Source organism: Micromys minutus (assembly GCF_963924665.1).
Source record: "Micromys minutus genome assembly, chromosome: 2".
Lineage (NCBI taxonomy): Eukaryota > Metazoa > Chordata > Mammalia > Rodentia > Muridae > Micromys > Micromys minutus.
Genome location: NC_137971.1, coordinates 52,542,379 through 52,778,632, shown reverse-complemented (window position 1 = coordinate 52,778,632; position 236,254 = coordinate 52,542,379). Strand labels below are relative to the sequence as shown.

General features: G+C 45.2%; 11 protein-coding genes across 16 annotated transcripts; 5 read left to right on the top strand and 6 right to left on the bottom strand.

The window, feature by feature from the left end:
- The first annotated feature begins 2,582 nt into the window (after positions 1 to 2,582).
- On the top strand, positions 2,583 to 5,031 carry CD248 (CD248 molecule). The gene has a single exon (XM_080912034.1). The coding sequence runs from the start codon at positions 2,586 to 2,588 to the stop codon at positions 4,875 to 4,877; it is 2,292 nt and encodes a 763-aa protein (XP_080768160.1). The 5' UTR covers positions 2,583 to 2,585; the 3' UTR covers positions 4,878 to 5,031.
- An 11,018-nt stretch (positions 5,032 to 16,049) lies between these two features.
- Positions 16,050 to 20,873, bottom strand: TMEM151A (transmembrane protein 151A). Its single transcript, XM_080911245.1, has 2 exons — positions 20,705 to 20,873; positions 16,050 to 18,408 (listed from the first exon to the last, which is right to left on the bottom strand). The coding sequence occupies exons 1-2, from the start codon at positions 20,777 to 20,779 to the stop codon at positions 17,077 to 17,079; spliced, it is 1,407 nt and encodes a 468-aa protein (XP_080767371.1). The 5' UTR covers positions 20,780 to 20,873; the 3' UTR covers positions 16,050 to 17,076.
- Positions 20,874 to 23,710: 2,837 nt separating this feature from the next.
- Positions 23,711 to 27,635, top strand: YIF1A (Yip1 interacting factor homolog A, membrane trafficking protein). The gene is made up of 8 exons (XM_080912478.1): positions 23,711 to 23,872; positions 24,498 to 24,709; positions 24,825 to 24,929; positions 25,058 to 25,136; positions 26,503 to 26,560; positions 26,704 to 26,859; positions 27,258 to 27,351; positions 27,433 to 27,635. Exons 1-8 carry the CDS (start codon positions 23,842 to 23,844, stop codon positions 27,577 to 27,579), a joined length of 882 nt encoding a protein of 293 aa, XP_080768604.1. The 5' UTR covers positions 23,711 to 23,841; the 3' UTR covers positions 27,580 to 27,635.
- Positions 27,636 to 28,152: 517 nt separating this feature from the next.
- CNIH2 (cornichon family AMPA receptor auxiliary protein 2) lies at positions 28,153 to 33,331 on the bottom strand (the record flags this gene model as incomplete). The annotated part of the gene is made up of 6 exons (XM_080912308.1): positions 28,153 to 28,626; positions 28,799 to 28,942; positions 29,046 to 29,158; positions 29,399 to 29,446; positions 29,845 to 29,913; positions 33,251 to 33,331. The coding sequence occupies 6 exons, from the start codon at positions 33,329 to 33,331 to the stop codon at positions 28,599 to 28,601; spliced, it is 483 nt and encodes a 160-aa protein (XP_080768434.1). The 3' UTR covers positions 28,153 to 28,598.
- Positions 33,332 to 34,224: 893 nt separating this feature from the next.
- RAB1B (RAB1B, member RAS oncogene family) lies at positions 34,225 to 42,061 on the bottom strand. The gene is made up of 6 exons (XM_080911756.1): positions 41,959 to 42,061; positions 40,203 to 40,275; positions 39,871 to 39,966; positions 39,679 to 39,774; positions 35,689 to 35,820; positions 34,225 to 35,593 (listed from the first exon to the last, which is right to left on the bottom strand). The coding sequence occupies exons 1-6, from the start codon at positions 41,970 to 41,972 to the stop codon at positions 35,399 to 35,401; spliced, it is 606 nt and encodes a 201-aa protein (XP_080767882.1). The 5' UTR covers positions 41,973 to 42,061; the 3' UTR covers positions 34,225 to 35,398.
- Positions 42,062 to 42,791: 730 nt separating this feature from the next.
- KLC2 (kinesin light chain 2) lies at positions 42,792 to 53,292 on the bottom strand. 5 transcript variants are annotated; one of them, XM_080911173.1, is made up of 16 exons: positions 53,132 to 53,292; positions 52,210 to 52,484; positions 49,422 to 49,652; positions 49,261 to 49,330; positions 48,244 to 48,466; positions 47,311 to 47,398; positions 47,105 to 47,206; positions 46,848 to 47,021; positions 46,621 to 46,720; positions 45,408 to 45,457; positions 45,241 to 45,308; positions 44,763 to 44,871; positions 44,518 to 44,673; positions 44,320 to 44,444; positions 44,148 to 44,205; positions 42,792 to 43,728 (listed from the first exon to the last, which is right to left on the bottom strand). In XM_080911173.1, the coding sequence occupies exons 2-16, from the start codon at positions 52,435 to 52,437 to the stop codon at positions 43,645 to 43,647; spliced, it is 1,866 nt and encodes a 621-aa protein (XP_080767299.1). In that variant the 5' UTR covers positions 52,438 to 52,484; positions 53,132 to 53,292; the 3' UTR covers positions 42,792 to 43,644. The 5 variants fall into 5 exon arrangements, with proteins under 5 accessions (XP_080767299.1, XP_080767297.1, XP_080767300.1 ...); XM_080911171.1 differs by having other exon boundaries at positions 52,210 to 52,448; XM_080911174.1 differs by having other exon boundaries at positions 53,149 to 53,285.
- Positions 53,293 to 64,967: 11,675 nt separating this feature from the next.
- On the bottom strand, positions 64,968 to 174,026 carry PACS1 (phosphofurin acidic cluster sorting protein 1). The gene is made up of 24 exons (XM_080912388.1): positions 173,487 to 174,026; positions 98,950 to 99,037; positions 91,626 to 91,715; positions 90,879 to 91,004; positions 86,079 to 86,223; positions 85,602 to 85,693; positions 85,440 to 85,520; positions 83,449 to 83,508; positions 82,477 to 82,637; positions 82,072 to 82,165; positions 77,543 to 77,623; positions 75,451 to 75,566; positions 75,179 to 75,314; positions 74,168 to 74,272; positions 73,742 to 73,848; positions 72,945 to 73,099; positions 72,677 to 72,787; positions 72,053 to 72,155; positions 71,605 to 71,647; positions 69,736 to 69,778; positions 69,389 to 69,524; positions 67,350 to 67,576; positions 66,337 to 66,456; positions 64,968 to 66,230 (listed from the first exon to the last, which is right to left on the bottom strand). The coding sequence occupies exons 1-24, from the start codon at positions 173,834 to 173,836 to the stop codon at positions 66,115 to 66,117; spliced, it is 2,886 nt and encodes a 961-aa protein (XP_080768514.1). The 5' UTR covers positions 173,837 to 174,026; the 3' UTR covers positions 64,968 to 66,114.
- LOC308416296 (large ribosomal subunit protein uL24) lies at positions 109,630 to 110,143 on the top strand. Its single transcript, XM_080911233.1, has one exon. The coding sequence runs from the start codon at positions 109,666 to 109,668 to the stop codon at positions 110,101 to 110,103; it is 438 nt and encodes a 145-aa protein (XP_080767359.1). The 5' UTR covers positions 109,630 to 109,665; the 3' UTR covers positions 110,104 to 110,143.
- An 853-nt stretch (positions 174,027 to 174,879) lies between the features above and the next one.
- Positions 174,880 to 197,485, bottom strand: SF3B2 (splicing factor 3b subunit 2). Of its 2 annotated transcripts, none has more exons than XM_080911494.1 (21): positions 197,334 to 197,485; positions 197,109 to 197,155; positions 196,610 to 196,684; positions 195,402 to 195,641; positions 193,184 to 193,301; positions 189,816 to 189,925; positions 189,422 to 189,518; positions 189,048 to 189,139; positions 188,602 to 188,817; positions 188,321 to 188,458; positions 188,099 to 188,179; positions 187,703 to 187,930; positions 185,858 to 186,007; positions 185,136 to 185,225; positions 184,919 to 185,026; positions 181,883 to 181,990; positions 181,491 to 181,633; positions 181,299 to 181,400; positions 176,085 to 176,184; positions 175,812 to 175,997; positions 174,880 to 175,470 (listed from the first exon to the last, which is right to left on the bottom strand). In XM_080911494.1, the coding sequence occupies exons 1-21, from the start codon at positions 197,464 to 197,466 to the stop codon at positions 175,399 to 175,401; spliced, it is 2,634 nt and encodes an 877-aa protein (XP_080767620.1). In that variant the 5' UTR covers positions 197,467 to 197,485; the 3' UTR covers positions 174,880 to 175,398. The 2 variants fall into 2 exon arrangements, with proteins under 2 accessions (XP_080767620.1, XP_080767621.1); XM_080911495.1 differs by having other exon boundaries at positions 189,816 to 189,922.
- Positions 197,486 to 203,885: 6,400 nt separating this feature from the next.
- Positions 203,886 to 208,674, top strand: GAL3ST3 (galactose-3-O-sulfotransferase 3; the record flags this gene model as incomplete). The annotated part of the gene is made up of 2 exons (XM_080911434.1): positions 203,886 to 204,010; positions 207,513 to 208,674. The coding sequence occupies 2 exons, from the start codon at positions 203,886 to 203,888 to the stop codon at positions 208,672 to 208,674; spliced, it is 1,287 nt and encodes a 428-aa protein (XP_080767560.1).
- A 17,456-nt stretch (positions 208,675 to 226,130) lies between these two features.
- Positions 226,131 to 232,798, top strand: CATSPER1 (cation channel sperm associated 1; the record flags this gene model as incomplete). Its single annotated transcript, XM_080912958.1, has 12 exons — positions 226,131 to 226,974; positions 227,934 to 228,140; positions 229,157 to 229,270; positions 229,424 to 229,577; positions 229,896 to 229,987; positions 230,135 to 230,278; positions 230,418 to 230,481; positions 230,637 to 230,709; positions 230,798 to 230,858; positions 231,857 to 231,932; positions 232,505 to 232,619; positions 232,772 to 232,798. The coding sequence occupies 12 exons, from the start codon at positions 226,131 to 226,133 to the stop codon at positions 232,796 to 232,798; spliced, it is 1,971 nt and encodes a 656-aa protein (XP_080769084.1).
- Positions 232,799 to 236,254: the final 3,456 nt, after the last annotated feature.

The window sequence follows — 236,254 nt, the reverse complement described above, 5'->3', positions numbered from 1 at the left end:
GCTCTAACTAGGAAATGGACAAGAATGTGACCAGGGTGGATAGGAAGGCAGAAAGGTGGTGCTGTGAAGTGGTCACACTCTTGATCTAGTTTTGAAAATGATGCCAACAGGAATTGCTGAGATACTGGACAAGGGGTGTGGGAGAAAGATAGAAGAGAAGGGTGAGCTCAAGCTTTGGCTCCTGAACCGATGGAAGGATGGACTTTGCTCTCCTGAGAAGGGGAGTAACCCTGCATGCTTTGAGCATAAGACTCATGAGCACAAGGCGAGCGCACACACAGCGGTTCTCACCGACTGGCTGCCTCTGCAGTGCCAAAGTGGGCCTTGTGAGGTAAGTAGTGAAAGCAGCCTGGTCCCCACTGGCATCTAGATTTGCTCAGAAGATTACCAAACATTTGTCCTGTGCTCTGCAGTTGACAAAATGCGTATGCACATAGGGACATGCACACGTGTGGTGGAGGGGACAATGGAAGCCAGGCACAGTGGCCCACACCCATAATCCCAGAGCTGCTGCAGTGAGACCTACACAAAAGGGAAGACTGACAGAAAGAGAGAAGAGAAAGGAAGGGCAGTGAAATGAAGAACAGGAGAAAGGAGTGTGTATGTGTGTGTGTGTGTGTATCTGTGTGCATGCACACATGTATGCATGTGTGTGTGTGTCAGAGCCGTCACCCACTTATTCCCAGCACATGAGAAGCAGAGGCAGTTCCAGACCAGCCAGAGCTACATAGTAAAAACCAATCTTTAAAAAGGGGTGGGGTATATGGGGGTGGTGGGACATGAATGAAGGCTCAGAGATAGCCTCGAACTCACACAGGCCAGTAGCAGAATATCCAGGCCAGAACAGTGTCCCAAAGAACAAAGCTTCTCTTTCACTTTCTCATCCTTGGGTCAAGAGGCTTTAAGTGCTAGGAATCCGACCCAGGACCATCACTTTGCCAGTAAGCCACATCCCCAGCTGGCTCAAAACCTGCTGAGAACACCAAGTATCCAGTGTTAAAGCCAGACCAGAGGTGATGGGAAGAGCAGGAGTTCAAGGTCGTCCTTGACTACACAGTGAGCTCAGCCTGGACTACACATGAGACCTTGCCTCCAAAACTCAAAAAGAAGGGGCTGGAGAGATGCCTCAGCAGCTAAGAGGACTTCTTGCTCTTGCAGAGGACCAAACCCGAGTTTGGTTCCCAGCACCCAAATGGTAGCTTACAAATACCTGTAACTCCAGTTCCAGGAAATCTGATGCCCTCTTCTGCCTTCTGAAGGTTCCAGGCACACACATGGTGCAGATGAAACACATATAAACAGAAAGCAATTTTTTAAAAAGTCAAAATAAAAAAAGTAAGAAAAAAAAGAAAAAGAGTACAGGGGTTAATACTTCACACAGATTCCCAGGATCACCCTGGGTGCCAGCCCCAGTGTGCAAGCTTCCAGAGAATTCCAGGCAGGGTTGGAAGAGGACCCTGACCAGGCTATGCAGCAGCAGGAGTAAGGAGTCACACATGCCTGTCCCGTTGTGTCCCCATGCCCATACATGGTCTTGCATAGGTCCCCTCATAGCAGCCCTCACCCTGAGGGGAGCTCAGCCTCCACAGAGTCCAGAGTCATGCACCCTGCCCTCCTGTAGCAGGAGCCTGGAGAGGCATTTCCTGTTTGGGGGCAGCCTCCTCCGCCCTCTAAGCCCAGGTTCCCAGGGCCCCTGACTGAGCCAGGGTAGGGGAGAGCAGCCCTTGGCTCCTCCTCACTCCCTAACCCCTAATGCTGGCCCTGCTGGAGCCAAAAAAAAAAAAAAAAAAAAAAAACCAAAAAAAAAAACAAAAACAAAAAACAAAAAACGTGGGAGTGAGGTAGGCTGAGCGAAAGGGCTCATCAAATACATGTCTGGTTGAGGTTGTTCACATGGAGGTTATCAAGTTGATTCTCATGTAGGGCCTAGGCAGGAATGGGCGGGGCTTCATAGTTTAGATCGTTTAGCATGCCACATCATCCTTGCTTGTCCACCTAAGGGCATACATAGCATGTCAGGAGAACTGCATGTGTGAGACTGGGGTTTGGCGGCCTTAGATAGGGTGTCCGAGAAGATGCTCTTGCCAGGAGTTGGAAGGAGCCGCTCACACGTGTGTGATGAGAAAGGGCTGGCCGGATCATGTCGTTGAGCTGAGAGTGCAGTCCTTTATATTGGTGAATCCAGATTCCGGTCTTGGAGAGTCTCTCTGGAAGACAGCTTCATCCCGACTGCCTTCGCTGCAGACACTGCTGAAGTTTCAGAGTTGATTGGGGATGTTTTTCAGGCAGGCAGGTCCCCTTTCCCCTGACTCTCAGCTCTGTAAATGCCTGAGGTAGCCCGTTAGTTAACTGTACCTCCTCCCCTCCTCTGCCCTTCGCCTCTCACCCCGGAGCCCCCCACCCCACTGCTTCCTGCTCCAGCAGCCCCCGGGGAGCTAGCAGGGGAGCTGGCAGCGGCCCCAGCCCACTCCTTACAAGGCGTGAGTCCGCCGGGCCCGCCCCCGGCCCTCCCGCCAGAGGCCTTGATCCCTCCCCCTGTCAAGAGCAGCGGCAGGCCGGAGTCGGGCCAGTCGGGGGGCGTCGCGATGCTGCTGCGCCTGCTGCTGGCCTGGGCGGCCTCGGTGCCCGCACTGGGCCAGGCCCCCTGGACGCCGGAGCCTCGAGCCGCCTGCGGCCCCAGCAGCTGCTACGCTCTCTTCCCCCGGCGCCGCACATTCCTAGAAGCTTGGCGGGCGTGCCGCGAATTGGGGGGCAACCTGGCCACGCCGCGGACCCCGGAGGAGGCCCGGCGTGTGGACAACCTTGTGGGCATCGGGCCCGCCGGCGGGCTGGTATGGATTGGGTTGCAGCGGCAGGCTCGGCAATGCCAGCCGCAGCGCCCACTGCGGGGCTTCATATGGACCACGGGAGACCAGGACACCGCCTTCACCAACTGGGCCCAGCCGGCTACGGAAGGACCCTGCCCGGCCCAGCGCTGTGCTGCCCTTGAGGCCAGCGGAGAACATCGCTGGCTCGAAGGCTCATGCACACTGGCTGTGGATGGCTACCTCTGCCAGTTTGGTTTTGAGGGTGCCTGTCCTGCCTTGCCGCTTGAGGTGGGCCAAGCCGGTCCAGCAGTCTACACCACACCCTTCAACCTGGTTTCCAGCGAGTTCGAATGGCTGCCCTTTGGTTCCGTGGCAGCTGTGCAGTGCCAAGCTGGCAGGGGAGCTTCTTTGCTGTGCGTGAAACAACCTTCAGGTGGCGTGGGCTGGTCCCAGACTGGCCCACTGTGTCCAGGGACTGGCTGTGGTCCTGACAATGGGGGTTGCGAACATGAGTGTGTGGAAGAGATGGATGGTGCTGTGTCCTGCCGCTGCAGTGAAGGCTTCCGTCTAGCAGCAGATGGGCACAGTTGTGAAGACCCCTGTGCCCAGGCCCCCTGTGAGCAGCAGTGTGAGCCTGGTGGGCCACAAGGCTACAGCTGCCACTGTCGTCTAGGCTTCCGGCCAGCTGAGGATGAGCCACACCGCTGCGTGGACACGGATGAGTGCCAGATTGCTGGTGTGTGCCAGCAGATGTGTGTCAACTATGTTGGTGGCTTTGAGTGTTACTGCAGGGAGGGTCATGAGCTTGAGGCAGATGGTATCAGTTGTAGCCCTGCAGGAGCCATGGGTGCCCAGGCTTCCCAGGATCTTAGAGATGAGTTGCTGGATGACGGAGAAGAAGAGGAGGATGAAGAGGAGCCCTGGGAGGACTTTGATGGTACCTGGACAGAGGAGCAGCGGGTCCTATGGATGGCACCTACACATCCGCCTGACTTTGGCCTGCCTTATAGGCCTAACTTCCCACAGGATAGAGAGCCTCAGAGATTGCACCTGGAGCCCACCTGGCCACCCCCACTTAGTGCCCCCAGGGGCCCCTACCACTCGTCAGTGGTGTCTGCCACACGGCCCATGGTAATCTCTGCCACCCGACCCACAGTACCTTCTGCCCACAGGACCTCTGTTATTTCAGCCACACACCCACCCCTGAACCCTGTCCGCCCACCTGCCATGGCCCCTGCCACACCTCCAGCTGTGTTCCCTGAGCACCAGATCCCCAAAATCAGGGCCAGCTATCCAGACTTCCCTTTTGACCATAAGCCTGGGATAACTGCGGCCACTCACCCAGCACAGCCTCCTCCTTACCAGCCCCCCATCATCTCAACCAGCTATCCCCAAGTCTTCCCTCCCCAGCAGGCTCCTGTGTCCCCAGACACCCACACTCTCACTTATGTGCCTCCAATCCCATCTCACCTTGACCCTGGGGATACCACTTCCAGAGCCCATCGGCACCCTTTGCTCCCAGATGTTCCAGGTGTCAGAACCCAGGCGCCCCAGCTTTCTGTCTCAGCTGTCCAGCCCTCTCTTCCTACCAATTCCAGGTCTTCTGTCCATAAAACCTCTGTGCCTGCTGCCAACCAGCCCCCAGCCTTCCCTTCTCCCCTGCCCCCTCAGAGCCCCATCAACCAGACCTCACCTATCAACCCTACACATTCCCTTTCCAGAGCCCCTCTAGTCCCAAGAGGAGTTCCCAGTCCCAAATCAGTGCCACGGCTGCCCTCAGTGGTCCCCACAGCAGCTCCAACAGCCCTGGCAGAGTCGGGTCTTGCAGGCCAAAGCCAGAGGGATGACCGATGGCTGCTGGTGGCACTCCTGGTACCAACGTGTGTCTTCTTGGTGGTCCTGCTTGCACTGGGCATTGTGTACTGCACTCGATGTGGCTCCCATGCACCCAACAAGCGTATCACTGACTGTTACCGCTGGGTCACACATGCTGGGAACAAGAGCTCAACAGAACCCATCCCCCCCAGAGGCAGCCTTACAGGGGTACAGACCTGTAGAACCAGTGTGTGATGGGGTGCAGATGCTCCTTGCGGGGTAGAAGGAAGTGACTTACTTTGGACACATGGTTGAGACCACAACAGGGACTTATGGGGGCTGCTCGGCTGGACAGAGGAGGTTCTGTTCCTTGGGCCCAGCATTCACGGCAAAGGACACACCAAAGACTCCAGGACCTCAAGGGGTGGGTGCTGGGATCTTCTCCAATAAATGGGGTGCCAACCTCACCCAAAGTTCGTGATCCCCACTGATGCCTGAGGGGAGGGTCTGGGAGGCCTCAGGGGGAAATGGAGCTCCCTTCCATTTATCTAGGTAAGGTAAGACCCTTCTAAGAGGAGGTATACTTCATAACTTTCAGTGAAATGAGACAGGAGAGGGCAGGTCCTTGCCCACTGTCACACAGCAGGCCAGGTGGTCTGGAGGTTGGCAAGGGAGAAAGTCCATACTTGTTCCCCATTTTATTAAAATGCCATAAAAATCTGGGGGGAAGTTTTGAGATGAGGGTCTCTGATGATGAGTCCAGTTAAAGTTTGGGAATCTCAGGTAGGTTTAGAAAAAGATGATTAGAGATTAGAGAAGTCTCCAGTGGTCTGCTTTTCTGAACTTCTGAACATTCTTTCTCATCGTCATAGTCTGCCCAGAAGTCTGGATAGGGAATCACCCAAGGATGCAGCTACCCTAGGGTTGTAGGTATGCCTAGAATAGGTACCCAGGAGGCTGGGTTGGGGAAAGCCCAGTTCTAACTCCCTGGGTCCACGTAGAAATAAGGCCTTCCTACTAGGAAACACATTTTACTCTTCACCCTGTGGGATGATAGTGGCACCGCTAGGAAAGATGCCCGGCAGGCTTTAGCAGCTTGAGGGAAGACCCAAGCTATTCAGGGTTGGTTTGTCCTGCTCAGAGATCACGAGTGTGAGATAACCTCCCCCTCGTCCTCAGCTGACTGTCTTGGAGGGAACAGACGGGACCTGGAAGAGTGAGGCGCCGGTTCCACCAACTCTATAATTTTTCAGCTTAGCCCTCTCCCGGCCTCTAATTAGGACTGGGCAAAGTTGCACCCCCATCCCAGGCAGGTGAGGAGGGGTGGCCCAGCGCCCTTTCTCTACTCCGAGCTCCTATGCCACATTCTTGCCCAAGGATTGTATCTCCGGAGACCAAGAGAGGGAGTGCGGGGGCTGGGGACCAACTACGAGTGGGGGTTCACGGCGTGGGGGGGGGTGGCAGAGGGAACGCACCGCCCGGGTAGGGTAGCCACTCTCACGTTCCCCTAACTCAAACCAGACGCCCCTGTAAGATCCTTCCCAGCTTTAACCTCGGAGACGCAGTCGAGGGGGCGGGGGATTGATGGATGGAATGGAGAGAGGTCGTCTGGTTTTCCAGAAAGCTTGGGCCTGAGGCACCACTTATGGAATGAAACCGTCAGCTGGGACGGAGGTCTGAAGCTCCTTCCCATGACCCCTGGCAGAGGGTAGACAGCACCCTGAGGGAAAGAAAGAGTTAAATGCGCTGCAGTCCGCGGGAGGATGGGTGTGGGGAAGGGGGCCCAGAGCCGGCTCTTTGTCATCTAGTAATGAGCACCAGATGCGGAGCTGCGTGCGGGCCTAAACAGACGGCCTCCCAGGGCAGAGACCCCGCCTGCGCCCAGGCTCAGGCTCCGCCTCAACCGAGAGCGGAGTCTCAGGCTCCGCCCACTAACTCTCAGGCTGAGCCTCACCTCAGTGTAGCGGAGGTTGCATCGATAACCAGCCACGCCCTTCCAATCATGAACCACGCCCCTTAGAGGCAGGGGGAGGGGAAAACTCCCGGAGGCCCCGCCCACCAAAGCCTTAGCCTCACCCCTCGCCAGCTCAAAGATGCCTTCAGAGCTATTGCTAACCCTTCTGCCTTATCAGTTCCCCCAGGGCCCCGCCCATAAACAAGCTGCGTCTCCACATCTAGGCAGTAGCGGAGACAAGAGGAGTTTATAAATCTTGTTTTCATCGTGGTATGAACTTCGATGAAAAGGTTTTGCTCATTCTCCCTTGCTTCGTCCCTTCAGAGTCTGGGACTCTGCAGGATATCCCTCCGGGACTTAGACGCTTATCCTAAAGGACGCAAGCAAACTCCGCCGTCCAGGGAAATGGCATCGCCCTCGAGATATACTTCAGGCTCCGCCCCCTCACAGAACTCAGGCCCGCAGAAGAATATTACCCCCAGGTAATATTAACTTGCTTAAACCCTCCTCTGGTGCTCACAAGCCACGCCTCTTAATAATACCTTTAAATCGGATCCATCTAAGGAAGCCCTTTTAAGGCCGTGAGATAGGTAAACACGCCTACTACCAAGCTTGACGGGCCCGGGATCCATCCCTGTGACCTTCATGGTAGAAGGGAAGAATAGATTCCCGCAAGTTGTCATGTGACCTTCACAGGCGCACTATCACCAATACTATACATACACACAATTTTTAAAAAAGATGTATTTATATATACACTGTAGCTGTCTCTTCAGACACACCAGAAGAGGGCATCAGATCCCATTACAGATGGTTGTGAGCTACCATGTGGTTGCTGAGATTTGAACTCAAGACCCCTGGAAGAGCAGTTGGTATTCTTAACCACTGAGCCATCTCTCCAGCCCCAACATGCACACCTTTAAAAAAGTGTTGTTTGAAAAGTTCTCTCTTGCCGGGCAGTGGTGGCACATGACTTTAATCTCAGCACTCAGGAGTCAGAAGCAGGTGGATTTCTGAGTTCGAGACCAGGCTGGTTTACAGAGTTCCTGGATAGCCAGGGCTTCACAGAGAAGCTCTGTCTCAAAACAAAACAAACACACATACAAACCAAAACCACCAAGAGCCCGCAATCGAGACTCCTCAGAAGTACCGCCCTCTCACTCACGGAAAGAAACCAGAAACCCTATCTTCCCACTCATGCTCCGCCTACAGATTGTTGATAGCCCCTTCCACATCTATACTCTGCCTTCCTGGATGTAAAGCACACTCGGCCCACACGCGCACATACTCACCACGCGCACATGCTCCAACCCTCTTACCTCTAAACAGAGAGCCCCCATCCCAATCCTGGAACTCTTTTTCCTCTTTATTCATACAATTAAAGAAAAGGATAGTGTCGCTGAGTGGCCATTTTGCGCCATCTGGCGTTGGCACTACAGACTTGCAGCCACCGAAAGGGTCTCCTAAAATGCATACATATTGTTCAATAATTATTTATTTGTTTGTGCTACTAAATATCTGCCGATTCCCCTGTCCCACAGGAATGTTCTTCCTCATGTTTGGGATTCTGTACCCAAGGGTGCTTCACTTCACTTGTCAAGTCACCCTATCAAGTGCCCCCGGGGGAAAAATCTTTAAATTGGCTGGTAGAACTCAAACTATTCTTCCCCATAACCTTGTTATCAGAGGTGAGAGCACACTTTCTCATCCGGAAGCCCAGAATCATTGAAGTGGGCTCCTGTCGCTCCATCAAGTGCTCTGAAGTATGGTATTTACTCTCTCTAGGGCGTGGTTTTGGCTCTGAAGCCCTGTTCAGAAGCTGAAGGTGGTAGTTTTTAGGAAACTATTGACGTCAGTCAGAGTCTCAGGTCAGACTTCTTTCAGCCTAAACACGGACTAAAAATACTTCCCGCCCACTCCTTCTCGAAAGTACGTTTTAGAGGGCAGAAGTCCACAAGGTTCCATAAAACCTTTTCAGGTATCTCTGGGGCCAACAGAGAGGAGCGGTGGAGAAACCATCGTCTAGAAGGTTCTACAGTCACCCTTTCCCAACCTACTTCAGTTATCGGCGAAGTTCAAGCTCTCGCCATTCCCACAAGCCCCCTGGAACAGCTTCTGGCCCAGGACTGCAAGCCAACTTCAGGACCCTTGACACCACAGGTGGTGATAGCATTTGACAAAAATTGAAAATAACAGGTAATTTTCTGCCCAGTCCTAGTTCAGGGTACACCTAGCCCAACTGAGACCTAAAAGGCCATGATTTAGATGCCATTGACCTAACAGATATGGAAGCTGAAGGCATTGCTTTAGTTATGGACCAGAGTAGAAATAGGAGGCAGATCCAAAACTCGGGGATCTTTAAATGATTTGTTTATCTATCTATCTATCTATCTATCTATCTATCTATCTATCTATCTATCTATCTATTGTATATGTGAGGGTATGCTTGTTACTATTTTTTAAATGTGGGGGACTGGAGAGATGGCTCAGTGGTTAAGAGCATTTGCTGCTCTTCCAGGTGGCTTGGGTTTAATTCCTAGCACCCACCTGGTGACTCACAACCATCTATAATGTGATCTGATGCCCTCTTCTGGCATGCAGGTGTACATGCAGACAGAGCATTCCTATACATAGAATAAATAAATAAATCTTTTTTAAAATGTGGAGGTTAGAGGACAACTCGTGGGAGTGAATTCAGTCTTGGTGGTTAATACCTCTATGGAGCCATCTTGCTGGCTTTGTTCCCTACAACTGAGGCTGGCTAGACCAGACAGCACATCTCTAATTAGAAAAATACCCACCTCTAGAGAATGGCTTTTTAAAAATTTATTATTGAGAGGTGTGTGCGTGTTTGTATGTGCCCAGATATAGAATCACCTTGGAAGGAATCCTTTATGTGGGTCTGAGAGGGATTTTCTGGACTAGATTATTGAGGTGGAAAGACCTGCCCTGAATGTGGGTGGCTCTGTTCCATGGTCTGGGGTCCCTTCACCAAAGGAACCTGAAGAAAAGCAGTAGTAGCCACTTTCTTGCTCCTCTGACTCCCTGGCCACGATGGACTGACTGTGAAACTGTGAGCTGAAATGTATCCTTCATGGGCTGGAGAGATGGCTCAGAGGTTAAGACTGCTCTTCCAGAGGTCCTGAGTTCGATTTCCAGCAACTACATGGTGGCTCACAACCATCTGTAATGGGATCCAATGCTCTCTTCTGGTGTGTCTGGACAGATACAGTGTACTCACATACATAGAAAAAAAATCTTAAGAAAATAATTTTCTGTTTGTTTAAAAAATGAATTATAAAAAAATCCTCCCTCCTTACATTGCTTTTGGCAGTATGTTCTGTCACAGCGACGGAGCTGACAACTAGTACAGCCAATTGTGTGTGCAGGTGCCTGTGTAAAGGCCAGAGGTCAACCTTGAGTGTCTTTCCTCCGGGATTGTCTACCTTACCTTTGGTGACAGGGTCTCTCATTGGGACTTCAGACAGGCTGTCCAGAGAGCCTCAGGGATCCTTCGGTCTCTTCCTCCCCATCACTGATGTCATATGCAGGAGCCACCTGGCCTTTGACCTGAGTAGTGCGATTGAACTCAGGTCTTAATGCTTTCAAGGCGAGCACTTTACCAGCTGTCTCCCCAGCTCCAGAAACTTTAGGGATTTGGTGGCATATGGATGACTCTCAGACTTATGGTCCTGGGACTGACTTCTCTCAGTAAGAGTTAACCACCTGTGGTTTGGTTTGAGGGATGCCAGGAAGTAAAGCATTTCCTCTGCACATGGGATCTAGACAGTGCATCCTCACGGCAGGGGTCTCAGAGACATCAGAGGTGTTCATGGGAGAGTCAGTTAGCATTAGGATCTGTCACCCTATGTCTTACAGGTTGGGTAGGTTCCAGCTTTGCTATTTAATGGCTGGGGGACCTCCAGCAAGTTTTCTAATTGTTCTGAGCTTGCCTGATTGTCTGAAAAACTGGGGAGGACTCTCTTGAGTAGTTACCGTATCCCCATCTATGACTCAGGCACCTGTCCACTCATCTCTTCAGTATTTCTTGTTATGCTTCAGACTCCAATAAGGACACAAAAGTGGCCAGATACAGCAAGAAGAATCCATAATGAAGTGGAAATGTAAGGGTTCTTTGGAAAGTTGATTGGATAGTGTTTTGCCGGGGCAAACATGTATAGGAACATTTAGCTGAAGCAGACACATGAAAGGATGTTCTGCTAAAGCAAGCATGTGATAAAGGACTCTTTGCTAACAACATTCATGCATTGGTCTGCCTTACATCACATACTTGAGCTGCATTTGTCAAAACTCCATAGAGAAAAACACACCAGAAAACTTCTAGTGGTGTGCTGCAGTTTCTTGACACTTCCTTGGACTTGGGCTGACTGGCAGGGTGATGTCAGCTGAGACAGATGCACGTGCCGGGGCAAGACACATGGAGGACACGTAATATTTGGAGGGAGTATAAGTAGGATGTAATGGACAGTGGAGGAGGCTGATAAAGCTTATAGAGCAAGCCGTGCGATGCTGTGTGTCTCTCGTCTTTGCTGATCTTCACTTTGCTGAGAGGCACAGCTAAAACCTTCTGGCACTCTTCCTGGTCCCTCCTACTGACTTGTGCTGAGGCTGAGGCCTGACTGTCTCTGCTGGGTCGTGTCACTACTGTTGCTAACCCGACTCTACCAAACTGGACTGGTGTATCTGTGAACTGTTTGCCAGTGGATCGAGCTGACCTGTGAACCAAACTGCTGATTTTCAGATAACACAGATAGGAGTTGATCTAAAGAACCTTCCTAAACAGGTCCACTCCCCCTCTCACTCCTGACTGCCCAAGCCAGTATCCTTTCTTTTCCACTCCCTCTGGTGGGTGTGGACTAAAAGGGAGGTTGAAGCATTTAAGAACCATCATTAAAAATAAGGTTTGAGCTCTTTTTCTCTTCTCTTCTCTTGACCCTGACCCCTGCCCCGTCCCTGTTCTATTAAACCTCTCCACGTGGAAAAAAAATAATAAGGTTTGAAAAAAAATTAAAGTTATCCCGTAAAGCAAGACCACTTGCAAACACACCAAAAAACTTCATGAACATAGGGCACTGGTAGGTTGTCTTAGTCAGAGTTTCTATTGTTGTGATAAAACACCTTGTTCAAGGGCTAGAGAGATGGCTCAGTGGTTAGAGCACTGACTGCTCTTCCAGAGGTCCTGAGTCCAATTTCCAGCAACCACATGGTGGCTCACAAACATCTAAAATGGAATCTGATGCCCTCTTCTGGTGTGTCTGAAAACAGCAACAGTGTACTCATAAATAAAATAAATCTAAACAAAAGCCCAAAGCAGGTTGGGAAGGGTTTGTTTCAAATCCCAGGTCACACAACTTTATCTCTGAGGGAAGTCAGGCAGGAGCTGAAGCAGAGGCCATGGAAAAACACTGCTCACTGGTTTGCTTCTCATGGTTTGCTCAGCCTGCTTTGTTCTAGCATCCAGGACTATCAGCCAGGGGTGAAGCCTCTCAGAATGGGCTGGGCCCTCCCTCCCACAGCAATCATCAGGCAAGACATTGCACTAGGACATCTAGTGGGGACATTTCCTTAGCTATGTTTTCCTCTTCCACTAGCCAACACAGCAGACAATAGAAGATCTGGCCTGAATGTAGGTACTGGGGAACTGGGCCGAGAGGAATGGGTTTGCAGATTCTAGAGGACCCAGTGGGCTGAAGGGGAAGGAGACAGAGAGACTGGTAAGACACCTGAGGTTTCTGTTTTTTAATTTTTAAAGATTTCGTTGTTATGGTCTTTTGTTCTGTTTGTTTGTTTGTAATCACACAGCCTCTCAAGTGCTGGGACTAAAGGTATGTGCCACCTCCACTAGGCAAAAGGTTTTTTTGTTTTTAGAGATTTATTTATGTATTTTAGATATTTGAGCACACTATCCTCTCTTCAGAGACACCAAAAGAGGGCAACAGATCTCATTACAGATGGTTGTGAGCCACCATGTGGTTGCTGGGAATTGAACTCAGGACGTCTAGAAGAGCAGTCAGTGCTGTTAACTGCTGAGCCATCTCTCCAGCCCTGGGACAAACTATTTAAAAAGTTTTGTTTTGGAGACACGGCCTCTCTGTGTAACCCTGGCTGTCCTGAGACCATCTATGCAGACCTGGCTCACCTCAAAGTCACAAAGATCCATCTCCCTCTACCTCCCAAGTGCTGGGATGAAAGGCATGTGCAACCACCATTCTATGTGTATTACATGCATGTCTCTGTGTAGGTTGGTGCACAGGAAGGCAGTATGATTGGAGGCCAGGAAAGGGGTCATGTATGCTGATCATCAAACTTGGTCAATGCTTGTAGCCACTGAGCCACCCCTTCAGCCCTGACTTCCGAGTTTTGCCTCATCCCCTTGGGAGGTGTCATTTATTCGGGTGGTGATATATGGAAAGCCATTCTGAGGAGGTATCGTGGTCAGTGGTTTGTTCCTATCTCGGCTGAATTTTGATTTACAAGGTAGCAGCACCTCGGGGTAGTGAGACCTAATGAGAAGTACTTGAGTTGTGTGTGTTGACTGTGACAACTTGTTTGTCAGTGTTGAGTTTCAAGTGTTTAGCTGTTATCCTTGGATGGCCCAAGACAAGGACACTGGCATGTCTCCATGTCAGAGGTCCTGGTTGACAATTGTCTGCTCATCATATGGGTGTGCTGAGAAAATCCCAGAAAACTGACGGGGCGTCCACAGTGAGCCCCGACACTCTACCATTCTGTGGAAATAGAACTGACTGTTTTCTATTCCTATAACTGAATGCCACAGCCTGAGTGATTTATTGAATAGAAGTGTGCTTACTCTGGGAACTGTTGGCCAGGCCTTTAATCCCGAACTTTGGAGGCAGAAGCAGGTGGATCTCTGTGAGTTCAAGGCCAGCCTGGTTTACAGAACTAGTTAGTTCAAGGACAGCCAGGGGCCATGGACACACACACACACACACACACAAAATTCTGTCTTAAAAAATAATCTCCATCGTCCCTGCTACCTACATTTACGAGTATGAAAGACCCCAATAAATGGCCCCAGCAGGTCATTCTTTCCTGAGAAGACCCACATCTGACATATGTCACCACACTGCCTCCAGCCAACATCATAAAAGGCACATCAAGCTGTAGAGGTCAGTAGGCAGTGGCCTGGGCCCAGCCATTATCTCATTTGTAAGGAAGACCATTCTTTCTTATTTCTCCCATCTCCTGTTTTATTTTTTTGGGGGGGGTAGTTGTTTCGTTTTTTTTTTTTTTGAGAAAGGTCTCAAGTACCAGAGTCTAAAGTGACCTTGAGCTCCTGACTCTGCTTCCGATTCCTAGTTCTGGGGTCCCAGGGTTGTGCTACCACACCTGCGAAGAAGTGGGATCTATGTTCTCCCTGCGTAAGCCTGCTGTCTGTGCAACAACCTTCAGCCACGTCTCTGTGTGACAGCTTACTTTGCTCCTTGTCTGTGCGGTCAGCTACCAGGGCATAAGGAGACCCAGGCCACCGGAGTCCATGAGTGGCTGCTCTAATCAACATCTCTAGTTAGTCCCTTGACGTCTATGCCATACCTGTGCATGGAGGAGCCTCAGAACAACCCAGTTGGACTCCTGAAATCTCCAAAGGAAGCCTTCTGTGCGGTAGGAAGAGATAGGGGGTCTTCGCTGTGACTGAATTCTTGACCCACAGTTACAAAAAGAGATGGTAAGGATCATGGTTTCTTCTTGTTTCGGTTTTAATTTGGTTTGTTTTTTTTTTTTTTTTTTTTTTTTCAAGGAAGGGATTCTCTGTATAACCCTGGCTGTCCTGGAACTTGTCCTGTAGACCAGGCTGGCCTCAAACTTACAGAGATCTGCCTGCTTCTGTCTCCTCAGTGCTGGGATTAAAGGTGTTTGCCACCACCGCCTGATAATTAATAGAGGTTGTTGGTAATAGAAACGAAGGGCAAAGTAGTGATTTAAATAAACTACATTTAACTCCTTTTTCATTGAAGTCTGGAAGTAGGCAACCAGGAGTGATTTGAACCTCACTGAGCCAGTAGGAACTCAGAATCTTTTATCTTGATATTACTATTCTCTGCACATGGCTGCAATTTTCAAAGTTACCTCTAGTTCCAAGATAACTGCTAGAGTTCCAGCTATCACATATACATTCTGATGTGAATACAAGATGAAGCAAAAGAAAACAAAATAGCAAAAAAACAATGGCTTTCACCAACATTGTTTTATCTTAAAAGACATTAGAAATCCCTTCTCACTCCTAATTATGTCTTAGAATTATACCACACTATACAAATGAGGGAGGATAGATACTTTTCTTTTTGCTGGAGTCATTGCCATTTAGGGTACAATTGAATTTATACTATTGAGGGGAAGGGTCAGTGAGCACTTGGTAGCTATGGTATTAGAGGAGGAAGGAGGACAGAGGCTCCCCCAAGAAGCCTTCTTGATATTTTGGGTACTGTAAGGTTTTCTATTTCAGTTATTTGCTTGTTTATTTATTATATGGAGTGTCATGTGTCCCAGGCTAATCTTGAACTCCATACATACGTACTTAGCTGAGGATGACCTTGAACTTCCAACCTCCTGCCTCTACCTTCTGAACACTGGGATAATAGACTCACATCACCACACTTGCTATTTAGTGTTGGAGCTGGAACCCTGGGCCTCTTGCATGCTAGACAAGCACTCTACCCACTGAGCTAGACTTCGTTGCAGGTAGCAGGACTTTGGCTAAGTGTCTTATGTAAAGCCTTGCCTTTTCCCTTCTTAACTATTCATCATGGTTCCAGTTGGAACAGATTCTGGTGTTTGGCCTAGAGCCATGGGTCTTTGCTTCTGTTTTCCCCATGCTACTCAAAGCCTGGGAAATGGTTACATTTACGCTTTTCCCCAGCCTAGCACTCTTGTACAGCAGACATCATGAGCAAACTGCTTACAATGTTGATACTTCAGACACTTTCCTGTGCCCCCTTCCAAGTGTGAGGCCCTTTTCCTGCTCTTTATTATCTTTCTTTAGATTCTGTTCTAGCTTGCCCTGTTTCAACTTTGTGTCCCTTAACTTGTCCTCAGACTGCTCAGTGGCTACAAAGGCACTGTATTTGGGTTACAGGCCATTGCTTTCTCCCCGCAGTGGGAACTAGATATCACTCATTAGTGCTCCACATGCCCTGCAGATTTGCAGTTGCCATCAGGCTGAAAGGGGAGTCACTAGGGACAATGTATAATATGTAATCAGGTTCTAATACTTGGGTTGAGTGTTGTCAGCTATTCAGGGCATCTCAAAGCTAGGTCTCAGGGGCCCTGGGAGAGGCCGAAAGATTCCCACTCTAAATGCTAGAAGCTAGCTCTGGGTCTCCTCCCTGAACCCACCATTACACTTGACTCTGTGTACTCAATGGGTTTGCAATGGTGGCCTTGGATCCATCACCCAGGAACACACGTGTGAAATCTTTCCCATTTCATAACTTTATTTAATTTTCTCTGTCTCTTCCCTCCCCCGCCAGCCCCTGAGAGGGGGTGGAATCCCCAGTTGGAAGGGAAGGGACTATTCTGTTCTCCCTAGGGAGGGATGGTGTCCCCTGGACAGGCTCCATGAATGGGAGAAGCAGGGGCCTTCAAGACAAGGCCAGGGCATCGTCCAAGAGGCCGTGACCAGGGCAGAGCCCCTCGGATGCCCTGTAGTCCTACATCCTGTGGATCACCTAGAAGGTGAAGAGCAGAGAAGCCTGAGGGAATGTGGAGACAAGGTATTGCGTGGCTGACAGAGGCAGATATGAATTTTAGGATGCTGGGCTCAGAGTTGGAAAACCTGGGTCACAAGGAAAGCTGGATGTAGTGAGGGTGCTGCAGGAACCAGGGAGACCAAGATGGGGGCAAGAGAGCAAGTCTGCGCTCTGAGAACTGGGCGTTGCAGAGGGACTAACCACACCTTAGGGTCTAGGGATAATCAGGGCACTTGCCCTGAGCAGAGGCCAGAGGGCAGATGAAAAGAATGGAACAGAAGAGGATGGAAACTCTGGTGGGCAGGGGACCAAGATATGGGGTAGCCACAGCCAGATGTTCAGCTTCAGGACAGCCATCTCAGCTGGGCATGGTCCCAAGCCACCAGTTTGTGCTTCTATGTTGCTGGAGGGCTCCCCATGTAGCTCAGCCATGGCAGAGAGGCAGACAGCTGTGCCTAGGTCTCCTCCCCATCCCAGTTTTTCTGGAAGCTTCTCTCCCTGCCCAGCATCATCTGCTATCACAGGGGAACATGGTGATGGTTGGGGGAGCCATGCTGGGGACGGATCACAGACTCAACTTAGATGGTGTTTCCTTCCTCCTCAAAGGACCATGTGTCACCACATTTTAGTCTAAGGATCCCACTCCACTCCCACCCCTTGTGCATGGCTGGTCTGTTTTCTTTCCCGTTTTTTGACAGTTATTCAGACATCCAAGCCCGTGGTGAGATGGTGAGGAGAGAGGAATGTTCTGGTACTATAGGGGGCGGGTATCTCAGAGTGCACCCTGCCCATCTCCACGGCAGCCGCTGTCCCCGTGGACAATGAGCACCGGGAAGTAAAGGGCGTCCTCGTAGCACGGAGGGCTTTCCAGAGGCTCCGTGTCCTCCCCTCTGCGTCCCAAGGGACCTCCACTCAAGCTGCGGAAGACCCCTGGGGTGGTTCGGCCCCCAGCACCTAGGGAGAGGCGGCTGCGGCTGAAGGGTAGGCGAGGCCCGCTGGGACGGGCGGGAGGCAGGGAGTTGCTGCTGACTGAGCGGCGGCAGCGTTGGCAGCCTCGCAGGAAGGCCCCAGAGTTGGCACCCATGACCACAGCCTCTGAGTAGCTGGGCACCAGCTGCCGGTTGGAGCAGATGTGCCACTCAAGCTCTGTGAAGTCCACGGTGGCCACGCGAGAAAGTGGTGGCCCGCTGGGTACAGCCCCTGGGGGCGGTGAGCTGGCACCGAAAAGCTTCTCCACTTGGTAGTGCACGTGGGCTGTCCCATAGGCTGCCACCACTCGCAGTGGCCAGGACAGCGTGGCTGCAGACACCAGCCAGAAGACCCAGGCTCGGGCATACCACGGTGGACTGCGGGGGTCTGCAAAGACCATGAGGGACTCACGGAAGTCCACATCCTTCAGATGCATGCCCTCGCGGGCCTCTAGGTAGTCGTCCAGGCCCTCATTGGCACTGAAGAAGCGGGCCCTCTGTGTGAGGTATGAGGCTTCGGCCTCAGCACTCCCAAAGCTGAAGCACTTGGTGAAACGCAGCCGTGTGGCTGCGTGGTCTGCCAGGCCCACGAGCTCCTTGGAGACGTCACGGACACCATGTGCACTGTAGTCAAACTCACCCCGAGCTGTGCGACTGTCCGCCCTCTCATGGTAGACCTGTGTGGTGGTATAGGCGTCCCCATTGCGGTATCGGGTGATCTGGCGTGTGCGTCGAACGTAGTGGTAGCTGGTGGCCTTCCACCAGACACAGGGTGGAGCCTGTTGCAGCCGGTGGATCAGGGCAAGCACGGTGTTGGCATCAGTGCGAGGCGCCTGGCATGACCGCACATGACAGTGCCAGCATTCTGCCAGGTAGAGGAGGTAGAGGAGGGAGACGAAGGCCAGTGGGATGTACAGGTAGCCATCCGAGCAGGGACTGGCTGGGTAGGTGGGCGGCGGACCACCAGCCCCACGAGCCAAGGCTGCCTCAGGCCCCAGGACCAGGCGGGGCACAGTGGCTAAGCGACACCAGGCCACCACAGCCCCACAGGCATGAATGAGCAGTGTAAGGACCAGGCACTTCCAGTGAGACTCTCGACACAGAGAGCCTCCCAGGGACTGCTTCAGGGGCCGCTGCTGTGGGGTGGGCAGAGAAAGGAGAGGTACATGTCAGTGGGAGACCACTGGTGTGAAGGAGGTAGACCCACTTGAAAGAAGAAGAAACGGAGGCTTCTATTGATGGAGCTATTTTGCAGCAGGTCTCACAGTAGCAAATCTTATTTATCTGCTATGAGCTTGCCTCCTCCTGCACCCCACTGTTTCTCAGTCAGCAGCCCCCCTACCAGAGTAAGATCCCAATGGAGAAGAAATGACCCTTCCCCCTCCTTCAATGACTACTAAGAAATCTGATTTCTGATAGTTCCTGGTCTGTCTCTAATTTGTTGTGTGCATTTGGCTACATTTTTACTCTTGGTCTGTTTTGTTTGTGGTGATCTAGAAGGCTGATATGGCAAGGAGTGGTGTGTGTGTGTGTGTGTGTGTGTGTGTGTGTGTGTGTGCTGTTTTGTTTGTGGTGATCTAGAAGGCTGATATGGCAAGGAGTGGTGTGTGTGTGTGTGTGTGTGTGTGTGTGTGTGTGTGTGTGTGCATGCGTGCATGTGGTGCATTGGGAAGAGGCAGGGTATGGAGCCCAGCTATATATCTTAAAGTGATAGCTCTTCTACTCAGTGTGATTTGGGCGAATCCTTCATCTACTCTAACAGTTTCTTCATCTGCACAACTGGTTGTTGAGAATTCAGACATCACATGTGGGAATTTGTTAGCACAGGGTCTGGCCTGGGAATAAACACTTTTGCTGCTACTTGGTGTCTCCCACTGGTCCCTTGTTCCACAAGGGATGGCAGGAGACTTGGGAGAGCCTGTTGGGAGAGGGTAGGGAATGGGGGAGATGTCTCAGGCCTAGGAGCAGATGGAAGGCCACCCCCCACCCTCCAATCTGTGCTTCAGGAGGGAAGGGGACACAAGTTGCTGGACAGCACAAAGTACTTTTTGATCCAAAGGGCTTAGCATATCCTCCATGGTAGGACTACCATCCTGGCTACCTGAGCTCTGGTGTCAAAAGAAGAGAAGGAGGTGGAAAGGGGAAAGGGAACTAACTGGGAGAGAAGTGGTGGAGAGTATAGAGTGGGATTCTGGGTAATGTCACCTACTCAGCTGCACCATGCCTTGAGAGGTCCAACAGGAGAGAAGACTGGACCCAGACCCATCCAGGGCAGCCTGGTTCCATGGTGTATGAAATTTACAGGTGCATTCTGCCACTTAGACCTGTGCCAGCCAGGGCACACACCCACTCATCCACACCCCCAACACATGTACACCATAGGCCCACCTACCACAGAGGAACACCATCGCTCATTAGAAAACAACAGAACCTTGCTTGTTTTCAAAGGACAAGCATCATGGCCATAACAAGGCATACCCACACACTCCACACACTCAAGACTGTCAACACAGGACACACATGCACATACATGTGACACACTGGCACCTAGACCTGTAAGACCCTCACCTTACCACAGTGCACACCTACCCCACCCTATAGCAACTTACCCACAATCCATACTTGGCCACACATTAGAGAGGCATACCATGAAATCATACACACCCACACTCTTGGGTGAAGACCCAAGGCAAGGCACCCACCAGAGGCTCATCTGACTACAGGGTGTATATGTTCCTGAAGACACGGGGAACACACCACCAGAATTCTTTCTCTCTCTCACACACACACACACCACACACACAAGCACATTTGTATTCGCTCACACACACAGTCCATTCACCACCCTGTTTTCCACACCTATCCTCTCACACTTGGCGTATCTTCCTATCTAGAGCTGGGGAGGGGCTCTGGGGACCTCAACCACTGGAGTGGGCCCTCAGTTCTCACCTGGGGTGGGGGAAAGAAAGGTATCAGCTGCGGCTCCGCTTCTTTCTCTTTCCTTTTTCCCTCCCCCACCTCCAGTCCCTGCCACCGCTACTGCATTGCAGGCACCGCCCGACACCTCGTGAGCAACTGGGCTGGACTGGGGGCCTGACCCCATGGCCCTAGCAGTCACGGACAGCATCCCCGGCTGCGCTATGGAATAGGGACGCGTGGGGGCCATAAAGGCTGACGTCACATGACAGAAAAAGATGGTTGAGGGGGCGTCGAGGGTCAGGGTCTCCCCTACATTCTTGCCACCCATTCCTGCCTTGACCTACCCGGATCCAGAAACCTCGACCCCTACCAGACCGCTGTCTCCCAATGACGTCATTGCTGGAGGGGATCGGGGATTTTCCTCCTCAATCCCTCCCCGGGGATCGCCCCTCTACTTGACCCCTTCACCTCTCTTACAGCCCCGGCTCGGTTCCCACTACTCGCCCCCGGTACCTCCTCCCGCAGCGGCTCGCTGTCCGGAACGAGCGCGGGCACCTCCCCGCAGTCTCCACCTTCGCCCTCCGGCATGGTGTCCTGGCTGCTCCGACTGCCGGGCCCGGGCCCGGGGCATGATAAGCAGGGGCGCGGGGGACTGCGGCACGGCCCCGAGGGGCGTCCGCTCGGCTCGGCGGCCGCTGAAGAGTGTGCGGAGCCCAGCCCGAGCGCGGCGGCGTTGGCGGCCGCGGTGCCCGGCGCCCCGCCCTCCGCTGACCCCGCCCCCGCAGCACCGGTGGCGCCGCTGGCCGCGCCTGGCACCGCGGGCACACCCCATCTCCACCCCCTCGCCTGTGAGAAGCCCAGTCTGGGCCGCCGGACGCCTGGTTTCTCTAGCCGCGCTCGCGACCTTGGGCGAGTCCTTGCTCTGTGGCGCCCGAGTCCCCTCAACTGAATAATGAAGAGGGCCATGGTGGGTGGATGTCCGCCAGGTTCCTCTCTAGGGGATGGACCCAGCGCTAAGCTCACAGACTTTACCCCAGAAGCTTTGCTTGTGGACAGTTAATACCCAGAAGGGAAAGACGGTCTCATCTGCTGGACTCTTAAGACTGGTGCCAGGGCACCAGGAACTCTAGTCTGTACGACTTTTGACCAGCATGTTCCAGCCATAAACTTAGCCTTTTAATCTGGGAAATGGGAATGAAAAAGTGTTGGATTAAATTCACTAGCATGCTTAGGCTAGGGTGGAGGGAAATAGGTTTGCCCTGCATGGGACACCCTTTTCTCGGGTGCCTAAAGCCCCTGCTCCGTCGTCCTCAGGGGGCTAGGTTTCTCACATTCAGAGGCCTCAAATTCAGAGATTCACTTACCTCTGCCTCCCGGGTGCCGGCATTAAAAGCATGTTTCACCATCCTCCAACTTTACTTATTTTGTGTTTACTTTTAAAATTATTTTATGTGTGCGAGTGTTTTGCCTGTATGTCTGCTTGTACACCACATGCATGCAGTGCCCAGAGAGGGCAGAAGAGGGTGTTCGATCCCCTGGAACTGGAATTATAAATGATTGTGAGCTGCTGAGTGGATGATGGGAATCCAATCAGGTCCTTTGGAAAAGCAATTCAGAAGTACTCTTAACTTCTCAGCCATGTCTTCAACTGCCCCCTCATTTGTTTACTTATTAGGCCCAGATGTTTTCTGGCTATTGTCTATGTGTATTAGTGTGTTTGGGCATGAGGAGGACATAGACAGGTATTAGGAATGGCATAGTCCCTGTCCTCATGGAAGATATCCAGGAAAAATCTGATTAAATTCAGAACCCAGACTCTTGCCATCACTCTGGGCCATGGTCAGACCTCTGTTCCCTTTGTCCCTCTCTAAAAGCTCAAGTGATCCACTTTTTATTTTTAAAAGATTTATTTATTTATTGTATGTATGAGTACCCTGTAGCTGTCTTCAGACACACAGAAGAGGGCATCAGATCTCATTACAGATGTTTATGAGCCACCATGTGGTTGCTGGGAATTGAACTCAGGACCTCTGGAAGAGTAGTCAGTGCTCTTAACCGCTGAGCCATCTCTCTAGTGCTAACCTCCCCTTTAGATTTAGTTACAATTTAAATTTATTTGTTCTCTCTTTCTCTGGGTGGGATGGTGCAAAGAGAAGCACTTTAACATAGCTTAAGTGTGCAAATCACAGGATGACTTTTGGGAGTTGCTCCTCTTCTTCCGCAGTTTGAGGTCTGGGAATTGAATTTAGGTCCTCAGGGTTGGCAGTCTGCCGAGCCATCTCACAAGCAAACTATCACGATTCTTAAAGGATCTGGACAAATGGATGGGAAGGGAAAGGCATATCCTCTGCATCCCAGGCAGAGGAGCAAAGGCAGCTGTTGGACTGCATGGGTTGAGTTTGGGGAGCAGGAAAGTCTCACCTTATGTAACTAAACACAAGTATCAGAGGGTGTGTCATGCTTTCTAGAGAATAGTGCCTGACAGTCTGTGAGAGAGGGACCCTTTGAGGGTCCCAAGTCTCCAGCGAGGGTGGGAGTGGTTACTGCCTGGGTGGGAAGAGCCTGGGAGACTAAGATTGATGCTTAAGGGCCTCACTTCGAGATCCCAGGACTGGTGATGACTCAGGAGATCTTCAGGAGACAGGTCACCACACCTCTGCCTCCCAAATCTACCGGACCACTGAAGAAAGCAGTGGAACAAGGCCCAGCACAGATTCCTGCCCCATGTATACCACCAGAACTTTGTATCTTCTAAATGGTTTCAGTTTCTGTCCCCCGCCTCGTGCGTGCGTGCGTGTGAGCGTGTGTGTGTGTGCATAATGTGTTGAGCGCGATTCCAAACCCTCCCAGCAGAGGCCCTCACGGATGAGCAAGACAGTGGCGGACTCTACAGGGCATTTTCAGCACCGGCCAATGGACAGCACCTGCTCTGAAAGGAGTGGGAGGACGGAGGAGGAGTCAGCGTTCTAGGGCTTTGTGCCGCGCTGTCTCCCTCCCGGAGCAGGAACAACACATTCTAGCAGGCCGGGGATCCAATACAGGATTGAGTAGATTGGAGGAAAGAGAGCACAGAGTGGGGCCAGGGATTGGTCAGAGCTTGACCGACCGCCGTATTCCTTCCTCTTGAACTGCGTTGCGGCGGAGCCAGTTTTGCTCCCTGACTAGCTGGGTCGGTTCGCGTTGCGGCGGAGCCAGTTTTGCTCCCTGACTAGCTGGGTCGGTCCGGACTTCAATCTTCCTACTGGCGTAGTCGTGGCAAGGAGCGTCAAGCGCCTTTCGGCGCAGACGCGGAACTAAGTCACAACTCCTTCCTACCTATTGGCTGGTAGCGCCGCAAATTAGCAAGCCTATTATTCAATCCGAGAACATCTTGAGTAGCTCCGCCCCCTGTCTGTCGGAAGTTAGCTATAACTAAACCCGATTGGGAGAGAGCTCACCATTAGCCAATTGGAAGTGTGGAGGGGGAGAACCGGCTCCTCCGACGAGCCAATGGTAAACAGCAAAATGTGACGTCAGGGACATGGCGGCCCGGGACGTGTCGGGCAGTCGGGTAACTTCGGTCAGGACAAGGCAAGAGGAGCAGCTGTTTCAGTAGTGTTCGTACCCACAACTCAGCGAAGCCAGCCCTTGGTAGAGCGAACGTCACGGCCATGGCTTACCACTCGGGATATGGAGTCCACGGTACGTGAGGAGTGGGGAGGGCGGGGCACGGCCTGGCAGCGGGGTGCGAGACCCTCTCGTCCGGCGGGAAAGGGCCTGCGGTGACCCTGCCCAGGGCGGGGAGAGTCTCTTGGGTTCCTGCCCTGCCACACTGCAGCGTGTCCTGGACTTCGCCCTTACTAGCCAGTCCTTAGATCAGGCGGCGACAGCACTGCTGGGATCCTCAAGTCTAATCTTGCATTTACCTTATTTGTCTCCAGAACTTCCTTTCCTGGTTACACCTCTGGCAGCATTCCTGACCACTGTCCAGGGATTCCGAGTAGCCAGTGTTGCCTTTTCTACCCGTGTTAAGGGATGTCTTTCCGATGATCGTGCTCAAGCAAACAGTCTATATATCCACCGCTAGTACTCAGGGGTCATCTCCCTTGAGAACTTCCTAAAAACCCCAAATGGGTAGCTATGTCTAGGCACGCCTTTCATGTAGTGAAGGATCCCCCCAAAAGATAGGAGAGCATTCTTAAAATACACCCTGGCTTTTCCTCAACAGTTGTTCGGTGCCTTAGGACCTGTGCACAGCTTCTCAGCCCGGAGAAGAGGTTCTTGTGATGTAATTCTGTAATCTATTTTGGTACCCCGATACCTGCAGGTTCTAAGCATAGGACCCGGGCAGCTCCAGATCCTCCTCCACTCTTCGATGACACAAGTGGTGGTTATTCCAGCCAATTAGGCGGATACCCAGCCCCAGGAGCTGATGTAGCCTTCAGTGTCAACAATCTGCTTGGAGATCCAGTGGCCAATATGGCTATGGCCTATGGCAGCTCCATAGCATCCCAAGGGAAGGACATAGTGCACAAAGAGGTGACAGGGTTTCTGGCTAGGGTTGGGGTGTCACAGGATCCCATCTTACATCCCATACATCCTTTAGGAAGGAGCACCGTGAGACTTATCCACAGCCTCTTTTCTTTACTTCCAGCTGCACCGCTTTGTGTCTGTGAACAAACTCAAGTACTTTTTTGCTGTCGACACAGCCTATGTAGCCAAGAAGCTAGGGCTATTGGTCTTCCCATACACACATCAGGTGAGCTTCCTGCCAGGTGAGCTGGTAAGCCTCTCCCCACTCATGCATAACCTGACTGATCCTCAGATTTCAACCCCCTCTCTCTTTTTCTCTGCTTCTGTTTACATGACCACCTCTGCCACTGCCAGAACTGGAAAATGCAGTACAGTCATGATGTGCCTCTCCCTCCAAGGAAAGACCTCAATGCTCCTGACCTCTACATCCCCAGTGAGTCTCTGATGTGGGCTTGGGGACACAGGGGACTTGTGCCTTGAAGCATAGTTAGGAAGAAGATTCCATTAATGATCCAGCATTCATTCCTGGAACTTTTTATGTGTTACTGTTGCTAGACACTAGGTTGACAGGGTGACCAGTAGGAAACTTCCTGAATGTGACCTTGGTGTTTCCTTTAAGACCTTCCTGCCTTTTAAACTGGACCCTGTCTCTCTCCAGCCTGGAGCTCTTGGTTTTTACTTAGCCCTTCCAAATGTAGGACTTCAGGCTGGATCTTTCAGGCTTCACTAATGCAAGACGAACAGTGGCTTCTACCTCAGAGAATTGTTGTAAAGTGTCAGAGATGATGTATGCTGTGCACTGAACCTGGCATGAAGAAAACATAGCAGACAGTAAATGCTAGTTATCACTGTGGCCTGCTCCAGCGTCCTCTCCTCTAGGAAGCAAATGCTTCCTCCCTTCTGGATCCTCACAGCTGTCTGTCCCCATGGCACTTGTCAGGCTAGCTGCATTGCCTCTGCCCTTCACTTTTCTCTGTCCTGTTGGCTAAAAGGTTCAGGCTCAGAGGACACACACACAAGGAAAGCAGATATACTAGGGCAGAGCTGTCCAGAGGACATGACTGAAAGGGTAATAGCTAAGGTGGTTCCATCCTCTGTTCCTCTCATGACCTCTGTTACAAAGCTGGTACTGTCATCCTATGTCATATACTAGTCAAGGCTATAGGGCCTTAACTATCTCACAGCTAATAGGTGGCAGTGTTGTGCCCTCTGGTGGCTACATCAGTCTGGTGCCTGGGGATGTAGGGGGCAGGCAGGGGAAGGTGACTGTTGAGTTGAAATGGCTCCCTGCATCTTTGAACTCCTGTGAAAACAGTTAACCAGGGGTTTCTGCATGGTCAGGGACCTAGCCAGTGTCAGTGGCTAAATTCATAATTATTGGCTGAGAAGGACTCATTTCCAGAATTCTGGACCCTAAGGACAGCCTAGGTTGTCTATGGGGCCTCTTTTTTGTTTCTAGTCTTGCCAGAAATCAGGCTTGTTCCTGTCCAGAATAAGCAGTGGTCTTGGTTGTGGTGATAATTTTCGAGACTCTGCAGGTTGTTGATGAGCTTCCTAATGTAGGAGGGAAGTTGATGGCTTATGGTCCTGGGAGGCCCAGTAGTATTCAGCTGGAGGGGATAGTCAGAGGTGCACTGGGGACTGGACATTGGAGAGCTGAATATAAAGGGTGAATGAGTGAAGTTGGGATATGCAGGGAGATATATATGGGAGAGGCTGGAAAACCAGTGGACTTGAATGCCTAGTGAGGGGCTCTGGTGAGGAAGCCAGATTAACTTCTTTCTCCTTTCTCTTGGCAGCCATGGCCTTCATCACATATGTGCTGCTGGCTGGGATGGCACTAGGCATTCAGCAAAGGTTGGTACTCTCTTCTTCTCCCTGGCCTATGTCCCTTCCTCTATAGGGAATCTGTGTGGGGTCCCAGCTCACCTACCTTAGCTTCTCACCTATCACATGCCACAGGATGGCTCACCCTGACCTACCTTCTCCCATGACTACAGGTTCTCCCCAGAGGTGTTGGGCCTATGTGCGAGCACAGCACTGGTGTGGGTGTTATTGGAGGTGTTGGCTCTGCTTCTGGGCCTCTACCTGGCTACCGTACGCAGTGAACTGAGTACCTTCCACCTCTTGGCTTACAGCGGTTACAAATATGTGGGGTGAGTGCCGATAGGCTGAGAGGAGCCTGAAGGATCTGTGGCCACAGCTTTTGAGCCTATGTAGCAGCAGCCTTCATTGTGATGTTAGAGACAGTTTCTATTCCATCTCAGCCTCCAGCTCCACGCTGTGAGAAGATGGCTGTTTCTAAGCCTCCCCCTGGAGCCAGGGACTTTAGAGAGATTGAGAATTTGAGTTACCTTGGGGAGCCCAGAGAAGAAATGGGGATTTCAGGTCCTGGGGCTGAGTCCTGAACCTTGAAGATCCATTTGGAGTCTGGTTCTTTGTAGGGAACAGCCTGTGTCATGGGTCATGGTATTGAGTAGTTCTAGGCCCTGGTAGGTAGGGCAGGTCTCAGGCTTGGACCCTGGGAATCACCAGTTCATTCCTGCATCCCCAGGATGATCCTCAGTGTGCTCACGGGGCTGCTGTTCGGCAGCGATGGCTATTACGTGGCCCTGGCCTGGACATCATCTGCACTTATGTACTTCATTGTGAGTGTGGGGTGGCCCCTCCCCTCTTCTCCTCTGGGACACATTTCCCCTCTTAGCCTACTTAGCTCTCCTCTCTTCCAGGTACGTTCTTTGCGGACTGCAGCTTCAGGCCCTGACAACATGGGGGGCCCAGCCCCTCGGCAGCATCTCCAGCTCTACCTGACCCTGGGAGCAGCTGCTTTCCAGCCCCTCATCATATACTGGCTGACCTTCCATCTGGTCCGGTGATCCCTGGTCCTTAGGTGGCACTGAGTTTTCTATACATTGAAAATTTGGTTTCCTTATCTTGGCTTGACCCTGGTTCCTGGTACCCAAGGGGAAGCCACAGGAATCTCTACTTTGCCCAGGGGACTAGGCTTCAGGCTGTTTAAGAAAAGGGGAAGCAGATCCAGGAAGAACATCCTGGAGGTATCTTTTATACTGCCTTGAAAAACAGCTGGTTGCATTGGATACAGCCAGAAAGGGAGGAAGGAAGGGTGACTACCAAGGAGACTTCCAAGGCTTTAGATACATCCAAGAGGATTCCAGAAACACCCAGGGCTAGGATGGCAATGCTCATAGTGCTGGGATTTAGCTCTGGGTCTTCTCCTCTAGAATATTCCACCTAACCCTGTGTGTTTAAGCCTTCTAGAAGCAGAATTGGGGCTTGTGTTTTCAGTAGTTTATTCATATTTTGTCACAAATGTCTGGGGATAGGGTGCTGGACTCCTCCAGGCAACATAGAAAATAGGTCCAAGGGTGGGCGGGCTGGATTTGGGATAAGTAGAGACTGGGTTGGAAAGAGAGCCTGGGGAGGGGAAGAGGGCAGACTAGGGATGGGGCTACCCCCATGTTGAGCCTGCTCATTACTGGTGCAGGTGCCCCCCCACCTGCAGGGGGAGCTTCAGGGTGAGGGCCAAGGTGGGCTGCCCAGAATTCCCAGGGTCAAGGTCTGCCTGTTGGCAGGGCCCAAATTCCCCTGAAACGGACAAGACCGGAAGTCCTACCCCTTCCAGGACAACTGCCATGCCTAGCTGCAGGCTAGCAGAGGAGCCCCCACCCCTGTTTAGAGCTTTGCCTGGCCCTAGTTGGAAGAGGAGAGCTCTGAAGGCGGGGGTCCCCGCAGCAGCAGTTTGGGGGGTGGAGAGGCTGGAGGCACCAGTGCCTCCTCCCTCCCCAGGGCTGAGGCCTCTGTGGCCAGAGGGGCAGGGCTGGGGGTGCACAGGCGTCCGGTCCGTTCTGGGCTTGCTCCCTGGCCGGCTTCCCCCTTAGAAGCTCACCAACGTATAAACCATACTGTGGGGGAGACAAGACTGTGAGCTTGTGTCCTGAGAAAGTCTGCCACCCCTCCAGTCATGCCTTGAGGTGTCTATATTCCTCAAAGACCAAAAGAGGGACCTGGGAATTAAGAGCCCAAAGCCTGGGATATGCCTTGCCTGGATTCCAACTGCTTTGGCCAAAGCCTCACCTGTACAGGTAATAGAAGAAGGAGAGCAGGTAGAAGGCGAGTTTGCACCAGGACTCCTTCTGGCAGTAGTTGAGGATGTCAGCATTCATGATAGAGACCGCATCATACATGACCTCAGAGCCATCCGCAGGACGGTGGAAGTACCTGGTGCAAGGGAGGCCTGAGTGCCCCCTCTAGCCACCCAGGTCTGTCCCCATCCTGCCCTGTCCCCATCTTTATCTCCCCGAGGTTAACTGCTTGCCCTCACCTCCAGAGGTGGTAGAAGAGGAGGGGGATGTTGAGGCCCAGGGTCACCCACTCTGCTGCACACAGAAACATCAGACAGAAGAGGCCGTGGATGGAATATTCCGGGACCACCAGCTGAGGGAGTGAGGGTGAGAAGTCAGTGGCCTGGTGCCAGGATGGACCCAATGGCATGGAGGGGTAGTGATGTTTAGGAAGTGCCAACCCACCATGACCTCAGAACTAAAAGGCCCTTCTGGCTTGCCATTCCCACCCTCCTGGGTGGCAAATTGGACCAAATAGGCTCAAAGAAGAGGAAGAACTCGCCGTGAGCTACAGAGTGAGGGCAGCACTAGCTAGGAGCTTCCTGACACTGACCTTCCTCAGGAGGCAGCAGATGCGTTCAATGTTTTTCAAACGCTCGCGCTGTAGGGAAGGAAAGGGCCTAGATAAGGGAAGCCAAGGAACAGAAACCAGGGCGCCTCCCACGGCCCCGGGTGTGGTCACCAGAGGGCGCCAGAACACTGCGGTGTCTTCTCAGGAAAGCAGCCCGCCGTCCCCATGGTGACTGTCGCCATGGAAGGGCCTTCACCCGCATCTCCATGGCAACGGCCCAGAGCCTGGAAAAGGCTTCCCCACCAGGAGGAACCCGGGCCCTGAGCCTGCTCCAGGTGTTTGCGGGGGTGGGGACGGAGGAAAGGACAGGGTCATCTCATCAGCCCTCCACATTGTACTCCCATCTTCCCGATCTCTATTCCCACCCTCCACCGCGACAAAAAGACAAACGGACGGACACACCTCAGCACAGCACATGTATCACTTACTGCCCGCGCTGGGTTCCCCTGGTCGATGGGGTTCTTGAAGTCAGTCCGCAGCTCATCAAAGGCTATGATCTGGGGGTAGGGGCGTGTGCCCGTCAGGGTTGGGGCAGGCCCACCACCACCCTTAATACCCCAGGCACCAGATGGCTCAGAGAACATAGGTTTCTTGGAGGGATCTGGATGGTAACACCCTCTTACACATACACACAGTCACTCGTGCCTGTCCTTCCATGGACTAGGGATTTATAGGTGGAGACCCTGTGAAGCTTATTGCTTAGTGGAGAAGCAGGGCATGTCCAAGCTCACACAGCAGTCGACAATGCTTAGTGTCCACTGCCCTTCCTATACATTTCAAGACATGGCCTCTCCTCTCTAAGGGCACATGCTAGTACAGGAACCCTAGAGACTTGGTACATAATTCTTGTCCAGGGAGAGCCCCAGGGGTTGAGGAGAGAACTGATGAGTCGGTGAGGAGTAGAGCAGAACTCCATATGGGTTGGTGGGGTTCAAGCTGACTAATCATTTGGTGAACAAATGGGAGAAATGCAGTCCAAGCGATGGTAATAAACACAAAGGCACAGAAGGTTGAGAGAACATTCAGAAAGCCACAGGTTCCCAGGGTTGGGTGCTGTGAGAACAGGAAGAGGGGTGGTGCAAGGTGGGTGGAAGGGTCAACAGAGCTAGTCTGTGTACAGCCAAGACTAGGCTTTAACATGGGGGGAGTCCTAGTGGACTATAAAGCCATGAAGTGGGGGCAACAGTTTTGGTGGGGATACAAGCTGGCTAACAGTCACAGCGAGGATAAACACCTGGCAGGCTTTATTAGTTCACTGAACACGTAATAACCTAATGACTTAGGCCCTAGTATTGTTTTCATTTTTGACAGATGAAGATGAGAAGACAGGTTAGGTATTTTGTCCAGGGCCATAAGGGGTACTAAGTAGTAAACTTATAACCCAGTTAAAAGTACTACCCACTTTGTCATACAGGGGCAGATAGTGAAGGGCCAGCCTGCCTGTTGAGTGTCCAGTAAGGGGTTCATCATCATGGTGGTCTAAGTGAGAAGGATGGTCGCCATGGAAATGAAGGGGTGTGGATGTATTCCATTGCTCTCTGGTAGCCAGCTTCAAAGGGTCTGTGTAACAGGGGAGTGACAGTTGAAGGCCCCAAAATACCTTCTGTTATGGTGTGTCTGTGTCTGGGGGATGGCGGTATGTTCGGAAATTCCTGAGGAAGCAGATATTTGAGCTGAGCTGTGGACCTGGAAGGAACTGCAGGTAACCTGGGGGAGGCAGGCTGGCGAAGCCTGATTGAGTAGGAAGGGGAGTTCCTTCCCTTCCCCTCTAGTCCCAGGATGAGGCAGCAGGCCCACCACCCCCAAGCATCCTAGACCCCATACGGTTCAGAAGAAAGAACACGGGCTTCCTGGAGGGAGCTGGGGCCATCTGGAGCCCCTCCCCCAATTCCTCATTGACTCTGGGCTGCTGCCTGCCTGAGAGGCACAGCAACAGGGTCCAGCAGGGGCGGGAGGGTACCGTCTGTCTGCCCCCAAGCTGGCACCACCAGCAGGGAGCGGGTGTCGAGCCTCCCACCCCCCAGGCTGCCTGGCGCTGACTCAGCATCGTCTCCCCCACCCCCAACCCCGGAACAAACAATTCTCCACTGTGACAGCTGACACACGTCACTCACTGGGGTTGCCTAGTGACTAGTGGGACCTGGGGTTCTGGCTCAGAATGTTTTACTTCTAAACAGCTGTGAAGACACATTCTCTCTCCTAGACTTCATATCTAAAACCCCATTGTACTGATAAGAAAACAACTCCAGCCTGATAAGATGACCGAGCTAAAAGGGTGGAAAGCATGGTGCCTCACAGTGGAAAGGGCTCCAGAAAGGTTTGAGAATGAAGGTGCTGCTCCAAACCTTAGTAGAGTTCATCTCAGCCTGGACACTTTGCAAGGGCAAAGTCTGGGTCTTATGCAGCCTGACTCCCTGAAAGCTGCTATACAACTATACTAGGCAGGCTTCTCTGAGAATCTCTTGAGAAGAGGGGCCCTATCAGGGAAAGTGGAGTTGTGAGTAGAAAGGGGCTTCTTGAATTTCAAGAGGTAGTTAGCTAGCCTGTTTCCTGGCCTATACCTCCCCATCTTTTCTAATTCTTAGGATCCAAGCCCTACCCCCTACAGGACTGTCTAAGGCCCTGGGACAGGAAGCTCATAATGGATTCGAAGTGATGGAGGAAGAGAAAACAGCAGAGGACACGAAACCCAACTGGGAGAACTAGATCAAGACTGGAGCAAAATGAGGGATTGGGCTCAGGATCTAGTACAGTAGTGGTCTAGCATATGTCAAAGAGAAAGGAGGGGGAAGGGCAAAGGAAGAAATGAGGCGATTTCTGGGAGGCGGCAAGTCCCAGAAAGACACAAGAAATGGAGAGAGCAAGAAAGTCAGGTAAAGCAAGGGAGGAAGGAAGGCACACTGGATGCAGTCAGATAAGAGAATGGACTCTTAAAAGGGGATGAAGACAAGATAGGCCTGTATGGGATCCGTTTAGGGCAGAAACCTCAGAGGGCATCGGTGGAGGGGAAGCTGTAAGGGGGGGGTAAAGACCTCAACACTGAGGCTCACAGTTGTACAGAGAAGAGAAAGAAACCAGGTAGAGAAGGCCCTTTTCGAAGCCCAGGAGAGAACTAGGTAGAACAACCCTCTCCAATGGGAAACCGTTAGAATGAGATGAGACAGACATTCTGGAGTGAGGTGTGAGGCTAGGCCAGGGTGAGGGCAGACCAGGAGTGGGAGACATGAAAGACAAAAGGCATGTTTGTGGAAGAAAGGGAAGGAAGCTGGAAAGTGAAAGTGAGACAAGGTGGGGGTTGGTTTCTGGAGCTGCTTCGAACCTATCCTTGGGTCAGAGAGGGGTCTAAGAAGGGACAGGGTTAATGGGTTGCAAGAAATGCGGGTCTTGTAAACAGATGCAGTTTCCATAGCAACCATCTCCATCATTCTGGTTAGAAAAACCCACAAAGGAGGGGATCAGCGTGCGGGGGGGGGGAGCTGGGGGGTTCGCAAACTGCCCGATGGACAGACGGGGGGGGGGGTGTGTGGAGGGTTGAAAAGATAGAAGGATTAAGAATTCCGCCCCCTGCCCAATGACTGGATGAGGCAAGGAAAGGGTCAGGACCTACTGACATACCCACAGACAGGCGGGGGCGGTGAAGGAAGGGGGGCTGCACCCGGGGAAGGAAGCCAAAGACAAGGGAGTGTTAGTGGGGGAGATAAGCAGAAACCATGGGGGATAGTGAAAAAGACCTTTCAAGTTTCCCCGTGCGCTGATACCATCAGCCCCAAGCCCCCTTCTGCTCCATAAACCCACTTGCCCCCTACCCCGCCCCCAGTCCGAGCCCAGTCTTACGTGCCAGATGACAAAGAAGATGAGGGAGGCGCACAGCACCAGGGTGAGCATGTAGCAGAATGCTGCGAAGGTGAACGCCATGGCCCCCGCGCCGGGCGGTGGCCCGGGGGGCGCCAGCGCGGGGTCTGGGCGCAAGGGGACGCCCCCCGGCCCACACTTAGGGCCGGCCGGGCATGGCCCACCGGACTCGAGGGACACGGGCAGCGCGTCCGGGACCGGGGCCACGGGGCCGTGGGGGACGCGGGGCGCGGGCCGTGGGACTCGGGGGGCGCGTCCGCTGCCGGCAGCCCGGGCCCCGATCGCTCATCCTGCGATCCCTCGCCCGCGGCTCCCTCGCTCTCCAGCCCGCGAAGCCGGCGGGGCGGAGCCGGGGGCGGGACCGCCGTGCAGCGGCCTCGGGCGGGGCTGAGACTCGCAGAGCCCCTCCGCCAGCCTTGTCGGCCCAGCACAGCTACCCACCCCAACGAGCCGCGTTCGTGCACCTTCAGAACATGCAGACCTAGAAGCCCGTTCCTGGTACAACTCTTAAGACAACTAACCCACTATAGCCACATTCTGTACTTCGTCTCCAATTATCACACACAGTGCTGGCTCAGGGAGATACAACTGAGGTCCTAAAGCTCAGGATAGCTGGCATCTGGCTTCAAGCTAGTAGAGGGGACTAAGTGCAGTGCAGTTCATCAGGGGGACCAATGCCCGCTTCTTGCTCCCAACTTTGTCTTGTACTCCTGTCCCAGTGGATGTTGGTGGCTCACCTGATAGCCTCCTGCCAGCTTCCCTCTGACAGATCCGTGCTGGGCCCTTGGGGACATCCCACAGCTGCACAGCAGGCTTTCCCAGCCCCAGTATGTGGGTCAAGGGCTTTTACTAGCAACTTAAGATACAGTCCAAGCCAGGACCCCCTGTGTATAGAACACCAGACTCTGGACTCCAGTTCCACCCTCGGACCATAGATCACACTCAATCACCACAGCTTCCTTGCAAAAACCCTTGGCTTATCCAAGGGCCAGTGGAAATTTATTTTTTTCATCCTTTTCCATCTTCCCCCAAGTGGCTTTTCCTTGCAAAATGCCTGACATGACACCAGAGGGGAACCTGGGAGAAGAGGCTCCCTCCCAGAGGGGCAGCCCAGGGACTTAAATACACACTGAAGGGGAGGGCAGGTTGTAGGGTAAGACTGGCAAGAGACAGCACAAAGGGCATGGCTTCTTAGGTAAAGACCAAGGTTTTCTACAGGAAGCTGTGCCAGAGGGTGGGGGCCAGTTCTGAGTTGGAGGGGGAAGAGTCCACAACCCCAAGTTGCACCCACATTCCCCAGAGAAGTAGGTCTGGCCCTGTCAGGCTCTGAGGAATGGAGGAAGAACAGGCCAGATGTGCTGCTTTGGAAAAGGGAGGTGGTGCTGGCAGAGTGAGGGTTAAGGCTGGTACCCGGCCTTTGGCAAGGTGGGCCTTCCGCCTCCACTTTCCTCGGGGACAAAGGGGCTCGGTGGGCAGGCAGCACATGGGCCTGGCTCTGGCAGGGCAGGGGGAGGCAGGAGCAGGCTCCCTCCGGCTTGAGACACAGGCCCAGCACAGCCATCCGCCCACCTACCCTAGATGTGCTCAAGACCTAACTGCAGCTGGACGGCTCAAGCTGTGTGTGGGAGCGGTGGAGTGAGGCAGAGATGAGGAAAAGGTGGCTATTGGGCTCTTGCAGCCCTGTCACCTGTCCTGAGGTCCAATGAAGGACCCTGGATCTAAGGCCCTGGATCCCCTGGCTACTGCCTGCACCCAGGGGCAGCAGAGGCAGGGAGACCCTCGCTATTGGGAAGAAAGAAAAAGAGAAACCCAGTGCAGCATACATGGGGGTGAGTGACAGACAGCGGAGCCCTCATTCCAAAGAAAGGTGCGTGGTGGGCATCTTTTCAAGGTACCTAGAGGCAGCAGCAGAGCAGTCCCTATGACCACCCCAGCCACAGGCTCTGCATGTCCTCCATGGGGGGCCCTGACAGGACTGGGACTCAGAGCAGAAGGCAGATGGGCCAGAGGAAGATGGGGAGCCCAGGACACCCCAAAGCTACAGACTCAAATGCCCTAGGAGAGGGAGGCACTTCCTGCCCCCTCCAGGGGCATCATCTGGAGAAGGTGCCCCTCTCCCAAGTGCCCCTCCTAGCAGCAGCCACCACTAGCAGGCTTCACAGGAGTGCTGTCAATCTTCAGGTTGGGCCGTTCACCCCCAGAAGCTGCTCCTGGCCCCATCCTTTTTTTGATCTCTGCAGCCATTGTCATGAATGCCTGCTCAACATTGGTGGCATTCTTGGCACTTGTCTCCAGGAAGGGGACACCCAGAGAGTCTGCAAATTCCTGCCAAGGGAAGAAGAGAGAGGAGCAAGGGAGAGAAGGGGTGAAGGCACATGGGCTCCAAACCCCAGAGAGCCAGGGAGGGCCTGCTCACTCACCTTGGCTGTGGTATTGTCCACGACCTTCTTGGTGGTGAGGTCACTCTTGTTGCCTACCAGGAGTTTATTGACATTCTCACTGGCGTAGCGATCTATTTCCTGCAGCCACTGTTTCACGTTAGCGTAGGATTCCTAGGCATAGTGTCCAAAGTTATTGAGTACCCAAACCTAGGGCCTACCCAGGCCTAGAGAACAGGGCTCCTTTGAAAGGTAGGAGCCCTGAGCATGTGGATTCAGATAAAGTTTTCCCCTCCAGGTTTAGCTTTCCCCTGGTTCTCTTCCATGTGGAAACCTGAAAACCAGAACCAGAGCAAAGTAGCTGCCAGCCAGTAGCCATCACCTCAATAGTTACCTGGACCTGTAAGCCATTTCTGCTTCCTACAGTTCTCTCTTCCTAAACCACTCCTGGGAAGCCAAAGGCATCAGAAGAAAGGCAGATGACACCAGGCATGGCTGATGCAGGAAGATCACAAGTTTGAGAGCAGCCTAGGGAACTTAGTGAGACCTTCTCAAAGTAAAAGTAAAGAAAAGGGGGGCTTGGAGAGACGGCTCAGACGTTAGAGCACTGGTTCAGTTCCTACCACCCACAAAGCAACTGTCTGAAGCTCCAGTTCCAGGGGATCTGACACCCTCACAGATATACATAAAGGTAAGGCACCAATGCACATATAAAAATAGTCATTAAAAATAATGAAAAGGAGCCAGGCATGGTGGGCACACCTCTATTCCCAGCACTTAGGAGGCAGAGGCAGATGAAGCTCTAAGTTCAAGGACAGCCTGGTCAGTTCTAGGACAGCCAGAGCTACCAGAAAAATCCTTTTCACCACTCCCCTAAGCCTGCCTCTCCTCCCCCAAAAAGCAGGCATTTCATGACTGAGCTACATAATCTCCTGCCTTTACATTTTGAAGCTTTGGAACCCATGGGAAGTGAAGGTTCCTCACGGGGCAACTCTGGCTAGTCAAGGAGATAGGTCCACCCACTTCTGACACCAAAATTTGCCTCACTGAGTCTCAGATTCTCCTAGCAGCTTGAACTTGTGCAAAGGATGGAATTTCTAGAAATGGGTTCAATCCAGAGCTATATTTCCTCTTCTGTTTAAAGTGTTTGCCTGCCTGCAAACATGTGTACCATGTGTATGGTGCATGTCCTTGGATGCCAGGAGAGGGTATCATCTCCTCTGGAATTGGGAGTTATAGAGACTTGTGAGCTACCATGTTAATGCTAGGAATCTAAGTCCAGGTCCTCTGTAAGAGTAGTGAACACTCTTACTGCTGAGCCATCTCTCCAGCTCCTGCTTTCCCATCTAATGTATATGTTGGCATGTCCTAAGCTGGACCCTATGCTGAAAGGAGGGGACATCATACATATACCTGCCTTGGGGTACTGGGGACCATAGAGAAACACCAATATACACATATGGCAAGCTGGGATAAAAAGCTAGCACTGAGCAGGCCCAGGATTATTACTAATCCTATCTATTGTGCAAGTATGGACTCAACTAATGTAAAAGCTACCAGCTGAGGAGACAGCATGTGCTAGAATGAGAGGTGTGGTGTCTTTGCAGGAGAGGAATTGGTGAGGTGATGAACTTGGCATAGTTATGAGCTAGTGGGATTTCTTAGATGAAGAGTACAGGGTCACACCTGTGTTCTGGAACGAGAACCTGGGCAGGACTAGAGCAGACCAACAAGATGCAGAGCAACTAAGACATGGATGGAGTATTCTAGAGTCCCTTTAAACCAGGGAACAAAGCAGGGAAAAGCACAGACTTAATCTTGACAGTCACCTAAGCCTGGTCATTTATTACATGTCCTTAGATATCTAGTCACCTGACCTTGGTCTCAGTTTCCTCTTTTGTACAGATAACACCTCCCAGCAGAACTGTGGTTTGCATAAGAATGAATGCAGGCCCTTCTCATAACAAGTGCTCAATTAGCAAGGGCTGCTATTATCCTCATCACCGCCATTATTATGAGGGGACAAATGTAATGAGGAGGAAAGAATAGAGGTGCCTTGAGACTAACTATGGAGAAGGGAAGTTTTCTGGCCAGCCTTACATGGATTATGTTACAAAATGAGGATGCAGGAGGCGGGTTGGGGAGATGGTGAGTCCAGTGCTAGAGTCTGAATCCTGCAGCTGGTGTGGAGCCCACAGAGGCAGCTGAAGGCAGGGAAGGGGCTTTGTTATCTTTTCTAGGATACCAAAGGCAAGTTACTGACACCTTTGGAAAACAATTTCTTCATATATGAAGCATGGTTCAACTTGATGCAAACCTAAACATCTGGAAAGAGGACATCTAAACTGAGGAATTGCCTCTATCAGATTGTCCTGTAAACTTACGGGGCATTTTCTTGATGGTTGGAGGGGTGGGGGACAGCTCACTGTGGGCAGTGTCACCCTTGGGCAGGATGCCTTGGGTAGTCTAAGAAAGGATGCTGAGCAACCTATAGGGAACAAGGCAGGAATTGTTTCTCTGTGGCTCCTGTTTAAATTCATGCCTTGGCTTCCTTTGGGGAAGGACTAAGATGAGACAAGCCTTTTCCTCACACCTGGTGTTTACTGTGCCAACCAAAAGCAAAGCAGAGCACAAGGACTTCCCATTTCAGCCACTGGGTAAGAACACAGAGGTTACGCCCACTATAGACACCAAGGGCCAGCAAAAGTACAGACACAGAGATGGAAACCTCTGGGACATCTGTACCGGCATAAGAATTCCAGAATACACAAAAGAATCCCAGAACACAAGGCAAAACCCAAACCACAGAAGTGGCTAGAGTCAGTCAGGATGGCCAAAATAAGGGTTAATGGGAAGTAAAAATGTGCCAATAAAAAAAGAACTAAAGAGGTCAGGGTTTAGCTCACTGGATGAGTGTATGCTTGGTTGGGGGCACAGGGGAGCTACAAACATTTTTAAGGAAAGAGAAGAAAACAAGTGCAAGAAGATGATTGGGTTTTTAGTAGTTAACTAAAGTCTTTGGTGACCTTTGTGTGTCACTAAGCTCACCCAGCTTGGAAGAGCTGGGAAGTAAAGGCATGGGTAACAAAGTCTCTGGACTGATTGTATTTCCATATCCCTGGGGATATGGAAGCAACAAGGTTTGGTAGAAAAAGTAAAGCAGGTGGATCGGGAGACTAGGCTTTTTATTAACTAGATGGAAGGCCCTTAGCAAGTTACTGCACCAGCCTGAACCAAGTCTTCGTCTTTAAGATGAGACTATGAGGGACCTCTCACGAGCATCAACAGACATTATAGGGCAGTGGTGCCTCGGACCTTTAATCCCTGCACTTGGGAGGCAGAGGCAGGTGGACCCCTAGGAGTCTGAGGCCAGCCTAGTCTATACAGATTGAGTTCTGGGACATCCAGGGCCAGAGAGAAATCCTGTCTCAAAATTACCACCACCACCAATTAGAAGCTAGGCATAGTGGTGGTTGCCCACTGACTCAGCCACTAGGGAGGCTAAGGCAGAAGGATCACTTAAGCTGAAGAATTTGGGACACGCTGGTAACAGTGGAACTCACATTTTATAGGGTAAACAACCAAGGAAATCTAAAGGCTACAGTGCCTATAAGCTGTAAGGCACTGTCAGGACAATTTTTGGCTGCTGCCAGTGATACATGACAGGAGCAGATAAAGGGTTTCAGAATTTCTGATTATACTGGGCTCCCTCATGTGTTGTCTAAAGTCTTCCAAGTGCTTCCGGAATCTGTAGACAGGAAGCATGGAACCAACAGTAACCAACCAGGTGATTAACTGCCACCAAACATGGTAGTCTGGAAAGTCTAGAATAAGGTGGCAAGAGCCATGAGGCCTGGTTCTATCAAGACTCCATGACAGGGCCTTGTTAGGATCCATTTCTGTGGCCTGTTGCCCTTTTTATGAAGCAATTTGGTATAGTGTCTCCCTTCCAGAAAGCTTAATAAAAATAAAAACAGGAAAAAAACGCAAGAATCACAACTCAAGGCTCAGGAGGTAAGACTGTAGGAGTACCTGGTCAGTGACGTCATACACCACAATGATGCCATGAGCCCCCCGATAGTAGCTGGAAGTGATGGTCCTGAACCGCTCCTGACCAGCTGTGTCCCACTACGAGTCAGGAGGAAAAGGGTAGGTCAGCCACAGGAGAAGTCTCACCCTAAGGAAAACACTTCTACTTGAGGGCTGGGGAAAAGCCATACTCACAATCTGCAGTTTGATGGTTTTGCCATCCAGCTCAATGGTTCGAATCTTGAAGTCCACCCCAATGGTGCTGATGTAGCTCTCTGTGTATGTGTCATCCTGAAAGGTTGTGGCTAGTGAAACACTGAACAGACAGGCTCCCAGGCCCTGCTGTGTTCCTCACTGCCAAATCTCAGGTCTAAGCACTCCAACTTGCAAGGCCTGGGCCCTTGCTGTGGCAGCTCCACATTCTTGGTTCTCAGGACATGCAACTACTGTGTTCTAAGTTGCCCCTTCTTCCTCCCAGTGGCCAGCCAAGACCCCAAGTGGATAATACAGGGGTGCTTCTTACTTACAGCAAACCGCAGGAGCAGGCATGACTTGCCCACGCCTGAGTCACCAATCAAAAGCAGCTTAAACAGGTAGTCACTGGCAAAAGAAGATGGGAAGGTTATGAAGGCAAGCAGGAAGTCCCCCCAAACCCCTTCCTGTAGTAAGCATGACAGCACTATAAGGCACACTTCTGCTTGGTCTACTATGGCGCTCACTAGATCCTTCTACTGTCCTGAAAAGGGACAAAAATAAATAAAATTGACCCTTACTATCCCCAATAATCTAGCACACAAAAACCTTCAGCCTGTGCCAAAACCTCCCACACACAGTTTGCTAAGAAATATGTGGTGCTGTTTGGTAGAAACTATTTAAGAAACTCACTCTAGGCCTTATAGTATGTCAGCCTAGGACCCCAAAATGAAAGCCTGACCCATGAAGTAAAAATAAATATAAAGCTGGGATGGAAGGTGGTGTGGTGTGTGTGTGGGGGGGTAGTTGGGGGCGAGGGGTGGAGGGTAGGCAGAGACAGATTTCTGAGTCCAAGGCCAGCCTGGTATATAGAGTGAGTTTCAGTATAGCCAGGGCTGCAGATGAACCCTGTCTGAAAAATCCAAAACAAAACAAAAAACAAATGTGAAAGAGTCCAAGATGAAGTCAGAAGAGGCAGTCAACAAGTGGCCATGGAAGCAGCCATAAATACTAAATTGTAGCTGGCCCTGTATGAAGTACTTGAAACACATCCTCTATAAAATCCCCGCAACAGTGCAAAGTGTTATTTCCAACTACTGAGAAAACCAGAGGTTACAGAAGGGAAATGACTTGCCCTAAGCAGTTGATAACTGCGAGACTAGAAATCAGGCCTGTCAGACTCCAAGCTCTTTGACAGCCGGTAGCCTCCCTTCTCTGTTCCCCTCCTAAGCCCACTACTGAGTTCAACCCTTCCTCAAGGAAATCTGAGGCCTAGTGTTGAGGAAGAAAAAGGAAGTGGAGAAGGGGAAGAAGATAATATGGGTGAAAAACTATGTTGGCCATTTACTCCAAAGGGTTTGAGTTTGAGGAATAAAAATTCCACTACAAGGGAGCAAGCAAATTCCACATTCTCCTAAAGTGCTTTGGCAGTGTGACAGGTGAGGAAAGCCGTGTGACAGTGGCACTGGAGGCCTGAGCAAAGGTGAGAGGACAGAAAAGGACAGACCGCCAGGAGCAACATGCCAGCGCCACCCAGACAGGGCAAATGGTAACATCAGAGGAAAGGACCTAAGGGGATGTGAATCAAGCAGGGACTTCGGGGGTCCCCTCTTGTCTGGTCAACTTCTAGGCCAGCCCCGGGACTGAGGCTCCAGAAGAAAGGCAAAGGCAAAGAGGTTCACAGCCCAAGTGAAAGTACTCGACTCTGGAGACCAGAAACTATTGTGATGGGCTCCAAACCGCCTGCCCTTGGTCAAGATGTGGGTGGGAAAATTGAAGCTCAGAGAAACAAAATCTTCAGGGTCACCTAACCGAAAAGGCCTATGAGGGCTGGTGCTGCGGGTTCCAAGTGCTGCCCATCCAGGATACAACCTCCCGGCCCCGGGCTGCAGAACTTGGGGTGTTGAGCCGGGGTCCTGGGGATCCCGGGGGGAGGGGCAGGACCCGGATGTAAGGGGGGGGTCAGCGGAAGAGGGACCCGGATGTGGGGGCGCCGCGCAGTTCTGACCAAGGCCAGACAACTTCGGCAAGCATATAGCCCCATAGTCAGGATCGAGGCTCCGCCGCACGGCGCGGGCGGGGCTCACTCACTATTCGGGGTTCATGGCGGCAGCGGTGGCCCGCTCGGTCGCTCCCAGTCGGCTCTGCTCCGCCTCCCGTTCCAAGATGGTGGCCGCTCCGCCCTAGAGGCCCCGCCCGCGCCGCGCAGGCGTAAATACTTCCGACTCGGGTTGCGCCGCGCTGCCTTGCGGAACCTGTAGTTTCCATGGATAGTCCATTTGTCACTGCTGCGCAGGCGCAACCCAGGGAACCTGAGCGGTCTACGTCCAGTAGCCACCAGCGAATAGACTTCTGGGGTCTGTAGTCTTCTCAACCCCTGAACCGACCCAGCCAAAAAAAAAAAAAAAATCTTCGCAAGGTTACCCAATCCGCAGGTGCATGTTCTTGTTTAGCACCGGGTAGGTATGGCTCGCCTGAGATGGGCAACCACCTTTACCCTCTCAGTTCGCAGACTGAAACTAGAAGATGCGAGGTATTTAGGACCAGAAAAATTTGACTTATTCAGCGTTCTTTGTGGAATGGGCACTCTGCAGTCCTAGTACCAGGGTTACGTGATCACTAGTATTACATATATGAAAAATCCTCTCAGGAAACTCGGTTCAAGAATGTATTAAGGGGCAGAAGTCATCACAGACGGAATTGTCTACACTCCCATTAGGGCATGTGTTAGGCGCAACCCCAATCTATAGCATCCTCCCAAACAGTTCAGGATAATGGTAGAGTATTATTAGTTCCAGCCTCGAGGGCAGGAAATGATATATGTGTGTGTATCCCACATTCCCGCAGCCTCTCCTAACTCCACCAGACTCTAGGGATGCTCATGGGCTCTGGGACTCCTCAAAACAAGCCCGGTTCAGGTTCAAATCGTTTTTATTTCTACAGCAACATCCGAAAATAGAGAGCGACAGCCTTACCCAACAAATGGGGTAGCCCCTCCTACAGTGTGTATGGGGGAGGGGGACATCAGAAGCTGAGGCAAGGGAGGCTTGGCAGGATGGCTCAATGGGCTGTGCCCAGGGTGGGGTCAGGCCATGCCTGGGCGGGGCTGGGTGGGAAGAACAGTGCATTAAGTCCCGGAGGTGGCACAGGGCCCCGTGGTGTGGGGGTCCAGGCATTTGCAAGGTGGAGTGGAACTAATCCCTCCAAGATCAGGCGAAGAAGTCTAGGGATCCCTTTTGGGAGACTCTGGTTTCAGAACTTGGAGCTTGGGAGATACCACCACTGGGAACGGGGTGATTTAAGGCCTGGGCGGTACCACTGGATAAGAGAGAGGCAGGTGGTGGCCCGGGAATACCGTGGACAGAGGGGAGGAGGGTTGAGAGGAGGGCTGAGAGAATGACACGGCCAATAACTTATTTCTCTATATACAGAAGCAACGGCCGGAGTGGAGGGCAAAGGTGCTGAGGGGACAGCAAGTACTTAGTGTTCTTGGCTTTAGGACTGGGTAGGCAGGCCACCACTCCCACAGGCCCTGAACATGGAAAGGAAGAGGGGCCCCCTGCTGGAAGGAATAAATAAGGGGTAGAGCTGGAGCTGGCAGGCCCGTCCTCCAGGGCCTTGGCTGAGATGACAAGGGAGGAAGTTACCCTGAGATTGAACAGAAAAGACAGGGGTCCTTGGGAGGGGCAGGCAGGACAAGCAGCAGGCCCATGCGCAGGGCTGGGGGGAAGGAATCATGTCAGATGGAGGCTCTGGATACTGGTTGCCCCTTCAGCTTTAGCCCACGAGGGAGCTTCTTCGGGAGAGGTCCATGGAGCTGGAGCTCAAAGTGCGGCTGTCAGAAAGACCAGTGCCTCCAGGCTGTGGGCAGAGGATGTGTAGCTTAGTCCTAAACTGTTGGGAGTGAAGGAAGAGGAGGGGGAGCAGGACTCCAGAAGAGGAAGGGTTGATGAAAGGGTCAAACTAGGTCCCCTGTGCAAAATACAGCTAGTCAAAGACTGGCAAAAGTTAAAGTTTAGCTCACACCCAATGCCTGAGAGCTTCAAGTGGGTACTGTTAGACAGGATCTCTGCCCCCAAGGCAAGAGCTATGCTTCCCTTTACCTGACTTCTTCCTCCACTTGTTTCTACCAATCTCCTCCCAGCCCAAAGCAGGCCTGAAACCAGAGCACTTGCTGGATAAAGACTCAGCAGGGGAAGTTGGATGGGGCCATACACAGCAAACCCAGGACTACAAGCCTGGGTCTATGCTGCCTAGTACCAGAGGCCCTCCATTCTCACCTGGACTGGCTCTTCCACACTCTTGTTAAGGAAGTTGAGAGAGCTGGCCCTCTTCATCCTGAGAAAATCGAGGGCCAAGATTTGTTCATGGGGAGACAATAAAGGACACCAGGTTGGGTGTGGGAAGTCACTTGGGAGCCAACAGGATACAATCAGGGGGTCAGAAACTCACCTAGAGTTTGGGGGCTCCTGTGGGCCACCTCCCTGCAGCTTCCTCACCAGCATCTCACTGCTGCGTCTCAGAGCATCCCGGAGCTTCCCAAAGGAGCCACTGCGCCTCAAAGAGCCACTACCATCCTGTGGGGGAAAAACTGTCTCTAAGCCCTTCTTTTTTTACAGTCTTACAACCTATCTCAGCCTCTACACTCACCCCACTCCACTCAGCTGCAGGCCCTGATTCCTCCAGGTCAGACTCAGATCGAGGCCCAGCAGCCCCGGCCACATCTCTGTTGCCATGGCGATCTCGCCCTCGTCCACCATCTTTTAGCAGTTCTACCACCTTGGTCTGGCTGGCAGGATCCAGGCCCTGAAAGGGGGCGGGAAACATAAGGCCCTGACTGAAGCACACATGAAGCTTCATAGGTCTCTATGTACCCTCCACCACGGAAGCCCTACCTGTTTGCGGCTGCGGCTGGCACAATCTTCCAGTGTGTGTGCAGCCTCCAGCTTGCCTTGGCGCCGGTACAGGGCACCCAAGCTTCGTAGAGTGGTGTTGACTGTGGGACTGTGGACAGATATCAGGGAAGTCTCAAACTCTGTATCTAGCACAGACTACATGGGGCTCTAGGGAACAAACAGGCCATGCAGAATGACCCTGTGGTAAACCCACTGGTCTCTCCCATCCTGAAAGAACCACTTTAGGGCTAGAAACATTGTCCTCGTAGGACACTGCCACCAGGATCAGAAACTGGGAGACCCAGGAGTGAGTGAGCCAAGTTGTCGCAGTGCAGATAGTCTTTTTAGGTTAGGGCCTTGAGAGGTGAGCTAGCAGAAGAGAGGTGTCTGAGGAGTGAAAGGATAGTGTGAGGCCTGGGTTTCACTGCTCTTTCCTTGGTACTCACTCTACCCCTACCCCAGACCTATCAGCCCTCACCTGTCAACTTTACAGGCTTTGTACCAGCTGCCATACTCCCCATAGGGGGCGCTGTCTCGGCGCTTATCCTGAGGGAAAGACCAGTCAGAGATGGGAGTGAGCTAGGCTCCATACATCCCAGCACCATACCCTCCCCACACTCACAAGCTGCCCACAGTGCTGCTTACTTTGCTCTCTTCTCGCTCCTCTGCATGCATCCAGATGGGCTTGTTCTCTCCTAGAAGGAAAGGACTATTACCTGACTGCCATATTGGACTGCATATGGGAGTAATGTCTGGGTAAGGGGACAGTGCTACATAGGAAAGACCCAGATTGGGCTTTGTTGAATAGAACAAGAAGACCCTCCTCTGGACCCAGATGAACAGGCCACATTTTTATTTAAGTGGCTATAAATGAGGTAGAGCAGGAGTAATGGGGCAGGCCCTTATGTACCTTAGACCAGAGACTGGTGATAGGCCTGAATAAGGAGCAAGGGTAAGAAATGGGGATCAGGAAATGGCCAGAAGGTGTTCGAAGAAGGAAAAACAGTTGGGCCAGCCTTCAAAGTGAGCAGGAATTGTCATTTAGAGAAAGAGAAGACTGGGTGTAGTGGTGTATGCCTTTAGTCCCAGGACTCAAAGGCAGAGGCAGGTGGATCTCTGTGAGCTTGTAGCTAACCTGGTCTACATACTGAGTTCCAGGACTGCTGCAGGAATATTTAATTGTATCTGGCTTATTTCTTTATCGGCCCCACAGTCTCACTCCACGAGCACCGCTTAATATGGAGCCGGTGCACAGACTCTGTCACTCAGTCTGCATGACGCCCCTCTACACGATTCTCTTCCCAAGTGGTTCACTCCACCTGCCCTACTGCCTCCATCCCGGGTGGATTTACGGCCCTGTCATCTTCTCTCCTCCATCTCCTGTCACAAACATCTCTTCAAAGCCTGGTAACTTTACAAACGGGTTTATATAATAGATTCTCAATTCACAAACCCTCTACACAATAAAATGGACAAAGGTACAAACTGCCCTTCTACATGAGATAGAAGACATATAAAATCCCTTAAAATATTCCTATCTACCTATTGCCAGTTACGGCCACCAGGAACATTGACTGCTGCAACACAGGTCAGCCAGAGCTACATAGTCAGACCTTGAGAGAGAGACAGAGGCAGACAGACACAGAGAGATACTGACTCAGCAGGGGGGTTGCCAATTTGTCTGGTCAGGGCATTGAATTGGGTGTGTGGGTTCCTGTAGATACCATCCATAGGAAAGTCTGGGCTTCTGCTAAACTCTAGGCAAGATGGCTTGCAAGGCCAAGTACTGTGCTGGTTACTCCCGGCTAAGTAGGCTTGTGTTAAATGAACCAGAGGTTCATGGCAACTATGGACTCACCATTGACTGAGCCAAACTCCTTCTCATGGGCGCGGGTAAGGATCTCCTTGTACAAGGTCTCTGCATCCTGGTACTTGCCCTGTTTCAGGTAGCAGGAAGCCTGGATGGGAAAGACAGTGGGTAAGCAGCATGCACGGAGCTTAGTTTTCCATTTCCTTCTTCCTAGACATCAGCCCTCCCCCTCCCTGCTTCCTTCCTTTCCAGCCTCCCACCCAGTTCCAGAGCACCAGGTTGTTCTTGGTCTTCGCCACATTGGGATCATCAGGACCAAGGCGTGTGGCGTAGATCTCCAAGGCTCTCCGGTAGTAGTATTCCACTTCCTCAGCTTTGCCCTGGTTCTGGCACAGCAAGGCCAGGTTGCTGAGCTGCTTGGCCACATCTGGATGGAACTTGCCTAGGACCTGTTAAGAGTCAGTGGCTAGGTTCAGAGCTGCCGAGATTCTACTCCCGTCTGTTTAGCACTCTTGGCCCTGCCTGCCCCCACCTTTTCCCGGATCTCCAGTGCTCTCTTGCACAGTGGCTCAGCCTCTTTGTACTTGCCCCGCTTGCCATACAAAACAGCCAGATTGTTGAGGGTCGCAGCCACCTATGTGTGGAAGAATAGAGGTGCCTTCACTTAGGGCTCTAACAGGCAGGGGATCTGGAACTTAATGGTGGTTGGAAAGAACACTTAGTCTAATTCTTACTCACAGCTGGGTGGTCCTTGCCCAGTGTCTTTTCCCGGATAGCCAGGGCGTCATTGAGCAGGTGAGCAGCATCCTTGTACTTATTCTGGTCCCTGGGAGCAGGCAGAACATTCAGGAATGTCCTCCAGCCTGAAGCCTGCCCCCAGGGGCCCGTAGTCCCCATAGGCACTCCTCCTGGGGTCACTGATGAGTGGATATGATAGGAGTGCAACTCAGAGCATGGGAGGCCTAGACAGCCCTACCCTTGACAGCTCTGAGGATGTTAGACAGTTTATCACAATTCACTAAGGACACAGCTTCATACCCAGGCCCCTGAGTAACTCAACTTTAAGCGATCCCCAGTGCCTTGGCTCACTGTCTCTTTCTGCCACAGAAATCCTTTCACCCATCATGAGTTGTCTTCTCTGGTCTTTTTCCTCTCTTTCCAGGGTTCCATGTATCCCAAGTTAACCTTAAATTAGGTGTAAAACCAATTCCCGGTGGTCTGGCTCCTACTTCCTAAGTGCTTACAGTGTGTACCACCACACCTGGCTTCTAACTCACTTTTCAAAGCCCATCCTCAAGTCTTGGTGACTGAAGAAGCTATGACTCCCAGTGACTTGTGTTCTCATGTCACCCTTGCTATTATCCACAGCCAAGCTTTTACTTTTTTGTTGGTTTTTTTCAAGACAGGATTTCTCTGTGGAGTCCTGCTGTCCTGGAACTCATTCTATAGTTTAGAGTAGCCTCTAACTCAGAGATCCTCTTTTCTCTCTCTGCCTCCTTGAGTGCTGGAATATCACTGCCTGGCCCAACCTCTTCTTCAAACTCTGACAGGTTTATTTCCAACTGGAGGCCAGCTTTACAGAGGCCTGTTCACCTTTCTGTTGCTCAATTGTCCCTTGAGACACTTACAGGGAAGGATGCAGGTGTGCCCACACAGCCAGGGGTCCCTTACCGATAAACCAGTGCCAGGATGTTCAGCATGGTGGCCACATCAGGGTGGTCATGGCCTGATGTCTTCTCCAAATCCTCCAGTGCCTGCTTGCAGAGGGGCACGGCCACCTCATAGCGGCCTTGTGAAGCATACTGGATTACCAGATTGTGGAGGGTACGTAGCCGTGCTGGGATTTCATAGCCCCCATGTTGTGCAGCTACATCCCCTCCTCCAGGGCTGGGGGCTACAGGGCCAAGGGTAGGAAGTTAGATGTGCCTTCTCCTTTCTGAGCTAGGCTGGCATATACCAGCTGTACCTTTTGTTCATGTGTACCTGGGCAAGTCACCAATATGCCTCAACTTCTGAATTTACAGAGTAGGTTTAGCTATTGCACAGGAGTGAGTCCTATTCCTCATCTCATCTGCATTACATTGTAAGTGAGACATTGTGGCCCAGCTCAGCAAGGCTCTGCATGGTTTTTCTTTGTCTAAGGAGGCCCAGAGAGTAACTGACTGTCAAGCCAGGTTCAGATCTACCAGACCTGCTAAGCATGACACTTGCTTTCCACAGAGCTCAGGGATATGAGATGCAACAGGGAAGATTTGAACTTGCCCTTTTTGTTTCTTTTTTTCTTTCTTTCTTTCTTTTTTTTTTTTTTTTTTTTTTTTTGAGACAGAGTTTCTCTGTGTAACATCTCTAGCTCCTCTGGATGGCATCTAACTCACAAAGATCTGCCTGCCTCTGCCTCTCCAATGCTGAGATTAAAGGTGTGTTCCACCACTGCCTAGCCAAGACTTGCCTTTTAAACTCTAACATGGTAGTACACTGTGATGGAAAATGAGACAAAAAAAAAAAAAAAAAAAAAAAAAAAAAAAAAAAAAAAATCAAACCCAAAAACAAAAAAACAAACAAAAAACCCCCCAAAAAACAAAAAACCATGGGTCCCACTAACATCATTCTCCTATGACCTATAGGACTTACAGGACCTATAGAACAACTGTCCCTTTCTTCAGCTTAGAGCTAACCACCCTTTTGTACCTGGGCTCTGTTCGTCTTCATTGGGAAACAGGTCATCCAGGGAGTCTTTGGGAACATCACCCTTCTCCTCCTGGAGAGGAAGGCAGGAATGAGTGTCAAGACAAGACAGCACAGGTGTCAGCAGGCACGTGAGGACTGGATACTGGCCAGCCGGGGCTCACATTTGGGGAAGCATCCTCATCCAGCTTTCGGATCTGACTCATGAACAGCAGGTGCTGCTTCTCTTCCTCCAGCTGAGCCACTGCCTGCTCACTGCGCTGCAGCTTCTGCTGTGTCCCTGCCAGCTCCTCACGCAACCACTGGTTCTCTTGGACCAGGCGCCGCACCTGAGCACGCAGCTTCTGCTTCTCTGACTCCACAGCCCCCAGATGGCTTGATAATGCCAGGATCACCTGTGCAACCAGACCAGGGCCATCACTTTGCCTGTAATTGCAGCCTCAGCCACTGGGGGGCCAGTGAAAGGTCAGGCCCTGGCTGAGCAGTTACCAGGCCTGAGTGGTAACTGCTCCAGGACCACAGACCACAGTCTAGAGCTCAAACACAAGTGTAGGTTTGGTAATTTTGATGGCCAAGATCCTGTGGGATCTGAGCTCCCAGACTCTCCTTTTGTTTCCCTTCGGTTACATTCTACCCACTGAAGCCATGACCAATAATCAGTGCTTCTTGTCTAGGTCTAGCAATTGTTCAAAGAGCCCTGACAGGTGGCTGAAAGGCCACAAAAAACCCTCATCCTAATCCACAGATGATACATAGCCCTGTCTGCCTGCTGAAGGGACGGGAAGCAGCATGTGCCCTAAGTCTCTAAAGGGTCTGAGGAACCACCCCAGGGACAGGTAAGGGATCCACTGGCCTTAGTCTCGGCACCTAGCTCTTTTAACACCTGATGCCTGTCACGACTCTCCAGGTGACTGTCTGTCTTGGGCCTTGGTATAGGCTGTCTATGCTTCACCGACCAGGACTACTGTCTCTTTTCAGGCATGCTTTCCCTCTGTGCTATCTCCACTGCCTGGACCCTCTACACTCTGTTCCCTGTCTGAGAAAGACCTGCTTACTAGTGAAAGTAGAGCCCTGCACACCATCTGTGTACCTGACAGCTTAGCGGCTGAGGAGGTAACACATTGCCTTTCCAGAAGGTTGGAGTGTAGGGCCCTGCATTTTCTAACTAATTAGCAAACTTTTTTAATTTTATTTTTTCATTTTTTTAAGACAAGTTTTCTCTATGTAGCCCTGGTTGTCCTGGAACTTGCTCTGTAGACCAGGCTAGCTCTACTTGGCTGTTAGAAAACATTTCAAGGGATAGGTATTTCTATAACCACTAAGCTTTAAAAAAAAAAAAAAAAAAAGGCCAGATGGCCCATGCTTTTAACTCCAGCACTCAGGAGGCTGAGGCTGGTGGATCTCTGTGAGTTCATGGCTAGCTTGATCTACATAGTGAGTTCCAGGACAGTCAGGGGTATGTAGAGACCCTGTCTCAAAAACAAACCAACAAAACAAGTCATCAACCAACCTGTAAGCATATACAATAGATGGCATGACCACTATGTGTTTTGAGGGTTGGGGGTTGGTATGGGTTTTTAAACAGTTTTTTTTTGTCTGTCCTGAAACTCACTCAGTAGTCAAGGGTGGCCTTGAACTTAAGAGATCTGCCTGCCTCTGCTTCCCAAGAGCTGGGATTAAAGGCATGTGCCACCATGCCTTGCTTGGTATTTTAAAGACAAAGAAATCAAGACAATACAAGCTCCCCAGAACTTATGGATCCAGGCAGTGGCTTGGCCAAGAACCAAGGAAAACAAAACCCTTCTCTATCCAACAGTCCACTATATGGGGACCTAAACAGAACTCCTAAAGGCTCCATAGCCTTTTGTCCTGAAAGTTGCTAAAAGCACAAACATCTAGGAGTTGCGCTGTCCCTCCCCCTTCATCCCTGGGTCTTGTTGAACCTTCTTCCAGAGTATCTAATTCAAACTTCCATCTATTTAAAGCCTAGCAGTGGCTTCCTAGTCACTTGTTTCAAGAGTCTATGCTTGACCTACTAAGTTAACTCTCCACAGCTCATAGAGAGATTCCAGACTACGTCTTCTGCTTGTTACCCCCTCCACAGGCTTCCTGATGGCTTCTGCTTCCCCACAGGCCTCTAGTATCCCTTTCTCCCTCTCTGTAAGATCTAGTTATAACATTCTTGTCTCACTTCAAGCACATGACTTTTCCTACCTTGATCTTTACACATACAGATCTCCTCTACTTGCCTCTTTTGGAGACCAGTTCATTTCTTCCTTCAGCTCTTGAGTTAAAGTCATCTCAGAGAAGTCTTGTCTGATCAATAGAGAAGACTCCTTCTATAAACTATCACAAAATCTTATTGCCCTGGGAGCACTGATCACAATGTTTCAAGTAATTAATTGAGTGTGTGTATGCTTCTCTTCTCCTATTGTACTAGGGGAAAAATCATCTTAGTATTTTTTGGAGGGGGCAGTAAGGTGAACCAGGATCTTACCATGTGACACACAGTGGCCTGGAACTTGGAACCCTACTTCCTTCACCTCTCAAGTGCTGGGATTACAGACACCATGTCCACTGAGGACAAAGATCTTGTCTGCCTTGTTGAATTCTGTATCCTCACCATTAACATACTGCCTGACACATACTAAGTGTTAAGCTATAGAACTTAATTAATTAATTAATGCATAATTGAATTGTGAAGGGAGGTTACTAAAATATTTCTGTTCTGTCATCCAGTTTGTTAGGTACAATAAGACCTGAGTGGCACCGCTCTGTGTAAGGTAAGGGTGCCCACTGGGGCAGGGCTGACATTTCCAAAGTGTATTCATTTAACATTACTTATTGTCCTAAAGTGACGCTCCAAGAGAAAAGTGTTTCCTTGCTGAGGGTGTTTCTACATTACCAGGGCCATTCCAGTAATCTTCCACCATAGCCCCAACACTGACCTACCTGAGCCTCCCCGAGCCCCAGCTCGATGGCCTCCAGGGAGCGTCGCAGGAGGTGGCAGCGCTCCTGTGAGCCCGGCTCAGCTTCACCTGCCTCATGAGAAGCTAGGGGAGCTAGAAGGGCACGATGCTCCCCTCGAAGGGTCTCTAAACCCTGGATAACCGCCTTGGTGCCCAGCACTATCTCGTCCTGACTCAGCTTCTCCTCTCGAGGAATCACCATCGTGGCCATGGTCGTGCTGTCTGTGGAAGCAAGAGGTGGGGCAGGCGGACGCCGGGCTTAGAGCCACACCGCCGTCCACCCCAAGTTAGGTAAACACCGGGAGGTTCCCGGACGCCTAGGTCCCTAGGAGCGTCCAGATCCCTCAGCCCGCAGTCTTCGCCGTGCCAGCACTCGACCTACAGGGGGCGCGCCAGGCTCGTTTAGCCTAGGGAGACGCATTGCGGTGAGGCTGAAGTGAGGCTGGACCCTGATTCCGCCCCAGACCACCGGCTCAGGCCAGTTTACGTAAAGCCCAGCCTTGGGGGTTTTCAGAACTGTCCTAATCAGGACGCAGAGCACAAGGGCATTGTAAGGCGTTCCCAAGTCAGAGACTACAGGCCCTCTGGGTAACTGGGTCTCAGCCCGGGCGACAGCACCCTTCCCCAGGGCAACCGGAACCATGAACCCCTCCCTCAGGGCAGGCCGAGCCCAGACAACTGGTCCCTGCCTCCGCTGCTGCAAGGAGGCTGAGGTCTTTAGTTTCGGGACAGGTTTCTGCAGGCCGCGCCCACAACGACCCCTCCCACAGGCTGGCCAAAGGTCCGCAGACCCTCCCTAGAAAAGGCCGGATTCCCCACCCCAGCCCAGGACCGCGCCCCCTCCCCGCAGGCCGGTCGGGTCCTCCCACAGGCCGCGCCCACGACGACTCCTCCTCTAGGCCGACCTGCCACTGCTTCTCACCGTCCGGCCTGACCGGGTCTCCCGGCCCAACCGGCCCGCGCCGACCTGCACCTTCTGCTTTGACCCGGTTCCGGCTCTTGCTCCAGTCCCGCTTCACCCGGATCCTCGACCGTGAGCTCGTCTCTCTGCCTCCATCCCGCCGGCCTTCCCAGCAGTCCCCGCGCCGCCTTAAAGGTGAAGCCGCTACCTCGGCGGCGTCGGAGGGGGCGAAACACGTTCCAGCCGGCCAGCTCGCTGCCTTAAAGGGGCCCCGCGGGCCTGGCCGGCTTCGGGGTGGGGCCAACTCAGACGGGACGCAGAAGGGGCGTGACTGGACTCGCCCCCTCGGACCAAAGCTTCCTGGTCTGTTCCCTCTGGGGCGCTCAAGGCCCGGACCAGCGTGACCGAGGATCAAGGAAAAGGCCCGACCTCCTGAGATTCCAGAACGAGTCAGTCCACCTCGATTGACTGCTATTTGTCAAGTGTTTTTGTTGATGTCTTAGTGCATTAACTTAATGCTCACAAAGGGCTGTTGAGGTGGGTGCTGCCATTACCCACCTCTCACACATCTGACACCATTTCAATTCCCCCATTCCCCCCCTCCCTCCCCGCATTCATTTTGTCTGTAGAGACTCGCCTCTTTCAGGCTTCGGAGTTGATTGTGTCTCTGTAGGGAATACTCGGCATCTAGGTTTGTTTTGTGAGGGAACAGAAGGAGGCTCCTAGTTAAATGGGAGAAAGCGGTGGAAAGGAGCATGTGGAGATCGGTGTGGTAGGGAGAAGACACATGTCCCTGAGGGGAACATCTACAGACACTGCTGAGCAGATAATGAAGTCAGACAGTGTCTTTGGTTTGTGGTGGTGTTATTGGGGGCCTAGGATTAGGTGTCACTAACTCGGAAAGAAAGACCTCTGTGCTAGCTAGTTTTATGTCAGCTTGACACAAACTAGGGTCATTGGTAAGATGGGAATCTCAGTTGAGAAAATGCCTCCATAATATCAAACTGCAGGGAAACCTGTGACATTTTCTTAATGATTGTTGTGGGAGGGCCCAGGCTAGAGTAGGTGAGACAAGAAAGCAGTTCTGAGCAAGCCCAGAGATGCAGTCCCATAAGCAGCACTCCTTCATGGGCTCTGTCTACTTCAGCTTTCTCTGCCGGTTCTGTCCTCTTTGGGTGTCTGTCCTGACTTCCTTCACTGGATGAACAGTGCACAGTGCCCTAACTAGGACAACTTCTTTGGTCGCTAGCCTACTAGATTCTACAGTGCTCTTTCAATCTCTACCCGACACCCACTTGATGCTGACTACAGGAGCCTTTCTAACATTGTTCTTGTTTTGCCTTCTAGGTCGTTACCTGCTGGTTGGGACCTGAGGTAGCTCAAGAGAATATGGTAGCACTCAGTAGGTGCTACTTTACGAAAAGTGGGGGAAGGGGAGGGGATTGCTGGAAAGATAGTTCAGTGGTTAGGGATTTGTGTCTCTTGCTGAGGACTTGAGTTTCATTTTCAGCACTCATGTGGCTCACAACCATCTTTACCATTTCCAGGGCATAAAAACACCTGATTTTATCAGGCACTAGGAACTCATGTGGTGCACATACATACTTTCAGGTGAAACACTCATACACATAAAAATAAATGTGAAAGAAAAAAGTCAGAGAGATACACTTGCCTTTGACCAGTCCTTCCAAACCTACATTTGGTCTCATTTTCTGTAACAAGGGCCAGCACCACCTTCACCCAACTTCTTGGTTGACAAATCTGATGGCAAAGATCACCACCTCCATCCCAGGGACAAAAGCCACACAGTGAGAACTGGTATAGGCATCTCAGGGACCTGGGGGTTATCTTGAGTAGGGGTTAGGCTCAGGCCCAGATAAGAAGGTTTGCCATCTTTCACAGAAAGATTGTCCTGGACCCTTAACAGGGGGCTCACTCTCTTCTCCTGAGATACTCTAAATATTAGTAGTTCAGGTTGGCCTCAGATCTGCTATGTAGATAAGGGTAACCTTGAACTTCTGCATGCTATCTTTCCCCAGGTGCTGAAATTACTACTATGACCAGGTTTATGACTTGCTGGAGACCAAACCCAAGGCTTCCTGCATGCTAGGCAAACTCTGCAGACTAAGCTACAGCCCTAGTTGAAAAGGTTACTTTTTACTTAAATAATACCAAAGTGCCTTCCTCATGAACTCACAGCTTCCATCTGCAGCTGTACTCTCTTCCTCATCTAGGCTGGTCCCATGTCTTTTGCTGACCCTTCCCCTTCTGTCAGTCCAAATGCTGCTCCAAACATGGCATCCTGGGGCCCAATGATCCAGAATAAGTGAACTGTGTAGTCACCAAATGATGGGGGCTAGGGATCTGTACACTTGTGCCATATGCATTTGCCTAGCATATATGAAGACCTGGGTTCAAAACTCAACGTAGCAAATATGATCTTTCTACTCAAAGCCCCAGGTCAGTCTAAGTGTGGCAGCTAGTCTAATAAGTCACCAAGTTATCACATTTCCTCAAGAACCCACCAGGTTCTCCTTGATCTTTTTTGCTGCTTCTATAAGAGATTTTTATTACATTTCAAAGATTACCTTGTAAGGAGTGGTGGTGCACGCCTTTAATCCCAGCATGAGAGTCGTGGATCTGGGAGTTCAAGGCCAGCCTGGTCTTTCTTTTTTCTTTGTGGTTCTTGTTTTTTTGATAGGGCTTCTCTGTGTGTGTGTAGCCCTGGCTATCTGGTTGTCCTGCAACTCCCTTTGTAGACCAGGCTGGCCTCAAAGTCACAGAGATCTGCCTGCCTCTGCCTTCCTAAAGTACAGGGATTAAAGGCATATGCCGCCACCACCACCTGGCCAAGGGAACATTTTTATCCTATTGCTCTCAGGCAGCTAAGACTCCCAGTGAGCAGTTCTTCCCTCTGCATCTCTAGTCCAAATAGTTTGTCATTGAAAGTGGGTAAGGAAACGAACATGGAGGCTAAGTGGCATGCCGTTGCTGCTGTGTTGGCATAAATGTGCATACTGTTGATTTACCTGCAGCCAGGTGCCCCAGATGGAAAGCTGGAACTGGAAAGTACCCACCCACCACCGTTGTTCCTTCTGCTTTTCTTCACACATAACAAAGGGACTTATTCCTTTTTATCACCTTGTCTCAGGTAAAGAAGGAACAATGTACACTCTTGCGTTGTGGCTTTTGTTGGTTCAAGCAGAGGCTGCTGTGCAGGCTTTAGAGGTTTCCTTTGTGCTTTTCTTAGGCAGCTGGCCCTGGCCCTGTGTTGGACTTTTTTTTTTTCTTTCTGTTCTCTTTATCATGTTTTCTGTGCCTAACCTTGTCTGTGTTCAACCTTTCAGCTACTTGTCTTGTTATCTGGTCTCTGAGGATTACACTGTGCTCCCTGAGGGGACGGACTGTTGCTCTGTTCCGCTCTGCCCTGTGTCCCTCCACTTCCAGCTGCTGATTTCCTGCCAGGCTGCTGCTGATACTTAATAAATGGAGAAGAAAAAAGGAATTGGTTCAGAGGTGAGGTTCAGCTTCAGTTGTTTCTGTGGTGCTCAACAGGACACCCACCCATCCCCCAAGCCTGTGGAAGTTGTTATTGCTACTTAAAAAAAATTAATGTATGGGTAATTTGCGTGCATGTCTATCTGTACACAGAGCACCCAGAGGCCAGGAGTGGGTGATGGGGCTTCTGGAACTGGAGTTACAGACAGTGGTGAGCTGCCATGTGGGTGTTGGGAATTGAACCTGGGTCCTCTAAAAGAGCAGCCAGTGCTCTCCAGCCCCAACTATTTCTTAATATTATTGTGTTCTGTTTAATCACTCCACTGCTCCTCCCCCACCCCGCTGAAGTGTGCTTTGTCACATTCTTCTTTTTCCTGCTTTGCCACTTGAAATTTCTGTGGATTCACCCATAAGTGCTCAAGATTGGCAACAACTTAAGAAACTGTGTCTTCCCGTCTATGGACATTTCTGTGAGCTTTTTCTACAACTTGAGTCAGGTTAAATAAAGTCTACCCAGAGTTCTTAGGAGAGACCTCAGTTCCTCTTCCGGCAGCCACAAATCTGCTTCTACCCTTTCTGTGAATTCCCAGTGAGTCTGGAAGGGCTCCTGCCTTGTCCCAGGTCAGAACATGGGCTGGAGAGATGGTTCAGCAGTTAAGAGGACTCAAAAACTCTTGCAGAGAACCCAGGTTTGGGTCCCAGCCCCTATTAGGCAGTTTATAACTCTCTAACTCCAGTTACTGGGAATTCAGTGTCTTCTTCTGACATCTTAGCACGCTGCATGCACATGGTACACAGATATACATGCAGGCCAAACACCCATGCACATGAATAACAAAATTAGAGGGAACATGGGTCAGATGCCACCGAGGTCAGAACCGCATCTCTATCTGCCAGTTGGTAGTGTTTTCCGATGCTTTGCTGTTTCCGCCCAGTTCTTCATCTGATGACTTCCTAATGCCTGCCTTTTACAAAACACTCCCTGTTCCTCACTTTTATTGTTATCAACACAGATGAACTTATGATTTGTCAGACCTTGTGCTAGGGAGGGAGGCGGGCAGAAAAAAAAGTAAAATATAGGACAGTCTTTGTTTAGTGTTGGAGAGAAAACATGGGAATGAAGATTGGTGGCAAGTAGAAAGGTGAGCCCAAACAGAAGCAAGTTCTGCAGTGGTTAGTGCTGACAGGAGCCTGTGTGTGTGATCCTCCCCCTATCCTCAGCTCTCCCACATGCCAGGGGGGAGATGCCCAGATGGTCAGAGTCCCAGCTCTAGTCAGGCCCTTATAGTCCAGTCCTCTTCTACTCAGAATGGCACAGCGTCCATGTCTGTATCATGTCATTCCCAAGTCTCCTGTGGAGATGTCTTACCATCTGCTCATGTAGGGCAGGTGGCCAGTCCTGCCCTCAATTGTCTCTCCTTTCTCCCTCTCTCTCCTCCCTCACCTCCCTCCTGCTTTGAGAGTCTGTATCCCAGGCTGGCTTTACACTTCTGAGCTTCCTGTTTTCTGCCCTTCAACTGGGAGTTTCCAGGAATATACTACTTCCCTGGGCATCATCCTGGCTTTCCAACCACCCTCCCCTCAGTACAGATCTTCACTATATCATTCCTTTTCTTCACCCCCCCCCCCCGCCAGTTTCTCTCTGTAGCCCTGGCTGTCCTGCAACTCCTGTGTAAATCAAGGTGTGTACCACCATACTATGTAGACCAGGCTGTTCTCAAACTCAGAGATAGCCCATCTCCAGTGCACATACTAACAGCATGCACCACCATGGCGGGAGAGGGACTACTGCTGCTACTTCTTTCTCCTTTTTATACTAGAGAAGTACATTTAGTTATTTATTGTGTGGGGGCGATAGGTACATGTGTACCATGGTGATCAAGGGACAACTTTCAGTAGTCTGTTCTCTCCTTACACCCAGCAACTGAATTCAAATCATGAGGCTTGGTATCAATTGCCTAGCTCAACCAATCACGGGCCCATCAGAACATTATTTCTAAAGTGCTACAGTGCCCTTGACTGAATTGTTTATTTTTTAACATAATACTTCTATTATCTGGTAATTTCACATAATGAACCTCAATCACACTATCTTCCCAAGTCTACCCTGCTCCCTTGTTCCCTCCCTACCAGGAAAAAAAGACACCAAGCCCAATTTGTGTTGCCTATATACTCACTGAAGCACAAACTCCCAGTAGCTGGTTCCTCAGACAACAACCATTCCCCATTCCCCACCTTCCAGACCCATCAGAAGTCAACTAAAGAGCTACACTTCAGTATCCTGATCACAATTTTTAAGGGCTCTCTCTTCAGTGGCTTTCTGTCTAGACTTTCTTTTTGGGAGGGGGTTTGGGAGTAGAAGTTGTCACTGTCTTCAATGTCATTCTCAACTGTGAGTCTACACAGTTGATACCACTATGAAAGATACCTTGGTAGACTTCTACATGGTTTCTGGCAGCAGCACAGACCTTGGATATCCGTAAGGCAACACAGTCCTCAGCAGCGGCATAGTCCATGAACACCACCATGGGCCCTGTTTTGTTTTTGTTGTTGTTGTTTTTTGAGATCGTCTGAAAATAGAGCACTGACTGTTCTAGAATTTCCTATGTAGACCAGGCTGACCTTGAACTCATGGAGATCTGACTGTGCCTCCTAAAGGTGTTTATAACCATGCCTGGACTTGCACCTGTGACCTGCTCTGGAGACACCTGCATCCCCTGTGTGCGTAAACAGGCTGTCTCAGGTGTCTCAGGACCAAGGGAATCCTCACAGACTGGCTCCACTTCTCTTGTTTTTAAGATGTATTTATTTATTATACGTGAGTACACTGTTGCTGTCTTCAGACACACCAGAAGAGGGCATCAGATCTTGTTACAAATGGTTGAGAGCCACCATGTGGTTGCTGGGAATTGAACTCAGGACCTCTGGTGTTCTTAACTGCTGAGCCATCTTTCCATCCCCCATTTCCCTTCAGGCTTGATTAGATACCCTCCAGGACTTTCCAGTTCATCTCTATGGCAGTTATGCCTCTGCTAGCCTTGAGTCCCTAGGTATGAGTACCAAAGCATCATACATATTTGTATCAAGCTGAGTTGGGACAAGAGTTCCTCCATCCACAACAGGAACCTCTCAGATGGCTGGAAGGTGGAGACTGCTGGGGTAAGAGGGTGTAGGTATGACTCTGGCTCCTTGCCAGGTATGGTATGCCATCTCTGTAGTCCCAGGCACTTGGGAGGATAAAGCTAGAGGATCACTTGAGACCAGACATTCTAGATCAGCCTGGGCAAAGCAGTAACACACTATCTCAAAAGCAAGGGTGGAAGGAAGATAGAAAGGAAGGAGAGAGGAAAGAAATGTGGCTCCATAGCCAGTTTATGTACACTGAGTGTCTCACTCATAAAGCTGTCCTCTATCAGGACTGCTGGAATATTACCGGCTCTGTGCTGGTGCTGGTTAAAGACTGGGAGGATTAGAGGGTTAGAGTCTTGCTTTGGCCAGGTAAAGGCTGAGATGTGTGTAGGATCTAGGTTGTCAACACAGTGGTTAATCTAGTGAGATTCTAGTGCTGGGAGCCAAGATTTGTGACCTCATGTAGAGGAGGTCATGTAAACACAATGATGTCATAGGTAACTTCTCTGAGAACTCAACAGCCAAGTTAAATGTACGGCACTTGCCTTGGGAGGGTATGTGGGTGACGGGACAGCTGCTAATGCTCTGCTTTCAGACACAGCAATCAGAAGATTTCAAGTATTTTCAAACAGTCTGGCTGATTGTGGAGGTACAGGTCTACAATCCTGGCATTCCAGTGACTGAGACAGGGGGATTATGGATTCAAGGCTAGGCTGGGCCACACAGTCTCAAAAAGCAGAAAATACACAAAAAAAATTAAATTTGAAATGGTGTTGGTGGTAGAGAGATGGCTCAGTAGTTGTGGAATCTGATGCCTGTAGCCTTTACATGCACATATTCATATGAAGATACATACACATAAAAATCATTCAAAATGGAGTCAGGTAATGTGGCACATATCTTTAATCCCAGCACTCAGAAGACAGAGACAGGCAGATCTCTGAGTTTGAGGCCAGTCTGGTCTGCGTAGTGAGTTCCAGGCCAACCAAGGCTACACACTGAGACACACTCTCTAAAACAAACAAACAAACTAGGGCAGGTATTAAATTGGGGCATGTGAGATGGCTTAACTGGTAAAAGCACCTGCTATCAGGTAAAAGCCTCATGACCCGAATTTGATCCCTGGGACCCATAATGTGGAAGGAGAGAACAGATTTTCACAAATTGTACCCCTACTGTGTGTCATTGCATTGTGTGTCCACAAGCAGATATATATACATGCACATACAAAAATAATAACACACCCAAATAAGTAGACAAAACCATCAGTCAGGAGCTGAAAAGTTTACTCAGCAGTTAAGAGAGTTTGGTGTTTGCACATAGGATCAGGGTTCAGTCCCCAACACTCACATAGTGTGGTTAATAACCATCTGTAACTCCAGTTCCAGGGGATCCAATGCAGACAAGATACTCTTACACATAAATCATAAAAAACAAAGCCTCATCTGCCCCCAAGTTACTCTCTTTGGAGACAGCATGGAAAAGGGTTGTGCACACAGCTTTATAGGGAGGAATCCTGCAGACTGCCTTAGCCAGAAGCAGCAGCACGTGGACAGTCCATGCTTTGGAAAGTCAAAGCACTGCACACCTGACGCCCTTCTATCTAGCCATAAGAAAACACATCAGACAGATCTCATATTGTTATGGATTCTATTGCTCTGATAAGATATCATGGCTAAAAGTAACTTGTAGAGGAAAGGGTTTGCTTCACCTTCTAGTCCATCACCCAGGGAAGTCATCTCAGGAACCTAAGGCAGGAATCTGGAGCAGAAACTGATACAGAAGCCATTGGGGAGCACTGCTTCCTAGCTTGCTTCCCATAACTTGCTCAGCACAGCTTTATACTATCCAGGACCATGTGTCAGGGTGGCCCCACATAGTGGGCTGGGCACTCCTACATACATCACTAAGAAAATGCCCTACAGTCTTGCCAGCAGGCAAATCTTGTAGAGCCAGTTTCTCAATTGAGTGTCCCTCTTCTCAAATGACTCTACTTACCCCAAGACTAGGGTTGGGGATTTAGCTTAGGGCAGAGCGCTTGCCTAGCAAGTGCAAGCCCTGGGTTCAGTCCTCAGCTCTGGGTAGGGGTATGTGGGAATATTTAGGACAAATTTCAGCTGAGAGAGAATCTACAAAATACTTGACTTGTATTCCTTCAAACTGCAAAGGTTAAGACTGTGGTTAAGAATGCTTACCACTTTTGTGGGACTTGAGTGGCTCACAACCACCTGTAACTCCAGCTCTAGGAGATCTAATGCTCTCTTCTGGCCTTCATGGGTAGGTATCCACATGCAGGTGGCATACATTCACACAAACATAATTAAAAATAATAAAAATATTTAGGAAAGTTTGGTAATGCTGCTCAGTCAAAGGGTACTTGCTCAGTATATACATGTGGGAAGCCACTGCATTCGCTATTACAAGATGGCGCCCAGCCCGAAGGGAGGTTGGCCAGTTTTGAGACAAACAACCTAAGTGCGAATGCGAATATGCCTGTTTTGCTGACTCATGCTGACTCGTTCTCTAGTCCCAAGTATGCTAATTAGGGCACACAGAATGCACCAATCAGGTATCAACACATTCCTCCTAAGCATATATAAGGAGGGTTGATTTCTGGGCTCGGGGGTCTTTTGCCACTGCAATCAAACCCGCAATAAACGCCTGTAGAAGGATCCTGTTGTGGCGTCTTTCTTGCCGGTGAGATAGGCAATCACTACATATACAGGGTCTTAGATTCTGTCCCCAGTACCACAAAAGCAACAGCAACAACAGCCCAACAAAAAAATGTTGGGGTTGCTAGACAGTAGTGGCAGCAGCACTTTAGTCCCAGCACTTGGGAGGCAGGCAGATCCCTGAATTTGAGGTTAGCCTGGTCTACAGAGTGAGTTCTAGGACAGTTAGGGCTACACACAGAGCAACTCTGTCTCAAAAAATAAACAAAAGTTAGAGTCATAAAAAAAGATACAAAATTGGAGTCAATGTCACAACACAAACCCAAGAAAACAGTGACTATGTGTAATATGGCATTCTGGAAGGGCTTCTGGAATGGATGGGATGTATCAGAGGGGAATAAAAGAAATAAGCATACAACCTAGACATGGATTAGTAATAATGAATTATGCAAATGAATATTTGCAGGAGGGGTAATAGGGTAGGCCAAGCGGTCACCCTGTACTAGCTCTGCAACTTTTTTGAGATTAAAAACAAAAGTTGGGGGCTGGAAAGATGGCTCAGGAGTTAAGCACTATCTGCTCTTCTATAGATCTTGAGTTTAAGTCCTAGCAAACACATGAAGGCTCATAACCATCTATAAGTACTGATGCCCTTTTCTGGCATGTAGGTGTACATGCAGATAGAGCACTCATATACATTAAAAAGTCAGGCTGGTGATCTAGGTCAACAAGTAAAGATGCTTGCTGCCAAGCCTGATGATGCCATGGTGTAAGAAGAAAAACAACTGCAAAGTGTCTTCTGATCTCCATGCACGGTCTTTACACTCCCCTCTACATGTAATGAAAGCCAGTGTAGGGTTTGTGAGAGATGGGGCTTCTACCCTCACATCAAAAAGCACCCAATCTCAGATGTTTCTGATAACCCGAGGACTGTTGTGCTTAGCAGGGGAAGACATTTCTGTACAGCTTTGTTCCTCCTCTTGGCTCCAAAGTCATTCTCTACCCTGCTCCTCCATGGTCTATAAGAAAATGCTGAGCATCATACGTCTCTGTGACGTATCTGGATAAAGGGCTGTTGTAGAACTTTAGTTTCTTACTCTTAAGTTATCCTCCTTATATGAGCAGCTGTGACTATTTGTAAGACCATCAGGGCTGAGCTTGTTGATTCTTGAAGTTCCCTCATAAGAGGGGGCAGGAAAGGTCACTGAACTTTATGAATGCATTCTAGGTCCAGGATGGGGAAGAGGAGGTACAGACAAGAACCCAAGTTCCTGTGTCTCAGGCTAAGTGCTGAGGGAGGGCCAAGGAGGGCAATAATTTAAATCAAACACACCCTGGAAAATTCTGCTCAGTTCGTAAGGAAAACAGCCTGAAATAAGTAGCAGGAGGTGAAGAGACAGCTCCGTTGATGGATTCTGCTCATGGGCCTTTCTAGTTCAGAGCTCTGTGGTGGTCAGAGACCAACTTTGTCAAGTCAGTTCTCACCTTCCATAACTTGAGGTGGGTTCCAGGGATCAGATCCAGCTCCTCATGCTGGCTTGTGCTCTCTCCACCATCTTGCCGGTCTCTGGGGGCACTTTCCCAGCACTCACTGGCTTCTGGTTCTTGGGAGTTAAATGCTATTGCCATTAGCCTGGAAAGCTTGTTGTCACTTGGCTGGGTGGGCTCTGGATTGCTCCGAGCAGGGCTTCTATGTGCAAACTAAAGGGAGCCCAACTGAAGTTAACGGACTGTCTTCCCTACATCATCTCAGGCATGTCTAGGGTGGCTCTATGTTTAGACCCCTGGGAGTGTAGGGAAGTCTGCACCCAGGACACTGTCACACAATTTAGAATCACCTAGAAGGGACTGTGAAGATTAGATTATTGTGTGGGAAGACCAGCCCACTGTGGGCAGCATCATCTTGTGTAAAGATTTTTCTGTACTGAAAAGGAGCCAAGCACTTGCATGTATTCATGAATTCACTGCTCTGTTCTGAACTGTAGGTCTGTGTACCACAGCTGCTTCACGTTTCTGTTGCCCTGATTTTCCTCAAACAGTAGACTGTAACCTGGAACAATGAGCCAAGCAAACCTGTCTTCCTTGTGTTGTTGTAATGGTAGTTTATCACAGCAATGCAAAGCAAAACTAGGGCACCAGCATGACTGTTTCCATTTCAGGTCAAGGGCCGTCAGGAAATAAACCAGCCAAAGCAGAAATTACTGGATTCAGAAGGGAGGAACATGCCCCTGCCTTGAGAGGCAAGTTTGAGGATGGTGGGTTCTGGGGGAAAATGGCATCTGACATGGGAAAATCACCTACCCTTCTGCTTATTTCATTCTGGGCAGCCACCTTCAAGCCTGTTACACAGAAGTATACTTTCTACTGGGGCCCCTGGCTTATTCTGAGTGGAGTCACATCTGCTGAGAGTACATGGCTGCAGTGACAGAGTGAGGGGCAGGAGCCCAAGACAGTTGGTAAGAAATCACCAGTTTATTGAATGAAAAAACAAACAAACAAACAAACAAACAAAAAAAAAAAAAAAAAAACCATGGCCCCAGTCTTCCCACCCCACTTATTCTCAGGCCCAGGAGACACTCTGGACAGTAGGGTGAGGCAGTGGGAAGGGCTTAAGAGTCTTGGATGTGAAGAATGCCAAAACTATGTGCCAAGTGCAGTTCCGTGCCACACTGCTAGGAAACCGTGAGAGGGCAACAGAGAAGCTCTGAGGCGCCAGAGGGCATGGAGGCTGGGTCAGCTCTGTCCCTTGTCCTCAGCCTTTCATGAAGACAGTGATGAGGAGGTGGGTCTGGGACCCATCCATGACTGAGAGAGGAAAGGAGGCTGCTGGAGGGAGACCTGGTGGAGATGGGCCTCTTTCTGCTGCCGTGCCACGAAGGAAGTGAGAGAACAGAGCAGGGATGGGGAGGCAAGCTGACACAGGAAAAGGGAGACAGTATGACTGGATAAGTGTCACAAATAGTGTATGTTGAGGGATGGAGTGGTGGGAGGGTGGGTTTGCTGTCTCCTACCTCATGAAGCCACAGAGCAATGTTAGGTGGGAGGCTGGGAGGCAGAAGGAAGAGCCTCAAGGATCTGTGCACAGGACAAGTTACCCAAACAACTAAAAACACACAAAACACAGGACATCCAAATGACTTGAGGTGTCAGGAGAGCATGCATGAAAGACTGGGAAGGCCCTTCAATCCCAGAAACACCAGGATGCTCAGGTGCCATCCTCCTTCCCCCTACCGGGAAGCTGTGAGGCAGGTGAGGTCACAGGAATGGTAGGAGGCCCGACCCTTCTGGAGGAGGCAGGGCAAGTACTACAGGCAGCAGAGCCTTGGAAATGCAGAGCCAGGTGGCCAGGTTATGGAGGATGCTGGGTTGTCTCACTGGGTACCAGCGCTGCAGGAGTGAGTGAGGTAAGGGAAGGCCCAGATCATTCAATTACAGGGATTATGGGCACCAGAAGGCAGGACCACCCAGCTCTGGGCCTGGAACAGGAGGGGAGGGTAGTCCAGAGATGGGTTGGGCAGTGAGAGGGGAGGGCTGTATCCCCAGTGGCAGTGTCCTTCAGGACTGGGCATGTGGAGGCAAGCCCCAGTGCTAGGAAAGGAGGCTGGGCTGGGGCTTGCTGGCCTTCCCCTGCCCGCAGGTGGTGAGGCTGGGTGGCAGTGCCAGGAGGGAGTGTTTGAGAGGCAGGGTCTCAGGTGGTTTTGCTGCCACTGAAGAGTCCCACTGGAAAGTGCTTGACATGAGTGGGCCACTGGGCTGCCAGCTGGAAGAACTTGATGTCACTCCATTCAACTCCATCGATGGACACTGGGGTCATAGGGAAGAGAAAGGTTTTGGGTTAGCTAAAACCATCCTCCTACCCCTTAGGGAGGATGTGGCTCTCTCCCTCACCCTGTGACCACTACCATCATACCTCTTAGCATGGTTTGCTGCTGTTTTGCAGAACAGATGAGGCGGCTGATGCCCTCGATGACCTGGCTCTTAGAATCTACCTCCTTTTCCCGGGGCTTCTTGCTCAGGAAGATAGTGGGCACTGTAAAGTCAGCATGAAACACATGTCAAGAGAGCTGGGAAACAGCCATCCTAACCCCCACCTCCCCAGCCCCATCTGCTTCCTTCTTGCTGGGGCTGGGGAGGTAATTTGCTGGCTCTACCATGGGGAGGAGGTGAGGCAGGGTCGGGCCCTGCTGAGCTGACGGCAGGTCCCTAATTCATTGGTGGGCTTGCCTGCAGGCCTGATTCAGGCTCTGGGAGAACTCTGAAGGGAAGAGACACACAGGAAGAGGCACAGCTTCCTGGGAGCTTCTGTAGAGGCCGATTTGGGGTCACAAAGGTCGGATGCTGCAGGTACACATCTGGAGCTACAGTGCTCCAACTGTTTATCCAAGTAGTGGTCTGGTAGTAGGATTCTTGTCTCATTCTCTTGGAGAACAGTACCAACAACTACTTTGCAACTCTGCCTTTGATGCTTAATCTCCCCTTTATCAGTATTTGCCTCTCTCTCCTCTCCCCCCCCCCCCGCTTCTTTGGGTACAGGTAATTATTTTGAGGTAGGATCTAATGGCCTTAAACTTGTAATTCTCCTGCTTTAGCTTCCCAGGTACTGGGATTATAGATATATACTGCTATGCTTAGCTCCCTATTTTTCAAAAGCAGTCATATATTTTGCTCTTGAAACCTCCCTGGAATGGCTTCTGTCTCTGGAGGAGGGACATGAAGGTGACCCTCTCCATTCCATACCCATCCTGAAGGCAGTGGCCTTCTCCTCCAGCTGATGGAGAGCTGCCTGTTGGGCCCTAGGCTAACCTCAAGATCTACATACTAATACATGTATCCTATCCAGAAGCAGACTTTGGCCCAGGCCCTAGGACAGGGGCATGGAGGGGACCAGTGAGGTCTTCTGGTCTGGTGTCTTCTCTGGCCTACCTTTCTTGTTCTTCTCTTTGGTGACCACAGTCATTGCCATGGTGCCAGAAAGCTGGGCTTCCCCTGCATGTGGCAGGCGAGAAACCTGCACTGAGCGGAAGACACTCTTGAGGGTATTCTTCGAGCTAGCATCCCTCTTATCACCTTCTCTTCTTCGATCCCCAGGGTGGCCCAGCCAGTAGTCCACCTGGAGGCCAATCACATCCCCATATGGGCTATTTGGACTCCTGGAGAAGTGAAATGGAGAAACAACATGTTGGCTTTGACCTCAGTGCCTGATCACATGAGCCCAGTGAACAATGGAGAGACTGCTTTTGGGAGAGGAAATAGAGAAAAAGGCTAGCCAGCTGGCTTTGTTTCCTCAGTCACATAGAATCTGAGAACAAAGACAGGAGAAGATAAAAGCCCAAGACACAGTGAGGAAATCAAAACTCATAAAAGGAGGGAAGAGCAGAAAGCTTTGTGAAAGAATGTGCACACACGCAAGCAAACAAGTCCAGGCCTAAAGCAGGCAGACTGCTGAAGAGAAGAAGCAGGAAGCAGGGGTTAAAACAGCACCATGGCTTCATGGCTGCCTTGGGAACCAAAGAGATGTTGCCCTGCACTTTTGCTTTTGTGTGGCACTTTTAGCTCAGTGATAATTTTAGCTCTGGGGAAAATGGAGTGTTTTCTTGAAAGGAGGTGCCAGACACAATAGGTACCCAGGCTATGAAAGTCATATGACTTTTCCTTCTGCCTCATTTTGGTGGCTCCATTAAAATACAAGTTTAAATTGGATGAGAAAAGAGGTCAAGGTAGGGGTTGGTTCCAGTCCTCAAATCCAAGCTGGATAGAAGCCTTTCGTGTAGTGGATGGGGGGGGGGGGGAAGCCAAAACCCAGGAGAAAACAGGCTTCTTGCAGGCTTAAAAGTATTAGACTGCTGACGTAGAATGTGGCTGCATTCCTAAACTGTCTCTTCCATGACAGTAAAAGACCATGATAGGAAACATAAGGAGAAGGGCTGGACTCTAGCTCACGGGTGCATGGCTTCCTCACAAGTTATGATACTGTCATGGGCACTTTTGAAAAACCACTGGCCATGCAGCCCTCTTGAGGAAAGGAAATAGTAGACACAGAAGAGTTGAAGATGCTGTTCTGTGTGCCTGAAAGCCGTTGTCCTTTACTCTCATTACACCTTTCTAGCCCTCCCTCAGACATGGCAGAAAACCAACTTGTTGGCCATCTCCCTGAACTTTAGGTACCTGAGATTCTAAAGGAACATTCTCCCTCCCACACCGCCAGCAATCCCAGTGACAGCGTCTTTGTCATCTCAACACTGCAGGCACAACTCAGACCCGAGCCACTGGCTGCTACAGCTCCAGAGGCTCCATGGGGTAGGTGCACAGAAGGTGCCACTTTGAAGCGTGTCCCACACTGACACTGTTGCCACTCAGGCCTCACAATATCCTTGTGAGGTGGCCAGATCACCTGCACACACAGCAGAAACTAAAGCTCAGTAGTAACCTGCCAAAGTCACCATAGTGCACATAGGATGGTGTCATTCAACCCAGGCAACCCTAGGACTGCTACTGTTAGGAACTGTAACTTAAATATCTGTGGGGTCTTTTTTTTTTTTTTTTTTTGAAACTGGTTTGTGTAGCCCAGGCTGGCCTCAAACTCACAGATACTGCCTGCCTCTTCCTCCCCAGTACAGGGATTAAAGGCCCGTGCCACCACTGCCTGGCTAATATCTATGTATTCTAATGGTCTTAGGCAACCCCTAGGAAAGGGGTCATGACTCACAGGTTGAGAACCACTGCCCTAGGAGGTCCCACAGGGAGCTAACCGAACAATACTTTAAATAACAGCCTACTAGAGCTACTGTGTCAATATAGTTGCAGCTGACCTTATAACGATGAAGACTAGACAAAGCAAGGAGAATCACAGTCTCCTTACGACCTGTTTCTGAATCCTCTCTAAGCCAGTACTCTCACCCAGTATGGCTGTGTATGCCAGTGTGCCTTGCCTGGGAAGGGAGTCAGGTTGGAGAAGAACTTACCCCATGATGGCAAGGGCACTGCTCATGGATGGGGATGAGGGAGGAGTAGCTGTGGCATCTCGGCTCAGGCCTGAGCTTGAGGGTGGTGATGTGGAGGGCACAGTAAGGCTGACCACAGGTGAATCATCCCCATCACCTGTCAAAGGGACAAGCACAGTTGGCCAGAGGCAGTCACCCTTGACCTGCTGGTGGCAGGAGGTGTGCTTTCCTTTCAGTGGGCCCCAGCGTCTTCTCAGAGGAATGACCCATACCTTCCCATTCAACCGCTCCCTTGAGCACATTCAGCCAATAACAGAGGGCTGGAAAAGTATGATTTCTCTCAGAGAAGCAAAGGCACTCTAGTTTACCTGCAGTGGAGGGAGAATCTTCAACAAGGCCCACTTTCACAACCTGTAGAAATGGGATTTTTGTTAGGTCCTCTGTCAGGGCAGCAAGCCCCAACCCAACTATTATCAACACATGGCCAGCAGAACAACCATAACTGTATGGTGCTTTGTCAATGACAAAAATCTTTACACATCTGAAACAACCTAGGACTTTAAAAAATGCACCCCTCTCAAACAAAACAAAACAAAACAGAAAACTCTGGGTTTGGTGATATAAAGTGGTTCTGGTTTCCATTGTTGGAACCATAAAACTAAAGGAAAGAAGCCCAGTCCTGTGAGGTGGGCCCATGAGACTTGGTAGTCCTCCTCTCGGGACTATGGCAGAGCCAACTTTGAAGGTAGTGTCCTGATCTCATTTCTTCTAAAACCATAAATTGCCTTTGGAATAAGTATATCTCAAGGCTGGCTAGGCTCTGTGTCAAGACAAGTGAGATGCTGAAGGTGTAGCTACAATTTTTCTGCTTCCTACTTTCCTGGAATCTGAAGTACCATTTGGGGGGTGGGGAGGGGGAGGAATAATGTCTCAGGAATTCAAGAGAAGGTAGAAGGTGCCCTCCAGTGGCCAGAAAAAAAGTACAGCTAGAGACACTTGGTTACTGTTACTCGGTGTTCTAAATGACAGGTGGGAGCCCAGTGTCCTGGCACCTGAGTCAGCCTATCCAGCAGAATGGTTGGGCTGAGGCTAAGGGCTGGGGTGGGGCTGTTGCAGTGAAGACCAAAGGCCCTTCAGGTGGCACTTGGAGGGTGGATCCAAAATCAACACCCTAGGCCTTCCTGGATATCCTGGATAGCAGTTTGGCAGGTTGCTAAACGTATGGTTAATTTTTTCTTTTGAGATGCTGCAACCCAGGGTCTTAAGTATGTGCTCTATAATTGAACTATTGCCGCTGAAACATTCTTCAGATGTCTCACTTACTCTGAGAGCACAGTGAGTTCTCATGTCCCTAGTTCCATGAAAGTAGCAGCTATACTGCCAGCCTGTGTGGCACTTGGGCTCTCAGACTGCCATGCAGCAATGGGAGATTTCCAGAGGCCAAGTAGGCAGTGACTGACTAGGTGGCTGGAGGAAGCCTGCTTATCTCCCCAGATGAGATCACTCAGGACAAGCCTTTCAAGATTGGGACAGTCAAAACAAGTCTGCCTAGCTCTTCCCTGTAAAGAGTATGAGAGATCTTCTAGCTCACAGGAGACAAAAGTCAACTCTAAAAGGAAACCAGAACACCTTCTGAATGGAATTACCAGTTTTCAGCCGTTGGTAGAGTGCTCTGGCTTTTTGGAACTTAAAGGCTAAGTGAAGAACACCACAGTCCAATACTCTTGACCCCAGCAGCATCTACAAGGATCTTGCTTTATTCTGAGATAAGTTTACTTGAATTTCACTAATTTACTAATATATATATATATATATCTGCAACAGAGAGACTCTTCCTTAAAGTCATCCCTGTGAAGTAGCTGGTTCTCGACTTGTGAGAATGCCAAGTTTCACCACTTCTGAGGCCACTTCCTCTTCTGTGAGCCTGGAGAAGCCACACTGTAGAGTAAGTTTCAGCAGTCCAAGGCCCCAAATTAAGGGCTTGGTATAATAAACAGGAGAACCCAATAACTAATCTGGGGTAGTTCTTGATTTGGGAAAGGATGTCCCTCTGTAAGGCTAGCATTTAGGAAGCTGAGGCAGGAGGATCACAAGTTCAAAGCCAGATTTAGCTTGCTGCCTTTGCCTCCAGAGTTCTGGATTTAATTGTGTGTGCTGCCACACATAGCCTTTCCTTATACAGAGGGAAAGTAAGAAGGCTGGGAGGCTGGGGTCACAAGAGGGAAGAAAGTACATACACCAATGAAGGGGATAAACTTCTGGTAGGAGTCTTCATCAGGGCTGTTGGGAAACAGAAAAGATTTACAATTCGTGAGCTTGCAAGAGTGCTGGAGAAATAAGAAATGCCCATACTGTGTCCTGCTCAATGGGACCCAGAGCACAAGGTTACTACTTTTGTCACATTTCAGGGTGGCTGGCCACTGACTGAGGATAGAGTAGAGAACACAGAATAACGGCAAAGAGCATGCTGTGCAAACAGCTCTGTTCATACTTGCCATCTGATTTCAGTTACCAGTGAGGAAAATAACTGATGCCTATGCAGGTGAAGGCCCAGGCACAGAGGCAAGTACATCCTTTAGGGCCTCTTTGACAGGAAATGGAATGGTGAAAAAGAAGACATGGAAAGAGCTCAAGGTTCCTCTAACCTACCCACTGTTTTTAGAAAATCTCTAATGTTAGACTTACAACTTATGCCTGCAGGTCAACATGGCTTCGGCCACAGGCAGCTGGTGTGTTGTGGTAGCTCCGCTGACATACTGCATCACACGACCCACCACATCAAGTGGCTCTGCAGAAAAGCAAGAGAATGTATCTATTTCAGCGTGCAGCCATACAGCCCCTCAGAGAGGCCCTCCTGAGTCCCAGGCCAAGACCCTCAGCTGAAGTGAAGGAAGGACTCTAAGGTTCTGTTGGCCATGAATTAAAGGGATCATAAACCAAAGCACAGTCCTCTCTCACCTGAGCTAGACTCTGATCACCAGTGGATGGTACGGCAACACCTGCTGGTACAGTGTCACTCAACAAGAGTTTGATCAAGTGGCACTCTCTATTGCCTATGTCACCTCTAGAAGAAGAGCTGGCCCACATACCAGCCACTTGACCTCCTTACTTTTAGATGCAGAAACTATCCTGGGGAGAGGGCCACACAGGGTACACCTCCATTAATGAGTATAACTGGAAAGGGGGTCTGCACAGTAAGCAATAGTCTGGGAGCTACAGGAATGGGAAGAAGGCTGCTCTCCACTCTCTTCAGCTGCACTGGGGAACCAGAAGCCTCACTTCTCGGAGGTTCCTACTAGGGTCCCTTACCTGATACTGGAGGCTCTGAGCGACTGAACAGGTCTCTCCAGGCAGAATCAAGAAAGGTGCTACTATATCTACTATCTACTGAGCCCAAGTATTTGGCTACTGGATGAGAACCTGGCAGAGGGAAAACCAGAGAAAGTAAACCATTAGTGGGTAGAGTAAAGGGAGCAGCTATCCCCAGCCATGGTCCAGCCTTCAGTTTCCCTGACCCATCCTTGCTGCAGGAACCAGGTCTGCTAATAGAGGTCTCCCGAATGCTGCCAGACATTACCTAGGGGAATGATGAGGAAGCGCATGTAACCCAGCCAGTCCGGGGTCTTGCTGGCAAGGGACTTGACAAAAAACCGGAGGATGGAGCTCAGGTAACTCTGGCTGCCCACAGCTGCCACCTTGACTGGCCTTGGCATGGAGGAGTTGCAGTTGCAGCTGGGAAGAAAGGGGGTATACACACACTGTATTTAGGCCTCAGGATCCTGCTCAGGGTAGGCCTTAAGCTCTGATTTCATGCATTTCCAAAGGCCACAGAGGAAGCACGCCAAGAGACAAAATGATACAGGGAAGTAGCAAGCTATAGAGCTGACCAGAGGGCAGCAGCAGTCTATGGAGAGGCAGAGGCTAACGGAGACACGCTGGAAGTGCTGCCTGTGAGGCCTGGGATCAGACTAGCCCTGGACACCTGGAATCTCCTCACTGTCACATGAGTGGGAATACCAGGTCTCTCTAAGGTGATCCTGGAGAGGTGAACATAGGCTCTCCATTAACAAACAGCATGTTACCATAGAGGGAAGGAATATAAGATATTTTTAGAACCCTGTACTCTCTTTTTTGTCTTAGATTTAGGAGAAAGATGAAGCAAGTCTAAGGCATGAGTCCAGGGTGTGGAGGTGGTGGGAGCGGAAGTTTCTGGAGCTGACGTTCTACTCGGGGGCACAGAGCACTGCTGCAGGCTCTGTCTCCAAGTATAAATTGGAGCTGCAACTTCCTAGCTTAAGAGTATTACCATTGCTAGAAGTCAGATGGGAAGATAGCTAGAGGAACCACCAAACATGCTGAGAAGACAAGCCTTACTAGCGCTGCATTCTAGTGAGCAGGGCAGACAGCACGGCCTGGACTTCCACTGTTGAGCAGGTACATACAACAGGCTTCCTCTGGTCCTGAAGCAACTCAGCCACATACTAGAGGGGAGAAAGGTAGGGACATGGGTAAGCTACATCACTCTCCACAAATGCTGAGAAGGCAGCAAGGCCCAGATACAGCTGCAGAGCACCTGTCCTCTTCAGGTTATGTATAAGAAAAGGGCACGCAGACACCATGGAAACATGCTGACTGTGAAATTAGGAGGATTAAGGGTTCCAAATATCACCCTTGGAACCAATGTCTACGAGGCAGACATAGATGGCCGATGAAGTCACTCTCTTGTCTCCATGTGTGCTGTTTCAGGTCACACAGTGAGAGATCTGTAGACCCACTACCCCTTGACCCTCAATGCTCTACCTGGCCCTGCCAGTCTGTGGTGTTCACCAGGATGACGTTTTCAGGTAGGGCTGCATCGGACACCAGGATCTGATTCAGCTGGTCGTATACCACCTTTCTTGGAATCTGTAGGAACAAGTGTTGGTTGGGCAGGTGGGAATAAATAGGACTTCTGACATAAGGGTAACTAAGAATTTGTGGAGACAGTCTTCCATTGATCAGACTAAAATGGAGATGAGGAGGAAGATCAGTGTCCTTGGAGAATAAATTAACACACCAGGCATAAAGTCATGCCAATGGTTGTTCTGGGGAGAGCCTGTGGGGCTGGGAAGCAGAGGCTTCATATGAAGGGCATGGCTCTAGGGCAGATGGCAGAGGACTGAGAGCAGCGAGTGAGCTGCTGCTTGGAGGATGCACAAGGGCCGTGCGGAGAGGAGAGGAGCGAGTGGGAGCAGGCGTCACGTGGGGCCCACTGTCCCAGGAACAAAGGTATTTCAAGAACAATGATCAAGGAGAAGGACAATACCTCACCCTAGGTGCTGGGCTATTCTAGTCTCAGGTTCACTTGCAGCTTTGTGATAGCATCAAACTCAGAAAGCCATACTGTCCCAACCATGTCCTTCCTTAGTACTGATTAGAAAAACTTGTCTGCTTAACTCTAAGAGAACAGTAACCAGCACGGGTGGCTTCTTGCCCTGGCTCTGATATCAGTACCACAGTGAGGACACACTCCTGTCTGGTTTGTGCTCACATCTTTTCAACTACCCTCAGGGTTGAGAGTAGCCTAAGAAGAGCTTGGAATGACCATGACAGCATTGGCAGGGGAGCAATGCTGATAGTTCTTGTTCCTGTCCCTGTTCACCATCACTCAACTGGACCTCAAATTCCACACAGCAAAGGATAGCAGGTGTGGTGGCTCTAACTTAGGTATTCCAGAAAGGAGCTAACATCCCTCCTTCTTCCATCCAGCTGTCAAAGAAAGAGACTGAAATCCAACAAAGGGGTCCTGATCTTGCAGGAGCCCAAAATTACCTGTGTGCTGTGGCCCAGGTCAGGAGAGCGTTCACTGTCAGAGCTGTTGGTCCTCTCACTCAGGGGCTTGGAGAGCTGCCTCTCCTTCAGGGGAGTGCTCCTCTTTTGCCTAGGTGTGTGTGTCCCTTCCACCTTGCTGATGGTAGCAGGAATGGGGGTTAACAACCATTTCAACCCCAAAGCCATATCAGTCCCACCACTCCTCCCCACATGTATCTGGTACTGAGTATGGCTGCAGGGTGAGCTGCCTGTGTCCTCCCTCACTGGGGTACCTGGGAGAGGCAGAGCCCTGCAGATCAGCTTTGCTGGACTTCATAGGAGTTTTGACTTTTTCTGGTACAACCAGACTTGTGCTCACATCTCCAAACATGTCCTGGTCAGTGATTTCCTGTCGCAAGAAAGGTGGCAAAGAATGTTACCTCTTACTTAATAACTCTGCAGAGCCCTGGGAAGACCACGCCTTCCTGGAAGCGCAGGGTTCTAGTATCCTTACTGCACTCTTGTCCTGTGCTCCCATCCACCTTGGTCCTCCAGCACAGGAGAGTGAGTGGCTCATGGCAGCCCAGCTATAGCTTAGTGGATGGAGGGACTGCCATCTGCATCCCTTCAGCTTCTCATTAGGGCAGGACCTGTGCTTCTGAGGTTCTTGTCTACATTCCTCATCTTGGCCAGAGCCTTGAAATCGCTTCCTTCCCATCTGGAACACAACACCTGTGCACCCAATCCATCTTCCTTGGCTCTTTCAGGCCCATTTTTTCCTCTCACCCTCTGGGTTCAGAGCTTTGCCTTTTCTTCTTCAGATAGTCCTGTGGCTCACAATCACAGCAGGATATGACTCAAACTGCACCTGCTTCAGGAGACTTTTGAAGGCTCTCCCAGCCCTGGGTCGTTTTACTAAGTCAATCCCTCACCTCTTCACTGCTTTCCAAGTACATCAGAACCTGCTTACCTACTTACATCTTCCTGCCTACCCTTCACATTTTTAAAGCATCCATTCCTTGAGGAATAACTTTCCTAAGTACTCAAATCTAAAATACAAATTTGATTAAAAAAAAAAAAACTTGATTGAGATATGGTCGTATGTATTCTAGGCTCCTGATCTTCCTGACTAACTCCTGTATACTGGGATGTGTTATTATATCCAGTCTTATGTTGTGCTAAGGCCTTATGAATGTTAAGTACTCTGTCAAACTGAGTGATTTCCCTAGCCCTAATGTTGAATATGCATGGCTGGGATGGAACTCAAGACCTCAAACATACTAGAAAAAAAACTCCACTGGAAAGTCAGAATCAGGAAGTGACCTGATTGAAATTTCATTTTGGAAAGATCACTGTATTGGCTATGTGTAGTAATGGAGAAAGAGGAGTTTATTTCAGTTACTAAGGGATGAAGTAATAGTGCAAGAGATTTTAATCTTGGATAGACCTAGTGCTTTATTGTTTTCAAGATGAGCAATGTAGTGTCTATAGAAAACATAAGCCGCTAAAGGTCTTGCCATAGGGTCATTGTCCCAGATAGCATTTAAAGTCCCTCTAATGTCCAGCTCCCTGTCTCATTGGGTACATTTTCAGGTACCCCAAGAGTTGTGGCCAGCTCAGAGAACCTCTCATTCCAGGGCCTCCATTGAGCCTTGTTCAGGATTGCATAGGTATCGTCTCCTGGAGAGAGACCTGAATATCATCTTTGTGTTCAGCATTAGCAGGTGCACAGTAGCAATTAAAAGCTCATGAGGTGGTGCCTAGATGATTCAGTTCTACCTCATGGGGTTTTGGCTTGTACTCCTATCTAGTTCTAGCATCTCCTGGAGGAGAAGCTGACCAGTGACCCTCAGAGACATAATGCCACTAACTTCCTGCATACTGAGAAGGCAACAGAACGGGGAAAGGAACAGCTCTCCAGGGCAGGACACTGGACATCTTCTTTCAGAAGTAAATGAGGGTGACAGTAAAAATAATACAAAGTACCATTTGGTCAGTTCTAGTTAGGGCACAATGGGGACATTCCTGGTTTACTACTCTGGAGGAAGACCTGGTTAACAGGATGAGTTCCATCGGTAGGGTAAGGATTTCAGGGGAAAGGAAACACAGGACATTCATAAGCCCACAGATTTAAGGCATAATTTTCAAGGTCTCCTGAACATCTTTCTAAAATGAACCTCTCCTCTCCTCTTTGTCTGTCTGCTATCTATACCGACCTACCTATCTTTAAACAGTGTTTCATTAGGCTGGCCTTGACCTAACAGAGACCCACCCGCCTCTGGCACTTGACTGCAAGTGTGCACTATTACACCTGGCTTTCCCTATGTTTTTAAAGTGTTCAAGATAATCTGAAATGATCAAAGCAGAAGACAAAACCATACTTACTAAAGTGTCTGTTTCAGTCAAGCTGTCATCTTGGTTTTTAATCCAAGTAGATTTAACTTTTTCTAAAGCAGCCAATTCCATCTGCAAATCATCATCATCATCATCATCATCATCATCATCATCATCATCAACATCATCATTTATAATCCAAGTAACTAACACTCTAACTTATTACGTCTCTAAAGAAGCTTAAAATACTTATCTTCAACCTCATACAGCCTTTAGGGCTTTCATCTTTTGAGAGGGAGGTGAGGTGTTTTTGTGAAAACAGCCTCAGAAAGGCCAGTTGTTTCAAGAAACCATCAAGTATGAACTGGAGAGATGGCTTGGTGAGCACTGGCTGAGAACTTGCAGAGAAGCTGGGTTTGGTTTCCAGCACCCCCACCCCCCGGGCCCACAACTGCCTGTAACTCCAGTTCAAGGGGACTCAATACCTTTTCTAGCCTCTGAAGGTAATCACACTCAAATGAACATTCTTACACACATACGTAAAAATAAATATCTTTTAAAAATTATTAAGTAAATAGTATACAGGGGTGCAGAACTAGAAATTCCACTTACTTATTTTTTGTTTTTTTCTAGATAAGGTTTTGGTGTGTAGTCCTGGCTGTTTTGTGTCTACCTCTGGTAGACCTGGCTGGCCTTAAAACTCAATAGATTACCCACCTGTCTGCCTCCTGAGCACTAGGATAAAAGAAATGTGCCACTACACCTGGCTCGGAGCCAGACATGCTGACTCTCAGTTAAGTTACTAGGGCAAAGGGGCTTGATATTAAACGGTGGTTTTCTGTCAGATTTATAAAATCTGAACACTTTTGCAAGAGGACATATGGCACTGTCTTTGCTTCTCAGAAAAGGGAGACTCTCACAGTTTCAGACTTTCATTTTAAGACTAAAGACATCGACGGTAGTTAAATGCTTTTGCTTGGTAGATTCGTCCAGAAAACCACCCCTCTAACAACATATTAAGAAAAAGAGGTCCCATATGAAGCTGTCAGGTGTGAATTAATTCTCCACTGTCTTGTTAGCATTTCTCATAAATGTGAAGTTATTAAGCAGACTCTTAATCAGGATATCTCATTTAACCTCAACTATTCAAAGTCCTTTCTCTTTGTAAAATATATACAACTGGAAATGTCAGACTAAGTTCAGGATCCTGCTAAGTGAACTAACCAACAAGGACTACAAAAGAAGCCTCCTATGCTACTCTCAAAGCCAGGGTGTTTCCACCTGGACTAACATTTAGGGCTCTATTATCTGTGTGTGCTGCAGGGTGTATAGGAGTTTGGTCTTGACTCTCAGGATGCTAGTGGTAGCCCTTCCTGTTGGGCTAAAATTTCTCAAACCAATGACAAATGTTTTCTGAGAGGCAGACCATCCCTAGTGAAGAACCACTGTTAAGACCTGTGTAAAGACTCACAGCCACACAGGACTGCCTCCAGAGTGCATAGTTAGTTTACTTAGAATCCCAGAAAAGCCCTGCTTGGTTGGACCTAGGGTAGAAGCTCATTCTGGGAGTTCAGCAAGAATTTCCACTGGGTGGTCTCAAGGTAGCAGGACTTGTCAAACCCTGAGACGGGTACAGTGCTGTTGTCTTCAGTGCATCACGGAAACAAGTGGGAACATCTGCTTCCCCACTTCGATAGGAGCTGCATTAAGGCATGTGACAAAGAAGAACTGGAACAAACTCTTGAAGCTTCTGTTCCTGCTCCAATACTATCTGAATGACCTTAGCATGTTAGTAGTCTCTGCTTGTCAGAGAGAGGGAAGACTCTCATAGTTTCCAACTTTCATTTTGGCTAGTTGAGTCTTGGGAGGAGTCCTGAAGCACTATCAGGACTTACTTTTACAAACAGAGAGAACCAAATTATGTTACAATTGTGTGTTTGGGTCTTGACAAAACACAACAACTGCTACAATTTGTATTAGCAGAAATCCTTTCTGGTTCTAGTAATAAAGTGAATTTTCTAAGAATTTGGAGCCTATAAATGAGAGATTAAGAAACCCCACAAGTCTAGAGAACTGGCTCAAGGGTTAAGAGCATTTGCTGTTCTTGCAATTGTTCATGGTCAGTTCCTGACACCACATGGTGGCTCACAGACATGTGTAACTCCAGTTCTGGGGGATCCTACACCCTTTTCAGATCTCTCTGGGAACCAGGTACACATGAGGTGTACATACAGACAAAACACTCATACACAAAGTGAAATTAAAAAAAAGAAAAAGAAAATACATTAGCAAGGCTGGTGACACAGCTAACTGGTAGATTTCTTAGTAAGACAAAGCCCTGGGTTCTATTTCCTGTACCATAAAAGGGAAAAAGAGAATGTTAAAAAATAAAAACAAAAAAAAAAAAAAAAAAAAAAAGCAGGCCAGACATGGTGGCACATGCCTTTAAATCCAGCACTCCAGGAGACAAGGACAGGCAGATCTCTGTGAGTTCTAGGTCAGCATGGTCTACATTGTAAGTTCCAGAAGAACAGTCTACACAGTAAGACACAATTTTGAAAACAAAACAAAACAAAGTACTAGTGCTTAGCAATGGGGATGAGAGGCCACCAAGGTAAGACAGGATGTGCACAATGTTTAGATCCAACAACCACACCTTTTTCTAATCTACCTTAAGTACTCCATGTTAAGAGCACAGCCTTATTCTACCATCCCAAAGAGCCTTCATACGAAAGGATTCCACAGTTCTACACCCACACCAAGACATATGGGCTCTTCAAAATAGAAACCTCAGCAGGGAGACAACAGAGCAAATTTGAGGTCTGGCCAAGGGAGCCAGCATTTGAAGGACTTGCAGAGAAGACATACATGGCCTGTCAGTTTTGGGACTCTGAAACTGGATGTGCTAAGGAACTGTACTTCTGTAGGTCTATCAATCAATACGTGCCGTCTAAGTCTGACCCATAGGATCTTACAGCATTTCCATATGGCTTTTTACAAAACATGTTTTCCATGTAGGCGTTGCAGATGAGGAACAGCCTTGAGAAGAAACAAGTCAGTGGGAAGATGGAGTTAAGATTTACTCTGGAGAACTCACCCCTTACAGTTAAAGGCTTTTGTTTCATTGTTTGAGCTAGGGTCTTGATAAGTAGATCAGGCTGGCCTCAACTTACCAAGAGCCACTTCTGCCTGGGATTAAAACCTGCTTTTTGTTTTTGCCAAATCAAGGGCCCATCAAACAAGCTACGTAGTCAACTTCCACTGAGGCAGAAACACCGTTCCCTCATACCAAACAGCTCCCCATGCTCATTCAGTGGTCGTGAACATTTACTGGACACTCATGAATGCCGTATCTATGCTCACTGCTTCAAGGTCATTAGCTTGGTTGACACCTTTGCACACTTTGTCACAGTAGCATACTGCTCACCACTCACATTGTGCAATGATCTTCACTTCAACAGGCTCTGGGTTTCTTCCCAGAAATTTTACTCTGAGTGACTCTAGTGGTCAATTATCTATCTGCATGGACAGAAACTTTCTGTAGAACCATCTGGTAGCTCTTTGTGAGGAAAAGCTGTTCTGAGCCATGTCCCAATATTAGCAGTACACTAAATGCTGTCTCCTTGGCTTTTGACCACTATGAACATGCTTAAAAGGTGCTGTAAATGTGGATTTGCAAGTAGCAAGCTGAAACTTCTCCAAGAGTAGTTTTTAACATGGTTTTCCTTCTTTCATTTTCTTACTAGGATCTGTGGTAGTTCTTAGTGGGCTTGGGAGTCAGCTGTCCTTTAATAGAGATAAGCTGGGAGACAGCTCCACCTGGTGGCAGAAGGGAGAAAGGTCGCTGACATGCCCTAGAAGAAGGCACACACAGGACAGGAGCCTAGTCAGCTGCTTTTCAACAGATGGCATGCCTGGCACCTTCAGCTCATCTCCTCACACTTAATAGCCATTGCAGTGTAAGATGTGTATTCTCCCTGTGAACAAATTGCTATGCCTTGTTTGATGCCAGAAGAGTAAGAACTGGAGAACTTCAGTTTCTCTCATTAACAGAAAGATAGCACACTGTAGCTTGATTCTAAAACTATATATGGTGACCATTTGCCTTTAGTTGTGGACAAGCTTCTCTAAGTCCAAGGAGGGATTGACAACTACAGGCTCCTACCTATGGTCAGCTGCTAGGAGCCATAGCAAACAGTTCTCCTGCTCAGCAGGCAAACTGAAGCCTGCTCATTAAACTGTACATTCTTCCACAGAATTGCTCTTCCTCTGTCCTTTTATACCTGATTTTTTTTTTTGTAGTCTGAAGTCAGAATCACTTCCCCCCTTGCTAAATGGCATTATGCCCCATACTCTCAGCTACCTTACAGAGGGGAGGGTTCTGAGGCATGGAGAATAGAGCAGAAAAAAAATATTTTACTCTTGTATTGCTAAGCTCCCAGCCAGAGCTCAGAGGAGGAAGACTGAAGATACTTTGTAGGCCCCAAAAGAGGGACACTTAAGAGAAGCAGAGGGCCCAGAGCCAGAACCCAAAATATGCCAGGTCCCTCTCCCAACCCTTTCACCATCATTCTGCTCACAGGGCTGGTGGTGTCTTTTCCGAGGCTGCCCTTGCTGTTGAGGCTGCCAATCTCCGTCTGTGAGCTGGACTGAGACATCCCCTCAAAGAAGGGCCTGCAGCAAAGAAGAGCAGCTGATGTCAGTGGCTCAGAAAAGCAGTTCCCAAGGCCTGAGTGAACCAGTGCTCAAGGCTGATCAACAGCTTAGGCTCTGCAGATACTGGTTAGGTAGGATGCTATGGAGTTGGTCAAGAGATCTGCAAAGACTCCTATCAGGACTTTTGTCAGCCACAGGCAAATCCCTGATCTCCACCAGGAGAAGGGGAGGCATGGAAATGGTGTGAAGTCTGAGAGAGGATGCAAGGGACACAATGATGGAGGGGAAGGGAGTGTGGGAGTTAGCCTAGGAGGAGTTCTGGGCCTCACTTGAGCTTGGGCTTTGGGGTACTCAGGATGCTTTCTGTTTCCTCCATCTCAGGACCACTGTCGCTGGGGTTGTACATCTCTAGACTGTCGTATAGTTCATCCAGGTCCTCTTCTACTTCCCGAATCTGCTCCCGTGACACATGCTCTAGCCCAAAGCCCACCTGTAAGCAAAACAAACATCTAAGAATCTGGAGTCCTCCCTCTTATTAACATTAGTGGTTAGATAATCAAATCCTGTCTCCTAGGCCATCTGTCAGTTGGTGCTGTCAATGTTCCTTCTAGAGGGACATGCAACACTGTCTCTCTAGACTAACAGACTAGTACTCTAGGAGGGCGACCTTTGTGTCCCTATAGTCTGATTCTGAGAGCAAGGACATGGTGGGGCTACTTTCTCTCTGTTACTAACAATACCTAAACCAGGGCTGTCACCAGGGAGAAGAGAAAGTGTTGATGTGCCTCCCAGGGAATCATACACAAAAAGCCTAGGCCAGTTTTTGCTCTGTCCTTCAAATTCAAGTGTAAGCTACTTGTATTGCGGGACATTTTCTATCTTTACTCACCTTTAGTTTACTTAGAAGCCTCTGTGAATGAAACCAGGACTTCTAGGGTCTAAGGGGATTTCTATCCAGAGGTGATCAATGAGACTATATCACACTTGGGATGCTGCTCACTGTAGGTACCCTTGGGATATGAGGACAGATTAAACAATAGCTAGATATTTCATTGCTGCCCTTATCAGAGACTTGAGTATTATGATTGGATGTGACTATTCTAAGTGTTTCTAAATACCACGAAACCACACTCTTCATGTGAAGCCCTCATTTTCTCTTCGAGAAACATATGCTCTTCTCCATATGCCATCTCTCCTGGGGCTCTGCTATGCATGCAAGAAGTAGGAATCATGGCCCCATAGTCCTGATTCCTAGTGGCCATATAGGGCCTAGGAATGAAACTGGAAGTAAGGGGGCATACCTCATCAGAAACTTTGAATCGTTTCAGTAGGGCCACAAACTTCTGTTTGATGTTAGGTTGCTGTGGGGACAAAATACAAATATATATAAATTGTTCTCAAGTAACATATGCTAGTGGTTAATTCAAGAGTCTATCAGGAGCTCCCCTCACAAGAGGGAGAGACAAACAACTGATAAACATAGTAGTTGCATTCGCACTGCAACTCTAGAAAGACAGGCAAATGCTAGTGTAGTTCTCAGAGCCCTGGGAAGCTCATTGGATGTCTCATGTCTCCAAAGCCTCCAGTGCATCCCAGTAATTTCCAGAGGTGCACCTCTAGCCCATCTTTTGTTCTGTCCGGCAGACCCAGGTATCAGCTTGTGAGTGTCCAGTACCTCTATGTTCAGCATTGCAGAATGGCATTTGTCCTCTTGCACAACCAACCACTGAATTACCACCCTACACCTGGAGTCTTTCCACCTCTGCCCCCTCAGCCTACACTGAACACCACTTTTCTGTTGTGTCCTCATTGTCCGTATGCAAGGCTCTGCCTTATGGTACCCACTCACCTGCTGTGTTAGTTTTTTATTGAGATGAGCCTGCATTTCCAGACACTAGAGTTCACTAGGCCCAGCCCAGGCTCCCTGATCTCTGTTTCTTGCTCTACTTTAGGCACCAGGATTAGTTGCAGTCATACATATTTCTGGCCTGAGTAGCTAAATCCTCCCGTGGGAATGGAAACAGCTGACTTGTTCTTAAGAATGAGAGTAGTGAGAAGAGCAGGACCAGCAAGGAAGAAACTCAAGTTTCCGTTGACAGAAGCTAAGACATAACAAAGTCATTGTTGAGAACAAGGTGCTCTTGGTGGGGAAAGAAGAATGTATAGGAACAGAAGGAGACACAAAATAAAGAACCATCATCAAGTGTCCAGAAACACAAGAAAGTACCTACAACTTCCAGTAATGCCTCTGGGAGATGGATATTATCACCAATCTCTGGTTATATACATGGAACACAATGCTACTGAAAAGGCCACAGTAGAGGAGACTTAGGAAGCTTAGGAGGTACTCTGGGGAGAAAACAGACCCTCTTCATGACTGCAGAGCAGGAAAGATAAAGGCTCCAAAGAAGAGACAGGAACAGGGAGGAGTCCTACAGCTGTTTTCTTTCTCAGAGTTTACAAAAGGAAAGTTTGGATTCTGGGGGCTTGTCTATAGGGCTTGAAAACCTGGGGAAAACCACTGATGCAAAGGAGAAGTTAGGGTTGCAGTCTTGTGCCTTCTCATCAGTCTCATGAACCTTGACTATAAAGGTCGAGTTATTTCATGGTCAGAGGCCAGGTTGGGACACATCAGGGTATCAGTCTGTAGACTGTCCCTGCACTTGAGAAAACCAGAATGAAACAGACTTTTTCCTAAGAGAAGCTCTTGGTACTTCTGACTCCCTTATCCCTGGAGTACATGGAGACCATGATCAGCCAGAGGTCAAAGAGCTCAGATTTTAGCTTCACAGTCCATGACTCTGATTTTAATATGGGCTCAGGAATCTTTGTTAGGAGACATAATACAAACATTGTTGACTTCAGGGTATAGATCCAAGTTAAGAATCGAATCTAATGTAATTGAACATTATCAAACCCAGAGTTTCTGTAGTTCTCAAGTACTAGTTTAACACAGTGATATTCCACAAACTTGGCTTCACTCTGCAGTTGACAGAGCATCACTTGAAGCAATCACCTAGAAAGGAAAGGTCTGAGGCATTGTACTCCTTAAAGAAATAATTAGATTGCTTCAAATTCTAGAAAAATGCATATAGCCTTCTTTCTGTTCTGCATAATCTACAGCCTTTAAAATCCTGTGTACCACAGAGGTTCCTAACATGCTCATTCTAGGTAGGGGTTCTGGGAATGTGGGCTTTCAAAAACCCCACAAGGTCTTAATGCTCCCACTCACTCTCCACCTACTTTAGACCAAGTGTCTGAGCGTGCTATGCCCTAGACCTGAGTGGCTCACCCTAGTGATGGCTGAAGTTGAGGTCAGTTTCCTCCGAGTCTTCTTTACTTTCCGAAGATCTTCATCTTCATAGAATAGGTCCTGAGTGAGAGGAAACAGAATGAGGCTGGGAAATTCCAGGGACCTCTCATACATTGTAAGGAAGGACACATAGGAAGGTACCTGCCCATGCAATGGGTCATCACTGCCTTCCTGCTCTGAGGAGAAGCTTTCTTCCTCTTCTTCAGAGTAGTTGTCAATATCTGGGGATCGATCTAGAACAAATACCCTATTAAGACCCTTGATCTGCTTTGATCTGTCCTAAGTGACTTAGAGGACAGGAATCGATAAAACTGGGTTGAAGAGGGAAGGACCATATGGAGGGTCACAGCTAGACATTAATTCCAGGGATCTCTACATTTCCCAGGAAGGAGGTCAGTGAATTGACCCTGTCTTTTATGGTGTCTTCAGACACTGCATATATACGTGTGTGCCACATTTGGATGTTAGAAGAGGGTGTCAAGTCCCTGGGAACTGGAGTTACAGATGGTTGTGAGCCAACATGTGGATGCTAGGAGTCAAACTAGATCCTTTCGAAGAGCAACAAGTGCTATAAACCATTGAGTCATCATCTCTTCAGCCCCACTGTATACATCTTACCGGACAGCTTAGACTTGATTCCTTCATGGTCAATGGGCTGGCTGGATAAAGAGTAGATTTTTATTTCTGCCACAGGTACAGAGACATCCTTTACGTTGCTGTGCAGGCCAAGTACTAAAGCCCCCTCATTAGGGTGTTGCATCACCTGTGAGCAAAGAATACAGTACAAACAGCTTACTCACTGACAGAGTTGTCACTATCATAAACCCAAGTGACAAGCAAGCCAATGGCAATGACATTCTGTTACAGTTATTTCCTTCTCCTTCCAAGTCTATGCCTACTTCCTTTCCTACTGCTTTCAAAAACTTACCTTTACAATTATCTCCAGGGACTAGAGATGGCTCAGCAGTTGAGAGTGTCTATATCTCTTGTAGAGGACTTGAGTTCTGCTCCTAGACCCCACACTGGGTGGCTTATCTGTAAGTCTAGTTCCAAGTGACCCAACACCCTGGCCTCCTTAGACACCAGTCCTCACCTGCACATACTGCATCCCCCACCCCATGATTTAAAAATAATAATGAATCTTAAAAAGAAAAAAAAAAGAAACCCCTCCCAGTTGCTTCTAGCTAAGACATTAGTGATGCTGAAGTGAAAGGATCTCCTGAGTCTGGCAATTGAAAATAACAACAAACACACAACAACAATACAGCTATCTTTAGAAAGTGCCAGCTGCTAATCAGGGTCATCTGCTTAAAGACAACTGTGGCTTGAGGCTGTAAATGATTGCTAACCACTAGGGATCTGTGTTAAACTAAATCCTTTACATGGATAGTAGCTCTTAAGTCTGGGTAAAGCTTGGCCTATAAGGATGGTTGGTCAGCTGCCTGGTGATGAGAAGAAAGGAACCAGAATGTAGGCAAAGGCAGGGCTTGACCCAATTGGAAAAGTGAGATGACGCTGTTACTGTTCATTCCTCCTCATATAAAACTTCAAGAGGACAAAAAGATGGGTTGACACAAGTCACATATACACACTACCAGGACCATACACTTTTCCCATTTCACCTATTACTATTTTTTGAGACAGGTTCTCTCTACCTATCCCTGACTATCCTGGAACTCACTATGTAGACTAGGCAGGCCTCAAACTCACAAAGATCCTCCTGCCTCTGCCTCTTGAGTGCTGGGATTAAAGGTGTGCACAACCACACCCAGCCTATATCACTTATTAAGGTACAGAAATAATTTAAAAAGTTATTCTGCAATCTCTTCTTTGTCTTCGGCCGGCACACAGGAGTACTGCACAAGTGAGCAGAAATATTGAGGAAACTGGGAGCCTAGTCTTTTGCTGCTGGAGAAAGGATTTTGAAATGAAGAAAGGAGGAAAAACAAGACCAGGTCCTATGCTATTGGGTTGGAACTGAAATTGCCACTGTGTGCTCTGGGTGGGGGGTGGGACAGCTATATACAAACAGGAAATGATCATGGTGTGTGTGTGTGTAAAAGAGCACGCGTGTGCATGTATACGCACTTTCAAGTTCTTTCTGCTGAGAGACAGCAGAAGTCATCCCTGTTGGGTACATGAGCACTACTGTTAGTACCTGATCTATTTTTTTCTCCCTGAGACAAGGTCTCACTATGTAGTGCTGGCTGTTCTGGAACTTGCTAGTATAGACCAGGTAGGCCTCAAACTCAACTGCCTCTCTGCTTCTGCCTCCTGAACACTGGTATTATAAAGGCATGTGTTACCATGTCCCACCCTTACTAAACTTTTAAAGTACTATTCTCCACTAAAGCACCCCAGGAGCCTCAGAAAGCCAGCTCATTCCAGGAGATAAGTTTGAGCTATTCTGTACCAGGAAGTAAGACGGCCTGTAAAGAAGGGAGGAGCTTATCAGAAAGGACACGAGAAACAGCTTGGAAGAGCTCTTACTGGCTAAACCAGGGCATTAAACATCATATATACATATATTATATTTATGTTTATACCCCATTAAATAAAACAAGAACCCACAGTCCATAACTGATACAAATAAGTGGGTCCACTGGTCAGTGACAGAAGAAACGCTCTACTTACCAACTGACCTATACAGAAAGGATGGTTAGATTACATAGTGAGAATTCTGAAACTTTGGTTTCTTTAAAAAAAACACAGAAATATTACAAGAATATGTTTCATTTTAATCCCAGGTGTGGGATATGGGGCTGCTTCAGACTGTCTGTAGCAGTTGACTATGATTTGTCTTGTGCTCTAGCAAGGGAGACATTTTACCAGCTGCAGATAGTTTTGTGATTGTATGACATTTGAAATTCTGGGTACTTTCCTGAGGATATATAAAAGCTAGAGCCCCGAGAGGTGGGTGGGTTGTTGGTTGTTAAATAGTCATGCACAAAGAAGAAACAAGAAGAAATTAGATATCCTGACAGCAAGAATCAAAATTTCCCCAATGAACTCAATGCCCATAATCAGCAGGAAGTAATCTAAAAATACCATCGCCCCATTTCCAACCCTGACTTTATTCAAAGAGCTCATTCCTTTCCCCTCTATCCTTTTATTTCCACCTAGCTAGCATTAAGGGGTTGAAAGGGTGAAAGAAAAAAGGTGAAAAAAGAAGAACCCAAAAAGTAACAAAAGTCAGCTACAGGATTAGAAGTTCACAAATTGGCAAGCATCAAAATAGTAACTAATTCAGGCCAAAACACATTAAAAGAATGGGGATAGGGAAATGTCTCAGTGGGTAAAACGTTTACCATGCAAGTGTGAAAACATACATTTGGATCCTCAGAGCTTATGTAAAGATAGATGCATTAGTTTTATAGTAGTATGCATCTATAATCTTAGTGCCTCTAGTCCTGAGATAAGAGGAGCAGACAGGAAGTCCATGGACCAGTTAGCTCCCAAGACCTTGTTTCAAACAAGCTAGAAAACAAGGACCAATACACCAGGTTGTCATATCATTCCCACATGCGTGCCAAGGCATGTTTATGCCCATATTCACACACATATACACGAACATATACTATCTCATACACATAAAAATCATTAATACATCAATCATTGAAGGAGATAGTTATATGGTCTCAAATATGTCTATATAAAATATTTTTCACTAATGAAGACAAAGTACTTATTTATTAACTTGATAGTGGAAAATCCTGGCAGACATCACCTTTTTTGGGTCCCTCCCCCCCTTTAAATTTGTTCTAAGAGACAGGGTTTCTCAGTGTAGCCCTGGCTGTCCTGGAACTCGGTCTGTAGATCATGCTGGCCTCAAACTCAGGGATTTGCTTACTTTTGCTTTCCCAAGTGCTAGATTAAGGTGTGTACCACACTGCCCTGGTTTGGTAGACATTATCTTAACCACCAGTGATCACACAAACTGACATCATGTTCAACTGTGCAACTCACACTGTGTTGGGAGAAGAATGCTCTTTGGTCATTTTGTCAAAAATGTACAAACTGAACCTAATTTAGAGATGATGACAGATAAACCCAGACTGAGGAGAACTTGATAAAGCAAGCAGCCTGTACTTTCTAGAGCCCACATCAAAACCAGGTAGTTGTGGCACACACCTTTAATCCCAGCACTGGGAGGCAGAGGCTGGGAAATCTGAGTTTGAGGCCAATCAGTCTAGTCTACAGAGTGAGTTTTAGGACAACCAGGGCTACACAGAGAAACCCTGTCTCAAAAAGAAGAAAAAAAAAAGGGCTGGAGAGATGGCTCAGTGGTTAAGAACACTGTCTGATCTTCCAGAGGTCCTGAGTTCAAATTCTAGCAACCATGTGATGGCTCACAACCATCTGTAATGGGATCTGATGCCCTCTTCTGGTGTGTCTGAAGACATTTACAGTGTCTTTACATATAATAAATAAATAAATCTTTAAAAAAAAAAAAAAAGGAATCACACGGGACCATCACAGACTGCTAGAGACCAAAGAGATATGAAAAAGAAATGTAGCCAACCAACTCCTAGATTGGATCATGGGCCTTGGGAAGGTCACTGAGACATTCTGCACCATGAGTTTGGGGACTGGGGGTTAGACAGATCCTTATAATTAATATCAATACCCTGACTGTGGTGGGGAAATGGGGCTTAGAATAGGACAGCATCCTTGTACTTAGGAAATTAACATAGCACAGTATTAACATGTAATGGCCTAGAACAGTCAAACTGCTCAGGAAAAAAGCTCCACAAAACAACAGCCACAATATACAGAGATACTATATAACCATAGTAATATGTTATCAAGTTAAATATTTGGGTGAATCTGGCATTTGGGAGTTATTTACATTATCCTTACTAAAACTAACTTAAAATACATAACACACATATAAAATTAGAGCTGGTCCTGGTGATGTACCTACAGTACCAGTTACATGGGAAGATGAAATGGAGGATCATTTGAGTCTAGGAGTTTAGGCCTAGAGTGGCCAATATAGAAAGACTCGTCTCGGAGGAAAAGCTTAGTGAGAAAGAACTAGAGAGAAAGCTTAGTGGTTAGGAGCACATCTTTTTAACCAGACTTGGGTTTGATTTCCAGAACCTATATGTTGGTTCACAACCATCTGTAACTCTAATTCCAGGTTTCACATGATTCAGACATACATTTGAACAAAATACTTGTACACATAACATAAAATAAATAAATCTTAAAAATTAAATGAAGATTAAAAAAGAGTTGAAAGGGAAAAAAATTTTGTGTAAAAGAAATTGAGAAAACTAGTTACATACTGAATTTCCAGTAAAATAATTAACCTATATGTAAAAAAAAACAAACACCTGCCTGCAGGTTGGGGAAACCATTTTCTGGGTGACAATGGACTTAGAGACCTGCAATCTAAGACTGTGCTCTGCTCACCTCTGCCATGTTGATGAGTCCCACAGCCAAGGTTTTATAGCCCAAGATAGTCCGGTTCTTGTACCGCTTCCTCCTTTGCAACATAATCTGCAGTTTGTTGGCATCTCGCTTAAGGAAATGAGGGTACTAAAGAGAAAAACAGTCCACATGGTTAACCAGGATAGCAACCAGGGCCTTGGTGGTTCAGGTCCTGCTAGAGGACTGTGTGTTAGTAGCTTTAGTGTCTCTTGGTTGTAAGAATGATTGGTCAGAGTGAGAAAGAACTACCAGAGGACCTTGCTCTGCTGGGTGCTCATAGGATCTACACAAGCGTAGAAACACCACTTTCCCTGCCATCCGGCAAGATGTTCTCTCTCTATGATTCAACAGAGTCACCAATTACGATGAAAGAGATACAGGGAGATGGATGGATATAACACATAATACAAGTGGGCTGGATTCTACTGGGCCCTAAGATTCAGATCAGTAATGAGGGAAAAAAGCTAAGTGTAGTGGTGGAGCCCTGTAAGGGAGACTGGGCCTCAGTATCCACTTAGCATCGTATCCAGCACACCCTTATTTGTGCCGGCTCAGGTACTGCTTACAAGATGTCTTCCAGGTTGGCTATTAGCCCATGGGTGACTTTTATTCTTTCTACTCAAACTGGGCTCTGGCTGTTTTTGGAGAATAAAGTTCCAAAATTTCAAGAGTATTTAGGTAATAGATGGTTGCAGCATTAGAAAACTTCAAGACTTAGAAATTTCTGACCTGCAGGGAGAAGGTTAACTGGAGCTCTGTTTCCACCAGGCCACTAGCTGGAAGGAGGATCTCATTGGAACGAAGAATCCTTTTTGAACCCTGAAACCAAGAAAAACTCCTGTCAAAGCTGTGTCACTAAAAGATGACCAAAAGAACTACATGCGGTGCTGCAAACACCAATCAGCCTTTATAAGTGCCCCCCCCCCAAGTCCTCCCACTCTTGCTTAGCCAGACTTATTTTGTGGTGCTGAGTATTGAAGTCATGGCTTTGATGTACCAGACAATGACCCTGCCACTGAACTATGTATGTTCTTAGTCTTTTAAATCCAACTGCACCAGACGAACATGTATAGCAACACAATTTGGCCAGGTGGTCTGACTAAATTTATGGGTCCTATCTTAAGTGGGTTAAGTATCCCTGCCTAGGAACCACTTTATAATGTCTCAAAGTCCAGTCTCTTTGTCCTTACAGGATGTGCCTTACCTTCCCAGTTCTCCTAACATTTCCCAAATGCTGCTAACTTTGATTCTTTTCACTGAGAAAGCTGGAGAAGCTTTTTCATAAACCTGCCCCAGACCCCTGTCCTCACACACCCTCCCTTTCTGTTAGAGTTAATCACCCATGTACCCATCCAAAGTTGAGGGAGCACTACACTCGGGTACTAACCTCCTTTCTCACCCAGTGGAAGGCACTGATGAAGTTATTCTTTCTTCTCACATACTTTACTCACTGTCCTAGATACTTCTCGTGAGAAATGTACTATTATTTCCAAAAAAGCAAATGAAATCCCTCCTGGCCTCACTGGACACCACCTCACACATGCTTCTTTTCACAGTAGACTTTTCTCTTGAGTCCCCTATAGTCTCCTAATGCATTTCTGTATTTTCCCCAAAAAACTACCATCAGCAAGATGATAAGTTCTTTCTTGATGAGGCTGATGACACAGGTTCCTTCTTAGCCTGTCTCTAGCTTTTAACAGGGCATCATTTGCTGTTTCCCAGAACACCACAGCCTTGGGATGAGATGCCCTTGTGCTGAGTCCTTCCAGACTTCCCAGCACTGTCAATAGTTGGGTCTATTTGTGTTTATGCCTGTTGTTTCAGCCAGTCTTGTAGTTATCAATTCCTCTCAAGCCCCATGCCTCTCTTCAGAGCCTGACACTCAGGTCTCTACTGTTTCTTCAGTATTTCCTTCTAGCTATTTCACTGATATCTAAAACATAACACAGTGAACTAATTTCAGGTTTCTCTGGCATCTGTTCTACCCCAGTCTTCCCCTTTTGACTGAAGAGCAGATTCACTCTCCCAACTTGGTGGAGTCATCTCAGCCCACCCTCACCCAAACCATCACCATTATAGGGAGTGCCTGTAATCTAGCACATGACTCCCTTTTCAGTAGTAGAACAGTTCTCTCAAGAAACAAGGCTGGGTCTTCACAGGACCAAGGGCCTCCCCTCTCCCCAGTGTAGGGGAATGCCAGGGCAGAGAGGTGGGAGGGAGGGAGTGGTTGGGTGGGTAAGCATTCTATGTCACAGAGGCAGGGGGAGGGGGATGGAATAGGGGTTTCCAGAGGAGAAACCGGAAAGGGAATAACATTCGAAATGTAAGTAAAGAAAATATCCAGTAAGAAAACAAAAAAACTAAGGCTGGGGTACTCTGTCTTTCCACTGTACTCCTCACCCAATTTCTTACTTGTTTTTCCTGCTCTATCTCCATTCAACCAGACATGCCAAAGCCAATGAAGCTAGAGAACCTAGAATCAGCCATGTTAGATACAAACAGGCCACAGCTAGACATTTGAGAACCAGATATCACCATGGCTATGTAGGGCTTTTAAGCTGGCTTTTCTCTCCACCTGGAATGCCCACTCTTGCAATCTGTGTAGCTCACTCTCTTGGTTTTTCACAAATGTCATTTTCTCAGTGAGACCTACTACATTCACCATCACCACCTGTAACTTCCTCCATCATCTTGTTCCAGTTTCTCCAAAGGCTCCACCTACAGGCAGTAGCAGCCCTTGTTACTTGAACTTCCATCATGTAAATAAATGCTGTTAAGAACTGTATAAATTTCTGCTTCCTTCACCTGTGAAAACCTGAGTTCTAACCCCAGGACATACATAAGAGCTTGGTGAAGTGCTGTGCACTTACAATCAGAAGAATCCAGGGGCTCGCTACAGTCAGCCTCATCTATTTAAAGAGGTCTAGGTGAAGGAGCAGAGAAATTTTGTCTTTAAAAAATTAAGAGTGGACAACTTTGAGGAACAATATCCAAGATTGCCCTCTGGCCTACACAGACACTTCTTTCAACACAGAAACAACTTCTACCCAATATACTCTGGGGGGTGTAGTTTTATCTCTAGTACTGCAAAAAACAAACCAAAAACCTCAAACATACTATCTATATTATCAGCACCTGCACATATAGAAACAGGGTACAGGCTGCAGCACACAAAGGGGTACAGTATAGCCAGGTCTGGCCCCTGTACACATGCTACACGACCATTCTCAAGACCAAGACCTTTCTATCTTTCCACAGACTTAAGTTTCCACGAGTCCCAATATTAGCTCTTCAAACTATACAGGACACTACCAACATTGATCCAGTTTTAGAATAATAATAGTGAACTCTGTAGACCAGGCTGGCCTCAATCTCAGAGATCTACCTGCTCTGCCTCCCAAATGCTGGGATTAAAGGTATGCATCACCACTGCCCAGCTTCTGAATTATTTTCAATACCTTTACATCTTATTTATCTATTTTTAATTTTTTATTTTATGTGTATGGGTGTTTTTTCTGCATGTGTTTCTGTATACTGTGTGTGCAGTGACTTCAAAAGCCAGAAGAGGGTGCTACATGCCCTGGGTCTGGGGAACCCCCAATAGATGGGTGCAGAGGATGGAACTTGGGTCCTCTGGAAGAGCAAGCAGCCAGTGCTCATAACTACTAAGCTGTCTCTTAGGCCAGTAATTATACGTATTTTTAATTAAAAAATTGTAATGTGAATACATGTGGACATGTATATTTAGTGTATATGTGTGGAGCATGGACAGGTGTGTACACATGTATGAAAGTCAGAGGACACTGTGAGGTGTCCTGTTCTATGACTCTGCCTTATTCCCTTAAGACAGTATATCTCACAGAATTTGGAGCTAGGCCAGCAGCCAATAAGACCCTGAAATCTGATCCCTCTGACTCTGACCCCTGTATCCCATGTTGGCTTTTTACATGGGTACTGGGACTGAAACTCAGGCTCTCATGCTTGCACTGCAAGCACTGCTCCCTGCGAGCTACCCCTCAGAAAAAAAGTGTTTAATACCATATAGTATCATTATATACTCATAAATGAGTATTAGTGTCTTTTAAATTAGGCTTCTATTATTAAATTTAAAGTATTTGTTTTTGAGACAGGGCCTTGCGATACAGCCTAGGCTAATATAAAACTCTCAATCCTCCTGCTCTCACTTTCTCCCATCCACTGTGGTGTGGGTTACCAATGTGGACAGACAGTTAACGAAAGTGAAGTGTCCTTGGTGGAATGGAGACAGTGTTGGGACACTGTGCTGATGGCCATCTGACTGAGAACACTGTAGCAGTGCTTCAGGTTGTGTGCTCCAAGTAGGTGAGCTGAGGGAATCTGAACTGGAGCACAGTAAATACGCTATTTCAAACATTACCCTATGCTTATGCTGCATATGGTGGCTGTGCATGTCTTTAATCCTAACACAGGAGGCAGAGGCAGGCAGATCCCTGAAAATTCCAGACCAGTCTGGAATACACAATAAGACCTTGTCTCAAGAAACAAAACAATCAAAACCAAGCAAACACACACACACACACAAACCCAAATAAAACCAGAAAAACCAAAAAACCCAACAACAACAACAAAGCCCACTGTGGTGGGGCTGGTTTAATGATTAAAAGCCCTGGCTGGATCCTTTCGATTCCTGTCACCCATGTGTCGGCTACTATGTGTCACTCCAGTTCCAAGGGATCCAATGCCTTCTTCTGGACTTCAAGGACACTGCATACACACGGCACACAGACATACACAAAATAAAAATAAGAAAAGAAAAACAGCTCTTAACTATTGAGCCAACTCTCTTCCTACCAGAATCTTTACTCTTAAATAAAAGGCATTTAAAATAGTATTTATGACGGAGCCTGGTAGGAGGAAGTCAGGTCAGCAAGGCCCCTTAAAGAGGCTGTGTCTTCTTAGTTTCTTCCGGCCTCTCTTCTATGTAGTTGCCATGAGCATGAAGCTTCCTCCTCTACCTATGCCCACAGGCCCACAAAGAACTGACATCACTGAAACTGGGAGTGGAAATAAATCCTTATGCCCTCTAACCTGATTATCCTGGAGTATTTTGTTCTGCTGATGAAAAGCTGACAGGTGTTCACGTGGGCTGTAGCATTAGTACTCTTAGGGCAAATATCAACTCCGTGTAAATGGCAAATAATACCACAGCATTAATGTGGAAATAATTTTGATTCCTATAGCCTTGAATAGTGTCTTGGGGAGGCTTTTTGTTTGCTTTTTGAAACAGGGTTTCTCTGTATATCCCTGGCTAACATAGAATTCATTATGTAGACCAGACTGGCCTTGAACTGAGATCTGTCTGCCTCTGCCTCCCAAGTGCTTGATTAAAGGTGTGTGTCACCATGGCAGGCAGGGAGTTCATTTTTAAAAAAAGATTTATTTAATTATTTTATGTATGTGAGTCCACTGTCACTGTCTTCAGACACACCAGAAGAGGGCATCAGATCCCATTACAGATGGCTGTGAGCTACCATGTGGTTTCTGGGATTTGAACTCAGGACCTCTGGAAGAGCAGTCAGTGCTCTAACCGCTGAGCCATCTCTCCAGCCCCGGGGAGCTCATTTTTAATACTGCTGTGCGATTAGAATAAAAAGCTCCTTAAAGGCAGGGTTTTTGTTTTATTCACTACTGCCTCACTTATGCCTAAATCCATCCTTAATATAAAACAAAACTCAATCAATATTCACTAAATGAATCAATAAGTAGGTGAACAACAGTGAATATAGCAACATCTATAATTAGCTGCTTGGAAACAAAGTAACAAACGTCCAGAAGATTTACAGTTTCTGGATAATCACATATTTTACAGAATGTCAAATATTTAATCAGGAAATGAAATAACTTCCTTTGACAAGAGCATTTAATGCCAGGAAGGGCAAAAAGAAACAGAGAAAGTTCAAAATTATCCTTACACTGTTTGCATGTGAAGACAAAGGAAACACTCCCTGAGCACTGGACACAGCCTATGACCTGGGGAGGGAGTGGGACAAGCCAACAAAGCACTGAGAGCTGCCATTGCATATCATGTCTCACACTTGTCTAGTATCTCACAAGTTTTGGGGGAATTTTGCACAAGGATAAACAGGGAATCAGACTGTGTTAAACAGGAGGAATCTTTTAGTTGTAGTGAAAATGTTGAAGCTAAAAATTTTTAGGTTTATTTTATGTGTATAAGTGTTCTGCCAGCATCTACGTATGTGTATCATGTGCAGACCTGGTGCCCACAAAAGTTATAAGAAGCAGATTCCCTAGAAGGGAAAGATGGTTGTGAGCCACCATATGGGAAGAACTCAGCTCTTCTGGAGGAACAAGTACTCTTAACTGATGAACCATATCTTCAGCTGGAAAAATTTGATGTTTTAAAAAATTATTTTATTGTTAGATGTGGTAGAGAACACCTTTAATCCTGGCACTTGGAAGGCAGATGATTTCTGAGAGTTCAAGGCCATCTGCCTCAACATAGTGAGTTACAGGACTCCCAGAACTACATAGTGAGACCATGCCTCAAAAAGATTTTTTTTTTTTGTTTTTACTTTTAGTTAAGGGTATGTGTGAGCCTGTATATATGTGAACATGCTCAAGAAAGCCAGAGGTGTTGGACTCCCTGGACCTGGAGTTACAGGCAGTTGTAAGCTGTTTGACATGGATGCTGGAACAAAACTCAGGGTCTCTGAAAGAACAGTACAAGTTTTTTTTTTGTTGTTGTTGTTGTTTGAGGCAAGGTCTCTCTATGTAGACCAGGTTGATCTTGAATTCACAAAGATCTGCCTGCCTCTGCCTTCCAAGTGCTATGTTCAAAGGTTTATTCACCATATCTGGTTAGTACATGGTCTTAACTGTCAGTTGTGAGCCACTATGCGGGGATCAAGTCAGGTTCTCTGGAAAAGCAACTAGTACTCATAACCACTGAGCCATCTCTTCAGCCCCTCAGCTGTAAATTTTAATGACGGTCATTTACTGTAATAAATATCACATAGCAAGATAGTTCACTGTGTTTTCAAGAATATAGTTCACTGTTTTTTCAAGAATGAGACTCAGGGATGGAGAGATGGCTCAGTGCTTAAGAGCACTGGCTACTCTTCCTAACTTCAATTCCCTGAAACCACATGGTGGCTCATGACTATCTACATATGATGTGATCTGATGCCCTCTTCTGGCATGCAGGTGTATATGTAAACAGAGTACTCATATGCATTAATAAGTCTTTTTAAAAAAGTAAAACTTAGCAAATGCACCACCTTCATTTGAAAGATTCAGCTGCTATTTAAGCACTGTGGAGGCACCTCAGAATCTCACTCAGCTCCAGGGAATCTTCATCAGGAAGGACTGATCAGTTAAGGAAGATCTGGGAATGGAGTTTAATTAAATATAAATTACACACTTTTTGATTTCCAGTCTCAGCTCTGTCACTTAATTATTAAGTGGAAGTGAGTAAATTCCTAAGTGCTTTTGTAATTTAGTTTTTCTCTCTCTCCCTCTCCCTGAATTCAGGAATTCTTGGGAGTCCAAATTTTCATTTTTATGAAATATGTTGAATTCCTTGAGAACATAAAATTAAATGTAAAAAGGATTAAGTGTGAGGACTACATAGAATAATAAAACACTCTAGTAAATTTTAAATTAAGACTAAATTATAACGTATAATTTTTTTACATCTTATAGAAAGCCTCTAAAAGTACTTTCCTAACCTAGAGACTGGAGAGCTAAGACTGGAACATCCCTGCATGGTTTATGACGTTGCGTGGTTTAGAACAGGGTTCAGCCTCTGTCTCACTTGTCCGACTGGGCAGGTAGCAAAGAAGGACCATTTTTTTCTTCAGGATAAGATATAAGGAAACTGAGGATCCGAATTAAAGGTGGACCTGGGACTCTGTATGTCTCACACTCAGCTGCTCCTCCACAATTGTCTCCCACACAGCCGAGGAGAGGAGTAGCTCCAGAGAATTTCTATAGCCAGAAGATCAAAAGGCACCATCTGAGTTCCCAGGACCAGAACACGCACTGCTCAGCTTACCTGCAGCTTCACAGCAATGACTACTGAGTTAAGATCTTTGTCCATTTCTTTAAGCATAACAAGTTTCTTCAGAGTCAAGCTGAAGAGCCTAGAAAAATACAGAGAAAGACGGTCCTGTTAATATAAGAACTTGTAGGAAGGTAACAGCTACTGTGAAAACCTGGTCTCCTTAAGTAAGGCTATGAGAAGGCCAATCAAGGTAAAACAATTTAGCTTGTATGTTTGAAAAGTGTCAAAGGCATACCATTCTGTAGACTTCAGTAATGTTTGTTTATATAATCTCAAACTCAACCCACACTTTATTACTATTAATGTGGAGCAGCTTCAGGGGACACAAGAAGCAGAGACAGTTATTTTCTTAGTTTCTCCTCTACCTGCCATCCGAGCAGGAACCTGAAACACTTTATTTATTTATTGGAAACTGAAACTCTTACACATGTAAATCTTAGCAACAAAGATTCCCCCAACACATGTACACACATAACAGACACTTGCAAAATAAGTAAAAAGAGATACTTGTTAAAGTCTTCAGGATTTTACAGCTAACTACAAAATACTTCAGATAAAAGAGCAGATGAAACCAAAAGGATAAAATCTTAATAAATGTTCCACTGAGGAGAGAAACAATACAGAAACACATTAACCCTTTCTGTAGGATTTTAAATGTTCATAGGAATAAACAAAAGCAAGGTAACTTCTGGGGAAAAAGAAGTTTTATTCTGCAAATATTAACACGTACTCTAGGGTCACAGTGGTTAGAGCATATGGTAGTGGGAAAAGAGTAAACAGAGGGATTGATGGCAAGGAAAATAGTCTGAAATCAGACTTAAGTATAGATAGGAATTTACTGTAGGCAGATAAATTATTCAATTAACAAACACTACCAGACTGGAAAACTAGCTCTATGAACAAAAACAACACCAGGCCACTGTCTTATTCCTTATAACGAAGGCCGAGTTAAGTAAAACAAGGAAAATTCGGGCTGGTAGTGGCACCACCTTCAATTCCAGTTAAAATGAGCTTAAAGCCCACTCATGCAACCAGAGAGAGGAATAATGCTTAAATAAGCAGGGGCTGGAGAGATGCACAGTGGCAAGGAGTGCTTGGAGCTCTTCCAGAGGAGCACCCCAGTCCAGCTCTCAGCACCCATGGCGACCCTCTGTATACACAGAGACTCACATCTGTTTCACTTCTTACGAAACGACCAACAAGAGCTGCTGAAGACACAGCTCAGTAGTGACACATGTGCTTGGAATGTGCAAGGCCTGGGCTCGGTCTTCAGCACAGAATGGAAGGAAGGAAGGGGTAGGAGGAATCCTGTTTCTCCATATCCTCACCAACACTGGCGTTGTCTTTTTTTTTTTAACTATAGCTATTGGATGAACGTGGTGGAGTGGTATCCTACCATACTGCTTCACCTGATGATTAATGATACCAAGCATCTTTTTATGTTTCTTTTCTTTTTTATTCTTTAATCTTTTTTTTACAGTCCAGACATTATCCCCCTCCCAGTTCACACTTCAACTGTTCCACATCCCACACCTACCCCTCCACCCCTGTCTCCATGAGGATATCTCCACCCCACTAGATCTCCCCACTGCCTGGGGCCCCAAGTATCTCGAGGGTTAGCTGCATCTTCTCTGACTGAGTCTAGACCAGGCAGTCCTCTGCCATACATGTGTCAGGGCCTCATATCAGCTGGTGTCTGCTGCCTGGTTGGTGGCTCAGTGTCTGAGAGATCTCAGGAGTCCAGGTTAGCTGACACTGCTGGGCTTCCTATGGGTCACTCTCCTCCTCAGCTCCTTCCAGCTTTTCCCTAACTCAACCACAGGGGTCACACAGGGGTCAGCACCTTCTGTCCACTGGTTGGGTGTAAATATCTGTGTCTGATTCTCTCAGCTGCTTGTTGGGCCTTTCAGAGGGCAGTCATGTTAGGCCCCTGTTTGCAAGCACACCATAGCATCAGTAATAGTGTCAGGCCTTGGGGCCTCTCCCTGAGCTGGATCCCACTTTGGGCCTGTCGCTGGACCTCCTTTTCCTCAGGCACTTCTCCATTTTGGTTCCTGCAGTTCTGTCTATCCATGTGTTTTCTTCAGAAACATCTATATTCAAATATTTTCCCATTGAAAAAAAATTGTATTGTTGTTATTGGGTCTAAGTCCCCCACCTCCAGATAGGGTTGGGTTTCTCTGTGTAGCCCTGGCTGGCTTCAAACTCAAGAGATCTGCCTGCCTTCTGCCTCCTGAGTGCTGGGATTAAAGGAGTGTGACACCACCACTAGGCTGAGTTTTAAATTTCTTACATACTCAGAATAACAATCTTTACTCTGACAATAGTATTTTAATATTAATAAATAAGTGAAAAGGAGAATGGAAGAAAATAACTTCAATGTGCTAAAAGTAATTGTGAATATAAAATTATATATAAAGGTAAGACAAAATATACTTCAGGCATGAGAGTTAATTAAAGAAATTATCAGGTAACAATAACTGACTTTTCCACCAAACAACTCTTATTAGTGTATATTAATTACTACTATAAAACAATATTAATTACTTAAAGTGACATACACTCACTGTCATTACCTGTTTCTGTATGTCAGAGATTTAGAAGCAGCTAAGTTGAATGGTTCTGCTCAAGGTCTCTCTGAGGCAGTGTTTTGTAACCAAGTCTTCAGCTGCATAAGTTAAAGGTTGGCAGAGGGTCACCCACAAGGGTGCTGGGACCTGAACTGTGGTGGTCCTCTGAGTTCAAGGTCAGCCTGGTTTACAACATGCTCCAGGCCACCCAGAGCTATATAGTGAGGCATGGTCTCAAAGCCAAAACATAACAAAATACCTGAAGCCCTTCTGTATGCTTGAAGAGACAGACTAAAACAGAAGACTGGAAACTTACGCCAGGTACATAAATATCAAAAGAAAGCTGTAGCTGGCCTTTTGCTACTCTGTGGGTTCTTCTTTCTTCCACCCTTCCTATCCCTTTTTTTCCACCCTTTCAACCCCCAAACACTAGATAAGAGAGAAGAAAGGATAGAGAGACTAGGAAAGAGATCCCTGAATAAAGTCAGGGGTCAGAAAGTGGGTGATGTCATTCATCACTAGACTTCTGATGAGAGGCACTGAGTTCCTTGGGACAAGTTTGATCTTTGCTGTCAGGATATCTAAGTTCTTCTTCTTTGTGGACAACTACTTAGCAACCAACTCACCTCATAAGGCTCTAGCATTTATATGACCTCTGAAACGTCCCCAGAATTCCAACTGTCATACAATGACAGTAATTATCTGCACCTCACAAAATCAACCCCTCCTAGAGCACGAGGCAAATCATACTCAGCTGAAGCAGCCCCATATTCCACACCTGGGATTAAAATGAAAACATTCTTATAATATTTCTGTGTTTTTAAAAGAAAGCAAAATTCTAAAATTGTCACTACAGAAAGATGGTGTGGTTATATAATTCTGACAAAATAGCATTATGAGAAACTGAATCACCAATTCACCAGGAAGTTAATTCAGTATATATTTAGTAAAAATAGCTTTAAATTTTAGACTATGGGGCTGAAGAGACGGCTAAGAGCGGTAAAGAGATTGATTGCTCTTCTAGAGGTCTTGGGTTCAATTCCCAGCAACCATATTCTGACTCACAACCACCTGTAATGGGATCTGATGTCCTCTTCTTGTGTGTCTGAAGACAGCTACAATGTAACCATAAAAATTACATATCAAAACTTTGCTATACATCTACAATAGTTTCAACAAACTTGTTTGTTGTTTACAAAAGAAAATTAAAAAAAAAACACTACTATGTTGATCAGGCTGGTCACAATCTCATGGCAATATTTTTGCCTCTCTGCTCCTGTTTCCTGAAAGATGGGATAATAGGTGTGTGCCACCATACCAGGATATCATATTAATTTATTAATGTGTGTATATTCATGTATCACAAAGGTCTAATATGTATGCACTCATTTGTGGAAGTCAGAGAAATGCCTCAAGTGTAATTCCTTACACACTGTCCACTTAATTCTGAGATAAGGTGTTTTACTAGCCTGACACTTGCCATGTAGGCTTGTAAGCCCCAGGGAGTCACCAGTCTCTACTTGCCCAGTACTAGGATTATATGAATGTGACACCCCACCTGGTTTCACCCCACCACCACTACACAGGACAGGATTTTCTGTGTCTCTCTGGCTTTCCTGGACCTCGCTCTGTAGATCCGCCTGCTTCTGACTAGTGCTGGAACTGAATGTGTGAGCCACTACGCAGGGCTCCACCTGACTTTTTAAAATTTAAGTTCTAAGGATAGAATTCAGGTTCTCTTGCAATCACTTTACCAACTGAGCTCTCTGCTCACAGTCTCCTTTTTAAAATTAATTAATTTAGAGAGAGAGTGTGTGGGTTAGAAAATAACTTTGAGGAGTCAGTTCCCTCTTGCCACCTTGTAGGATTCAAAGATGAAACTTAACTCTATTCCTCAAGAGTCTTCAGATACTAGTTCTTAAAGACTAATAACGTTTGGAAACCTGAACCTTTTCAAAGGAACATTCTCCAGATAAAGCAGAATTTTAAAAATTATATTATTCCTGTAGAAAGAGTCCTTTGTGCACTGTGTGGAAGTATCATCTGAAGATAAAAAAGCCTGTAGACAACGAACTGGACCAGGAAATAGGAGGTGGAAGTTCCAGTAGAGAGAGAGGAATTCTGGGAGATCTGCCTGGATGCTGGAGGAGACATGAAGCTGAGGAGAGAGATAACTAACCATGTCGAAGACACAGAGTAGTTTAAAGGGCTTCAGAAGTAATAAGCTAGTCAGGGATCAAGTTGAAGATCAGGGTTGTCATTATTTCTGGGAACAGAGAGCCTAGGGTGGAAAAGCCATCAGTTACAATCCCATAAATCACTTTATAAAGTAAAGCTGCAATTGAGTGACTAAAGCAGATAGCAAAAACAAAAAAAACAAAACAAAACAAAACACAAAAAACTGTAGAACTTATTAAGAAAGCTATAGCTACCTGCATATAAACATTGCAAGTAAGGATTAGAGACAGTGGTCAGTAATTGAAGAGTCTCTGAAAAAGAAAACCTCAAGTTCAGATGATGTTTATATGCAAATTCTACTAAATATTCTAAAAAAAAAAAAAAACACAACTAACCCTATACACATTTTTCAGAGGACCTAAAGGAAAAACTAGATTCCAATTTTATAAGCTCAAAGAGAACTTTACTGCACATCATCAAAGAAGAATGACAAGCCAATCATATCAGCATGACTGAACTGAAAGAGACAAATGTCACTGCTTTTGGGGCAATGTATAAAAGCTTATTTGGGAAATTCAAAAGAGTCTCATTTTTACCTTTAATAGAATTTACTCAATACTGCTTAGATTCCTGAAAATCAACTGCGTTTCTAAATACCAGTAACAAAATGTAATTTTAAAAAGTTATAATTTACAAAGCAACAACAGTAAGACGGCCTGGGATAAAACAGCAGTAGTGACAGTTAACGAACAAGCACTGCACATTTATTACAGCGCTCATTAGCTCTGCTCTGCAGAAAAGGGAGGGGACACAGTGTTGATCACCCAAGATGACCTTAAACTCAGGCAAGCTGGCTCTGGGCATTTCCTCTTAACCATTCATTCCTCCAAGTTGCCTCCCTCTGCAACATGTGTTCGCCCCGTGTGGAGCTGTATCGTACACATACAAGTGACTGAGTACAAGAGGTGCCACACTCATGTGGATGGAATGCTAGCATTCCATCTGTCCGTTCAGCTGACACTGAAAAGTAACACAACTCCAATAGGACTTCCCATAGACATCAAGTTTAACATCACAAGGAAAGCCCAAAGGCCAAGAAAAAATACTTTTCAAGATAAGATAGAATAATCAGACTGACTGTAAAGCAGCAGGACCAGGAGTTGAGAAGCAGGCTGTTCATCCCAGCACTCAGGTAGGTAGCAGAGGCAGGAGGATCATGAAGAGGAAGAGGAGAGAGAGGAAGAGAAGCAGCAGTATTCCCTAGCTAAGAAAAGGACTACCTACATAGAATACTCTTCAGCTTATACTTGAAATGTAAGTTTTAGAATACAGGACCATATTCTTTTAAATTTTTTATTATATTTTAATTAATTATTTAATTGTGTGTGCATGCTTGTAGGCACATGTGTGCCACAGCATGAATACAGAAGTCAGAGAATGTCATTGATATTCTCTTATCACATGGGTCCTGTGGATCAAACTCAGACTTTGCAGAAGGCAACTTTCACCACTGCACCATCTCACCATCCCCAGGACAATACTATTATGACTGATATATTCTAAAAACAAGATACTGGTAACAGTGACTTCAGCTCTGTGAAAATTAGGATTTTCTGATAGCAGGAAATATCATATAAACAATAAAAAGACGAAGGCTAGAGAAATGGAACAGAGGTTAAGAACACTGGCTGCTCATCCAGAGGTCCTGAATTTAATTCATAGCAACCACATGATGGCTTACAATCATTTATAATGAGTTCTGATGTCCTCTTTTGGAATGCAGGTGTACATGCCGATAGAGCATTCCTATACATAAATAAAAATCTTAAAAAAAATAATTAAAAGACAGTCACGACTTTGGAAAAGATATTTGAAACTCATAATTCTGACAAAGTATGTAGAATAAAGAAGGCTGTCAAATCAAAATAAGAATAGGCAAAGGACATGAACAGTTTGTGTTTCCAAGAGGAAATGTTAATGGCTGATAAACATTTAAAAAAATCAGGAAAATGCAAATTGAAATCAAAATACAAATTTAGTGAAATTATGTATGAGTGACGATGTGGTACTGTGGGAACTCAAATGCTGCTTGTGGGAGTATCGTCTAAAAATTCAGAAAATTATGAACCATCATCTTAGGAAGCTGAACACACGTGGAACCCACTCTCCAGCAATCGCACTCACTGGCTAGATGGCATTGAGCTTGCTACCTTACCTGCCTTTGCCTCTCTGTGTCTTCATATATAAGATAAATATGTAATAACACCAACTCATGGAGTTGCTAAGGGAGTCATGCATAAAAAAGTGAGAACACTGCCCCCCCCCACAGTAAGAACTCTGTATGCAACACTGCTTGCATTATGCATAGTAGAATCCTCATAAGTGCCACCAGAAGCAGCCCAAAAAGCTGCAGTACAGCCAATGCTGCCCATCAGGAAGAAACATCAATGAGTTAAGACTTTATTTCAATTATAAATTTCTTTCTAAACATAATACCACATGTGTGGATGAGGAGAAAAAGTTGGAGAAGATTACATAGTGAATAGTACATAAAATTCAAAACCAAGCAAAAACTATCTAGTAATTGTATAGGGACTCAAGAGGGAAAGCTCTAAGGGACTGAGTGACACATGAACAAAAGGAGATTGGGATATTTAGAGAAACAAAGTAAGCAAGAATGTCTGGAGCTTAGGGAATGCAAAAATGAAAAGCAAAAGCTAGACTCTGCACTGGGGGCTTTGATTTTGCTTATAATGGGAAACACTGATAATTTATAAACAAGAAAATCATATACAATATACAAAGAAAATCATATATAATGATTCATGTAAGAATGTTCTGCTTAGGTGAAATTAGACCTCCCAGAGAAGGAATGATGGATTTGGGAAAATCCACCAGTCAGCAGGCTAAGACTGTGGTCCAGTTAAAGCAGGAGAAAAGTTTGGTTTCGGTACCTCAGTAGATAATGATAGAGAATGAAACTCCCAAATATTCTAGTAGATTGCTTATGTCTTATTAATAGACTGAATGCAGGGTCTGGGAAAAAAAAAAAACTTCATGATAGCTCTGAGGCGTTGGCTTGAGCAATCGGCTGGATGATGGTAGTGTCATTTAATAAGACGAAGGAGGAAACAGGGAAGTTCTGGAGCAGTTTGAGACATCTTGACTGTATGGGTGGATACTAGATGGTTGATTATAGATGTCTCCAGCTCAAGAAAAGCATCAGGCTAGGGTTATGGTTTTAGAAATCAAAGCAGAGGACTGACAACTGAGATATTCCAGAGGAGTTCAAACAGGAAAAAGAAAAGGATGACTGATTCTTGGGCAGATGAGAAAGACTGAGTTGCTGCCAGTGAGGTAGGAAACCAACAGGATGTGCTTTTTCAGACTTAATGAGAACACAGGAAGAACCAAATGTAGTCTACAGGTAAAATTAGATGAGGACAGAAAGCTTACTGGTAAATGTTACAAAATGGTCAACACTAGTGACCCCAACCCTACACATTCCAGTAGCATTCAAAATCTCAAATGAAGGTTGCCAATAAAGTAAGGGAATCAGAAAATAAGGTTTCAAGCTAGAAAAACCAATGTGGCAAGGTGGAAGGAATGGAAACTTCATTTTGGTTTCCACAAGGACTAGCAGATCAGTCTACCATCCACACAGCCACCTTTTTAAAGATTTTGGGACCAAATGGTCTCTTAGATCTAATTCTCCCTGTGGTCTCAAGGTGCCCCTGATGAGAGAAAGGTGGTTTTATCTGAAAATATAAGGAAGAGAAGAGAATGAAAATCTGAAGTGGAAATTTGGCGACTCAGTTTTGTTTTGTGATGTTTTCCTGGAAGCTGTCTTATGAGAGGATGCTTTGCTGAAGCAGACACTTGAGAGGATGCGTGATATTTGGAAACAGTATTAGTAGAACCCAGTAGACAGTGAACAATGCTCTTGCACTGGTTCAACTTGCAATGCTTTGCTGGTCTTTGCTGATCTTCATTTGTGAGTTCACAGAGAGAAGCAGCACAGAACTTCTCATGGTGTTCAGGCCGATTCCGCAGATTCATGCCAATACAGCAGAGCCTCCAGATTTCTTCTGGATCTAGCCGCTTCTATTGATTTATGTTCAGTGTGTGCTGATTAGAGTGAACTTCAGCTACTGATCTGTGTTTGAAGTTTTAGACTAGACTGCTGATATCCTGACAATGAAGACTGGAATCACCCCAAAGAACTACTTCTAAACAGGTCTACAACCCCTATTTCCTATTAATCTTTCTTTTCTCCTACTTCTGGGAGGTGGGCTAGAAGGCAGGTTGAAGCATTTAAGAACCCTTATTAAAGCAGGCTTTGAAAAAATCTAACCCTACAGGAATTGGAATGTAATAAATCAAGACATAAATTAAAAGGCTTTTAAAAAGTCGTTTTCATGTCTTTTACTAAACACACACAAAAGGACACAGCATATAAATACACAGAAAGGACCAGTGATGCCCTCTTGAAGCACCACCCCAAGTTTAAAGGGCTTTTTCTAAAGTTGATCAATATTTCCTTTGTGATGAATCTTAACTGATGAACTGCATCACATCCATGGATGAAATCTTTTAATTCTGTGAAGCTCAAAAGAAGTGCTATAGTAGCTAACTATGAACACCTTTGTCTTGTTTCCAGTTCTGAAAGCCTCACAGGCATCCAGACATTTCAGCTTCACAAAGACTGAAGAACTGAGAGAGGCAGCCGCTGGTCTGTGGTTCAGCTTGTTCCCAGCTTGCCAGTTGTTCCTCTTCTCTTTCCGTACTTCACTCCCTTCCCTCCCTAAAAATATGGCTGCGCAGATCCTTACTATCTCAACAAACAAAACGAGAAAATGGAGTCATTTGGATTTAAGACAGTTTTCCTCATCAAGAAAATTAAAAATTTCAAAAGTAGGTCCTGCTGTAGACTGCAATAAATTGCGACCACCTTTAAGGGGGAGATTTAAATTTATTTTAATAGCCAGGTTGCTTGTTTATCGAGAGACAATTCCATCTTTCTCTGATCTTTCTACCCATTCCTGACCAAGGCAAAACCTGAACTTTTCTAGAAACAGCTGTTGGGATAATGGTAAGAGTCAAAGTGACAGGGGAATCCTTACACATCCCTAACAAAGAGCTTCACTCAGGAAAAAGTCATTGCTGTCTGAAAATAATGGGTTTTGAATACATCAGGAAGGAATGAGTTAAGGAGGCACAATACTGATTACTTCAAGCTGAATTCACTTGAGAAACTGGCTTGCTTTTGCCTATATACAGGAAACTATAAAGATTATTCTGAAAGGGATGACCTTCATATAGCAGGAGACAGACAGCCTAGGGCTGCCATGAGCCTGCATAAATAGCTCTAACGTAACCCTCTTTTCACACTAACTTCACACCCTGACTGAATACATCTTTACTGACAAACCTAGCATTGACTACCCTAACCTAGCTTCTCATTTGTCCTTTCTCACTCAGAGATTAATTGTTCTTTTAAAATGTAAAATGCATTTGTACATCACGGTCTTCTGAAGATGTCCACACACATATGAAATTAAAAAAACAAGTGTGAATTCCTCTTATTCCTTAAGATCCTTAGCATCAGTCAAAGAGTGCACATAAGAACTACAGAGTTGAGGGGGACATCTTTTCCCCCTGTGGTTTCACACCACAGCTATCTATTTTAAGACTCTGAAAACAAGAATTCTCATCACGTCATGCACATATGGGCAACACTAATTGGACTCAGTGGGTTATAATGAAGGAGGAGGAGATAAAGTCTGTGTGTGTAGAGGGGGGTTGAGAACCTAGCAGGAGTTGGAACAGGAGAGTTAGATAAGATAAACATACATTGTATACTTGTATGAAATTCTCAAAGAATAAATAGTTATGAACTTTAAAAACAACCCTCTAGCTCTTTCCTTTTGCGGCCATCGCTTGATCGCAAGCCGCCAAGATGAAGTTCAATCCCTTCGTGACTTCTGACCGAAGCAAGAACCGCAAACGGCATTTCAATGCACCTTCTCACATTCGGAGGAAGATCATGTCTTCCCCTCTTTCCAAAGAACTGAGACAGAAGTATAACGTTCGGTCTATGCCCATTCGAAAGGATGATGAAGTTCAGGTTGTTCGAGGACACTACAAAGGCCAGCAGATTGGCAAAGTAGTCCAAGTGTACAGGAAGAAATACGTCATCTACATTGAGCGAGTCCAGCGAGAGAAGGCTAATGGCACAACTGTGCATGTGGGCATCCACCCCAGCAAGGTGGTTATCACCAGGCTAAAACTGGACAAGGACCGCAAGAAGATCCTGGAGAGGAAAGCCAAGTCCCGACAAGTAGGGAAGGAGAAGGGCAAATACAAGGAAGAAACGATCGAGAAGATGCAGGAGTAGGGACGTCTCTTGCATGGTTTTCATTAAAGACTGCTTAAGTAAAAAAAAAAAAAAAAAAAAAAAAAAACAACCCTCTAGATGAACACCTTCAGGTCTACTATGGGAACTCTAACTCATGAGGTGCAGATTTTAGACCTACTTAATGAGCTAGCTTTGTATAAGCAGACTTACAGACAATAAGAAGACAAGCTAGCAAGCCTCAAAGTAATTTAATACCAGGGCTGGCAGAGACAATGGGGGAAGAACAGCAGGTCACACTACCAATAATCACTATCAAGGAAGAGCTACAGTCGACCCTCTCCCTGATAATCTGGAATAACCCCCTTACCCAATAGTATCATTTGTAGTTGTTTCTTTACTCATTTTTTTTAATGGACAATGTAAAGGATAGCTTTAAAAAAATAAAATTAGGAGCAAGGTATAATGGTGGGTGCTTTAATTCTAATACTTGGGAGGGAGAGGTAGGTGAATTCAAGGCTAGTATGGTCAATATAGTGAGTTCCAAGACAGCCAAGGCTATATAGACACCCTGTCTCAAAACAAACAAACAAACGAACAAACAATAATAAAATAAGGGGTCTGGAGAGATGGTTTGCGGTTAAGAACACTTACACTCTTGCAGAAATCCCGAGTAACAGCCCTGTAACCAGCTGCAGAGGCTATGACTCCTCTAGCCTCCACTGGCACTTACACTGGTATGCACATAATTAAACAGAAAACAAATCTTAAAAATATTTTTTAGGGCTGGGGAGATGGCTCAATTGTTAAGAGTACTGGCTCTTGCAGGGAACTGAACCTGGTTTCTCAGCACCCACATGGTGGGTCTCAACCATCCATAACTCCAGTTCTAGGGGATCCAACACCTTTGCAAACCTCTGCAAGCACCAGGCTTGGACATGGTACACACAGCATACACGTGGAGAGGGCACAAGGTTCTTGAGCTTTCAGATAAGCACTAGGGAAACCAAGAATGCTAAACACACAGGTTTGTCTCTTGAACAGAAGGGACAAATACTTGTTTTCCACATAGAATGCTAGGAGTGAATTCTATTAATATTCTGGTGATCTATGCTATCTATGGGGCCAGGCCACACTTGAATCACCCAGACCACTATGTTTATTCCAGACTTTTTCCCTAGACCTTTACTCTTGAGCATTGTTTCTCAGTCAATAGAACAAGTCACATGCACTTTGTAGATTGGTGACCTCTACAATATCTGTATGAGTAAGAACAAACCTGATACTCCCCTAGGCCTTAAGCTATAGAACCCATCTTTATGGAAGAGGTCACACGCACTATGCAAAAAGTTTCAATGTAGTCACATCTTAAAGCTTTATTGTGCAAATAAGATTGAGGTAATTGTTACCAGGAAAGATTTTTTTCCCAAAAACCGTACTGTTCTTAAATGTCTAGAAAATAAACTGCCCAATGTCAGACTCTAGAAGTTTGAATCAACATCAGCTACTAAGTTGTACTGAACTGGATTTCCTGCTTACCTCAACCAGATGCTACTCTGCTGGCCATGGGCCCACAAACATGCAAGTCAAGTATTTATGCATATAAAATAAAATAAAGCTAAACAATTTAGATTCTTAAAACGTATTTGTGTGGGGGCAAAGTGTACCATGGTAACTCTAGGTCAGAAGACGTTCTGCAAGAATTGGTCCTCTCCTACTATGCAGATCATTACTGTGATCGAACAAAGTATTCAGGCTAGGTGGCAACTGTCTTTACCTGCTCAGCTATCATCTCATCAGCCCCTTTACTTGAGTTTTAAAAGGTGAGTTTATTTTTTCCTAATTTCTCAGAATGAAACCATTTTCAAATTATAGAACCAAGCAAGGGTCCATCTAGTCCACTTGCAACCTCTTTTGGGCTAATAATAATGATAATAATAACAATAACAACAACAATAATTTTTGTTTCCTTTCTCTATTCTAGCTTGGTTATTTGAGACAGGGATTGATGATTTTCCTAGGTTGGCCTAGAATGTGCAGCCCCCAGCCTTAGCTTCCTAGGAGTTGGGACTCCAGGTGTTTGCTACCATATTCAGTGTGTAGTAGCTTTATAAAGCTACCCCTTCTACGGGTCAAGTGAACCGTGAGTATGCGTGTGTGTTCCCTGCAGCAAACACTTCATGGCTCTACTACTAGGAAGTCAGTCCTCCCTGTGCATCCTCAGATGTTAGCTAGAATTCACCAAGGTCTGGTAAGGACCTTTTACCACCTATGGCCAAAACTAGACAAAGAAAACAGCTGAAAGCTGTAATTTCAACTACTTACAAAAATGTGGCAGGAGGATTTCAAGTTCAAGACCAACCTGGGCATCTTGGGAAGACACTCATGTAAAGATAAAAAGGGTTGTTGTATAGCTCAGTAGAGAACTTTCACAGCATGAATGATGTTCCAGAACTAACCCCCAACATGTGAGAAAGGGAGGGGAGGGGATCAGAAAGCCTTTGCTAATTTTTAGTTCTTTATGCCAACAAACTCATTATTCCAAGCCACTCCACAGCCCCACTGTCTCTAATTTTCCACTGTAGGTTAAGCTTTCTTCCTCCTTTGGAATCTGTGGTGTTCCTGCCTCTTCCAGCTTCTGTCTGTTTCACTAAGTGGAGCTAAGGGACAGAGACTGTGTCTTCCTCTTACTTGGATACTTCCAATTTCCAACAGAGTGATGTAAAAGGAAGTGGGCATTGTATAGCTTAATTAAAACTATCCAATGTAAAAATACTAAAAAAGATGTTTCACCCTACTAAACATATAAAACCCATGTTTTCATCCAGCAGTTTCTTAATTGGACAACAGTAGCTCAGATTAAAGGGCACTAAATTACTCCTTTCTAAACAGTGACACAAATGCAGAATATTTTCTCCCTTTGTTATGCTAGGCACTTTGCCAAGTCTTTTTCTAATTAGGTTCTGTGGTTATTAATTCTTTAATCTGCTAGTAAGCATTTCCTTGCCTTTTTTAAAAAACAAAAGCAAACAAACAAACCAAACCAAAACAAGCTGGTTAAGAGCACTGGCTGCTTTTCCAGAGGTCCTGAGTTCAATTCCCAGCAACCACATGGTGGTTCACAACTATCTGTAATGGGATCTAACTCTTTTGGTATGCATAGAAATAGACCAATCCTATACATAAAACAAATAAATCTAAAAAAGAAAGAAATATAATTAATAATAATAATAATAGTAGGTGCAGGAAGAAAGTGTCTAACTATTTATCCTAATCTGGACTGGAATTTGAGATCTTCCGACCTCACTAGGTTTGGTGGAACATTCCTTTAATCCCAGAACTCACCAGGCAGAGGAAGGCAGAATGTTCTGTGACTAGGCCAGCTTGCTTCCTTATAGAAAATTGCAGGCCAATAGGAGCTACAAAATGAGACATTGTTTCAAAATAAACGAGCCTTTTCTCTTTTCTTTTCTTTTTGGTTGAGATAGGATTTCTCTGTGTCCTTGGCTGTCCTAGAACTGACTCTAGACTAGGCTTGCCTCAGACTCAGATCCACCTCCCTCTTTTACCTGGGTGCTGGTATTAAAGAAACGTGCCATCATCGTCCTGCTAGCTTTTTCTATTCTAGATACTTTCTCCCTTTTTCCACATACATTTTAGAACCAGAATGTCAATTTATACTTGCATGTTCAAGGGTGTGTTACATGTAAGTCAAATGTTGGATATTTTTCTCTATTGTTCTCCACATTATTTTTTCTATAGGTTTTTTATTTTTAATCGTGCATATATATAGGCTAAAATTTTTCAAAATCCATTTTAAAAATATTTATTTATTTATTTAATGTATATGAGTACACTGTAGCTGTCAGACACACCAGAAGAGAACATCATATCCCATTACAGATGGTTGTGAGCCACCATGTGGTTGCTGGGAATTGAACTTAGGACCTTTGTAAGAGCAGGCAGTGTTCTTACCGACTGAGCCATCTCTCCAGCCCTCAAAGTCTATTTTTAATAAGGGTTCTTAAATGTTTTAACTTCCCTTCGAGCTCATCACCCACCAGAGGTAGTGGAAATGAAAGGTTAATAGAGCAAAGAAGGATGCTGACCTGTTTAGAAATATTTCTTTAGAGTAAACCCAATCTGCATTATCAGGATATCAGTAGTTCAGTTCACATGAATCAGCAGTGGTATCTTGATCCATTCACAAACACCATTAATGAACCAGCAACAGCAGGTCAATCCAGAAGTAACTTCTAGGCTCTGTCAATCAGCCAGAGTCTGCAGAAGTGGCAAGAAGCTGCCAGAAAACCACCAGAAGTTTTTTGGTGTTTTTTTCTCTATGAAGTCACAACAAATAATGATCAATAAAGAAAGGTAAGATGTACCAACACTACTCAGCAATGTCAGCAAAGACCAGCGTCAGCAAAGCTCAACAGTGGCCAGCAAAGGATGTACCAACACCATCCAGCATCGTCCACTGTCTACTGGGTCATATGCTGGAATATATGTTTATCCTTTCCAAACATGACTGTTCACTCAAGCATCATCTGCCCTAGTAACATATCACATGCTCTTTTTTACAGGCAGCCTCCAGAAAAACATGTATCTGTTTTTAACAAAACATACTTCCACACGTCTGCTTGCAAAAATGTCCACTGATAAGACCGTTTCCAGAAAAACATCACATGGCACAACTGAGTTTTCAAAGAAGCCAGAAATGTACACTTCATGTTTATTTCTGTGTGTGGATATGTGCATGTGTGTGCACAGATACCACAGAGGTCAGAAGATAGCATAAGATTCACTGGAGTTGGAGTTAGAGGCAGTTATGGACGGCATGATGTGGATGTTGGGAAATGAATTCAGGTCCTCTGTAAGAGAAGTATGGTTTTGGTTGTGAGTTTTTTGTTTGTTTGTTTGTTGTTTTGTTTTTGGTTATTTGCTTGTTTGAGACAGAATTTCACCTCCCAAGTGCTGGGATTAAAAACGAGCATTACCACAACCCAGCAGTACTCTCTCTTAATGTCTAAACCATTTCTCCAGCTCTTCCACCTTATTTTCTGGAAGTAATGGTGGTGGTTTGAGACAGGGTTTCTCCCTCCTCGTGTAGTTGTAGCAGTCCTGAAGCTTCCTATGTATTATCAGGTTGGCCCCAAACTCTGAGAGCTTCCCATCATTAACCAAAAGGAATGTGGCTAAGGGCACCATGTCCTGCTCTGACTTACTTTCTGAGACCTGGTTTCTCAGTGCATCCAGAGCACAATAGAAGTAAGATTCCTGGAGCCAACTAGCTCCAGGAATTGTGTCCCTTCCTAATATCCCAATCTCAGCTGTATTCCACACTTGACTTGTCCTGGAGGTTCCACCCACTATTCTCCATTTTTCCAATCTCTTCTTTCAGTGGGTAATTTCTATCAGTCTAGCTCACAAACATAGATTTCTTTATATATGTACGTGAGTACACTGTATCTATCCTCAGACACACCGGAAAAGGGAATTGGATTCTATTACAGATGGTTGTGAGTCACCATGTGGTTGCTGGGAATTGAACTCAGGACCTCTGGAAGAACAGTCAGTGTTCTTAACTGCTGAGCTATCTCTCCAGCCCCCAACTCCCACTCCTATTTCTTTACTGTTATTTCAATATAATACTGTTGAGCATATGTGTAAGGTTTTTTTTAAACTTCAGTTATTATTTTATTTCAACTCTCTAACTTCATGTTTTATTTCTACATTTCAGGCACAAAGTTATCTGTTTACCTATTTTTCCTTAGTCATTTAAACACAATTTGTAATATTTCATCCTAAAGACATTCATAGAAAAATAGGACTTGGTCAGGTCTTACAGATGTACTGCTTTTCTTCCTCCTGTGAGCTCTGTCTCTTTACATGTCTAATAATTCTAGATCACAACTGAACACTGTGTAAGGTACTGCACGATTCTGGATCCTGTTGTGTTCCTCTGAGGATATTGGGAGTTTTGTTTTTTTCTAAGTGGGTAATTGACTTGCCTAGATAGATAAACCCTGGAAGCATGTGTCTGTGGTAAGCAGCAACTGTTTCCTCTGCTTAGCTCTTCCGAGATTCTAGGGACTGCTTTTAGAATTTGGACCTGGGGAGTCTCCCCTGCACCTGTGTAATCTGGCTGTTGGCCAAGGATTTTGGTAGCAAGCACTCAGAAGAGGAGTACATACTGTGGTTCTAGAGTGATTCTTTCTTTGTGCTTTCCCCTCAATTTTCCAGCTGCATGATGCTCTAAGCCACCAAAGCTTCAGGGTTTTTTTTGTTTGTTTGTTTGTTTGTTTTTGTTTTGTTTTTAACTTTTTTGAACTGAGCAATATGGGAATAGAGTTTGCTCTATTTTGAAAAGGAAATCTGGTGGCAGGAGGCAGGGCTACATGATCAAGTGAGCCCTTGCTTTTCATCAGCCCTGCCTAGCTCCAGGTTCCATTCACAGCATGTTACAAGGAAGAAAAACAAATTTTTAAAAAGGAAAGAAAGAAAAAAAAAAAAAAAGAGGTTCCAAATTCACAGATCTTTTTTATGTAGGCCAGTTTTTTTAAGGGGAATTTCACTTTCAAGATTTTTACCATATTTTTTTCCTCCATCCACTGATTGGTTTTAAGGGTCTTCTCTATGTATGTGGAATGAATTTACCAGTTGACCAGGAATTAGGGGAGTTTTGACTGAGATGTTGAACTTCTTTTGTAAGTTTTTATTCCAGGATTTGTCCTCGAATGCTTCTGTATGGTCTCTTTTCTCCACATTTCCCTCATATAGGACTGTAGTTTTCCACTGTTAATGTATTCTCCTTTTAAAAAATTTATTTATTTTATGTATATGAACATACTGTAGCTGTCTTCAGACACACCAGAAGAGGGCATCGGATCTCATTACAGATGGTTGTGAGCCACCATGTGGTTGCTGGGAATTGAACTCAGGACCTCTGGAAGAGCAGTCAGTGCTCTTAACCACTGAGCCATCTCTCTAGCCCAAAGTATTCTCCTTTAATTAGCCATCATGAGATTGGGGTATAAACTGGTAACCCTACTCGCCCCCAAACTTGCTACTCTTATGACTTCTAGTTCTATGGAGCCATTCCAGATGCTTTTAGAAATTCCTTTGGTTTTGTTGAGGTCTTCTCATTCCTGTTCGAGTCTGAGCAGCCATTTTATTCCATCTTCCTTAGTAAAAACTTCATTTACTTAGCTAAAAATAATTTACAAATTTTAAAAATAAAATTTACCAAAACATTACTTTTAAACAACACCATACACATACACACACACACACACACACACACACACACACACACACACACACACACACACACAAAACTTTTAAAAGCTTAGTGGTATTGGACTTGGTGACATTGTGCCTATACAGAACATGGAAGGATGAGGCAAGAGGATACCTAGCGAAAGACCAGTCTAGACTACATGGTGAGACTGTCTTAAAAAAACAAGCTGGGAAGTGGTGGTGCTGCCTTTAATCCCAGCACTTGGGAGGCAGAGAAAGACAGCTCTCTGTGAGTTTGAGGACAGCCTGGTCTACAGAGTGAGTTTCAAGGCAGTCAACGCACATAGAGAAAATCTGTCTTCAAAAACCAAAAAATAATCAATCAATTAAACAAACAAAACAACACAAAATATAGAGCTATACACAAAATATGTAAAAACAGAAAAAAAGATGATGGCTCAGTGGGCAATGCCAGCTGCTCAAGCATACAGAGCACAGCGTGCTCCCAAGTGAAGCCAGGGGTGGTGGCTTGAACCCTAGCACTAAGGGAAGGAGACAGGCAGATCCTGAGGCTCACTGGCCTAAAGCAGCAAGACCCAAGTTCAATGACAAACTATCTCAAAAGATCAAGTGGAAAACAACAGACTGTAGTGAGAACTCTGGAACTTTTTTTTTTTTTTTTTTTAAAACACAGAAATTAAGAATGTGCTTTGTTTTAATCCCTGGTGTAGGGATATGGGGCTGCTTCAGATTGTCTATGACTATGATTTGTCTCATGCTCTAGCAGAGGCATGGTTTTGCCAGCTGCAGATAATTTCTGTGGTTGTGTGACATTTGGAATTCTAGGAACTTTTTAGAGGGTATATAAATTCAAGGGCCCTGAGAGCTGTTGTGGGTGGCTGTTGGTTGTTCATGGAGGTTGGTGGTGGTTTGTTTAGTAGCTGTGGTCAAAGAAGAAGCAAAAGGAAGAAAATTAGATTTAGGGATTTTCCTAATTCCTCTCCACTAGTGCTAGGGGGCAAAACCTAGGGGATAAAAGGTAGAAAAAAGAACCCACAAAGTAGCAAAACCCAGTTACAAGAGACCACAACCAACTTCTGCACCTGAGACAGACAGACAGACAGACAGACAGACAGACAGAGAGAGAGAGAGAGAGAGAGAGAGAGAGACAGACAGACAGAGACAGAGAGAGACAGAGAGAGAGGGAGAGAATAGAGAGACTAGAGAATATACTGGACAAGAACATATGCACATGGAGTATTAAAATAAGGAATAAGGGCAGGTGGTGGTGGCACATTAATCCCAGTACTCACAACTGGCCAATAACAGCTAACTAATTTTAGAAATATATAGAAGAGTTCTGAGTGGATAAAGACACCTGTTGCCAAGCCTAAAGACCTCAGCTCTATCCCTAGGACTGACTCCTTCAGGTTGTCCTCTGATCTCCACATGCGTGTTGTAGCATTCACATGTTCCCTCCCCCAACACATACAACACACACAAATGTTAAATTAATATAATAAGTTTATTTAAAAGTTGGGGATGTAGGCCAGGCAGTGGTGGCACATGCCTTTAATCTCAGCACTTAGGAGGCAGAAGCAGGCAGATGTCTGAGTTTGCAGCCAGCCTGGTCTATAAAAGTTCCAGGACAGCTAACACTACACAGAGACACCCTGTCTTGAAAAACCAAAATATGAAAGAAAAGAACTAGGGGGAAAAAAACATTGTGTCAAAACCTTTTATAGATTTGAGTCACACAGAAAACTTCCTATTGATTATTTCCTCTGAATATAAATCATTCTTTATTATTTGTCTCATTGTTCTTTAAGATTATTTATTTATACAGTATTCTTTATGTATGTCTGCATGCCAGAAGAGGGCATCGGATCCCATTACAGATGGTTGTGAGTCACCATGTGGTTGCTCGGATTTAAACTCAGGACCTCTGGAAGAACAGCCAGTGCTCTTAACCTCTGAGCCATCTCAGCCTCCTCATTTTTTTTTTTTTTAATTAAAACCTAGATGCCTTACCAATTGTGAATTTTAACTTGTCATATCAGCTGTAATTTTTTTTTCACTTTTTAGTATTTTGCCTGAACTACATCTACATAAATATCAGGATTCCTTCTAAGCTCTTTCCAGCTCTTTTCACCTGCACATATATGTAGACTACAGTCAGCCATGTATGGACATCTATGTTGTTAATTTTTAGCTATTCTGTTGTTTGACACACTTAGGATTGCTGTTAGGCCACCAAACCCATCTGGCTTCCTTATTGTTCATTACTGAAATCATTACTTTTATTGCCCACCATATTCAGTACAGGCTTTTCACTTTTCTTTCTCCCCAAATGAACTCATTCTGGCTACTAGGTTACTAACTTTTAGACTGTCCTATCTGAACTAAATGCCACAGCTCTTGGAAGAGAAGAGCCTCAGGCAAAGCTGTCAAGGACTCACTGCTTTGGCCTGAATTTTCAGTGGCTTCCTTTGCTGCTTGCACTTGTTCCACTTTGAATCCTAGAATGAGTTATTAACAATTCAGTTGTTTAGTATTATTAAGACTTCATAATGTCCTCGCTCCACCAAAGTCCTAATTTCATCCTAAACTAAATTAAAATCCTTTTATCTTTAAGTGTGCCATGTCATCTGGCATTATAAATTCTCACATAACACCGTAAGTCAAGTGTAAGATTAGAAAGAACATCTCACACCCAGCTATCTTTACAAGCTATTACTTATACTGCACTTCCAGATCGAGAAAGCAAAACCTAACTTTTAAAAGATGGTCATCCAAGTCAGCCTAGTCTAAAAATGAGCAAATAGCAAGCACACTTGTTTCCTTTGAGTCTTTAATACAACAAAATAGTCTTGCTGTGCAGGCTAGTGTAATAGTTGGAATATACCACAAAGGCTTATGGTGTAAACACTTAGTTTCCAGCTGATGGTGCTGGTTGGGGGACTATGCAACCATTAGCAGGTACAGCTTTGCTAGAGGAATGATGTCACTCTGGACAGAACTTGAGACTTTATAGCCCTGCTCCACCTGTAGTTCTTGCTCTCTGTTCTCTGCTTTCCATTCAAGGCTGAGATTTGATCTGTTTCCTGCTTCTGCTGCCATACTTTCCCTGCTATTATGGACAACCCTCTGGAACTGTAAGCCAAAATACAGTCTTTCTTCTCTAAGTTGTCTTTGGTCATGGTATTTCATCTCAGCAACAAAACAGTAACTAGCATACCCAAGCTGGCTTGGAACATGTAACCCTCCTGCCTCAGACTCCAAATGTTGGTGATTATAGGTGTGTATTACAACATCTGACTTTCTTTAAGTCTTATGTACCAAGAACAGGTCATACACAGATTGTATTAGAAAGATGGCTGTTTTCTGTTTTCCTCTGCTGTAAGTCATGATTCTCTATTAGTTGACATTTAAAGTTGCTGTGAGTTAGTAAAAGCCATTTATTCAGCCCCAGGTAGCCCAGAGAACTTTCTATGCTTATTTGTACACAAAGAAGGCTGAGGGAGGCTTTGAGATGACTCAGTGGGTTAAGGGAACATCCAGTCATGTTTGGTGACTCGAATTCAATATCCAGGACTGATGTGGTAGAAGGAGAGAACCGACTCCTTCCAGTTGTCCTTTGATCACTATGAAGCTGTGACTCTCTCAAAATAGCTAGGAGTGGTGCACAGTCTGATCTCAGAGCCTGTGAGGTAGAAGTCTGTTTATCTCTGTGAGTTACTGGGCAGTCTTGTTTACATACTAAACTCCAGGCCACGAGGAGTAAGTACATAGTGAGGACTTAGCTTTTTTTTTTTTTTTTTTTTTTTTTTTTTTTTTTTAAAGAGGTGTCCGGGAATGTAGCTCAGTGGTCTAAGACCTAAGCTATAATATTCAGTATCACACACACGCACATGCATGCAGGCATGCTCATACTGCTATCATGCACCTGATACTATGTACCCTTGTACCTGTTACTATGAAAGTTCAAGACACACCTGACTTGCTCTTTTTCTAAATTTATTTATTTATTTATGCATATATGTACATGAGTACACGGTAGCTGTCTTCAAACACACCAGGAGAGGCTGACTATGAGTGAGAAATAGCATTACATGGAAGCTAGCTTTGTTCCCCTGCTCCTAAGAAGTACTACTGTCCCTCGACTAAAACCAACCTAACAGTCCTGAATAAGTAAACACATTTATCTTTTAAATCTTTATCTTTTAAAAATAAAATGCTATTTGTTTTTCACTTAACTATTTAGTCTTTAAATTTTTTTTATTTTTTACTTTTTGGTTTTTTAAGACAGGGTTTCTCTGTGTAGCCCTAGCTGTACTGGAACTCACTCTGTTGACCAACTCTGAGATTAAAGCCCTATGACACCATCCAGACAGAATTTGTTCTTTCTTTCTTTCTTTTTTTTTCTTTCTTTCTTTCTTAAGATTTATTTATTTATTATATATATATGAGTACACTGTAGCTGTCTTCAGACACACCTGAAGAGGGCATCAGATCCCATTACAGATGGTTGTGAGCCACCATGTGGTTGCTGGGATTTGAACTCAGGAATTCTGGAAGAGCAGTCAGTGCTCTTAACCATTGAGCTGTCTCTACAGCCCCCAGAATTATTTCTTATATACACTACTGTTGTTCTTTTACTAACAGTAGTTACCCAGAGTCATCTTGTCTACCTGGCAGAATTATGTTATTCCTGATAAGAAAACAGGAGACTTAATTGCAGACCCTGTATTGCTTGCTTCCCCTGAGCTGCAGGTTAACAGGCATGTCTTTAGCTATAGATCTAATGGCTAGTTGTAATAAGGGCTGACTTCTTTATTATAGGAATGGACCCTACTGGCTAGTGAGTCCTGGGGAATAAACATTTACATCCTAGAACCCTCAATGTTAATTTTTTCTAGCAGGATTTGTTAGTTTACTACTTATCTTTGGGTATTTTGGAGGCAGTACTCCTTAAGCTAAATTCTACCTGTTTAACTTAATGTTACGCAACTAAGCAAATCTACTACTAAATCCTTCATAACATCAGTTTTATTGCTTAGGGTTTCATCTCATATCAGTGTTAGGTCTCAGAGGTAATACAGAGATGATTTAAAGTATATGGGAGTAAAGTGCTATCTATATAGGTGACTCAGTCATTAAGAGTGCTTGTTGCTCTTCCGGAGAGTTCAAGTTTTGTTCCCTGCATCTGTACCAGGTGGCCTACGACCACCTGTAACTCCAATTCCAGAGAATCTGACACACTATTTTGGCTTCTGTGAATACACACATAATTCGTGTGTACACAAATGCATACAGATAAAAATGAATCCTTAAAAATTAAAAAATTAGGGGCTGGAGAAATGACTCAGGGGTTAAGAGCATTGGCTGCTCTTCCACAGGACCTGGGTTCAATTCCCAACACCCACATGGCAGCTCACAACTGTCTGTAACTCCTGTTCCGGGGATCCAACACCCTCACACAGACATGTGTGCAGTCAAATCACCAATGTACATAACATTTATAAAATTAAAAAGTGTTTTATGTGTAGAAGTGTTTGCTGGCATGTATGTATATACACCATGTGTTCCTAGTGTCTGGGAGACTAGAAAAGAGCACTAGATCCTCTGGAGCTAGAGTTACAGCCACCATTTAGATTCTAGGAATCAAACTCGGGTCCTGTACTGTTAACCACTGAATCACTTCTTCGGCCCTAAAAATGGTCTTGTAAGTTCTGGAGAGCACACAGTATGCCAATATTGATATTTTAAGAGATTAATAAAAACACAAAATATACAATTATATATAAATACATTAATATTATATAATATAGAAAAATATCTGGAAAGACATGAAACATACAGCACATCACAATTTAGCAGGTTGGAATGGAGGAACTAAGAACGAGCAGGGATTAAGTTAACTGTACTATTCACTGTGGTTTCTTCTTCTTCTTCTTCTTTTTTTTTTTTTTTTTTTTGAAGTGAGCACACCTCACATTTATTCCCTTTAGACAATAATCCTGATGAAGACTAACAGGAGTAGGGACTAGAGATTCTCCTGGAGTCTCAGGCTGAGCAGCTGGGATGAGCTATTATAACCTCCTGGTTCTCTACGAGTCAGACAACGGTTTTCCAAACAGGATTGAGCAGTTTCTCACAATTCATCAGGGTGTTCTATTAAACGTGCGCGGCCAAAAAAAGTCTATTTTCTTTGCATTAAAAACAGCAAAGGGCATGGAATGGGGAGGTGAGTGTATTCTTGGAAGTCGAGAGAGGTGTCACAGCCTGGAGGGGAGGAGAAAGTGCGTCAGTGCTCTCTTTGACTTTGGGCTGGTGTATCACAGAATACATTGTGCAGCGGGTCGACGCCACAGGATGCCTGGAACCTCCTTGGTGAGGGAGTGTCTGATCTCTCACCATGCATCGACAATTCCGTTGTCTCTCAAGACATCTCTGCTCCCATTTGGATGAGTTCCCGATCCTCCCCGAACTGTCAGAAGGAACCTTTCTCTGGGCCTGTCACCGTCCATCGGATCGCGTTTCCCGTGTCCTGGTGCCTTCACAAGGATTCTTTGGGGCATCACTATAGTCCAGCCTGGTCCCCGGCGCTGTCACGTCACCGGGTTCCTCAGTCGGGTCCCGAGGGCGCACAAAGGTACCCATGGCCGTGCCGTGGCGTGGCCGGAACGCAGCAGCTGGAGCTGGCGCCGTCCCCGGCCCTGCGATACAGATACTCGATACGTCGGAGCGCGGAAGGCTCGCGTGCTGCCCTCCTCGCGACTCAGCGCCAGGCTTCCTGCGTCCGCACGCAGTACAGGTTCAGAACTTGCCTCTGGAGCCGGCTGGGCCCTCTTCTATCTTTTAATTTTAGGATCATGTACATATATTGCTTCTTCCCAGGTTTTTAGAAACCGACTAGAAATGTCCTACACGGGGAGCATTCCTTTCAGTAGAGCATAGCAGTATCTATCTGTGTCTGTGCTGTCTGTGGTTGGAACCCATCAGTGCAGTGAGCATTTCCCTGTCTGCTGAAGCAAACTGAAGAACTTCTCCAAACACTCAAAAACTTTCTCTTGCCTCTGGGTGGAACAGCTGTGGATTCCAAGCCTGAGCATCACCTAAGAGCCTGTCAGAAATGTAGAAGCCAGGGCTCTTGTAGCCCTGTTGATCTGAATCTGCAGTCTATCAAAATGCATGGGGATTCTTACACAGTAGAGTCTGCAGAGCACTGGCCTGTGGCACACTTTCAGTTACACCTTTACTACTCTTTTGTTGTTGTTTTAAATTAATTAACTAATTAAGTTTTGGTTTTCAAAACAGGGTTTCTCTGTGTGGCCCGGGCTGTCCTCAAACTCAAGAGATTTGTCTGCCTGTCTCCCAAGTGTTGGTGTTAAAGGCATGTGCTAACATGCCAGGCTCACTTTACTACTTAAAACAGGTGACTTTTGAGTGGAAAGCCTCACCACCACTGAATAGTGAAAATTCACAAAGAGCCAGTTTCCCTCTGTAGGATACCACATGAACAACCATTGTGGACACTGGGGTTCAGACACTAACAGCCTAGTATTTTCATGTTGTAAAGAAGGTTTTGCAATGGGGCTGGAGAGACAGTAAAAGTGGAATCACTTTGCTCTTATAGAGAACACTAGGTTCCTAGCACCCATGTCAGGCGGTTCACAGCCACATCCTCTCCCGACTTCTGTGGGCACTCACACACATGTCCCATAAATACACATGCCTAAAGATAAGACAAAGTCAATTGGTAGAAACATAAGAAGTACTTTCACAAAGGCGCCTGAGTGGCCTGGCCATCAAGTTGGCCAATGTTTTGTCACTTTGTCAATGGCCTAGATAAGGAAATTAACCTGTAGGTGGCGCCAAAAAGGCAATTCTAACCACAAAAAGCTAGTCAGGCCATCTTGCTGTCTAGATGGCAGGATGAACATTTAGCTAGAAAACATACGGTAAAATTGATCAGTAGTGAAGATGTGTGATGACTTGTCAGGAAAACAGGAAAAGCTAATGAAGTGGATCTGTGGAATAGCTCCAAGTATGTCATCAATATAAAATAGAACTTCCAATTAAGGAGAAAGAATAAACCATGTTGGATAATTAGGTACCTGGCTGGAAAAATAAATAAATAAATTGGAATCCCTTCTTGATATATCAAATTAAATTTCAGATGATCAGAGGATTAAATACAAATAAACATACATTAGAAAAACTGATCCATCTAGGTACTAGAAGAAATGATTAAGAGCACTGACTGCTCTTCCAGAGGTCCTGAGTTCAATTCCCAGCAACCACATGGTGACTCACACTATCTGTAATGGAATCTGATGCCCTCTTCTGGTGTGTCTGAAAACATTGAGAGTATACGCATATGCATAAAATAAATAAATAATTCTTAAAAAAAGACTTCTATTTTGAGTGGTAGTCAAGTAAGTTTAAGTCCCTGAGAACCAACATCCTAGTTGAGAGATAAGACATGTATGTGAGTAACCTACATCCTGTCAACAAGTTAAGACATCAATATTAGACAAGTCTCTTCCTGGTAGACAAGTTAAGACATGAATATTAGACAAATCCTTTTCTGGTAGACAAATTAAGACATGAATATTAGACAAATCCCTTTCTGGTAGACAAATTAAGACATGAATATTAGAAAAGGCAAGTCCCCTGCCAGAGCTGAATACCCCAATCAATGGAAACAGAATAAATGTACAACAAAGACATGTTCCTAAGGAAACCCCCATCCCTAAATTCTGACTGGTGGAATAAGTTGGCACAGATGTTTGTGGATTTTAGACCTAAAAATCCTGTAACATCTTAATTCAATGTCAGTTTCCAAATCTGAATCGTGGCCGTAGTCAATCAATCAGTCTTGAGGCATGTGCTGAATCCATGCCTGACTCAGATTGGTATTTGTGTGGTTTGTGAGGTAATTCATGGTCCCCAACAAAGGTGTATGTTATTTCTGCCCTAAAAACTGGTAGGAAACAGCCACTCCTAGGAAAGTGTCTTAGTTAAGGTTACTGCTGGGAGAAGTCAACATGACCATGGCAACTCTTATAAAGGAAAACATTTAATTGGGGTGTCTCACAATTCAGAGGTTCAGTCCTTTATCATCATGATAGAAATCATAGTGGCAAACAGGCAGATAATGGTGCTGGAGAGGTAGCTGAGAGTTCTATATCCAGGCAGCCAGGCAGCAAGGTGAGAGAGGGAAAAACACTGGAACTGGCTTGAGCACTGAAAACCTCAAAGCAACCACCCCAGTGACACACTTCCTTCAACAAGGCCACACCTACTCCAACAAGGCCACTCCTTGGTAACCAAGCATTCAAATCTATGAGCCTATGGGGGCCATCCTTATTCAAACCACCAAACAAAGAGAAATGACGGTCTTAAAAAATAAGTGGAGAAAAAAAAAAAAAGAGTCAAGCCTAAGAGCTCTGATATAACAGCTACCTTCTTCTCACGGAAAGGGGGTATAACTCATCCTTCTGGTAGCATGTGGGCCATCTAGGGCTGTATTTGCTGCAGGAATGTTGTCATTCCCTGAAAATATAGTTACTAATTGCTACCTAATGCTGTCAGTATCTGTCATAGATCCTAACACAATGGTGAATGAGATGGACCCGGTGCCCTACTTTCACAGCTGGCAAGAGGTGATGACATTCACCTAAACAATTGTTATGATCTACAAAAGAAAGAACCAGCCATACAAACAGCTGGAAACAGAATGCCCTAAGGATGGGGGCAATTATTAAATAAATCAAAAAAGCATAATTCTTTTTAACCAGTATCAAAAGATTCCTAGGCCAGGTGTGGTGGCATATGCCTTTAATCCAACACCCAGGAGGCAAAGATAAATGGATTTCTGTGAATTTGAGGCCAACCTAGTCTACAGAGCAAATTCCAGGCCAGTCAGGGCTACACAGTGAGGACTTTGGCTCAAAAAACAGAAAAACAAAAAAATCTAAATAAGAAACACTATTACAAAGACATCTGTGATATAGTTAAGGACTATCAGAAATTAAGAAAAATCTACAAATTAACTATCATAATCAGAAAGCCCCACGACTAGCTGGGCTTAGTGATACATCCCTTTAATCCCAGCACTCAGGAGGCTGAGGCAGGTGGATTTCTGTGAGTTCAGAATAGCCTGCCTACACAAGAGTTCTAGGACAGTTGAGCTGCATAACAGATAGACTCTGTTTTAAAAAAAAGAAAGAAAAGAAAACGCACTACTAATAAAAAGAAACTGTAATTAAAACATGGCAACGCACAACTGCCAGGGAGACACAACTTTGAAAATCAGACACTATGTCCTACACTGTCACAACCGAAAAAGTGTACTCTGTGGCCCAGTAGAGATGCTTGCTGCCATTTACCCAGACTCTTGCGTGTCAAGCATCTGAGGAGACACCAGGTCGTTTAGCAGAATATTGTTTGTACTGCAGCAAGACAGAGAACAAACTAGATATCCCTATTGGGAGAATTAAAAACCAAGCCAAAACAAAACAAAACAAAAACAGTTGATATATAACATATAACATAGTAGCTAAAAGAAATATTTAAGAATAACATGAATACAACTTAAAATAGAATCAGCTTTAGATAAAAATTTGTCAGAACTAGAATTATGACACAAAGTATTATTTACATGAATCGACAGAAATTTATAGCATACAGGAAAACATACATATCCATATATGTAAAACACATTTAAGGAAGATTCTGGTATGTGTGTGTGGTACGGGGTGAAAGTAGGAAAAGAATGGAAAAATAATACAAGGGGAATGTTTTGATATCCGTTAGTGTTTTATGGTCTAAACAGTTAAAAAAAAAATCAAACTCAGACTTGAAATCTAAGAGAAAAAAAAACTTTCAGGAACAAAGAATGTATTATTAACTCCTTCTTCCAAACTGCCTGACACCCTGTCCAGTGATTGGTGTAATTTAAGAGGCACTACACCATAACACTGAGCCTTGCACCCACACCTTTTCCTGCTGTCACACTGCTGAAGTATACATGTATTGCTGTTTTCCACCCTGTGAGTTCTATCCTCATGGGCAGGACACATCTAAAAAGTCCACAATAATAATGGCTGGTGCAGGGCTGAAGAGAGGTCTCAGTGGTTAAGAGCATGGACTGTTCTTCCAGAGGTCCTGAGTTCATTTCTCTGCAACCACATGGTGGCTCACAACCATCTAGGGATCTGATTCCCCTACTTCTGTGTCTGAAGACAGTTGACAATGTACTCAAATACATAAAATAGTAAATAAATCTTTAAAAAATACTGACTGGTGCAAAGAACATATTCAATAAACTGGCTGATTAGTCAATGATATAACTGAAAACAAATCACAATTAGAAGCCAGATGTACTGTTTTCAGTTCAAGCATATTTTTAGTTATCATTTATTATAGTGAAGCCAAAAATGTTCAGTGTTTATTATCATATAAATCAGTAGGTGAAGCTGGGCACAGTGTGCTGCACACTTTTAATCCCAGCATTCAGGAGGCAGAGGCAGGTAGACCCTGATAAATTAAGATAACTCCTACATAGTCTAAAGTTCCAAAGCAGCAGGGCTATAGTTAAAGACTGCTTATCAAAACAAAACAAACAAAAATTGGTAGATGAATTCTCTTTGTTTTATTTATTTATTTATTTATTTATTTATTTATCTTGGTGACAGGGTTTCTTTGTGTAGTCTTGGCTGTCCTGGAACGCACTCTGTAGACCATGTTAGTCTTGAACTCCCAGAGATCCATCTGCCTCTGCCTCTCAAGTACTGGGGGAAAGGTGAGGCACTAGCATAGCTGGGAGATGAATTCTCGACACTTTCTTCCAGGATCAAATATCCTTTGGATAACAGATACATAAATAAACATATAGTTCAAGCTGGCTTTACAGCTAGCTGCAAGGAAGTATCAGAGATGCCAGAGCACAAGCAGAGGCCAGAGAGACAACATTTAATGGCCACTGGGCAAAGCAACTGATAATCAGCACTGAGTGGTGCCAAGCCTCTAAATTACTGATTTAACACTGTAAGACATAAATTCTTTTATTTTTCAATGACAACTTTGTTTATTCATCAGCCATAGTTTATCTGTAAGCATCATCTTCCACTAACAAAACATAATGATGTATCAAAGGCTTGGGTGATCATTAAAACTTTTAGTAATGAAGACTCTTTGCATTGAAATCTCATATATTTAAAAATATTTGTTCCCTAAATGAAGTATTTTTCATTTTAAAGCAAAAATTCTGTGAGACGGGTCTCACACTGTAGCCCGGGCTATCCTATGTAGCCGTGTGTTGTTCTGACACTGTGGCAATCTTCCTATCTCAGCCTCCCAGGTGCTGGGAATACAAATAGAAGCCACCATACTCAGGTTAAATTCATTTTAATACTAACTTTATTATAATTTACAAACAGCAAAATGCACGTAGGGTGGAGGTCTAGCTCAGTAGCTAACATATACCAGGTCTTGAGCTCAGTATTTAGCAGCAAAAATAATAAGTAAATGCAATGGGGGAAGTAAAAAGAAACAAATAAGAATGGTTAAGGAAGCACACCCATCTTATGTGGGTTGTTTTGGGGCTTGGGGGGCTGTCTGAGAAAGGGTCTTGCTCTGTAACCTGGGCTGACCTGGAACTGACTATGTAGCCCATACTGGTCTTACACCCATAATTCCTCCAGACTCTTGAATTCTGGGGTTGCCACTGTGTAATTACCACTATGCCCAGCTTCAAAGGCACCCATTTAAACAAGCAATTCAATTTTCAATTTATATGCCACTACCACATCAAAATCTAGACTATCTCTCTTCTGCCCTGTACAGCAAGGCTACTTTCCACTCCTGCCTGCTACATGCAACTACTGACTCTACCTTCTGTCAAGACAGCATATTTGTTTTTAAGCCAGGTAAACTAAAATACAGCTTTAATCCCAGCACTAGGGATGGAGACAAAGACAGGAGAATCTCTGCAAGTTGAAGACCAACCACAGTTACAAAGTAAGAGACTGCCTAAAAAAACAAACCAAACCAAAAATACGACAGTAATACTTTCTAGTAACCACTAAGCCCTCTCCAGCCTGAATTTTAAAATGTCTTTTACAGCTTTTTACACTTACAGTGTTTTTACACATATATGCAATACATATACATATATACACAATATTTACATATATGTACATACACATATATGTATGTATATATGTATAAAATGTTTTTATTTTACATTTATTTGTGTATGCATGTGTTTGTACACACACTATACAGCAAGTTTGTGTAGGTCAGAGGCAACTTGTGGGAGTCAGCTCTCTCCTTCCAGCCATGTGGGTTCCAAGAAATGAACTCAGTTCATCAGGATGAGCCATCTTTCTGGTCTCTAATTTTCAAAGTTACAAGCAAACAAACAATTGTATAATTAAAAAATTTCAAATACATATACAGCTGAACAGTTCAATGAACTTACTTTACCCAACACCCAGCTTCAACAACTGAAATTTCATTTTATTTTATGTGTATGAGTGTTCTGCATGCATGTGTGTGTACAATGTGCATGCCTTGCTGATGGAAGTCAGAAAGAGATCCTCTGTATTTTGCTGCTCTAGTCATCATACTACACCTCACTTATGTGAAGTTATATACAGAATGCATGCTGACTTGTTCATCTTTGTGTCTGAAATAGCTCTCCAGTTATATTTCTCCTACACTTCTGCTCAATCCCTCCCACGAGAGCCCTGCCTGCACATGGCTAGCACCAGGTGAACAAGAATAGGGGTTCAATCTCCCTCTTGGCATTGCTCCATCCCTGAATCCACTTCTTATCTTTTATTAGCTCCTCCTCATTATCCTCCAGAGTCACCAACTGGAACACAGAGGAACCAAAAGAAACATGAACAGTGAATAGTGGGAAACTGTGCTGAAAACCAGAAAATACTAGCCATCCAAGAAACCTAATGCCTTTGTCCTTCCTCTGGGAAGTAGGTGTGAAGTAGGGAGGAGACAAGATAAGGAATGAGAGGGAATAAAAGAGAGCCAGTCATTTTCATTTATTACAGACAGGCTCAAGGACCAGGTAAGGTGACCATCTTGTTCTCTTTCTCTAAAACAAGTTTCTGCCTGACAGGAGTCAAGCAATTACTAGGAACACAAAAAGCAGTTAAGGAATACACTTGAGAAATGTTTGCCCAATGAAGCCAGAAAGGAGAGAAAAACAGTTTACACCCCAAGTTCACCACAGGGCAGCTAATAGAAGAGGCAGATACTAGCAGTGAGACCTGCAGAGGAAGTTAAGTCATTAGCAGAACACATCAGGCCTCTCTCTTCCTCTCCACTTGTGAAGCTCTGCACACCTGCAGCTCTGGAATGCACTAAAGGCTCCAAGGCCCTGGGCTCCCAGCTGCATCTCACTCACCTCTGTGCCTGGCTGATTCTTTGCTGGCTCCAGAAATAAAAGTTAGAATATAATACTTATTATGTCAATTACTGCTCTATGATAAACAAATTCCAGAAGCTCTGGCCTTTACTTACTTGCAATGAAAGAGCACAAATCTGGATGCAGAGGATACACCGTGCTCATCTCCGCCCCACCCTGGACAAGTACAGATTAAATTAAGAATTCTCAAAATTCCCAATGGTGCTCAAAGTATTTAAAGTTGCTGGGTCAAAGATTCATTTTGCAGCAGTCAACCACAAAGGATTTCAGTGTTACATACAGAGGAAATGATGGCAAGAAATTCTAAATATGGACAAACCAGTAATTTAAATCCTGTTGGAGTGGCCGATGTGTTCTTTTCAGTTCAACATCAGATTCTAAGTCAGGTTTCAATAAATGAAAGCAAGACTCGGGCTTCTGGTTCCACTGTAATTTTTTTTGGGGGGGGGGGGTCTGGGACTTGCCTGTCTGGCAGTTGTCAAACTCTCTTGACCAACACAAAAGTGTTTCACAGCAAAGAAACACCTGGTTATTGGAAGTCAGGGGTGAAGCTAAAGCCCCAAGGGAGTATACAAGTAAGAACTGTGAAACCAGCGGATCTACATCCGAAAGCACAGCCGGAAACTAGCACAGAAGTAAGTACTGAGGATGGACGCCTGGCTGGCACAAGCACATTTTTCTTCAGTGGGTTGGTTATCTATATTGCCCTAGTTTTCAACTTAATTTTGGCCTTATAAGAACTGATGACTTTGGTTTTTTGTTTTTTGTTTTTTTGGTCTGGTGTGTGTGTCTTTACAGTGTTTTGTTACAGGGTACTATCCTCAAACTCATAACTTTCTGCCTCAGCTTCCCAAGTGCTGGATAATAAGCATGAACTATCATGCTCAGCAAGTTTTATTTTGGTTAGCATAAGATACAAACGAAAAAAGAAAATGGGCTGGAGAGATGGCTCAGTGGTTAAGAGCACTGACTGCTCTTCCAGAGGTCCTGAGTTCAATTCCCAGGAACCACATGGTGGCTCACAACCATCTGTAATGGGATCTGATGCCATCTGTCCAGTTTCCACTGTCCACTTCTTATATCTGACATCGGTCTGTCCATAAATGTACCCCAACCCTTTCTATCCTCCTTACTTCTCACAAGGCCGGCCATCTGACTGACTTGTGTAGATAAATCACTACAATAATGGTACAAAAATACAAATGTTAAATGATTGGGGCTCCCAAAACAGCTCCAGAATACCATGCGCTGTTGTGCAGAATGTTAAGTGAAAAACTTGATTTTGATAATATTAGTATCATAGTGAAAAATAATTTAGGGAAACTCAAGAGGCCCAAATAAGCAGATAAAATATACAAGTTTATGTGGAAAGTCTGGCATATCATTACCACATGAAGCCCAAAAAATGAAATCAATAAAAGAACGGCTAGAGAAGGAAGGAGCCTCTTGTATAGTGGGGTCTTTAACTCTTTTCTGTGATTTAGTCTCTCTGGCACTCTGAACCCCTGCCTAGAGTTTTTAAAAAAATAAAATAAAATGCATAATTTAAACAGGAAATCAGGTACAATATTAAACAAGGTACATGGCCACTCTGTACACGTTCCATCTTCTTTCCTGCTTTTTATTTTTTTATTTTTACCTAGACTCTAACACTACTGCTCTCTGGCTGTCTGTTACTGTGTCTCTCCTGTCAGAATCTAAGCTCCATGAAGCCAGAGGCAGCCAAATATTATGTTCACTACTCTATTTTCCAAACCTAGAATCTGCCTCATGTATACATAGTCAATAAAATTTTGTTAAATTATTAAAGTAACAGTCTTCCAAGTGTTTTACTTTACTCAATTGCAGTCCTACTATTCACCTTTTTAAAGAAAGAGTTGGGGCTGGAAAGATGGCTCTTCCAGAGGTCCTGAGTTCAAATCCCAACAATCACATGGTGGCTCATGACCATCTGTAATGGGATCCGATGTCCTCTTCTGGTGTGTCTGAAGAAGGTGACAGAGTACTCACATAAAATAAATAAATCTTTAAAAAATATTTTATATAATACTTCATATTTACAAGTTCCTTGGTAGAAAATGTTTTGAAACATTCACAAAAAATTAGTCTCTACTGACTGAGGGCAAAGATACACTGTGAAATGCCTAAAGATGATTTCATAGACAAAGTCAATGACACCAGCATGTTCTGCCCCTTCATTTCACCCTTTGCCCCTGATACCTGCTACACTGCTTGAAAACAGGTGTATCTCCATGAAGGTACTTGGTTACTCCAACAATAAACACTAGTTGCACTGGACAGTAGTGGCACACGTTTTTTATCTCAATGCTAAGGAGGAAGATGCAGATGGATCTTTGAGTTAGAGGCCAGCCTGATATACAGAGCAAGTTCCAGGACAGCCAGGGCTACATAGAGACACCCTGTCATGGGGGGAAAAGAAGGAGGACATAAGAATGTAAACCCTCAGACATGACAGTCTGTCTATATTGTTTGTTCATAAGGAAGGAAGCTGACCATCAGCCAAGACAACTAAAATGAGCAGAATGTAATCATTTCTACATGGCACAGCACCCTCACACTGAGATGGACTACTAAGTAGAAAGACAAGCCAGAAGCATAAACAGAAAAAGGCGGAAGGAAGGTGAGGTTAACACCAAGGTCAGTTAATGTGAAAGCAAACCAGGTCTCAGACAGTTTCATAACCAAACAGCAGTCAACACCGAACAGCAAGGCCCCTCGGGTGGATAAAACCAACATGAGCTTCTTAGTGCTTTGCCCTGCTTTTTGCCTAGAAACAGTGCTGAGGAAAAGTACTTGTGTTACACAAGACACCAACTCACCTGCCTGGAATACAGCTTTCTAGTTGTGCTTAATACCAGAATCATCCAGACCACTTATTAGTGACCCCACTCATATAAAATATGCCCCATATATCAGCATACTCTGTATATAAATGTTTAAGAAGAAATCTGGAAAATATCAGCCAAATTCTTAATTGTGATTTGTAAAGGAGGACAAAGAGGCCACAGAAGATCAGTTTCCCACTATATCTTACATAGTGCTTAAATATTTTATTCATATATGCTTGCTAAAAGATCGTCTTTTTTTTTTTCTTTTTTTTTTTTTTTTAAATCAATTCATGTAGCCTGGGTTAATCTTGACCTTACTAAATAGTGAAGGCTAACCCTGAACTACTGATTTTCCTGCTTCTGAATCCTCCAAAGTTCTGGGATTATAGGTAGAATCACCACACTAGCTTTTTTCCTTTCTCTCTCTCTCTCTCTCTCTCTCTCTCTTTCCCTCCCTCCCTCCCTCCCTCCCTCCTTTCATTCATTCATTCTTTCTTTTTCTTTGAGACAGTTTCTCTGTGCAGCCCTGGACTAGGCTGGCTTTGAACTCCAGAGCTCCACCTGCCTCTGTCTCCTGTGTGCTGAGATTAAATAAAAGATTTGAAAGATTTTTAAAAAATTTTATGTGTATGAATGCTTTGTGTGTATGCATATCTGTACAACAGTAAAGTGGGATCCCATGGGACCACAGTTATAAAAGGTTGTGAGCCACCACATGTGTGCTGGGAATTGAACCCAGGACCTCTGGGAAAAGCAGCCAGTGTGGCATCTCTCCAGTCCCAATAAAGATATAAATATTTTATTATATTTATTTATTTGGGACCATGTACACCATGTATGGAGGTCAAGAGGACAACTTGCAGGGGTTAGTTCTTTTCTTCTACTATGTGGGTCCCAGGGAGCCAATTCTGCCATCAGGTTGGTGGCAAGGGCCTGTATCTGCTAAGCCATCCAGCTGACTCAAAGTCTTTTTATGTTTTTGAGTGTTTGCCTATATGTCAGTATAAGCACCACCCGTGTGTGTCTGGTGCTGGTGGAAACCAGAATGAGGCACCAGATGCCCTTGAACTGGAATTACAGACAGTTCAGCAAGAGCTCTTAATTATTAAGCCATCTCGCTAACTCCTCCTCACACCAAAATAAAGTCTTAAATGAAAAAATACTGTAAGATTTTTATGAACTAAATGGAAGACAAAAGATGAAAACTAGATTTGCTGTTCAGTAAAGTACACTACCCATTATCAAGAGTATGATTATAAGACCCATCCCATCTCCCCCACATCTCAGTGCAGCTTTTTCAGGCCAGGCAAAAACAGAGAACAAGATAAATCATGAGCAAGAAGAGTAAGACTCTGGAGTGGTGACTAGGACTATGATCAAAACTACATTCCATTATCTCACAATCTGAATATTTCAAACCGAGCCTTACATCTTCCTATCAACCTGCAAGCACTGTGAGACGGCCACATGGACTGGAAGTGCTGACTCTGCTAATGAAACAAACCAGCTTTGATGACAGCAGAGTATCTTGAGGAAAGCAGCAACACTACTATTGCAAAATGGTTTGACAAATGGAAACAGAGGATAAGATTCTCAAAGGATGTCCTGCTGGTTCAGGAAGAGGAAACTGAATGTATAAGATGAGTCAGAAAGTGAGCAGGAATTATGGGAATAAAAGATCACTTAGCCAGGAGAGGCAAGTTAAAACCAGTCAAAGCATATTTATATGTCAGTCACAGGAGGATCTTTTTTAAAGTTTGATATGATTTATATGCTATAAACTTTTTTGCAATTGTGTGCTTTAATGTTTCCCTTTTTCTTTTGGTCTTTTTTGGGGAAAGGGACAGGATCTCACAATTGTGAAGATCAAACTAGTTTCAAATTCACAGACAATGCCTCTGCCTCTTGGGTATTGGGATTAAAGATAAGCGTCAGTCACCACACCTGGCTGCCATAGGTTTTGATGAATGCATACAATGTATATGCTGTGCAACTGCCAACATTTCCAAAATAAAGAGACTCCCAGAGCCTTAAGTTTTCTAGTGTTCACCTTGTCATTCTTCTCTCATTCTATGCTACATACTACACTTAAGTACATTTCTGCAAGTGAAACTGTGTGGCTTTAGTATTAACTGATAAATACTTTGAGAAACTGCCAATCTACCTCCCAAAGCTGTTACCCCACTTAATGTTCTCTTGCTCTTACTATGTCATAGCAGACATGATTCCATTGAATCTTGAGTGGTATCTTACTGTTATTTTACTTTGCTTTTTAAATATGGGGTCTCACTATATATATCCCTAGCTGGCCTTAAACTCCATACTTTCTTGTGCTTATTTCATTTAAAAAAAAAAAAAAAAAAAAACAAAACTGTGCTTTTAGATCTGTCAGTTCAAGAAAGCTCAGAAAAATAGGACCTTGCTGATTACTTCATAAGACCATCATTTGGTACTACAAGGTCAAACTAGTATCTTTGTTCCATAGATGAGGACACAAGAAATGTTAAATACCTTAATTTAAAAAAAAATCACAGCTGGAGAGTTGCAGAGGAGCTGGAATATGCCTGGCCTAGGTATCTATCTCTAAAGCCCATCCACCTCCAACAGGGTCCTACTGAGCCACACAGCAGCAGAGACTAGTATGCCTGAAGATGTATACAGAGCAATATACTGCTGAAGGCACTACAGACAGCCAAGTAAAAGATGAGGTGAGTTGAATCCTGAAGCTGGAAGTCACAGTTCTTGGATTCATTTTAATCAACATGTACGTGTGGGTTCTTTAGTTGTTACAAGATCTCATGTAGCCCGGGGTGGTCTTGAACTAATCATGTAGTAGAGAATGATCTTGAACTCTAGATCCTCTGCCATTATCTTCTAAATGTGGGGGTTTGAGTAGACTATGATATCTAGCTAGTTGTATTAATAAAAAGTCTAGATAAACCAATCTCTCACTAAAATTAATGGGAACTATTCTGATATGGTATAACAGGGCAGGGAGCCAAATACCCTAAATATATTCAGCATTTAGTTTTGACAGACCAGTAATCACATCCATTGTTCACAAAAAAGGCTCCTCCTTGCCAGTTAGGTCAGTAGGGACTAGTGAAAGCTCTCTGACAGGAAAAGTGGGCCAGAGCTATTAGCCTCAGAATATAATCAGAATCCATCTTCCTTAGATGAGGATCCTAATGTTCCAGATACCCCTGAACACTCTCAGAATTCTAGTTCTAACATGTCTGCCTGCTGCTTCCTCTCCCACTTTCTAATGGAAAAAACAAAGTCAGGACATAGCATTACTAAGTGGTCATAAAATTTACATTTTCAAAAGTATCACCAATGCCTATAGTAGAATTATCCTGGAACAAGATTCTTTTGTTACTGTTGTTGTTCATTGAAACAGAATTCCTCTGTGTTATCCTTCTCTACATAGAGCTGCTTGTCCTGAATCTCACTATTTAGAACAGGCTTGCCTCCATTTCACTGAAATCCTCCTGCCTCTGCTGGGGTTGAAAGAGTACACCATGCCCTACAACAAATTCTTGATCTTAAAACTCCATAAGCACAGCCGCTGTTTGGTGTGGCTACCAAACAATCAAAGTGTCAGTGTTCTGGATGAATGACATCTTAATGCAGGAGAGAAGTACTGGACTCACTAGAACTGGAATCAAGGACGCCATGCAGGTCGTGAGTCAAACCCAGTTCCTCTGGAAGAATCAGCAAGTGTTCACTGCTGAACCACCTTCCCAGCCCAACATTTTATTTCCTTACTTAATTTTAATGAATTTAAATTTAAAAACAAGCTGGGTGGTATACTTATCTTGATTCTAGACCCGAGAGGCTAGGGAAGGAAGAAAGTGAATGTAAAACCAGTCTGGGATAAACAGTGATAACTTACTTGAACAACAAAACAAGCAAACCAAAAGCATAAGCCATAGAAAATTCTTTCATATTGATTACATTTTGAAAGAAGTTAAGATGCATCAAACTCATAATTCTTTTTGATTATTATCAGAAAAATTTGAAGTATCTTATCTCTATAAGTAACTATTAAAAATAAAGGAGCTGCCTACTTTTAATGGGTAAACTGAATGGTATATGTATCTCATCATAAAGCTATTTTTAAAAAAGTAACTGTAGCTCACATTATATTTACTTTGACAACACTGTTACCCATTTCTGCAGGTGAGTCAGTAACAATAATAATGAGAAAGGAGGGAGAAGAAAGAAGAAATCACATTTATTTCCTACGCATATTTACAAACAAAGCAGGTAAAATTCTAATAAAAAAAACCTACTGGAAGCCAGAGCTGGTGGCCTATACCTGTCATCCCTGAAATAGGAGGATTGTAAGCTTGAGGTTAGCCTGGGTTACATATTTAGGCTGTGTTTCAAAAAACAACAAAACAACAACAACAACAACAACAAAACCTCAAAACCAAACCAAACCAAAACCAGCCAACCACCCAACCACTACCACAACAACCCAACAGTGCATGCCTTTAATGCCAGTACTCTGAAGGTAGAGGTAGGGGAAATCTATGAGCCCAAGGCCAGTCTGGTGCACATAGAGAATTCCAGGCTAGCCAGGACAATAGTGGGACTCTGTCCCAAAATAAAATGCAAGTAAAAACAATAAACAACAATAAAAAGGGGGGCTGAGGGAGATGGCTCAGCTGAAAAGAGTACTTACTGCTTTTGCAAAGGATCAAGGTTTGATTCCCAGCACCCACATAGCAACTCACAACTTTAACTCCAGTCTCGGAATCTAATGACCTCTTCTGGTCTCTGTGGATTCCTATGCAAATGTAGTGCACAGTGCACACATATGTTAAATAAACAAATCTTTAAAAAAACTAGAGATATAGTAAATATTAACTTCATTAATTCTAACTCATAGCTTCAATATATTTCTAGATGATATTCCATAAAAATGGAATTAGAAAATGGAATAAAAAGAACAACAAAAACTTTTTGGACTCCATTAGTCAGGGCAGCCAGTAATAATGGCCCTTGCCAAGACCAGAACTATGGGGAAAAAAAAAACCAACAGAAAATTATGCAAATAACTCTATGAATATGTTTTATATATTTGGATGGATGGATGGATGGATGGATGGATGGATGGATGACTATATTTAGAATAGAATGTTAAGAAAAGGTAACAGGAAAGGAAAAGAGAAAATTTTTGTTTGTTTACTTTAGTTTTTGAGACAGAGTCACATAAGTAGCCTAGGCTGGCTTCATACTTGTAGCAATTCTCCTGCTTAGCTTCCTGAGTGCTGAGTCATCACATCCAGCTACTTGAGAGGAAGAAGCAGACTGCATTCCATGAGTTCAAGGCCAGCCTGATCAACATGGTGAGTTCCACAGCATCCAAAACTACAATGAGAACCTTACTTGGGGGGGGGGGGGGAAGGTAGAGAAAGCCTCTGTTGTCTTAGGGTTACTGTTGCTGTGATGAAAATGTGACGACCAAAAGCAACCCAAGGAGGGTTTCTTTGGCTTACACATCCCAAGGCATAGTCCATTGAGGAAAAGCCAAGGCAGCAGCTCACACCAGGTTCTCTCACACCAGGTGGGAACCTGGAGGCAGAAACTGATGCAGAGGCCATGGAGGAGTGCTGCTTACTGGCTTTCTGCTCGTGCCTTGCTCAGGCTGCTTTCTTATAGAACTAGACCAGAAGTGGCCAACCCACAATGGGCTGTCACTGATTAAGAAAATGCCCTATGCTGATTGGCATGTTAATCCCAGAATTTAGGAGGCAGAGACAGACAGATCCCTGCCTGAGTTCAAGGCCAGTCTTGTCTCTATATTCCAGGACAGACAGTGTTATATAGAGAAACCCTGTTTTGAAAAACAAACATACTCCACAAACAAAAATAAAGAAATGAAAATGCCCTAAAAGCCTGCCTACAATCTTATGGGCATATTTTCTTAACTTTCCTTCTTCTGCTATGATCCCAGCTTGTTGACATAAAATTAGCCAGTACTACAGTAGAGATCTATAACTCTAGAAGTAGGCAGTAGGCACAGATAGTAGAATCCCAAATCTGAGGTCAGCCTGGGCTAAAATAGTAAGATCCTATCCTCTGCCCCAAAGTCTCTATTTCTTTTAAATTATATATGTGTTTTGACTGCATGTGCACCATGTGTGTATCTGTGGAGGTCAGAAGAGGATGTTGGATCCACTAGAAATGGAATATGAATGGTTGTAGGTCATCCTTGCTGTTTCCAAGAACCCAACTCCTCTGCAAGGACAACAATTCTCTTAACCACTTCAGCTCCAAATAGGAACATTTACATTGCAGCTTCTGCATCTATGGCTCAGAGAACGTTTCTGAAGACAATTAGAATGTAAGGGCCAGGATGCCAGAAGTCTGCTGTCAAGAAGCCTCAGTCTCACACAGAAATGGCAGCATAAACAAGACTGGAACATCAGCAATGGCAATAGTCACACTAATGTAGAAGGGGCAAAATTTCAAAGGGCCCCACACCTAGAAGAAAAACAAAACAAAAAACTAGAGGCAGTGAATGACTGCTGGGAGAAAAATAATTAACCCCTTCCAGGGATAAGGTCCCTTATTGATTGTCTAACGAGAATGGTCAGTCCTGAAACCATATACACATACACAACAAAAAAACCAACATTTTTTGAACAACAGGTTACACACACACACACACACACACACACACACACACCCCAAAAATAAAGAAATAGGGACTATCAACTTGACAGTTTGAGGGGGTATGGGAAGGGTTTGGGAGGAGGGTACCTGGGAAAGGCTGAAGGGAGGCAAGGGAATAGAAAATGATAAATTCTATCTCAATTAAAAATATATACATTGTTGGGCTGGGCATAGTGGTGTATGCCTTTAATTGCAGTGCTAGAAGGCAGAGGTAGGGAGATCTCTGTGAGTTCAAGGCCAGCATGGTCTATACAGTTTGTTCCAGTAGAGAACCCCCCACACACACATACACACTATTCAAAACATTCAATTTACATAGCAGGTCACCTAAAAAATGGAAATATCATAAACAAATGCTTGGTGAAATAAGGAGTACTGAAGATTACCCACCAGACTGAGTATTCTGTTGAGGATGCTGTCAAGTAAAGGCATGTTGCCAGGCATGCAGGCTCATGCCTATAATCTTGTTAGAAAGGCTGAGTCAGCAGAAATGTCTTAAATTTATGGCCAGTTTGGGGTACAGAGTTATATCGTCTCAGCTCTCCCCCCCCCAAAAAAAACCAAGCCCCCTAGGCTTTTGGTACGTTAAAGGGGTCAAGAAACAAGAAGACATGTAGGGGCTCTTTTCATTAGTTCACAACCACATTTCATCAATGAACTAAAGGTAGAAAAAGGCTAACTCCTCAGTCTCCACAATGTCAGAGAAATCCATTACATTCTCATAAATACATCTGGGAATAGGCAGAGAGAAAAAGAGTTGATTTAAAGTAAGTGGCAACCAAGACAAACTTAATTTAACGTTATTTGTACCCCCCCCCCCCAAGAAGGAACAAGAAATACTGGATTACTGTGCAAGCAATTCTCTGGAGCCATAACTTAATCAAATTGCTTGTGCCATTTATGTAGTAAGAACTTTCCCAAATGCTACATCAGTAATTGCAATTTCATAAACAGAATATCAGTGCTGGCCGACAACCTCAGTTATCATTTATTAATGGAAAACAGGAGGCTCTGGCAAAAACAGCTTTCACTTAACATCAGGAATTGCTTTTGCAGAAAGCTGGGAGACAAGAAGGAAGACTACAGTACAAGAGCTCTCCTGAGGTGAGACCAAAGGTGGAAGGAAATGGGATAGTTTTCAGCAACTCTCAGACCAGCTAGCCTGGTCTACCCTGTCTCAAAATGGAAAGCAAAGACCTACACCGAAGGTTCCCCTCTGGCCTCTGTGGACATGCTGCAGCACATCTAAGCTTGTACTCATGCAGACACATACATATTCCATGCACACACATGCACATATAAAGATTAAGAATCAACTTTGATTCCTAGAGCCACATGGTGATTCACACCAACTGTCACTCCAGATGCTGGTAACCTCCTTGAACACTAGGTATGTACATGGTGAACATACAAAGACACAAGTAAAACATTCACACACACAAGATAAATCTAAAATTTTTCTTCAAAAAGAAAGGAAGGAGGATAAGTAAGTTACTGGTAGTTAAAACTGGAAATAATGTTGGGAGGTAGATGCTGAAGAGAGGAACTGAGGAACATCAGTTGAAGAACTAAAGACTTCATTACATGAAGACCAGGAGAAAGGTTCAGGCACCACCTTGTCATTCCTGAATAAAGAGCACAAAGGCTTTATCTCTATTGTGCTGGTGATTAGGAGATGATTATTCAGAGACCTTCAAGAACATGGGAACCTACCAAAGAAACCTTCCCTGGAACAAATATGCACCTCTATCATGTTCATCTCTGTCTCCATCACTATTTCTTCACCTCTTCTGCTGCCTGTGAAGGGCATACCAGTTTTCAGTAAGTGCTGTTGAAAGAGTGAATGTAGGCAATCCAAATGCAAGAGCCAAAAAAGTTTCTCATGTATGTGAGAAACTCAGTTTTTTAAACCACAGTGTGACTGAGGATCTAAGACCTCAGGAGGTAATTACAGTTAAGTGAGGTTGGAAGATACAGCCCTGATTTGACACAACTTGTGTCCTAATAATAGATAACCAACTTTGCTCTAACTTCTCTTCTCTTGCTTTTTTCTCTCATGTCTCCCTTTTCCTCCTCTTCCCTTTTACCTCTCCTCTTTCTCTTCTCCACTCCACTCCTCACTAGTCTCCCCAAGCCCCTGAATGTTTATAGAAGAAAAGTCAAGGATGAATCAAGAAGAGAGGCCCCATAAAAACCAACCCCACTGACACCTTGATTTGAGATTTCCAGTGTCCATAACTGCAAAACTGAAGTCTGTTATTTAAACAATATGGTCTATAGTCATCTGTTATGGCATCTGGACAGACTAAAATAACATTCAAACTAGTAGATGGATGCTCTCATTGTCCCACTAAGAGCTGTCACAATATGTAAGAATGAACATATCTTCAGGAGCAGATAGTAGGATTCACAAAGCAAGGTCAGCAGATACTAGAAGTCAATTTCTAATAAGGAGATAGGTTAGATTATGGCCTGCAATCGTACAAGAGCAGTACAACAGTCATACGAAATGAAGCTGTCTTTAATAAATAATGCATTAACTTTGCAAGTTGCTCTACTGATATTAGTACCTTGAACTGTAGTCATTCTCAATCCAAAGACCCAAAAGATGTTTTGTCCTTCTTCAGAAAGGGACTAGAACATTCTTGAGGTTAATGTGACAAACATGTAAATAAACAAATTCCAATTAGAAAGGACCACAGCTTCCCAGCCATTTCATTCATTCAAGAAATATTGCCAAGACAATTTTGTGTTTGACAGCATGTAATCTAACTACTGGAGATGCAACAGTGACAAAATCTGTTAAAATTCCTGCCCTCAGACGGCCCACTCTAGCTCAATGTGAGGAGGAGATGGTAAATAATGCATGTAACAAATATAGGTCAAATGGAGAGTATGTTAGAAGTTGCCAAGAGTTATAGAGGTGAAGCAGCAATGATGTGGGGAAGGAGCTTAAAGATCTCAGCAGGAGAGTGACATCTGAATAAACACTTGGGGTACGGGGACACAGAAAATCCATGATTCTAGCAAGCAGACATAGTAAAAGAGTCAAGACAGATCATAACTTACATTAAAAAAAAAAAAAAAAAAAAGCAAAGAGTCAGAAAAGGTTGTTTGCTTGAAGTGAAGAAACCCCAAAAGAAAAAGTAGGTAGTCAGATTTAGAACACAAGGGGGAGCTGTGAGGTGGTGGCATGTGCCTTTAATCCCAGTACTGAGGCACAGACAGGTTGCCACATAGTTCCAAGAGAGCCAGGGCTACACAGAGAAACACTACCTTGACACACACACACACACACACACACACACACACACACACACACACACACACACACACACACACGATCGGTAGGATGACTCTGGTTTTTATTTTTAATTAAATGAACAGGTATTTAATGAATTTCCATTTGCTAACCTTCAAAGGTAATCCTCTGCCCTGAGAAATAAGTTCCTGAAACTGGATGTGGGGGCTCATTTCTATACTTCTGGCACTCAGGAATCAGAAGCTGGAAGATCTGCTCTAAATCCAAAAACAACCTGGTCTATATAACAAATCCCAGGACAGCCTAAGACATGTAGCAAAAAATCCTGTCTCAAAGTCAAATAGGTTTCTAAAACTGGCCTTACAAAGAAGGTCTGTAATCCATGGACTTGGAAGGCTGAGGCAGTCTACAAGTTTAAGCTTGTAGACTATAAAGTTGATAATTTAGCATGGATAATTTAGCAGAATCCTATCTCAAAACAAAAAATTAAAAGGAACAGGATTGGAAAGATGGTTCAGCAGTAAAGAGTACTGGCTACTTCTCTAGAGGACCTGAGTTCATTTCTCAGTACCCTTCTAGCAGCTCTAAATTATCTGTAACTCCGGCTCCAAGGGATCCATTATCCTCTCTTACTTCCAAAGGTAACCGGCATGCATTTAGTACGTGGACATACATATAAAATAAAGTAATAAATAAAAGGGTTTTATTTTTGTTTTTAATGTGTGTGGGTTTTTTGTTGTTGTTATTTGGTATTTGTTTGTTTGTTTGTTTTTGAGATAGGGTCTCACTGTATATAATTCTGGCTGGCCTGGAATGATCAAGATCAAATGAACTAATCATTTCTGCCTTCTGAGTGCTACAAAGCAAGACTGAAAAAGTTTTTAAAGGGGGGATATATATATAGCTCAATGGTAAAGTGTGTGTCTAGCACTGAAAAATCTTAGGTTCATTCTGGGGTGGGGGCAGAAAAAAACAGGCTTCTGAAATTAAAGAACCTTTCTGCTTTGCTTTGTGATGTAAATTTTGGCTCTTGGCAAGAATGGTCACATAAAAAGCCTCAGACAATGGGGAAAGGAGTGTGCATAATACACACACACACACACACACACACACACACACTTGATTGAAAAAGCACAAAAAGGTAAAGAGAGGTGAGTCAAGGGGTAAAGTACCTGCTGCACAAACATAAGAATATGAGTTCTAGTTCCAGAACTGTAATGGCATACCTGTGACCTTAGCACCAGAGACAAGGAGACAAGAGGATCCCCAGAGTCGATGGCTGACTAACCTAACTGAAATGGTGAGCTCCAGATTAAATGAGCCCTATTTCAAAAAATTTAGGCAGAGCCAGGTATGGTGGCACATGACTTTAATCCTAGCAGAGGACTGAATATCTGTGACTTAGAAGCTAACCTGGGGCTAGAGAGATGGCCCAGTGGTTAAGAGTACTGACTGCTGGTGTGTCTGCCAACAGCTACAGTGTACTCATATAATAAATAAATCAATCTTAAATAAAAACGCTATCCTGGTCTACATAGTGAGTTCTAGGACAGCCAGAGCTATATAGTGAGACTCTGTCTCACAAAAAGGAAAACAAAAACCAATTAGGCAGAGCTGGAGAAGACAACAGATGTTGACCTCTAGCCTACATGCACACACATGTGTGCACACCCGAGCTTGCACACACACACACCTGGACACATACACAGAAAAAGAAATAGTACAAAAACTTTTTAAAAATATTTTAAAATATGGAATCTCTAACACACTCTTAATTTTGCATATTACGAAACTAAATAAAAATTTAAAGACAGGTGAAACATAGAGTGTGAGAAAAGGTAAATGCTCTAAATGACAACAGCTATTGGAACATGCTGCTGTCTCGGATATGTACATCAGACTAAGATGAAGGCAGGAATGCTACTCTGAGTATATCTAAATATAAGACATGGCTGCCCAGACTACTTCTCTCTAGTATACCTGTTTAGACCTGATCTCAAGTCAAATGATTTAATCCTTATTGAAATCTATAAGCCCAAATCAGGCCAAAATCGAGGATGATTTTAGAAATACTTCTCGTAAGCATACTGGCAATATTCACTGCGGGATGATCCAAAGGCTATCTGTAATGCAGAGTGTCTAACACAGGATTTTGTCATCCATGATCCACTGTAAGTATTTCAACAGTGCAGCAGCATATCAAGGGAAACGAGGCATGGCACATTATGACTTTCAAAACCATTACTGGAAGGATGAGTAAGCAGTAGGATATGACATCATATCTGTATTATCTTCTAGACTTTGTTTACACTTACATAAAATTTAAAGGTAAAATATAAGCAAGACTGTGACACACTCCAAACGTTTACCCTCCTTTCTATAGTCCTTATAATAATTATTAGTTTTAATTGCTACTTACTGCTTCATTGTATTAATAAAATAATTTTTTAAACATTGCCACCTACAAATATGCCAATCTTATACCAAGAAATTCTAACTGCATTCAATCCAGAAGAGAAGCATCTTTTTGACTTTCTATTGTGATAAGACACCACGCCCAAAAGCAGTTTGGAGAGGAAGGGTTATAGCATCTTATAGCTCCAGGACCACTGAGCAGTCCCCATTCCAGATAGGACAGGACAGATACCCAGAGGTAGGAGCTGAGGCAGAATTCATGCTGGAATGCTGTTTACATGCTTGATCCCCATGGTTTTCTCAGCCTGTTTTTTTTTTTTTTAATTTTTACACCTTTTTTTCATAAACTATTTTGATCATACTTTTCCCCTCCTCATATCCCATCCTCACACCCAATTTTATTCTCTCTCTCTCTCTCTCTCTCTCTCTCTCTCTCTCTCAAAAAGAAAAATACAAAAAACAAAAATAAAACAACAATGTAGGAGTGGTGGTATACACTTTAATTCTAGCACTCCAGAGGCAGGCAGATCTGAGTTCAAGGCCAGTCTGGTCTACAGCATTCCAAGACAGCAAAGGCTACACAAAGAAACCCTGTATCAAAAACCCAAGGTAAATCCAGGTACACACACACACACACACACACACACACACACACACACACCACAAAAAACAAACATGGAGTTCTTTTGTTTTAGGCAACCAACCACTCATGGGCATGTGGCCTGGAGTGTGTGTGATTCACATACCCAGTGATACTCAGTTGGAGAAAACAGATTTTCCTTTTTGTTAAAAGGTATCAATTATAAAAAGCTTCTTGGTTAAGGTTGAGGCCCCATCTCGATTTCTTGATTTCAGTGCAGGGACCCTGTCTGGCTTGAACCTGTGCGAGTCTTGTGTGTACTGGCAGGCTCTGTGAGTTTATATGTTCAACCTGGTTTCTTGTACTATCCAGGAACATCCTGTGGGACAGTCCCACTTTTATCAAGCATTAATCAAGAAAATGTCCACAGGCACACAAATATGCCAATCTGGTTTCCTCTTCCCACATGACTCTAGTCTCTACTGAGCTGATGTTAAGAAAGACAGTACTCATTTTCTCAACAGCTGTTTATTTGGTGTCTGTTAAATGTCTAGTAGTGATCCAGGTCCTGACAGCAAGTACTCAACTAAAAACATAAAAGCCCTTGACTTCATGGAGCTTGGTTCACTGAGAAACAATACACAGAATAAAACTGGGTACCAGTCAAATTGACAGAGATGCCTAAAGAGCCATTTTCTTAGACAAGAACGAATGATGGAAACATTCCAAAACCACCCCAGGGTTCTGACTTCTATGTACTAACTGTCAAAACAATGGCTATTTCTGGTCAATAGTTAGCACACCTCCTCTGACAGCACTAAACCAAAACCCAGTTTCTTCATAACTAGGGGTTGGCAAACTGTCTCTATAATGGGCCAAATAGAATAAAGATATAGGACTCAAGGGTCACTGCTGTTAAGGCGACTTCTACCATTTTATGGCAAAGTAGTAAGCACAGTATGTCAATGAATGGGTACCAATGAGTTCACAAAAACCATCTACAAACATTGGTGATACCTGAGTTTGGTGTGTAAGTAACTGTGCTGATTCTATTCTATATGGTTCAAAATGACCAAACACTATCAATTAGAAAAGGAAATCAACCCTCCTTTAGTAAAGCCAAGCCCATCTATGTCAGAACTCACATCTTGTAATTTTGTTTCCAAACCCACTGCCATAGCTCTAAACAGACTTTACACACAATAAACCATTAATATGAATTGTTTTCCTTTTAACTATTACTTATTAAAATCCTCTTTTGTAAAGTACAACTTTGCTGTCTATAGAGCAAATAGATACACACTGAAATTACTACAGAATAATATGGATTTGCTTAAAAATAATCTGGGAAGATGAAGCAGTTGGGATAGGCAGGACGGCAGCTGAAATAAATTGACTGTGAACCAGTCATGAAACTAGCTGATGAGTACATACTGGGTTGACACATATCTTTATTTGAATATGTAAAAAAAAACTTTCTACAACAGAAAATTAGAAATAAAAGTTGCAATTCAAATGTCAAACTCTACAGTGGCATCAGTGCCCTGACTCTACCACTCTCAGCACCAGTCTCTTACCTGGTAAGTCTTACATCAACTTACTTTGAAATGAGGCACACTATTTACACCAAGGCCAAACTCTCTGTAGTTAGGCCTGATCACCTTCAGCTCTCTAGCTATCTCAGCACATTTCACATGTAATGGGTATCTAATATTTTGCCCCAGTTATTTGGACATAGACCAAAACCAAACATATCACAGGGAAAACAGTAAGATCTTCCCCATCTCTAAGCAAAATGAAATGTTAAGGCATAAAAAATGTATTCGTATACTTTTATGCAAAAATGCTGAAAATTTGTACACTTATCTTTGTTTTTTAAAATAAAGTTTTTCAATTAAAAAAAAAAGAAATGCTAAGGCATTTTCTCATTTTGACTATACCGTCATGGGTTTATATAGCACATATATATATATACTTAAGTTACTACATAGTTTCTTTCTAACAGAAAAAGGAAAAGAAATAAATAAAACCTTCCTCAGTAACTCAACTATTCAATCATATAGAGAGCCAAATTTCCAAGGTCAGCTTCAGTTGGCTTCACAGAGAGATGAGAACAGGGAAGTTCCAATAAGTGCTCTGGTTTTGCATTTTAAATGTCTTAAGTGCCTCAGTAAAAACCAACAAACTCCCAATGCTATACTTAGCACAAGATCCTCTTAGCCTGCATTACATAAAATAAAAAACCAAATCTGTTTCTGAAAATGGATAGTTTTTTAAAGAATAGAACTTAATGCATCAAAAATAAATGCACAGGACTATGGCCTAGACTACAGAATTCCAAATGCCCTGATATGGACATTTAATGTTGAGCATAATATAGTTCTCCCTTGGGGGTCCTCTATGTCTCAGTGTTACCTACCAGCTCCAACATTATCATTGGACTTGTGCCCTGGTCCTGCATCTTCATGATCTGCTAAGCAATTTCACTGTATGCAAAAGTACTCAGATGCCTGTTAATGTCAAACATGTCACTCTCCACTATTCCCCCAACTAATCTATCATTTCAATAGCACCCAGGTGTAGGCCTGTAAACTAGAATTCTTGGAAAGAGGCCATCTGCAACAGACTGACCAACAGATTAAAAACTAGTATCACTAAGAGTTTAATTACAATTTCTTTCAAGCTATCTTTACTCAGTGGAGAACTAACTTCTTCTTGCCCATCTCAGCATCAGAACTAACATCCATCCTGATAAGCAGATTAAAGATCATTGGAATGTATTAACAAAACCCTATTCTCCACCAATAGAGGGCTAAGAATACGATGAGATAGTATCTGAGGTCAACAGTGAAGATTCCTCTGCCTACTGGAATCACCCAACTTAATGTTTTTACCAATGTTTCTTTAAAATGCCTTGATTTATAGCTTTGTTCTATTACTATAAAAATTCTATACAATTGGTTCCAGACTGGAACTGAAGCAGGTCAGGAAGCAGAGGCCATGGAGGGATATTACTTACTGGCTTGCTTCCCCTGGCTTGCTCAGCTTTCTTTCTTATAGAACCCAGGACCACCACCCCAGGGATGACACCACCCACCATGGGCTGGACACTCTCCCCTTGATCACTAGTTGAGAAAATGCCTTACAGCTGGATCTCATGGAGGCATCTTCTCAACTGAGGCTCCTTTCTCTGTGGTAACTCCAGCTTGTGTCAAGTTGACACAAAACCAGCCAGTACAGGGGGTATCAATGATACTAACAAACTATAATGCTGTGAATGAATCCACAAGGTAGGAAAAAGAAGGGAAAGCTCATCATTACAGTGCAAGATTAACATAAATGTAGAAGAAATAATAGAAACAAAACATCATCACGTGGCAGCTACACAGTGGTGACTGACTTGGGGGAAGACAAACTGGCAACTTCAAGTTTGATGAGAAAAGGACTTTGGCATAATCTTAAATATCTGCATACAACATTCTTTTCTGTTAGGAAGAAGCAAACAATGACATTCTGGTCGGGAGAAGGACATGAGCATATGATCAGTGTTAGTATACTCAGCAGCAGGGCTGGTTAACACAGTGTGCCTTGATGTGAAGTGCTATTACAATAGCATCTTTGTAATAATATCTTCTGTCAAGAAATCATGGTCTAAGTCTGGTCATGAGGCAATATTGAGGGGTTTAGTTTGCAGATCCTCCTCCTGAACAGGAATGGTTGATGAGGTTAAAGGCATATGCATACTATAGGCCCAAGTCGGTTTTGGATCAAGGGCACATGCCCAGAGGATTTTTTAAAAATTTCACCAACTGGATATCTGCATGTAGAAGAATATAAATAGATTTTTAAAAAAGATGTATTTATTATGCATACAGTATTCTTCCTGCATGTATTCCTGCAGGCCAGAAGAGGGCACCAGATCTCATTAGAGATGGTTGTGAGCCACCACGTGGTTGCTAGGAATTGAACTCAGAACCTTTGGAAGAGCAGTCAGTGCTCTTAACCTCTGAGCCATCTCTCCAGTCCATAAATAGATTCTTATTTATCACCCTGCACAAAACTCAGGCCCAAATGGTCAAAGACTCAACATAAACCAGACACACTGAACCTGACAGAAGAGAAGGTGGGGAACAGCCTTGAATGCACTGGCACAGGACACAACTTCCTGAAGAGAACACGAGTAGTTCAGGCACTAATTAGATCAATAATAAGTGGGACCTCATGAAACTGAAAAGCTCTGTAAGGTAAAGGACACTGTCAATAGGACAAAATGGCAGCCTACAGAATGGGGAAAATTTCTGTTCAGTTACCAAACCCAGACAATATTGTAGATGCCAAGAAGTGCATGCTGACAGGAACCCGAATAGCTGTCACCTGAGAGGCTCTGCCAGAGGCTGAGAAATAAAAAGTCAGATGCTCTCAACAAACCATTGGACCGAGAACTGTGTCCCCAGTGGAAGAGTTAGAAAAAGGACTGAAGGAGCTGAAGGGGTTTTCAACCCCATAGGAAGAACAATATCAACCAGCCAGACCCCCTCCCCACAGTTCCCAGAGACTAAACCACTAACCAAAGGGTACACATGGAGAGACCCATGGCTCCAGCCACATATGTAGCAGAGGATGATCTTATCAGACATCAACGAGAAGAGAGATCTTTGTCCTGTGAAGGCTCAATGCCCTAGTGTAGGAAAATGCCAGGGCAGGGAGGTGGGAGAGAGTGGGTGGGTGAATGGGGGAACACTCTCATAGAGGTGGGGGGAGGAGGGATGGAATAGAGGGATTCCAGAGGGAAAACTAGGAAAGGGGATAACATTTGAAAAGTAAGTAAAGAAAATGTCCAATAAAAAAGAAAAAGAAATAGAAAAGAGCAAGGAGCTGAGCCGAGCACAGTGGCACACACTTATAAGTCTAGCATTTCAGAGGAAGATCTACAAGGCCACCCTAGTCTACATAGCAAGTTCTAGGCCAGCCAGTGTTACACAGTGAGACTCTGTCTTAGAAAGCAAAAAACAAAGAGGAGAGGGGAAGCTGGAGAGAATGACTGTTCAGAGGTTAAGAGTATTTGTTACTCTTGTAGGGGACTCAGGTTCAGTTCCCAGAACTGACATGGTGGCTCACAACCTTCCATATCTACACTTCCAGGGGATCTGGTGGCCTCCTTTGACCTTCACAGGCACCAGGCAAGCATATGGCAGGTGCATATACCTACATGAGCACAAACACTTATACACATAAATACCAAAAATAAATAAAATAATAAAAATATTTAAGAATATAGTAATTGAAGACAAAGAATATATGTGACATAGTAGTTAATGGTATACATTCGAGAGCCAAACTACCAAGAATTAAACTCACAATAGGCTGCTTTCTTGAGCAAGGTTCCTAACCACTGTGTACTTCAGTCCCTATCAACTAGTACAGTCCTCTGGCTGTCAAAAGCATACTGTGACATATGTATTGGACTTGTACACATATCATACATAGCTATAAAAATAACTTTTAAAAACAGCACTGAGATTACACAGGTACTCAGTATCAGTAATTATTAAGCAAATCTTAACATGCTTATTAAAGCTAAAAAAAAAAAAAAGTAGGCCAGGAAAGAAAAAAAAAAAACTATTACTATCCAGCCTGGCCATAGTCATAATTATAAGAACACACACAGACACACACACACACACACACACACACACACACACACACACACACACACACACGGCCTAAGAATTTAATTCTCATAGTCCTATATAGTTCGTCACCTATGTTCACAGTGTGACATTCACTAAGAAACACAGAAGTGCTTGTGAGTTTACCTTAACCCTCAAAGCATTTTCAAGCAACAAGACAATGGAGAAGATGGAAAGTGAGTGGTCTGCCTACTTTTCATTTGCAAAACCAGAATTAGCCAAAGGGATCCCAGTAGGCAAATGTTCCTGTTGTCTTACTATAAACACTCTCACTTCTGAAAAATGGATGCCAATTTTCATGAATAAGTTATAGCTGTAGTCCCCTTGCTCAAACTGGCCAAATCCAAACTATTTAGCAGGCTTCATCTTATGCCTTTAGTCTCAGCAAAGAACAGTTAACAAATAAATGCACAAATGTACACTAGGGGTTCTGTAACTTATAATGAAACTTACTGCTCTTTCCAACAACTCCCAATAATCAACCAGATGGTTGTCTTTATTTCTTTCCACTGTGATAAGTAGGATCCAGAAGAATGCTAATTTAACTAGGGCTCTGAGTCCAGTATTCAGTCTACTTTTATCAGGAAGCCTATGAACACAAGTCTGAAGATTATACATACATGCCAACAGTTAAGGGTGTAGTTCAGTTGGTGTAGTACTTGTTTAGCATGAACGAGGTCCTGAGTTCAGTCCCTAGCATCACATAAAAGCATGTATAGTAGTGGGTAGTTGTAGTGAACTAGAGGTGGAGGCAGGAAGATCAGAAGTCAAAAGTCATACAGCACAGAAGGCTGGAGGCCAGCTCTGGCAATGAGACTTGATCTCAAAACAAAAGGCTGGAGACAGTTCAGCAGTTAAAAGCAGAACTGTCTATAATTCCAGTTCCAGGAGATCCAACATCTTCTGGTCTTTGAGGATATCAGGCATGTATGTGGTACACAGACATACATGCAGACACTCATTCACACAAATAAGAATATATTAATTATTTTAAAAAGCAAAGTAAAACAATAACAAAATATCTCTAGGCTTTAGGTTTCTTTCAACAAATAAGCAAAAGTCAAACAGTTAAGGGGTGTTAAAAACTAAGGCTCAGAATCAAAAAAAGAAAATCAATAAATGTTTTTAGGGGGCTGGAGAGACGGCTTAGTGGTTAAGAGCACTTGCTGCTCTTCCAGAGGTCCTGAGTTCAATTCCCAGCAACCACATGGTGGCTCAAAACTGTCTGCAATTCATTTCCAGGAAATCTGATACCCTCAAACACCAATGCACATAAAATATAAATAAATAATGTTAAAAATAATTTTAAAAAACCCATAACATAATTGAGGTTAGTTCAGGAGTTAGAGACCTATCTCCAATAACAGCAGCAGCAGCAACAACAACAAGAACAACATCAAACAACAAAACCCACTTTAGGACATTTAGACACACAACAAACGTAGCATCATATTACAGTGAAGGCAAATGTTCTTAGCAAGTAAGTCTGAAGAGTGGCTTGGTGGTGGAAATACCTCTAAAGTACTTTCTAGACCATGGCAGCAATTGCAAATAGTAAAGAATTCAGTGGCAGGAAAAAAAAAAAAAAAGAATGTCAAACAGCTTATAATCCACACGTATACAATGGAGAAATGACTTGTTTCCCACATGGTTTCTAACATTCATGTGAGTGACTGAGTGCTTAGCTCCAAATAGGACAACTGTAACAGCTCTCTAGTAGCTCACAAGGTTCAGGGACCATCTTGAAAGAGGATGATGGAAAGAATCAGAAAAGGGAATTAGAGCTGTAAAATGCTGTCTTTTGGACATGACATGGTCATGACACTTACTTGTGGCACAAGATCAATTCAGTCAAGATAGTCAAAATTACAGCACAAATTGGTCGAGGGAGGCTCACAAGACCTCACCTATAGCTGAGATCCTATAGCAACTGATCCAGAATTGACAGCCAATTCTCATTGGTGGGGAGCTAGGGGTTGGGAATGTTGGACACTGGTAGGTTGCCCATGCTCCAGTGGATGGCCACACATACAAACACAGGCAGTAATAATGGGACTCACTGAGTTATTAAAACAAAAAGAATGAAATCCTAAAGTAAATAAGAAACACAGCTCCCCACAAAAGGAAACTGACCCAAACAAATAATTCATAAAGGATAATATCGCAATGATTTTGATCAACAAAGGGAAAAGGAAAATGTAATCTAAAACCAAAGGACAAACCATCTTTGCCCCTACCAGAATGACTTAAAACAAAAAGGGGCAAATGCCAACTGTTAGTGCAGATGTGGAGCAACAGAGGCTATCCTACGGTATGAATATGAACACATATGTCTCCTGTGACCCAGAATTTCACAGTCAAGAGAAATGAGTACATAGATCGATCAACATTCAAAATAGCTCCAAACTGGAAATCTCCCACACAGCTAACACCAGCAGAATAACTGGGAGACCACAGTATCCATGCCATGAAATGTATATGAACGCACACCATTCAATGAACTATTCAACAAGAAGAAATGAACTATAACTAGTATGGGAAAGACTCACAAACACAAAGGCATACACTAAAGAAGGCAGCACTGACTCATCCTGTCAGAAATCAGGCTACTGCTTTTTTTGGTGGCAGAAGTTATGATGAGGTGAGGGCACGGTAATATTCTGATATTAGGAACACTCAGCTTCTTGATGTTGGTTCTAGATATGTATGTTCAGTTTATAAAAGTTCACTAAATTGAACTTACTAAATTTTTACTTTTCTGAGTACATATGACACTTTCAGTAAAGCTCTTGTTTGTTTTTTTAAATTAGGTATACAGCATGGAAATAAATCTTTACATGTGAAAGAATTCCAAATTTTACTTTTATCAGCTTTATAAAATCAGCCTTCTTTATAACAAACCTTCTTTGATCCCACTCATATATGTCAGTAAAAAGCAGTTTGCAATTATCTAAGTCTCAACCCAAACATGTTTGTTTCTTTAACCATTTAGTATAAAGTAAATATTCCATGATGTAAACTCCATGCGCATAGGAGAGATTTCACTCTATTTTGTTCAAAACTCAAAAAGATTTACTATTTTGGGAAATCATATTCCAGTAGCATTGCCACATATCGTCTGAGTCACCAAAGCAACACACCTAAATTAATCTCTATTCACAGATGTCATATCCACAAAGATAAAGCTACATGTACCCGCAGGACACAACAGCTATGGTCCCTAATGCACTAAGTGCACTTATGTACCTGTGCCTCCTAAGACAGACACACCTTTTGTTTCCTCTGTATTGCAGTGAAGACAATGCAGACGTGTCAGTGAGCTTTATTATCTAAGCAGTTCATTTCAGAATAAAAAAGGGACCATAGAGACTCAGTTAAAAGCCAGTTATAAACCGCCAGTCTAAACTGGGAATGTAGTTCATACCTGTAATCCCAGAACTTCACAGGCTGAAAACAATCAGGACTACAGAGTGAGTGAGACCTTGTCTCTCAACAAATAGAAAAAAAAAGTAAATCAGTTTATCACAGGAACTATAAAGAGAACTCAAGAATTCTAAACCCAGAACTTAGTAACTGCCCTTTTAACTACTCACAACATTCAAATTCTAAGTATAGTAAACACAGGTAAGAATGTACAGAACCCAGCACCATCCCTTACCTAAGGACATCATACCCTGAATCTAGACACAGTAAAAGGAACAGAAATGCAGAGTACAAGATGTGAGTCCCTTTCCTTTTAAGTCAGTGAGATACAGTTTGGCATTCAGGAGCAAAGGGCCCCATTATTTTTCTGTTCTCTTTCAAAAATAGCTCCACCTTCAAGACTACACAAATTAGATCACTCTGCAGCAGGAATCCTTCTTGCTAAGCTCCTAGGTCAGACAGGAAGTATGCTACAGCAACCAACATCTTTTTGAACCTTCAGTTTCACTAGGTTAGTAACAAAGATTGAAGTTACTGTTATCAATGGCTTCTGCACAAATCTTCAAATTTTGTGCACCTCTTCAAAAAGCATCCAATAAACATAGATCAGAGTGAGCTAACCCTGACTAAATACACAGCAGAACAACTTGAGATGCTGAGACTGAACTGCTTCAGTGGGTACATTATGGCCTAAAACACATGAACGATGTTAAGTAGATCTTTAACACATCAAGTACCAAGCTACCAATTCTCAAGGAAATGTATTCTCAGTTAACCACAAATGGCAAACCTGGAGACAAATTCCCAAACTGCTCTGAAGACGTCTGTTATAGCTGCTGTTTTCATGATGGCACCAAGAGATAAAGTAAAAGTGACTACAAATGAAAACAGAAAGCAAACACAATGCAGTTACATGAGATGTTGAAGGTACAGTTGAATCTTTTTGCTCTGTTATACCCCATTTCTGGGAGAAAATGTGCTCAGATCCTCAGCTTCTGAGTTCCCACCTGCTTCTACCACTGTCATCACAGCCCCCTACCACTGTGACCCAACCTGCCCCTTCCCTTTTCTCTGGGTGTGTGCAGAGGCCAGTGGCTCTGCTGAGGCTGAAGTAGTCACAATGCCTCTTTTCTAGCTCTAACTTTAAATGATTCAAGGTCAAAGAGTTATGCAATGGCCAATAAATTCTGTTGTGTCAGTGGCAGAACACTTGCTTTGTCTCTCTCCAACATTGCAAAACAATGTATGTATACACCTGTATGTGCTCTCACTCTCGATTGCCCCCCCACCTGTCCCTTAACTTCTGATTTTACCTTCCATAATTTCTCCCCTTAATTATGTGGCTCCAGCCATACTGGCCTCCTGGATATTGGTGGTACCTACTAACACTTCTGTCCCCTCTACCAGGAAGGCTCCTCCCAAAAAACTTACTTGGCATGGCTCCTATAATCGTGTATTTCACCTGGCTTGCTCAGCTCTCAGGTTTTCTGTACTATCTTATTTGTGTGACCAGCAGAAACCCCTGGGTGTTGTTTCTCAAGTGTCATGTACCTTGTTTTGTTTGTTTTTATTTTTAGACAGAATCTCTCACTGGGATATGGGTCTTACCAAGTCAGCTAGGCAGCTAGCAGTGAGCCGAGGGGATTCTTCTATCTCCACCTTCCCACACCACCACACAGAGCAACTACCTCATTTAAACTGCACTGCTGTCCTCCTCCTCACTTAGCCTCTAGTCCTACTCTATTTGGCACACCCTGTCATTTATCACTGTCTGATACCCACTTATCCCTGGAGGTAAATATAAGAGCTGGAATGTTTCTGTTTTATTCACCATTCTGTCCAGTGTCTACAACAATAAGTGGTACAGAGCTTTTGTTTGATATGTGTCTTTTTATTAAAAGATGGCACTAAGAAGAGGTGGGTAGAGTAAGAGACTTATCAAAACCCATCCAAGAATAGTCAAATGAGAAATCTAACTTTAAAGTCAACCATTTCTATGTCACTTAAATGAAATTACTACAGACTTTTTCTTCAGATACAAAATAAGAAATACCTAAGTGAGAATGAAGGCAAGCCAGCGAGTGAGAGAGAAACATATACCACAATCTTAAAATTATTCTTAAAATATTTTCTTAAAAGCATTTTAAAAAGATGAAGCCGCATTCAGGGACATGGTATCCATTTATTAGTGGCACCTAGAGTTAGGCCCTCCTGGAACGTTAAGTAAGTATATCACCTTTCTAAGTTCTTAAGTGACCAAGCTAATCTTATATCTTACCTAAGGCTTAAAAGTCCTTTCCCATTTGCAGTCCCATGAGATGCACCTGTTCCCCAAGGAGATAATCCTTTCTTTATTCTCCATGGAAGGAAAAGTCAATCAAGAATTAACGGACAAAGTTTCTAAATGTTACTATTATTCTTTATTATATACTTTTAAAGGACTCTTCAATGATAAAAATAAAGTGGTTATGATATTACATGTTCTTAATAAACAATTCTCTCTGTTAAAGGAAAGGACATAAACAACTTTACTGCACATCTTGGTGGCAGAGAGGAAATACAATTAAATCCATTAATAGCCACAAGAGTTAAATTCCCAGTGGACCTTGGTTTTCATCCATTGCAAAAGTGGTACATATCAGAGATAACAAAACACTGCAGCAGCTTGTTATGTATTTTAATTTCTAGAAGATTATTTTATTAAACAGCAGTAATATTTATGGATATTTCACTATTGCATTCCACTGTCCATGATAAATCCAAGGACTAAATGAAAACATGCTTGTAAAGACAATGTCAATGGCAGCTTGTAAGTCAGATCAACAGAGGACACCCCTTCGTGGTCATAGTCTCACCAACATTCTCAAAGATGTAAAGGTGACAACATCAATAGACATAGAAGCCCAAACGCCTTACATACATTTTACTTTTTTTTTCTCCTCATAACAAAGTAATAGTGGATGGGAAGTATCCTCACCTTAACTTACCATGAAAAAAAAGGGTGGGGGGGGAATAGGGAAAAACAATACTAATTTAACCAAGCAAACAGAGCTCAAACACAAACATATACATACATACAACTAATTCATAGTGTGCATTTCTATCTCTAAATGACCTTCAATGTAGTGTTTGATTCCCTAAGATTACAAAAGATTAGACACTTTCTATAATTCCCATTTCTCTGGAGCACAACCTGAACCAGGAGTAAACAAACTATTCCCTGTTCTTAAATACCCAGCCCCAAATCTCATATCTATATTCCCAGGCTCTATTGCCAGCTGTCCTTAGTCAAAACTTCAAAATCTGTCCTTCCTTCCTATCTGGATTTTTGGTTTGTTTGTTTTTTTTTTTTTGTTTTTGTTTGTTTGCTTGAGTGGTAGGGACTAGTCCCAGGCATCATACATGCCAGATAACACTTTACCCCTGAGCTATTCCCCCAGCCCTCATTATTAGCATTTTTCAATTAACTGTTTTATGGTCTATAAAAAGCAATGGAGAAAGAGACTGTACTGACAAGAATCAAAAGCAAATACATGACCGTGACTAGTTATGCACTATGTACAGTCCACATTATTCATTAAGCTCCTCTGTCCTGAAAAACCTGGTTAGTCAACAATGATCCAGGCTCAAGGAAAGGTTAATCTGCTTTAGACACCCTTAAAAATGAACAGCAACATAATAAAGTCACAGATTTCCAAGCAAAATGGTAAAATAAAGTCTTGGTGCTGTTAAAGGAAAAAATTAAAGCCAAGTATAACAGCATATACCTATAATCTCAGTATTTGGGGTTGAGGCAGAAGAATCACTAATTTAAGATTGGTCTATGATACATGACCAGCCTCTGTCAACAGAAAGAAAGAAAGAAAGAAAGGAAGGAAGGAAGGAAGGAAGGAAGGAAGGAAGGAAGGAAGGAAGGAAGGAAAGGAAAGGAAAGGAAGGAAGGACAAAAGAAAGAAATGATACAAGAAAGGGAGGGAAAGGAAAGGAAAACAAGAAAGAACACACAGATGAAGAAAGTAATGAGAGAGGAGGAAGAAAGGGGGAAGGAATGAAAGAGAGATGAAAGAAAAAGGAAAAAATACACTCAAAGATTACAAAGCTTCAGGAGAAGTGATAAGGCTATCACATTTCTTCTGTAAAAGAATACAAATTTTCTGTAGTTTGAAACAAAAAGAAAAACTTGAGACCAAAGAAAAGTATCGACTTCAACTTAAATCCTTACTTTCTTTCAGAGTTGCTCAGCTTTGACTAAACTGTGAGCTGTAAACCGGTTTAGTTGCTTTTCTGGCTGCCAAATAAAAGCTATAGAAGTCAGCAGGTAAAATAGAGAAGCTGTCAAGTCAAGCTGGATCAAAACAAAGTTGTGGTTTGCAGGCGGGGCCTGAGCCATCTCTTCCGTTCAGTTCATGTAAGTGAGCAAGATGTAGCAACAGGATCCCAACCCTGCCACCTCTTCAAACCAAAATACTTTGTTTTAGATTTCTAGTCTAATATACTTGAGAGCTGGCAGGATCTGTGCCTAAATTGAACTCAATCAGGAACGAAGATGCTTGTCTGTAATCCCAGTACTTGAGACACTGAGGCAAGAAGATGGAGAGTTCTAGGCCAGTCTGTGATATACAGAAAGACTGTGTAAAGCAAGCAAGCAAGCGAGCAGAGATGAACCCAAGATCCTGTGATAATCCCAATAAGAAATCAGAATCTCAAGGCAGGATAGCACACAACCTTAATTCCAGCACTCTGGAGACAGAGGTTGGTGGAGCTCTGAGTTTGAAGTTAGCCTGATCTACACAGTACATTCAAGGACAGCCAAAGCAAACAGTGAGAACCTGTCTTTAAAAAAAAAAAAAAAAAAAAAAAAAAAAAAAAAAAAAAAAAAAAAAGGAAGGAAGGAAGAGAAAAAGAAAAGAGAGAATGAAAGAAACGTATCAGCCTAACTGAATGAGGCATTAACAAAGCAGGTGCAGTGTTTACACCTGGGACTCCATTTCCCAGTGTCCTTTAACACTGCTGGGGGACTAGGAAGCTCTCCATTTCCCAGTGTCCTTTAACACTGCTGGGGGACTAGGAAGCTCTCCAGGAAGAGTTCCCACAGACAGACATGTGTATTCACTTCCCTTCTTAAAGACAAGTTCTTTGTTCTATTGTTGTTTTAGACAGAGTCACCATTTGTATCCCAGACTGTCATTGAACTCATGGAAATTCTCCTGTCTCAGCCTCCCAAGTGCTAGCATGAGCTACACCACACCTGGCTTTTGCTTCTATTTTATTTCATTAAAAAATTTTTTGTAGTGTACAAAAAAAAAGAAACTAATTGGCAAACAAAGATAATATAATTAAATTTATTTTCCATGTGTAACACATGCAATTAACATGTATTAATCCTACTTAATTCTCACAGCTCTGTTTAATAATTATTATACTCACTTTATAGTTGATAAAATGGAAACATTAGAAAGGTTAAATAATTTGCTCAAAGTTACTCAGATATTAAACAGCAGAGTCAAAATTCAAATCCAGGAGGACTCTGAACCCACACTCAGTCACTACATGAAGTATCCCCACAGCACTCATAGTGGTGTCAGAACAGCATTCTATAATTCCAACAAGCAAAGCCCATACTACTGTTAACTGTGACAACAGTCAGAGCTTAGAGAAACAAATTCCTATAGAAATACTTCTGACAATCACGAGTCATGAGAAGAATTCCAGCTTGCTCATCTAAACTATGTGGCTAGTAGAAATGTCACCCCAAGAGTGATGAGAGGCTTCGTCTGGTTTGGTGGGTCTTACATCTAGCTGTCAAGAACTTGGCCGTTTGCAGTTTCATCACAAATTCAGTAACAGGTCAAAATGCAAATCTCTGTGAAGACCCTGACTGGCAAGACCATCACCCTAGACACCATTAAGAACGTGAAGGCCAAGATCCAGATAAAGAGGGCACTCCACCACCAACAGTAGAGGCTCACTTTGCAGACAAGCAGCTGGAAGATGGCCACACTCTTTCTGATTACAACATTCAAAAAGAGTGAGCCCTGCACCCGGTCCTCTATCTAAAGGGTGGGTATTAACTCTTCAGTCTGCATTCCCAGCAGGCAGTGATAGCATTACTCTGCACTATAACCATTTGCCCCTATTTAAGTTTAGAAATTACAGATTCCAGTAATAACTGAACCTCTGTTAAAATGTTAATAAAATTTTTGATGCATGATAAAATAAAAAAAATGAAAGAAAAAAGAAAGGGAAGGAAGGAAGAAAAGGAAGGAAATTTTTGTCTCATAAAACAAAAAACAAAACACCTTCTCAAAGAGTCTTGACTTCTTTTGAGGCATTCAATCAATCTCAGGTACTAAGATCCACTGCACACAACTCACCAGAAGCATTCCTGACTAGCCTGTCCATCAAGAGCAGTCAATCCCCAACATTCTCGATGTTCCCCCTGCCCACACAGATAGTGATGACACTATCTGACCTTTATCACAGATCAAATTATTTGATGGTTTATTGTTTGTCTCCCTGTACTGGAATATACACTCCAGTAGAGATGTAACTTTGTCAGCCTCTTTGCTAGCGTTTCCTAAGCAACTAGGCATTTAAACTTGGTACAAGGTAAATACTTGTTAGAGGAGTCAATTGTGTATAATAAATATCTGTTCAATAAATACTTCAGATAAACAGGCACTATAAGAAAATCAATCATCACCTTGACTAATGTATTATTGACTACCCAGACAGTAACTAAATGTGTGAATGAGAACATTTCGAAAACTAAGACATATGAAGAAGCTTCACAAACTTCAGGATAGGCTAAGCAAGTGAAGATGCCCTTTGAAGGTGGAAGACTCAATAGAGACTGCCAGCGAGTCATCTGTCACCCATCCAGGGATGGACTTTTTGGTGATGTAGCTGAGAGAATCGCCCATGCTCCTCTACAGAAGCTCAATAATCCCAACGATTCACCACATTGAACTCAGAATCTGCTCTGTGATGCCCTTTCTTGGGTAAACAGGTATTCACATCTCCACTGGAAAAGTAACATAATACTTGGCAAACCCCAAGAGCCAGCCACCATAGATGTTCCAAAAATGAGCACCTCAGCTAAAAGCAACTGCAAATGCAAAGTCCCTAAGGACTAGTATGCCCAAGTCTATGAGGAGGATGGCAGATGATGTGTCAGGAAAGGTTCAGGCACATTATCAGGAGGTGTTTCCTAAGCTACAGAAAAGGTTTTGTTTTGTCACTGTTTTAAAGTCTCATTCTATATCCCAGTGGTTTGTGGCATACACAAGCTGGTCTATAAGTGAGAGATTGTCAGGAGAACAGTGACATGATCAGATGTTCTTTTTTTAAATTAATTATTTGAGACAAGATCTAGTATACAGCTTTGGCTGCCCTAGAACTCCCTATCTAGACCAGACTGGCCTTGAACTCATAGAGATCTACCTGTATCTTCTGTAGCCAGTCTGTGCTATTTTGTGGGTTCCTTTTCCTACCTTTTATCCCTCACCCCATTTCACCCCCTATGTAGAAGAGAAAGGATAGAGGGGAGAGAGATAAAGATCTTTGAATCTAATTTCTTATCCTCTGTTTCTTCTTTGAGTGTAACTACTAATAAAACTGCAACCAAACCCCTGAATAACCAACAACCACCCACCTCACTCTGAAAAGTTCCCAGAATTCCAAACAACACACAGTCACAGAAACAAATTATAGTCAGCTGCTGTAGACAGTCTGAGGGAGCTCCACAGTCTTCCTCCCAAGTGCTAGGATTAAAGATGTGTGTTCATCCAGTTATTCATTTTAAAAATATAATCCTGAGTATGTGTGAGACTATGGGATGTATGTATGTATGTATGCATGTATGTATGTATATATATATACAAAAATTAAACCAGAACAATAAAAACCCACTCTGAATTGCCACTAAATAAAACAAAATTTCGGCTATGTGTAGGCTAGTGTGACCTAGGAGGGGCACAGGAACAAACTACATTATGTGTAATGTATTTGAAAAGCATCATGAAAGAGACAGGAAAGAAAATAAATTACTGAATGCTTTTTTTTTTTTTTTTTGATGTGTGCTCTTTTTGTCTCCACTAATCATTTGAATACACTGTACATGTTAAGGTCCTCAAACAAATTGTAAATCTAAGACATTTTTTACAAGGAAAAAGAAATAGAGGGAAAACAAGGTAGCTCAGTGGGTAACAGTGCTTGCTGACAAACCTGGAAATCTAAGTTGAACACCTAGTTCTACACATGGTGGAAGGAGTAGACTCCTTCAAGCTGTCTTCTGAATTCCACAAGCACAATGTGGCACACTACAGACAGACCAACTGACTGACTGACAGACACACGCACACACACACACACAATGAATAAATGTAATTTTTTTAAAAAAAAGAAAAGGAGCTGGAAAGACAGCTCAGTGGATACAGTGTTTCCTGAACAGGCAGAAGGACCAGACTTCAGATCCCCTGCAACTATGTAAAAGTCAAGAGTAGTGGTGCAGGCTGGAGGGATGGCTCAGTGGTTAAGAGCGCAGACTGCTCTTCCAGAGGTCCTGAGTTCAATTCCCAGCAACCACACAGTGGCTCACAACGATCTGTAATGGAATCTGATACCCTTTTCTGGTATGTCTAAAGATAAATAGCTACAATGTACTTGTATAATAAAATAAATAAATCTTTAAAGAAAAAATGTCTGTAACTATTCTGTGTTGGGAAAACAGAGACAGCCAGATCCTTGGGACTCACTCCAGCCAGTCTATGTGAAATTCAAATTCCAAGTTCAATAAGAGAACCTATTGGGCCAGCTTCTCAGTGGTTAAAAGCATTTGCTGTACAGGGATGAGATTCACCAGCACACACATAAAAGCTGTTATGTCCTATGCAGTGAAAGAGTCAAAATATAGGACAATTGCTGGGGCTTTGCAAAAGAAAACAAAATCAATCAAACAAACAAAAAAGTAAACAGTGAGCCATAGGTTCAGTGAGAGAGCCTTCCTCAAACAAGGCAGAGTGATAAGAAGAGACAAAAGGAAACTCAAAAACTGCCCTCCTCTGACCTCAGCACACACATATATGAATATACACCATACACACTTCTGCCTGGTCTACATAGCTAGGTATAAGCCAGTCAGGGCTACATAGTTTAACTTCCTGTGTTTAAAAAAGAATAGTATCTCACCTATGAAAAGACTGACAAAAGGAAACTCAAGAAATACACTGCTGTAGAGAATAACTGGAAGGAAAAACACAAGACTTCCTCAGGAAAATAACTTATATAAGCTCCTCAGAGATGCTTAGCATATCAACCTCACCTTAAATGTCACTTAGGACACACTAAGGTCTTGAGGGACAAAGGTCACAGAGAGGAGCAGGTGGTATAGTAGAAAACAAATTTTAAAGATCATGTTTCCCTATTTCCCAAATGTAGCAGGTTGTTAATAACCATACAAAGTAATTACTAAGATACATGTAGCCTAAAAATGTTTGGGCAAAACAATCTGTGGCTATACCTGATATAATTTGCTTTACATAACTAAAAGTACTTCAAGCACCAAAAAGATAAATGAAAACCAAGTTTAGTCAAGATGAAGATCCTTATAAGAAGAAACAGGAAGTATGATAGTCAAAGTTCAAAAACCTTGGCAAGGTCAAATATTCTAACCTCTGGCATATCTTCAACATTTAAAAGAATCTGCACAGGGTCTGGAGACATGGCTCAATGGTTAAGAGCACTAGTTGTTCTTCCACAAGGTCCAAGTTTTGCTTGTTAGCACCTACATAATCACTAATTCTAGTGCCAGGGGATCCAAGGCCCTCTTGGCCTCCATGAGTAACAGACACACATATGTACCCATACACACATACAGACAAAACACTCATATACATAAAACTTTAAAATCTTTACACACACACACACACACACACACACACACACACACACACAAATACTAACTAAATCAATCTTCTGCTATCAACACAAACTTATCATGTATGCTTTATCATGTATTGCAAAAAAGGTAATGGTCCAACACTATCAAAAATGAGTAGGCAAGACCCTCAAGATGGCTTAGCAGGTAAAGGTGCTTGCAGCATGATCTAAATTCAATCCACAGGAAAAACATGACAGAAGGATCAAACTAGATCCTATAAGTTATCTTCTTAACCACACTTATGGCACACATGCATACAGATCCTGACTAACCTTTATTATTTTTTGTCTTTTTGTTGTTATAACATCCATTTCAAATAAGGTGAGAGGCTATTTCATTGTGGTTTTGATCTGATGATTAGAATATTGAACACTTTTTCCTTACATTTGCTGACCATTTAGAGGTCTTATTTTGAGAAATTTGTTTAGATAAATCTTTTTTGTTTGTTTTGAGACAGGTTCTCTCTATGTAGCCCTAGCTGTCCTGGAACTCAATCTGGCCTAGAACTCATCTTGACCCCTGAGTGCTGGAATTAAAAGAATGCACCATCATACTTGGCAAATTTCCACATTTTAAAGTCAAATTACTTTGAATTTTGGGTTTTGATACCGAATTGAGTTCCTAGTAAATATTAATGAATGAGATGTATAATTTGAAAAATATTTTTCAAATCCCTGTTGTTGTTGTTTTTTGTTGTTTTGTTGTGTTTTGTTTTTGAGACAAAGTTTCACTATGTAGCCCTGGCAGTCCTGGAACTTCTAGGAAGACCAGGTTGACCTGAAATCACTGTGATCTGCCTGTTTCTGCCCCACAAGTGCTGTGATTAAGAGTGTGCCACCATGACTAGCTGAAAATATTATCTTAACAAGCCATAAATATTAACACTAGAAATATTTAGACAAATTTTCCCCACCAAACTCATGTTATCTAGAAGGTCTTTCCAAGTCACTAAAAGGTTCTAATGGAAGCCATTGGGTATATATGTCTAGAGTGACTTGAAATGAAACTGCTATCATGCAGGTGGAGTGATGGACACTCCAGAGACTAAAACAGGAAGATCACAAGTTCCAGGACAGCCTGGGCAACAGTGAATTCAAGGTTAATCAGAGCTACCTAACAAGAGCCTATTCTCAAAAACAAAGCAACAATAGCAAAAGCAGTGAAAGAAAGAATAAATGAGAAAGAAATGGAGACAATGAAATGGAATAAAAATATTTGTCTTCATTTTCTATTTTTGGTGTGTTATTTTGAAACTGGTTCTCATATAGCCAAGGATGACCTTAAACTCCTGCCTCTACTTTCTAGTGCTAGATTACAGGACAACTGATGACCATGTTGGGCTAAGGACGAAAGTTTCAATCAAAGCAGTCACAAATGATTAACACAAAACAGCTTTAGAATGAAGCATCTCATCATCTTAAGATATAAATGAATGTCTATTAATATGTTGTTGGTTGGTTGACTGGTTTTTGTTTTCAAAGATTTTTATTATTAATTATATTTGGCTACTTTGTTGATTCTTCTTTAGTCCACCCTTCTCTACCCCTTTTCTTCTACCCTTTCAATCTCCTAACATAAGTTAAGAGAGAGAAAAAAAGGATAAAAGGGAAGGAAAGGGATCTCTAAATAAAGAAGTTAGGTGTCTAAAGGGGGTGATGTCATCATTAGACTACTTCCTGCTGATTAGGGAGCATCAAGTTCCGTGGGGCAAGTTTGACCTTTGCTGTCAGGATATCTAATTTCTTCTTATTCTTCCTTCTTTACACATAGCTACTTAACAAACTGCAACAACCAGCAACTACCAACAACAACCAACCAACAATCCACCCCACCTCTTGGGCCCTAGCATTTATATATCCTCTAAAAAAAATCCCCAGAATTCCAAACATCACATAATCACAAAAATGATTCTGCAGTTAGCAAAATTATGCACCTGTTAGAGCATGAGGCAAATCATAGTCAGTTACTGTGAACAGTCTGAAGCAGTTCCACATTCTTCACCTGGGATTAAAATGGAAACACATTCTTACGATATTTCCAAAATTGTCACTACATAGGTGTATGTATATGCATGCATGAGTGGAAGTAACCAAGGAGGCCAGAGGCATTATATCCTCAGAGAAGAACTTACAGATGCTTAAAACATGTCTGATGTGAATGCTAAGAACCAAGCATGGGACCTCGCCCTATCTCCAGCCTTTTGATTAGGGAGGGGAGGGGAGGGGAGGGGAGGGGAGGGGAGGGGAGGGGAGGGGAGAAATCACGTAACTTCTGTGTTCCAACTATCTGTAAATCAATACATGGAAAACGGATTCAGTGAAAGTCATTCTCTTTCTGACTTAAGGAATCTGAGCTTCTACAGGGATGACGGATGATATTACCCTGATAGGAAGGATATTCTATTACAACACTCACAATGTGAAATTCAAATCTCCTAGGGCACAAACAATGCTTTTAGTACTTTCAATGCTAGGGAGTTAACAGACATTTCACAAGCTCTCTCTCTTATTTGATCAATTGCATTTACTTCACATCTATCATTTAAGAAGTACTTATTCCTGTGGCTTTACAGGCCTTTTTTTGTATTTATTTAATGTACATTTTAGGATGGATGGTAAGTAAAAGTATTTGTAATCAATGGCTGGAAAGTCTAAGACATAAGAGTCTGTCCTAATATACAGTCATCATATTGAGATCCCAGCTTGTATATGCTTTTGTGGTAAGAGTAGCATCCCTTCCCAAGTACTTCTGTACAAATAACATTTATCCTGCAAGCTAGTCATGCCAATGCAGCTTGGCCAACCTCCTTTGGCTATAACACTTTTGTCTGATAAGGGTGAACTTTAACAATTATGCTTGATGTAATTTAGGAAGAAATTGTGACTGATAGTTACTGAACTCCCTCCCTACATGAACACAAAGATAAGAACATTCAGTGTGCTTTGAAATGAAATCCCAATTTGAAACAGTTTTTATGTTACACAATAGGACATATATCAACTCCTAACTAATTTAATACAATTGAAAAAATTTTGTATGTTTATACAATTTAATAATTTTTTGCCTTTCTTAACTTTAGCAATTCAAAAGAGAAAATATGAAGGGAAAATTTCACCTTACAAAGACTGAAGAGAACACAGGTAATGAGACTATAAAACCCTTCCTTTAACATAAGCAACATCCAATGCGCTCCCCTCCCATTTTGTCCCCTCGCCTTCCCACCTCACTCCAGGCCTCTCCTTACCTTAGCCAGCCACAGTAGAGGATAATTCAGATGGGGAGAGGAGCAACTCCAACTCTTAAAGCTATGAATTTCATAAGGGAACAATACAACTGCCTAGTCATGTAACAATTTTTGCTTGACTTTTGTTGTTTTAGTGATCTCATGTATCCCCGATAGACCTCAAACTTACTCTATAACTAAGGATAACTCTGAACTCCTGTATTCCCTACATGCTGGGGTGATAAGTATGGACTGCTACACCCACTTTTACATAATGTGGGCACTAAACTGAGGGCCTTGTGCATGCTTGGTAAGCACTCTATCAACCAAGTTACATCCCTAGCCCTTTATTTAATCATAATAAAGTCTTAAAGATAACCATATTTCATGGTGGCAACTTCTGAGAAGTGAGAACAGAGGTGGGATCAGGGCCTTTCCCTCTTCATAGTCTATCTTTCTATATTGCTTGAGTCATGGACATATGTTAATGCTGTTTTCTTTTTAAATGCTGATAAAAAGCATCAATGCAAAAAATAATTAAGACACTTTAAATCCAACAGTGAGTATGCTATTGAAAGTTTTAAAAATAAAACTATCAATTTTGAGAATTTGGCAGACATTAAAACCAACAGGCATGCACCTAAGAGCATCTAGAATGCTCACCTTCATTTAAATGCTCAATAAATTTTTTTCCAAAGGCAAATCAAACTTTCCAAAGTATCAAAAAAAAAAAAAAAAATGCAGCATGACCTTCCTACTGCTCTGTCACACCCCCTCTTTTCAGTACTGGGTGACACCCACTCTTATTAGTGCTGATTGCTTTTGTTTTTTTCTTTGTCTGTTCTCAAGTAAGTCTTACTATCTCTTCCTGGCTGGCTTGAAACTATGAACTCTGGCTGTCCTTGAGTCATCAATTCCCAGCCTTAAACTCTTAAGTGCTACAAGCATATGCCATTATGCCAAACTCCCATAGTGTTCTCATGCACACCTTTCCTCAGATTCACCATCAGGTTTACATTTATAATTGCCTATAGCTCATAGGTTTGTGTCTTACTGTAGTTACATGAGAGAAGAATGTAAATTCCAGGTTCTATACAGAGCTGCATGTTGGGAGTATATTTTAAATAACATGGACAAGTACCAGGAGATAACAAATTAACCAAATGCTTTAATATTTAGAAGGGCCAACAGCAGACTTTTTCTTCCCACAGGGTGTTTTCCTTCTGAAGACAGAGCAGCAGCTCCAAGAAGCACAAGTGTTTCACAAGCTGCTGAGAGGCATAAGGATAATGGCTAGAAAGCAAAGTCAGAGATGGGCAGGACAGGACAGGACTGGTCAGTAAACAAGACATAACCACACATTTACATATAGAATGCCTACCCTGTTTCTGGAGCTAGTAATTTATTATTGCAAAAGTTTTAGTAACCATGAGTTCTTATGGTCATACCAAAACTCAGCAGTGATTCTATTTGTTCCTCTTTATGACAAATTCTGCCCATCAATCCATGTTTTTCAATCTACCAAGCTAGACAAGGCAACTAACTACCTAAAGTCCACTCAAACACTCCCAGAGCCAAAGAAGAATATGTTTTACTAACAGCAGACTCATGCAGAGTGGAGCACAAGACTTTTATGCATGGAAGAGGAGGAATAGCATACTTCAACAATGGACAGGCCCAAACAGAAATCAAAAGAGGGCGCCTGGGACCAAAAGCACACCATCCATAGTGAGCTCTAATTTGAGCTTGGTGTCATGCTAGAGCTCTGGCCAAATCAGTGCAGTGAATGTTGTACAAAGGAATGAAACGTGCAGGGTGCAAGCGACAAACAGTCTAGCATCATCTCCTGAAGCTTCAAGCCCAGACTTTTAAAGCGGCAATTCCACTCCTTTATATATACTCCATGTATATTTCATATAAATATATCCATGTATATACATACACTTTACATACTTCAAACATTCTCTAAAAAAACTTCTGCCCAGGAGCACAAATCCTGGGTAAATACACACATATATACATACATACATAACACACACACACACCTGACCATGCTAACAGAAAACAACAACCTAAAATATTTATCAGAATCAAATAGTTCATACAAACAAATACTATCCATTAGAGAAAGTACTAAAAACTAGAGCTACTAGACAATATTGACGATTTGCATAAGCCTGGGTGAAAAATGACATGCTACATACAATATGAGAACACTTCTACGAGTTCCAAAAAATGCTGAGGCCAAGAGTAGTGGTGCACACCTTTAATACCAGCACTGGGAAGGCAGGAGGCAGGCAAATCTCTGGGAGTTCCAGGCCAGCCAAGGCAAATAAGATACTGTCTCAAAAACAAACAAAAATAAACAAACAACAAATAAAAATTTAAAACATACAGAACTAAAAAAATGTATTGTTTACAGACTCATATGTAGTAAAACTGTAATGGGGTGGAGCATAATTCAGAGGTGTGTAGGGAAAACCTGAATGTGGTTCAGGAAGGAACATGGAGAGCGGGACAGGTAGGGTAATGCTCTATATTTTTTGACAAATAACATAGAAAGATATGCTTGTCATCATTTTTTATGCCCTACATATTGGTGCAATGTTGTGATGTGATGTTGTTCAAAGTAAATGGAGAAAAAGAAACACCAGCAGAGTTGAGGGTGGAACCCCCAGTGCACCCAATCTCTGACTCACAGGCACATCCAACTGCCCTGCTGGACTAACAGGGTAAGTAAGGATAGAATCAACTCGGTAGAAGCACAGAATGAATACCTCCAGGCACTTCTTTGTGCTTACTGGGCGAAACCAACCCTGCAGGCTGTCTTATCACAGGGTCAACTCCAACACACTGTACCCAAAGAATCATATAGAACAACTGCTCTGCCATAGAGAAGCAGAAAATATCTCCAAACATATTTTTTTTGGTGCAAGTTCCCAGATAGTTCCAACGAACAGAAAAATGGATTGAATTTAGGAACAAGACAGTCATTTTACAGAACTCGTAGGAAGCAGAAGACTGTGACCTGTATCTAGGGGAGGAGGAAATGAAAACTTGCATTTAAGAACGCACTCACTTGATGCCCCAAACTAAGAGCACAGAGTACCCAAAGAATGTGTGATGTGAAGCACAGATGATTGTATGTACTAAACCCCCAAGTGTTAACCAGCTTTACCTGCAACAGGTGACAAGTGAATTTGGCACACGCTAAGTACGTTGGGAAATATTATATCAAAGCCATCTTTACCACATCTGTGTAACATTAACATATGTACAGCCCACGGGCGCCAGTGAGGCAGGAAGAAGAGTGACTTACTAGCCGTAAGGAAGGCCAAATTCAGTTAGATCCAGCCAAGGAAGGCCACTGGGCTGGGTCCAGGAGGCCACCGTTGCTCCAGGAAAGCAGGGTCCAGGCCAAGGCATTAAGAAAGTGGGGCTACTGGAAAGGGCAGGCCCACAGTCTTGGAAGGCCCAGGCAAAGGCAGTCTCCCCCACCCCCCAAGTCTGGAGGAGTTTGGAGTAGAGGACGTACCCCCCACCCCCCCACCCCACCCCCCGCCACTCGAACGGGAGAGATGGGGAGGCGGGGCCTGTCACAGAGCCAGCTTGGCGTCCCCTAGGCCAACACCTTTTCCCACCCGCCCGTTGCTCACCTGGGCACGCAGCTGGATGAGCTCCGGTCCACCTCCCAGGTAGCATACAAATTCATCTGCACTGGGGCAGGGGTGCGGCCTGGTCCCGGACCGCCCGGAGGAGCAGAGCCCGAGGCCACCGCGACGGCCATGGAGGTGGAGGTAGAGGAGGAAGAGGAGGAGGCGGCCGCAGCCGAGGTGGACGAGGAGGACGAGGTGGCCTGGGCCAGCTTGGGGGGCGTCGGCTGTTGCGGCTGTGGCGGCTGCTGCGGCGGCTGCTGCTGTGGGGACTGGGCGACCCCAGAGCCCCGCTGACTGCTACCGCCCCCGGCGCCTCCAGGACCACCGCCCGCCCCTCCGCGTTCCGCCATGGCCTGGCCAGGGGTGGAAGGGGCGCGGGGCTTACGCAGACTGAGGACACGCGAGCGACTCTCAGGCTTCCCCCGCGGCGGCAGCGGCTCAGCGCGTCTCCTCAGAACGACCGGCGGAGCGCGAGCCACCAGCGAATCTGCACGCACGCGCGGGCCTTCCCTGCGCGCGGTCCTCGCGCTCACCCGCCGTCGCCGCCTGTTGCGGCCCGCGAGGCCCAAGCACTGGGTGGGCGTGTCCGAAAGGGGCGGGGAACCGCGGCCCCACCTAGCCAGGCGCCGAGAGGCGGGGCCAGACTAACACTCAGCCCCGTGGCCTCTGGGAAGGGGCTACGGGCCGCGCGTTCTCGCGGCGAGGCCCTAGCGTCCCTAACAGGCCTCTGGCGTTCTGGTTCCGCGCCCCTCCTTCCTCCGTCCCCCGCTCGGGCGGCCGCTACCCCGCCAGCGGAAACCCGGGTTTTCCGGGGCGCGGTCCCGGACCGGAGAAGACTGTACGGGAGCGCGCTCAGCCCCTGGGATCTGCAGAGGCCGTCCTGCGGCTGGTCACGCGTTGCGTGGAAATTGAATGGCCCGCTGTGGTGACCCTTCTGTGGATATTTAGCTCACTTCTGCAAAAGGAGTAGTAGGTAGAGATCCAGGGGCCGGTTAAGTTCCCGCATAAGGGTAGGCAGGAGTCAGTGAGCTAAGGTTGGCTAGGTCCAATAGCCTTTCTTGGTACAGCACCCCCCCCCCCCAAAACACAGCCTTCTTTACAAAGTCCCAGAGTGCCTCAGTGCTTTCTCAATTTCTAAAATTCTCTTTCTCTCAAGGCCTGATCAGCTGCCATCCTCACACACCCCCACCCTACCTAGAGCTCTTGCACCTTCCTACACCCACACCTTCTCCCCAGTACTTGAGCAAATGTCATGGAATTCTGTGCTCCAACGTAGTCTAGTTTTTCAAACTTCTCAGAACTCTGGGATGAAGACAAAGCCCTTCAAACCCTACACCTACACCCACCCACCCACGCACACACACACTAGTGAATACAAGTAGTTAGCCGGGACTCTGGAACAATTTAAATTTTATTTAGATATAGATGTTCTCCAACAGGTAAGAAATAGGCCTTTCTGCCACAAGGTCAATAAGGAAGGCCTGACCTGGCCTACTTCCCTATCCTACAGTTACTTCCCAGCCTAGCCAGGGTGCTAAGCTGGCTATTTTTATTACCCACGGACAAAGCAGTAAGGTCAGACCAGACCTAAAGGTCCTTTCCTCAGAGCCTTCACACACAGGGGTAGGAGATAGTGAATTATCCACAAGTTCAGTTCAGCAACTACAGTCCCACAGTTCTGTGGGGCAGTCTGTGATTATAGGCAAGAAGTACATGCTTTTGCAGAAGCTAAAAAGAGTTTCAAGAGTGCCTGTATTCATCCTTCCTTGGGAAACAGCTTTATTTACAAAACAAGTCTAAAATAAGAACAGGAAGTGACAAGCCTAGGGAGTACAGAACTAGCTTTAGGGACCCACATAGAAAGCCCAGACATACAAAGGGCCTAAAGGAAGGCCAGTTATGTGAGAAGGACCTAAAATTTGAATTCCTTGTATTTCTTGCTGCCTCCACGACTATCCTGGGGCTGAGCTTTCCGTTTCTTTTGCTGTAGGAGAAAGAGAGAGAAGTTACAAAATGTTAAGCAATCCCCATATAGAAGGCAGCCTGACATAGACATAAAAATTAAAAAAGAAAAAAAAAAAGCACTGAAACCGCATTCTTTCCTTCTCCCTCAGATTTGAATGACTTTCTTGCTTTACCTAAGCCCCAGTGTCACTGTACTTAAGAGACAGCAACCAATGAAGGACTGCTAAGATCTTCAGGCTCAAAGAAGATAGGAAGCGTGCACTGAGTCCACCCACCTCTCACTCCTAAAGCATACAGCTCCACCAGAAAGGACAGACCCTACCCTAGGCTGTCATTCCTAGGTTCCCAGGTTGCTCCCACCTTCTGTTTAGCAGCATGCTCAGCCACCATGTCACTGAAGTCTTCCTTCTCTACTTGTGCCTGCTGCTCCCGAACATGTTCCTCATACTTCTGGGTCATGGCCATGGGGTCCAACTCCAATTCCTCAGGTGCCAGCGCTACTTCCACACCTTGCAGCTCAGGGGCTGGGCCCTTCCGGCTCATAACCTGAAAAAATCAGAACCTGTTATCTCCAAAACTCTCAGAAACATTGGCTCCATCTCTGTTTCAAAATAATGTCCTCCAAATACTTACTGTGGACATGTCATAAATGTGGGTTGATCCCATCATGGCTCCCCCAACAGTGGCAGTTCTCTTCTCTGGCAATACAGTGAACAACTGAGGTGTCTCACTTCTGCAAAGGACAAGAAAGTAAAACCCAATAAGTGACCAAAGGGTCTCCAGAGTCTAAAGAAACATCACACTTGAATTCTAACAGAATCCCACGATAACTGCAGTTGAAGTCTGCCATTAGGTCCATGAGAAGAGTTGGGTTAGGGATGTGGAGTGGGGTAAGTGCTGATCCCACAGGACAGAATCTGTAAGGTGTATAGAGACTAAGCTAAATCTTATGAACCAAATTAGAGAATCAGAACCAAGACTCCTAAGGAAAGGTTAGTGGACACAGAGGTCAAGCTTCATAGACAGCTTTCTACAGAGAAGCTGTCAAAAGAACAGGTGAGGGCCAGCAGAAGAGCACAGCCAATAGAAGAGGTGAGGGGCCAGCGGCATAGCCAGTAAAAAATAAGTGCTGTGGACCCACATAAAGGAGAAAAGAGAAACCAATTCTACCAAGTTGCCCTCTGACCTCTAAACACTTGCTGGGCATACTGGCATACATACATACACATGCCCACACAATCATGTCAAGTATACACACACAATAACAGTAATTGTTTTTTAAAAAGATAGAAGTCAGGTCTGGTGCTGTACACCTTTAATATTAGCATTTCAAAGGCTAAAGAAGGTAGATGTCTGTGAGTAAAAGGCCAGCCTGGGGTACATACTGAATTCCAGGACAGGCAAGACTATAAATACTAAGAAGCTTTCAAAAAACCAAAGAGTAAAAATAAATGAATAAAAAAGACTTTCTCAGAGGTAGTGTCTGAAGTTCTAATGTTCCAGCCCTCCCAAAGACAAAGGGCCTTCAACCACTGATTTCAATTATGCTTAGAATAGCATAGTCAACATCAAATGGCAAACCCATTACTACCATTCTAGACCATTACTATTACTCCAACTCTTCCCACAGAAGAGGTAACTTGTTTGTTTTGCTTTTTTAAGACATTTATTTTTATGTGAATACACTGTCACTGTCTTCAGACACACCAGAAGAGGGCATCAAATCCCCATTACAAATGGTTGTGAGTCACCTTGTGGTTGCTGGAAATTGAACTCAGGACCTCTGGAAGAGCAGCCGGTGCTCTTAACTGCTGAACCATCTCTCCAGCTCCCAGCTCCCATTGTTTTTGTTTTCCAAGACAGAATTTCTCTATGTAGCCTTGGCTATCCTGAAACTCACTCTGTAGACCAGTGTTGGGATTAATGGTGTGAGCCAACACTACCCAGCGAGATAACTCTTGACACAGATGCAAGAAAAACACACTCATAAAATAAAAATGGACACACACACACACACACACACATTTCATGTGTATGAGTGTTTTGCCCCCATGTTTGTATGTGTACCATGTGTGTGCCTGGTACCTGAGGAAGTCAGAACCTCTGGAACCTGAATTACAGGTTATGAGCTGCCATGTGGGTGTTGGGAATCGAATCCAGGTCCTCTATAAGAGCATCAAATGTTCTTAACTTCTGAACAATCTTTATAGCCTAAAAGGGTTGTTCCTTATCCTCTAAACTAACCATCTCACGGGCCAGAATCCAACTCTTTATCATGCCCTAGAGGATTCAAACTCTGTATGCTGTTTCCTTAATTTCCTTGTTTTCTTTACTTTAATAAGCAAAACTTCAGACTTCTTCCTAACAAGAATCAGAGACTAGATTTACCAATCTACATGAAATAACCAAAAACTGGACAAAATATATCAAACTATAGCTTCTCAAGGCACCAGACAAGAATGGTAAATAACAATATTACTCTTAGACAGAAAGCAAGTGAGAGGTAGAGGCAGCAGGATCAGAGTGCAAGGGCTGCTTTGCTTTAGAGACCTTGTCTTTAAAAAGTTGACCAAAAAAAGTAAAAATAAAATAAAATGAACCTTACAGTGGTGCTGAGTTTCCAGACCACAGACCAGAGGAGACCCATACAGAGCTGAGAGGATTCTGTGAGTTGGGTCAAAATCTAAGGAGTTCAAAGCTGTCGGAGACTGCAGGACACAAAAGAGAGCTCAAGAGCTCCTCCTTCAAGCACCAGGGGAAAGTAGTCTGAAGAAACGTGTGTGAGGATATTGCCAATGCCAACAAGTTCTTGGAAGGATGAGCAATGAACAGTGCCCACTGCTCAGTCAGGAAGCAAAATAGTGCCAATTCCCACTAATCAAATGGAAAACCTCCAAATTCACAGGGCTTGGTTTGAGAATACAAAACCTCCTAGTGAGGAGGACTATTTCAGTCCTACTATGAAAACCAAAAAAGTAGTTTTAGAGTTTCAAACTGTTTCTAAACAACCATATTGATGGGGAGAAATACAAAATGCTCTGACCTGGTAAATTTCACAAAGCTAAACAGCCAATCAGAAATTATCAGACACATAGTGAGGCATTGTGATGCTCATATTTAAATCCCAGGATTTAAAAAGCTGAAATAGGAGAATCATGAGTTCAAGGCCAGACCCCAGAAACAAACACTGGGAATAGTAGGGTAAGGGGTTGGGGATGTAAGATGGCTCAGCCATTAAGAGCACTGGCTGTTCTTCCAGAGGCCCTGAGTACAATTCCCAGCAACCACATGGTGGCTCACTACCATCTATAAGGGGATCTGATGCCCTCTTCTGGCATGTGGATGTATATGCAGCAGAATATTCATAAAATTAAAAAGAAAAAGGCCAGCTATAACAGTTATAGTGGCATATGGCTTTTATCCCAGAACTTGGGAAGCAGAGGCAGGTGGATCTCTGTGAGTTTGAGGCCAGCCTGGTCTACAGAGCAAGTTCCAGGACAGCCAAGGCTACAAAGAGAAACCCTGTCTCAAAAAAACAACAAACAACCAACAGGAGAAAATGACTCATTATATTATATACCAAGGAACAAAGGTAACGATGACAACTGGTTTCTCACTGAAAATAAAGAAAGAAAACACTAGAGCAACATCTAAGGACTGAAGGGGAAACTCACACTATCAATCTAGAATAGTCTATACAGCCAAAATTACTCAAAACTGAAGACCTTTAAATATTACAAAATCTGGGGCTGACAAGATGACTAAGTCACTGAACTTCTGGGAAAGAACAAGGCCCTGAAGCTGATACCCAAGACCTACACAGAAACTGGGCACAGAAAAGCACACCTGAAATCCCAGGGCTGGTTCAGCAAACAGCAAACACAGTGTTTTGTTATCTAGCTTAGCAAGGTTCAGTGAGACCCTGTCTAAAAAATAATGCTGACAACAATGGAAGACACTTGACAGCATTCTCTGGCCCCTACACCAGAGCATTACATGTGTCTCTTGTACATACGTGTGTAGATTGTCCTGAGATTGTCTGTATTTTAATGTTAATTACACTTCCCCAGGAAGGTAATTACACTTCCCCAGGAAGTCGAGGTGACAACGGAACCTTCCCATTTTAATTAGTAAAATAACAGAAAGCCAGTGACTGGGCAGGGTGAGGGAGATGAAGAGGGCTGAGAGGTCTAGGAGGTCAAAGGATGGAGGGTGAAGGTCATAGCAACAGGGAGGTTCCCATGGACCAGCTAGAACCAGGTGGGACTGATTGGCATTAAACAGCTATGAGCATTAATGATTTTATGACTCTAATATCTCATATAGAAGAGCAGTTTGTAACTTTGTCTATTTGATGCAATCTTGCTGTGTAGAGTTTGTGGATTGAGAATTGAATATATAAACCTGTATGAAAAGCTATTGGGCTGTAGGGTTGTATTTGTGTGAGATTTTGGGGTATAGAAACACCCCGAGACGGAGGTAGAGAACAGGCAGTAGAAAACCACCAGGGAAGGGAGTTGCACAGACAAGTTGGGCTGTGGTGGTGGCCACCAGAGGTGCACATGACTCCATATCAGGGTTGGGCCTGAGGAGTGAGCCCTCAGGGCCAATAAAGAGATAAACTTTTTTTATTTTTTAATATTTACTGCAACAGACGAGAAAGTTATTTCATGATAAAGGGATATGTAGGCTGATTTTCTGTCACCTTGACACAAACTAGAGTCATCTTGAAAGATAGAAGAACCTTGGTTGGAAAAATGTCCCCACCAGACTGGACTGTGGTTACACCTAACATTTCTTGACTAATGTTTGATGCGGGAGGAACAAGTCCACTGAGGACCGCACCACTCCTGGGCAGGTGATCATGTGTTGTATTAAAAAGCAGATTAAGCAAGCCATGAAAAGCCAGCCAGTAAGCAATACTTCTCCATGGTCTCTGCTTCAGTTCCTGCCTCCAGGTTCCTGCCTTGTCTTCATAATGGACTGTAAGCTGTTAACCAAATTATGTATTTTCTTCCCAAGTTTCTTTAGGTCACAGTATTTATCACAGCAATAGAGATGAAACAAGAAAGGGGCAATCCTAGGTTCTCACCTAAAATAGAGCTAAATAATCCATGACAATGCAAAGCCTGCCTCAGGGCCTTGTGTTTCTATCTCTGCTAACTACAGACCACTGCTGACTGATTCTTACCTAATATTTACTTCAAATACAACCTCTTCAATGAGGCCTTCCAAGAACTTCTATATCATTCAACATTCTTCTCATATCAACTACTCGGGTTTCCTCAGCTTCATCAATGTTAGCCAGACCCAAAATAACTTTATTCTGATCACTTGTACACCTCAACAATCTACCCTGCTGATTTCCCACCAGCACAAAGTTGGTGTTTAATAATTGTTGAAAAGGAAATAAAGAGGAGGCTGGGGGATGGAGAGATGGCTCAGCGGTTCAGAAGCACTGACTGCTCTTCCAAAGGTCCTGAGTTCAATTCACAGCAACCACATGGTGGCTCACAACCATCTGTAATGGGATCCGATGCCCTCTTCAGGTGTGTCTGAAGATAGCTACAGTATACTCATATACATAAAATAAATAAAAATCTTGAAATAAAAAAAAAAAAATAAGAGGAGGCTGAAGAGATGAGTTCTGATGCCCTCTTCTGGCACGCAAGTCTACATGCAGGTAGAGCACTAATACATATAAAATAAATAAATAAATCTCTTAAAATTTAAGAGTGGGAAATACAGGGGTGGGAAATACAGGCAAACAGAATAAAGTCAGCCAACCAATCTAGAAAACCAACTGAGGTAAAGGCCCTCCCATAACTGCCTGACCACTTCTCTCACCCATCCATGGCCTCTTCAATCTTCTTCTTCCTCAATTCAATGAGTTCAGGGGTCTCCATTCCAGCTGGCACAGATGAGAATCCTCCAGGAGTGATGAGGCCACTATGAAGAAAGAAAGAAAAGCTCCATTGTGAAGAAGCAGTCCCCACAGACAGACAGGCTGCTTTGGAGGAGACAGGCTCTACTGACTACCTGTCTGCAGGTGTGATAAAGCCAGTCTCATCTGGCTTGTCTTCATCGCTTTCCTCCTCTTCCTCTTCTTCTGAGGATTCTTCATCAGATGGCTCCAGCTCTCCCCAGGGGGTTCGGTCAATTTCTTCTTCTTCAGTTTTGGTCTAAAAGAAATTCCTCATTCCTTCAACCAGTACTTACTGCAGTCTATCACCCCACCCTGTTGTTCACTGAAGAGTTGGAAGAGGACACAAATAATCTTCTGAGGGAAAGCTGTGCCACGCCTCAAGAACACATGCCACTTTTCAGACTGAAACACCACCACACCCCACTCCCTGACAATCAAGTTTCAGACCAACTATTGATAAACTTTTTAGCATTGAGTAAAATCAAACTAAGCAGTCTACCCATACCTGAAACTCAGCAGCATTGGTTCCAAACACGTCCCCATAAAGTGGCTTCCCAGTCTCATCTACTGGGGGTTTGCCCCAGCCACCAGCATGGTATCCAAAGGAACAGCTCTGCAAGAGAGGAAACATGAATAAGTTCTCCCAAATTCTATAAAAGACTGAAGCCTCAGAAAAAAAGTTACACTCCAAGATACAAAGTTCACACAGATCATCTAGAAACTAGGACTGTAGAACATTAAAAACAAAACAAACACTAGAGGCTGAGGAGATGGTTTAAATGGGTACAGTGCTTGCTAAGCATGAGGACCCAAGTCTGTAACTCCAGTCCTGAAAAGTCAGAGGCAATGATTCCTGGAACTCACTGGCCAGTCTAACTGAAGGGGTGAGACCTAGAAGTTGAGATAAAGGGGGAAATAACTGATCACACTCAGGAGTTCACCTCTACTGGCCTGCATGTGCACAGGTACGAGATGCATGTGCACATACACAAAGAGAAGCATGAGACCCCCGCCTCTCCCTCCCTCTCTCTCTCTCTCTCTCTCTCTCTCATACACACACACACACACACACACACACACACACTCACTCACTCACACTCTCACTCATAGAAAATCATTTAAAAAAACTAATAAGCACAAACTAGAAGCAACAGGATCACCAAGGACAAGGGGCAGAGGTTGGGTTAATGTCCTCCTCTGAGATAAAGTGTAAACTATCTAAGTCCAAAACAAATTCTTTACATATCAGGGTTCTAATTTATTCTTCCCAATTTTTCCTAAATTTGGAAAATTAGTTGGTTAGAATCTCTCTCATGTATTAGAAATTAAGTTTGACAATGTCAAGGGTAGCCAGTACTACACAGTGAGACACTGTCTCAAAATAAAATTTGTAGATAACCTGTTCTTTGTATGGTGTAAAAATGATGAGTGTGTGTGTATAAGTGTGTGCATCTGTGTATGTGTGCACACCGCCATGTGTACAGAAGTCAAAGAACAACTTTTGAGAGTCAGTTCTCACTATATGAGTCCTAGGGATTGATCTTGGTTCTCAGGCTTGGCCACAAGCTTCTTTACCTGCTTAAGCCATTTAATCAGCCCAGTACTTGGCAATCGTGACTGAAAGTTTAATCATAAGTATGTTGTTGTTTGGACTTTTTGTTGTTACATGTCCAATATGTTGGGTTTTTTAAAACTGTTTGTTGGCCCCACCACCTGCCCCTAGAATTGAAGTTGTTTCTGTCATGCTTGTTTCTTTACAATGAGCTGACACTCATGGGATACTCTCCTTTGCCATGTGGGTCCTGGGGATCAAATTTAAGTGAGCAGACTTGGTGGTAAGCATTTTTCCCACTAAACTCCCTCAGTAGTCCCATGGCAGGTTTTTTTCTATTTGTTCTTTAATACTTATTTATTTTATTTATATGAACACACTTTTGCTCTCTTCAGATATACCAGGTTAGGAGCCACCATGTGGTTGCTGGAAATTGAACTCAGGACCTCTGGGAGAGCAGTCAGTGCTCTTAACCTCTGAGCCGTCTCTCTAGCCTGGCAGTTGTTTTTTTTTTTTTTTTTTTTTTTTTTAATGAAAACTACTTGAGATGCAAAAATGCCTCAGAAGTTAAGAGCATGTGCTCTAGCAGCAGACCTAGGTCCTGTTCCCAGTACCCACTTGGCAGCTCCTGTCACAGCTCCATTCACAGGGGACCTGACATCCTTCTGGCCTCTGCAGGCACCAGACACAGATATAGGCAAAACACCCATAGACACAAAAAGTAAATTCATAAAATCTACTATTTTTAAAAAGGATGGTGGCTCAGTGGGTAAGGAAGGACACTGTTCTGCAAGGGTAAGAACCTGAATTTGAATCTTCATTTATGAAGATCTGCAGACATGGCTGCTCATGTCTATGAACTCAGCATTAGGGATAAAGACGGGGGGTGTGTGGGGGGGGTCCAAGAGCTCACTGGTCATCCAGCCTTGCAGCCTTGCTAACACAGCAAGCTTCTCAAGCAGTGAGAGACCTTATCTCAGGGTAGGAACAGACAAACGTAGAGGAAGGCAATCCATCACTCTGTATTCTGCTCTGGACACCACAGAAACACATGCCCACACATCCCTGTACATACAACACACATGCCCACACATCCCTGTACACACAACATACATGCCCACACATCCCTGTACACACAACACACATGCCCACACATCCCTGTACACACAACATACATGCCCACACATCCCTGTACACACAACACACATGCCCACACATCCCTGTACACACAACACACATGCCCACACATCCCTGTACACACAACTCACATGCCCACACATCCCTGTACACACAACACACATGCCCACACATCCCTGTACATACAACACACATGCCCACACATCCCTGTACACACAACACACATACCCACACATCCCTGTACATACAACACACATGCCCACACATCCCTGTACACACAACACACATGCACCCACACATTCCTGTGTGTGCAACAGAAAGAGAAGTAAAAAAGGGAATGCGGAAAATATCTAGACAAGGAAAAAAATCATTCTCTATTAAAACAAAACAAAAAAGCAGCTGGATGGTGATGGGCATAGGCCTTTAACCCTATCACTTGGGAGGCAGAGGCAGGTGGATGTGAGTTCAAAGCCAACCTGGTCTCTACAGAGTGAGTTCAAGGACAGCCAGGAATAAATAGAGAAACTGTCTCCAAAAACAAAAACAAAAAAACAAAACCAAACAAACAAACAAAAGCCAAAACAAAACAAAAACAAAGAACCAGAAATTGACCAGCATGCCTTTAATCTGAGCACTGAGGAAGCAAAAGCAGGCTCATCTTAGAGTTTGAGATCAGCCTAGTCTATGAGAGAGATTTCTAGAACAGCCAAGGCTACACAGAGAAACCCTGTCTTAAAACACACACACACACACACACACACACACACATACACACACACACACACACACACCAACAAAAAAAAAAAAAAAAAAAGAGAGGCAGCCAAGAAGGAAAGCAAGCTCATCGCTCACCTCAGGAATAGGTGAATTCAGTCCAGGGATTTTCAGGTTTGGGTAGGATGGTGGTGGCCCGTATCGCTGCATGGCAATCAGCCATGGAGGAGGGACTTTGTGGGCATTCTGTAGGAAAAACAGAACACAATATTACCTACCTTCCCTACCCTACCTCTCCTTTCTACTCATATTCTCATTCCCTCTCCAGCCTTCTCAGCCACTAGCCAGCACTTACAGGTCCTACTGGCATCCCTAGGGAGATCCTTAGCTCATCAGACAAATCTCCAGGCTTCTTCTCCTTCAGCCGTGTCTCAAACTCCTTCCCCTGAGAAAAAGCACAGCTTGATCTATCAAGGCTTCCAGACAGACATACTGAGAGCTTAAGGACATGAGAACAGACAAGCAGTCCTAATCTCTATCAGATACAAAGCACCACAAGGGGTATCGGACCCATTTAGATTCTGGGCAGAATAAGAAACGGAAGAAAGTCAGACTCTCTGCTGCCACTAACGCACCTCAGGGAAACAGGGAAACAGGCTGAATACGGTACCTGCTCTCTCACATATAAAATGAGGTCTCTGGACAGGATGACTGTCAGTACCCTTCTCCCACAAACATCAGCTGATGCCATTGTGATTAACATTTCAAAGATCAGGGAAAAAAAAAATAAAACTTTTTCTCCTACTTAAAATGTTTCTGAGTAATAACTGCTACTTGGCCATCTTGTCCCTAAACTACCCCAAAACATCAATTCAAATGCTTGGACTATAGCTTTTCTCAGGGAAAACTTGTTTGGAGAAAACAAACAAAAACCCCAGCACATCCTATCTCAACAAATGGCAAAAATGAACAATGTTAAGGCTGGGGACCACTGTACCATCTTTGAAATGGACTCACACCAAAGTCAACATTAAGACCTGGCCTTGACCTCCCCTCCCTCCAGCCTCCTTCCCAAACCTCATAATAAAGGTCCCCATGAATGGTGAGCTTCGGCTTGGTCTGCCACTTGAAGAAGGCATCGTGTAGCTTCTGGTAGTCAATATCAATCTTCCCCATCTTCGGCCGAACCTTCTCTCTCATTTTTGACTTCATGGTCTTTTGTTCTTCCTGTAAAAATGGCAGAAGAGATGAGCGTATTAGTCAAGTCTTTAGTAGAGGATCTGGCTCCAATTCAGGGGAACCTCATTTATCTCACTCTGAAAACGCAGCTTAGCACCAGGAAGCTCCTGAGCTCAACACTAGCAGCAAAAATTCGAATGACACACCTATGCTGAACACACAGACTTACTGAAGGAAAGCAGCCTCAGCTTTCTGTATCAGTAACTGCTCTTTCTAACTGTGTAATCAAGATAGGACTGGATCAGGGCTGGAGCGCTGTCTCACTGGTTTAAAAGCACTTGCTGGGGCTGTAAAGATGGCTCAGAGATTAGGAGCACTGTGTGCTCTTCCAGAGATCCTGAGTTCAATTCCCAGCAATGACATGGTGGCTCACAACCATCTGTAGTGAGATCTGGTGCCCTATCTGGCCTGCAGGCATATATGGAGGCAGAAAGCTGTATGGTGTATACATAATAAATATTTAAAAAAAAAAAAAAAAAGCACTTGCTGCTCGGAATTTCGACTTCCAGCACTGACCAAGACAGCATCACAATTCCTAACCCCAGTTCCAGGTTTCTGAAACCCTCCTGTGACCTCTGCAAGCACCAGGTAGGTATGCATGGGCACAATGAACATAGACACAGGCAAGCCACACACATACATGACAATAATAAATCAGAAACTGAATAGAGAGGCCTAGACAATGGAAGGCACTTCTCACTCGTTTTAATCATAGACAACTAGTACTCAACATATTTATTTATAACATTTAAGACTTAAAGATTTATGCACACATTATCCTAGACAGTTTTATGTCAACTTAACACAAACTAAAGACATCTGAGGGAACCTCATTGAAGAAAATGCCTCCGTAAGATCTGGCAGTATACAACCTTCCTAACCCTGCTACCCTCTAAAACATTCTTTATGTTGTGGTGACCCCCAGACATAAAATTATTTGTTGCTATTTCAAAATTGTAATTTTGCTACTGTTATGAATCATAATGCAAATATCTGTGCTTTCCAATGGTCTTAGGCTACCCCTGCAAAAGTAGGTTCAATGCCCAAAAAGGGGCCTCAACCTGTAGGTTGAGAGCTGCTGCTGTCATGTATTTTTCTTAATAGTGACTGATGGGAAAGGACTAATCATTGTGGAAAGTACTATCTCTGGGCAGGTAGTCTTGTGTTCTCTTAGAAAGGTTCAGCAAGCCATGAAGAGCAAGCTAGTAAGCAGCATCCCTCCATGGCCTCTGCATCAGCTCCTGCCTCCAGGTTCCTGTCTGCACTGATTTTGATAATGAACTACTATATGGAACTGTGAGTAAAATAAATCCTTTCTTCTCCAAGCTGCTTTTGGTCATGGTGCTTCATCACAGAATTAGTAACCCTAAATAAGACAAGCATCATTGTACCTCTAGCTACAAGTGCATCAAAAAACAAACACAAAAACAAACAAACAAAATACCTACAGCTGGGCAAAAGAGAGGAAGAAAACTGCTATTCAGGACCAGGAACCTCAACATGACAAACTAACAGTCCCTCTAAATAGACACTCTAAACAGACCCAAGGTCATCACAGAATACTGACTTCTAAACTGGAAAAGGGTAATTAGACTTGTAACAAGTGGGTAGTCCAGTTCTGAGGTAAGATGTTACAAAGAGTGTGGGGGGTGGGGAGGGGGTCGTGCCCCAGCCTTGCCTTACCTTCTCCTGCAGGGCTTCTCGCATTTCCTGAATGCCTGTGCGTTTGATGAAGTCTGGAAGCTCAAAGGGGGGCTTCTCGATGCCTCGTTTGCCTTGAAGGTACTTGCGCTTAAAACACCAGTGACGTGGCACAGGGACAGAGTTCCGGGTGGCCTTGAGGTGAACCAAGAGCTTAGGGTCCTGTGCTGTCACGTCATGCATCTCCACAACATCAGGTCGAGCCACCAGCTAAAAAGCAAAGCAGTATTACTGGAGAAAGCCCACCTCTTAGTTAAAGTTGTGTTCTCTTTTTCAAATGACCCCTATACCAAGCCTGCCTTATAAAACATCTAACAAACTGGGTGGGGCTGAGTCCCAGCCAGGCTACTGAGCTGGCCAAGTCATCCCGGGTCTAACCTGCTTGAGTTCCGCCACAGTAAAACGATTCATTCGGCGCAGCTTCTTCTTGGACAGCTTAGGGGCTTCTGGCTTCTTTTCCTAAAAGAGAGTAACGATAACCTTAGGTGGGCATCAGGTGGAAAACTACTGTCCAGCCATGTCAGTGCTTAAGCCACGAAAGCCTTCACCACGGTTTTGAGAACACTGTGCCCTGCATCTCTCTCCACTGAAGGGCCTGACCTGCTCGTCGTCACTGCTGTCATCATCACTGTCCTTGTGCTCCTCCTCAAAGCCCTTCTTCTTGGGGACTGCAGAGTTCTCCATCTTGTCCAGCTTCTCTGGCTCCTTTTCTTTTTCCTTCTTCACATCATCAGTGAGCTGAGGAGACAGACCATGTGGAAACTCTATTCTTGACACACCTCCATTTTTGACTCCTGTATTCAAACAATGTCCCCTAGGCTTATCCTAACCCACCCCAAACCCATCAAGCTTGGCCACTCAGAGCACAGCATCCTTTGTACCTTGAAAGCCTCAAAAATCCTCTTGAAGAAGATGAAGTTGGGCTCGTAGATTTCAGGCTCTTCAGTCACATATTCAATCTCCACATCAGCAGCAGGGGAGTCAGAGCCTCGGGACCGAGCTGAGTCTTTCTCTCGATCCCCAGAGCTTTCTGACGAGGCTGCCCGCACCCGCTGTGGCTTTTTCTTCTTCTTTCGGTTCCGACGCTTCCGGTTTTTCTATCAAGACAGGAAAAAAGTTAGAGAATCTGCATCCCATGCTTGCCCTCACTACTCCCATACTGAGTCTTCATCCAAGCGGGCAGATGTCAAAGTGTTGCTGTGCATCCTGGATCCCAGCTTTTTCGGTTGTAAATGCATCTACAGTACTTAGAATTCATATGGAAAGATATCCAAGATACTTAGAACGGAAACAGGCATAATCCTCCCAGACAAGCTTCATCACAAACCTCTTTTTTGGATATGGACACAGTGTCCTCCTCAGTCTCTGATGCTGACTGTCCCAGAGATGAGCGAGTGTCTGTCTCCATTTCTTCTTCCTCTGTTAGGGAAGAATATGGTAATCAACTCTCCTAACAGTAACCATCCCAGGCTTTTGTCAAACTTACTTATGTAAGCAAGACGACTCTGAACTTGACCCTCCTACCTCTACCTCCCGATGCTGGGATATGCTGCACACCCAGTTTTCTTTATCACTATAAAGTGGCTGCTCTCTACACTGTTTTCTCAGGGATGGGAAAGGGAGTCAGGATGTGGCCACGGCACACCGTACAACACCGTGGTTCAGTCCCGTGTTGCAGCATCAGGATACAATAGCACTTACCCTGCTGAGAGTTCATTTCTTCCTGACGGCTCTCCTTCAGCTGCAGAATCTTTTCCAAAGCCTGGGGGATCTTGGGGCCCACAGAAGGATCATCCATCTGCCAGAAACACCCAATCAGAAGGGCTGACACCCAATGCCTTCCTCCTCCTCCTAGCTATTACATTGTAAAAGCTGCTGGGTGGTGACACATGCCACACACAAGGTTCTACATCCCTCAGAATTCTGCCCAAAATATCAAGTCCCTAACCCTAAAAACTCATGTTAGCTAAGCGTGGTTCCTACCTGTGCCCAAGAATTTAACCCAGCCCCACTTCAGACACCCCTGAGATCCTAAGGCAGGCCCCCTCTAAACCACAACCTCTATGACCGTAGGAGGAAGTCAACAGTCTCTCACCTCTCTGTTCTCATCTCCAGGGGGTGGGGGAGGACCCCGAGGGCGAGGAACAGGTGCCCCCATGGGCAAAACAGTAGGTGTGGGAACCACAGGGCCTACTGGAGCAGCTACTGTGTGAAGAAAAAAAGTCCAATGTCAGAAATCTTTTTGCAGGGCAAGAGGTGATGAAAACATAGAATACTTCTGGGTTGCTGGCAATGTTGTGGGTTTGGTTCACAGGCTGGCTGCATGAACACACTGTATATAACACTTCATGGCCTGCCATATACTTGATATAGTTAAAGTTTTCTTCTTCTAGATTTTCCTCTTCTCTTCTCTAATATTCCATATGTGTGTTGTTGTCACAGAAGCCGTAACACCAAGTCAGATCCCCTGAAGTTGGAGTTACCAGTGGTTATGAGCCACCTGATGTGTGTGGTCAGTCAATTCAGTTCCTTTGCAAGACTAGCAAGCACTCTTAATTATGAGACATCTCTCCAAACTCTTCTTTTGCTTTTTGTTTTTAAATTTTTATTTTATGTGTATGACTGTTTGTCTGCAAATACTTATATACACCACATGCATGCCTGATGCCTGCTGGTCTGAAGAGGGGGTCAGACCCCTATAAATGTAGGTACTATTGATAAACCAGCATGAGGATATTAGAAACTGAACCTGGGCACTCTGCAACATTAGGAAGTGCTCTAAACAGCTGAGCCATCTCTCCAGCCCTTCTTTTATTTTTGTGAGATAGGTTCATGGTGCTCAAACTCATGATCCTTCTTCTTCGGCCTCCTGACTACTAGAATTACAGGTTACAGATGTGCACCATCATCGAGCTGACTCTTACAAAGTAACCATTTGTTTTTGTTTGGGAGACAGGGCTTCACTATGTAGCTCAGGCTGGCTTAAAACTTGTTTTATAAAACAAGTTGGTCCGATCAGCCTGCCTCTGGCTCCTTAAAGTATATACCACCAAGCTCAACAACTTTGTATAGATACAATGGGTTTGCTGTCTTCATGCATGTATGCACACCACATGCACGCCTGGTGAGAAGAGGGCATTACATCCCTAGGAAGCGGAGTTACAGATGACTGTGACTGGTCATGTAGGTGCAGAGAATGGACCTGGGACCTCCACAAGAGCAGCAAATGCCGTCATACCCACTGAGCCATCTCTCCTGCCAGTCCTAGTAACACACAAGCATATACACACCTGTCCCTTGATCCTTAGAGACTTTGTTTCAGGACCCCACCCAAATACTGGAATCAGGATGTTCAAGGCCTTCATAGAAAACAGGATTTACACAGAATCTATAAATACTTTTGTGTATTTCAAGGTCTTCTCTAATACCCATTACAGTGCAAATAGTTCTGCTAAGCTTAGGGAAAGACAAGAAAGTCTATTAATGTCTTCAATATATTTTTTAAATTATATGTATGTGTAAGAATATGCAGGAGGGTACTGCCTACAGGGTCCAAAAGAGGACATCAGGTCTCCTGGAGTTACAAGCAGCTGTAAGCCACAAATGTGGATGCTGAAAACTGAACTTGGGTGCTATGCAAGAGCTACTTACAAATCTCTCCAGCCCCAAATACAACATGCTTACTCCCACATGGTAATATGAAATGTGCTTAACTATGAATACACAGAATACTGAGGGCTCACTGTATTGAGGTTTCTAAGGTGCTGAGAATATAGCCCAGGGACCCAGGTCAGGCTCAGTGTGCTCACAGCTTTAAGTTCAAACCCAGCAGAGAAAAAACTTTTGTTTTAATAACTTACTATTTGGGGGGGGGGGGTGTTAAAGATGTGTTTATTTATTTATTTAATGCGTGTGTGTCACTCTCTTCAGACACAGCAGAAGGCATCAGATCTCATTACAGATGGTTGGGAGCCACCATGTGGTTGCTGGAATTTGAACTCAGGACCTCTGAAAGAGCAGACAGTGCTCTTAACCTCCGAGCTATCTCTCCAGCCCTGTTTTTTTGTTTTTGTTTTCCAAGACAGGGTGTTTCTATGTAGCCTTGGCTGTCCTGGAACTGGCTCTGTAGACTAGGCTGACCTCTAACTCAAGAAGTCTACTTGCCTCTGCCTCCCAAGGGCTGGGATCAAAGACATGTACCAGCACTGCCCAGCTAAGATTATTTTATATGTCTAGGTGTGGGGCGCCGCCTGCACATTCTCCATTACAAGATGGCGCTGACATCCGGCTGGAGTTAGCAGTAAACAAGCCATGTGCGCACGTGCTGGGTAACTTTCCACTCCTTGAGCTCTGCCTCTCCCGTGGCGTCATAGGGCCTGATGAGTTTCAACCAATCAGGGGGCTCCACGTCCAAAGCAAGGACTGATCCCTTTATAAGGGGACAGGCTAGATAGTTCGGGTCGTCTCGTTGGTCTTGTTGGTCTCATTGTCTCGTTGGTCTCGTCGTCTTGTTCGTCTTGTTCGTCTTCTTGGTCTTCTTTGTCTTCTTCGTCTTCTTCGTCACGTGTAGCAAGTGCTGGTTCTCGAGAGTATTAAAGTTTACCGCAAAAGGATCCTATTTCGTGTGCCGAGTCGTTCTTGCAGGCGAGACGGTTGCGCGGGACATCTAGGGATTCTGCCTACATGTGTTATTCGCATCATCTGGAAGAGCAGCTAGGGCTCTCAAACATTAAACCACCTCTCCAGCTCCGATTTTTTTTCTTTTCTAATAATTATACATATGTGTCTGTGTCAGCACGTATACATGAGAGGCCTTAGAAGGCAAAAGAAAGTGCTGGATCCCCTCTAACTGCAGTTAAACTTGTGAGCCATCTAGTATGGATACTGAGAACCAATCATTTTTCTACTTAAAGAGCAATAAGCGTTCTTAACCACTAAGCCATCTCTCTAGAAACTGGGTCTTTTTCAAATTCTTTTTCCAGACAAGTTTTCTCTGTTTAATAGCACTGGCTGTTCTGGAACTTGGTTTATAGGCCAGGCTAGCCTTGAACTCACAGAGATCCCTCTGCCTTCCAAGTTCTGGGATTAAAGGTATTCACTATCATGCCCAGCTTGGTTTTAGTTTTTCAAAGCCAGGAGATGGTGGTGTGTGCCTTTAGTCCCAGAACTTAGCAAGCAGAGGCAGGTAGATCACTGAGTTCAGCCTGGCCACAGATTAAGTTCCAAGACAGCCAGGGCTACATAGAAACCGTGTCTTGAAAAAACAAAAACAAACAAACAAACAAACAACAAAAAATAAAAAAAGGTTTCAAGTGGCCCAGACCAGGTCTGAATTTACTATACACTCTAGGATGACCTGTTCCCCTTTGGCAGCAGGATTACAGGCACATGCCACCAGGCACAGATAAAGGAAATGTTTTAAGAATGACTTCTCTGCTCTGCCCTTCCACTCCAGGGTCTTACCTCGAGGCCCCAGAGGAGTGCGGACACCCAGCTGCCCCATATCCTGAGGAGGCCGGGGGACTGCAGTGCCCATCTTGGCAATTTCCTGCTGCCGTTCCTGCTCCATTAACACGGCTGCCTATAGGAGAGAAGCGTGGACTCAGTTGAAAAGAATGTGGCACACAGCCCTGACAAAAGGGATCCTTCAAAGGTGAATACTCAGGGACACTGAGGTTGTCATCTTCTCCACTTATGTTCACATATCACTAATCAATCTAGAAACCTCTTATGGTGGAAAATTTCTAAAAACAAATAAAAAAACACTTAGGAAGTTTCTGGAAGAGAATTCGTTGTTTAACTAAACACTACCCTCTACTTTTCAATGAGTTTTTATACAACAAAGATGAAACTATTTAGAAAGAACCATGAGACATTTTCTTATAGTTACCCTTTAAGGTCAGCTGTAACCTAAACAAAACCAGTACTTCATCTACGTTTCCACAGCCATTGTTGTCCCCCCCCCCCAGAGGTAAAACTTTAATCTCAGAGCGCCCCTCCCGACCCCCATCCCTCTCTCCCCAACCCAAGTCCAGGGCCAGAAAATGAGCCCCCCCCCCCCGGCCCTCCCACCTTGGGTGGGAAAGGGCCCACAGGAAACTGGTACCATCAGTTTTGATGAACAGGCTGTCCTGTGGTAGAACCTATTGGGAGCGTCAGACACAGAGGATTAGACTGTCCCCTAGTGGACCAGGTATAAGTCCACACCTGTTTTTAATCCCTGCTTTCCTTTTTTTTTTTTTTTTTTTTTTTTTTTTTTTGGTGGTTCTAGACAGGGTTTTTCTGTGTAGCTCTGGCTATCCTGGAACTTGCTCTGCAGACCAGGCTGACCTCAAACTCAGAGATCTGCCTGCCTCTGCCTTCCAAGTGCTGGGTTGAAAGTCAGCTCCCTCCATCACCCATCCAGATGCTAATGCTTACTTTCCTTTTTCTTTTTTTTTTCAAAATTGTAACATGACTTCAACCAGACTTGAGGCTGAAGCAAAGTCTTGTTTAATGCTTACTTTCTAATATGCCTGAGTTACCCACTTTGTAAAGCTTTATAAAGGACACCCCTTATATCATTCCTTAATCTGTACCCATCAGTTTAAATTCAACTCAAATGACTATACATGGCAGCATTCTCCACGAACCACCTAAATAATGCACATAAAATTAGCAGTAACCACAAAGTATTTTCTGTAATGGATAAAGAGTAAAACTACATGTGTTATTATCATAGGAATTCTGCAACATACTTGGTTTAGTGGGGTTTTTTTTTTCCTTTTTCAATTTTTAATGACAACCCTCCAAAAATTTTTTAAATCATTTTTAGTTTATAGACCATTCAAAAGCAGGGTACACATAGTGCGCTAGCACATGGACTACAGAAAAAATGGAAGCACTAGAACCTATTTGGTTATCAGGTAGGTAGCCTCCAAGACAAATCTGAATGAAGCATCTTGGTTTAGACCCTAAGGAATTTTTAAATGGCATCCTCTGGATGGACCATGATGTCAAGTCAGAGAAATATTACCCTCTTCTAGTACCCAAAGAGTTCATGTTCCTTCAATGAATAATCTTCCCACTTAAAGAAAACAAAAAACAAAAACTTCCACTCTCCTGGCTAAAACTGCATGTGCGCATTGCATCTCTTTCTTTTCCGGTGACGTGGATAAACGCACCAAAAAGGTGGGGTTCATCGGGAAGTACATGGCCCTCTATGGTGCCTCCCTCTGGAAAATGGCGAAGAAAATTGAAATCAGCCAGCACACCAAGTACGCGTGCTCCTTCTGTGGCAAGAGCAAGATGAGACGAGCTGCTGGCATCTGACACTGTAGTTCCTACATGAAAACAGTGGACAGCGGGGCCTGGACCCACCTCTGCAGTCACAGTGAAGTCCACCATCAGAAGGCTGAAGGAACTGAAAGACCAGTAGGAGCCCTACCACCTGAGACTTGCCTGGCCCGCAATAAACTGGTTCATTTACGGAAAAAGGAAAAAAAAAAATCTCATACCAGCAGCAATATTGCCAATCAGCCAAAATACTGACTTCCTGGGAGTCTCTTCTAACCTCTAACTATGTTCTAGTCTTCAATCAAGACATTCCTAAAAGGCTTGGCCTCAGGGTCTAGCTTTCTGAGGCTCCATTTCCCCATCAGGGACCTAATGTGTCCAAGACACAGGTTTCCACCTGTCCTACCTGTTTGGCACGTTCCTCTTGCTGCATCAGTAAAGCTGCCTGCTGCTGAGCTAGCTTCAGCCGTTCTTCTTCTGACAGTGCCACAGGCTCACCCACTCGAAGAGGTGGTGGGGGCCCCAGATTTGGGGGGTGAGCCATAGGAAAGCCAAGGCCAAGGCCAGGTGGAGGTGGTGGAGGTGGTGGAGGAGGTTGTAGAGGGGGGAGTCCCATAGGTGGTGGTGGTATAGGAATCCCAGACAGCTATGGGTGAAAAAACAGCTATGAACTAGAAAGCATTTATTCATTTTATAAGCATTTTCTGAGAGCCTAGCGAAAGAGCCAGGCACTAGAATTCAAAGTCTAGTGGTGCAGGACTCAAGAAAATACACCAGAGAAGAGATGCTCTTCATCAAGAGATGCTAACTTTAGCGTGCTGATCAAAGCTATTGGCCTCTCTGAAAAATATCAGGAACATACATAATACATTTTGCATTCACCTCTAAAATCCATATAGGAACCTAACAAAACAAACACACACACACACATACACACACACACACACAAACTCCAAGTCAAAGCCACAACTTTAGAGGAAGAGAACCAAATACTTGCTTCAGAAAGGACTTAAGGAAATAGGAACTAGGGCTGGATCTATGGCCAAGCAGTTAACAGCTGTTCTTCTATATCAGGGTTCAATTCCCAACAACCTGATGGAAGCTCACAATTCTCTGTAACTCCAGCCCCAGGGTGACCCAATGCCCTTCTATGGCCTCCTGCAACACTGCATGCACGTGATACACAGACAGACATGTGGACAAAACACTCATATACATAAAAATAAGCATTTAAAAAAAGAAGAATAGAAACAAGATGTCAACGGGTTACTAAATGTAGGAAGCATATAATCAAATCAAGGCATTAGCATTTAATGTCTCAGTGACTAACTTGGGGAGCTATGTCTGAAAGTAAAGAGCATGACCACTCCCAGATGGGAAAGGGTCAAGAATCCTAGACACTCTATTTGAATCGTGAATGATAAGTCAACTTTGGAGGAGCAGACACTGGGGATTGGAGCAGTAGCACCACTAAGTCAGAAGTGAAGAGGTCCCCATTTTGTCTCCTTAGACCTCACCCTTAACTTACTGTCCCATCTGCTAGCTCTATCTCCAGCACAACACAGGGGAGAACAGCGACCCTGAGCAGAAAAGATCCTCTACATAATCTCTTACCTGCGCTGACATAGGAGGAGCAGCTTTGTCCCCATCCTCTCCTCTCAAAACCGGTCGATTCAGCACGATGCCAGTCTACAAGAGAAAAGAGAACTCTAGGTTGGACTAGGAGAACTATTCCATTACATGACCTCCTCTTCCATTTATTCACTTAACAAAATTTACCAAGTGCCCACTTGCCAAAGATCAGGTCTGGAACCTTAAAAAAAGATACAGGATTAGAAGCAATTACAATAAAGCGAAAGCAAGAACTGACAAAATGGTCAAGAGCCCGCTTGTTGCGTTTAAGTACACAAAAAAGGACAGTCGGGAGTGGTGGAACACGTCTTTAATCCAAGCAGAAGGACCTCTAAGTTTAGGCCAGCCCGGTCTACACAGAGAAACCCTATCTCGAAAGAACAAACAGAAAAAGTAAAAGAAAGGAAGACTCGTCCGTGAGGAGTCTTAAAGGCCTCCAGGAAAAGTTAGACCTACCCTGAACTCTTGCCACAACACTCACCTGGCGGGTGTAGGTCTGCAGCCGCTCTACTAGCTCCTCGCGACTCCCTAAGAAACGAAGCACAGAATCTGGGGGTCAGCATTACCCCGAGCAGGCCAACAGGGCGAGGTCAGGCCCCAAGGGCCTGTCTCCGCCCCCCCTCCCGCCCGTGGGTCTCCTGGGTAACCAAGCTCCACTTCTCCACAAGCCCACGCAGCCCCCCTCTTGACGGCCCATGCGCCTCACCCTGGATCGGCGCTCCTATCTCTGCCAATTTGGCCTGAAGCTCCTGGGCAGCCCAGGCTCCATAATGACCTGGAGGTGGAGGCGGTGGCAACTGCAATTCTCCTTTGGGAGGTTCGGGATGCTCCGCCGCCATCTTAACCACAAGAAGGCGCGCGACCAACACGGAAGCTCAGGTCAGCCGCCGGGCCTACTTCCAGAAACTTCCGGCAGCGCAGTCCTGCGGTGATTGGAGAGGACTTGGTCCAAACACACACCCCTTCCCTTACCCGGGAGATAAGGATTCGCCGCCAGCGAAGGCTGCAGAGCTTTCTGGGAGTTGTAGTGTGCGGATGCACCACCTAGCGGCTGAACACTCGCTGTGACATCCCGTGGACAGCGGTAGTAGTACATCCGCTGACCGGCCGCCAGAAGAAACTGCCCTCCTTAGAGCAGATGCTTTCTTCTTTCCTGACTAAAGACATACTAAGTCTTCTGTCCCGACACCCTTCAATGATGAGAGACCTGGATGCTTATTTCCCCCAGGAACTCATAGACTGCTTTCCGGCGCCCGCAATTGGAGGTTGGAGCCGATGGCTCTGATAAAACAGTGTCTGATTGTCTGCTCTCTTCAGCCCAAGCGTGCTTGAATGGGCTGAAAGGGGATCGGAGCTGGTAGAGAAATGGACCAGCCAGGCTGAGTTCCAGCTGCTGACCTGGGGGAAGGGCACTATTTAAAAAAAAAAAAAAAAAAAAAAATCCCTTTCCACCTTTGGAGAAAGGCTTAAATAAATGTGTTCTCTGTCAAATGCTTCCTTCCCCTTTCTAGGAACAGTCATAATACATTTTCCACTTTTCAGGTGTTTTATGTGTATGTATATGCACCACTTTGCATGTCTGATATCTGTAGAGGCCAGAAGAGTGTCAGATCTGAAACTGGAATTACTGGAGTTATTTGTGAATAGAACCCAGGTCCTCTTCAAAAGCAACAAGTGCTTTTAAAACCATTTCTCAAGCCCCAAGGTTTTTTGTTGTTTAAGACAAGTGTGTCCTCATGTGGCCCAGGCTACCCTAGAACTTCTGATGCTTTGAAGACTACAGATGTGTACTAGCATGCCCAATTCTATGAAGTGGAAGATCAATATTCATGTAGCTTCGACTGTCCTGGAACAAATTCTAGCCCAAGCTAACCTCTAGCTCTTGGCAATCCTCCTCCCTCAGCTTCTTGAGAACTGACATTACTGCTGCCAGACAGTCCATTGCCTTTGTATCATTTTTAAGTTTTTCCCACCCTTTATTTCCACCTCCGTTCCCCCCAAAAAGGATCAGGAACTTGATCTTCTATCTTGAAGTATCTAGCATTCACAAGGCAACTAATAAATTATTGGGGGGAGGGGATCTAACCTGGGAACTTTATATTCTCATAGGGAAAAAAAAAAAAAAAAAAAAAAAAAAAAACCTTTTTGGGACGAGATACCATGACCCTTGCCTGCCCGACACACACCAATTCATTTTGTCTCTTTTCTTCCCCTACTTCTGCCTCTCTCAATGACAGCCTGTTTGGTTTTGTGTGTGATGAATGAGGGAGAGGAACACAAATGGTCTCATTTCCCACCCACACACTTCAGATCTTTCCCTAGCCACCTCCGTTTCACCAGCTGTCCCCAAGGGAAAAGTAATTGGAAAGGGGGTGTTTGAGATGCAGGAAAGGTGAGGTTTGAGAGAGACAGAAGAAAGTACAGTGTCAGGAGTAAAAACGGTTCTTGTTCCCTTCACCTATACCTAAACCTTGACGCTTCCTCTGGGGGTTATCATCACCACCCTACACTGGGAGAGCAGAGGGAACCAAAGCCAGGAAGGACAGTATGAAAGAAAGAACCAAGGTGGCCTTTCCTTATGTTTGCCAGCTCACTCAGACAGAACCATTTGTAACCCAAAGGAAGTCTCTGCTCCTGTAACCAGAGAGCCCAGAGCAGGTCATATGAGGCTGGAGGCTCCAGTATGCTCAGACAGGAGGAAAAGGAGGAGAAGGGCAGGGTCTCTAAGGCAAGATCACAGAGCAGATGGGTCAGTAATATAACTAGGGCCGGAAAAGGACACACTAAACAGGATCTGACTTGTTTTCATGATTGTCCTGTGATGCAGATAGAATACCAAACTGTGCAAAGGGAAAAACTGAGAGAAAACAGAAGCTGACATGTCTGTTCGCCTCTGCCTCTGAAGTCAGGATTCTTACATGATGCCCACTTATTGGCTGTGTGAGACCAGAAGGAACTACTGCAGTCCCTTTAAGTTCCAGCTTTGGGTGGTTAATTTAACCTTCCTGAAGATCCTTTCCTTGCCCAGAATAAAGGGGACAATAGTCCATGCCAGCCCTAAAATCAACTTGGTCTCATGGCATCTAATGTGGCTTTAGGGGCTGCCACCATTAGACATCCACCAGGAACTCTTTCAATTAGAGCTTTTACAAGATAACAGCTGCCCATTTCAGTGCTGGGAAGTGGCAGGACTCAGGAAGTTGCCTCTTGGCTCCAAGATGGAGTAAAAGCAGAACTGGAGTTTCTGAATGCAAGGTGCCTTGGCAGAGACTCCAGCCCAACAACAGCTCTGGTCAGAAGTGAGAACTCTGGAGTCCTGGCAAGGCATGAGTGAACTACTAGGTGCTGCCTCAGGAGTCCTGGAGAACAAACTAGAAGGAAAGGGGGCCAGGCAGGCTAATAGAAGTGGGAAGTAAGGGGAAGAGAGAGGGAATATAGGAGACTACAAGTACATCGAACCTCTAACCCAATCTCAAGAAGCTCCAGTGACCAACAGGACCCAGTCATGCCTCCGTTTTTTGCTTCTGATGGATAGAAATGTGCTGAGCACAATGGTGTTGAGCTCTTTCTACAAGATTGCAAAGGAATGATGCCTGTATCTAAAGATGCCAATACCACAGGAGACTGCTCACCAGCAGCAGGCTTGCTACGCAGTCCCCCTCCTCTTGCTGCTTTTCCTTTTCCCCCCTCCTCTGAGCCGCCAGGCCCCCGCCCCCGCCCCGCCCCCGGTATGAGATGGGGGACGGCGGCGGGTAGAGCTAAGCTGAGCTGAGCGGAGACTCAGACGCTGCCACCTGATCCCATCCAGGCGCGGCAGCAAGGCAAGCTACCGGCATTCTGTGTTCAGAGACCCCGTTACCCTCAGACCCAGCAGATTTCAGGACAAGGGGCCCAGGGGGAGCAGAGGGTAGCCCTGACCCAAGTCGGAGACAGCCTGCCTGCGTGAGTACTGCAGTAGCCAGCAAGGGGCTGGAGGGAACAAGGGTGCACTGCAAAGAGGATGGGGGCCTGGGCAATTGCAGAAGAGTATCTTGGGGGCCTTGTGCCAAAAGAGCTTGAGGGGGTGGCTCCGTGCCCACAGGAAGCTGGGAAGGGGTTGAATCTGGCCCATTCCCTATAGTGAGCAGATCTTTGAAAGAGATCGGGATAAAACTGAGAGAGAATGTGGGGCGCGGTGGGGGTGGGAGTGGGTTGGGTAGTGATGGAGAAAGGGATGAAAGCGTGTTGGGGGCAGGATGACAGAGAAAGAAGACTCGGGAAATCCTGTGCAGGGGGAGAAGGGATGGAAAGATAATTGATCTCCTAGGCTCTATTGTGCTACCTACCCTAGCCTCTCTGTCCCTTTCTGTTTGGGGACCTTTGTGACCTGAGATATGCCATGCCCCAATACAGCTTAAGTCTCCGAGAGGACAAGTCCCAGTAGTCAGGTCTGGGATCCACTCCTCCAAGGGCATCAGTATCAGACCCGTGGTTCTGAGGGGAGAGAGAGACCTTTTGGGAGTAGAGTGGACATCTGGGTTAGTTTTCAAATCTCTGGCTGGCGATACCATTTCTTCTTTGGTTCCCTGAAGAAAAGAAAGCAATTTACAAAACTGGGCAACAGCCTGAGGTAGATTATTCCGACTAAAATTAGCACTGCTGTTCTGATAAGGCTGGTACCCTGACCTGCTGGCTATGGTGAAGAGACCTCTTTCTCTCCAAAGACAAGATGCTGGAGACAGGAATCTGTGATGCCTCTGTGCTTCACACGTGCACCAGCAGCATGGCCACCAATTTGCTTCAGCCTCAAGACCAGAGGGAAACTGAGTTCAGGGAACTCCTCCAGGCCCTCACTGTTACTCTCTATCTGGACCTGGGATAGTTTCTCTGGCTGAATGCCCACATACAGGAACAGGGTGCTTGCTTTCAAATACCTGCATCTCTATCATGAAGGAAAGAAATCTGCCCTGTGCTCTGAAAAGTGACATGGCCGCAGCACAGAATAAAAAAACAAGGGCAAGCCAAGCCCAGGAATGTGTCACAAGGTAGTGTGACTGGTCCTTGCAGTCCCAGAACAGTCCCTGGAACTGTAGGCATGAACGAACTCGGTTATATCTGGAGGAATACCCAGGCTATCATTGCCAGATGCCAAAATCCCTTGTGTTCCCAGCCTGTGCTGATCAAGGCCTGTTCCTCTTTCAGACCCTAACAATCCAGCTGGCTCTCCAGATCCAAGCCTTGAAGGCAGTGGATAAAGCTAATAGAATGGATGGGTACCAAGACAGCAACCTCATTCTCAAAGATCCACTGTAGCTCCCCTTACACTTGGCACCCATACCTGGGTCAGATTCCTCTGAGAAATAGGGTGGTTTCAGCAAATATAAGAGGTAGAAATAGACTTGTCCTCTAATTTTCTTTTGGGAAACCATCTGGTCACCAAGTTCTCTAAGCAGGACTTGTGATAGAACCTTTGTGTCCTAAAAGTGCGGAGACCTTGACTTCCTCCTACTGGACACCAATGTTGTTTTGCCTCAGAAATCCCCAAAGTTGGGGAGGACTTAGGCTGCCTCTGCTGCACCCTTGGTTGCCCTCTGTGACCAGACCCTTTGCTCTTTGGGGCCCAAAATTATTGTCTTACTAGCTGGTGGAAGAAACCAAATGTGACCTGGAAATAAGGGGAGTTATAAACAAGACATCTCTCCACCTAAACAGGTTTAGATGTAATCTGGTATTAACTGGGGGGGGGGGGGGGATGTCACAAAAAAGAGAAACGGGAAGCCAAGCCCAGAGCCACAGAGTTACCTCATCCCTCCTGGGACCAGGTGTCCTAGTTCCATACCTGTGCCTATTCTCCTAAGGTTGCAAACCCTCCTCCTTTCAGAGGTAGCAATGTGAAGGCTAATGCTGAGTCTGAACCAGCACATACACCCCAGGAATAAGAGAGACACACCCTAGCCTCAGGGCAGCCATGACTGCTGAGGCTAACTTTCCACCTGAACTGCCAACACATTCTTGCAAAGAAAGCCTGGCCAGAGGTCAAGGCCTTCTCTTGCTTCTCTCTCTTTCTTCTTACCTAGAAGGCTCTCATCTGCTGGGAATTCTCAGCAGAGCAAGTTGAAGCCACCCCTGCCCATCCCTCCTAGTGTGTTATCCCATTGCCTTGGCCAAGCACCTGCACAGTCAGCTGATGGAGCCACCTGCAAGAATCCAAGGTTTCAAGTACTTCTTTCCTTGGTAGTTAGTCCTAGGCCCTTATGGTAGTTACTCAGTGTTCAGAAGTATGAAAAAATATGAGACCAGGCAGGAATGAAAAGATGAAAGTTGTCTGAAATTATTTTATGTCTGTGAGTGTTTTGCCTACATGTATATCTGTGCATTGTGTACATACCTTGTACCTGCAGAGGCCAGAGGAGGGTGTCAGATCCTCTAGAACTGCAGTTACAAAGAGTTGTAAGCCACCATGTAGGTGCTAAGAATCAAACCTGAATTCTCTGAAAGAACTTAAGTACTGAGCCATTTCTCTAGCTTGAAAAAATCAGTTCTGAATGGGAACAGCTCACATAAAATATAAGAACAAGGACTTTGGAGACAGAAGAGTAGATCTGGCCAGATGTGGGGGCACACACCTTTAATCACAGCTTGTAGGCAGAAGCAGGTAGATCTCTGAGTTTGAGGATCATCCTGGACTGTATCAAAAGTTTCACATTAGTTAGGCCTACTATAGTGAGAATAATTTTTTAAGTAAGTATATCTAGCTACCAATCTTCTATAACTGGACTCAGGACCACCCCTTGGCTCAAAGAGTCAGATAACAAGTGGACTGGGACTTCTGTGTCCTGAGCCACATGCTAGTACTGAGGGAAGACTACTGTAGGGCTAGACACAAATGGCTATGAGACAAAGACAAGTTAGATACAGTCAGAGAGGAAAACACACAGGGCTCAAGAAACAGAATGGCTATAGTCTGAGTGCTGGACACATCCCAGACGTGTAATTCCACCCAAGACTAGGTTATCTGGTCAGTGAGGGCATAGGAGGTGGAATTCGATCTGCTCTGGCATCTCTGTTCACCCCACTCATTTAATCTTTCTTTTGCAGCCGTCCTGTTAACCATGGAATCTTTCTCCTCTGGCCACTGCAAACCTGTCTGTTTCCTTGTTCTGCCAGGCTTTTTGGGAACACTGGCCCTGCTCCCAGAGCCCCAGGACCCCCCATGAGTGCTTGTGAAGGAAGCCCAGGATAGTGAGGCCCTGGGCAGTCCAGGAGTGAGCCCTCCACCATGCCACCTATCCTCCAGTGCCTGCAGCAATCCACCAAGACGATGAGCCGCAGGAAAATTCTGCTATTGGTGCTAGGGTGCAGCACCATAAGCCTCCTCATTCACCAGGGGTCACAGCTCAGTTGGTAAGTGGTTGACCTTAGTGAGGTATGGCCCCCCTCCCTTCCTGTAATCCACAAGTACTTTCCATCTTCTAGAATAGTCTTTCTCAGCCTTCCTAATAGAGACCCTTTAATACAATTCCCCAACCATAAAGTTTCATTGCTACTTTATAACAATTTTGCTGTTATAAATCATGTGAATGTGTTTCTCAAACGTTGTGACCCACTGGTTGAGAACCACTGCTCTAGAATCAACAAGCAAGGACAGACTGCATGGGCAAGACTGAGTACTTGCTCAGTCATAGAATAAGTAGTTAGCCAAGATCTGCATCTAGCCTGAGTCTTTCCTACGGCATCACAGCTGGATGCTTCTGCGGGTTGTTTTGTTCTTTGGAAACAGGGTCTCATTCTGTAGCCCCTACATCACTACCCCCCCTCTTTTTTTTTTTTTTTTTTTTTCTTTTTCTCTTTTCATGGTTTTTCTGTGTATCCCTGGCTGTCCTGGAATTTACCCCATAGACCACCTTGGCCCTAAACTCAAGAGATCTGCCTACCTCTGCTTCCTGAGTGCTGGATTAAAGGCATGCACCAGTTACTTTCTCCCTCCACCTCTGCCAATATCACAACTGACCAACTTTGTAGCCCCTTTTTAAACCCCTTTCACAACCAAAAGGCTCCTCCTGAAACCATTTAGACCAGGCTGATTCAAACTCATAGCAATTGCCTGTTTCTCTAGTGTTCAGTTTGAAGGCCTGTACTACTAAACCTGCCTGTCCTTAAGCTCCTGATCCTTCCACTTCCACCTCCTAAGTGTTGGGATCACAGGTGTGCACCACCACATGCAAACACCAAGTTTTTGAAATGCTAGAAAGCAAACCTATTGCTTCAAGAATACTAGGCAAGCATTTTACCAACTGAACTAAATCCTAAGCCTTGCAAACATGTACTAGTCCACTACTTGGGACACAGTCCTTCATTTCTGAGCTCATGTCTTCAGTTATAAAATGTGTGACCCTCTGGTCACGTTGATATAGGACATTGTGCATTAAGAATTAGCATCTGTTCCTGATTCCCCTTGTGAACCCACCAAATCCTTGCAACTTTCAAGGTGCCAATTTCCTTAATATTTCACATACTCTTCAGAGTGATTTGCTAGTTGTATAAATGATGCCTGTATAAACATTATCCTGAGCCAAACCAGCTACACACAGGAAATCCTTGTGGGGTTATCAAGCTGCTTAGAGCTGCCCTTATCAACTTAGTGCTTAGGACAGAAAAATCAGGTGTGATTCAAAGACTGTCCAGATCTGATAGTTAACAAGTAATCACAAACACCCTTGTTTCAGGATCTAGGAACAGAAATGAACGTGCCGTAAGGGCTATACTTGTTTAGAAAATACCTAGCACAAAGCAAAAGCTCCAGAGATACACACATACATAAATGAGTAGATCTCCAAAGACCTTAACAGAAATGTGTAACAAGAACAATAAACGTGTTACTGCAAAGTGTTACCCTGCCCCCCTCCAAAAAGAGCAATGAACTAGTTAAAGAGCAGAAACAAGAAAAAGGACACAGTCAAGACTTGGTGACTGAGTTGGCTCCAGATCTTTCTCAGGTCATCAGTTTTTAAACATTTAAAGAAGATCCCTCAAGGATCTCCAAGGCTGTTATCCTTTACACCTTTTCTCCATTTAAAAACAACCTTAGGACAGGCAGTGGTAATGCACCTTTAATCTCAGTGCCAGGGAGGCTGAGGGAGGCAGATCGCATTAAATTCAAGGCCAGCCTGGTCTACACAGAAAGTTCCAAGACAGTCAGGGTTAAATAGTGAGACCCTGCCTAAAAATTAGCTTAAAACTTAGCAGAGAAGCCAGTTGTTGTGATGCATGCCTATAAGTCCAGGAAGATCAGATTCAAAACCAGGCTGAGCAACACAGCCACCAAAGGCTCTTAAGGTGTTGGCAGCAGGTCAGAGTACTTCCCAGCCAACCTGGGGTGGAGCTCAAGCCAGAGGCCAAGGAAGGGTCAGGTGTGATGACCCACATTTTAACCCCAGAACTCTTTCCCTTTTCTAAAACAAAGTATCTCTCATGTAGTTCTGGCTGTACTGGAACTCACTATGCATACCAGGATGGCCTGGAACTCAGTGATCCTCCTGCCTCTGCCTCTAGAATACTAGGATTAAAGCATGAGCCCCCACCTCTTAGCTAATCTCGGAATTCTTTTTTTTTTTAATCTATAATTTCCTTTATGTTCAGTAATATTTTCTCTGCATATATGTCTGCGTGAGGCTGTCAGAGACATGGGCTGGAGTATAGACAGGTGTGAGCTGCCATGTGGATGTTGAATATTGAACCTGGATCCTCTGGAAGGGTAGTCAGTGCTCCCAACCATAGAGCCATGTCTCCAAGCTCTTAATCCCACAACACTTCAGGAGAAATGGGAGGTGGAGACAGGAGAATTAGCCAGAAGGACACAGTCTAACAGGAGCAGAAACAGGAGAGTCTTATCCTCATCAAGGTAGAAAGAACAAGTTCTAAAAAGGCGTCCTCTGATCTCTTGCCTGCTTGCTATAGCACATGCGCACCTGCACATACATTTACTAAATAAATAAAATTTAAAAACAAAGTCCACAGAATTTAGCTGCTGAAAACAACAAATATTTATTCTCTTTCCATTTCTGTGAATCACAAATCCAAATGGGGCTGAGAATTCCTGATTCCAGGTCTTTTGCAGATTTTCAGTCAAGGTGTCTGCCAGATGCACAGTCTTTTCTGAAGGACTGACGAAAAGGAATCTGAAGAAGTTCTGGTAGTTTTGCACTCTTCAGTTCTTCAAGCAGGCTGATGGGACTCGGTTCTGTTTCTTTGAGACTGCCTCCTTCTTATATAAATTATCCTGGAGAGTGAGAGAAAAACCAGTAGCCTTTCCCCACTATTAAACTAGAGATGATACCTCATCATTTCTATCTTATTCTGTTGCATAGGACACATCATCTAGTCCCACTCAATGGAAAGAGAATATGAGGTGTACCTGCTTCCAGGAGGTCATTATGGGTATCCGGGTTCTTCTCCCCAATCCCTTTTAAACTGGGTTTCATTGTCTGGTTCTGGCTGACCCGGAACTCATTTTGGAGACCAGGCTGATCTCGAACTCACGTTGATCCACCTAGCTCTGCCTCCTATGCCTCCCCACAAAGCCCCATATTTGTGTTGAGTAGTATTGCATGCAGTGCCATCTGAGGCCAGAAGAAGGCATTGGATCCTCTGTGATTGGTGTTAGAAACAACTGTGGCCATGTAGGGTCTGGGGAAATGAACCTGGGTCTTCTTGAAGAGCAGCCAGTGTTCTTGACAAATGGGAAGTCTTTCCTGCCTCTGCAGAGCCCACCTTAAAGGCTACCTGACCTCTCCAATCATGAGAGTAAAGCCCAGGTTGACTCACTCTTGCACACTGACCACATTTGTCCCCCAAACACAAGCTGTGTCCTCGCATTTACTCCTCTCACACATCCTGGGCTTTCCAGGTACCCCAAGTTGTTCCCTCTGAGCTGCCCGCCTCTGCGAGAATCGCCACCCCGTGCCAAGCACATGGCCGTGGCCTTCCTGAAGACTCACAAGACAGCGGGTACGACGGTGCAGAACATCCTGTTCCGCTTCGCAGAACGCCACAACCTCACTGTGGCCCTGCCTCACCCTAGCTGCGAGCACCAGTTCTGCTATCCGCGAAACTTCTCAGCACACTTCGTGCACCCGGCCACAAGGCCCCCACACATGCTGGCCAGCCATCTGCGCTTCGACCGTGCAGAACTCGAGCGCCTTATGCCTCCAGACACGATCTATGTCACCATCCTGCGCGAACCTGCCGCCATGTTCGAGTCGCTTTTCAGCTACTACAACCAGTACTGCCCGGCCTTCAGGCGCGTGCCCAATGCATCGCTCGAGGCCTTCCTGCGCGCTCCCGAGGCCTACTATCGTCCAGGCGAGCACTTCACCATGTTTGCTCACAACACGCTGGCCTACGACCTGGGAGGCGACCATGAACGCAGCCCTCGGGACGACGCAGCCTACCTGGCGGGCCTCATCCGCCAGGTGGAGGAGGTCTTCTCGCTTGTCATGATTGCAGAGTACTTCGACGAGTCACTCGTGCTGCTGCGGCGTCTCCTGGCCTGGGACCTGGATGACGTGCTCTACGCCAAGCTCAACGCACGCGCCGCCACATCGCGTCTGGCCACCATCCCCGAGACGCTGGCGCGAGCGGCGCGCACCTGGAACGCGCTCGATGCTGGCCTCTACGACCACTTCAACGCCACCTTCTGGCGCCGCGTGGACCGTGCTGGCCGCGCATGCGTAGAGCGCGAAGCGCGCGAGCTACGCGAAGCCAGCCATCGTCTGCTGCGTCGTTGCTTTGGCGACGAGCCGGTGCTGCGACCCGCTGCCCAGATTCGTACAAAGCAGCTGCAGCCATGGCAGCCTAGCCGCAAAGTGGACATCATGGGCTATGATCTGCCTATCGGCGGCGCTGGCCCTACTACAGAGGCTTGCCTCAAGCTTGCTATGCCCGAGGTGCAGTACTCAAATTATTTATTGAGGAAGCAAAAACGCCGCGGTGGTGCGCGGTCCAGGCCAGAACCGGTCCTGGATTTTCCTCCCCCTCGGCCCATCCGAGCCCTGCCCCGTATCCCCTAGGGTACCTGAGTTCTGCCTGCCTCCAGGAACTCAGGTCTTGCTCTATTAGGGCCCTTTTATTCCCCCCACGGGCTTGAGCCCTGTGTCCGTATGGAGGTGCGACTGCATCTGAGCCTTGCCACCCTAGTGTCGCCTGAACCCCACTTTCTTGGATGACATTGATTGGCCATCCACTCCTTCCCAACTGGTTGGTGACTTTGACAAGAATCCAAGGGCATTCTAGTACTGCCCACCCTGCCTTTTTCTGGGGGCTGAGCTCCCACCTGTGTGAAGTGGATAACTCACCCTCCCCTCAGAGGGACTAAGTCCTGGGACAATGCTGTGCTTCCTGTCAGCACCTGGGCTTTTGTTATTCCCAGGGCTGCCTAGGTTCCCTATTGTCTTCCAGGTTCTACCTTTCCTACACACCTAAGCTGCTCCCAGACACCCAGAACCTAGAATTCTTGGGTTGGGCTTTTTGTTGTTTGGCTTTTCTTTTCTTCTTCTTTCTTTATTTTTTAATAAAAACAATTCTAAATTATGCAGGGTGTATATCAGTTATTGAAAGCCAGAATCCCCAGGTTTGAGGATGAGGCAAAGACCCACACCTTCCTGAATACTTCCACCTGGCAAACTCACACAAACCATAGCCATCGGAGCCCCGTTCATTTACCAAAATGTTTCTTTATTCAGTTCAACCACATTTCCCTAGCATCAAGTTTGGGAATGCATAGGAACAAGGGAACAGTGAATCAGAACCAAGTCTAGAAACCATGAATGACTGCTATACGGCTTTGGCAGGCTGGGGCCAGGATCATTCGCAGGTAAAGGCGTTCTAACTCCAGTTTTACCACCACCCCACTGTGAGACCTTGATTTCACCACTGGGCATTTTTTTCCCTTACCCACAAGACATGACTTGGATAATAATCAGTCCCACCATCAATTTCCCTTTGCACAGCTAAATACTCTGCACTTGTTTTTGAGACAGGATTTTTCTATGTAGCTCTGGATGTCTTGGAACGCACTCTGTAGACCTGGCTGGCCTTGAACTCAGAGCTCTGCCTGCCTCTGCCTGCAATGTGCTGGTATTAAAGGTGCACAACACCACTGTCCTGAGACACTCTTAACTTTTAAGTAATATTCCCCTTAAAGAATAGCAAAGAGAACCAGTCATGGTAGTTCACACTTGTAATCCCAGCACTCAGGAGGCAGAAGCAGGTGGATCTCTGTGAGTTCAAGGCCAAGCCTGATCTATTGAATGAGTTCTAGGATAGCCAGGGCTAGACAGAGGAACCTTGTCTCAAGAAACCAAAACCAAGTAAAAAATAGCAAAGAGGCAAGGCATGGCAACGCAAGCCATAATCCCAACACTAGGAAGGCAGAGGTAGATGGTTGTTTGAATTTGAAGTCAGCCTGGTCTACATAGTTTCGAGCTAGTCAGAGCTATAAATTGAGACCCTGTCCCTCAAAACAAGTATGATGAGAACTAGGGATTCTGTTATTTTTTTTTCTAGAGCTACCTTGACATATTTAGGCAAGTAATAAAACTATAGCAACATGGTCTGCTAGGTTCCAGCTACTTTTGTAGAGCTTTGCTTGAATCGGTTTGCTAGATAGGCAGTATTTTCCTCATGATGGGATTGTGTCTTATATTAAACAATGATCCAGTCATATCACTAGAAAATAACATCAGAATTTGCACCCAGACCCCACAGTTTCAAAGTCTGCTCACATGTGCTGTGTCTAGAGCTAGTCAAATAAAGGTCACATGCCACAGGCAGACTCTTTGTACCCTCTCCCAAAAGAATGTAAAATAAGACACTGCTATCAACTCTTACGTTATTTTTTCAGCGAGACAATGGTTGGCTTGTTTGGGCAGGAAAGATTGTAGTGGCTGGTTGGCAGGCTTTATGAAACTCCATCTTATTATTCTGTTTACTTTTAGTACAATGAAATATCTTAGACTCCACCGCTTACGAAGGGAGAAATCTCTTTTAGCTCAGAGTTCTGGAGGCTCAGAGCATGGCACCAGTCTCTGCTTAGTTGGTGAGGGCCTCATGGCAGGACAAGTAGATGCAGATGAAAAAACCAAGATGATATAGCACATTCCCGCAGAAATTAATTCAGTCACCAAGAATGAGAACACACACCCAACCCTGTCACTTCTCATAGGCCCTACCAGCCTCCCAGCAACTCGCTTATAGACCAAATTTCAACACAAGATTTGGAGATTACAGAAAACACAAAAACCATGGTACTCTCTGAATCTGAATGGGGCTATTTGTGTAGCACCCCGCTTTTTACCAGTAGATTTCTGAAAGGAGCAATAGTTAGTGTCATGCAAAGCTGTAATTAGGTTTCTGCTGCTAAGCAGCAATAAAGAACTGCACTAGACTTGAGGCCATCTATCTACAGACAGGTGTCCTCTAGCCCCTGGGCCTAGAAGGTACTATTTTATCACCTCCCTATAGCTCTAGTCCTTGGTCATACATCTGCAGGGAATATCCTTCCTCCTGCCCTTGGTTGGTCTAGAAAACTCAGACATGCCTTGTATCTGCCTTGATGGGCCTCTCCTATGCTCCTTGACCCTTGGGCATGGCCTTTCTTTATATGGTCCAAATTCAGTATAGGTACAACGCTGGCTTCAAAACTACCTGGGACCAGAGACTAATGAAACCCTTGAGCACTGGGAGATGGTTCTTTTGTCTGACTTGAGGAAGGGGTTCTAGGACCCTTAATCCAAATAGCTCTGGTGTCAGCTATACCCAGTAGACAGGCTCAATCCCTTAAGTCTCCAGTGCCTTGTAACACAGTTCCTTATAGAACATGCATTTTGTCTGCTGCCCAATCTGTGGCCTGCTTCTTGACACATTAGCTAATGTGGCTGCCTGCAAGGCTGTCCCTCTAAGGTCTGGAGCAGATACAGAAATAGTCACCAGAGAGGGAGTGGTAATGTATCTGGTTTGTATAGCAATTGATCATCAGTGCTCTCAAGTTCAAAGCTGGCTTTGTTTCCTACTGGCTACATACTTTGAAACAAGCCTTTGAGTCCCATTTTTCTTCCCTGTGAGGTCAAGTTTCCTAAATGGAGCTTTAGAAACAGCTAGATAATCCACCTAGTAGTGGGCTGGTTTTCGGAAGCTCCTTCAGGGTGCCCCACCTGATTTTATTGGAGTTTTCTCAGTATTAATACTCTCTACATGGTATATGTCATAGACTGGCATTGTTGAGGTCCAGAAATCACCTCACAAACAACAAGAACACCGATCTCAGTCAGACAGGGATAGTTTATTGAGAATATACCCCAGGACTGGTCAACCAGGGCCATGGTTCAGATTCAGAACTGAACCGTGACATTGGATTAAAATTCATCAAGGTTTTTAAGCCCCAAATCCACAAACACCTGTATCAAGTTATTGTACCAGTCAGGACTTAGGGATGGGGGTGTGGCATGTAGTTTTAAATGCTACTGCCTTTGCCCTGGATCTACTGTACTACCAGCCCCTCCCGAATTCTTTTGTTTTACCTGGCGTTAGCTCTGGGAGGTGACCATGCTACCAGCTCCCACCCGAGACCCTTAAATCCACGGATAAATGACACACACAGTTAATTCCTTTACAATTTGTCTTCTTGGCACAGTTGCTGGGTGTTACTAGCTCGGCCCTGGAAAAGTGTGCCCTTACTAAATTATTATCTCTGTCTCTCCACTTGCCCTGAACTTCAGTGACTAGTCACACCCAGCCCCTGCCAAACATCCTTGGCCACTGCCTGTAGTGGAGGCCACAAGCCCGAGCTCTCCCAGAGACCTAACATGGTTGCTGTGTTCTTCCTCCAAAACATGGCAGAAAGATGTGTCTCCTTTTCCTGCTGTGATTCATAAGTCCCACCTGTACCTTCTGCCCAGCAATTGGCTGCTGGCTTTCTTTACTGACAAATCAAGAACCAATTGGGGAACAGGACTTTCACATCAAAAGTGCCTCCTTTTGGAAGGTTTGCTTAGGAACATAACTTTGTTGTACATTTATTCCGTTTCCATTGGTTAGGGTATTAAACTGTTACAGGGGATTTACCTTGTCTAATGGTCATGTCTCCCAGGATGGGACTTTTTCTAATATTCAAGTTTTAACTTGCCAATCAGGATATCAGTTACCCATGTACATGTCTCTTTTTGCCAAGTAGGATGTCAGTTCCCTTGGAGGTCTTGGGAATGTATACTTTACTTGACTACTACTCAAAATAGAAGTCTTATTCCAAATAGTTTCTGTTTGGGGTTGGAGAGATGGCTTGGTGGTTAAAAGCACTGACTGCTCTTCCAGAGGTCCTGAGTTCAATTCCCAGCAACCACATGGTGGCTCACAGCCTTCTGTAATGGAATCTGATGCCCTCTTCTGGAGTGTCTGATGACAGCTACCGTGTACTCATATGCATTAAATGAATAAATCTTTAAAAAAACAAAAAAAAAAAAAAAAAAAAAAAAAAACCAAATATTTTCTGTTTATTTATTTCATGTGAGTATACTGTTGTTGTCTACCAAACACCAGAAGAGGGCATTGGATCCCATTACATATGGTTGTGAGCCACCATGTGGTTGCTGGGAATTGAACTCAGGACCTCTGAAAGAGCAGCCAGTGTTCTTAACCTCTGAGCCATCTCTCCAGCCCCCAAATAGTTTCTTATATTGGTGCAGGTGTCTCTCTTCTGATGGGGTCCATTCCAGGGGTAGCTTCTAAAGGAAAATACCATAAAAGCTTATACAAAGGTGCAGGAAGTGCTGTTTCCAAGGGCACAGAACATAACAGAATATGTAATCAATCTTGGCATTAGGAAGTTTTCTAAGAACAGCAGGAACATATGAGAACATTTCTTATAAGGGCAGGCTATCCAGGTAACAGTTACCTAGTTCCAGGTAACATTCCATCTAGGCCTTAGTATTTTACCTAGGTTCTAACAGGCATATCCTATAAGAATTGTTCAGCCAGGTATAGTGGTCCATGAGAAAGACTGAGGCTGAAGCATATCCAAACCCTCGAAATCTCATCCTGAGATTAGCAGGCATAAGATCATTTCCCATCCCTGCCCCTGGCCTTTGTCTCCAGGTGCACATAGCCCTGTGCCTCCACATTTAACCCCCAGAGGAGGCCACATAGCCAAGTAATCAGGTTAAACTTCCTCTCCCCTCATAAGGTCATGCCTAGCAGCATCTAAAATTCCTACTTATACAAATAAGGCATCCCCAGAGCCCTGGCCCTGGTTAATGATGTATACTCATCCCAAAAGCCCCTACCTGCCTGTAAAGGTTTAAATAGCCTTTGTTTTCCCCATTAAATTATCTGTCTCACTGAAGCTGTCTCCCAAGAGTCTGTTTTTGAAGGGTTAACAGCTACCTTCTATACCTGGCCTTTCCCTGACTCCCTTCTCCTCTCGTGAATCACTGTCTGTGATTTTTGGCCAATAACCCTATTACAGGTTGGGAGGTAGAGCCTGAACACCCGCTGGCACCACAACATGGGGCATGGAGACTGCCAGGAAGCACGGGAGGAAGGTGAACAATCCTCTCCCACAACCCCACCCCAGGAGACATCAACTGGTCCCCTCTTATTTTCAGCTTCTGCCATCATGAGGGACTGGGTACAATGAAGGGACAACTGATACCTTCCAGCCAAAGGTACTCCTTGGCATTGGATTGGTCTCACCCAATTCTCCCTGCACCTTCCTATGATGTCACACTGCAGAACAGTTGTCTTCCCACCCTCCCCTTTCCACTACCCAGCAGTTCTGTGGCACCCCAGACTCCACCAAGGGTTACCTGCCAATGCCTCAAAATAAACACTATGAGAGATGGATTGTGTCTGCTCTGGATATTGAACAACATTTCATCTGGCTACTTCCCTTGCCCAGGCCTTTGCCCCAGCAATAAAAACAAAAAGGACTTGTTTTAAATGTGGTGGGGGGGAAGGAACACTGGAGAAAGGTAGATGCCCTAAGGATCCCCTTCATCAGAATGTTACCACCCCCCAAAACTGTCTCTCCCCAATGCTATAGGAGCTTCCACTAGAGGAGAGATTATTGCTCCCATTATGACTAGGATAGCAACCCAGTGGAGCCCTTAAACTTAAAATGGGGCAGCTGTCAGCACTGATATTAAGAGGGAAAGCTGTTCCAGTAGAAGTGTTATGGGTTTCCAGCATCTCAGAAGCCTTCCACTCAAACATAACCTTAAAAATAGGTGACAAATATCTCATTGATACTGGAGCAGATAAAACAATTTTAAGACAAGAAGGGGTTTTACAGGACTGGGAGCTAATTTCTGCGCCTCAGCTTCTAGGTACAGGAGGTTGCTTCCGTACCTTTACCACCAAACAAGTCTACGAATGGGAGGCCCCTGGTGGTCCAGACACAATAAGCCCCTTGTAGCTCCCTGCTCCAATCTTCTAGAAAGATCCTGGAGGCTCTGGAAGTCACTCTCACCAGTCAGCCAAAACAAAACCAAACGAAGCAAAATTACAGCAGGGTAAATGATTAAACCTGCAGTAATAATTATACTCATAAAAACTGTTAGCACACCCTCTCACATACTAAGGGTGGCTGTTAAATACAGCACGGCCTGCCTTGACTGCCTCGCCAACAAGCTTATCTGGGTTAAACAATGAACTCTGTGAAGGGAAAAACTACCTTTTCCCAGTGTTCCTCACAGGGTCAAGGACTGAGGAGGTAAAGGAGACGTGCCACCCATGACCACACAACATGATCTTCTGGAAGGAGATTGCTTCTCCTGGAAGGTGGTTGCTGCCCAAGCCATGCCCCGCACCCCTTCTCTCCTCCATTCTTATGGCTGTCTTTGTTAACCTCCATTCTGACTCCACTACCGACCGGCCCTCCCTAATCCTCCTAATACCCATCACTGGAGATTTCTTTTTGACATAGAAACCTATTATTATAGAAACCAGAGATTGCCCTCCAAAAGGGTGCAGGAGCCTTTGAGAATCCCAGTACATCCAGACTCTCTTGACCTTGATCACCCCTTCACCTGCTTTCCATATCATTCAACAAGGATCAATCCTGCCTCCAAGACCCTGACACCTATGGGAGCTGCTCATATTAGAATCACAAAATAGAAATGACAGGACCGATATACTTACAGCAACAACCAAACCCCAAGACACAGGCCCCTGGAGCAAATACTGGAGGAAAGGGGTAGTAGGTAAGTTCCATTCCCACCTGTCACTGACTTGAACATTTCTCAACAAATTGCTCCTGATTCATAACCAGACCTATTCTACGTTATGGACCAGGGTATCAAAATCACCAAGGATTTTAGCTCCTGTTTCATGCAATTTCTAAAACAGCAAGTAAGCAACATTACCAAAGTCACTACCAACCAAGTTCTGATTCAGTACCAAACCATCCCCCACCTAGAGGCTGGTGACTCTGATGATATCGCCTCTTTATAAAATGAAAAGGGAAGATGTGGGGATGGGGAACCATGGGATCAGAAGGAACCAGCCTGGATTAAGAGTAGGATTGTAGCATGTCCAAACTCTGAAAATCTCATCCTAAAATCAACAGGAGTAAGATTGCTCCCGCCCCATCCTGGGCCAGTCCACATAGCTCTGTACCCCCACATTATTCCCCCCCACCCCCACCCAGAGGAGTTCACATAGCCCTGTAGCCAGATCAAACTTCCTGTTGCCTTATAAGGTCATGTCCAACAGCACCTAGGATTGATTCCTCCTTATGCAAATGAGGCATCCCCAATGCCCTGGCCCCTGGCCAATGACATACATTTACCCTGAAGCTCCTACCCACTCCCAAAGGTTTAAGCAACCATTCCCCCCCCCCCCCACTAAATGAACTATCTCACTGAAGCTGTCTGTTCTCACCCATATTTCTAGTCACCTGAGGTCTGCTCCCAGGCCTTCCTGCCTCAAGTTCCCTTCTCAGGAACCCTTGATGATGATAAATTCAGGCAATCACTTGTCTATGGGCTGGGAAGTAGAGCCCAAACAGCATTGTGTGGGACACCAATGGGAGAACAAGACTTCAGTGGAGAGAGAATTCCTGGAGGAGGGACAGGCAGTTGAGAAAGGACAATAGAAGGTATTATTGGGAAGTGGTTAAAAAACTAAGAGGTGAGACCTGGAGGGGGTTTTTGTTAACATAAGAGAACTGATAACTAACTCACTAGGAGTGATGCTCCATTAGGTGAAGAGCTTGTGTCAAGCAAGATGGCTCAACTGTTAAAGCACTTGTCACAAAAGCTTAATAACCTAAATTTGACCTCTGGAACTTATAGTGGAAAGAGAAAGCTGACTCCTGAAAGCTGTCCTCTGACTATCCTCTGACCTTACACACATAATAATAATAATAATAATAATAATAATAATAATAATAATAATAATATAATCTTAAAAGGCCCTCAATGTTCTGCTTAAAAGTTTAATTTTGTGGCTTTCTAAGGATCATGTCTGCAGATCAAGACTGTCATTGCAGAGACAATGGCTCCTCAGCAATGTTGTCTAAAGTTATCCTCAAGAGCTAAAGGCACTGAGGTTGACAGCTTTGATAAGAACCACTTGAAATCCCTCCCTCCACTATGGCAGCCTATGGGTTCTGGGGTTTGTTTGGTTTTGTTTGTTTGTTTTGCAGTTTGGGGGATAAACTTAGGGCCTTTTGCACAGTAGGCAAACACGCTGTGACTGAGCCACACCTACTACACCCTGACCCAGCGCTATGCCTGTGTTTTTTGAGACGCCATCTGCCATCCAGTGGCAAGCCAACCACTCTTGTATCAGGGATTATGATGTGATCACTCGAACCCGAGCTAGTCCCAGGAGAATGCTTACATTTCTGTACTAATTCTGGAGCTGATTGAATTGAATCTAAGGGTCACCTAAAACTCTGTCCTGACATCCACTAAAGAAGTGACTGGCTAGCCAGGCATGGTAGCCCACACCTTTAATCCTAGCACTCAGGAGACAGAGGCAAGTTGGTCTGTGAGTTTGAGGCCAGTACCAGACGCTAAAAAAGTTCCATTTTATGCTAAGCATCCATCTTTGCCATTTGTCTCTGACTCCAGAGCCTAGAGGATAAGTTCACAGTAACCCTGACTCAGTGACCCTCACCCAAAAATGTACAACTGTGACTATTCATATGACTAACTGCTTTTTTTTATTGCTTCTGTAACTTGACTATGTAAATACCCAAAGATTGTTCTGAGTTGTCTTAACCACTCAACTTGGCAGAACAGAAGAGTTTTTACTTGCTTGCATAAATATTGAAGGTCTTCAGCCTTCATGTGATTTTCCTCCTTTAAAAGCCCTTCCCATAATCCTCTGTCATGGTAATCCCAAATTTTAGTCAGATTTTGTTTATCCTGCTAGAAGCTAATCAATAAACCTTTTCATTATAGTTGAAACAAGTCTAGGGTCTTTTCCCAGGGATTACTAGCTCCATAACATTTGGAAGCCCCCAGCAAGATCCCAGGGAGACCCCAGACTCAGGGCCAGGGGTCTGGAATAGGCCCCAGAGGGAGGAAGGCCTATGTGGGCTTGATAGGCCCCAGGGATCCTAGACTGCAACAGCCCCAAATTTTCAAGTTGAAAGTAAGAATTGCTGGCCTTCTGAAGCTTGGTTCTATCGGCGAATTGTTCTGTTCTGTTTTGGAGTTCAGACATTTGGAGAGACAAAAGGATAGATCTGACAAGATTACATACCCAGTCTCCGGGGCAGAGGGGACCCTCTACTGTCCTGGTTTTAGTGTATGAGTGAAGGTGGCCACCTTAAATCTGAGTTCGTCTGGTTTTTTTGTTTGAGTTTTGTTTTTGTTTTTCTGGTTGTGTTGTACTGTCTTTTTCTGTTCTGTTGTTTATTGGATTTGTGCTTTCAGGTTTTATTGCAAAGACAGGAATTGAACTGAGCACAACTAAACTATCCATGACCTTCATGCAACCTTCTCAGGGTTACTGTGAGGTGGATTTCTTTGGGCTGCCTCTACACTCCCAACGGAAGTCCACTCTGTCTCTGTCCTTCTTACTGCTGGTTAAGTCCTACAGGTGCATCGGGCTCTGCTCTATGTCTTGCAGTTTGAGATCCTTTTCCCTCACATGCTGCTTCTGAATGATGTGTTTTCCATGATGCTCTAGCTCCCATCTGAATCCTGTAAAAGTACTTTTATTTGCCTGAATAATTGTCGTCTCTGAAGGTCACTGTCTCAGTCTGCTATCCTAGGCCTGGTCCTGGAAGCTTCTAGCCTCTGTACAATCTAATCGAGGCCTAGAATGTTTCCAGCCTCTGAGACTTGCTGCCGAATAAGCTCACCTTTTCTCGTTCTTTCTGAACTCTGGCTGGCTGGTTCAACTCAGCCGTTTTAGCTCAAACTCTTTTCCCAGCTGACTTAGTCAATCTGGCGTCTCTCTCTGATAAGGCCTAGGTAAAAATATTAAGGCATAGATGGAATATTAAGGTCTAGGTAACTGTTACCTGATAGCCTGCCATTTTATGCTGTTATTAATGTTATAAGGAAAGGTTCTCCTATGTTGTTTCTGCTGTTACTAGGAAACGATCTCATACCCAAGTTGAGTTCATATTCTATTATGTTCTGTGCCCTTGGAAAGAAGTCATGATAAAATGCAGTAGAAATACTTTGTTTAGTTTCCCACTATAAGCTTGGACCTGAACTAACCACCCAGCAACACTTCCTGTACCTGTGTATAAGCTTCTGTGGCACTTGCTTTTGTAAACTGCCCCAGGGATGGACCCCAACATAAAAGAGACACCTGCACCCATATAAGAAACTATTTTAAATAAGACTTCCATTATGGGTAGTAGTCCAGTAAAGTTTAAGTTCCCAAGACCTCTCTTGGAACTGACATCCTACTTGGCAAAAGAAGAAGGAAGGGGGAGGGAGAAAGAAGAAAGTAAGTAAGAAAGAAAAAAAGAGACATGTAGGTAAGTAAGTGACATCCTGGTTTGTAGGTTAAGACACAAAAGTTAGGCAAGTCCCCCACCAGAGTCAAATACCAGTAGGAGTAAGATAAGAGTACAACAAAGTCTTGTTCCTAAGATAATCTCCTATCCTTAAATTCTGATTAGTGGACTAACTTGACACAAATGTTTGTAGATTTTAGGCTTTAAAAACCCCATAGGGGGCTGGAGAGATGGCTCAGTGGTTAAGAGCACTGGCTGCTCTTCCAGAGGTCCTGAGTTCAAATCCCAGCAACCACATGGTGGCTCCCAACCATCTGTAATAAGATCTGATGCTCTCTTCTGATGTGTCTGAAGATAGCAGCAGTAGACTTATATATCATTAATAAGTAAATAGTAAAAAATATTTTTAAAAAAAGAGCGCTGACTGCTCTTCCAGAGGTCCTGAGTTCAATTCTCAGCAACCATATGGTGGCTCACAACCATCTGTATTGGGATCCGATGCCCTCTCCTGGTATATTTGAAGACAGCTACAGTGTACTCGTATTATATATTAAATAAATAAATCTTTAAAAAAAAAAAAACCTCATAGAATCTAGACTCAACTTCACAATTTATCTTATAAGTCTCAATAAACTATCCCTGTCTGGCTGAGATTGGTGTTCATGTCGTTTGTGAAGTGACTCTGGACATCAGTACTCACAGCTTCTGAACTGCCCTGCTTGACCTCAGAATAACTCTAGCAATCTGTTCTAATATTTGGCTCCTTCTCATTCTCTTGTTCATTCTGTCTTTACCTGTGTCTAGCTTGCTCTGCCTTCAGTCTGTCTCTATAAAACTCTTGTTTCCAGTCAGGACTGGAACTCAAGCAGGTCAGGAAACAGGAGCTGATGCAGAGGCCATGGAGGGATGTCACTTACTGGCTTGCTTCCCTTGGCTTGCTCAGCCTGCTTTCTTATAGAACCCAGGTCTACCAGCCGAGGGATGGCACCACCCACAATGGGCTGGACCCTCCCCCCTTGATCACTAGTTGAGAAAATGCCTTACAGCTGGATCTCATGGAAGCATTTCCTCAACTGAGGTTCCTTTCTCTGTGATAACTCCAGCTTGTGTCAGATTGACACATAACCAGCCAATACAATCTGTAAGACCATTTGGGTCACAAATTCCAGAACAGCCGACCTGGTCTACAGAGAACATTCCAGGATAGCCAGTGCTACACAGAGAAACCCTGTCTTAAAAAGAAATATTTATTAAATAAGTAAATATTCTCCCAACAAATACAAAAACAGTAACCATAGCACTAGTCATAGTAACTAAACATAGTAACTAGACCATTACTTGGGTGCTGCTCTCTGAGGAGTAGAGTGTGAAGGGCTGGTCCCCTATCAATGGGGACATCACTGTTTGTTATGCTTAAAACTGGAGATGCCTGTCACTCAAATACATTGGATACTTGGATCCACTGAAACTAATATGTTAAGGTGTCAAGAACCAGGACTGGAAAGATGACTGTTAACGGTCCTTTCTACATTACCAGAGAGCCCTGGCTCTGTTCACAGAACCACATGACAGCTCACAATATCTGTAACACTTTCACGGGTTCTAATTCCCTCTTCTGACCTCCAGCAGCACATGCTTGCTGGCTAAAACATTCATAAAGTAAACAAACTTTAAAAAGAAGAGGCCTGGTGTAATGGCACATACTTCTTATTCAAACATTAGGGAGGCAGATCTTCCTGAGTTTAAGACCAGCTTGTTTTGCACAGTGAACCTACACACACGCGCACACACACAATGCTAAGGACCTGGCACCTGGTGGCATCAGTGGAGACACACATAGCCCATCCCCATCTACACTGACATTTGCTGGAGATATAAGGGCTGGGCCCAGGCTAGTGGCAAGAGTCAGGGAACCACAAGCCTCACACAGCCATTTTGCAACCAGGAACACAAGAGGCATCCCACACTGGTTTCCTTATCCCTCCCATGAGGCTAGCCACAGTTTGTGGGCCCCACCAGACTGGTAAGCATCAAGTTCCCAGGAGGATCCTGAGGAGAAAAACCCATGGTGCCTGCCCTGAGCACAGTGGATACTGGAGCCAGGAACTAATCCTTCCCTGTACCGAATATGCTTGCCTTAGATTGAGGAGGAGGAAGGTGAAGGGCAAGAACAGCCTCAGCGATGGTGAGACTGCATCTCTGGAGGCTTTGACTAGATCAGTCCAAAAGATGTTACAAAAAAACAAAACAAAACAAACAAAAACAAAAAACTGGCTTTTAACTCCAATGCTTGAGAGGCTGAAACAAGATCTCTGAGTTCGAGACCAGCCTGGAGGTACAAAACAGCTGTGGGCTACATAGTGAAACCAGTCTTAAAAGAAAGAAAGGGGCTGGAGAGACAGCCCTGTGGTTAGAACACCAACTGCTCTTCCAGAGGTCCTGAGTTCAAATCCCAGCAACCACATGGTGGCTCACAACCATCTGTAATGGGATTCAATTTCCTCTTCTGGTATGTCTGAAAACAGCTATAGTATACTCATATACATAAAACATAAATAAATCTTTTAAAAAAGAATGGAAGGAAGAAACAAAGAAAGGAACAAAGGAAGAACTAATAATAATTAGAACAGGCTGGAGAGATGGCTCAGCAACAAAGAGCACTGGCTGCTCTCCCAGAAGACCTGGATGGATTTCCAGCACATACATACACGGTGGCTTACAAAGGTCCATATCTCCAGTTTCTGGAAATCTGATGCCTCCTTTTTGGTCTCTATCAGCACAAACATACAGCTAAACACCCATACACATTAAATTAAGAATTGTAACTTTAATCACAGAGAAGAACGTGAAGGAGATGCTGATAAAAGACAGCATTGATCTCGTGTAGAAGAGTAGGATTATGAACCCTCAGAAGGGAAAGGGATTAAATTGGAGATCTGAATTTGCTGCTAGTTCTTCAAGACGTATGTAAAATGAAACAAGACTAACAGTTTTAAAACTTTGAGAATCCATTTAATTGTAATTAACATGTTGAGCATGAAGTGGAGTAAAAAACATACAAATTAGACCACTATGTTCTGGAACTCTATTTGGTGGTAGATATTTCCATCGTGTTCATGAACAGATAACAGGAGTAAAAACAGCAGCTCAAAAGACTATTTAACTTTTCATTCCAGGACTCCTATAAAACTTGGCACTGGGTGGGGAGCCATGTACTAAATATCTTTGTACCTTTCTGATGTAGCTATATTAAATAAATGTCCTCTTTTAGTGCTTTAATTTATTTTGAATATGGCAAGTGTATTTCTGAATTCAAGGCCAGGCTGGTCTACAGAACATGTTCCAGGACACACACATGCCTCGGGAAAAACAATAAGCAGACAAAACCCGACCAAAGGCTATTTGCGCCAATACCAGAAGGATACCTTTGGCCCCACTGAAGAGACATTTTACCCAAAACTTCACTGCCTGCGTGCCTGGAGACAGAGGCTGGCAAAATGGAGGATGGCAGTGAAAAGAATCAGTTCCAACTCTGACACAATAGTAATTGCCACTGTCCTGCTGGCTGAAGCTATTAATATGCAGTCTGTATCTTTAGTCACCAAGCACGCCTGTCCCACATGTAACCCTATCCATAGAATCAGCCATGAGAACATTTTGGCTATAAAGATATTATTCTTAATATGATGACAGAAGACACAGGAGGACTCTTGGAAACACTAAGACCTTCTACAGTATTTCCAGGGAGATGTTCCTTAATATTACTGACCTTGTCTGGCAAAGACTTTAGGCTACCTAGCCCAGTTCGGTCACTAGAGAAGAGCATCAGAAAGGGGAAGGGAAGAGAGCCAAGAAGTGGACACTTTAGCCTTTAAAAGACTTTTGGGGGGAAAAAAAGTCATGCCTATGGCAAAGAAAGCATTAGCATTTTAGATGCCTCTTACTTTGAAATAAGCTCTTTCCATTGTCCCATATTTTGACCCAAAGCACACTGGTCCATTTCCTTCATCCAGTCCTCTCCTGATCCTAGAGACTCTAAACATCTGAGACAATTTGAGGGGCTATCATACACCACTCAACCTCATTTGCTGGACCAAATCTGGAGGAAGATTATTTTTCTCTATATATGACAGTCTCACTAGGTAGCCCAGATTGGCCTCAAATTCATGATCTTCCTTGCTGACAGGCATTACAGGTGTGTGCTACCAAATGGACAGTTCATATCAACAACACAGTTTCACTTGGGACTTCACACGCTTAGAGCTTCTTTCACTTCCCACACCTTCTACCTTGAGATAGGCTCTCTTATTATTCAACTGCACTCAGCAGCCTGACTAGCCACCCAGCTTCTATAGAGCTTCTGGTTTTGCATCCCATCTTTCCATAGGCACCTAGGGATTCCTGACATTTGTGTTGCTGTGTCCAGCATTTAAGTGGGTTCTAGGCAGCTGAACTCAGGCTCATCTGGCTTATACAGCAAGCATTTAACTCATAGAGCCACACATTTTTTTTCTTGGTCTTCATTTGGCATTGCCCTAATGGGTCACCTTCTGTAGATTGTCCTGAAGCTGTGTGTTTTAATATTAATCTCACTTCCCCAAGAACGAGTGCCTAGTCAATATGACTCCAATTGAACCTTCCCATTTTAACTAGTAAAATAAAGGAAAGCCAGTGACTAGGCGGGGTGAGGGAGGTAGAGAGGACTGAGAGCTCTGAGGAGGTCAGAGGACAGAGGGTGAAGGTTGTCGTGGGAACATGGAGTTTCTCAAGGACCAGCTAGACCAAGGTGATATTAATTGGAGTTAAATAGCTATGAACATTAAGGATTTTATAGGTCTAGCATCTTATATGAAGGGCAGTTTGTATCTTTGTCTATTTGTTGTAATTTTGTGTTTGTGGATTGAGAGTTGTATTTGTGGATTGAGAATTGAACATATAAACCTGTATGAAAAGCTATCGGGCTGTAGAGTTGTGTTTCTGTGGGATTTTGGGGTACAGAAATACCCCTGGACAGAGACAGAGAACAGGTAGTAGTAAACCACCAAGGGAAAGGAGTTTCTCGGACGAGTTGGGCCATGGCAGTGGCTCAGACCAGGCGCCAGAGGTATCAGGGTTGGGCCTGAGGAGTGAGACCTCAGGGCCATTAAAGAGATTTTTATTTTTCAATATTTACTGCAACAACCTTCAGCTTGTTGAAGCTCTTGGTTTTTTTTTTTTTTTTTTTTTTTTTTTTTTTTTTTTTTTTGTTTTGTTTTTGGTTTTGGTTTTTTTGTTTGGTTTGTTTTGTTTTGTTTTTGAGATAAGATTTCACTGTGTCATGAAGCAGAAACTTCTGATTGTTTGGAAAGTCAGTTATGTCAAATGATGTTTTGCTGGGGCACACAGGTGAAAGGATGTCTTGCTAAAGCAGACACATAAAGGACTGTTTCCTGAAGCAGACACAGTGAAAGGATGCTTGATGAAGGGTATCAGTATGACCCCACAGATGGTGGGAGACAAGCACTGAGAGGTTTGCTCTGCCTCGCCATTCTTCACTAAAGACTCACATATATCAGTTCATCTTCCATAACATTGTTTAGCTCAACTTGTGATAACTCTGACATTAAGAGAAACTGGCCCAAGAACTGCTAGAGAGGTTCCTACAGCAATGGCCTTTCCTCAGGCTGGTTGATGAGCCTGGTGGTTTCTCCAGGATTGAACTACAGTTGCCGGTTTGTTCCTGGTATCTGATGAAAGAACTGGTCTACAGCTCCTGAGTTGTATTTGCTGTTTGCTACAGGTCTGAACTGCTACCAAAGATCAAGCTCGCCCCCAAGGAACTATTGCTGAACAGGTCCACTTCCCCTGTATCCTAATAACTTTTCTCTTCCACTACCTCTGCTGGGTGGTGGGCTAGAGGAGAGGTTGAACCCTTATTAAAAGTAGGTGATGGGGGCTAGAGAGATGGCTCAGTGGTTAAGAGCACTGGTTGTTCTTCCAAAGGACGTAGATTCAATTCCCAGCCTCCAGGGATCTGAAACCCCTCACACAGACATACATACAGCCAAAGCACCAATGTACATATAATAATAACAAGTAATAATAATAATAAAAGTAGGTTGCAAGAAAGGTATGCCCACAGTGTAGCCCTGGTTGACTTGGAACTTACTGTGTAGACCAGACTGGTCTTGAGCTCACAGAGATCTACCTGCCTCTACCTCCCTAGGTTTAGAGGTTTGTACTATCACTCCCAGCCAGGTTTTCTTATTTTACAATAAAGGGGTAAGTGAGATACAATAATTCTTTTTCATCATCTTTTATTTGTTTGGGTTTTGTTTTGTTTAGATACAATAATTCTCAATTCTGAATGTTAAGCCCAAAAGAAGCCCTCAGGTATAAAATGAGACCCAAGCACACTGATGACATCATAGAGAGGAGAATTCTAAGAGCATAGTCAGATCTTCTTAGAAACTGGCTGTAGTTGGACTGAGCTTAGCTTTAGGAGATCCAGAAAAGGGACTTTGGGTTCCACACTTGAGCTGTCTTTGTTCCAGGGGCTCGGAGACAGTCATGGATCAACCTTCAAGGACGAATGAGTACTACTACGAGCATTTTCACCCACCATCTTCCCACCCTGCACAGCAGAGACCAAGTGGGGTCCATCATTATGAATCTCCTCAACATGGGATGTTCCAACAACCATCCCAGCACCATGCTGGATTCCATCCACAAAATGAATCCCAGCATTTGCGTGAGTTCTCAGACCGCCATCATTCCTCTCAGCAGGACAGGGCCCATCTCTCCACATTACCTAGTAATACCCCTCACACTTATGGTGGATCTCACCCCCTTGCTGACTCTAATGAACCCCATCAAGGTGGCCCCCATAGATTCAGTGAAGCTTTGCCCCACCCCTCCACTACTAGCAGCCACCAAGGGAAAACCCACCATCACCACCATGACAGGCCTCACCATCTTGACCCCCACCAGAACAAAAGGCAGTCTCAACAACATTCAGACATCCTTTTCCATCGCTCTGCTATGGGGTCCCAAACCCAGGAAAAATCTCACCTCCAAACTGATTCCAAACATGAGGGCCGGCGGGTCGGCCCTCAGCATAGTGAGCACCACCATGGTGAGCACCACCACCAGAAAGGGCAACGACACCATCATGGAGAGCATATGCATCTCAGAGACAGTCTTCGCCATCACTACCAGAGCACTTCCCAGCTTTCACGAAAGTCCCACAGCACAGTTGCCACCTCTCCTTCTCATTTGGGATCCAAAAGCTCAGTCAGTATGCCTCGGTCCTACTTGGGAGTTCGATCTTATATCTCCAGCCAAGTTCATTCCAAGGACAACTTGAAAGAATCGGTCTCTTGGAGTGAAGAGGACCATGTTCAGAAACGCAAAAGTGAGTCTTTTTTACTGGGGTCCCAACCCAGACTCTTACTTCCTTACTCAGATTCATACGACTCTAGCCAAGACCCTGAACTGGCTTTTCAGACATCAACAAGCCTCACTTGTGTGTGGATCCAATCAGCCATTCACTTCTGGCTGCTCACTGTCCTGACCCTTACTCCTTACACTATTGGCTCTGAAAGCCTGGCAGTGCCTCCTCATTCACCCCTTGCTTTATTCCCTCACATGTTCATGTCTTCACCATTGAGGATCTAGTCAAACGTAGATACCTGCTCTCCCTGTGTCCTGGAAGGGTAGGGAAGATGCTAGGACAGTTGCTTTGCTCACAGGGTCCAAAGCTAGGGTTGGGTACAATCCCAGGCCATCTAATGACAGGAGCCTGGCATTTCGTATATCAGATTTGCTTCTGTGGATTCTGTGTGCACATTTGCCCCACTAAGCTGTGAAATGCTTGCTGAGGACATATTCTGGGAACCAATACTAAAAGGAAAAGCTGACTTAATGGAAGACATGGAGAGACTTGGGTGGTTACAGTCTCCCAGACTCTGTGCCTATTAGTTCAGCAAATACAGCAGAAGTCTCATGAATGAAGGACTAGAGACTTACTGAATGGGAACAGGGAAAGAAGTCAGGGGATGGGAAGATTTAGCAGGATCTTAATCGGGAAAAGAGAACACCAAGAGGGTGGCATGGTAACAAGAATCAGATTTTCTGTAAGTTTCCATATGAGCCAAGATAAATATGGAGTTGTAAGGTCAGGATTGCTTAGAACATCTTGGCCCCTGATGTGGAAGGTGTAAGGACGGTGACTCCACGATCAGTAGGGGACAAGCAAGATGCCACATTAGTGAGTAGATCAGAGGAGGAATAATTATGCCACCTGGGAGGGTACCTGGGATCACTGCACCCCATCACTACCTGCATGAGCATAACCTTCTGACTCCTTTACAGAGGCCCAGAGGGGCCACAAGAAGGCGCACACTGGGAACATCTTCCAACTGATCTGGGAAAGAATAAGCCATCTCCTTTTGGTTCTCCAGGAAATGATATTGTCACTGACCCAGTCCCTGGGCTTTGAGACATTTATCTTCCTCGTGGTCTGTCTCAACACAGTCATCCTTGTGGCCCAGACTTTCACTGAGCTAGAGATCCGAGGTGGTAAGAGCCAAGTAGCCTTGTCCCTATGCTGAACAATTGATGTAGCTCCAGGTCCTCCCATGAGCCTGATCTAGTGCCAAGAGGTCTTTACAATTTATGTTAAACCCAGTAGTGGTGGTACATGCCTTTAATCCCAGCACTCAGGAAGTAGAGGGACTCAGATCTCTGTGTGAGGCCAACATGGTCTACCGAGTGAGTCCCAGAATAGCCAGGGCTACACAGAGAAACCATGTCTCAGGGGGAAAAAAAGAACACAAAACAAAAACAAGCAAACACAACAACAAACCCTATGTTTCTTTGTCTTCGCCCCCTGGCAACTTACTGACATTCCCAGAGGTAGAAATATTCTGAGGTCCTGCAGAAAACCCAACAAACTGCAGGCCATGCTGTTCACAAAAAAGCCACCAGGTGGCAATATTCTCTGAGTAAACCAATCCAGGCGGGGGACAATGCTGGGAAGAGGCCCTGGAACTGTAAAAGTGGGAAGCCTGAGAACACTGGCCTCTTGAAGCCCAATAGAACCCAGTAGAACCCAGTAGAGGCAGGTGATTGAAGTGTCGCTCCGTGCACTACATTTACTACCATGGTTCAAGGCTGCAGTTTTAGAACATGTCAAGTTTATTTATATTTATAAAGAACTCTGCCAAGCCTATTTCTTGTTCCTATTTTACAAATAAGAAAACCCACAAACTGGGTGTTTAAGCCCTTTAAAAGAGCTAAGGGGTTGGGCATATGCCTTTAATTCCAGCAGAATGAAGCAGAGGCAGGCAGATCTCTATGAGTTTGAGGCCAGCCTGACCTACATAGCAAGTTCCAGGCCAGCCAGAACTATATAATGAGACTCTTGTCTCAAAAAACCAAAAAGATAAAACAAAACAAAAAACAAAAACAGAAAAATGCCAGCTGGGGGAAGATTGGATGTTTGGTCTACATGAGGTCCTAATAAGGAAGGAAGGAATAGAGGGTGGCCCGGACTATGGGGACTGTCACTGAGAAAGCCTTTGGTGTTTCCACAGAATGGTACTTCATGGTCTTGGACTCCATTTTCCTCTCCATCTATGTACTAGAAGCCATCCTTAAGCTAATTGCCCTGGGCCTGAATTATTTTTACGACCCATGGAACAATCTGGGTGGGTAAGGTTGTGATAGGATGGGGAAGGGACACTGAACTGTTTGTGGGAAGCTAAAGGGATGGGGATGGGATGCTGGCTTTAGAAAGCCTGTGGGTCTGGGCCAAAGGTCTGTCAGGCCTCCCTAAAACTGAAGCCCTGTTCTGCCCTTAGACTTCTTCATCATGGTCATGGCAGTTCTGGACTTTGTGCTCCTCCAGATAAATTCCCTCTCATATTCATTCTACAACCACAGCCTATTCCGGATTCTCAAAGTCTTCAAAAGCATGCGGGCCCTGAGGGCCATTCGGGTCCTTAGGAGGCTCAGGTCATTGCCTCCTAGACTGCTCACCCTGGTGTGGAGATTCTCGGAAAAGGGAACATGGGCCTGGATTTCCAGGGAATCCATGTAACCTGTTTCTGGGATGGTGGTGGGTTGGCATTGTGGCCCCTTGCATGCTTGGGATAAACTTCCCTGGGGTCCATGCACGGATCAATCTCTTTATTTTCCAAGGAAGGATCAGGATTTGACTAAGTCACCAATGAATTAGGGACACCTTAATCTTAGAGTCCAGTCTGGTTACCAGCTACAACTCTCCACGTCCACCCCCACTAACTCAGACTTGTTCTCCATCACTGCCCACAGCATCCTGACCAGCCTCCATGAAGTGACTGGGACTCTGAGTGAATCTCTGCCATCCATCACAGCTATCCTTACTCTCATGTTTACCTGCCTCTGTATCCTGTGCAGTAGAGGTTGGGCGGCTGCTGGCCTAGGGCAGTGGGAGTGGGGAGAAGCAGGTCTGGAGGGGCTGAGTGCAACCTGGTGAGAAGTGGTACAACGTCAGGGGATCTGGAAATTGTTTGGTTCTAAGCAATTGCCAGTCCTCTTCTCTGTGGTGCTCCGGGCACTATTTCGAGACTCAGACCACAAGCGCTTCCAGAACATCTTTACCACTATCTTCACCCTGTTCACCATGCTCACCTTGGATGACTGGTCCCTTATCTACATAGACAACAGGGCCGAAGGTAGGCAGAGGCCAGGGTCCAGGGCCTGGTTAGCAGATACCAATGGCTCAGTTACATCTGCCCTATGGGAGCTGCTGCTACTTTCTGGAAAGGGTGGAGGCTAGGGAATGCCTTTTGATTGGCCAACTCTCTCCCCCAGGTGCTTGGTACATCATCCCCATCCTTATTATTTACATCATCATCCAGTACTTCATCTTCCTCAAGTGAGGCACCTGCTTTACTGCCCAGCTATACCATCAGCTCCTTACCTAACCCACCCCCGCCCTCTTGCCCTTGTCATGTCATACTGGACTCAAAGAACAGTATGTGGCCTCTTCTCTGGTATCCCCATTGAGAGCACCCACTGTACCCTCTGCAGCCTGGTGATTGCTGTCCTGGTAGATAACTTCCAGATGGCATTGCTCAAAGGCCTAGAGAAAGTAAAGCTGGAGGTACCACACACATGGGGCAAGGGCAGGGGGGATGGAAGAACAACACTCCAGGAAAGAAACCCTGGTAGAATGAAGGTCTTTTCTCCAGCAAGCTGCCCGGATCCATGAGAAGTTGCTGGATGACTCAATGACAGAGCTCCACAAAGCAGGTACTGACCAGTCCCTCCTCCTGCCCGACCGCTTTCTCTCTAGAGTAGCCAGGCTGTTCCAGAGGTTTAGAATCTGAGATCTGGGAATGCTATCCAAGTTTAGAATGTTGGTCCAAAGGATTCTAGATAGTCCTCTAAAGGTTAATTAATTTAAAAAAAGTCAGTTTTTGAAAGACCTTACTTGCAAAGCAAATTATAGTTTATCAAACTATTGTTTGTAACTAACTTTCACAGCCTGCCACAGTTGGTCCTCCATGAGAAGAGACATTTACAACTGTCGTTATGAGTCACATAGACCCAAGGTCAAGTTTACTCATCCAGACTTATATCTGTAATCCCAGCACTTGGGTGGGGAATACAGAGGAGAATCAGAAGTTCTGAAGCATCCTAGACTAGATGAGACACTGTCTCAAGAGAAGGAAAGATCCAGGGGATCTGGTATTCTCTTCTGGCCCCCATGGGCGGGTAGGGGCACACATACATACATGTATGCTGACAGAACATATACACATAGAAATTTTTTAAATCTTTGAGACAAAAAGAGAGAGGAAGAAAAAGATGACTATTAGGATATGAGTTTCTAGACCCTGTTGTAAGATCAGCATAGGAAATTACCCCACTTATGGTTGATAATTACCTTAAGTAAAAAGATAAATTGGCTCCAATTAACAAAGAGTGCAAGAGATTTGGGGAACAGCTTGGCCATCTGGATCTGGTCTACATTTCTGCCTTGTTGCCCTTTGGTGTTTGTTTGTTTGTTTGATTGGTTGGTTGTCAGATTTGGGGCTTTGGGTTTTTCAAGACAGGGTTCTCTGTGTAGCTCTGGGTGTTTTGGAACTTGCTCTGTAGACCAGATGGGCTTTGAACTAAGAAATCCACCTCCTCTGCCTCCTGAATACTAGGATCAAAGGTGTTCGCCCTACATCCAGTCCTCAACCTTTTTGAATCTAGTAATTTGCCTGGTCATCCTCCTCACCATGTCCTTTCTCTCCATCCAGATGCCGATGCCCAAATGACTGAGGAAGCCTTAAAGATGCAGCTTATTGAAAGGATGTTTGGCAACATGACAGAGGAGTAAGGAGAAGGAAGGGATGGGGTGGGTCCAGGGCAAGAAGTCTGGAGGCTGTATGGTAGAATAGGAAGCCAAAATTGTTACCTGTCTGTCTTGGACAGAAGGAAGTAGGTGGCTAGCAAGCCACAGGGACCCTCCTGACTTACATCCTCATCAGCACTGGGATTACAGGTCCAGGAGTGACTATGACACCTAGTGTTTTACATGTGTGTTTTACCCGTGTGCTGAGATCCAAACACAGATGCTCATGCTTGTATAGAGATTGTTTACAGACATAACAGTGTTCAAGGGCAGATGCCATTTTAAAAAGTAAAGTGGGGAACAATAAAGGAAGGCACCCAATGCTGACTTCTTGCTTTCACATGCACATACCCATGTGTACCCACACGCACACACACACTCGTGTATACCCACAGGCACACATGTGTACATAAACATATACACATCTGCAAAATAACAAGTAAAAGAGTAAAATCTAGAGAAAGAGACATACTGGAGATAGACATCTAGGTCATGGCAAGGAGAGACATGTTAGGCGCCTAGGAGCCCAATCTTCGTCTCTGCCCAACTCCAGCCAGCGGGTGCTGCACTTCCAGTATCTGCAGTTGGTGGCCGCGGTGGAGCAGCATCAACAGAAGTTTCGCTCCCAAGCATCTGTCATCGATGAGATTGTGGACAATGCATTTGAGGTGAACCAGGAAGGAGAGGGAGATGGGAAGGGAAAAGAGAGGCTTGGGGGGGGTGTAGAAGCTCTTACTCAAAAGTGGTTCTGAGTAACAGCGTCATGGCATTGGCAAAGGCTGGCCCTGCTTCATTCATGCACATTCTATCTGACCTACAGGCTGGAGATGACGACTTCTCGAAGTGACCTTGAAGAATACTGACTTGAAAGTCTCTGGCAAGCTACCTCCTTGGATGGTGGGTTGGGACAAGGCCCTAATGCTGCTGGTATTATCCAGAACCATGTTGGACTGAGGTCCCAATAGAGTTTTTAAAACCCTGGGGGCTCTGTGTTTTCACTGGAAGCAAAGGTCAAGGAGATTGAACGGTGTGCTACTGGCATATGTTGAGAGTTGCATGTGTAAGGGGCTCTTCTTGGATCTCCTCTGGCCTCACCAGGTCCCAGCCTCTCAGTTCAGCTCAACAGTGCCTTAGCAGAGATCAGAAGGGTGAGCGGGCAGTACAGGAAGAGGAGCCTGGGGAGAGGATGGAAGGCCAAATGTGGAGTTCTTAGATGAGGAGAATCTATCTGTGGTTCTGGCCTGGGGGTAGAAGAATGGACTAAAACCATCTCAAAATGTTCAAGATTGTATCAGAGGTCAGACATAGGGCCCAGCACCCAGGAGCTCAGGCTTACCAGGAACACCAACATTTAACATAAGGATAGCAACCCAGTGGAAATACTAATACCCAAATGGATTGCTGGTGCCACATGCACTGGGGAGGCAGACGCAGGTGGAGCTCTGTGAGTTCCAGGCCAGCCTGGTCTACAGAGTGAGTTCCAGGTCAGCCAAAGCTACACATAGAAACCCTGTCTTGGAAAAGCAAAAACAAACAAAACCCTCAAAAAAACAAAGAGCCAAGTATTTTGGCACACACCTTTGACCCAAGTGCTTGGAAGGCAGAGGTAACTGGATCTCTGAGTTTGAGGTCACCCTGGTCTATAAAATGAGTTCCAAGACAGCCAGGGCTACACAGAGAGACCGTGTCTTGAAAAACCAAAAATAAATGAAAAATTTTAAAAGAAACCAGTGGTTTAAAGAGAGCTAGAAGAGCTGTAGAGAGGGCTTGGGTCTCAGAGGGCAAGATCCCTTGCTGGTCTTCAGGAGGACCCAAGTTCAGTTCTCAGCACCCACATCAGACTGCTTACAACCACCTATAATTCAGCTCTAAAGGATCCAACAGTTTCTTCCTGTCTCCATGGGCACTGCACTCACACATACAATCTACACACAGACACGCTGAAGTAAAACCACAAAACTTTAGAGAAGGTCTCTCATTCTTCTGGTAGATGGGAACAAGGCCATGTGACAAGGACCAGTTGCTTTTGGCAGAGAGCCAAAGGAAGTGGCAGTGTCTGTCCAGCCTGTTTTAGGGCTCAGATGAGTCCCACATGTACTACTTGAACCCAGGTAGGATATCCAGAGCCCCTGTGTCCACAGTGGGACTGCCAATGGGACACTTATCTGTGTTAAGCATTGAGTCAAGGTGCCACTCAGCTCTGGCCCAGGAGCTCCCCATCAAGAGTTGGCCATCTTTCATAATTTATAACCATATTACTCTTAGTAGAAGCCAATCTAGAGTGTTGTGGAGGCTGGAAGGACTCCATAATGGGAGCTGGAGGATGATGGTTTGACCAACGCCCACACCCACCACTGGTCTGGTTCAGCCAGCTGTTCTTTCTCCAGAAACTTAGAGAGAACCTTGCTTTGTGGAGGTGCCTCCCCTAAGCTTGCTTAGTCATGCCCAGGCCCTGGAATACATCAAGCAGAGGAAATGCCATCTGGGATTTGGTCATCGATTCCAGGGGTGGAGAAACCACGGGACAGATGTCCTGACTCTTGCCTCTCCCTGGGCCTCACACATTCAACAAGTATTTCCTGTCGCCTGCCCTGGACTGGCTCCATGCTTGGTAGCCTCTCCTTGATGGAACTTGGGAAATCTTCCAAGTAGTGACTACGCAGCATGGACCACACTGTCAAGGGTAATGGGCTCTAGCAGAAGCAGGACTGCAAGTTGTACCCTCTCTCAATATCAAATCCAGCCCCTCAGTGTGTCAGGCTTCCCAGGTAGCACCCGGCCTCCATTCCCTCCAAGATGTGGCCTTTGAAGGCAGCAGATGGAACCCCAGCTGCCCTGGTGTTCATGAGGTCACAGAATTGGGGTGGGAGGGGTCAGACAGAAACAAGTTAGGTGTGAGACCTTTCTTAGGAAGGAGGTGTGAGATAGTGAATCTCGGCTGTCTGGTTACCTTCCCTGCTACCCCCCCCCCCCCCCCCGCCAGTGATGCCAGCTTGAGCCTTTCACTTCCTAGTGCTCCCAAAGCAACTGGTGACTATGGCCTGTCCCCAGAGTAGATGCCTATTAGTGTATCTGAGCAAGACTCCTGGGCGTGATGTAAGTGCTGGCTTGGGGGGGGAGGAGTGCTGTATACTCATCTCTGGGTTACTTCCTGCTTCCCCGATGTGAGTGCAGTCTGCCTGGTGTGTCTGCTTATGTGTTTCTAGGCTGTGTTGCTAGCATCTTTAGGACATGTCTACAAGCACCTAAGTGGGTCCTGGGACTGCCTCCCCTCACTCTCTGACCATGTGTATAACAAGAATCACAACTACAAAGAAATGTACGAAGAATCTAAACCCTGTTTCCTTCAGTCCAACATGACATTGACTGGACCTTGTCCCTCCTGTGAGCGTGACCCCTCCAGGATAGCAGCTCTTGTTCCCTCTGGAGCTTCATGGCTCAGGTTCCTTTAGTAACCTTGCCCAGAGCAAAACACTGAGAAAATACCTCTGAGAAGAATGTGAGAGGCATGTACTGGCTTCCTGACCTCTGGCCAATGGGGACTCAGAAGTGAAAGTCACCTTCAGCCACCAGTATACACAAAAATATTTGTGAGCTGGGAACTCAGTGCTGTGGGGACAATGGAGTTGAGCAGCCATCTCACACAACTGTTCAGTACTGAGAGTTCAGCAGGATATGGGCTTCTCTTCAAGAGCTGACATGCAGGGACTGGACAGGATTGATGGCCCAGAGGCCCCTTGTGTACCCAGAGTCATACCCATAAAGCCTGGTGGCAGGTCCTTAGAGGGATGTAGTCTAGGAACTTGACATTCCCCCAACACGTGTGTGGTCAAATGTTCCAGACATGCTGGGCTGTGATGGCACATCCCTGTAATCTCAGCACTCGGGAAGCAGAGGCAGGTGGATATCTCAATTCAAGGCCAGCCTGGTCTACAGAGTAAGTTCCAAGACAACTAAGGGTTACACAGAGAAACCCTGTCTCAGAGAACGAAAAAAACAGTTCCAGATACTGGGACATGAAGTGATTTGTTTGCTGCCACAGGATGTACCTTGCTAAAGGAACATGTCCCTTGTTACAGCAGCCCTGTAAGCCTGCTGTCTGATACCCTTTGCTGCTTCACCATTTGAGGACAACAACAAGAGCTGAGCCACTAATAAAGTCACTGGCCTGAGTCGTCAGCCTGTGCAGCCCTCCTGACCCCAGTTTTTGACATCCTCTTCCTCAGAGTCCCAGCATGAACCCTGGAAGAGATGCTGGTCACACAGACATCCCTACTGTAGCTAGTCTTGGGCATCCTTCTCC

Excerpts from the sequence above, each read along its gene's own strand:
- CD248 (XM_080912034.1), top strand. The coding sequence starts at position 2,586 with ATGCTGCTGCGCCTGCTGCTGGCCTGGGCGGCCTCGGTGCCCGCACTG.
- TMEM151A (XM_080911245.1), bottom strand. The coding sequence starts at position 20,779 with ATGCCGGAGGGCGAAGGTGGAGACTGCGGGGAGGTGCCCGCGCTCGTT. Across the intron at positions 18,409-20,704 it reads GCGAGCCGCTGCGGGAGGAG|CAGCGGCCCCTGAAGCAGTC; the intron begins GTACCGGGGGCG and ends CCCACCCCACAG.
- YIF1A (XM_080912478.1), top strand. The coding sequence starts at position 23,842 with ATGGCTTACCACTCGGGATATGGAGTCCACG. Across the intron at positions 23,873-24,497 it reads CTCGGGATATGGAGTCCACG|GTTCTAAGCATAGGACCCGG; the intron begins GTACGTGAGGAG and ends CGATACCTGCAG. Across the intron at positions 26,860-27,257 it reads AGCGGTTACAAATATGTGGG|GATGATCCTCAGTGTGCTCA; the intron begins GTGAGTGCCGAT and ends CTGCATCCCCAG.
- RAB1B (XM_080911756.1), bottom strand. Across the intron at positions 39,967-40,202 it reads GCCTGCTCCTGCGGTTTGCT|GATGACACATACACAGAGAG; the intron begins GTAAGTAAGAAG and ends ACAACCTTTCAG. Across the intron at positions 39,775-39,870 it reads AAACCATCAAACTGCAGATT|TGGGACACAGCTGGTCAGGA; the intron begins GTGAGTATGGCT and ends CCTGACTCGTAG.
- KLC2 (XM_080911173.1), bottom strand. The coding sequence starts at position 52,437 with ATGGCCACGATGGTGATTCCTCGAGAGGAGAAGCTGAGTCAGGACGAG. Across the intron at positions 49,653-52,209 it reads TGGGGCTCGGGGAGGCTCAG|GTGATCCTGGCATTATCAAG; the intron begins GTAGGTCAGTGT and ends CTGGTTGCACAG. Across the intron at positions 47,207-47,310 it reads TGGGCAAGGACCACCCAGCT|GTGGCTGCGACCCTCAACAA; the intron begins GTGAGTAAGAAT and ends TTCCACACATAG.
- LOC308416296 (XM_080911233.1), top strand. The coding sequence starts at position 109,666 with ATGAAGTTCAATCCCTTCGTGACTTCTGACCGAAGCAAGAACCGCAAA.
- PACS1 (XM_080912388.1), bottom strand. The coding sequence starts at position 173,836 with ATGGCGGAACGCGGAGGGGCGGGCGGTGGTCCTGGAGGCGCCGGGGGC. Across the intron at positions 82,166-82,476 it reads ACCCCAAAGCCCAAGCTCAA|GCCCTTCTTTGAGGGGATGT; the intron begins GTGAGGCCCAGA and ends TCTTTGCTGCAG. Across the intron at positions 66,231-66,336 it reads GCAGCAAACCATGCTAAGAG|TGTCCATCGATGGAGTTGAA; the intron begins GTATGATGGTAG and ends CTATGACCCCAG.
- SF3B2 (XM_080911494.1), bottom strand. The coding sequence starts at position 197,466 with ATGGCGGCGGAGCATCCCGAACCTCCCAAAGGAGAATTGCAGTTGCCA. Across the intron at positions 195,642-196,609 it reads CTCCTCCTATGTCAGCGCAG|CTGTCTGGGATTCCTATACC; the intron begins GTAAGAGATTAT and ends TTTCACCCATAG. Across the intron at positions 185,226-185,857 it reads ATGGGGACCTTTATTATGAG|GGGAAGGAGTTTGAGACACG; the intron begins GTTTGGGAAGGA and ends GCTTTTTCTCAG.